Source organism: Nyctereutes procyonoides, unplaced genomic scaffold, assembly GCF_905146905.1.
Source record: "Nyctereutes procyonoides isolate TBG_1078 unplaced genomic scaffold, NYPRO_anot_genome, whole genome shotgun sequence".
In the NCBI taxonomy this organism is placed as follows: domain Eukaryota; kingdom Metazoa; phylum Chordata; class Mammalia; order Carnivora; family Canidae; genus Nyctereutes; species Nyctereutes procyonoides.
In genome coordinates, this window is record NW_026575131.1 from 48,889,210 (window position 1) to 49,162,560 (window position 273,351).

Genomic DNA, 273,351 nt, shown 5'->3' on the forward strand with positions numbered 1-273,351 from the left:
TACAGGTCTTTCCAGATCTATTTCATGCAAGCACATGAAGTGTGTGCAAATATATTTACCTTAATTTCCTCTCATCTCTGACATAAAAGAGCACACACTCCACATGAAGTTCAGTATTGTTTTTTCCTACCTAACCGTATGTTCTCAGAGATCTTTCCATTAGTTTGGTGGGAGCGTCTTTATTCTTAGGGAGGCAGTGTTGCCCCCATATGATTGAGAGAGCAGAGGTAGCTAAGGAAGAGGGAAAAACTGAGGCTCCCTCTTCCATCCTACCCATGAGTATCTTCTTGGGGGCCTGAGTGTGATTTGAAAGCAACCTGACAGCATCCTGCTCCCCTACCCTGCCACTTGTCTGCCCCATGCTTCAAACAGCTCTCCTGGGTTTCTTTTTATATCCACATAACTGTTCCTACTCCCTCAAGACACTGTCCCTGACCTGGCTCTCTGCTCCCTAGTGGTGTGATCTTGGGCAAGTTGCTGACCCTCTCTGGGCTTCTGTTTCTTTACCTACAAATGAGATGGGTGTTAAGATGCACTCAATATGCCTACTATGAGTGAATCCCCAGAACCCATTTACCATAGTGCCAGGTGTGAAGTAAGTGACATGTATCTAAGCTATGATTATTATTTTCTTAATGTGGTGCTTCCTTCATAATTTATTACACCATCCCCTACTGATGGGTACATAGGTTGTTTCCAATGTTCTGTCAATGCCATACAAAACTTCAGTGGGTAACTTTGTACCCATGTCATTTGAAAAACGTGTCAAATGCAACATGGACAATGGGATACATTTGGAGTGGTCAGATGGCTGGGTCAAAAAAGAGAAGCTTGGGTAATTTTTTTTAAAAGATTTTATTTATTTATTCATGAGAGACAGAGAGAGAGATAGAGAGAGAGAGAGGTAGAGACACAGGCAGAGGGAGAAGCAATGCAGGGACCCCAATGCAGGACTTGATCCCAGGACCCCGGGATCATGCCCTAGGCTGAAGGCAGGTGCTAAACCACTGAGCCACCCAGGGATCCCAAGCTTGGGTAATTTTGACTGACCTTGCCACATGGCCTTCTACGAAGCTTCTACCATTTTCCATTCACACCACTCCCTCTGCCCAGCAGCGTGCATTGCCATACTTTTGGTGCTTTGCCCTTGTGGTAGAGGGAAAATGGCATCTCAGTGCAGTTTTAATTGCTTTCTCTTATTAGGAGTGAAAATGGCCCCCTTGTCATCTGTTTAAGGGCCGTTCATATTTCCTCAGGCACCCAGGAAAGTGATTACTGAAGCAGAGGCAGGACGTGCATAATAGGTGGCGGGTCTATTTTTAAATCCGAGCCACTGCTGCCAGTCAACACACTCTGATGATCACTTGCTTTGATTTTTGGCATGGAATTGGCATTCTCACCTGTTTCATTTTAATTTCAAATGTCTGCGGTCTCAGGTTCAAATGTCGCTTCTCCCCGAGTATGTATTGTGTCATCTTCTCACCCTATCTGGTTTATTTGTGTCTTATGGTCTTTGCTCCTTTGCTATTATCATTCGCCCTCAAAGAGAGTGTAAGCTCCATGAAAGCAAAGATGAGCAGAATGTGGCCTCATGGAACTTCTGGTTTTAGGATTGTTGAAAGGACAGTGGTCTCTGGCTTCCTTTGGTCACAAAGATTCACACTGAGCGTATTTTTTTTTTTAGATTTTTATTTATTTATTCATGAGGGAGAGAGAGAGAGAGAGAGAGAGAGAGAGAGAGGCAGAGACACACACAGAGGGAGTAGCAGGCTCTATGCAAAGAGCCTGATGTGGGATTCAATCCCGGGTCTCCAGGATCTTGTCCTGTGCCGAAGGCAGGTGCTAAACCGCTGAGCCACCCAGGGATCCCTCACACTGAGCATATTAAGGGAGAAAGTCCTCCTTCTGTCCATCCATTTATTTATTCAGCAACATCTTACCAAGCACCTGCTTTGTGTCATGCCCCATGCTAGACCCTGCAAAGACAGTAGTGAGCTGCACAGGTCCCTGCTGGCTAGCATTCTAGTCTGGCAGATACCTGGAGGGCTCTCAGTGAGGAGCAAAGCTTCTAATTGCAGAGAGGAGGGAAGAGGTCTTCTGTCTATGCAGGCAGTATCTCAAAGGTCTGGAGGTGGGAAAGAAGATGGTGCATTTAAATAATTGAAAGGAGTCTGGGTCAGTAGAATGAATAGCATAAGAGAGAAAGGAGGCTAGGGCTAGGGCGGGGACCAGATTGTGTGGGGCTTCTGGACCACATTCATGGAACTAGAATTTATCCTAAAAGATGATGGTGGCCTGGAATTTGAAGGAAGAAATGGTGATGGGGAGGCATGGATGGATTTGGGAGGTTTTTGAATGTAGAATCAACACATCTTGGTGACTGATCAATTAGTGGGATGAGGAGGAGGGAGGAGTCAAAAATAAATCCCAGTTCTTTGCTTCAGTTAATTGGATTGTCTTAAAAGCTTCCATGCTTGGTTTGTCTAGTGGCTAGGAAAGGGTATCACCAAGGCCAAAGTCGTGGGTGTGATGCTTCCAATAGATACTCAGTCTGTCTCACAGCAGTAGACAGCATCTCTTTCCATGTAGACTGAATCACAGGCATCATTCGCCATGTCTCTTTGGTATTCCAGATGGAGGTTAGTGCAAGAGCAAGGGCACAGAGATGAGAAGCAGCTTGCAGGGGGTAGAGGTGGGGCAAGAGATGGGGATACCTAGGAGGTGGTAGAGATGTTACATGTTGGTCTGAGTCCCAGAGAAAGGTGGAACTTTTTCCTCAAGGGCAGGAATGTACAGGTTTAGAAGCAGAATTGGACAGAATGTCAACTCTCCTTAAGGCTTGTTGTCTACACACACCATTACTGAAAGGATATCTTCAACAGGATGAACAGTGCTAGCTGCTGTAACAGATAATCAATCCTGAACACTCAGGGGCTGAACACAGTGTAACTTTCCTTCTTGCTCACTTTGCTATCCAAGATGGGTTATGTATTAGATAGGAAAAGTAATGCTAGCTGCTGTAACAAATAATCCCTGAATGCTCAGTGATTGAACACAGTGAAAAATGTCCTTGCTCATTCAACTGTTCAGGACGTGTGATTCTTCTGGGAAGCTTTTTTCCAGGTGGTGAATCAGGGATCCAAGGTCTTTCTGTTCTGTGCCTTTATCTTCTCCTCAGTGGGGCACCTAAGTTCACCAGTCGTGCTTCTGAATTTGGCTGGCAAATAAGGAAAGAGAGAAGAGAACGACAGCAGGACCAGACTTTCATTATTTTTCTTTTGAGAGAGAGAGAGAGAGAGAGAGAGAGAGAGAGAGAGAATGAGAGAGATAATTCCAAGCAGGCTCCACACTGAGTGTGGAGCCTGACCCAGGACTCAATCTCAAGACCCTGAGATCATGACCTGAGCTGCAATCAAGAGTCAGACGCTTAACCAACTGAGCCACCCAGGCACCCTGGAACCAGATATATTTTATGGCTCAGGCTTACAAGTGGCTCACACTGTCCTTGACCAGATTACAGTTCCAGGGCCCCAACCAACTTGAGGGAAAGCTCGGGCATGTCTCCTCTCTACGTGCCCAGGAAGAAAAGGAGGTAGGACCTGGCAGATCTGTAGCATTGTCTCTACCACAAATGACAGCAGCAAGAGAGGGTGGTTGGATCAACAAAATCCATCTCCATGATTTATGGTAACTGAGGAAAACGCACACGTAGAGGGTATGGCTTTGGTGGTAAAGGATCTGGAACATCATATGTGAAGACAGAGTTTTAAAGTCAAGTCTTTCTGGGCAGCCCCAGTGGCACAGCGGTTTAGCGCCGCCTGCAGCCTGGGGTGTGATCCTGGAGACCTGGGATCGAGTCCCACGTCAGGCTCCCTGCATGGAGCCTGCTTCTCCCTCTGCCTGTGTCTCTGCCTCTCTCTCTCTCTCAGTCTGTGTCTCTATGAATAAATAAATAAAATCTTTAAAAAAAATAAAGTCAAGTCTTTCCAAATCACTCTACCAAGATCCCATTGAGCATCAGGACCTACGTGGGAAATAACTTAATTTTTCCCACTTTTTTTTTTAACATCCCCACCTTCCTTCCTGACCCCAGGGTCTCTTTACTTTGCCAGAAGCTTCAGACTGTTTTTCTCCAATTCATGACTTCTAGGCTGATTTTTCTTTCAAATGTCTCCTTAAGTCCTTGGTCCCTTCTCCAGAACAAGTGGTTATTTTCTCTGCCAGCCCCAGGCAAGAGAGAGACCAAGCTGCTGTATACTAATTACTAGGCTATTACTGTTATTATTCAGCTGTGGAAAAGAGCCTTCAGAAAACCCCAAATATAATTCACCTTATTGACATCTCTCTCCATCTCTGTCTCTCTTTCCATTCTCTTTCTCTGCCATCTGTCTCTCCTACCACCCCTATTATTATATTGCATCTCGTGCCTTGCTTTCATTGTCCTTGTCCACATGATAATTTAGCTTAATTGATGTGATTATTTTATTAATAAGAAGATAAGGGCTTTGTCCAGTTTTTCTTTTTTCTTTCTTTTTTCGGTTTTTCTTTTAAGGCATCCCTAGCCTAGAACAGAAAGTTCAAAAATAGGTACTAATCAAGATACAATAGTTAATACCTGTTCACATTCCTATCTTAGGGCTTTCCCATTCCTCTGACTCATTCCGGCAGTCAGCTTGGCTCCTCCCCATCACCTCCTTCAGGTGTTCAGTCACCTTCCCTGACCCCGCCCACCCTGGCCAAGCTGCAATTACTTTATCAGGGAAGACTCTTATCAGCCCCAGGTTCCTCTGCTTCTTTCCCCCTCCCCCCACCACCCTTTTTTACTTTATTTATTTGTTTGTTTGTTTGTTTATTTTTTAAAGATTATTTATGAGAGAGAGAGATTACATGTGCAGTGTGAGCTAGGGGAGGGGCAGAGGGAGAGGGAGAGGCAGAGACTCAAGTGGACTCTGAGCTGAGCTTGGAGCCTAAGGCGGGGCTGGATCTGACCCCCCCTGAGATCAAGACCTAAGCCAGAACCTGGAGCCCATCCCTTAACTGACTGAGCTACCAGGCACCCTTGTCCTTTTTTATTTTTTAACTTGGGCTACCCCACGGCCAAGTTCACAGATCTTAACTATATGCCTCAATAAATTTTTGGCTCTGTGGATAGCTGTGTAACCACTGTTCATTCAAGATAGAGAACCCTTCCATCTCCACCCTGGGGAACGTGCCCTCATACCCCATCCCAGGCCAGTACTCCCACCCCTGAAGCAACTGCTGGTTCATATCATCATGGATTGGCTTTGCCAGGTGTTGTTTTGGGGGTCAGCAGCTTGTGCTTTTTCCATTGCTGTGTGATATGCCATACATGGAAGCTCCCCAATTTATTCATAAGCATAGATTAATTGTGCCCATTTTTAAAAAGATTTATTTATTTATTTATTCATAAGAGACACAGAGAAAGAGAAGCAGAGGGAGAGACAGGCTCCACGCAGAGAACCTGATGTGGGATTCGATCCTGGGACTCCAAGATCATGCCCTGGGCCAAAGGCAGGCGCTAAACTGCTGAGCCACCCAGGGATCCCCTAATTGTGCCCATTTTGGGCTTCCTATAATGAGTTGGCTGTCTTATCTTTGTCCTGAGCAATTGCCACCATCTGACATGCTATAAATTTTACTTATTTATCCTGTTTGTGTTTTTCTTCTTTTTGGAATGTCAGCTCCCTGAGGGCAGGGAGTCTTATTCACTGTTAGTCTTATTCACTGATATATACTCAGCCTGTACTATTTGATTCTCCTGAATGATCCAACCAGTGAAGGAACTTTTAATAAAATAGATTGGATTCTGTACCACATTTTCATACTATCATTCTACTGGCCATATAAGAATTTCTTTCTTTAGAACCTACTTAATTTCTCTATTGTTGGACATATTGAGACATTATACAAAAATGCTACAATAAAATCTTCATATACCTTTTCCCTCCTTTTGGATAATTGCCTTTGTATAGAATGCCAGGAGTAGTTTTACTGGGTCAAAAAGAGTAGGACCTATATGTTAGTGGTTTCTGATACATATGGCCAAAAGACTTCTCCAAAGGTTTGTACCAATTTACACATTTACCAGCAATACCTGAGTCTACCCATTGGAATGCACAGTAACCTATAACGAGTATTAGGTTTTAAACTATTTTTGTTAATTTAATGGATAAAAAATAATAGCACCTTATTATTTTAGAATTCTGATTTTTTTTAAATGGGAGCTGACATTAGTTATTCCACAAATATTTGTTAAATATCTTCTCTACACTAGGCTGTGTGCTGGGTCCAGGGCACTGGTGAGTATAGCAGTTGTGTGTTCGGTGCCCACATGGAGTTTACCGCCAGGTGGGAGGTGTCTCTCAAGGTCCAAAGAGGAGACAGAAATCTGATACCTCCCCCCTCCCATAGTTCAGATGAAGAGGTTTTATGGAGAGACTTGCTTGAAGAAGTATGGACAGAGGTAAGGGAGCCCCCAAGAGATGGGGACACTCAGGAACTAGCAATAGCAGAGAGCCTTCACCACCCTTGAGTTGAAGCCATGGCAGCACCAGAGCCAGAGAGAGCTGGAGCTGTGGGGGAGGGGGCTGCCTGGCAGGAGCCATCGTGGTGGTGGTGGATGGACAGTGCCACTTACCAAGGAGGTGACATTGAAACAGAGAGGGAATGGGCATCCCCTGCCCTTCTCCTCCCTGCTCTGAGTTCCTGGGGGTGCCTCCCATTGGCAGGGAACAGCGGGAATCCAGGGAGCCTGGGAACTGGGTTTTACTCAGAGAGAGAAGGGCAGAGAATGAATCTGGCAGGGGAGTGGGTGGGCAAATGGAGAACCACTTTTTTTTTTAAAGATTTTATTTATTTATTCATGAGAGACAGAGAGAGAGAGAGAGAGAGAGAGAGAGAGAGAGGCTGAGACACAGGCAGAGGGAGGAGCAGGCTCCATGCAGGGAGCCCGACATGGAACTCGATCCCAGGTCTCCAGGATCACACCCTGGACCAAAGGTGGCGCTAAACCACTGAGCCACCGGGGCTGCCCGAGAACCACTTTCTTAGGAGGAGATGCTCATAAAATAAACAAGCAACAAATAGTTGAGAAGAGCTCTCTGAAGGAAACCAGCAAGGTCCAGTAATGTAGAACAACAGCGGTGTGGGGAATGGGAAGTCAGGGCATGACAGTAATGACAATATGTGTAAATAGCTCTTAGAATAGGCCAGATACCATTTTGGATTTTTTGGCTGTGGTGACCAATCTGGTCCTCACAAAAAGCCCCTGATAGACACTATGATTATTCCCATTTCACAGATAAGATTTTCCAAGCCTGTAGGAGTTCATTGTGGAAACTTGTGGTGGTGGTGGTGGTGGTGGTGGTGTCTCAGAGGGGCCCCACTATGCATTTTGTTGTCCCAAATATGGCCCACTGGTTTTCGGTTATGAAAGTAGAGCTACCTTATTCATTCGTTAATTCATCTGACATTTCTCAAAGGCTTACAAAGCTAAATAAAACTGTTTTTTTTAAAGATTTATTTATTCATAAGAGACACACACAGAGATAGGTAGAGACATAGGCAGAGGGAGAAGCAGGCTCTGTGCAGGAAGCCTGATGTGGGACTCGATCCCAGGACCCTGGGATCATGCCTTCAGCTAAAGGCAGATACTCAACTGCTGAGCCACCCAGACATCCCATAAAACTGGTTTCTGTACTTGAGGGGTCTTGTGTTTCTTGAAGAAACAGGTAAAGACAGCTTGTTCAGACCATTTGTATGTAGCCGTCAAGAATTTTATTTGGCTGTATCTAAAATAAAATGCTGCTGTGGCCCAAGGACTTTTTTTTTTTCTTTCTTTCTCATGATCAGTCTCAAAATGGCTGCTGCAGTCCCAGACATCACATCTGCATTTCAGGCAAGAAGAAGGTCAAAGGACAAAGGTCAGTTGAGACCAGTGCCCTTCTGGTTTCGCTGGCTAGCATTGTTCACATGGACATACCTCCCTGCAGAGAAGCTCAGGAAATGTTCTGAAAGTTAGAGAAGAAGGCACGAGCAGATAGTGGGTGGGCAACCGGCTGTCTCTGAAACACTCTGTCTCAGGTATCTGTTACAGTGTCTGGAACATAGCAGACGCTTAATAATTAGTTGTTAAATGAATAAATAAACAAGCTACAGTATGGCGGGCCATTCCATGAACAAGCATGGAAGTAGAGATGAGGACTCTAATCCAGTGTTGGCAGAGGGTAGGGGGCAAAGAGGGGAAAAAGAGGTGCAGCCCCTGGGGGGGGGGGTTACATTTAATCTTCTGGTAGACTGAGGAGTCCTCAGCCAATCTGTCCTGAAATTGCCAAATTGCCCTATTCCCGCAATTACTTTGTTTTCTTGCCTCCAATCCTTCTTCAGCTTCCTTATGTTTATCTTTATGTTCAGATGATCCCCGGGCTTATAGAAGGGTAGATGAAGGAATGATAATGTTAGATTAAATAGATTCTCACACGAGGCAGAGACTTCGCCTTTCTCCATATTCTCCCTGATGGCATTTTATTGGCTTTGATAGCTGTAGAAGCTTAGTTCGGGATTTTTCTGGCAAAATTCCCAGAGAGCAGGGTTTATCTAAACTACCTAATGTGCAGCATTTGCAAATAATTATTAATAGATGTTTGCATTTTCATTCTTTATGAATGCTGCTGTGGGGTGATTCTGTAATTCAAGAGGGACGTGGTAATGTGGATCGCTATCCTTTCCCACACTACCCCTACCTCGGTCTCCTCCATCTCAGCTGATGGCAGCTCTGTCCTTAGGCTGCTCGTGCCAAAATCCCCAAGGCGTCCTTGACTCCTGTCCTTGGCTGCCACCCCATGTCCAACCCATAAGCAACGCCTGTCTGCTTTGGCTTTAAAATATATGCAAAAATAACTCTCCAGGTACCCACCTGGTTATGGCTTCCATTGTGTCTCATCTGGACCAGTGCAGTTGCTTCTTCTCTGGTCTTCCAGCTTTGCTTATCCTCTTGCTCTGCTCAGGCGGCCAGGGAGAGACTTTGAACACTTGAGTCAGCTCCTCTTCTCAGCACCATTCATGGTCTCCAACTTACTCAGAATAAAAGCTGAAGTCCTCACCGCAATCCGTAAGGCTCTGCATGTTCTACCCTCACCTACTTATTTGTTCATAAGGAACATGTTCCTGCCTCAGGAACTTTGCACTTGCTGTTCCTTCTGGAATGCTCTTCCACAGGTTTTTGATGGCTCCTTTCTTTACTTCCTTCAAGTTGAATGTTACCTGACCAAGGAGGCTTCCTTGATCATCCTGTCTGTAACCCACCCCACTTTGGTCCCTATGCCTGATTTCATGCTTCTACACCACGTCTGCCATGATAAGTAATTATTTGTTTATTGGCCATTTTCCCCAGTTAGAATGTCAGCTCAGTGAGGGCAGGGATTTGAGACCATATGGTTCTGGGCTTTGTCCTGGGTGCCTAGAACAGCTCCTGGCACATAGTAGGTATCCGACAAATATATGCAATAAATGAGGCAGAGCATATTTGGCCACTCTGGAAAGACACTTGGAAATATGTATGAAGGATCTTACAAATGCAGCAATTCTACCTCCTACCCAGTAATTCCACATGCCAGACAAGAGGAAATATCTGTGCCTTCAAGACACCAAGACACAATGTTACTCATTGCCCTGTTACTTTTAAAAGCATCTAATTGGAAACATTATTAAAAGTTTGCAAAAGGGAAATAAATAGTAAATGTAGCCCTTAAAAGGATGGTTAGGATATGCCCAGTGAGAACGTGGTAGAGGAAACCTTCTCCATTCCAGAATACTTAGTACTAGGAAGAGCTGCTCAGAATGACCCCATTGAAACTCAGGATCCAGATGGGACTTTGTCCTGTAAAATGAATCTAAACTTCATAAACCTAAGTTTGTCTTTTAATCATGTTGAATAAAATGTGACTAATTATTGCAAATATATGCTCATTCTTTATTTTTTAAAAAAAGATTTCTTTATTTATTTTAGAGAGGAGGGAGTGGCAGAGGGAAAGGGAGAGAGAATCTCCAATAGACTCCGTGCTGAGTGTGGAGCCCAATGTGGGGCTTTATCCTAGGACCCCGAGATCATGACCTGAACTGAAATTGAGACTGGGGTGCTTAACCGACTGAGCCACCCAGGGGCCCCCAGTCTCATTCTTTGAATTATCGAAGAATGAGTCAACAGTCAACACTTTTTTGCAACATTTTTGCATATGCCTCATTTCCTGTTGAAATTGTGGGGCCAAACAATGGACCATTTTTCATCTCATCCTTGACTTTTGTGATGTGATTGTGCAGGGAATCACTTTTGCACACTGATGCAAGGTTTTCCTCAGTTTCCCCAGAGGGCCTTTAAAATCATTTACTCTTTTGTTCGTTTTTGTTTGAAGCCTTCCTCCCTGGCATCTGCTTGTTTTCTGCCTTGCGGCTGTTAACTGGCTTCACAGTTTCCTCATTTGGTAATGGCACCCTCTTCACTACAAGTGGCTCTCCCACATCACTTGCATCAACTTCATGAAATCCTGCTGGCTTTTGCAAAGATTTCCAGTTTCCATGTTACAATTGATTCACATCATTTCAGATTATCTCATCGAATTTCAAGCAACCATCAATAATCTGAGATAAACATTGACAATCACATTGATCTGATGGGCTCTGAAGTGATACTTGCGCTAGTCTGGAATGGCTAATTGTGAAGTTATTGGTTCATTAGTGAAAACGTTTATGTTAGGATGACTTTTGCTTCCCTAAGCTCATAACTGTGTGGATATCTGGATAATGAACTATATCACGAATACTCAGATGATGAAGAACTATTGTATATAAAGCATCTTTACACTATAATTACTTCGTAAAATAAAAACACAGGGCAGGATGGGTTGGGGAGTGAACAGCAGACAAAAATACAACAGAATGCCCCCCTATTGTTTGTATTGGGGTAGTCATGGGACAGTGGCTTAAAGTATTTTCATTAAACATGGAAACTACTTTACTTTTGAAAAACATTTTAAAACAAATTATAAAAAGTTTAAAGAAGAGGCTTATGTGGGAGACAGGAACCTCTTTATGGGTCCAGGTGGGAGGCAGGGAGAGTTAGCAGCACTGAGACCCAGGCTCTGAGTCTGTTGACATGCTGTGTGGATTATCTCATTTAATTCTCGCAACTACCAATGAAGTGTAATTTCCCTGTTTTACAAACGAACCCACCAAAGCCAGAGATGTTGAGCAACTTGCCCAGAGCCACACAGCTCAACCACACATCATTGGTGAGCCCAACCAAGTCTCCTTCTTAGGGTGACTCGAGTTTCTTCTTGATTTGGGAGCTCATGACACTTTGAGACACATTCTTGAGCAAGCATCTCAGGTAGGAGAGTGAAATGATTTCTGTCACCACAGGATGGAAAGCATTTTCTGCAACAAAAGACACAGACGATGCTGGGGGAAGGAATAAAAAAGACATAGAAGAGAAGTTTAATGTTCTGTTAAGTCAACCCGGATGGTCTCTCTGTGGGACCACATGTGTTGGAGCAGCCTGAACCTAAATGCATTTGTGTTTTCTCTCTGCAAGTAATTCTTGGGTGGAACTCTTATTCTCTTCAGAAGAGTGTTGTTGGGATCTCTTCTCTGTTACCTTTATTTGTCTGCATCTCTGATGAGTCCTTCCCTGGTTTTGCCTTCCTTATTTTTGGAGCACGGGATGCCTCCTTTGGACGTGAGATGCAATTTCACCCGACATGTAGGAAATATCATCAAGGGAGCCAACACTTGTATATTATTCCCCTGTGCCTGGTGCAGCCCATACCAGGCATCATTTATCTCTTCCATGATTCCCCAGGGTGCATCCTGCTCTCATCCCCATTTTGCAGAAAAAGAAACTAAAGCTCAGGGAGAGAAATGATAGTTCATCCTAATGTATGGAGGAAGGGGATTACTGTTGTTGCTGTGTCGCTCCTGAGTGAGGAAACCATCTCCATGGCAGTGAAGACCGTGCAGAGCTGGATGGTCGCCCAGACCAACGCTATTCAACAGAAATGCAATAGCAATCACATGTGTAACTTTAAGTGTTCAAGTAGCCACATTAGAGGAGGTAAAAACAGACAAGTAAAGTTAGTTTTAATAATACATTTTATTTAACCCAACACATTGAGAATGCCATCATTTCCACTTGTGTGGAATATAAACATTATTGATTAGATATTTTGAATTTTGTTTCTTGCACTAAATCTTTGAAATCTATTGTATATTCTTAAATTTTTTAAAAAATTTATTTACTCATGAGAAACACACAGAGAGAGGCAGAGACATAGGCAGAGGCAGAAGTAGTCTTCCCACAGGGATGCCTAATGCAGGACTTGATCTCAGGACCCCAGGATCACGACCTGAGCCAAAGGCAGACACTCAACCACTGAGCCACCCAGGCACCTCTCTGGTGTGTATTCTTATACTTGCATCTCGATTTGGATCAGGCACATTTCAAGTGCTCTAGTGGCCATGTGAGGCTTGTGGCTACACTGTAGAGAGAACAAGTCCAAGTCTTTTGACAAGTAGTTCTGGGATTTTCTTTTTCTTTTTTAAGATTTTTCTTTATTTATTTTAAAGAGTGAGAGAGCACAAGCAGGAGCTGGGGGGAGGAACAGAGGGAGTGGGAGAGACTCTCAAGCCAACCTTGTGCTGAGTGGGAGCCCAGTGTGGGGCTCAGTCTCACAAGCTCGAGATCGTGACCTGAGCCAAAACCAAGAGTCAGATGTAAACATCTGACTGAGCCACCCAGGTGCTCCAGTTCTGGGATTTTTCTGTTATACAATGGAGCCAGGGCAACATGTATATTGGGGGTTCCTGACTTACATTCAACTTTTATCCTACAAGCCCCTTAAATATTTTTTTGTAGAAGGAAAGAAGGGAGAGAGAGAGAGAGAGAGAGAGAGAGAGAGAGAGAGAGAGAGAGGAGAAGAGGTAATAAGGAGGAAGAGAGAAAGCAAAGAAAGAAGAGAGGGTAGGAGGAAGGAAAGAGGAAGGAAGGGAGGGAGGAGGAATCTTCCTTTGGTCCAAAATTTTTGAAAGAGGTAACAGAATCTATCCAACTCCATTGTCTTAGTTTGAGTCCCTCCCCTCCCCCGAAACAGAAGCAGAGATTCAACTGCTTTGGGAAGAAATCCCAGGACACACTTGCAGAGGAGTAGAGAAGGGAAGAACCAGCAATGGATGTGCCATCAGGCAAGTTGCTGGGAGCAATTAGTACTCAGTTACCAGTGGGGACCTCTAGTGGGCAGTAGAAAGCACATTCCTCAGAGCTACTGCACCCTAGGGCCAAGAGAGCTGGGGTATTTATCCACCAAAGGGCCAAGGGGGCTGGGGTATTTATCCACCAGCTAGGGCCAAGGGGGCTGGGGTATTTATCCACCAACTAGGACCAAGGGGGCTGGGGTATTTATCCACCAACTAGGGCCAAGGGAGCTGGGGTATTTATTTATCCACCAACTAGGGCCAAGGGAGCTGGGGTATTTATCCACCAACTAGGGCCAAGGGAGCTGGGGCATTTATCCACCAATTACCAGCAATTACGGGTTGAAGGACGCTCCCAGGAGCATTTATTTCCTAGCATCACAGCCTGATGCATGGACACTGTGGTGGCCAGGAAAAGCCCTCATTGCACCCACTCCCACCCTCACCCCTGGGGGATGGCAGCAGGAAGTCAGACCTGCGTGCACCAAAGTGGTCAGGTCCAAGCTGGACGTGCCAGGCACACCCATGACACACCACCTTATCATAATTCCAAAGCTCTTCTTTTTCATCACAAGCCCTCCTTAACTTTAAGCATGTTAACTTTGTGACAGTCGGGGCGCCATATGGGACGTGAGATTATTTAGCTGTTGTCATCTCAGTGACAGAAAAGGCAGAACAGCTATGGAAGGACATCACAGATGTATGCATATATTTACGTGTAACCCTGTAGACATGTGTGTGTCCCCATTCATGTTGTCGCCAAGCTTAACTCTTACCACATTCTCTTGTTGTTGTTATGTGCATGTTTCCTGCTCTCTTTTTCAGTCATTGGTCAAAACAGAAGAAAATAAAAGGGGTAAGTCCACCTTTCCCAGGGAAGTAATGCTGCTGAGATTCTAACCAGATGTCAGGACCGGATTTCTCCCATCTCTGTCCCCGGCTCCATTCCCATTCTCTTCCAATTGTGACATTGTTTGTATTTGGTTTCCGGTCTATCCTTTGCTTCTTCTTAAAAAATCCCAGCAAATGTTTTTAAGTTTTCACGTCTTCTGTCTCTCTCTTATAAAGATAGCTCACATTCTGCACTCCTCTGCCACTTGCCCTGTTCACTTTTTGAGGCAATGGGGTCCTATTTTGACTTCTCTCGGTTGCAGGGCCTGGGGCAGTGAACAGGATAGGCAGGACTTTGAGGTCCTAGAACTCAAAACATTTTAAGGGACACGCTGTGACTTTATGGGAGCATTTTAATTTTATCTATTTATTTGTTTATTTTTAAATAGGCTGCACATCCAAGGTGGGACTTGAACTCACAACCCTGAGATCAAGATTCACAAGTTTCACTGACTGAGCCATCCTCCCCCGATGTCTTCACCTCTGTTCCTTTCTTTCCAAGGGTCTCAGCTTAAATGCCACCTTCTCAGAGCACTCTTTCCAAAATTACTCACCTCTTCTTCTGTCTGACTACCCCTAGGTGCTCCATTTTTCTTATAAAAATGATCTCTATCCAACATTTGCTAGATCTGCCCAAGTTCACTCATTTTTTTTCCTGATTTCTCTGCCCTAAAACATGAGTTTCATATTTGTTCTCTTCATGACTGTATGTATCCTTGATGCCTGGGATACGGCCTGACACAGAATAGATGCTAAATATTTGCCGCATGGATAAAGATGCAACAAATGGCGTTGACCATTTTTCTTGAGTATTGCAGATGAAGTGACAATGTTGGCTCTGTCATCTGTGACTTTATTTCCAGTTGTGGCAGAACTTACTGTTTCTCAAGTTTAGGGGACCTAGCTCAGTTCTCAATCCAGAAAAACCAAGACAGGGTTTCCCTAAGCAGATGTGGTTCATTTGATTAAATTTCCCTTTGCTAACGTCTTGGGATGCACATGAATATATAAGTAAGCATTTAATCAAGCTCCTGACTTCCTAACAGGGGGGTTAGATTCTGAATATAATTTGCAATTGCCTGAGAATATAGTAAGCTTGAGTACTTTTGTTTCCATAATTAAGTGTGAGGTTCCCCTCACAATGTGAATCAAGAACACTTCAAGGTGTTGATAAGAAAAGAGTATTTTTCCTTTTGGAAAAGTTCAAACTTATAGGAAAGAAGAGAGACTAGAGTGATACCCCATCATATTCTTACTATCTGTCTTTAATTATTATCAACTCCTGGCTCATCTTATGATACTGTATCTAAACTTTTAATATCACCTTACTTTGCAAATTAAAGCAAACCTTTAATGTTAAAGCAAATTAACATAACCCTGGGTTATGTTAAAGCAAACCTCAGGCATCACACGATCTCATCTGTAAATATTTTAATATGTACTTCTAAAAAGCAAAGTGTTCTCCAGTCGCTGTGGAAAATAGTATGGTGATTCTTGAAATATCAAACCTAAAATTTCCATATGTTCCAGCGTCCCACTTTGGGATTGGGAATATACCCCCAAAGAGTTGAAAACAGGGAATCAAAGAGATTCTTATACCCATGTTCATAGGACAATTGTTCACAATAACCAAAGGGTAGAAGGTGGCCCAGGTGTCCACTGACAAGTGAAGAGATAAGCAGCAATAGTGCAATCATACAATGGGATATTATTCGTATTAAAAAGGAAGGAAATTCTGGCATGTGTCATAACATGGACAAACTTCGAGGACATGAAGCAAAGTGAAATAAGCAAGTCACGGAAGGACACATACTATATGATCCTACTTTATACAAGGTCCCAACTCCATGGAGAGAAACTAGAATGGCAGGTGCCAGGGGCTGGGGGGAAGGGGAGGGGGAGGATCGTGTTCAGTAGGGATGAATTTCTGTTTGAGATGCTGGGAGAGTTCTGGAGATGGATGGTGGTAATAGTAGCATAACAAGGTGAATGTATCCAATGCCACTGACCTGTGCGCTTAAAAATGGTTAAGGTGGTAATTTTTATGGGAGGCATATTTTATCATAAAAAAGGACTGACTTGTTTGAAAAACCATGACCTTAATGCCATTATCATATGCGTAGCAGAACCAGGGTGGTGTTTTTCAATCCTTATCTGGCTTTTTGTTTGGTAGCATTTGACACTGGACTCCCCATCCCTGGGGCTTCTGTGGCATCAGCCACCACATTTTCCTCCTACCTCCTTGATGGTGCCTGCTCAGCCCCCACTAGAGGCTTTTGTTTCTCTGCTCTGCCTTTAAATGTCAGGCCTTCTCAGCAATCCTTCCCAAGGCCTCAACCCTCTCTGGGTCAATTGTCCAGAATTATTCCACCCCCTTCCAAGGCATTCATACTGTGTATATTCTGATGATCCCTGTCCTAGTTTGCTGGAGCCACTGTATTTACTACAAGCTAGGTATCTTACAGCAACAGAAAGTTTTTCTCTCACCATTTGGGAGTTAGCAGGGCCACACACCCTTCACAGGCTCTGGGGAGAATCTGTTCCTTGCCTCTCAGTTTCTGGTATTTCTGGCAATCCTTGGGATTCCTCAGTTTATGGAGGCTTCATGCCAATCTCTGCCTCTGTCTCCATGTGCCATCTCCTCTGTGTCTGTGTCTTCTCTTTCTCTTGTCTCTTATAAGGAGACTTGTCACTGGATTTAGGGCCCATCTGGATAATCCAGGATAAGCTCATCTCAAAATCCTTTAACTTGATTGTATCTGTGGAGATACAATTTCAAATAAGATCACATTTTCAGGCTTTGGAAATCAGGATGTGGACATATCTTTAGGGGCTACCACTCAACCCATGGCAATCCCCAAATATGTGTCCCTGTTGCAATTTCTCTCCTGAGTCCAGAGCCATACAGACAGTACGCAGATCTGACTTCCACGAGTCTCCCAGTCTTATCATGAGCAAATAGCAGACAAACCCTAATCAAGGGACGTTCTACAAAATACCTGACTGGATATTCCTACAAACTACTAAGATTGTGAGAAACAAGGAAAGAAACCATTACAAAGAAAGGACAATAAGGAGACCAGATAACTCGATAGTATGTGGCATCCTGGATGGGATCTCCAAACAGGAAAGGTTATTAGTGGAAAATGCAGTGAAATCTTAGTAAAATGTAGGGTTTAGTTAATAACATTGTATTGGTGTTGGTTTCTTAGTTTTAACACATGTACCTGAGTTATATAAGATGTTACCATGAGGGGAAGCTGGATGAAGGGCATATGGTAACTCTCTTGTTCTATTTTTTCAAGCTTTTAGAGGATATGAAATGCTTCCAGAATAAAAAATCTGTTTAAAAAAATAAAAATAACCCAATATTGAACCAGTTTGGGTCATTCACAGACTCAGATTCCAGGTGTGGAAGGTTGACTTAACAGTGATTTTTTTAAAAAAAGACTTTATTATTATTTTTTTTTTTGGAGCAGTTTTAGATTCACAGCAAAATGGAGAGGAAGGTACAGTGATTTCCCATATACCCGCTGCTCCACACAAGCACAGCCTCCCCACTGTCAATATTCCTACCAGAAAAAAAAAATTCCTACCAGAAGGTATGCTTGTTCTAGTTGATGAACATGGACCAACATACCATTATCACCCAAAGTCCATGGTTTACATTATGGCTCACTCTTTGTGTTGTACATTCTATGTGTTTTGAGAAATGTGTAATGACATGATCTATTATTATAGTCTTGGACAGAGTAGTTTTGCTGTCCTAAAAATCTCCGTGCTCCATCTATCCATCTCTCCTTCTCCCCTAACCCTGGTGACCAGTAATTTTTTACTGTCTCTGTAGTTTTGCCTCTTCCAGAATGTTATATGAGTGAAATCATGCCATGTGCAGCTTTTCCAGATTGGCTTCTTGAACTTAATAATAAACATTTAAGATTCCCCCATGTCTTCTCATTTCTCAAGAGCTCATTTCTTTTTAGCACTGAATACTATTCCATTGTCTGAATGTCCCACAGTTTCTCCATTTACCTACTGAAGGACACCTTGGTTACTTCCAAGTGTTGACAATTAGGCATAAAGCTGCTTATAGGCATCCATGTGCAGGATTTTGTATGGATAGAAGTCTTCACCTCCCTTGGGTAAATACCAATGAGTGTCATTTCTGAGTCCTAAGGAAAGAGTAAGTTGAGTTTTGGAAGAAATCTCTAAGCTGTCTTCCATAGTGGCTGCACCATTTTGAATTCTGACCAGCAGTAAATGAGAGTCCTGTCACTCCACATTCTCGCCAGCATTTGGTGTCATCAGTGAACCGGATATGGGTCACTCCAATAGGTGTGTGGGGGTATCTCCTATTTTAATTTGCATTTACCTGATGACATATGATGTGGGGGATCTTTTTCATATGCTTGTTTGCCACCTGTTTATCTTTGTTAAGGTGTCTGTTAAGGTCTTTGGCTCATTTAAAAATCAGGTTTGCGGGATCCCTGGGTGGCGCAGCGGTTTGGTGCCTGCCTTTGGCCCAGGGCGCGATCCTGGAGACCTGGGATCGAATCCCACGTCGGGCTCCCGGTGCAGGGAGCCTGCTTCTCCCTCTGCCTATGTCTGCCTCTCTCTCTCTCTCTGTGTGACTATCATAAATAAATAAAAAAAAATCAGGTTTGCATTTTCTTTGTTGAGTTTTAAGAATTCTTTGTATAGGGCAGCCCCGGTGGCGCAGCGGTTTAGCGCCGCCTGCAGCCGGGGGTGTGATCCTGGAGACCTGGGATCGAGTCCCACAGGTTCCCTGCATGGAGCCTGCTTCTCCCTCTGCCTGTGTCTCTGCCTCTCTCTCTCTGTGTGTCTCTATGAATAAATAAATAAAAATATTTTAAAAAATAATAAAAAAAGCCAGATGTGTTTAAAAAATAAATAGGTTAAAAAAAAGAATTCTTTGTATATTTTATTATTTAAATGATTTTATTTATTTATTTGACAGAGAGAGAAAGAGAACACAAGCAGGGGGAATGGCAGGAAGAGGGAGAGGAAGAAGCAGGCTCCCTGATGAGCAGGGAGGCTGATGTGGGGCTTGATCCCAGGACCCCAGCATCATGACCTGAGCTGAAGGCAGTTGCTTAACAAGCTGAACCACCCAGGTGCCCCAGAATTCTTTGTATATTTTAGATAATAGTCCTTTATCAGACATATCTTTGCAAATATTTTCTCTCCATCTGTAGCTTGTCTTTTATTCTCTCGACAATGTCTTTTGCAGAGCAGAGGGTTTTAATTTTAATGAGGTTCAGCTTTTTAATTCATTTCAAGGTCATCTAGATTTTCTCCTATGTCATCTTTCAGGAGTTTTACAGTTTTGCATTTATATTTAGTCTGTGATCCCTTTTAATTTATATGAAGAGTGTTAAAATCTGTGTTTAGATTTCTTTCATTTTGTGGATGTGCAGGTTCAGTTGTTCTAGCACTATTTGTCAAAAAGATAGGTTTTCCCCATTGTATTTCCTTTTCTCCTTTGTCAAAGATCAGTTGACTATATTTGTGTTGGTCTATTTCTGAGCTCTCTTCTGTTCCATTGGTCTATTTGTCTATTCTTTTTCCAATATTATTCTGTCTTGATTATCACGACTTTATAGTAAAGTCTTGAAGTTGGGTAGTGTCAGTTTTCCAACTCTGTTCTTCTTCCTCAACATTGTTCATGTTGGTTATTCTTTTGCCTCTCTGGATAAACTTTATTTTTATTTATTTATTTTTTTTTTTGGATAAACGTTAGAATCAGTTTGTCAATATATACAAGTGACTTGCTGCAATTAAAAAATATTTTATTTATTTGAGAGAGAGAGAGAAAAAGAGAGAATGGAGAAGGGGAGGGGCTGAGGGAGAGGGGGAGAGAGAGAATCCTTAAGCAGAATCCCCGCTGAGCATGTCTTGCTACAATTTTGATTGGGATTGCATGGGATTTATAGATCATGTTGGGAAGATCTGGCATCTTGATTATATTGAGTCTTCCTATCCATGAACATGGGATATATTTCCAGACTGGTGGCGATTCCAAAAAATCCATTTATCATTTCTTGACAGCTTACCGTGTTCCAGTCACTGTGCTAAGTGGTTAGCTGCTTGATCTTAATTAATCCTTACAGCAACCTGTAGAGTAAGGAGCTTTGTCTCCTTTTTACATATGAGGAAGCTGTAGTTCAGAGAGGCTAAGAAGCTTTTCCAAAAAACACACAGCTAGGAAGTGCTATAGCTAGGATTTGAACTCAGGTCTTCACCCAGAGTTAGGCTCTGCCTCATTTATTTTTGGAAATTTGTAGGGCATGTACTGCTCTGTAATGTTATGTCTGGAGTGACAGCCCCATTCCATCTCTGGATTCACTCTTACTGCTTACATCATGACCCACAAGTGTCTGGATTATAAGATTTGTTTTTTGTCATTTATACCCACTATCTCCCAAAGATCTTGGTACTCATTCCCCAACTGGTATCCAGACCAGAAGGCAGAGACCAAATGTCTTTTGGCTGATCCATTTTTGCAACTCAACATGACTGGATTAGCTGGTAATTGTTTTAGCAGCCAAATGAATGCGATTTGCAGTTATTTATTTGGGGCACTTATTTCAGAGATGCTAGCCCTGTTCAATTGAATAACATTCTCAAAGCCAGTATGGTAATGCTGCTGCTGATTGATAAATTAAACCTCCAGCTGGCAGATGTGTTAAAGATTAGAACCAATGGCTGAGACTGATTTCTAGCGGCCTGCTGTTAAACTGCTTCTGTCTATGATGCTAATGAGATACTATATCATACAACCTGGTCAACATCAGTAATTTGGATTAATGAGGAGCAAGGTACTATCTACTGCAGTTATCTGAGGGGCCTATGAAGATTTCTTGCCCACCTATCCCCATTTGCTAGGTAATAGTAAGCTTCTAGTCTGTTAGAGATGTAGATAGTAAGTCTCCATTCCATTAGAGATGTATTCCTTTGGCTAAGTGAAATTTTTTGTTCTCTGTAAAGGGAATCTATAAGGATTTGGAGCCCTGTCATACTGTAGGGTGCCTGAGTTGAGTTCTTTCCAGAAAAGGGTGATTGAGCAATTGAGGGGGTTGGAGGATTTGGGGGATGAAGAGGTATACTCAGACATGTGTGGATATCTTTGCTTGTCACAAGATTGGGGGTACCACTGACACTTAGTGGGCATGTGCCAGGCCTATTAAACAGCCCAGCCCTGAGCACAGGACAGCCCTGAACAACAAGAATTTTTCCACCAGAAATGCCAATTGTTGGCATTTCTGGTGGAAAATGATAATTCTAGAGAATGCCAAGATAGGGATAGTAAGTTTGCCCCTTCTGGAGTAGTGATTGCTAAACCTGGCTATACCCCCAAGGACTTGCTGAATGAGAATCTGAGTAGAAGGGAGGGCCCAGGAGTCTGGATTTTATAACACTTTGCAGGTGGTTCTGATATGCAGCCAGCTTGTCTGCTGTTGAGGCATGGGTTAGAGCATTCTGGAGGACTGTTCTTTGTCTTCTAGTAAAAAAAGAGAAAGAAAAGAAAAAGAAAAAAAAAGACCAATGTTTGTTATAGGGACTTTAGAGTCAAAGTACACAATGAGAATTACAGGTCTCCATGACAAGTGGTGCTACTTGGGATCTACATTCAGTGCCACTTGGGATCTACATTCGGAAGCATTATGAACATTTTCTTTTGAAGTATAGTGCACACAGAAAACTGCGTAAGTCATTGATGTATAATTCCATTGTGTGTGTGTATGTGTGTGTGTGTACACTGTGTGTATAAATATATATACATATATTACCTCTTCTTTATCCATTCATCTATTAATGGACACTTGGTTGCTTCCATATCTTGGCTATTGTAAATAATCCTGCAATGAACATAAGGGTGCAGATATCTTTTTGCTTACCCATGTATGAACAATACATAATAGGAATTATACACTATGTTCTACTATGTGTTTCACTTTTTTTTAAAAGCTTTTACCCATTTATTCATGAGAGACACAGAGAGAGAGGGAGAGGCAGAGACACAGGCAGAGGGAGAAGCAGACTCCATGCAGGGAGCCCGATGTGGGACTCGATCCCAGGACCCCAGGATCACGTCCTGGGCCAAAGGCAGTGCTAAATCGCTGAGCCACCCAGGCTGCCCTATGTCTGGCTTTTTTTGGCTCAGCATTATGATTATGAGATTGGCCCATGCATTAGTGTGTAGCTGGGGATCCATCCATTCTTGCTGCTACATGTATGAATGTTCGACAGCACATTTATCCATTTTGTTGTTGATAGACATTTGAGAAGTCCCCAGTTTTTAGCTAGTATGAATGTGCTGCTACTCATGTTCTAGGGTGTGTCTTCCAGTGGACATATGTCCTCATTCCTCCTGGGTATATACCCAAGAGCGCCAATGCTGGACCATGGGATATTCAGATGTTCAGTATTGGTAGAAATGGTCAGTTTTCCAAAGTGGTTGTACCAGATTACACTCCGCCTAACAGAGTACAAGTCAGACGTAGTTTCAGATTAATGTCAGTAACTTGGGCAAGTTTTTAAACCTCTCTCAGCTTCAGTGCTTTCATCTATAAAATGGGGCTTCTGTGAAGACTTCATAGAACGTTTACCCTGATGAGGGCTTTATCAATGAGAGATCACCTTTCCTGAAAAACTCTGGGGTCTTTAGAAACCTGTATGGGGGTGGGGGGGGAAGAAACCTGTATAGGTAACATGTATGCTATGTAACTCAACTGTCTTCTCAGGCAAGTCCATAAAAACAAGTTATTATAAGTTTGCCTTGCATGACACAATTTTCTTACATGTCTGGTTATTTGCATCCACACATGTGGGATTACTTGTTTTACATTGGCTATCACCTTTGAGATATGAAACAAGTACAAAAATCATTAATATTTGTCATGAATCCTATATGCCCCATCTCCTTGCAACTCTAGTTGCTCTTGGCTTAATCATTTTGTCCATACCCTGACAAGTTAAGAAATCTTGAAAGTGCTGTAAGCAACCTGTAAAGGCTGACTCATAGGCACAGAATGGGGAATTTATATAAAGATGTATCTTTTCTAGAATGTTCCAAAGAACTCAAATTCTGTTGGAAGGGGGGAGATCAACTCAGATTCAACTAGCTAAGGCTTAAAAAAAAAATTGCCATCTTCATCCTACCCTCACCCCCGCCTTCCAAGTCTATACATGGCTTTCTAAACACTCAGTGGTTTCTTGGTACATCAACTTTGGAAGACAATTTGGTGCCATCTCATAAACCTGAAGATAGGAATACCCTGGAACCCAAAAATTGCATTCCTAGGGCCATTCCTACAGAATGCATGCTTACAGAGTATTTGAGGCAGGAATGTTTAAAGCCCCAAGTGGAAACAATCCAAATGTCCCATCAAGGGGATAATGGATAAACAAATTGTGGCATACTCTTTCAATGGAATACTATGTAGCAGTGAAAGTGAATCAATCACAGTTACACGTGACAACAGATGACTCTTAAAAGACATGATGTTGGACCAGAGAAGCCAGACATCACAGGATATATACTGTATGATTCCATTTTTATAAGAATATAAAAAGATGCCAAGTAGAGCTGTATTGTGTAGGAATGCACAATAAGGTAGCGAAAGTATAAAGAAACGCGAGGTTATTGATACTATAAAGTCAGAATAGTGATTATTGCTGGGGGAAGATGGGTGTGTGTGTTTCTGGGAAGCAGGTAATGTCCCATTTGCCACCCTGGACCTGAGTGTTAGTTTCACTAACAACTGTTTCCCAGCAATTGTCTTCAACTGTACATTTATGCTTTAGGCATTTTTCTGTGTGTTTATTCAACTTCACAATATAGAAAGAGGAATGGGAAATAAACTGCAGTGGTTCTGGAGGGAAGTGAACACCATGCCGAATATACCGCCCAGCAGCCCTATCCAGCCGACTAGCACCTGGTTTAGTTATCTGCCGCTGGCAGTTAAAGATTTGCCACCTCTGGAGTTTTTTCAAAGAGGAGCTGAGCCTTTTATCCCAGCTTGCGGGGCCTCTGTGACTTGAAACTTTGACACAAGTGCCCCCAAGTCGTTCTCCAAAATTTGTCTCTTCCTAAACGGACCAGATTCGTTTAGGGACTGACTAATTGCACCTCTGGACACAAATCCCCTTCTTTTTTTTTTATTTTTATCATTAAGTTTTTTCCTCCCAACGTTTTCCTTGCAAGATGCCTAGAGCGTCCGTCCGGTTGTCTGCAACCTAAATGGAACCCGTTGGAAAACAAGGTTTCCTCCCAGGGGAGGAGGCATCTGTCGTCCCAACTCCCCCCCCCCCCCCAGCCTCCCGACCATCCGGCTCTCCCCTCTTCTCCCCCACAAACTCCGCTGAGCCGGGTCCCCTCTCGCCTCCGCGATTGGTCGCGGGCCATCATGTGTCGACAGTCTGGGTGGGTCTTTCTCCCGTTAAACTCATCAATCGCTCCTCTTTGGAGCTTCGCTGGCCAGTGGTTTAGACCTTTGAGCCCATATTCCCTCTCCCTTCCTCTTCCCCCACCCCTCCACACCGGTCTTATTTTAGCAAAACCTAGAGGAGGAGGAGGAGGAGGAGGAGGAGGAGGAGGAGGAGGAGGAGGCAGCATTGGGGGGGTGGGGGGAACGCTAGGCATTGCAGCATCCGGGAGCAGCTACTGAGTGGCTAAGCGAACGGCGCATACCTCTCTCTCCCTCTCTCTCTTTTTCCCCTGTTGGGAATTTTCAGGATTTCATTGCTGCAATTTAACCCCAAGATGAGGCACGGTTGAGCAAAAGGCTGCGCGCACACGCACACTCACACTCCTTCGTGAGCAGAAGAGGCAGCCGCTGGTGATTCAGGAAGAAAAAAAAAAAATCACCCGGACCCTGCGGCTTCAAGACTCCTTAAGAGCCCTCCGGAGCGTTTCCCTCCCCTCCCCTTCTTTCCTTGCCCGTTAATATTCTTTCTTTTCATTTTATTTTTTTTATTTTTTTGGCTACAGATCTTTCAGCATTTTTAAGGTCTAGGAACTCAAGCAAAACAGAAAGGGGGATTTTCTTTTTAATTTTGGGGGGCTGCGCTCCCCTCCCCCCCCCGCAAAGACCTGGTTTTCTGATTTTTATTTTTTCAATAAGATTTTTATTCTAATGGGCCGAGCGCACTCCTTTTGCAAGATGCCAGCCTGACCCGGACCTCGGAGGAATTTGAAGCTTCCACTGCGTCCCGGGGGGGCGTCCTTTGCAAACCGTTCGCGTCTTAAAGGGGGTGTGCGTTGTTTTTTTTTTTTTTTTAACTGTCTTTTTTTTTTTTTTTTTTTTTTTTTTTTCCGGAGTGGGTGGACTGGGGATTGCCTGGATTCCTTCCTCGGTTATTTTTTGCCTCGCTTCCCTCTCCCCTCCCCCTCCCCGGCCCCCGCGCCCCGCCCCCGCACCCTCCTCCGCCCCTCCTTCTCCGGGGTCAGCCAGGAAGATGTCCCGAGCCGCTATCCCCGGCTGGGGCCGGGCAGCCGCCTTGTGAGCCCCCGACCCGAGGCGCCGAGCCGCCGCCGCCCGATGGGCTGGGCCGTGGAGCGTCTCCGCAGTCGCAGCTCCAGCCGCCGTCTTCACAGCCCCGGCAGCATCGGCAGCGGCAGCGGCGGCGGCGGCGGCGTCTTCCGCATCGTTCGCCGCAGCGTAACCCGGAGCCCTTTGCTCTTTGCAGAATGGCCCGCTTCGGAGACGAGATGCCGGCCCGCTACGGGGGAGGAGGCTCCGGGGCAGCCGCCGGGGTGGTCGTGGGCGCCGGAGGCGGGCGAGGAGCCGGGGGCAGCCGGCAGGGCGGGCAGCCCGGGGCGCAAAGGATGTACAAGCAGTCAATGGCGCAGAGAGCGCGGACCATGGCCCTCTACAACCCCATACCCGTCCGACAGAACTGCCTCACGGTCAACCGGTCTCTATTCCTCTTCAGCGAGGACAACGTGGTGAGAAAATACGCCAAAAAGATCACCGAATGGCCATATCCTTTGCCCGAGCCCGGCAGCGAACCCCGGCAGCTGCGCCTCCCCCTCCTCCCTCCGCTTCCCCTCTTCCAGGCTGGGAGAGAGACCCGGGGGTTGATGGGAGGTGGGGGGGTCTTCCAGGGGCTGGGAGAGGGGGCACCGGGGAGGAGTGTGGAGAATCTCTCCACCCCGAGCTGGGTTGAGCTACCGTGGAGGCTTGGGGTGGGGGAGCCTGGAGAGTGGATTCCTCCTAAGGACCGATTTCAGGATGAGGGCTGGGCCCTGGGGTCGTGACAGGGGCCTGGGTGGGAGCTTCAGAGCCAGTTCTGGATGGGTCAGAGTTTTCCCACATGAGCACGGAGCCGGCTCGGGGCCTGGGCTCTCTGCCCAGGGCTGGAGAGCGTGGGGGCTTCGGCTGGGTTTCCTTAGGTAGCCCTCTCTGGAATCCACCGGAGCCTCCAAAGCTGGAGCCCGAACCCCACTCACTGGCTTCTTCACCCCTGCCTCCTCCCGAAGAGGGGGCTGCTCACTTAGGGCAGGGTGCTTAGGGGTTCCCAGGCCCAGGAGCGAGTGGAAGAACTTGTGGCCTTCACCAGGAGGGACCAGCACTGGTGGAGCTAATATCCCAGGGTGGGCCACTGGCCCCCATCTGGGGAAGGCCATGGTGGGTTGGGGGGCAATTCTCCCCTATGTCTGCCGGTCCCATTTCCTTCAACCACTGATCAGGGCCCTCATCATCATTTGGAGTGTAGAAAACATCCCATTTGCCCCATCTGAGGCCCTAACCAGGAAGACCCAGTTGGACTATTTCAATAAAAAAGACAGGGCAAGAGGAAATGAGGTGGCAGGTCCTTCCTAGGGTACGGTGTCAGGCCTTGGGTTGGATTCGGCTTTTCCCACCCTAGGGAACCGGGAGGGGACACCAGGAGAATCAAGCCTCCATGTGGACACCTCCGGGCAGGTAAATGCCTTTTTTTTTTTTTTTAAATAAGATCCAGAGGAAGAAGGTGAAGACCACATTTTCCTCTACTGAGATGCTATCAAAATGCAGATCCCCCTGTGTTTCTTTAAATCTGTGCCTGCTTGAAATAAACCTTGAGGAGGGCTTAACATCTGTTGAAATGTAGGCAGGCAAGGATGGGTAATTAGTCGGGCTTTCTAGCAGTTATCTAAGCATGACCCAGATTCCAAGTGGGGGGACGTACCCTTCTCCCCAGGCTGACTGGCCACTATGCCATGCCCAAATGTGCTGCTCCTTGGCTTGTTTCCAAGTGGCTGCCCAACGTGTACAAGCGAATGGGACTGGATGGGCCCCTGGGGCTCAACGATGAGCCCCCAGTCCTTTGTGTTTGTTTTCCACTGTTATATACTCAACAGGGCTGGCCCCCAGGTGGTCCTTGGGTTGCTTATTTGAGGAGCTCTGTGGCTGGTGGATTCATTTTTAGGGGAACCCAAAATTGAGCAAGCTTTTGGCTTCTGGGTGCTGAAATTCTAAGAGGGCTCTGAGGTTTTGGAGTGTGTGAACAGTCTACTTTGAGGGTCGTGAAAATTAGGAGGTTCAGCTTCTTAGGGGTCTTTCTAGAAGGGCACATCCCTGAGCACGATGTCATCTTGATTGGTGCATGAACCAGGAGCCCGGTTCTTTGACTCCCAAAGTTCCAACCTCGTGCAGACTGGCTGAAATGCTCAGGGGTCTCTGTGATCACTCTGCCTGCCTCCCCACCCTCCGCCCCCGGTGGAGGGTGACAGGGTGTCAATGCGTGCATGCTCTGATAACTCTAGGGGGGTGTCCAGGAGGGAGTTACTGGGCTGACAGGTTTCCATGTTGAAAATGGCTTTAGATCGCCTTCTGGAGCCTGGATTTGGAGTCTTCTAAGAGGAAAGGAAGGAGGTGGGAGTCCTAATGTTGTGTCCTCAGCTCACCCTGTCCAGATTGAATCCTGCAGATCAGAGGGCTGTTGGAGAGGGAGGGGATTGCCTGCGACCCCTCAGAAGGAAGAATCTCTGGGGAGGGATGCAGGTGAACTGGGAGCGTTCCGTTGGTACTTTAGGTTTTCTTTGGCTTTCTTGCTTTGTGATGAGTCTGTGCATTTTGTTCTCTGCAGACAGTTTTTATTCTCTTTTTGGCCCAAGGCAGCAAACACATTACAAAGCCCCACTGTGGAAGGGAAAGCTCTTCATCCTTCCCAATCTGTCACCAAGCAGGGTAATCCAGGTCTGAGCTTTTTCGGGGTGCGGGTAGATGAGAGGATACAGAGAACTGGGGTAGGAGGGTGTCAGATAAGGAACTCAGGGCCAGTGCAAAGAGATAGACTCTGGAAGTGCCGATGAGCCAGGGTACCAAGGCAGGTGTTGGCTTCTGTATTGAAACACTTCTGCCATTAAAAAAAAAATCTCTTTAAGTACTTATCTTGAACTGTTAGAATGAAGTCCAATATGTGTATACAAAAGTATGCAAGTCAAGTCCAGCTTAACATGTGTTCACAAAGTGACCACAACCATTGCAGCCAGGACCAGGACCAGAAGGAGGATGTGACCAGCTCCCCAGAAGCTTCCCTCCTCCCTCAGACCTCCTCCGTCTCACTCACACCACTGAGTTAACTACTACCCAGATTTCTAAGCCCACAGGTTCATCTTCCTCCATTTGGACTTCCTATAAATGGAGTCACAGGCTGTGTTCCTTTGTGTTGGGTTTCTTTTGCTCAACACTATGCCTGTGAGATTCATCCGTTTGCTGCAAGTGGTTGTAGGTTGTTCCTTCTCACTGCTGTGTGGCATTTTACGGCGTGACTCTACCACGATTACTTGTGAGGGCCATTTGGGTAGTCTGCAGATTGGATTGTTAGGAACATTCTTGTATGTGTCTTTTGTTGAACTTTGTTTGTTTGTTTTACATTTCTCTTGGGTCTCTACCTAGGAATGGGGCTGCCCCTGCCATTCTTTGAAGCATGTCTAGCAGGGCATGTATTTGGAAACGGGATCCACTAAGTTTGCAGCTGAATATGGAATGTACCTTCTTCACTGTCTCGTGGAGGAGGAGTGAGCGCATGTTCCGTGAACTTGGCTGTCTGCTCATAGGACCTAAGAGTGCTACTTCCAAATGCAAATTTCAGCATGGCAGGCAGCTGGAGGGTGAAGTCTTCCAGTCTCTTTGCCCTCGGGCAGTTTGCCACTTCGATGCCTTACCCTTTTGCACCCTACTCTCACGGCTCCAAGCTTGAAGCCGGCAGTGAGAATTAGGTATTCTCATTCATTTTAGCTTTTTTCTTCTTAAGCAAGAAAACCCAAATGGAAGACTTTGATGTTCAGATTTACATTGCTGCCTTTTTTTTTTCTCTTGGAGCATGCTGGCCAGCAGGCTGTCTTGACCACACACCTTGGTTCCATGTTTTTCTTGATCGGAAGTCTGATTTCAGGATGGCCATGATGGGTTCTGGTGCTGGCTTCTAAGGAACTCAAATCTGTCGGCTCAATGAGGCGCATCTGTCAACCTTACCAGAGCCCCCACTTAATGCCACTCACTCCTTCTGATGTGCTACCAAACGCCAATGTGAATGTCATCTTCCCCCAGTCCTGCTGATGCCAGCAGATCTCCCACTGAGCACAATGTGAGAATTTGGGCCGTTGCAAGAGCCATGGGCCCAGGTCTGTGTGCTATCACACTGGGTCTCCTGAATTGCACGAAGGATTCCAGCTTTTCGCTCGTGTTTTCGGCAGTCTCAACGAGAAGCCGAGTCCCATCACATCAGGTAACCTATGGACGTTGGCCGATTGATGTTCCCCAGTTTTTTTTTTTTTAAAGAGGGATGTTCTGTATGGGAAACAGAGGGATCCCTGGGAGAAGTTGGAGCATATTATCAGACTCCGCTCGTCCTGGAAAATAGAAAGTGCTAGAAGATAATACTATCGAACGCAAGACAGTATGACCCCTGTGAAACTTCTGCTAGACCAGCATGGCTGGTACTTCTAGAAGAGCAAAGTTCTGGGAAGTAAAAATTAGCATAGCTTTTCCACTGGGATTCCCCCCCCCCCCAGTACAATCCCTCCTCTGTAATCCTCAAACCCCAAATGCTCTGAAAACCAAAAGATCAGACCATATAGGGGTAAAAACCTAACTTGAACTGACCTGAGTTTGTAGTCTTTACATACAATCTTAATGTATTCCACTTGGTGTGCATTTTGGTGTGTTTTGATGCAGAGATGTTTCATATGCTTGATATGGGGCGCTGCTCCAGCTCCCCACTGGGAGTGTTATGTATGCCTTACAGTGTCTCCAAAATTTTCATGTATGTGAGGATTGTCTTGTTAAAATGGTGACTCTGGCCCAGCAGGTTTAAGGTGGGGTCTGGGGTTTTGCTTTTCCAGCAGGGTTTTAGGGATTGTCTGTGCTGTTGGTCTGTGGGTTCTACTGGGAGTAACCAGGTCATATTATAGATGCATCCTGTTACCTTTTTCTTCTTTTTCTCCGAGATCAGGTTTATTGAGGTATAAATTACTGAGAGCAAAATTCACCCTTTTTACGTACAGTACTGTGAGTTTTGACAGACGCATGCGGTCGTATAGTTACCACCAAAATAAAGATATGGGATGGTTTCAGGGCACCTGGCTGGCTTAGTCAGTGGAGTGTGCGACTTGATTTTGGGGTTGTGGATTCAAGCCGCATGTTGGGTGGAGAAATTACTTAAAAGTACAACCTTGAAAAGAAAAAAAAAAAAGACTGAACAGTTTCATCATCCCAGGATATCCTGTAATTCTTTCTGAGTCAGCACTACCCCAAGACCCTTGCAAGCACTGATCTGTTCTCCATCCTTATGTTGTTGCCTTTTCCAGGAGGGCATATAAATAGAATCATACTGTGCATAGCTTTTGGAGCCTTGCTTCTTTTCTGCAGCCATTTGAGATCCATGCATGTTGTTGTGTGTATGAGTAGTTCATTTCTTTTTAGTGCTGAGTAGTATTCCATGGGATGGCTAGACCAGACTGTTCACCCATTTTCCAACTGAAAGACATTTGGGATGTGTCCAGGTTGGGCGATTGTGACTAGAGCCACTATAAACATTGGTAGACGGGTTTTAGTGGGAACATTGGGAAAGTACATTCCATTTCTCTTTCTGGGTAAATAAATACCCAGGGGTCAGATTGCTGGGGTGCACGGTAAGTATAAGAGACCGCCAAACCATTTTTTCAAAGTGGCTGTGCCCATTTTACGTTCGTTCCCATCCTCGTTATCCCTTTAAAAGCCCCAAATTCTAAACTCCAAAGTACGTCTGGCTTCTTGGGTTTAGGTAAAGGACTGTGGGTGTGTGTAGACATTGCTGGAAATGGTAGCATGAACTTCTAGTCAGAGAGATGGGAAAGAGCGAGGAAGGTGTGGGGAAGAGGGCTCTCTTGCTTGGGGCAACTTGGTTCTGCCATTCACAGTAAAAAGTCAAGCTCTGAGGCTGTGACACTCATGCCTGTCATCCTGTTCCCCACTGCAACCCTACCACACCTGGCATAAAGTAAGTACCCCATAAATGTTTGTCCAGTGAGTGAAAATGCCTCTCATCACCCATTTGCTCATCATATAGATCAGCTTTGCCCTTATACCAACATTTTAGGTTTTCAATGGGTTTTAGGTGCACTGAGGGAATGGGGGGACAGGAAGGTTATGTGTGCCTAAGGTTCTAAGATCAAAGAAGGTCCCTGAGGTTACAGTGCTTGAGAAGTTGGGGAGCAGGGGACCCTTGAGAGTGAAGTCTTCTTTCAGGGCCTTGGGGGGATGTCTGTTGGGTGCTTGGGGCTTGTACACCACCGCTTCCCCACTGGCCCCCAGCAGCAAGCACACATATGCACTCCCTCAACAATGGAAGGTACCACCAGGAGGGTGGATTCAGTCCAGAGATCATCAAAGCCCCAAAGCCCCATAGTTAATACATTTTGGAGAATGCTAACTCAGCTCTTTGGGAAGGATCAGTGTGGTGCCATGAAATATGACAGAGGAGATGGAAAATATTCTGTGCTCTGGGTTGGCCAGGCTATTTTGAACATCAGAGCCTCAGTTTTCTCATATTGCATGATGAGGATACCACTTCTGATAGCAACTCCCTCTGAGGACCCTTGGGGAGGTTAAGTGGGTTCACACATGGTAAATGCCCAGCGCAGTGTCTGGCAGGAAGAAGCTCTAAAATACATGAACCATAATGTTGGAGAATACTTTCCCCCCTAATGGTCTTTTCTGGAAACTTTGGCTAGAAATCAGTTTCTCTGGATAGGAGTGGGAGCAAAGGGCCCCTCTGTGGCTAGCCAGTTCGGATTTGTTAATCTGAGTGTGGTACTCTTTGAAGCAACCCTCAGATGTTCTGTATTCTCTGTTCTCTCTGGAAGCTTTAAGGGGGAAAAATTCATGCCCACTTGACCTATTTTTCTATTCCCTTCAGTCTAAGATAAAATTTATTGTCTTTTTCTCCCTTGATCCCTCCCTTTGTGGGTGACAAGGTGAGGGAGATTTAAAGTGTGTAGTTAGCTTCCATGTTTGCCCTCCCACCCCATCTCCTTCTGAACTGGCAAAAAGTCCAGGCCAGGATGGAGACCACATGCCTTTGGACAGCTGCTGTGGTCACCCCAGGTGACCGATGGGGGTTTAACAGCAGAACCCTGCTCAGCTTTGGGGTTAGAATGTATCCCTCCAAGGCCTGTCTTTCTCACTTCTCCACTGTTCCTTACCTCCTAGGAGAACAGAGGAGGCAAAGAACATTCCAGGAGAGGGAACAGGGAATGGGCTCTGCAACTTGGGTTTCAGAAACCACCAGGCATTAGTCCTTGTCTGGATAGGACGACCAGATGTCCCAGTTTGCTTAGGACTGTCCTGGTTTTAGCATCTCAGGGAGAGAGGAGGGGAGTAAGAGATGGTGCCAGGATGCAGGAAAAGAGAAGATAGGTGGCTTTTCCCCTCTGAAAATCTGGGACTTTTTACTGGAATGAATTGTGCTTTTGAAAGCTTCCTATTTAAGGCAGCTAATGCAAGAGAGATCCCAGCTCTGAAGCAAAATTTCTGAGTTAAGTCTGGATCAAGTTTTGTCATCTCTCTTGGGCCAAAGATGGCTTTTACCTTCTGTTTGGACTGGGAACATCCTTGGATCTTCTGTGAAGATGATCAGGGCTCAGGTTGGACCTGGAATTTGGAATTAGCGGTCCCTCCCCCAAAGGGCACTATTCCAGAGGAAGGGCCCCCTCCCTGGAGCTGTGAGGGACTCTTGACTTCGTCACCCACCTGCCAGTAAATAATATTCATGCTATGAAGTACTGTTCTCCTTTTAGGTCTGTTTGTAAAATTATATGTATATATAATTTTAAACCAATTACTAAAATATATTTATACAAGTAGATTTTATAGGAGGGCTAAGTCTGATTTCAAGAATAAATTGACAGCTGTGTCTCAGAGGAAGTACTAATGCAGACCTAGAACCTGCTGGCAGAAGGGAGGGTCGGGTCACATGGTTTCTGACCTTCTAGAACCTGCCACACTCTTCCCTCATTGGCCTTTATTAATGATAACAGGAGCAGGAGGCTATCCGGACTTTCACTTGCTCCCATGAAATGTTTGTGGCATGTCATGGCGTCCATGGGAATGTTCCTGTCTGTGCAACAGCACCAAAGAGTGGAGGCAGAGGAGAAGAGCCAGGGCAGGGGAGGTGACATAGAGTGGAGGCAAAGCCCACAGGGCTTGAGGATAGGCGACCCGCGCTGCACATCTCAGCTCCAGCCCCTAGTAGTGGAGCCTCAGTCTCCTCATCCTAAAATGTAGGATCCAGAGCAGCCCTACACCCAGGGAATTCTGGGAGGATTAGAAGATACTATGCATAGAAACCATGTGGCATGTATGATAATGCTGTGAAAAGGACTTCAGACCCCACAATGGTGAGGGCTAGGCTCGTGTGGCCACCGCACCGGCCCAGCACCAACAAAGCTGAATATGTATCTGTGGGGTGTTTTCTTGGGCTTCCCATTAACAGCCTGTTGCTTTAATCCTGCTCCAGGTGCACAACACACTCTCAGTATTATCTCTGCTTCCACTTGTTTTTCCTTATTGCTTGTAATAGTAATGTAGAAACACTGGTGGACCGGGTACCTAAGTCACAAACTAGAAGGGTGGTCCTCCAAGTGTGGTCCCTGGCCCTCCAGGGTCAGCATCACCTGCTCTAGGGCAGAGGGACTCACCCTTGAGCATGTGTCAGCATCACCTAGAGGGCTGTTTAAACCCAGGTGGCTGGATTTGGGGTGGAGCCTGAGAACTTGGATTTCTAGCAAGTTCCCAGGCGGTGCTGCTACTGCTGGTCTGGGAGCAGACCTTAAGAAACTCTGAACTAAACATGGTCAGTAACCTGTGGTCTCAGACCTCACTTTTCCTCCTGCTCCGGCCCCACGGCACTCTTCAAAGGCAACCACTATCTCTTGGATGGTGTGCGTCTCCCTCTCTCCCTCCCTCCTCTCTTTCTTCCTTTCTTAAAGGCTTTGTCACATATTTACATACACCTTGACATAAATTTAGCTTTCCTGGTTTCTGAACTTTGTAGGCTTCTAGAACTCATATTTGCCTTTCCCACCCAACTGTACATCTCTAAGATTCATCTGCTGTGGAGTGGAGCTGTAGGTCATTGCTTTTTCTCTGCTTAATATTGCATTGTGTGATGATACAACCATTTATCCATTTTCCTGGGTGATGGACGCTTGGGATGTCTCCATTTTGCGTGAGTGTGTGTGTGTGCCTGTGTGCGTGCATGCACACGTATGTGTTGGCTATTTTGAACAGTGCTGCTGTGGTGAATAAATAATTTTTGAATGAATGATTTTAAGGTGTTAATTTTAGCCTGTGTACTTGGGAACCTAGCTTCAGCTAGAATCAGCTGAGATTCATCAGCGTTTATGGAACACCAGCCATCTGACAGGCCCTGGCTAAGCTAGTTCTCAGTCTCCTCCTCATTCTAAGGGCTGGGTCAGCCAGACAGCTCCCATTCCTGTTTGGAGAGTTGGGGTCTTGAACAAATTGGAATAGTCAAAAACATTTATGGACTTGAATTATCTTTGGAAGAGGTGTTAGAATGAAAAAATTTTAATAGCCTGGCCCGTTCTTAACCATGGTGCAGGCTTTTAAGTTACGGATCATGGATGGATGTTTGTGGTTTTTAGGGAGGTCATCCAATGCAGTTAGTATGGAATGAGTGGATGGATGGATGGATGGATGGATGATGATCTGTGGATGGTTGGACTGACAGAAAGATGGAGGGATGGGATGAAGGAAAGGAAGGGAAGGAGGGAAAGAGGAAGAGAGGAAAATGAATGATGTAGGATGGCTGGGTGATTGGATGGGTAAGTGGATGGGTTATAGGTGGATGGATGAATAGATTGGTGGATGCTGATGGGTGAATATATGAGTGGATGAGTAGATGGGCAGATGACTACACTGCATTGAAGGCTAAAAAGCTGGATGGGTCGACAGATGGGTGGTTGCATGGGTGGATGTTGAAGATATGGCTGTGTCTGGCAGGGTAGTTGTCCATGTTGGATATCTGATATTTGGTGTTCTTAATGGGTTGTTAATGACCAAGTCCCTCTACTTGCCACCTTCGTTGTACTTGTCTCAGTATCAAATGAATCTCGCAGGCTTTTTGTGAAAATCAGTGAGATTGTGTGTTTGTCTTTCTTTAATTAGAAGGCTCCTTGAGGGTAAGGGACAATGATTTACCTTCTTCACACACCCCCAACAATTCCTGTGCCATATCACATAGTTCCTGTGCATAAATGTTTGTTAATTGAGTAATGATGAGGAAAATAAATGGTGTTGTTGATAAAGATTATTTAATATTCTGGGAACACCTGGTTTTGTTTATTTCCACACTGGGGCTGGAAGTGGAGTTCCATCAGTGAATAGTGGTAGGCTAGGGGAACAGCTCTCTTCTGAGCAGGTTGGATAAATGCCCCCCACCCCCACCCCCTATTCCTACTCACTGACAAGAGATCACCAGATGCACCAGAGTCCTATAAGGCCCCACAAGGTCTGGTCCTGGTTTTCTCTTTGGTCTCATCTCTCTCTCTCTCTCTCTCTCTCTCTCTCTCTCTTAATATTTTATTTATTTATACATGAGAGACACACACACACAGAGAGGCAGAGACATAGGCAGAGGGAGAAGCAGGCTCCATGCAGGGAGTCCAATGTGAGACTATCTTGGGACTCCAGAATCACATCCTGGGTGGAAGGTAGACGCCTAACCACTGAGCCACCCAGGCGTCCCATCTCTTCTATTCTCTGCCTCTTCCGCTCTGTCTTAGCTCCACTGGCCATTTTTGTCCACACCCAGCTCATTTGCATCTGAAGGCGAAGGCGTTTGTGCTGGCTGTTCCCTCCACCTGTCTCCCTGTGGCTGACTCCGCTTTATTTAGGTCTCAGTGCAAGACTTGCATCCTCCAAGAGGCCTATCATTTATTGAATACCTAAAGTACAAAGAAGGATGTAAAATATATGTATACTCTCCTATCCAGAGGGAATCTCTGGAGACATTTTAATGTATTTCATTCTGTACCGTTTTATGAATATAAGCCTTTGTGAACACATTTCCATGCCACTAGACATCCTTGGAAAGCATCAGAGCTCCTATGTACCATTGCACAGGCTGTACATTGCACAAGGGTATCTCATCTCATCATGGAGCTGTACATTTATTATTTCAATTTCCCAGCTGATGAAAGCTTAGTATCTTGTTCTACAAAAATGAAGATATTATGACAACTTTTTGACAGATGGACCTAACAACTTGAAAAAGGGGTGTCTTATTTAAATTCACACAGTGGTGCTGTATGGGTTGGCAGCAACCCCAGAAAAGACTGCTGTTAATATCTGACAGTACTCTGTTTTGCGGATGTATCCTACTTCAAGTAACCATTTCCAGTTGTTTGTTTTGCTTATAAACAACAGTGCAGTGAACATCTTTGTGCATCTTTGTCCAAGGCTCTGATTATTTTCGGAATCAAATTTTGGTCTAGATAAAGTGCTCAAGTCTGGAAACTATTGCCTGCACTTTCTTTGAATCTCTAAAATAGATTTTGAGACCAGGTGACTCAATGTTCAGGAAATTGACGGAGAGGGACAGGGAGAGAACCGCTGTTTGGTTTAGAACTTTTCCTGGGCTTCATGTAAAGCAGTGCGTTTGGACTGGGGGTGGTTTTGCCCCCCAGGGGACTTTTGGCAATGTCTGGAGACATTTCTGGTTGTCGTGACCATGGAGGGCAAGGTGTTACTGGCATGTAGTGGGCAGAAGCCTGGGATGCTGCTGAGTGTCCTAAAATGCACAGGACACCCCCCAGTAAAGAATCACCCAGCCCAAGGTGTCAGTAGAGCTGAGATTGAGAGATCCTGATGTAAAAGATGTCACAGATTTCCTGGAGGGGAGTGGGTGGATTTCGGGTTTTTGGGTGACTTAAATTGAATTTACAGTTTCTCTTCCTAACTGGGTGTCTAAGCCAGCTTACTGTGAACTTTAGATCCCACACGATCAGCAACAGGCTTGCTACCGACAGATTCGTTGATGTAAATATAGATGAGTATATAGAAGGAAATCTCAGCCGGAGTTGGAAAATGTTGGAATGAAAGCTGCTGCGGCCTTTCCTTCTCCTTCCTTCTCCTTCTGTTGCCCAGTTTTTAAATCGTGTCTCACTTCTCTGGGCTCCTGGTGTGGTGGGTGCTGCTGGTGTAGACCGTGATTCTCTATTCCCTTAGTCCTTACACCCAAGGCTGGCCTTGGGCATGAGCAGGAGACAGACCCTGGGGCTGTCTTAGCTTAGAGATGGCAATGGGGAGAGGAGTGTATTCATTCATTCCTGGTGAATTCATTCATTTATAAATGTTTGTTGAGCACCTACAATGTGCCAGGCAAGTGGGGGCAGATGAGGGCAGGAAGGTGAGAGGATATGACTGTTTCCTTATGACAGAGTCCCAGAAATGGCATCATTGGGTCATATGTCAGGCTTTGGGGTCAGATTGCAAGGAGCAATAAGTCTGTGTCCTTCCAAACTCAGAGTTCTCCCTTCCCTGGTTACATGGCCCAACTGACTCGCCCTTGATTGTACATCTCCACTAGGCAGATAGTGAAAAGTGTCATCCCCTTGTGGTACAACATGTATCTTCAGGAACCTAAGAAGCAGAGTGTTTTCTAGGTCTGTGTGGGCCATCTGCATTTCCTTCATGATGCTCCTGGCCACATTCTTTGCTCTGTCTTCTCTAGAGATATTCTGCACAGATATCTTCTGGAGGCATGCTCCAGGCATTCTGTGGCTCTGTGTTGAGTCTGAGTCAGCCCAGTGTAGTGGTTAAGAGGCAGGGCTGTAGAACCAGTCTACTGGGATTCGAACCTCGGCACTTCTTTCCAGTCACATCATCCTGAGTGAGTTGCTTAACCTCCTGGGCATCTACTTCCTCACCTGTGAAATGCGTGTAACATTAGTGTCCACCTGGTGGGTTGTCCTAAGGTTCAAGCAGCACCTAGAACAGTGCTTGGCACATGGTGGGTACTGAATAAGTTTGGCTGCACTATTGTTCTGGGGGCCAGGCATTAGCGTCCCCCTGTGTCGTGTCAACATGATAGTATGTGTTTTTGTGTACCTCTGTTGGGGCTGAATTATTTCAGGGTGCAGTAGCCACCATGTGATTTAGAGCACGCTCTCCAAGCCTTAATGCCAGCCACAGCTCTTCTAACTGACCAAAAAGGATCTGTCATCCCCCCAAAACTTGATGAGAAGCACTGGACCATTTTTCCACATTCACGATGGGTGGGCCCTTTCTTCCCCGCTGTGCTCCTTCATGTCCCAGATTTCACTGGAGCCCCAGTAAAGAAGTGCAATATCCTGGGAAGCTATGTGCCTTTTGGACAGTGGTTAGTAGCTCCTTTCTGGAAAGCCTATGACTCTTAGGCTAGGTGAGGACTACTTTGGCTGACTTCATCTTTATGCTGGCCCCAAGAGCTCAGTGGGGTTGCTTTTGCCCTGTTTTACAGATGAGCATACTGAGGCTCAGAGAGCTAAAGTCATTTGCCAAGGTCATACATCTAGCAGGTGGGGAAGCCTCCACAGATGAGTGTCAGCATAGCAGGGGACAAAGGCCCAGAGGGGCAAAAGCTCGGGTTGTGTCTGGGAAGACATTCATGCTTCAGAGAAGCTGGAGTGCCCATGGGCAAGAGCTGGCACCAGGGAAGGATAGAGTTTGAGGTCACCCAGGACTGGGTTTCTCTCTGCCAGGGGTGTGACTTCTGGGATGGTACCTAACTTCAGAGAGCCTTGGTTTCTTCATCTGTACAATGTCTGTGGGTAGAGTAGTATTTAAGTCCCAGGCAGGTCGGGAGAATGAAATCGATGGTGAATGTCAAAAATCGTGCTTGGCACAGAGTAAATGCTTAGCAAGTGGTGGAAGCTCTCATTTCCTCCTTGGTATGGGCACTGGGACACCGATAGACATAAACAGACACAGACGGCTGCCCCGATGTGGCTGGCATTCTAGCTGGAAAGACAAGGGACCAGATAACAAACACTGTTTAAGTATAGTAAGTGCTATGGTGCAAAAATAAAGCAGGGATAGGAGATACAGCAGGATGGTGAGGGCAAAGAGTGTTGATGGTGAGCCAAGCCAGGAGGACACCCAAGAGGTGGGTGGGCATGATTCTGGGGAGCAGGGAAGGTGAGGAGAAGGCGGCATGAGGCTGGAGGTCTGTTTCATAGGTGGCTCTGTCTAGGGAGTGAAAGGGGTTGGCTGGAGAGACCCAAGGGAGGACAGGTGAGGAGTCCCGAGCTGATGGGTAGTGCTGGGGAAGGAAGGACGGAGAGACAGGACCCTCATTTCTTCTTTCCTTGGAAGTGTTTCTCATTTTTAAAGACACAGACAAGGGGATGCTCCAGGTTATTTTTGTCCCTAGGTTGTTTATTAAGGTTCTAAGGCACCATTTTTTTTTCTAACCTGTTTGAGGTCTCAATTCTTTCTTTCCTTGGAGATTGTATAGACCATGCTGCCCAGTATGGTAGCCACTAGCCATGTGTGACTCTTTTGACTTAAAATCAATTTAAATTAAATAAAATGGACAGCCCGGGTGGCTCAATGGTTAAGCGCTGCCTTCAGCCCGGGGTGTGATCCTGGAGACTCAGGATCAAGTCCCACGTTGGGCTCCCTGCATGGAGTCTGCTTCTCCCTCTGCCTGTGTCTCTACCTCATTCTCTCTCTCTCTCTCTCCGTATGTCTCTCATGAATAAATAAATAAAATCTTTAAAAAAATAAATTAAATTAAATGAAAGAGTCAGACCCTCAGTTGTAAGAGCTACATTTCAGATGCTAGATTGCCAGATGTGGCTAGTGGCCACTGTACTGGATGACGCAGATCTAGAACATTTCATCGCTGTGGGAAGTTCTATAGCACATGCCGTTTAGAACCTGCCACAGCAGCATCCCCTGGGAGTTTGTAAGATATACCAAATCTTGTCTCCCCCACCTCATATTTTTTCAGTCCCAGTCTGCAGCTCAAGAAGATCCTCAGGTTGTCTAGAGTTGGAATCACCTAAAAGTTTTACAAATGCTGATGCCCTGAGCCCCACCCCCACAAGAGCTGGTGAGATTGGTCCAGGGCTGCCCCTGGACTTGAGGATCTTAAAATATTTCTGGGTGATTCTGAAGTTTAGCTAGTTTGACAGAGAGTCCATCAGGTGGTTAAGAACTCTTAGAAGGCAGGTAGATTGGAGTTGGAACTGTGTGACCTAGGACAAGCCACTTACCCTCTCTGAGCCCCAGGTTCCAGGATGTGCTAGCATCTCCCTCCCAGGGCTGTGGGGGAGCAAACTAGGGGATGGTTCAAAGTGCTGAGCAGGGGGCCTGGGATGCAGATGGTGAGGACTCCCTACATAAATATGTTAACTTCTTAAAATTGAGGTCAGCAGCCTTAGAAGTTAATAGTTGGAGTGAAGGAAATGAAGCTCTCTCTTCTTTTTAATGCTTTTTAAAAATTGAGTTAAAATTCACCTAACATAAAAATTAACCACTAACCATTTTGAAGTGCACAGTTCAGTGGTATTTAGCACATTTGCAGAGTTGTGTGACCATCACCTCTGTCTTGTTCCAAGACATTTTCTTTATTTATTTATTTATTTATTTATTTATTTATTTATTTATTTATTTATTTTATGATAGTCACACACACAGAGAGAGAGAGTGAGAGAGAGGCAGAGACACAGGCAGAGGGAGAAGCAGGCTCCATGCACCGGGAGCCCGACGTGGGATTCGATCCGGGGTCTCCAGAATCGCGCCCTGGGCCAAAGGCAGGCGCCAAACTGCTGCGCCACCCAGGGATCCCCCAAGACATTTTCATCACCCCAAAAGGAAACTCCAGTCCTTATCACGCTACTCCCTGCTCCTCTGCCTCCCTCCTGTCACCCCTCCCCCTCCAGTATTGTTCCTCTGGTCTGTTTCTTGGATTGACCTATTTTGGTTTTGGGGTTTTTCTACTTCCCTCCCCCTGGCATCCAAAGGAGACTGTGAGCACATGTCAGAGTCATCTTGGCCCTGGGGGTTGCTGCTCACACTCATGGTCCCCTTAGGCACCCTGGGCCTTCCCTCAGCCCAGGTGAATGCCAGCAGCAGGCCCATGTTCTGCTCTCCTGGGGCCGCCACAAATGAGAGGTTTCATCCCAGCTGGGTTTCTGCTAGTTAAATATTTCATAAAGAAGACCTACAACTTATGATGCCGGGAGCGTTTGATAGTGAAGTTAATGAGGGGGAGAGAGTCACAGGCAGCCCACGGGTCTCTGCCTGAAAACCACCATCCTGCATCCCCCCAGCTGTGGCCTCCCTCTGTCTTTAGCACTGTGTCTGGCACCAAGCAACTACTTGACAAATGTATGTTCAAAGGGCGTGTGTGTGTGTGTGTGTGTGTGTGTGTGTGTGTGTGTAGGGGAGGTGGAGGAAGGAAAGGAAGGAGAAAGACGAGGGAGAAAGGGAAACAGAAAGACTGGACAGGTGTGTAGGGTGGGGAAGGGATCTGAGAAGCAGAGACTGAAGTGCAGGGAGGCCAGGGAAGCTGGTGCTGGGGGAGGGGGAGAGAGACATGGAGGAAGCAAGCAGGGAGGGTGAGGAATGGCAAATCCAGAGAAAGCGAAGAAAGAAACAAGAGGCAGAATATGGTGTCTTGTATCTCTTTCCCTCCTCATTGCCCTTGACAACCTTTTCCTCCCTCTGTCTCTCCATTTCTCATTTCCTGACTCTTGCTTTCTTGTCCCGTCTTCATCTTTTTTCATTTCCTGTGTCCCTCTTATCTTTTCATTTTCTCTCTGGGTGTTTGTCCTCTTTCCCTTTCTCTTCATAAACCATCTCTAGGTGTACGTGTCTTATTGTGTCTCAGTCTTTGGCTGAGTGTGTGTGTGTATGCGTGTGTGCATGTGCACACCTGAGAGAGAGAGAGAGAGAGAGAGACAAAACCTAGAGAAGAATGTAGGAACATAGACGGACATTTTAAAGACCAATCATGAAGCGAACATCCATTTTGCGCAGGTTACGGGCCAGAGCCACCGACCCCTCAGATTCCCCCATAGGCCCATTCTGCATCACAGAGCACCCATGAGGACTGGATGGCATAGAGTCATTAGATTACTTTTCTTTGTGGTTTTACCACCTAGGTGTGCATCCCTAAGCAATGCAGTTAAATGTTTTGTGGTTTTGAACTTTATATAAATAAACTTGGGCGATATGAATGGTTTTGTGTTTTGCTTCATTGGCCTGCAATTATATTTGTAAGTTTCATCCTTATTGCGGTTTCTGTGGCTCCTTTGTGGTCATATTTGTTCACTGATGACGAACATGTGAATTTGTTTTCCTTTTGGGCGCCATCATGAACAACATCGCTTGTCATTTATGGCTTTTGCCGCATGCATGCCAGAGTCTCTTGAGGATAGAAGCCTCGGTGCAAAATTGCAGGATATTAAAATTAGTGCAGTTTCAGTTTGACTAAATATGAGAAACTGTGCTGCAAAGTGCTTGTGCTCATTTACTCTCGTGCCAACAGGGACTGAATGTTCAAGTTGCTCCACACCCTCACCAACACTTGCAAATGTCAACCTTTAACTGCAGCCCTTCTAGTAGATGCAAGATTTCCGGTTGTGGTTTTTGTGTGCTCCCCAATCACAAAACAGCTGAACACATTTTACTATATTTGTTGGGTATTCAAGTTCCTTCTTTCATGAAGCATTCTACATGCCATGTCCACTTTTTTATTGGGTTCACTTTTTTTCATGCTGATCTGTAGATGACCCCAGTCTATGCTGAAAATAGGTCGTTCATCATTATAGCTGCACAGTATCTTCTCTTGGCTTGCCTTTTGATCCTTTTTTGACGGCTTTTGACATTGGCAGTTCTTAATTTTAATGTGGTTGAGTTTAGAAATCTTTTCCTCTGTAGTTTGTGGGGTTTGTTAAATAAGAAAACCGTCCCTATCCTGAGGTCATGGAGATATTGTATATGATTTCTAAAGGTTTTATAGTTTTTCTCATTGTCTGTCTTCAATCAACTTGGAATTGATTTTTGCATATAGTATGTGGTAGAGGTCCAAGTTCCATAAGAGCTGTCCCAGCACCATTTACCACAAAGTCCAGTGACTTGCCTCATGATCTAGGAGACAGCCTCTCTGACTGATTTAACTCCTACTTCCTCTGGTCTGATCTGCTTTTATACTCAGCTAATCAAGCCACAAATACTCTTTGAGTGCTGATTATGTACTAGGCACTGGGTTATAGCAATAAACACAACAGATGTGGACAGTGCTTTCATGAAGCGGACAGTCTGGCAAGGATGACAGATAAATAGTTGTGACTACTTAGTTTACAATCACAAATGCTATAAGCCCTTTGAGGAGGGACCACTCCAGCTTGCTCTGAGAGGATCACTAAAACCATGCCCCTGGAGCAGGGAGGCGGGAAGGGGGGAGTATAATAAACTGAGTCCTTAGGGCAACTCTGCTTTTGGGAAAGATGTTCTGACCAGAGGAAGCAGCATGTGAAAGGTCCTCTGGCAGATGTTTAGTTTAGGAATGTGGTTATTTATTGTAAAAGCATCATTTGGCCACTTAAGCAGCAATACGATGAAATTGTGTCTGTGAACGGCTGCACTGGCTGCTGTGTGGAGAATGGATTGGGCCCCCGGCTAGAATGAAAAGCCAGGAGACCAGTGAGGAAATGGCTGTAGTCCTTCAAGGATGGCACCATGGTGCCTTGGACTGGGATGGTGGTTATGGTGACAGAAATCAGTGCTCAGACTGAAAGGTGTTTTGAGCTGGCTTGATCCCCCCCCCCCCAATCTCTGTTCCTTTTCTGGTTGAGTTTTCTGGGTGAGGAAAGCAGTTTGTGTTCATGCCAAGGGTATGTGCTCTGGAGGACGTATTTGCCACAGATGGTCTTTGGAATTCTAGCCAAGAGAGTAGCTGGACAGCCCCTGGCCCCCAGGGTTTTCTGGAAGCAATTCAACAGTGGCCATTTATTAATAACAGTGACAAAAACGAGTTGATAGTTTTTCCTTCAGAACACCATTCAGTTATTGCTTCATTTGTCACCCCCAACCCACCCTAGGAGATGCGTGGGGGAGAGAGACAAGGATTTTAACCTCAGTTTTACAGAATGAGGGGAAGTTAATTTGTGCTCTTGAGATCACACAGAAGATGCTGGTTTGGGAACTGGAATCCAGTTTCTTGACCTTCGGGCTCCATCCCATTAATGCAAGGTCACACACCAGCTCCCCAAACACACACGTGCAGACCATTTTACCCTGGCTGCACCTGAGTAATTGACAAAACCTCAGTTTCCTTGACTGTAAAGGGAGAAGTGAAATAAAATACCTGCCTCCAAAGTTTAGACTTGACACACAGTGAAGACTCATCACATTTACTACGTGAGTCCATTAGTGCTCTTCGGTTGCCAGGGGCAGAAAACTCAAAGGGGCTTAAACAACAAGAGAGGAGTTAATAGCTCATGGATGGAAGAGTCCAGGGAGTGACCAGCTTCCAGCTCGTCTGGATCCAGGAATCAGATGACATCATTAGGCTTTGGTTTCCGGACTGTGCTTTCCAAAGCTGGCTCCATTCTCCCTACGGTCAGGACACGGCTGCAGTTGCAACAGTGGGGTCCTCCCGAAATATTCTTTCACTCCCATTTTCCCAGCATTCTCTGCAAATGACTTACTGCTTTTGATTGGCTCTGCTGGCGTCACGTGCTCATGCCTGGACCAATCTCTTCAGGGAACTGGGACATGGGAAAGGGGTGCTCTGATTGGCTTCGGCTTGGATCACATGACCTGTCCTGGTATTGGGGGCGGAACCAACCTCGTGGAGCCGGTAGGATCCGTGTATATTAGCTGCTACAACAGAAGTAGTGAACCTTACTTCCTCCTTTCACCAGCTTTCTGTTGGCTAGAATTTCATCCTGTTGTGTATCAGCGAAGGTCTTATTAGGAAACACAAGACACCCTTTAAGAATGGAATTAAAAGATGTGGGCAGAGGTGCCTGGGTGGTGCAGTGAGTTAAGCTTCCCACTCTTGGTTTCAGCTCAGGTCATGATTTCAGGGTCAGGAAATCTCTCTGCCTAGTGATACTGCACTCAGCAGTATCTGAGAATCTCAGCTTGAGATTTTTCTCTCCCTCTACCCATCTCCCCACTTCAAATTAATTAATTAATTTAAAAAAAGAGAGATGTGGGTAGTTAGCCAAAGCAGACAGGAGGAAGAGAAACAGGAAAGAGAAAGATCTCTAAAGCTGGCTGACTCAAGCTGCAACCATAGAAAATTGGCAGAATAAACACCCCAACTTCATGCTCTCCCCCTGTCTCCTGCCATAGCTCCCCATTGTCCAAGCCCAACTGGAAGCCAGAGGGTAGGGAGTTCAATGAGGCTGTGTAGGCAGGCCAGTCTCCCTAGGCATAGCAAGAAGAGGAGGGAAGACACCCAGCACCTGTGGCCTACTTAACTGCAGGGGAGACTGGGACACTTAGTCCATGTATGCATCGAGGTGGATGAGGTTTAGTGGACACATCATGTGGTCTTTTTCACAAGGAAAATTCAGGTTCTTGGGTGTCAAAAGTCGTACTTTGCTGCCTTATTCTTATTGTTATTGGTGGTGGTGGTGATTACTGGGTGCTATGTGCCCTCCTATCTCATTTTCTTTTCTCTCCGTCACTCTTTTCTCACTTTGAATGGAAACCTTTTAATCTTTGAAAGGAGTTCAGTTCTATGCCAAGCTTGAGTGTGGGGCTGTCTGCTTAGAGACCTGGTAGCTGGAGTCTTAGCAGGCAGTCTTCACCCTTGGCAAGGCCCTCCACTTAACCTGAGGCTGGGGTGAACGGAAGTCGCCTGAATGGGGGCAGTGAGAGAGGCTTTCTGTCTGAAGCAAGTGACTGTCTTGTGGGAGGTTAAGCCTGGGAGAGAGGCCCCTCAGGCTGAGCTCAGGGAGGGGGACTGAAGTCCCATGGGCAGGAAGCGACTCCCCTAGTTGCTTCCTTCCCTCCCTCTCTTTGGAGCCTGTCTTGGCAGCCAGAAGTAGGTGCATAAATGAAATTGTAGTTTGGATGTGCTAACAATGGCTCCTGCCCACCCTACCCCAATCTAGTCCAGCTGTGTTAGCAGTGGCTCCTGATATCCAGCCCCTTCCAGGGTCAGCCCAGCAGCTATAACAATGGCCTGTCCCCTCCCAGCCTTGCCTACTTCTTTGAACTCTTGTGATGATAGGGCCGTCACTGGCCTGCCTTCTTCCATTTAAGTTTAACTGGCCTGTCCTCCCTTCCGTGGAGACCGGAAGAGCAGCCCCTCATTGCTTCTGGCAGCCAACCAGCTAGATCCCAACCTTCCAACCACCCCACTCCACACTGAGGAGAGTGGCGGACAGACCCATGTCCCCTAGCGTGGTGTGCTGGCTCTGCTCTCATGAGCTCATGGTTCCTGGTTTTCATCACCTTCCCGCTTCTGCCGCATCTGGCAGTGATGGCTGCACAGGTTCAAATCCCAGCTCGACCACTTGGGCTTGACCGACAGGCAAGTAACTTCACCTCCCTGTGCCTCTGTTCGGAAGTTCTGGACAATATACCAAGCACCTCATTCTCATCAAATGAGTTTGTCTTTTCAATGCCTTGAGGGGTAGGTGGCATTATCATCATCCCAGGTGACAAAGGGAAAAAAGGGATGGAGAGACATTTAGTAACTCTTCTGGGGTCTCACACTCCATGAGCAACAGAGGTGGGATTGGAACCCAGGCTGTTTGGCTCCAGGGTCTGTGCTCTTAATCAATAAGAACAATGATAATGTCCTAATTCAGTGAGCTGTTGAACAGATTTAATGCACTAGCACAGACAAAAAAGCTTAGTAGTCCACTGCTCTATATAGAATAAGTACTCAGTATAGATGTTGTATTAGTGATTTTATTATTTTATGCTATATAGTTGTATGTTAATATATGCTATGAGGACTTAATGTATTAATATGTAATTCTGTATTTTTGTTATGGTACAGGGGCCAGCAAACTTTTTCTGCAAAGGGCTAGATAGTAAAAGATCTGAAGCTTTACATGCACAGGTCTCTATCGGAGTCACTCAGCTCTGCTGTTGTAGTGAAGGCAGCTATGGACAATAAGTAAATGAACAGATGTGGCTGTTTTCCAATAAAACTTTATTTAAAAAACATGCCATGGGCCATAGTTTGCCAAGGCCCAATCTAGTATATATTATGCTGTATTATGTATCAGCAGTTTTTCTGTGTTCCTTTGTTTATATCCTTCTTTTCTTACAAAGCTGGCTTTTCTTTCTCTCCTTTGCTCCTATCTTTCGGCAAAGCATGTCAGGCCACTGGGACATTTAGGTGGTCCTAATCCAGGGTCTTTTATCTGATAAGACATGGGGAGTGAGGGTTGCAGAGACTCTAAACTCAGGCCTCTCTCTCTCCTCCCTCCCTCTCTTCCCATCTCCTCTCCTCTCCTTCCTTTTCCCCTCCCCTCCCCTCCCTCTGCTTGCTCTTTCTTTCTTTCTTTCTTTCTTTCTTTTCTTTCTTTCTTTCTTTTTTTCTTTCTTTCATTTTAGAGAGAGAGCAAGCACAAGATAGTGAGGGGAGAGGGAGAGAGAATCTTATGCAGGCTCCATGCTCAGAGCAGAGCCCAGTGCAGAACCTAACTTGGGGCTCAATCTCATAAGCCTGAGATCATGACCTGGGCCAAAATCAAGAGTTGGGTGCTTAGCCAACTGAGCCACCCAGGTACACCACCTCTCCCTTATTCCTGAGCTATAGAAGTCACCACTCTCCTTTTCCCTTGCTGGTTTTCTCTGCCTTGGGGAAACCCATGAAGAATCTCTGAGCTCCTCTCCCCAAAATCTCTGCTCACTCACCCAGCCCCTGCTACACTGGCCTCTTTTCTCTGACTCAAACACACCAGGCATAGTCAGTCTTATCTCAGGGTCTCTGCACTGGCTTTTCCCTCTGCCTGCATCCTCCTTCCCCAGGTAATCTCATGGCTCTTCCCTCGTTTCCTCTAGAACAATGCCTGAACATAATAGGTGGTCAATAAATATGTTGAATGAGTGTGCTGTATGTCTTCATTCATTTTTACTGCTGATTAGCATTAAGTGGTATGGAAATCTCACAGTTGGCTTATTCAGTTACCTGTCAATGGACATTTGGGTTTATTCTCGTTTTGGCCATTGCTAATAAATCTGCTTGGCAAATCCTTATAAATCCTTTAGGTTTTACATGAAATGGTGCATCTTCAGTAAGCCTTTCCTGACCCAGTCTCCCCTCCCTGTCTCTTCCATCTTTCCTTATGGCACTTATCACAATGTACAATGATGCATGTATATTGTAGGAGTGCAGGCAACATTCCAGCCAGAACTGTCTACTTCCAGAGTGAAGTATGGAAGACAGATAAGCCCCCACAAGATCTGTAAAACAGCCCAAGGGAGTGGCTTAGTTCTCAGGTTTCCAAGGACAGAGAGATAAGGATTTGTCTGGCGAGGAAATTCTGGGACTGCCTCTTTGATGAAGGGGCTCTTGGCTCCTCATTCATCCATAAATCTGCAAGCACAGGATGGAAAGAAAACCATCATGAGGTCTCTGAACCCACAGAGCTCCCTGCCCATTGTGAAGACAGTGGGGCTGACAAGTCATTGTCAAACAATGTCATGTGATATCATATGATGACAAGTTGTCATAAAAGCTGGATAACACAATGGGAAAGTGGCTTAGATTGCATGCCCAGTCCATGTCTCAGAGCATCTCGACCCTTGCAGCAGAGTGGCTGTCATCAGGGCCAAATGTGAAGGCGAGTGAGAGTCAGGGCAGGAAGAAGTTGAGCCAGGGACAATGTCACCTTTGTGAGCCCAGAACTCTGCCTGCTTTGCCCTCTGTCATATCCTCAACGCTTAGAACACTGCCTGACACATAATAGAAGCTCAGTTCATCCCTGCTGTGTGGATAGTAATAAAGAACAGTCATCGTGGCTGAGAACCAGAGCTGTGAACTCAGATTGAGTTTGGTGGCTGGTCCTCCATTATTTGTTACATGCCTGACACTGAGTCTCTGTTCTCCTCCTTTATAAAATGGATGGAGAATAGTGTCTGCCTCACTGGGCTGTATACTCATTTCATGAATATTGATCAAGTATATGCAGTGAGCAAGGCACTGGTCTAGAAACAGGAAGCAGAGGAAAGTCCTTGCCCTCTTGGGCCTATGTACTCATTGGGAGAGACCTACAATGAACAAGAAACAAAATAACAAGTTAATTGCCTAGCACTGTAGAAGATTATAAGGGTAGTGGGGAGAAACAGGAAGGAAAGGGGATGGGGAAGCCGATTGCTGTGTTGGATAAGGCCTCCCTGAGGACGTGGCATCTGAACCAAGGCTCAAAGATTGTGAGGAGGAGACCACGGGGGTGTCCAGGGGAAAAGAGAGTAGTCTATGCAAATATTATGCAATATATGCAACAGGCCCTGAGGTAAGTCTGTTGTGTTGGAGGAACATCAAGGAGGCTGGTGTGGCTAAAAGGAAGGAGCAAGGCAGAAAATGGGAGGAAGAGAGGTCAGAGAGATGACAGGGCAGTTGAGCAGGGCCTTGTGTTCTGTGGGGATGACTTTGGCTTTTGCTGTGAGTGAGGTGGGGGCTGTGGAGGGTTCTGTGCAGAGGAGGAGTGTGATCTGACTCATGTTCACAGGCTCCTCTGACCACTGTAGGGAGTGAGGGACTTGGGAGGAAGTAACAATACTGGTCCAGGAAAGTGAGGATGGTACCAGAGCATTGGCTATGGACCTAATGAAGAGTGTTTGTATTCTGGCAACATTTTTAAAAATGTGGTGAAATATGTATAACATAAAATTAACCATTTTGAGGTGTACAATTGAGTGTCCTTCAGTACTTTCACATTGCTATGCCCCCATCACCTCTATCTAAACCCACACTTCGGGATCCCTGGGTGGCGCAGCGGTTTGGCGCCTGCCTTTGGCCCAGGGCGCGATCCTGGAGACCCGGGATCGAGTCCCGCGTCGGGCTCCCGGTGCATGGAGCCTGCTTCTCCCTCTGCCTGTGTCTCTGCCTCTCTCTCTCTCTCTCTCTCTCTGTGTGTGTGTGTGTGACTATCATATATAGATAAAAAATAAATAAATAAAATTAATAAAAAAAATAAACCCACACTTCATCCCCCAAAAAGAAACATTATACCCGGTAGTAGTCACTTCCTACTTCCTCTCCTTCCACTTTGTGGCAACCACCAATTCTGGATACAATCTGAAGGTTGACCAGTAGGATTTTTGGATGGCTAGGTGGTAAAGGCTTGGTGAATTAATGTGCAGACAGCACTTGGGTAGCCCATAATGGGTACTCATAACTAAAATGGCCATGGTGCATTGGCAACAATGGTAAGTGCTTTCCAGAAACTTTGCTCTAAAGCTAAACTGGCTTACCATCTATGTGGAATTCCCATGTCCTGGCTGGGTGTTCAGCCCTGGGGTTGGGATGGGAGAGGAGTAGTCAGCAAAGCCAAGCCAGCATCATCCATTCTGGAACACCATCCAACTCTGGTCCAGATTTCCCAGAACCGTGCAGGAACATGTCCAGGGAGGTACAGTGCAGCTGATAGGAGTCCTGGCAAGCCCTGGCCTTGGCTTCCTGGGGCTGCTGTAATACCAACCAGTATTTGTTAGAACTTCAACCTGAGCCAAGATGGCAGCTTTCAGAGAAGGAGCAAGAAGCATTCACATTCCCTTCCTGGTTGTGCCCTCACTTCCCTGGAGGGCTTCACATAAATATCTTCTCCATTCTCTGTTATTGTTGACCTCCCTGAAAGTAATGTGAAATTCCCCCACCCCTTTCCTGATGTTTGTGATGTGTTGGGATTTCTAAAGATGAGACCTCTCTACTTACACTCTGGTGTCAACATTCTAGCTCTTTTTATCTCCCCCTCAGCTGATGTATTATTTTTCCTTGCTCCTTTTTGCCTCCACCAATATTTCTCCTCAGTATTATCTAAATTTTAGTCTCAGCTTCTATCATGTGCAAGGCCGTAGCATCTAAAAAAAATAGGGGCCCTGTGGTCCTGACTTCTGATCCCACATCTGCCACCTTTGACACTGCCTGACTTTGGACAAGTCATTTCATCTTCCTGAGTGGAGAACCTTCACCTAGCTCAGCTAATGTTTCTGGTTCTTCTCTGGGCAGAGTAGAGTGTTCTTTCTTCTGAGTCCTTGAGATTAGGCAGCACTTGCTTTGGCCAATGGAATGTAAGGACAAGTGACCCGTGTCACTTCTGGGCAGAAGCTTGAAGAGCCAGTGTATTTTTTACTGTGTTTCCTTTTGCCTGCCTCCACTATCACATATGCACAGAGATGGAGCTACTCCCCCTCCCCCCCACTCCCGGCTAGGGACTGGAGAGAGGGCAGCATAGAACAGAGTCCCCATCCCACCTGCAGTGAGCACATAATATGAGCAAGAAAATAGTCCCATGGTGTTTTCAGCCACTGAGATTTGGGAGATGTTTGTCGCTACAGCAGGATGTGGAATACCAGGGCTAGAATACCTCATCATCTGTGCACTGGGGCTAATGTCTAAGTACAGCGTTCTCATGAGGATTGTGTATACTCATGTGCATTTATTTTTTTAATTTTTTTTTAGATGGCAAGGGGGAGGGGAGCAGAAGGAGGGGGAGAGAATCTTAAGCAGACTCCACAGGTGCCTGACTCAGGACTCAATCCGCAAACCCTGAGATCATGACCTGAGCTGAAATCAACAGTCAGACGCTCAACAGACCGAGCCACCCAGGTGCCCCAATGTGCATTTAAACTAGCTAATAGTTTAGGAAACAGTTCTGTTTTCTTCCTATGGGGCTGCTAATTCCTCTGCCAGTTTTTTAATCTTGAAAAAGTTATTGGAAGGAATTGTTTGACTTGCAGGTGAATGGTTTCTCAAGTCCTGGGCACTGATTCGGTCACCGTCAACCTCCTTCTTCCTATGACCTCTCTCTTTCCTTCCTTGATCACTTAGTATTTGCTGAGGGGTGAAGGAATTCCTGTTTTAACTCATCCAAGTTTGAATTCTTGCCATCTTCATATTTCTTTTTCCCACCTTCCCTTTGCCTGTTCTCCTGCTTTCCCACCAGGGAATTTGTACTCAGGTTCTAGAACCTGCAGTGTTCCTCTGTTCTCTTTGATTTCTTGCTTGCTTCCCCCCCCCCGCCCCCCGGGAAGTAGTAGCCATAGTAGCAAATTAACAAATAGGTCTGAAGTGCCTCGAGCTTGAAGACATTTTCTTCTGCTCACCTAAGCAGGATCCTGGAGCAGTTGCAAATGTCTTGTGCCCTACTATAAATCTTTCTTCATCGTTGCGAGAAATTCAGTCAGGGTCAGTGAAGACCCAAGCAGAAGGTCTTGGCCGAGGCTCCCTGATGTTCTGGCTGTGCTGGGTGTTGTCGTATTGATTAAGCTCCTGGGATCACTGCCAGCAGCCTCTAGGATTAAATCAATAGAGTTTGCAAAAGTAAAAGCTTCTTTTGGAGGCACAGAATATGTTGGTTTGTTTTTTTAATGATAAAGCTTCAAGGAGAATCTTCACAGACAGCAGGGCCAGTAGAGGAAAGGGCCATGCAGACACAATTATTTGGGGATGCATATGGGGAGCATGCATAGGAGTTGCATCAGGGGCTTGGGACTTTCTGGAAAGTCTGTTTGACTTGGCTTGATAATGCAACAGCTGGGAAAGATGGAAGAGAGGATAGAAGGTGCAGGAGGAATTGCTGCTGAAGGCAAAGAGAAATAAAGTAGATGTGGATTCATTTGCTCATTCAACAGACAATTGATTGGGGTCCTGCGAGGTGCCTGGCACTGGACGGGGTGCTGAGGCTGTAATGATGAGCCAATTCTATGACAAGTATTCCTAGGAGGGAAAAAAAAGGGAAGAGACAGAAGAGAAGGTCATGTGAAGACAGAGGCAGAGGATGGAGTGATATGGCCACAAGCTGGGGAGCACCCAGAGCCTCCAGAAGCTGAAAGAAGTGAGGAAGGATCCTGCCCTAGAGGCTTTGGATGGCGCTTGGGCTTTCTGATACTTTAATTGTGGTGCTCTGGCCTATGTATGACTGCAAAAGATGAGATTTCTGTTGTTTCAAGCCACCCAAGGCAGCCCTAGGGAATGAATATAGACACTCCTATGAGGTTGGAGGTGCCTGTCAGAAGGCAAAACAAAACACAGCCATCGCCAGAACCTGATGCTCTAGCAGGGAGGAAATGGGATGAGCAAATACACCAACTCTTCCTTCTTCCCTCTAATCCTCTGCTGGTGCTTCCCATTGACCAAACCTACCCAGAAGGCAGGAGATGATACAAGAACCAGCTTTGCCTCTCCCAGGACACTGAGCAGAGCAATGAGTGGATATGTGGGGGAAAGGACATCTAGAGAGTGGCAAAACACATTCCAATGCATGAGGCCTTTAGAAAGTGGATATGGGTAGAGAAAAGATTACTTAGGTTGAGACCCAGAGAAGACCAACGTTTAGAGATTGAGTAGAAAAGGAGTCAACAGGGGAGACAGGAAGGTAGTAGGGAACCCAAAAGGAAAGGGTGGCCAAGAAATCTGATCATAGGTGGCTCTGGGATTTGGCAGCCTGGAGGTCTCTGGTGATCCATACTAAGAGAGTTTTGGTTAAGGGATGGGGCTAGAAGACAGCCTGGAGGAGAAGGCAGAAGGAAAAATCAAAGTGGAGAAGTGGAAGCAACATGTGGAGTCAACTCCTTCTTTATGAAGGGGAATAGAGAAATGGGTTGGTGGCTGGAGGGAAATTGGAGACAAGGATGGGGTTGTCTAATGATGGGAGAATATTAATTTCCCTACATTGTGTAATTCCTAGCAGTTCAGCACTGGTATCTTCCACCGACTAGGATGTTAGAATTCTCAAATGTCCATTTTGAGGCTTAGGATCATGAATTTAACATCATCAGCCCAGATTGTTGATCTCATTCAGGAATGGACCTCTGCAAGTATGGGGAAGGCAACTGGTTGGACTCATCCAGGGATGGGCTCTTTCCAGAAGGGAAGGAAATGTAAGGAAGTGATAGACAGCCAACTGCATAAGGTTGACAAGGGGAAGAAGGCAAGAGAGGGCACTGAGAATTGGTGAGGTCAGTGAGTGGCAGGGTTTCATGGGATGGATGTTTGTTTGCATTTAGGAGAGCTAGTAAGTTGGGAGGAGGAGAGTGGTGGCTTAAGAGATTGATCCTGGGAAAGGGTATTTTGGAGATAGCCAGTGTGGTCTAGGCATGCATGCCTGGAGTGCCTTGGAGTTCACAGTGGCCATTGAGGAAGAGGTAGTGATGTCTTCCAGTGATTAAGAAGGAATAGACCAGCACAGATAGTGGTCTTTCCTGTGGAAATTGAAGGTCATAGAAAGTAATCAGCTCCACCAGAGTCTTACTCCTGGTTTTTGTTTTCTTGTGGGCCTCGGCATCTTGGCTGCTGGGACTGCCTTTGACTTTGGACTTTCTGCTGAGTCCAGTGGCACTAGGAGGGACCTTCGTGGCCTGTCTGGTTAGAAGGGGGACACTTTCTTGGCCTGTCTACCCCTCTTGGGGGCCTTCTTATTGGCCAAACCTGGTTTAGAGAGTGCCTTCTTCACCTTACCTGGCTTCTTGAATATTCTTGCCTCACTTGGATTAGGAGGGTCCTTTGTTACACTCTCTTTCTTGGGGTCATTCTCCTTGGTCTCACTGGGTTTCCTTGGGGCAATCATGACAGATATCTCCCTGGGCTGGATTTTCCTTTTGTTCTTGGGGACTAATTTGAAACTGCCAGTGTCCCCTTGGCCTTGGAGTTGATGGTCTTCAGGGAATTTCCAGGTTTGAGTTTAAGCCAAGAAGTAGATGAAAGCACAGAGAAGATGCTAAGGACATGGAGGATTTCACTGACCACTGCACAGGGTGACAGAGCCATATACAGGGAATGTTTGCCTGGATAGGGGGAACATCCCAGGTAATGAGATTGTGTGAGCAGGTTATTCATCACAGCTTTGCTTGTAATAGAGACAAACTGGAAGTATTTAGGGAAATATGAAATGATGATGCATTAATTCACAAGAATACTGTACAGCCTTTTTAAAGAGGAAGATCCAAGGTACTGATATGGAAAAAAATGGGTCCAGTGCGGTGAAGGGCACAGCAAATGGCAGAACATTGCATGTCACAATCCCATTTTTGTAAAAGGAAAATGTGATTTCGTATGTTGGTTTTCATTCATGTTTAGTATTAATCAAGCACTTGCTATATGTTGGGGACTGGATGCTGAGAAGAAGCCCCTAATGGGACTGACCTTCCAGTAAGAGATTGATGTAATAAGATAAATAAATAAAACACAGTTTGATGTGATAAGTTGCTAAAATAACTAACAAAAAACAAACAGGGATGAGGAATGATGATGTTGATGGGGCTGAGACTTTAGACTCAGTAGCCAGGGAAGACCTCCTTGGGAAGATAATGTTTTAATACCACCTGATGGGTGCAGTGAGCCTGGCCCATATTTAGGGGAAGAGTAACTCAGGAAGAGACAGCAGCCAGTGTAAAGAACATGTGTAGGGAAAAATCTGAAAAACAGACAGCAGACTGCTAGTGGTGGTTGTCTCTGGGCAATGGGTTGGGGTAAGGACTTTTCATTTTTTAAATGATACAATATGAATTTTAAAACTAAAAAACTTACAAGAAGTATGTATTCCTTTTATAACTAAAGGCAGTTGTTATTTAAAAAGAAATATCTTGAGGGCTGCCTGGGTGGTGTTTCTGCTCATGGAAACATGAGGTTTCCATAGCTCAGAGGAAAGAGTCCATGAGTAACAGCATGTAATGGGAACTCTGAGAATCAAGGAGAAAGAAAAGAAGCAGAAGCAACAACATTTTTTTAGAAATTGAAGAAATTTTTTAGAGATTCTTTGTATCCTGCAATATAATTAACCATCTTAAAGTGAACAGTTCAGTTGCATTTAGTATATTCACATTGTCCTGTGACCGCCACCTCCATCAAGTTTCAAAACATTTCCTACCCCCAAAAGGAAATCCTGTCCCCATGAAGCAATTGCTCCTGATTTACTCCCATCCCTCACTTCCTGGCAAACGTGAATCTGCATTTTGTCTCTATTAAGTCACTGATTCTGGATAGCCAAAAAGTTGAAACAGCCATCTGTGGGTGAATGGATAAGTGAATTACAATGGTCAATCTATGCAATGGAATACTACACAGCCATAAAAAGGAACAACGTACTGCTACACACCACAATAGAATGGCCCCCAAAATATTATGCTGAACAACAGATGCCAGACACAAAAGATCACATGTCGTATAACCCATTTATATGAAATATCTGCTGGAGAGTTTTGCAACATTTATTTTGAGCCTGGTATTCGTGGAACAGATTGTGTACATTCACTGCATCCTGTTTTTGGAATTATTTCAGATTTGAGAAAAGTCTCAGTCAGCCATGATGTGAGTAGGTGTTGATGGCCTCCGGTAAAGGGAAGAAACTGTGACATAGGTAAAAAAGGAATAGGAAAGGTTAATAATACTGGTAGCTGTAATTGTCATAAAAATAATAATATAAGCATTGATTGCGTGATCACCAGGAGGTGAACCCCATCTCATGCTTTTATAAGTATGTTAAGTTTTCTTAATATTAAGTCTCATTTCAGGAACCAGAATAAATAATAACTAAACAACAACAAAAATTTTAAAATAATAATAACTAAACACTCATATTTATTGAGTATATACTACATGTCCTGTTCTAAGTGTATTGTATGTGTCTACTCTTTCTATTCTTCACAACCTTATGAGGTGGGAATCACTTTTTGTATTTTATGTATGAGAAACAGGCTCTGAGAAGAAAACTCTTTTGACCAACCTCAGAACCATGCCTGAGCCTCAAACCCTTTTAACTACTCTGCTCTATGATTTCTCATGCATGTATTTCCAGTTTTCTGAACAGAAGCATGATCCAGCTGCCCTGGGTAGACTTCTTTCTTCAGAACCAAAGTGTCAAAGAGTCTTAGATTATATTAAAAACAAATGACACTTCACACCTATTTGGTGTTGGGTTTTTAATTTTCTCTTCATTTGATTCTCCTGGTGACTTAACGAATTCAGGTTTTTTTTTTTTTGGGGGGGGGGTCCTCTACCCTAGATGAGAAATGTAGGTCTTTACAAAGTCCCAGAGAGTGTTAATACTTGACGCTGGGTTTGCTTGCCCTGCCCCAGGCTTGCGACGCCTGGATGGCTGTGAAATTAAGCGGCACCTTTTGCCGCTGGCCATGGTGCTGAAAACGTTTCCCGGCAGCGCCTAGAGTTGCTCTTGGTCCTGTGTTGTCACCACTAGAGTCTCTAGCGAATGGGCTGGAGGAAAACTCTTTCTTAGGCTTGGTTTTTGGTTGGTATGTTCATTGGGCATCTCTGGATTATTGGAAGTTAAAATTTTCATTAACATAACCCACTTGGGATGGGCTTATGAGAGTGTGGATTAGCATGCAGTAGTTGATCATTAGTACATTAAATTGTTGCAGTTGGGACTTACTTGAGGTTTAATACATTTGGTCTCATCCATATGGTTAAGGCCTCAAGTGTACCCCCATTCCAGTTTTTAAATAAAGACAAAACTATCCACCTTTTAATAAAGGTAAGCTGCTGAGTGGTCTTTGGGGACCACCAGCATGCAAGCATGGATCTTGGGGTGAGCACTAGCTCTTCCCATATCTCCTGTGTGATCATGAGCAATATACTTAACCCCTAGAGCCTTGATGTCTTTATCTGGAAAATGGGACTTGCAACCCACCTTGTAGAATTGTTGCAAGAAATTAACTGAAACGAGTGTAAAATGCTTAGCACGGTATCTGCCCAATGAAGTGCTCGATAAACGCAGCTGTAATTATAGTTGTTGTGCCTGTTAATGGCCCCATAATAGTTTATCATATTGCTGAGTTAAATGCTGACATTTGTTTAGCAAAGCAAGGAATATCTCCTAAATTCATACATCTAGATCCCCGCTACCCTGTGCTCTTCTCCTGGTCATTGTGATGAGCATGGAACTAACATGAAAATCAGGTCTGTTTGGCTTCTCTTCACAAGTTCAACTGCTCGGTTGACTCCCCAAAGTATCTGTTTCCTTAGAACATCAGTCAGCTCCTATAGTAGAGAAAAGGTCTTGATAAGTTAACAAACCTGATTTGATTTTCACAATAACCACAGGAGGTTGGGAATGAGATAGGGATGGGGGCACTATAAAGGGAAGGATGCATTACTATAGACATTCTGCAAGGTCTTGCTAAGGGGCTGGAACCATCAACCATGCCTACTTTGCAAATTGATTTTCCTTGATGTTCTGGATCCCAAGAGCAGTTCCTGTTAGCAGATGCAGCCCTCTTTCACTGGGAAGAATCACTTGGTCATTTCCATTGTCACACACAGCCCCTTTCTGGGGCCTCTGTGGTCCTGATCAATCTAATTTGGGGGAGGGGGAGCTTTGTGTATCTGCACTTGCCTGCAGGGCTGTTTGCTATCCTGACTTCCACAAGCCATTTCAGGAGCCAGCTTTTCCTCCCATCAGGGATGCTTCTCTCCTTTCATCTCTTCTCCCCACACTCCCTCCCCTTGGCCTCTTCGGCTGGCTGATTATTCTGGATCCCGCTGACACAGGTGCTTTCTCCTCAAACCAATCGGGAAGCAGGAAGGCTCAGCTCAGCTAGCAGAAGCATTGCTCACCGCAGCTGTGAGTTAGAACCCAGGCTTTCTAAATTGGGAGGAATAGGCACGACTCGGGGTTGGGCTGAGAAAACCTCACCTCCCCCTGCCTGGACTACCTTTGACTTCTGCCTGGGGTAAGGCATTTTCTCCCATGCCAAGAACCCAGTACCCCATCTTTGTGTCTATGTTCCAACCACATCAGTGCATATTTCAAGAAGCTGATTGTGTTTTTTAACATGCTCACAGAGACTTGGCATGCAACAGAGTGGGGAGACAGGGTGCAAAAACCAGGACCCACCCACCTTTCTTTCCTCATATAGGTGTTTATTGAGCACCTACTATGAAAACAGATGGTCTCTTAGGTGCAGAGAACAAAGCAGTGAACAAAGTAGACAAAAGTCACTGCTTGCATAGAGCTTCAGTCTAGTAGGAGAGACAAATAGTGAACAAGATAAAGAAGGAAAACAGCAAATGTTTGAGGACAGGGGCCAAGGAAAAAAATTAGTAGGGCAAGGGAGTAAAGGCCTCACTGGGGATATGACCTTTGGTTTTTTTTTTTTTTTTTTATTTATGATAGGCACACAGTGAGAGAGAGAGAGGCAGAGACACAGGCAGAGGGAGAAGCAGGCTCCATACACCGGGAGCCCGACGTGGGACTCGATCCCGGGTCTCCAGGATCGCGCCCTGGGCCAAAGGCAGGCGCCAAACCACTGCGCCACCCAGGGATCCCCGGGATATGACCTTTGAATAAAGGCCTACAAGGGAATAGGGGAGGGAAGCATGTGGGTCTGTGGGGAAAGAATATTCTAGGAGAGAGAACAGCAGGTGCAAAGGCCCTGGTGTGGGATGTGCTTGGTTTTTGGGGAACGTGGAGGAGGCCAGTGTGGCTGCAGCTGAGGGAACATGGGGAGAGGGAGGACATGAGGACAGGGAGATGGTGAGGGCAGGTCATACAGGGTCCTGCTGGCTGCCAGGAAGACTGACGTTTCTTCTGAGTGACATGAGAGCCATGAGAAAGCTGTGACTCCTTCCATGTCAGTTTAGCTGGTATTTTCTTTTCTGTATATTTGTGTCATGCCAGTTTGCTCTTATTTCCTCAAGATCTTGGGTTTCTTACCAGTCCCCTTGTCTGAAAGGGGCCAGATGACTGGTCCCGGACTTTTTTAGTCTCCTCCTGAGGTCAGAATGTGGAGGAGAAAGGGGAGCCCCCACCTCTCTTGAGATGACTCAAAGCCACAATTACCTGGTCTCCTCCTACCCCTGAAATAGATCTAAGGCAAACTTCACTGTGCACATAGATCCCCTGAAGAGCTTGCTAAAATGCAGATTCTGACTCAGCAGGTCAGCTCAGGGGGCCTGAGACTTTGCATTTCTAAAAGATGCATCTGATGCTCTGCTGTGGCTGTTCAGTAACAAGGGTATGAGGTCAATGCCGCAGATTCCCATGGGGCGGTAGGTCTGTGGACATTGGCAGGGTCCGTGTGTGCACAGAGGGAGAAGGGTTAACGTTTAATAGCCAGCAATTGCCATATTTGACAAGAAATAAGAAAAAGCAATAGGGTAGGAGTGGGCAGCCTCTTTCCAGTCTCCCCCATGTGAAGGCCTCATTGCTGTATTCAGAAAGCTCTGAGATCTGGGCGACACTGGGCAATTGAAACCCTGATAATGCAACCCATAAAAGTGCTGCTTGCTGCCAGTCTTCTGGGACTCTTCCTGGAACCTCAGCTCAAGTCTGATGGAGAGGAAGTCACGTCCCAGCTGTTTAGGGGCAGGAGGCCACCCTCCACCCCCACCCCAGGAGTGAGCGGGCAGTTCCATACAGAAGCGAGCAAGGAGCTAGTTGGCAGAGAAGGGAAGTGAAATCATCAGATTCAAATCATGGCTGCAGAAGCCTCGGCAAGAGGAGGCCAGGGAAGGGCTTGGCGTTGCTTCTCTGTATACAAATATTGTCTCTTATTTTCTGGGCTGCAGGGTGAGGCAGAATGGAGTATTTGTGCAACATAGCCCAGCTTTGTTCTCTGCTCCTAATGACTGTCAGCTCGGAGGCAGGAAGCCAATCAGAGGCACTCGTCGGCAGGGCCGGCTTTTGTTGGCTCCCCAAATTGCCCTGAGTGTCAGATTTGCTTTTCAGAGTGTGCACGGAGCGCGGCTCAGCCGCTTTCAGCTGGAGGCAAAGGCCAAAGCCGGTGACCAAGAAGGCCTGGTTTTCCTGGTTTACTTAGACTCTTACTCCCAGCTTGTCCATTCCAGACTTTCTTTTCGCACCTGGAAAGTGAGTATGTGCTCCGACTCTGCCAGCCTATAAGATTCCTTGCTTATATGGAGCTTCAAAAATGCCAAACCTAAGTCTAGGGCCAAAGGACAGAACAAGACAAGTTAAGCTTCCAAGGGAGAAGGCTGGGAGGTGGCCAAGGGTTTAACATGGCCAAGTTCACCAAAACATACTTTATGATCCTTTTGCAGAATAGTGGATTCCAGTGTTCCCAGGGGACACATGACAATATCTGGAGGTCACTTTTGGTTGCCATAACTGGAGAGGAGGGGGTGCTGCTGGCAGCTGGTGAGTGGAGGCCAGGGCTGCTGCTCATCACTTCCATCACAGAGGATGACCTGGCCCAGAGTGTTGGGTAGTGCCAAGGTCAGGGAGCTCTACTCCAGAGCAACCAGTACCCTGTGGCTTTCCCCTCTGACACCCACTTCACTACACCCAACTTCCTTCTCAGAGATTGACTGAGTAGGGGGTGCCTCTGTGGGTCTGGCAGGGGGACAGGGGACATTCTGGTTTACCAGCTGACCAGCAGATCAGACCCTAATGTAAAGTGAGCAGAACAGACCCTCCCCAAGTGCAGACCTTCCAGCAGGACACCCTCCTATCAACCCGGAGGGAGCATTCCTAGAATATAGGAAGGAGTTTGTGCCTGGAGGGAGAAGGAATGCTACCTCTGGAAATAGCCACATGGACTTCCCTCTATCAGATCTTGAAAGGTCAGCCTCTCAAAGGCCTTACTCTGACCACCATATTATTCTTTTTAGTTTAATTGAGGTGAAATTCACATAACAATATTAACCATTCTTAAATGACTAATTCAGTGGCATTTAGTACATTCATAGTGTTTGTTGTACATTCTCTGTCTAGTTCCAAAACATTAAGCAGTCACTCCCCAAACCCCTCCCCCGGCCCTTGGCAACCACCGATCTGGTTTCTGACTGTGGATTTGCCTGTTATGGACATTTTACATACATAGAACCATACAGTGTGGGGTCTTTTGTGTCTGGTTTCTTTCATTCAGCATGTTTTTGAGGTTTCTCCACATTGTGGCATGTACTAGTACTTCATTTTTATGGCTGAGGAGGATTCCATTGTATGGAAAGATCACAGTTTGTTCATCCATTCATCCACTGAGGGGCATCTGGGTTGCTTCCACTTTTTGGCTGTTTGAATAGTACTGCTATGAACATGCATTTCAGTACCTTTTCAGTTCTCTGGGGTGTATACCTAAGATATATTTTACTGGATCATATGGTAATTCTGTGGGTTTTTTAAGGAACCACCAAACTATTTTCCATAGAGGCCACGTTGTTTTATGTTGTCACCAGCAATGCACAAAAGTTCCAGTTTTTCACATCCTTGCCAACACTTACTGTTCTCTTTTCTTTCTTTTTATTCTAGTGTATGTGGAATGGTAGCTCATTGTGGTTTTGATTTGAAGTTCCCTAACAGCTGAGGATATTGAGCATCTTGCATGTGTTGATTGGCTATTTGAATATCGTCTATGGAGAAATATCTGCTCAGGCCGTTTGCCCATTATTTAATTGGACTGCCTTTTGTTGTTGAGTTGTGAATGCTCTTTATATATTCTGGATGCCAAACCTTTATCAAACACATGATTTGCAAATATTTTCTCTCGTTCTGTTGGTTGTCTTTTCACTTTCTTGATGATGCTCTTTGATGCATAAAAGTTTTTAATTTTTTTTTAAAGTTTTTAATTTTGATGATGTTTAGTTTATCTGTTTTTTCTTTTGTTGCTCATGCTTTTGATGTCAGATCTGATCACACTGTACTTTATTTATTTTTTAAAAGATTTATGTGTTTGTTATTGAGAGAGAGGGAATACACGCATGCACAAGAAGGGAGGCAGAGAGAGAGGAGAGAGAGACTCTCAAGCAGACTCCCTGCTGAGCATGGAACCTGATATAGGGCTTGATCTCATGACCCCTGAGATCATGACTTGAACCAAAGTCAAGAGGTGGATGCTTAACCGAGTCACCCAGGCATCCCTGACCAGTGTACTTTAAGTTGCACCCGCCAGTCTCCCTTTCTGCTTTTTCTCTGTGTAGCATTCGCCACATTGTAACAGTCTATGTGTGTGGTTATCTCATACACTCACTTCTTTTCCATGAGGGCAGAGATTTTTGTTTTATTGTAAACTCTGTCCCCAATGGCCATAGCAGGGCCTGGCCCCCAGTAGGTGCTGAATTAATATTTGCTTAATGAATGTTGGAGGTGAGATGGAGGAATAACGTCTACACTTTCCTTTAAAAGTCATCTGCAGGTTTTTCAGAGCAGTACAATTGTTCTGTGAGACACTCTCGTGATGGATACATGTCATTATACACTTGTCCAGACCTCTGGGATATTCAGCACCAAGAGTGAACCCTGATGTAAGCTCTGGACTTTGGGTGATGATGTGTCAGTGTAAGTTTATTGATGATAACAAATGCACCACTCTGGTGGCGGATGTTGATACTGGGGGGGCAGGTGTGGGGGCAAGGGATATATGGGAAAATCTCTGTACCTTCTGCTGAGTTTTGCTCTGAGCCTAAATAAGCTGAAAAGATTTTCCTTAATTCCTCCATACTCCCTTTGAATATATGATTTTAGCCACCATCATAGCAAACTGCATTGTCCTTGCTCTGGAGCAACACCTACCTGACGATGACAAGACCCCAATGTCTGAACGACTGGTGAGTGATGTCTTTCTTGAGGGGTCTGTCTTTCACTTTAGAGGCAAGTTTCAATGGCCGTGGGAGCAGAGGGTAGAGTGGGCTCACAGTCTTGGAGCCAAGAGCTGGATCATGGAGCTCAGAACCATCTAAGACCCAGTTAGGAATCAAATCTTTGTGATTTTCTCAGAAATAACATTTTTCAGTCATTTGATCAAATCAGGATCTAAGCAGGGTCTAGATTTTGTTATGTCACTTAAACCTTTTATACCACAGCAACTGTTTTCCCTCCTGCCCTTGATTCTGGCAGAAACCAATCCCATGTCCCTGAGGCATGTCCCACATTCTGATGTCAGCCTGGTTGCTTGCATATGATGTCATTTGGCTTGTTCTTCTATCCTTTATGTCTCCTGTCATGGATGTTAGCTCTGGGGGATGTTCATAGTCCTCATTCAAAGTTACTCATTTGGTGAAACTCGGCAGAGCTATAAACTAGCACTAAGATCCTTCTTGATCCTCCTATCCATCCCCAAGCCCCCTGGTTGGCTTTCCGACAGTACAACAGAGGAGACTTTTTCCCTTTCTGTTACCTTTTCAGAGCCAGCTGTAATAGCTCAAATGTAGGTAGAGGGGGATGTAAGAATCCATCTGTTCCTAATCCACAAAGTATACATGGGTCTCAAGACATCTAAATTTTTTTTAAAGATTTCATCTGTTCATTCATGAGAGACACAGAGAAGAGAGAGGCAGAGGCGTAGGCAGAGGGAGAAGCAGGCTTCATGCAGGGAGCCTGATGTGGGACTTGATCCTTGGACTCCAGGATCACGCCCTGAACTGAAGGCAGATGTTCAACCACTGAGCCACCCAGGCGTCCCAAGACGTCTGAATTTTAATAGTTATGAATTATAATGTGTATCTAAAAAATATCACTAACCCACCAAACTTTTGATTTCAAGACTTTTATTTTTTTGTTTTTGCTGAAGCTGAAGCTAACTAAAAAAGAGTCAACTGGAAAAACAGGAAGCAAATAGTAGTACTATGGCAAGCTGATAGGGAAAGAATCATGAAGGCAGGATGCAAATAATTAAAGCTTGGGAAACTTTTAACAGTTTGGAAAACATCCGTGTAGGGGCTCTGATGGAGCAGAGCTTAAAGCTTAATTTCAGATATTATAGACTATCAGTTGGAAGCCAAAAACTGGCAGGAGGTTCAGTGAGGGGCTGGGGACTAGAGCCCTGGCCATTTGCAAACAAATGCAGAAATATTACTCCAATATTTTAGCAACCTAAATGGCTATACTGGTGCATACCAGCTGAGAACCTTCACAAGTGTCTGATCCAGAAGTGAGGTTGTTGTATAGGATCCAACCTCAAAGGCCTTGAGTGATGTGTCTGACAAAGATACTGAACTGGTGCTTTCCAGTAGAATTTTCTCCAGTGATGGAAGTACTATCCATTTGCACCGTCCAATATAGTAGTCACTGGAATGTGGCTAGTGTGTCTGGGGAGGTGAATTCTTATTTTATTTCATTTAAATTAATTTACAGTTAAATAGCCACATGTGATCCATGGCTGCCCTACTGGATACCATGGGTCCAAACATTCTATTTGGCCAAGTGATATATGAGATTGGCCAGAAGGAAAGAAAGAGAGTGTCTTCTCCACACTTCCACTTCTCTTACAAAAGCCTTCAGGCAAGAGAACTCTGGGAAGGATGTGTTGGGGGGCAGTGAGTGCTAGAGGATAGGACAGGTGAGGGAAAATGGGTAGAGATCTCCTGGTGGGCTGGGTCCCCCGTTGTGCCACCCTTTGCCCAGCCAAAGATCTTGACCTTACTTACCTTCTCTCCCTTCCAGGATGATACAGAACCATACTTCATTGGAATTTTTTGTTTCGAGGCTGGCATTAAAATCATCGCCCTGGGGTTTGCCTTCCATAAAGGCTCTTACTTAAGGAATGGTTGGAACGTGATGGACTTTGTGGTGGTGCTAACAGGGTAAGTGTCAGATGCTGTGTTTCTTAGAATTATCTTGAACTCTGAAGACTTTGGAAACATCATGGGTAGTGTGTCCAGGCTAGACTCAGGAAGGCTGAGTCTCCATGTTCTTCTTCAACAGGCCTCTGCCTTTCTGCACCCCACCTCCATACCCTGGCTGTATGTTGCAGCAAATGCTTTCGGTTACAATTAGAATAATGGCTTATTTGAGTTGACTGCTTCTAAAAAACATTCTGTGCATTCTCTCATTTAATCCTCACAGCAACCCAATGAATTAGGAAATATTAATATTCCCATATGACCATAGAGAGATCCGAAACACAGATATGAACTTGCCTAAGATCATCCTGCTAGTGGAACTGGAATTTGAACCTGATATTGTGTGATTCCAGAACTCAAGTTTTAACTGTTGTGCATGTGTGGTCCTCTTGCCTCACTTGGGGATGCCTTTATTTCCAGTTGGTCTTGATTTCCAGCTAGTAAATGTTTGTTGAGAACTTCTGGGTGCAACAATTTGTGGTAGGGCTATGGAGAAAATAAAACTAGATAACATATAGTGTGACTGGCTTCAAAGAGTTGTTGCATCTGTATATAGCACACCATAGTTGAAAGGTGAGTGTGTATATGCTTTCTACCAAGGACCCTCTCTATAAGGTAACACTAGCTGTTATGACAATAGAGAAAAACAAGGTGATGTCTTACACACAACAGAGATTTATTTCTCATTCATTGAAAGTCCAAAACAGGTGTTCCGTGTTGGTGGATCTCTCTTCTCCAAGCAGTGATTGAGGGAACCCAGGCCTTTGCTACATTGTGGCTCCTCATTCTTGACTCACAGCCTCCAAGCACTCTGTGATTGTCTGCAACAAACCACAGAAGATAAATTAGCATGAAAAGTGATATTAGGGAGGTTTTACGGGCCTGGCACATGCCTCTTCCTTTCCTATTCCTTTGACTAGAATTTATTCACATGACACACATCCTTGCAGGGGAAGCTGGGAAACATCAGTCTGTGCTTAGAAGGAAAGGAAGGTGGATTTGCTGAGTAGCCAGTCAGGCTCTGTCAGGGACCCAAAAGTCCTGTAACAGATGCCAGCGTAGACATTACCATTTCATGCTGATTTCTGGCTCCTCTGTACCTTCTACTCGAACTCCTCTCCTCCAAGCTAAGATTGGCTTGTCTTCCAAGACCTCTATTCATTCCTCATAGCTCCCCTCTGCAGGGTCACAGCTCCCCTCTGTGGGGTCACAGCTCCCCACTGCAGCATCACAGCTTCCCTTGGTAGGGTCATAGCTCCCCTCTATAGGGCCATAGCTCCCCTCTGCAGGGTCACAGCTCACCTCAGTGGGGTCATAATTCTCTTCTAGGATCACATTTCTCCTCTCTCTATTGCTATTCCAGATCCTGTCTCTCCTAACAGATGTCATGGGTCTTAGCACCATGCTCTGTTGGCTGGGCTCCTATAATTCAGGTTTTGAGCACATTTGTTGTTTCAGAGCAATGCTGCTTTTCCCAAAAGGAGCTTTGTCATATTGGGCTGTTTCAGTAGAGGCATTCAGATGCGAGTGGTCTGTTGTGGAATCCTGGGCTAGCCTCTAATAGTCTTGAGTGCTTCCCGAGGGTCCTCTGTTGGTTGTGCCCACAGTCCTGTGGCTTGGGACCTTGGTAGGTTCCAGAAATGTATTGTGATGTTGGCACCTATTTCTTACCTTAGTAGGAAACTCGTCTGTGAAACATCCTAATAGCTGATGTTTGTTGTTGTTGTTGTTGTTGTTAAAATTCTTTAATAAAGGGGCACCTGGGTGGCTTAGGCCGCTAATAAGCATCTGACTCTTGATTTTGGCTCAGGTTGTGATCTCAGGGTCATGAGATCAAGCCCTGCATCGGACTCTGTACTCAGCGGGGAGTCTGCTTGAGATTCTCTCTCTCTCTCTCTCTGCCCCTCCCCCACCACTTGTGGACACCCTCACTCTAAAAATAAATCTTTTTTTAAGTGCATAACAAAAATATTCAGACACTCAAAAAGTAGAGACTAGTATAACAAATACTTGTATATGCAAATATTCATTCAATGAATATTTTTTGTATAGCTATTATGTGCTAGGCTCTGGGACACAGCAGTAAACAAAACAAATAAAAGTCCCTCCTTTTGGGCAACAGATAGTCAAGTGGTGAAGAAAGACTAAATAAATGAATAAGTGAATAAATATCTAGTGTATTAGATGGCAGGGGACAGAGAAAAAATTAATCAGAGAAAGAAAAGGACATGTTATGGGTAGGATGGCTGGAAACCAAGGAATACTTTTCTTGGGAAGTCAGTATTTGAATGAAAACCTAAAGGAGGTAAGTGAATGAGCCTTGAGGATAGCTGAAGAAGGAAAGCACCAGGCAGAGGGAACAGCACAGGTGAAGGTCCTGAGGCTGGAATGTATCTGGTATGTTTGATGAAAAGTGAGGAGGCCAGAGTGGCTGGAACAGAGTAATGAAGGAGAGACTGGAAGAGATGAGGACAGGAAGGTGATCAAAATGAAACGTTTGTTTGTTTTTCTTTCTTTTTTTAAGATTTATTTATTTGGGAGAGAGTGTGTGTGTGCAAGTACTGGGGATGGAGGGGCAGAGGGAGAAGGAAAGAAACTCAAGGAGACCCTGCACTGAATGTGGAGCCCAATGTAGGAGTCAGCCTCACGACCCTGAGATCATGACCTGAGCCAAAACCAAGAGTCAGACGCTTAACCCACTGAACCACCCAGGCCCCCCCACGATGAAACCTTTCTCATACAGTGTGAGTCCTCTGTGTTTCCTTTCCTGGCCTTGTCTCTTTCTCTTCCCTGTGCAGAAGACCTTCCTGAATTTTGTGTTTATTTCCAGTTATGTATTTACCCTTTTATATACGTGTAAATAAAAATATAAGAAATATGTGGTACCTATTTTACATTTTGGTTATGTAAGTGTATAAGAAATATATATAGTGCATTTTTTCACAGTTTTAAGTTTCTCTGTAAACGTTTCCTTCTAGTCTTCCTTCTGCACTCACCACGAGATTAATATGATTGACAAGTCTACATCTCGTTGATCCATTTTCACTGCTGCATAATATTCTGCAGTATGAATATCCTACCATGTGTTTATCTATTTGGGTTGTTTCCAGCTTTGGGCTATTTTGAACCAAGCTGTCCCCTCACTCTCGCCAGTGGATTTCTCTAGGGCATCTACCTGGGAGTGGAACTGCTGAGTTGTGTACTGTGAGCATCCTTGGCTTCATGAGGCATTGCCAAATAGCTCTGCAAAGTGGTTGTGCCAATTTATGCTCCCTGGGGAAGCTGACTTGTGTTGGCAGGGACTGGCTTGACCTTGCTGGAAGGAAGAAGCCTTAAAAAAAAAATCCCTGTGTGTTTTTTTTTTTACATGGTTCTTGGAACATCTAGAGAAGCTTGTGTACCATTGAGCATGTCATAAGTCTCACTAAATGGTCATTAAGTTGAAAGGTGGCCATGTGATAAGTTAGTTAGCCACTGGGACATTTGCATCTGCCCTTTGATTACAACAAGGAGCTCTTTTTTTCTAGTTTTTAACATCTGATAAGACTTTAGAGGAGAAATTTATCTGAGACAGATAGGCTCTAAAGATGGAAGCCCATAGTTAGAATTAATGGGATCCATGAACCCTCTGAAATTGCATGCAAAGATTATATGTTTCTGGTCTATAGTTCTCATTAGATTCTCAGGGGGTCTTGCTGTGAACACAAGAAGCCACCATTCTGTTCCTTTGTTACCCCTCTTCCTTTCCCTCTTCATTTTTTCCTGCCTTCCTTTCTCTTGCTTGTCTCTCTGTTGCTTCTCCCATAATCAACCATTCTTCTTCATTGTCTTGTGGTTCTGCCTCCTTCAAATCAAGCACACAGCTCAAATTTCATTACTTCAGATTCCAAGGGGCTCTTTAGTCTCCTGTTGGACTGTAAGTGAGGAATGGAGAGCAGGGACAAAAAGCCCTGCAAAGCCAGCCTACTGTGTAGTGATGCTGTCATACAAATGCAGTACACTCTCAGTTCCGGGTTCCAGGGGGAGAGGACCTGAGTGTATTAATCTGACACTGAGACAACATGGCCTTAATGAGCGCTTTCTGATTAACTCATTGTCTTCTCACATTTCTAAGTGAACTGCAGCATTAAAACACCATTCATTTTTCATGGATTAATAAGGTTCGTGCTGCCTTCTTGTGTAAAGTTTGACAGAAAATATCGTACCCATTGAGTTTGGTTTGTTCTGTGTAGTTCAAGGCCTATAGAGACTCTAACTTTGCAATTTTATCAAACCCCTTTGAAGTGTGCTTCTATTGTATTTGAAAGTCTGATCATTAAATTGAAATCGTGTAAGAGGAAAATTTCAGAAGCTTGGCTGTATTTCTGAGATGACAGAGCTTTGGCTGTAATGCTCAAATATATATAAACATCTGGGAGGTCAAATAATATAATTGTGCATGTTAACAAAAGAGACTGTGGATGTTACCAGGGTAGGGTTGAAGACGATTGTTTTTGCGTTCACAGGCTTAGACCCTGTCCCGCACATAGGTGCTCAGTAAAATAAATGGCTGCAAAGCGGTAACACTTCTGAGAATCAGAGTGTTCTGGAAAATGCACCAAACTGTTTATGGAGGTGGGGACCATTGCACTGATATAGTCAAACAGCCCAGGAGTCTATAACAGGTACTCTGACATCAGATAAGGCATGGGACAAATGAGCTCTGGGTCCTTGCCAACTCTGACATTTCATGGCTGTGTAAAAATGAAGGTTCCTTTTTGGAAGGTTCTACAAACTGTCCCGGACTTTGGGCAGTTTTATTGAGTATCAGAAGTGAAGAAAATACCTAACTACTCAGGGACCATCAGGTAAGGATATTGGCTTTGGTTTCATAGCATCAACGAATTTTAGGATTCAGTGGACTCTGGCAGGTCCAAACCCTTTATTTCACTCACAAGGGATTTAAGACACAGAAAGGCTAAGTTATTTGCCCAAAATCACACTGGGATGATGGCAAATCAGGAGATTTCCAGAATCAAAAGCTGTGTTCACATCAAGGAGCCTAAAACCCCAGTTTGAGGGCAGTGGGAGTGGTGTAGATGATTAATGCCCCCCTACTGGGATGCTTGGGTGGCTCAGAGGTTGAGCGTCTGCCTTTGGCTCAGGACGTGATCCCAGAGTCCTGGGATCGAATCCCACATCGGGCTTCGTGCAGGGAGCCTGCTTCTCTTTCTGCCCCCCTCTCTCTCTCTTTCATGAATAAATAAATAAAATCTTTTTTTAAAAATGCCCCCCTCCTGAGCTTCTGCCATTAAAGTCCTGCCTTTTCCTTTCTTCTATCCTTTGAGTATCCAGCCTGTGGCCCCTTTCCAGAGATATAGAAAGGAAGTCTCAGAAAATAATTTTGGTTCCCCCTTATACAGCTGAAGAAACTGGGGCCCAGTGGTATTAAAATGACTTGACCAGAGTCACACACCTCATGCTGTCTTCCCTTTTTGATTAATTTAACAAACACCTGTGGCCACTCTTCACTCTCTCCTCCTTCCTTCGCCTCCCATGTTGCTGTTCTGAGTTGCCTGAAAATAAAAACACCCAGAATGGTGTTTGAACAGAATTGCCTGAAATTGAACAGGTTGCCTGAAAATAAAAACACCCAGAATGGTGTGGTGAACACAACAACAACAAAACCCAATCAGTACTCTAACTCATGAGACTAACAGCCTCTGTAAATATCAGATGCATTTTATTTTAATGTTTCTCTGCATTAATTTCTCCCCTTGTGGTTCAGTCACCCTCAGTATCAGAAGGATTCCCTAGTATGGCACAAATGCTTTTTATCATTCAGAGAGTTTTATTGTTGAGAGAGCATTGATCTTTTTATTGTTCGAAGCATTTGGTTGTCATGATGTTTACTGAACTGTGTTCCACGAGGAACAGCCTCACTTTCTAGCGGCAGGAACCAGCTTTTCCATCTTGTAATACAACAACGGTGATAGTAATGATGTTGGTTGCCATGCTTGTTATTCCCATAATTTATTAAGCATTTACTGTATGCCAGCACTATATTAAAAATTTTATATGCATTATCACACTTCAGTTCCACAAGCCTTTTTTAGAGGTGAATCTGAGGCTCAGAGGGGTCAAGCTACTTGCACAGGGTCCCCTGGCTAGTAAGGGATGGATTAGGATCTCAACCATTCTGCTGGGACAGTACCCTAAAACTAGGATACCCTGGGCCTCAAGTTAAGTTCAAAGAGCTGTATTCAGCCTGGTATCCTTGTGGACATAATACCTATTATTAACAGCAGTGGCAACATTGACAAATTAGAACTTAGAAGGCATTCATAACATGATATACTATGCATGTATATATGCTCAGTTAATCTTTACAGCTCTCTGAATTAAGTATCACTATTATGCCTACTTTACAGATGAAGAAACTAAGGCTCAAAGAGGCTAAACACCTTGCCCAGTGTCACCCATCTCATAAGTGGTTGATCCAGGATTTGAACTCAGGTAGATCTGGAACCAGAATCCATGTTCTTGAGTCTTATACTATTTTTTAAGTCAGGTTTTCCAGGGGGGATCTTTACTTTTCTTCCCCATTTTGGACTCCTCTGTAGCATGGGGGTGTGGAATGGGCAAAAGAGATGTCCAAAAATGGGAGACTGGCATCAACCAATGGTTAAGACTTGGGCTTCAGGGCTGGAGGGATCTCTGCCAGTGATGAACTTGAGAATGTGCATGGATCCCTCCAAGCCTCAGTGTTCTCACCTAGAAAAGGGGTAGTGTCTGCTTCCTTGGGCTGTGGTAGGGATTGGAGAAGGCAATATTGCAGCCAACACCATGAACGGAGCCCCTAGGCCATTCTGAGTTCTTCATAAATGGGAGTTGATGGATTGAAGGGAAAGAAATTAGAACATATCCCTTTGGAGGTGTGTGGTAGATGCTGCAAGTGCCCCATTCTATATTTATCCCACTCATCTCTGAGTTTACCTGCAGTGGGCAGTTCCCATACAAGCTAACGTCTTTCTACCTCCAGCATTCTTATCTTTCTGCATCTGTGCTGGAGGGTCTTCTCCAGCATCACAGAAGTTTGTTCAGCCCACATGATAGGTGTTTAGCACCCCCTAGGAGCAGCCCTTAACCAGTGAGAGAGGGAGTCAAGTGTATAAATAGCCTGGCTTCCCCATTGCTCAGCGAGAAGACTTGGAGGAGTGTCCTACCTCTCAAAGGGCCCTCCACAGGATTGAATACCAGTTGCTCACAATGATACCCATTCATTAGTGCACCCTTTACTGACTTCTTGCTTTCTAGTTTATCCCTTGTAATTCCAAGCATCATCTCCCCAAAGTCCTTATCCTGGAACCATAATAGTTTGAAGCTTGGCGGGTTAGAGATTTCAGCACCCTGGACAGCGCACAGCACACTTTGCCGGATAAAGACGTCCTCCCTTTCTCCCTCCACCCCTGACTGGAGTAGGGAGGACCTGAGTGAGGACCAGATGGCTAGGTGACATTGCTCCATACTGAGCTTCTTGGCCAGTTTCCTTGTGTGGCTGGAGAAGACCTTGCTATTCATCTCTCAGCAGGTTTAGGGGCTGATCGAGGGCTTGTCCCCTTGAATTGCTATGACAAACACCAGCCTGCCTCCAGAGAGGCATCTGGCCACTGCCTCTACAGTTTGCAGGGCTAAATGACTCCTCTTTTCTCACCAGGGCCAGGAGGCAGCTGCCTGGCGGGCAGAGGAAATCTCAGCGGAACGGGAAGCAAGTGGGTGCCTGGGGCTGAGGCAGAGGCTGCCAAGTGAGAAACACTGTGCTTTGCTTTTTGCAGGAAGGGGCTATAGGCACTGGAGATGCTCTGCTGTGACAGAGGTTGTAGAAACTGGACATTCTTCTCTCTGGGGAGGACCTGGGCCTGATCCAGAGACAGCAAGCCCTCACCTTCAGTGGGGTTGTGTGGCAGAATTGTAAAGCTGAGGTTTGGTGGGGCGGGGTCTAGGAAAATTGAAGCCCCATTTTTCTTGACTTATCTGGCTATAATGAACTCTTTGGTGATGTCAGCCAATTTCAACGGTTTAAATACCTTCTGTACTGATGTTCCCCAAACTTAAGTCTTCTGCCCAGAGCTCTCTTACAGTCCCCGAGTGGGGAGGAGTCCACAGGCATCTCACACTCAAGATGTCCAAAACTGAACTCCTGTGAATCCTTCTCATATCTCTGTTCCTGTCTCCTTATATCATTAAATGACAGCTCTATCCTTCTAGGAACTCTGGTTAAAAATCTTGACACCTAAAAAAAAAAAATCTTGACACCTCCTCTCTCATGGTTAGTCCTTTTGAAAATTCTGTAGTTTCTGTCTCCTTCCACTTCCACTGCCATCACCTGGGCTAAGCCATCATCATCTCTCAGGCAGCTTGTTGGAGCAGCCTAAGCCCAGGTCTCTCTGCTTCTGCCCTCCTCCCCCACAGCCTGTTATCAACACAAGCAGCCAGAAAGATCCTTTTAACACATACATTAGATCAAATCACTCTTCTGCTCACATCTTTCTTGTGGTTCCTGTCTTATTCAGTGTAAAAGCCACAATCCTCACCATGGCCCACAAGAACCTTTCTGATCTCCCCCCATCATCTCCCACCCTAAGCAGCCGCCACCCTTGTTCACTTGGCTTCTCACTGCTTGAACATTTCAGGCATATTTCCATCTCGGGGCCTTTGTACTTGCAGTGCCATATGCCTGGTATGCACCTCTCAATCCATTTCCTCATCTTTAAGATTTTATACCAATGTCCCCGGCTCCTTATCTACAATTCTAACAATTCTGACACTTCCTCCTTCTTTTCTGTGCACTTGCCACTTTCCAACAAACTAGAAATTGTATTTCTTTTCTGCCAGTCTCCTCCACTAATAAGCTCCCTGCAGACAGCGATTTGGTTTCTCCTGCTCATGGTGCTATTGCCCATGCCTAGAATAGTGCCTGGCACACAGTAGGCACTCAATAAATGTTTCTGACAGAATGACTGAATCGATGGTACCTATAACCTGCCAATGCTGAGGGAAGTTTCTGTGTTCAATAAACTGAGGCACAGAAGCCCCTTTCCCTTTCCAGACCTTTCGCCTGGTCTAGATCAGATGGTGCAGTTTTGGAGGGCAGCTGGAAATGCTGGCTTAACTATTATATATAACTATATAACTATATAACTATATTATATATAACTATATATATATTATATTATATATTATATATAACTATAACAGTACTGTGACAAGGATAAGCCTGCCCATTGGCTGTGGTCCTGCCCCAGGAGTTATGGCGTGTCTTACATGTTGAGCTCTAAAACTCCTCCTAAAATCAGCTTTCTTAGGTACTTTGCATTAATAAAAGTGGCACAAGAATGAACAGGTTTGTGTGCAAGTGGGGGGTCTGAGCAAGGGGTGTGTTCTCAGGCCTACTGTGTATGGTTGTGCAGGTTGGGCACTGAAACAGTCAGCTGGAATATATTTTCTAAGTGTGTAACTTGTCTATGTGTAAACGTCTTTTGGAGATATCACAGGCTAAAAAGTATCAAATACTTCATGCCCAAGAGTCCCTTCCACCCTAAGAAGCTTTGATTTTAGAAGTCAAGTTTTTTTTTGTGGTGCTGAATAGACATAGTTGGTGCTGGAGGTCATGGGTTGTTTTGTTTTCACTGTTCACAGGCATATTTGGAGGCCACCCACAGAATTTCAGGAGATGAAACTCTGGCAGCAGGAACAGAGACAGGACGGAAACCTAAAACTCTTTTAAGCCCTGCTCTGGGCACTAAAATGTGGCTAGTGCTTATTTCATTTGCTTCATGTTGGTATGCCAGGGATGTGAAGTTGAATCATTATAAGATTGAGTGGACAGGAGGGATCAGACTGAGAGGTCTTTGTAAACTAGACTGATGAGTTTTGATTCATAGGAAATAGCCCTGGATGTTCTCAAAGCAGAAACTGCTAAGTGTGTAGCAGAACTGCATTCTATGCAAATCTGACTTATACAAAATCATTGTTATATAATTGGCATACATAGAAAAAGAAAAAGAAAAAGGATAAAGATAATAGTTAAATAGTGAGGTTGTTTCTATCTGCCATTGCGTTTAGTGAATATTTTTCCAAGGAATAAGCATGATTCATGTTCTTCATAGAACCCAGTATATGAGGTAGGGCTGCTTTTTTCCTCTTCAAGTAACAGAAGAGATTTCTGAAGGGGCTTTAGCATTAAGTAGATGTTTTTGTTACCTGACTTAGAAATCCACAAATCTGTGGACCAGGATTAAATGGCTCAGTGATGTCCTCCCATTCCCCTCAGTGAGATGGATTTTGACCTCATGACTTGTTGCCCCAAGGTGGCAAAGTGGCTGCACGTCTTCTCTCAGAGCCTCATTCAAAAGCAGGAAAGTAATGGCTGAGAGAAAAAAAGTCTCATTAGCAGCTTTTCTTTTTTACCTAGGAGAAACAAATTTTACCCAGAAGTTCCTAACAGGTTTCCCTCTACATCTGATTGGGTATACCTGGGTCACATGACCATTTCCAGCTTCAAGGTAGACCAGAAACCTGAGTGTCTGGCATTTTTGCCATTTTATGGAAAGCTAGTTCTGCTCATAAAAAAGATGGGGGAGAGGGAAATGGCTTTTGGGTCAGTTAGCAGTATCTGTCACATGAAGCATACTATTTAGATTCTTTTATATCACCTATTACTGCCCACATTATACATGTTTATTACTGCCCAGGCTTAAATATGCAAAACCACACATGTTGTACTTTGTGGATGATTTAAAGTTTTGTTGAGGGTGTTTTTGAGCCTATGCAATTTTTCCTTTGTTCACTTTACTTCAGAACCAGAACTTAACTCTCCCATGTAACACAGGACATCACTTTGGGGATGTGAGTTCAAATCCTGGCTCTCATGCTCAGAAGATGTGTGGCTTTGGGCAAATGATTTACTAAGATTTACTAAGCAGTCTTTATTTTACTCATCTGTTAAATGAGATTCATATTAATATCTACCTTGTTGGGTTGAGATGAAGATTAGATGGATAATTTTTAGCAGTAAAATGTAGTCAAGAGGAGAGAGGGGTGGGGAGGAGAATCCCCGTGGTGGAGCAGGTCCTAGAATTGGGGTGATTCCATATCTGGGATGATAATGGAAATATGAAGGAAAGGATGGATTTAAGGACTCTTTCCCAGAAAAAAAAGAACATTCTAGAACATGATCATCATCTAACTGTTGACCGGGTAGCATGGTGGTTCCATTGCAGGGGCACAGGGCGCTTCTAGTGGGAACTTAGTCATGCTGAGGTCCCTGCAAGACATCAAAGTCAAAATGTTATTTAGACACATGTAGATATGGTTAAAGCCTGCCTGGCCTGTCTGGCCTTGAGAGTCATCCACAAAGAGGTTGGGTAAGGCTGGAAAATGTCTGAGCTCTGCAGGTATGGTGGCATAACAGACAGGAACGCAGGGTCAGGGAAGTACCCACACTTAGGGACCAGAGGGAGGAAGAGGAAAGAAACAGAAGATTCAGTGGGCAGGTAGTTAGGAAGAGAGGCAGGCCCAGTCAGCTACATCAGTTGCAGCCCAAGAGAGGAGAAAACCGTTGGGGCTTTGTAATCAGGAGGAAAAGAGTAACTCTAAATGGTTGTCCATAGGGGGTAATAGGGATACATGAAGTCCTGGTGGCAAAGATCTGATTGAAAAGCAAATGAAGGAGGAAAAGTATTGGTAGTTTCTACCATCTGTGCCAGGGTTTGAGGGTTGGGTGAACTCATTTGGGGACTAGCTTGATGTCCCGGTCTTGTTCCTCTCCTTTACAAGTTTTCTTTTTTATCAGAAGAGTGAAGTGGTGGGCATGTTTAGAAAGATGAAGAAAATGGCGTCACATATTATTATGCATCTCCTCCTAAATAAAATTCTAGTTACATCATACCAAAACATCTGGACAGATCTTCATGAAATGGGAAGGGTGTGTTTGGGATGGTTTCACTTGGGGATATATAGGAAATTCACTAGAGAGGCTGTGTCTCATAGAGCAAGGATATAATCCACCAGGGCAGCAGAAATTGAGGTTCTACCCTGCGTGACTTCTCGGTAGTGATATATCTGATGAATTTTGGCTTCAGGAGCGAGTCCTACATTGAGAGGTACTCAGGTAGTAGAGCCTTCAGATTGCAACCTTGCTTTGCCCATCAGCTCCTCCTCGTGTGGGCAACTCCAGAAGAAACATACACGTTGGTGGTTGGGACCATGGGCTTAGGAGTTTGAGTAGATTCAAAACACAGCTCTTTTCCTCAGTTATGTGACCATTGGCAGATGACTGTGCCTCCCTGAATCTTAGCACCCCTCATCTGGAAAACAGGAATAAGAACACACCCTACCTAGTAGAGTTGTTTGAAAATTTTAATGAGCTCCTGTCTGACACCTGGTGGAGTAGATTTAGGGATGGTATTGACTGAGGGATGGTTTAAAGAAAAAAGGAGAAGGGCCTTGGTGCTTCTGTGAGCCTCAGCTTCCTCATCTGTGAAATGGGAATAATAGTCGTACCTACCTCAAAAGGTAGGATTCCATGAGTAATATACATAAAGCACTTAGAAAGTGGCACAGAATAAGTGCTCAGTGCTGTTAGCTATTATAACACTAATAACTATAATTATAATGATGATAATAATTATGAGTGCTTCTCCAGGCCCAGTTCCACAGACCAGTTAGTTCGCTGTAGAGAACATTGGCTCCTGGTAGTTTGGCATCCAACATCCACTCCCCTCTCCCAATCTGGGGAGAACCCCCCCACCCCCACCCCTTCATGCGTAGTACTCCTGGATCACAGGCTCCACACTCACTCACAAACTGAAGGTTTCTGGAGAAGGAAGTCGTCCTCTCTCCACCCTTTGGTAATCAGGGTGTGTGATTTAAACTCAACCACTCACACGCTCCCTGACCCAGGAATTGGAAAGTAGAATGTTTCAAACACAAAAAGATGGTTCCTGACTTCCTTCCTAGCAGCCTGCTGCAGTGGAGGTTGTTGGTCTGCCTGCAGTGCTCCTGCCCACTTTCCAAGTCCCCTCCTCTGGACTCTGGCTATTATCTGAGCTTCCTAAAAATCCCTTCTATGCCTCAGACAGACAGCCAGTTTCTGGTGTTTGCAATCCAGAATTCAGACTGACACTGGGGGAGAGATTTTCAGGCCAGCAGCTTGTTTGGAGATCCCGTGAAACACAGATGGAGACTAGAGGGGTAAGATAATGAAGAGAAGATAGCTAGTAATGGTTGCATTAGCCAACGAGTTAGTGCCGTTAGCAATCCAGTGCTTGTGTCATCTCCCTGGAGAATTTTGGGTGGCAAGTAGCACATATCCCTCAGAGTTAGCTCACCGAAGGAGTGAGGGGGCTGGGCTGGGACATCATCCTGGGGCCTGTGCTCCCTGCTCTCCTGGCTCTGCACTCAGACTGAGCACCTTTCTGTGGCCAGAACATCATAGATGTTCAGAGTGAGCAATGAGGGACATGGGCACAGCACCCAGAGTGTCTACTTTGATGGCTACACTCACCTGGTTTTTTTACACTCAACTCCTTAGTTATCCTGGCAAAGGATTTTGAGGGTCAGTTCATCTCTAGCCAGCAGAAATGAGATAAAAACAAAGCTCACCCTGTTAGCCCCAAATGGGAATTGAGAACAACCACTCTGCAGGGAAGGGATAAAGGAGGAGGAGCAGCTAAAAGCCAGACCCTAGACCTTTGGGAAGTTTGGGCTCCATTGATATTCTGGAGACAAAGGATTCTCTCCTTCCTGGCCTAAGGGGCATGGGACTTCTGTGCAGAGAAGAACAGAGGTCACAGTGAATAAAAAGGCATAGAAAGTTGAAGCAGATGAGCCAAGCAGGATTCAAATCCAGGGTCCAGGATTGGGGATGAGTTAGCAACATTTTGCATTGTCTTTGGCTGGCAGCAAGGAGTAGAATTTGTTCCAGAAAGGGAGAAATGAGTAAACTGGGCTTCTCTGACGGTGAGGTGAGAATTGTATTAGCAGGGTAGTCTCTCCACTGGGAATGGCATAGCAATTCATGTGTTCACATCTGTATAAGGAAGAAGTCTGGTTTCTGTGCTCCTACTGTGAAGTCTTGTGTGGCTCCGAAATGGTAAGTAACAGAAGATCCAACCTGTGGTGGCCTAAACAAATGGGGGCTTATTTTTTGTCATGTTACAAAAAGTTGGTGGTGGGTGTTGGTTGGCATTGGCTGGCATCTCTTGGCCAATCTCTTGGCCTTTACCTCATGGTTGGAGGATGGCTGCTGGAGCTTTCAGCATCACGTCCACTTTCCAGGCAGGAAGAAGTAGGGACAAGATGACCCCATCCAGCTCTGCCAATTTCTGCAGCAGATAGAGCAAAATCTTTCCCAGAAACTATCCATCGAGAATCTACTTAAATTTCATGGCCAGACTCTGCCTCTCTCTCTCACTGTGTGCCTATCATAAATAAATAATTAAAAAAAAAAAAAAGGTATCCCTGGGTGGCGCAGCGGTTTGGCGCCTGCCTTTGGCCCAGGGCGCGATCCTGGAGACCCGGGATCGGGTCCCACGTCGGGCTCCCGGTGCATGGAGCCTGCTTCTCCCTCTGCCTGTGTCTCTGCCTCTGTCTCTCACTGTGTGCCTATCATAAATAAATAATAAAAAAAAAATTTCATGGCCAGAAATACATTGCCACGTCTAGCTCTGAGAGAGCGTGGGAAAGTATTTCACTTTTCTAACCCTTCTAGAGACTGTTCTAACTTTTGGTTTTCTATTTGGTTCAAAGGGTACATTTAAAGTCAGAACATTTTATTTTAAAACTGTCTTCATTCACCTTATAATCATCTCTTCTGTATGCTCCTTCATATCAGTTACATAGTGCCATAATAGTGGTGCATAACAAACAATGCCAAAACCCAGCAGCTTAAAGTGACAGCATTTATTTAGCTTATGATTCTGAGGGTTGGCAGTTCAAAGGGGCACTTCATCTGATCTCAGGTAAGCTCATTCATGCATCTGTAGTCAGTTGTGGGGCAGCTGGGTGGCTCTCCTGCTTGCATGTTGGTTGGCTGTAGGCTGGTCTAGGATGGTCTTGCTTGGACCCACTGTGCTCTGCTCCATGTGGTCTTATCCTCCAGTAGGCTAGTGTGAGCCTGTTCATATGGCAGAAGCAGCGTTTCTAGAAGAAAGAGGGAGTACACAGGCCTCTGGAGGGCCAGTCCCAGGAATGCAATGTCCTCACTTCAGCCACTGATGGCCAGAGCAGGCAGTAAAGCCAGTGCAGATTCAAGGAGTGGGGCAATAGGTCCCATCTCTTAGTGGGAGAAGCAGTACATCATATTGCAAAGAGTGTGTACCCAAGAAGTTATTCACTGGAACCATGGAGACCCTGATTTCTGGTCCCCTGAGGCCTTCTGCCCTGACTTCTGTTAGTCATTGGTGCCACACCTTACCCTTCCTTTTTATTCCTGACTTTTATCAAGAAACAGAGATGACGTGTTATTATCACCATGTCAGTCACACAGTGAAAAGGAAAGAAAGTGCCAGCAAAGGCTCTGCTGAGAGCCCAGGGCCCATCATATGGCCACCTGGGAACTAAAGGTGGGGAAGATCACACAGCTTTTATCAAATCTCGACTTGATATCTGAGTTCTGAGCCCTCATGTGCCATTGAAGTGAGGGAACAGATTTCTTGCCTGCTATGTAAACACAGCACAGTTCACAGCCATGCAGTCTGTCTCCTTATGTCAACCGGGCTTTTGATATTTCTTTCTTTCTTTCTTTCTTTCTTTCTTTCTTTCTTTCTTTCTTTCTTTCTTCTTTCTTTTCTTTCTTTCTTTCTTTCTTTCTTTTTTCTTTCTTTTCTTTCTTTCTTTCTTTCTTTCTTTTCTTTTCTTTTCTTTTTCCTTCCTTCCTTCCTTCCTTCCTTCCTTCCTTCCTTCCTCCCTTCCTTCCTTCCTTCCTTCCTTCTTCCTTAATGTCATCTGCTCCTGGTCAAAGCTTAATGGAAACCTCTTCCCTTTTTTTAAAAAAATATTTTATTTATTTATTTAAGAGAGAGAGAGAGTGAGCATGAGTGTAGAGAGGGAGGAGCAGAGAGGGAGGCAGAAGTAGACTCCTCTCTGAGCAGGGAACCTGGTACAGGGCTCGATCCCAGCACCCTAAGATCACAACCTTGAGTCAAAGGCAGACATTTAACTGACTGAGCTACCCAGGTATCCCACCTCTTCCAATTCTATCAGGTTAGGAGGACAGAGGCCAGGGTGGTGAGCATCTGTGTGGAGAACTTTTTTCCATCCCTTCTTCATACCCTAATTCTGTTTTATTTCTGCCTTCTTTTAATAAGCAACACCACCCCTCTCCCCTCTGGAAACTCCACATATTATGAGAACCCAGGCCAATCTCAGAGAAAGGAAATTGGCATTAGTTGAGCACCTGTTATGTGCCATACCCCTACATACCTTATTGCCTTCAAGCCTCCCCACAGCCCCAAGAATATTATTACAGTTGAGGAAAACTAGATCCAGAGAGGAAGAGTCACTTGTCCGAAGTCACACAGATGGAAAGTTCTGGAGCAGGACTTGGATGCAGATCCACCCCACTGCAGGGCCAGGCTTCCTTCTGTTCACAGTTGCATTTTAGAGGGAGAAAATAGGGAGAGGGTTGCCAGCCTCCTCCAACAGCAGCATCTGCTCACTCACCCTGGGACCCTCTGCAAATGCTGTTGCCTGTGTCTGGAATATGCTCTCTCCTGTAGGTCTAGCTAATTCTGACTCATATGTAATATTTAAGGTATTTAACAACTGGAGCGACACAGGTACTGACCAGTTAGAGAATAAGTTCCCCTTTTGTGCTAAGTGTAGACCTTTAGTTTGCTGCACCATAGGAAGGTCCAGGGGACTTGGAGGGGGGCCAAGTTGCCAGGGAGGGCATTCACAGGACTCAAGGAAGTACATGATATTAACTGAAATCTTCCTGATGTCCCTACACTGTGCCTAATATCAGGCCAGTTTAGGTCCCTTCTTTATGGAATCTGGTAGCATCTGTATAGTGGGTTAATCACCCGTCTTCTTCCTTTGGGGGGCAAAGACTGAACTCAGAACTTAGTAGAGAACCTGAGAATGGTGCTCAGTAAACATTTACTGAATAAATGGATGGATGGATGGATGGATGGATGGATGGATGAATGCATTCAAAGTTAGCAGTAGAAAGAACCATGCCCTTTGGCAGGTTTGCCCAGGTGTTGCTGAGGGATGGACAGCAGGAAGCATGAGACATCCTTAATTTCAGTCCTGCTGCTCTAAAGCCTGAGTGAAGGGTAGAGAATGCCTAAGACACAGGAACAGCCAAGGTTCTGCTCTCAGGCTGGCCTCACTCAGGGGGCTGTGGCAGCCAAGGGGCATCCTGGGAAGCCAAGAGCAGTGGGAGCTTTGAGAATGCAAGGGATTGGGGATTGTTCAGCCCCTAATTTTATGTTTCCTAGTCCTTTGTAAAGGAACAGACAAGGGTCGCATGTTTTTAATCTGCAGGTGCAACAGCAGAGCCATGATCAGGAGCTAGATTCTAAAGTCATACTGCATAGGCTTCCTCAGTGTCTGGGTTGGGGACTTGGGGTCATTACAGATTGGCACTGACATTCCCTGAGAGCTTACCATGTGCCCACCCAGTGCTGTCCTCAACATCAAGTAGATTATCTCATTTAATCCTGCAAATATATCCCTCCCAATAGGGGCTGCCCTTGTCCCCATTATACAGCTGGGAAGACAAAACCAGGTAAGAGGAAGGCAGGAGGCAGGGTGAGCTTGGGCAGCTGGCTCTTTCGCACTCACCTGCACTGCACTGCTCTGCTGACCTCTGCCAAACCTCGTCTCTCGGAGCCTCAGCTTCCTCATCTGTAAAATGGGGCTTGTCATACCTCATTTGCAGGGCAAATAAAGATATATGTAATAATAGTGACCGCAGGAGAAGCACTGCCTGTGGCTGTGCTCTCTGCTGTGAGAATTTTGACAAAGATCATCCCATTTAGTCTCCACCTCTCATGAGGTGTGAGCCATCATCCCCATTTTACAGATGAGAAAACCAAGGCTTGGGAAAGCTAGAGAATTTGCCTCAGGCCACGTGGTTAGGAAGTGGAGGAATTGGGATATCAGTGATGAGGTCTGACTCTTAAAGCCACGGTCAATAAATGGAGTAAAGGATGCTGATTCCATGATTATCAGATGCCGGAATCAGGGAAGAGAAGACTCTGCTTCCAGGCTGCTTGACTTAGCTCCAAGAGGTTGTGGCTGGCGGACGCAGTCCTGCCCAGGAGAGTTTAGCTAGATACATGGAGTTTTTCTTGCTAATAATAATAATTGCTCCTATTTCGTGTGCATGTGCTCTGTGCCAGAAGCTGCCTGAGCTCTTTGCATCAGGCCTGTTAGGTCCCCTGTTTGAGGATGAGACAGCAAGACCTAGGTGAATGGTCTGACCTACACCCTCAGCCAGGCTGAGGCCAGCCTTAGCCCAACTGAGCCCCTGGTCCGAGGCTGTTGGTACAAATCAGTTTCTGCATCTCTAGGGGTCCATCTGACACGTGAGGCGCTGAATCACGTATCCCTCTGACAAAAAACTCTCATCATTGTCACCCAAACCTGCCACCCTCTGTCTCAGAAAAATCTGTCTAGGTGCTAGGGCCCCAAGTCTCAGAGTCTCTCCATTCTTCTTTTTCTCACATCCCCACTCCCAGTCTGTTAGCGAATCTTGTTGGCTCCATCCTCAGATTCTACCCAGAAATCCACCCACTTCTCACTACCTTCATGGTCCCCTCTGGTCTGGCCCCCATCATTGCTCTCCCTGTATCCTAGTCTCTTAACTTCCCCCCCTCAGTCTGTCTCCCCTCAGTCTATCCCCCTGACAGCAGCAAGAGGGCGCCTGGGAGCACTAGAGGCAGGCTGTGTCCCTTCTTTGCTCATAACCCTCCATGGCTCCCACTTCACTTGGAGAAAGACCTAAGTCTTCTCTACAGCCCACAAGGCCCCACAAGCTCTGCCCATCCCCTGCCTGCCCTCATTCCCCCCCCCCCGTTGTCCTCCTCAGTCACTGAGCTCCAGCTACACAGGCCTCCTTGTTATCCCTTAAACACACCAGACATGGTCCAGCCTCAGGGCCTTTGCACAGACTTTTCCTTCTGCCTGAAACACTCTTCCCCTAGGTCTTCACCTGACTCTGCCCTCATTTGCTTGGCTTAAATATTCTTCAGAACCATAACTTGCTCATCCCCCTTCTGACATTCCCACTCCCCCTTCTCTGCTTTATTTCCCCCCACACCCCTAATGAGCAGCTGCCAGACTACATTTATATCTTATTGGTTGGTTATTATTGTCCATCTTTGCCACCAGAATCTCAGCCCCATGAGGGCAGGGACTTCTGTTTGTTGTGTTTGCTGCTGTGTCCCAGAGCTGGAACTGGACCTGGCCCATAGCAAGTGCTCCACAAATAATCTGTGGCATGTATTTTCCTAGTAAAATGCTCCAGGAGCTTCAAGCTTGTGCCCCAATTAGTGCCTCTGAGGCACTCACCCTTCTGTGCCCAAGTATTCTGTTGTCTCCTCCTGGCTAGCTTGTCTCATTGTTCTTCCTTAAAAAAAAAAAAAAGAGTTTAATTGTGATAAAATATACCTAACATAAGATGTACCCCTTTTACTATTTTTAAGTGTCCACCTCAGTGGCATTAAGGACATTCACAATGTTGTGCAACCATCACCAGCATCCATCTCTAGACCTTATTCATCTTGCAAAACTGAAACTCTGTTCCCATGAAACGCTAACTCCCCATCACCCTCCCACAGCCCCTGACTCCCACCATCTACTTCCTGTCTCTATGGTTCTGACTCCTCTAGGGACCTCCTGTGAGTGGAATCATGCAGTATTTGTTCTTTTGTGACTGGCTTCTTTCACTCAGGGTGAGTGAAATATCCTCCCGATTCATGGACATTGGAGCAGGTGTCAGCATTTCCCTCCTTTTTAAGGCTGAATCATATTCTATTATATGGACATACCACATTTTGTTTATCCATTCATCCATCAGTGGATATTTAGGTTGCTTCTACATTTTGGCTACTGTGAGTAATGCTGCTATGATACTTGCATGAGTGTGTAAGTATCTATTTGAATCTTTGCTTCCGGCTCTTTGGGGTATAGACCGGAAGTAGAATTGCTGGATCATTGTTCTTCCATTGTTTTTTTTTTTCTAAGATTTTATTTATTTATTCATGAGAGACACAGAGAGAGGCAGAGACATCGGCAGAGGGAGAAGCAGGCTTCCTGCAGCACCCTGGGATCACAACCTTAGCCAAAAGCAGATGCTCAACCACTGAGCCACCCCGGTACCCCTCTTCCATGGTTTAAAAATCAAGATTTAACTCACTTGGGGCCCTGGAGGTTTCATTGGCTAAGAAGGTTTTCTCTGACCTTTGGGAACTAGAAGTAGGGGTAGGGGGCAGACAGCTCTTGTGTCAGCTGTTTTTAAATACAGGGAGGAATATGAGTGAAATCCCTTCCTCCCCACCCCACCTGCTCTGCTATCTCAGGATACCCCTTGTTTGGGGAAGTGGCTTGGCATCAGAGAGGCAGTGTGTGGCATCTGAGACACAGTATCTATCGCAAGTGGCTGGGAGCCCAGAGAAACCAGGACAGACACGCTGGGGACGTGGACTGGAGATGGAACTAATTTTAGTGGCTGGAGAGGCTGCAAGAAGAGAGAGAAAGAGATAATGCGTGTGTGCACGCGCGTGCGCATGCATGTGCATGGGTGCGCATGCACACACAGTGACGGAGGCCTCATGGGGGAGGAATTGCTAGATAAGTCAGCTTGGAGAAAGTAAAATAATGGGAAAGAGACCGAGACCCAGCCCAGGGGGTGGTCAGCACTTCTGAAGGTGCGAGCCCCAGGGTCAAGGTGAAGGGTAGTCAACACTCGGAATGTAGAGATGATTGTGTTTATGGGGGCTTGATCTGCATGAGGTACTGTTCACCAGTGTCATCCTGACAGCCATTTTATGGGAAGGATTTTGTTACTGTCTGTCTGTCTTTTATGAACAGGGAAACTGAGGCAAAGAACTAAATACTTTCCCCATTAAAAGCAAGGAATGAGCCAAGCAGAGGGGTGAAAATACAGGGCCAAGGGAAAAACAATGACATATAAGCAAGAAGGCTCTTAAGGCATAGGAGTTAGCTCAGAAATCCTTGAGGATGGCCAGGCTGAAGAAAAGAATGCAGGTGGCAGGAAGTGGCTGAGCACCTGGATTTGGGAATCCAGGTAGATGTGAGCAAAAATTCTGGTTCTTCCATTCCCTGGCTGTGGGGCCGCCCTGACCCTCAGTTTCCTGAGGATGATACCACCTTTCTTTTAGCTTTGTTGTGAAGATGTAATGTACTCAGTAGGGGACCTACTCCTGGGTAAGTTCCCAGTATATGGTAGTCATGTTTTGGGTCAATATTGGGACATAAAGAGGAATTGAGGAGGTGGAGGGGCAGAGGGTGAAAGAGAATCCCAAGCAGGCTCCAGGCCCAGCAAAGAGCCCAGGGCGGGGCTCAATCTCACAATCCTGAGATAAATGATGTGAGCCGAAAACTAGAGTCCGATGCTTAACCAGCTGAGCCACCCATGTGCCCCAAAGGGGAAATTTTTTATTCCTTCAAAAATTGCTTACTGAGTTCCTACCATGTGCCAGGCCCTCAGGATATACAGTGGTCGGCAGTCCAGGCCTGGTTCCTGCCTTTGTATAGCCATACCACGCTCCTCAGCTTAATCATTCTCTGAAATTGTGATAAGAATACCAGCAGCTAGCACTTACTATGAGCCAGGCACTATTCTGAGCCCTTTTTAAATAGTAGCTCATTTAATCTTCACAAAGAGCCTGTAACGTAAGAGCTGTTATTGTCCACATGTTATGTAGGAGGATACTGAGGCACAGAGCGGTTAAGTAACTTGCCCAAGGCCACACAGTGAGTGAGCGAGTGGTGGGGCTGAGATTCACACCCAGGAGTGTGATCCCAGGGTCTGTGTTCTTTAGCACTGTGCTTTGCTGCCCCTCTGATAGAAATAATCATTGGTCACATGGAGCAATTGCCATGTGCCATGTCCTTCATGCACACCTCATTGGGCCTTTGCACCAATCCAGTGGGGCTGATTTTTAATAATCCTCAGTTTATCGAGAGAGAAACTGAAACACTGAGAGACTATAAGTACTTTGTTCAGGATCCTGCAATGAGGACTCAGGGGTTGCAAATTTGGGGTCGCTTGGGACCGCACATCCCAGCTTCCAGTGACTATTCAATAGAGGGAAGACTTTTTTTTGGTGCCTTTATTCTGTTTTCTCTGCTTCTGTATGAAGATAAACACCCTAAGCCCCTTCACTGTAAACTGTGGGGTAGAATTAGTTAATGGAAGGTAAATGCTTTAGCGATGGAAATTGCTGTGCTTTTCTTCCCCTCTTGGCATTGTTGCCTGCATGCTCATACAGCACAATGTGTCTTCTGTCAGACATTTTAGACCAATTCTATTTTCCTCAAAATATTTTGCCAAAGAAAGTAGCAAGCAGGAAAGAAAGGCAGAGACACAAGCAGGGGGAGGCAGCCATTCTCTCAGGTTTAAATAGAATAGCAGAGTGGTTCAGAGCACAGATCTCAGGTTTGGTAAATACTGGTTGGGGACTTACTTCTTGGCAGGCTATATGCCTCAGTTTACCCATTTGTTAAATGAGGAGGGTAACCTGACCTGCCTCTCCCTGAATTCTGGACTCTCAAGAGAGCTCTATCAAATCTGCCATTAACCCTGCCCATTAAGTAGATAGTTTTCCTACAGATAGTTTTCCTATAGTTTTCAGCACCGTAGCCCACCATATGGGCTAGGTAATTCTTTGCTGTGAGGTAAGGGGCTGTCCTGTGTGCTGTAGGACACAGCATCCCTCATCTCAACCCAGTAGATGTCAGAAGCACCGCCCCCCTCTCCCAGGTGCTGACAACCAAAAAATGTCTCCAGATATTGCTAGGTGTCCCTTGGGGGTCAGAGTCCCCACCGGGGGGGATTATTTTCAGTTTTACATGTTTCATAATGTTTTGTATTTCCTTAAATGTAACATAAAAAAATTATTTCATAATTAGCATCTGATAACTTAAATATCTCAGTTCTTTATGGCTTTTCTTCCTGTCTCTTGTTGCTTTGAGTGTTTTTCTATTCTTGTTTGTGAAGCTTCTCCTTGAGACATGTTGGGAGGAATTCTCAGGGGCCTGAGACAAAGGTAGATCCTCTGTGGAAGATTTGCATTTTCTTCCTCCCAGGTGTCTGGAGTGCTCCTATTCTAAGGCCATCTTAAACTTTTGGGCCACCCACATTTTGAGAATTTAGGACGCCAGGGTTTGCAAAGCCAGCTTGTGGTTATAATTTCACAGAGACTTTTATTTTTCTCCTTCTCTGCTGAGTGCCAGAGTAACTTTCTTGAAAATCACTAGGGAAAGGAGGATGGAGTAAATTTGCTCCAGGATTCTTACCCTAAAGCAGTAGCCTCTTGGGGCCCCCTCCTAATTCAGGGGGTCTCCTTTTAGATTTGTAGTCTTCGTGGCCCTTAGGCTTTGACTTTGCCCCTGTTCCTCAGGAGGCCGTCAACCTCGAAGTAGCTGTTTTCTGGGTTAGGCAGAAAAGCAAAAGTGGCTTTTGATACTCTGCTTGCTTCTTGGAGGCTCTTGGTTTCACTTAAACTTGAGACTGATAATTATCTACTTAAATTGTCAGGCCTACCATGCTTCAATAAGAGGGTCTTTAGATTTTATGCAGGATTTGTGATTGTTTTCAGCAAGAGGGCCTGTCTGATTGCTGGGTCTGCTGTATTACAAGAAACAGAGGTCTGTCATGTGGAGTATATAAAATAGCAGAGCATCTAGCCCAGTGTTTGGCATGCATTGACTGTTTTGATTGTTAGTGATGGTCAAAAGGGAAGGAAGAGGAGTGAAGTCTTGGTTAAGGGCATTCCCTGCAGGGGAGGGCAGCTCCCCTGGGGTGGAGAGGGGTGGGGGGTGGAGAAGTCAGAGGGTGGGACACAAATTTTTCTTGGGTGACTTAAGATTTTAGCCAATATTAGTCAAAAGCCTACTTTATTTCTTGGGGTAGCTCTGAGTATCCAAAACTCAGCATTGCTCCAGGTGGAATTTCTAAAAGAAAGTTATATTTGGGACTCAGTTCTGGCCCCTGTAGCACTGACTACTCCATTTTACCTCCTCCCCCCACCCCCACCCGCCGAGATAACACAGTGTGTGTGCATGCGTGCGCGCGCACACACACACACACACACACACACACACACAGCCTCATCAATTTATTCTATGAACTGGGTGCTACAACTTGTCCCTGACCAGGCAGTAAAGAGGAAATTAACCCACTAGTCTCCCATCACACTTTCTGCCATTAAAGTGCACAGCATACTGATTTGATCTCCTTTCTATCTTGTCCTCCATTCTCTGAGCTACTCCAAGACAGGGACCAGTTTTGTCTATTTCTGAATTCACTAAAGTCCTGTGCCTGACAGGTAGGCAGGACTTCTGAAAATGTGTTGAATGAAGTTGCTTTCTCTTGAGGTGTAACCGGAACAGGAATCTTCCTGACCTAAAGCTACTGTAAGGTTGTAAGATATGTATCAGGGGTTTCCAAGACCACCTTCAGATTTGACAATTTGCTAGAAGGGCTCCCGGGACCAAGAAGAGCTGTGATTCTCACTGTTACAGTTTATTATAGGGAAACGATGCAGATTAAAATCTTCAAAGCAAAAAGAGGTAGGGCGGAGTCTAGGAGAGACCAGGCATGAGCTTTCTGTTTCCTGCTCCCAGGGCAGTGTGAGTGCTCATCAGCAATGGTGGGTGACAGCATCCCTGGTGTACTGTCAACCAGGGACCCTCACTCAAGCCTTGGTGTCCAAGGTTTTTACTTAGGCATGGAACACCCATGTGACTGACTTTAACTGCTTGGTCACCCCCAAACGGATCAGACAAATACAGCACACCCCATGGCCCCAGATGAGCACAAGCAGGCATTTGCCATAAATCACATTGTCAGCATGGACTACCTGGCATCGCCCAAGGCCCCAGATATACAAAGAAACTCTCACCAAGCAGGATATTACAAGGTTGTCCCCCAGGAGCTAGTCAAGGGCCCGTCCTTTCTTTGGAATATTCATGGTTTGGGTTATAGAATATAAATCTCACCAACTCATTCCCCTCATAAAGTACTCCCAAGATGATCATTGCTCTTAGCAGAGCACTTGAGACCCTGTGTCGTGTGGCTTTTGCCCATTTTGCCAGTGTCATCTCTCCTCTCTAACTACATTGAACTTCTTTAAGATCCTCTAGCATCCTGTGCTTTCTCTCACTGGGCAGCCGTGGGGGTATTCATCCTTCTCTGTGAAATACTTCTCCTCTTCTTCTAACTCTCTTGCCTTTAGGTCCCAGAATAGGCATCATTTCCTCCAAAAATCCTTCCTTGAGCCGCCAGGTCTGTATTAGGAAACCTCCTTTTTCACTGAGAACACCCTTCTACCAGATTTCTTATCCTGTTATATTATCATTGGGATTTTAATGATCTCCTTTTTCCCCATGAGACTGTGGGCTCCGTAAGAGCAGGGTGCTACTGATCACTCCATTGTCACATCTCCAGTGCCTGGAATATCCTAGGCACACAATCAGTGTTTATTGTATTATGTGGTAATGCTGTGTTGCTGTAACAAGAGTTCTCAAAGGAACAGTGGCATAAAACAATAAAGAATGTTACTTCTTCCTTCCAGAATAGCTCCGAGCTGAGCCATGCAGGTTGGCAGAGGAGCTCCCATCCACAAAGTCATTCAGGGATCCAGGTTCCTAACCTCTTTTCTATCTCTTTTTTCTCTGCCACCACCAAGGGCACTTGGCATTGTTTACACAAAGCTGATTGGCAGAAGAAAGGGTGGAGGGGTATCCCCATCTCTTTAAGTCTTAGACCCAGGAGTGGCCTGTGTCATTTCTGCTCACAAACCGTTGCTGGAAACTTAGTTATGTGATCACACCTAGCTGCCAGGGATTCTGGGAAATGTAGTTTTCTTGGGTAGCCAGGGGCCAGGCTAAAATTCTACAACTGTGAGGGGTAGGTTTTAGTGGGTATCCAGTGATTAATACCATATTTATTGAATCACGCTGTCAAACAGGATGTATCTTATGTAGAATTGCTCTAAAATGAATGGACAGTGTTGGGAGCAGAGGCACATCGCTTCATTTTTCTCTGCCTGTATTGGTTTGGGTAGCTTAAAACAATAGAAATTTATTTTCTCACATTTCTGGAGGCTAAAAACCTGAACTCAAGATTTCAGTAGGGCCATGATCCCTCTGAAAGCTCCAAATTTTGCCTCCTCCAGATTCTGATGACTGTAGGCATTCCTTGGCTTGGTCAAGGACTCCAGTCTCTTTCTCTGTGGTAACATGGCCAACTTCTCTTCTCTTCCAAAACCTCTCTCCTCTTTCTTACAAGTACACATGTGGCTGCATTCAGGGCCTCCCCCATCACCGATAATTAAGAATAAGTTTCTCCTCTGGAAGCCTTTAACTTAATCATAGCTGCAAAGACACCCCCCTTTTTTTTTCAACAAGGTCACATTTACAGTTTCCAGGATTGATGTGGACCTGTCTTTTGAAGGATCACCATTCAGCCCACTATGCCCAGCATGCACTTTGGAATTCCCCTTCTGATCTCTGGAGGCCTGCCTTGTATTTTATGCCAGGAATGTCCTGCCCCTAGCATTTGCTGTGCTACCTGGGAAAGGTGGCTTTCTGGAGGCTTCATTCTACTTACAACGTGCCCATCACTATTCTACAGACTTTATAGGAATTAACAGATTTCATTCATGGTTTTAGCCACAGAGAACTTGAAACACAGGGGTTAAGTAACTCACCCAAAGATGCACAGTAAGCAGCAGAGTCAGGATTTGAATGTGTGCAATCCGACTCTAAATATGTGTTTGAACCCTCTCACAAGTGTTGTCCCAAATACTTTCTGAGCTTCCGCTGCACTAAGTGCCAGAAAGAAAAAGAACATGGGACCAGGAGCACCTGTGAAAGGGCTGGGGTGAGGGTCTGCACTGGGTCCTGTTTAACTCCTTGTGCTAAATTTACTAGAGAAGCCCAAGCTGTTTCAGTCCCAGAAAGCCAGGCATTTGCACACAGAGCCGTAACGGGAGCAGAGCCTCCGTTACTGGTTGTATGCAACCTGCCTTGCTGCCTCCAGAATGAGCCGTGGGTGGACTGTTCCATTTGGGGAGCCAGGTGCCTCCATTCTTAGCCCTCGGCCACTCTCTCCTGCTGTCACCACAGCCATTGGGCATGCAGAAACCCGGGCGTGACAGCTTTCCTACCCTGTCCCTGCCCAGTGGAGTGGAAACCCCCCGGGACCCGGACACGGAGCGTGTGCAAGCAGCGCAGAGTGGCACAGCTAATGCAGGGCTTCTCTCCAGCCCTCCGGATACAAGCTGACAGATTGGCATCTGGCTGCCTGCCAATGTCCAGCGAGTTCTTGGCAGTTGCTTTCCGACCTGGACAAGTGGCTGCCACCTCCTGGAGCTTCAGGCTGCCCACTCAGGGAGTGGATGATGGTGTCTTTTGAAAGATGGTGAGCTTTGAGATGGTCATCGAAACCATCCTTGGAAACATTCTTAGAGCTGCACTCTCCAGTTCAGTTACCACTAGCCATATGTGGCTATTAAATTTGCTTTTAATTGTGGTAACATGTACAACAACACAAAAGACAACATTTTAACCATTTGTGCATTAACAGTTCAGTGGCATCAAGAACATTCACTTTGTTGTAAACTATCACCACCATCCCTCCCTGGAACTCTTTTTATTTTGCGAAACTAAAAGTCTATTCTTGTTAAATATTAGTTCCCCATTCCCCCTCCCTTAGCCCATGGAACCTTCCATTCTACTTTCTGTTTCTATGAATCTGATGGCTCTAAGGACCTCATGTAAGTGGAATTATACAATATTTGTCCTTTTGCAAATGGCTTCTTTCACTTAACATTATTTCCTCAAGGCTCATCTGTGTTGTGGCATGTGTTAGAATTTCTGTCTTTTTAAGGCTGAATACTATTCTGTGGTATGGTTATAACACATTTTGCCAATCCATTCCTCTATTGATATGGGTACCTGGATTGCTCCCACCTCTTGGCTACTGTAAAGAGTGCTGCTATGAACACAGGTGTATAAGAATCTGTCCAGGGGATCCCTGGGTGGCGCAGCAGTTTGGCGCCTGCCTTTGGCCCAGGGCGCGATCCTGAAGACCCGGGATCAAATCCCATGTCGGGCTCCCGGTGCATGGAGCCTGCATCTCCCTCTGCCTGTGTCTCTGCCTCTCTCTCTCTCTCTCTCTCTCTCTCTCTCTCTCTCATAAATAAATAAAAATTAAAAAAAAAAAAGAATCTGTCCAAGTCCCTGCATTCAGGTCTTTTGGATACATACCCAGGAGTGGAACTGCTGGATCCTACTGTGAGTCCATGGTTCTTCTTCTTTTTTTTTTGAGGAACCACCATACTAAAATTTTAATTAACCAAAACTAAGTTAAATTTAAAACTCCATTTCTCACTCATACTGGCCACATTTCTAGTGCTCAGTGGCCACACATTATCGGTGGCTACTGGATTGTTCAACGCAGGTAGAGAACACTCCTGTCACTGCAGGAGGCTCTTTCAGCCCTGTTCCCAAGTCCCGTGGGAACCAGCAGAAGCAGGAGAAAGTCACAAGCCAGACTCCTCACACCTGACAGGATGGATATTATGACAAAAACAAAAGACAACAAGTGCCTGCGTGGATGTGGAGACTTTGAAGCCCTGGCCCACTGCTGGTGGGAATGCAGAATGATGCACCCGCTATGGAAAACAGTGTGAAAGTTCCTCAAAAAACTTAAAAATAGAACTATCATATGATCCAACGATCCCACTTCTGGGTATTTATCCAAAAGAATTGAGATCAGGATCTTAAAGAGATATTAACATGCCGGTGTTTGTGGCAGCACTATGCACAATAGCCCAAGTCCAAAACAATGGCCATGACCGTTGGCAGATGAGTTGGGTAAAGGAAATGTGATCTACACATACAACAGAATATTATTCCACCTTAAAAAAGAAGGAAAATTTGCAATATGCAACAACATGGATGAATCTTGAGGACATTGTGCTGAGTGCAGTAAGCCTTGGAAGGGTGTTTGCCAGGGGGTGGAGGAGGGGTAGGTGGGGAGTAGCTAATCAACGTGCCTAAAGTTTCAGTCAAGTAAGACGAAGGAGCTCCAGAGATTTGCTCTACAACACTGTACCTAGAATCAACAATAATGCATTGTGCACTTAAAAAATGGTTAAGAGGGTAGATCTCATGTTAAGTGTTCTTACTGCAATAAAATAAAATGAGAAAGAAAAAAAAAAAGAATTCCTAGAGCAAAACAGAAGGATACGGGCCAAGCTGATGAGAGACTCATCTAGCTCCAGCTCTGTCGCACACTTGCTAGACAACCTGGAACAGGTTTCTCAGCCCCTCTGGAACTTTTCCTGATTGGTAAAAATCAGTAAAATCGGAAGGGTGAGCTCCCATCTGACTCTAAATGTATCGCTCATCAGCTCTGGACACAGAGAGGAGAACCTTCTGGTTCTGGCTCTAATACGTGGGCACCTCTGCCTTAACCTTAGCAGGATAAAGCTGGCACGTTGTGGAGGGTGCAGAGTGGGCTTACAGGGGTCCTCTGGGATTGTGTCCAGCACCATCCCTGGCACACCTTTTAACATCTGTACCACCTGCCTCCACCGCATGCCACACCTTCTCTCTGTCTCAGAGAAAGATAGGATTTTCCGTGTCCCCAATTCTGTCCTTACTCCTGTTTCCCTCTTTAGCTACTGTCCTGACTCTCTCCAAGTTCCTGAGAATGTGGCCCACGTTCTGTGTCCGTGTCACCCCAGCAGCCTGTGTTCCCACACTCCCCCAAAGCACTTTGAGAAGGAGAAAAGTCCCAGTGAGTATCCCAGTTGTCTTATTTAGGCATCTCAGAACTTCTCGTTCTTGAACATTAGGAGACATGCTGACACTCTCTCTTTTCAGCTCAGTTTCTTGGCTTGCATTTTTTCTTTTCTAATTATTCCTTCCCAACACCCCCCCATCATGGGATCGTGAGGGTCTTCTGTCCACTTAGAGCACACCCTTCTCATACCACACATGATTCTCAAGTCATGTCTGACAACCCCAGGGTTTAAACCTTTCATTGCCTTCAAGGTATGGTCCACAAACTCCTTAGCATGGCTCCCAGAACCAGCCTTCTCTGGTCTCCATCTGCTTTTCTGTCTCCCTCCTACTGGTCTCTTCTCTCCCAACCTCCATGCACGTAAGCCTTCTTGTACCTCCAAGCATGTGTTCATGGTGAGCTACCCCCTAGGTCACTCTCCTCCTCATTTTTCTTTTTAAAGATAGATAGATAGATAGATAGATAGATAGATAGATAGATGAGAGACACACAGAGAGAGGCAGAGACAGGCAGAGAGAAGCAGGCTCCCAGGAAGCCCAATGTGAGACTCAGTCCCAGAACTCTGGGATCATACCCTGTGCTGCAGGCAGACCATCCATGCTTCCCTCTTCCTCACTTGTTCATTCAGGGATAAGGTCCACTTCCGGAAGCTCCACTCCATTCCTTTCATTGTGTCCTGGAGCAAGTGCTGCATACATAGAGCAGAAGTTAAGAGCCCATACTCTGAAGCTCGGCTGCTTGGGTTCATTCCCAGCTCTGCCACTTACTACCTGTGTGTCCTTCAGCAAGTTACAAGCCTCTTTGGGTCTTAGTTTTCTCATCTATAGAATGGAAATAAGAAAGAGTATCTTCCTTATAAAGTTCTTTTGAAGATGAAATGAAACAAAATGTGGAATAGTGTTAGCTATTATTAGTATGACATTTAATACAGTATTTTGAAAGGAAAGGAACCATGTCACATTTCTATTTATACCTATGTCCCTGATACAAAGAAAAACGACCCCCCAAAAAAAAGGAAAAGAAAAATGACTAACACATAGTAGGTGCTCAATATAAATTAATTAAACTGAACTGAATTTTCACCTATACATTGATGACGCCTATATTAGGATAGGTTAATTGCTATAGCAGACCACCCCCAGATCTTAGTGGCTTGAAGGATTGTTTCTTGCTCATGTCACAGTTTGATCAGAACGGGGAGGTTGGGCCATCTTCCACATCATCATGCAGGGATCCATCCGCTTTATGGTTCTGCCGTTCCCAAGGGCCATGGAGGCCTCCTCTGGATCCTCTACCATTGAATGCAGATAAGAGAAGAGACAGAGTGTAGAGGGTCTTCAGGAGGTTTTAGGGTCCAGGCCCAGGAATGGCTTCTATCACTTCCTCCCACATCCCATTGGCCAGATTGTCTCATGACCCTGTCTTGAAGCAAGTGGTGCTAGGGAAATATAACCTAGCAAGATGCCCAAATGGATGAGAATGTGGACACTGGAGAAGATCCAGTCAGTCTGTTTTGTGACCCTCACCAGCCTGTGCTCCGCTTTCTCTGGAGAGCTCTATGGCTAAGCAGCAAGCAACTCAAATGACTTAAAACCCCAGCCTCATCTCCTTCCCCTCCTACTCAGTGATACCACACCCATGCCACTCCCCCAGATGAGGAACTTGGACACATCACTTCCTTCTTTCTCCCCCTCCCTCCCCTTGTCCACATGAAATGTGTCAAGCCCACCTGAATATGTCTGGGAGGCATGCATCCATTTTTCTGCATCTCCTGCCCTTCCTGAGTTCAGGGTTTTCATCCTTCACCTGGACCACCTGGACCTGTGGCCACCATCCTGTTCGTGGACACTTCTACCTCCAGCATCCTTTCCCCTGCCCCCTCACCCACTTTCTGAACTTCCAAGCAAACTATTTTCATCTAATATTTAGGTTTAATCAAATCACTTCCCATTTCTGAAACTGAAATCGTGGACATAAATCTTCTCTTTAAATGAACTTTTAATTTTAGGGGCGCCTGGGTGGCTCAGTCAGTTAGGTGCCCAACTCTTGGTTTTGGCTCAGATCATGATATCAGGGTTGTGAGATCAAGCCCCAAGTCAGGCTCCCTGCTCAGCAGGGTCTCCTTGTCCTTCTCCCCATGTTTGCACTCACACTCTCTCTTAATAAAATAAGTAAAATCTTTTTTAAAAATAAAAAAATAAACTTTGAATCTTAGAATAATTTTGGACTTATAGAAAGGTTGTGCAGAGAGTTCCTGTCTACCCTTCACCCAGTTTCCCCAATGTTACCATCATAGATTACCACAGTATCCTTGTCAAAAGCAAGAAATTAACTTCCATACATTACTGTTAGCTGAATTTCTGAAGTGTTACCTGAATCCCAGTAGGTAAAGCAATAAAAAAAGGAACTTTGAAACAGAAAAGAACTTTCCAGAAAGTTCACCTTCCCAGTCTACACTTTACCTCCCCTTGCTCATGAAGTAGCCCCTGAGGCACCTTTGAGGAACCCAGTTTGAACTCATTAACCTCAGGAAAAAGACAAACTCTTCGTCATGGCCACATTAGCCCTTGCTTAACTCATGGCCTTCCTTCTCATTGTCCTCCTTCCTTCAGTCATTCAACAAACACTTACTGAGCATCTCCTATGTGCAAGGCCATTTCATGGGTGCCAGGAACACAATACAGACTAGTTTTCAGAACTCATGAAGCCAATAATCTAGTAGAGGGGAGACAAACCATGCACAATAAACTTAATAAATGAGATATAGAGTAAATAAATCATGATGAGTGCTATAGCAAAAAACACAGCTAAAAAGGAGCAGAGGGAATGCTGGAGTAGGGGTACAATTTTAAATAGGATGGGCAGGGAAGCCCTGGCTGAGGAAGTAAAAGGATTGTTCTGCCTGCTTCGATGTCAAGAATAGACTAAAAGGGATTGTGGAGGTGGGGACACGAACTGGGAGGTAATTAGGAGGATGGATTTGCCATTGACTCTGATGGGAAGGGGGTGGGGGAGGGGGACAGATTAGGATATGCTAAAATTTCCCTGCCTGCTAATGAGGGGAGCTATTGTGTTGGGGTTGAGTATTTGGAGTCCGAAGTTCAGGAAGAGAAGCCAGGGCTAGAGATACAAATGTGAGAGTCATCAGCCTGCGGAGGTTATTTTTAGCTATGAAAGTGGATAAGGAAGTGAACGTAAGGAGCACCAAGCACTGAGGCCAGGCTGGCTCCCCATCATTAAGGAGTCTGGGGAGATGAGGACAGAATAGCATAGGAGACAGAGAAGGAGCAAATGAGGGGAATGTGGGTCCTGGATGCCGCATGAGGGAAGTGTGAAGGCATTTTGAGTGGGAGGGAATGATCATAGTGTCAACCAAGGCCAATGGGTGGGTTCAAATGAGAAATAAGAATCGACCAATGGGTTTGGGTTTAGCAGCATGGAGGTCTTTGGTGGGCCTCACCAGAGCTGCTCTGAGCAGAGGGAGAAGCAGAAGCTCTTGGAGGGATTACTCATGGTTCTCCTAAAGAGTTTTGCTGTGAAGGGGAAAAGGAGAGAAATGGGGCATTAGCTGGTGGGAAAAGTGGAGTTCAGAGGTTTTCTTTTTAAAGAAAAGAGATCTAGCAGCAGATTTTATGCTGATGGGAATAACCCAGTAGGAAGGAGAAACACAGTGATGCCAAAGAGAAAGAGGAGGGTTGACAGGAGGGATATCTCCAGTGGACTGGAAGGGATGGCATTTGGTGTGGAAGGTACACAAGTCATCTACAGCCACACAAGGGAAGGCATTACATGGGCACAGGTGCTAGGGCTGGGGAGTAGACATAAGGTGGGTGCCTGTGGAAGTTCTGTTCTAATGCTTCTATTTTCTTACAGTTTATCAAGGAAGGTTCCGTTTTGTTTTTGTTTTTGTTTTAAGAGAGGGAGAGACAGAGGAGGGAAGAGAGAGAGGGGCAGAGGGAGAGGGAAAGAGAGTCTTAAGCAGGTTCCTCCCCTAGTGGGGAGACCGACGGGCGGGGGCTCAATCTCACGACCCTGAGATCATGACCTGAGTTGAAATCAAGAATCAGATGCTTAACTAGGCCACCCAGGTGCCCCTCAGGGGAAGTTTCTTGAACTACAAACTCTAGTTCATTCAATAATTATTTGTGGGGTGACTACTCTGTGTCAGGCTGGTGCTGGTGATATAGCTGCCAACAAAGGCATGACTGAGCACCTGCTGTATTTGTACTTAAAGTCCAGCAGAGATGGCACACATGCACACGTGGGACTGTCAGACCAGCCATCTCAAATGTTAGCCACAAGTGATGTTCATTATTTCCTCTCCCCTGTCTCCCACTACCTCACCTTCCTCTTGCTGGATTTCAAGTTTTTCGACCCCTACCCATTCCAGAACTCTTTTCGCCGCACTCCCTACCGTGATCCTCTACCCACCCTGAGGCCAGCACACTATCTATCATTCGGGAACGCAAAGTTCCAAAGAATCAAGATTGTATCAATGGGCCCGTCTCCGTGGCAACAGTCATGAATGAGCCAAGCAAGGTAACCCTGGAGATGGCGTGAATGAGAAGTGGTCCGTTGCCACAGAGACGTGCTGAATGGAAGGGCCCCCACTAGCAGGGATACGTCACTGAGATGGAACAGTCGGCATGAAGTCGGTGTGCCTATTTTCAACTCAGAGTTACAAAAATACATTTTTAAAAAGCTCACGATCCACCTCGTTCCTCTTCTGTGCCTCCCACCCCTTCTTTACCCTTCATCCTACCGCTCAACCTGGGCTCACCAGGCCTCCTTCCAGCACCTTGAGGACACCCTGGGGACTGCCACCTTGCCACACGTCTCCCTCCCCAGGCCAAGCTCGTACTCCTTTGACCAACTCCTGTCTGACCTTATCGGCCAGGAGCCGATAAAAACAATGTGAACTACTTATGGAGGGGCAGGAAGAGTCCATCAGCTGGACCAAGTCAGCCCCCATCTGTGAAAGTTACCTCACTGGCTAGACTGGTTCTTCATCAGGGAACTGATAGCCCGTGCACAGTGGTACCGTCTGATCACGCCAGTGATGCTAAACATGCCCCTAGCACCACATGGAAGCAGCAGTAGAAACTAACCATTGTGTTTGCCTCTGTAGGGTGACTCTAAGAGACGTGGCAGAAGGTGTACAGAGAAAACTTACCTTCCACAGTAAACACACTTTTTCCTGAATTGCAAGCTATGTGTGTGCATGATCTTCCACAAAACCAGCGGAGAATGGTCATCATCTTGGTCCATTCAGGCCACTGTAACAGAATACCATAGACTGGGTGGCTTATAAACAATAGAAATTTGTTCCTCACAATTCTGGAGACTGGGTAGTCCATAATCAAAGCACTGGCAGATTCGGTGTCTAGCGAGAGCCTGCATCCTGCTTCACAGATGGCTGCCTTTTGCACTGTGCCCTCACATGGGGCGAGGGTCCCCTTGGGGTCTCTCTACCTCTGTGCCCTAATCACCTCCCAAAGGCCCCATGTGTAAATACCATCACAGGATGGTAGAAAAACAGAGGATTTAGAAAAACAGAGGTGAGCAAAATATTTTCCTGATGGGAACAATGAGGCCCAGAGAAGTTAAGTGACTCACCCAAGTGGCAGAGCTGAGATTCAAAATTAGGCACTCTGAATGCAGAACTTATGCAGAAAAAAAAAAAAATAGAGTGTGACCAGAGCTGTGTGCATCTGTGCATGCACACACATGTGTGTATATCTGTTTGTGTGTTGGAAGAGGAGAGTGGCAAATGAAGAATCTGTAGGTCAGCGGGGACCAGGCCATATCTTGAGGGGTTGAGACTTTAGCCTAAAAGCACAAGGGAGCCATGGAAGGATTCAGACAAGGAGTGGATGTGATCAGATCTTTGGTTGCAACGTGATGGCCAGAATGCAGGTGTATATGAAGGAGTCCCCTGCCTAGGTACAGGGATGTCAACTCACCAACTCTGCCCACACAGCATTAAGGAACAGATTGGATATGGCCAAGTTGAGTCATCCCACGCAGAGGTCAGACAATGGATATGGAATGTGTCTGCCTCTTGTTCTGCTCAAACCCTGAACTGAAGGGGTCCCACTAATGGAGGAGCCCGTTTCTCCACTTTGTAAAGCTGTCTTGTAGAAAGACAGTGGTCCATCCAGTGGTGCTGGTGTGGGCAGCAAGAGAGAAGGGCAGGGCCAATGAATCCTGACTCTGCCACCTCCTGGCTGTGTGACCTTGGCCACATCATCTAGCCCTGCTGTGCCTTACTTTCCTTATCTATAAAATGTCCTAGTAATAGCCTCTGGGGCTTGCAAATGTTGTCAGATACACAGAACATCATTATAACAGTGAGGATGGTGAGGATCCTATGTTATCAGTCCACCTGGGCTCAAGTCAGCTCCCTCTCTTGCAAGCTGTGTGACTTGGGGCAGGTTCCCGAACCTTACTGGGCCTCATTTGTTTCATTTGTTCAGTGGGATAATAATATTCCTCCTTCCTAGAGTTCTGAAAAAAATTAATAGATATAATCCATGTGAAGCTCTCAGAAGAGGGCCTGCCTCCCTATAAATGTTCAATAAATATTAGAGACCGTTCATGATGGGAATAATAATGCCTTCAGATCACCTCCATCATCATCATCACTGCTACTAAGGGCCTCTCTCTCCCTGCCTTGCCATGTCATCAGTTTTCTTGAGTGGAATTCCACACATGCCATCAAGTTGGCCACGGTTAGCATCAGCAACCTGTCCCTGGGCTCCATTAGCACACTTCTAGAAAGCACTTTGGAGCTGCACATGCTTTACAGACTGGAAAGATCACTGGGTGTGCACAATATCAAAGCCAACACTAGACTCTTGTGCTGGGCAGGTGGAGGACAGGCAAGGTAGAGCTCTTGTGCTTTCTCCCCCTGACCACTTCTGTGCTTTGTGCTGGACCATTTCCCATCCTCTTTGAGGCAGCTTGGGCCCCTTCCTGCTTTCAGCTTTCTTGAGAGAGGACATCTTCCTGATGGAGGGCCTGGAAGCACATACCTGGTACTGTCATTTCAGCACTGAGTAGCTTGTCCTCAAAATTAGCAGAAGTCATCAGAAGGTCACTGTTCAGCTCTTTATTTTTTTTAAAGGTTTTATTTATTTATTCATAAGAGACAGAGAGAGAGAGAGAGAGGCAGAGACACAGGCAGAGGGAGAAGCAGGCTCCATGCAGGGAGCCCAACGTGGGACTCGATCCAGGGTCTCCAGGATCACACCTTGGGCTGAAGGCAGCAGTAAACTGCTGAGCCACCTGGGCTGCCCTGTTCAGCTCTTTAGATCCCAACACCCATCTCCACAGGTGACGTGAGCCTGCCCATTCTCCTGAGCTTTAGGCAGGAACTGTGATAATTAGTTCTTTCATGGACACTTACACAGTACTTATTATTAACCTTATCATGTGTGTGTGTGCTTATATGTGTGTGCCTGTGAAGCTGTTCTGAGTGCTTTGCAAGTATCAACATATACCATCCTCCCAACAACCCATTTGGTAGATGTGAAGACTGGGGCACAGAGAGATTAAGTTACTGGCCCCAAGATCACACACCTGGAGAGTGAAGGGCCAAAATTGATCACATGTACCTCCCCACCCTTTTAACAGTCACCAGTCACATTTCTGCAGGCCTGGCCATGTTTACACACCATATACAACACGGTGTATATTTTTCAAACAGACTAAATGAGCAGCTTTACTTTAGGATCCCCTTACATTTGTCTAGGATATGTTGACTGTATGATGCGGGCATGAACAAAACAAATTCTAGAAGACCTAGATCAGGGATAGATGGCCTAGGTTCAAATCCTTGCTCTCTCACTTCCTACCTGAATGCCTTCTCTGTACTTACTTTTTTATCTATAAAGTGGGGATAATTTTAGTCTCTACTTTGCTGAACTGCTGTGAGTGCTCAGGTGGGTTTATATACATAAAGCTCTCAGGACTTTCTGGACACAGAGCAAGCACTTGACTTAAATCAATTCCTCCCTTTTTGTTTACCTGCCCATTGATTTACTAAGCAGCTACTATATGCCAGACATGGCTCTAGGTGATGGAGAGACCTGTGACCTTATGATCTCGCAGGGTGGGGTTCACAAACAATAATCGTGTACTAGAAGGTGAAGGGTGCCATGGGAAAATGGTAAAGTTGGGTAAAGAGGTTGGCAGTGTTGGATGGGGGTGCAGGATGCTGTATTCAATGGGGTAGTCAGAGTAGGCATTACTGGGAAGGTGACGTTTAAGCTTTTGAGCAGACTACTGAAGTGCTGGCACATATTACTACCATTTAAATTTAATGTGGGGCAAGTCTCATTCCCTTACTGATTGATTAATTGATTGATTGAGAGAGACAGCACACATGTGTGTGAGCAGAGGTAGGTCCAAAGAGAGAGAATCTAAGCAGACTCCATGCTGACCCTGAGATCATAACCTGAGCCAAAACCAAAAGTCAGATGCTCAACTGAGCCACCCAGGTGGCCCCTCACTCATTCCTCTTAATTGCCTGAGATCCAAAACTCAGCTAAGGAGACAGGTCTCTTGGGCTCCTTCTTGTTCCTGCATCTCATAGATCTTTATTAAAATCCTGGCCTGGGGAACCCATCCCCTTCTACACCCCCATTGGGATGAGGGGCTTTCTCCCCTGCCTGCCTGCCAGATTGTGGGGAAGGTATGAAAGAAAGGATTCAGAATCATCGTGAAGCTGGTCAGATGGTGAGAAGATGATACTTGCTTGCAGGGAGAACAAGAGCCATGTTGAAGGAAGAGGCTGTGTTAGTTGACATCAGCTTCTATAAGAGATAAAACCAAAAAACTCTGGCTTAAGAAAATACATTAAAGTAAAATAAACTTCTCCTAAAGTGGAGGGCTAGGTGGCACAAGTATGGCTCTGCTCCATGCAATCGCTTAGGGATCTAGGGTGATGGAAGTGCTGCCTTTTTCAACATGTATTTTCCAATGTTGCTCTAAGAGTCTGCTCCCAGCCAGCAAGTTGAGGGAAAGTGAGAGTAAGAGATATTTGTGGGCTTGGTCAAGAAGTGATGAACCTCCCTTCTGACCCCATTCCATTGGCCAGAATTTAGTGATATAGCCCCACCTAGATGCAAGGGAGACTAGGAGATGTAGTTCCTGGCCTGCAGCCATTTCCCAGCCACCCTATGGAAGGAGAATGTGAATCGTCACTCAGCACTCCATGCATGTACCATTTGTACCAGGAATTCAGTCCATTTCTCACTCACTTTCCAACTCTCTATGTACCAGGCGCTAAGTAATTTGCGCATATCAACTCATTTCATGCAACAGCCCTATTCAGTGGGCACTATTATTAGCCACACTTACAGGTGATAAAACTGAAGCCAAGAATAGTTATGTAACTTGTCCAAGATCACATAACTAGGAAGTGGCAGAGTTGGAATTGGAATCCAGGCAGTCTGGCTACAGAGCCTCAAGCATAACACAAATTCATTATAGTTAGAAGGTGGCTGAGGGGCCCAAAAGACAAAATCCACTTTTTGATCACTAAGAAATTGGCCACTCGTAAAGATGAGTTCTGACTCAAAATATCTCACCCCAGGGCAACCATGGCACACTGGGTCCACATCCTTGTTAATCAGGTTCTAGATCAGATTTTCTCAGCCACGGCACTTTTAACATTTGAAGCCAGATCATTCTTTGTGTTCTGTAAATTGTAGGATGCTTAACAGCATCCCTGGCCACCACCCACTACATGCCTATAGCACCTCCCCTCCCCATCATGACAATCAAAAATGTCTCCAGACATTTCCATATGTCCCCTGGGAGATGAAATTACACCTAGTGGAGAACCACTATTCTAGATTGTTAAATATTATCCTACAATGTAGTGCAAATTCAAAGCAGAATGACTTTAAAATTGCCAGCCTTGTAAAAAAAAAAGTAGGGTTTCATAAAGTTAGTGGTGGCAAACTGCTGAAATCACACCCCAAGACATTAACAGACAGGACCTGGTTAAAAATTGACAAAGACTCCACAAACTCTGTAAAAGAATGGTTTGAATATCCAAGGATCAAGACAAGAGTGATTGGTGAAACCCCTTGAGAATTTGAAAATAAAAATAATCCTCCTGAAAATTCATGATGCAGAAGTCAGAAGTGAAGTGTGGGATGTTATGTGCTATCAGGCCATTTTGTGGAGAAAATTTTGTCTATGCACACACACACACAACACATCCTGCTTGAGTGTGTCAGGTGTTGTGCATCCTGCTGACCTTAGGGGTGAGGCAGGAATTCCTGGGTTACATTTTTGTGATGAATATTATCACTGCTGACTTGTGGGTCAGCACAAGTAGGTATTTACTTCTTCATCTTCATCACACTGTGGGTAGGTACTTTTATTATCCCCATTTCAGAGATGAGGAAACTGAGGCTCAGAAAGACAGACTAACTCTCCCAAGGCGATGCAGAGCCAGGATTCAGACCCAGCCTGGCTCCAGGTGCCATGCTTTCAGCCAGTAGGCTTCATGGCCACCCTGATCCTGAGGGGCCCCCACTTCTGGAATCTTCCATTTGTTCCTCCTGGCCCTTCACCATTGACTAGAGGCAATGCAGCTCCCTGCTCTTCCATTAGCTTGTGAAATGTGATCATGGTGTGTGAAGTCACAGGGGAGTTTAGGGCTTTGTGGGAAAAATGAAGTGGAAGGATGGAGACTCAAGGTGGTTCTGGCATGAAAAGGAGCCTGCCTTTGCCCAAAAGAAGCAAAGGAGGAGATTGTTGGGGCTCATGTAGAGCTCAGATTGCCATGAATCTATGTAAAACAAGAAATAGAGGTGTGCTCACTAGGAGGTTTGGCTGATGCCTTGAAATGGGAGTTTGAGGACTCATTTTCTGCTAAGATAAAGTATGAAGTGACTCAGGTCCACTCTGCTCCTGCTTCCCCCAAGCCCTACATCTCTTCTGCTTTTTTTCCCTTCTCACTTTTGGATCCAGACTTCTGCTGACTCATCTCTCTGAGCAAGGAAGGAGGGAGGAAGTCAGAATTGTTCATTGACCGTTTTCTTTCTTCAGTGACTCAGCTGTGAATCACATTTTAATTAATGGGGGAGAAAAATCTGATCAGCCTAAGGCATGTGTCCAATCTCCCATACCTCCAGGCTGTTTGTAATAAGAATACCCCCCAAATGTAGGATGCCCTGAATTTAAACTATCTCTCGTTTCCTCCATTAGTCCTGAGGACTCCTCTGGTTTCCCCAAGTTCTGGGTCCCCAGTAGACACCCCCCCCCCCGATCCAGAGGCAGCTGCTCTGAGCCCCAAAGCCATGAGTCTAATTCCTGCAGAGTTAGTCTGAGGTCAGGATGAGAAACGGAGTCTCAAGCCCTCTTGAGACAGCAGAAGGATCATGGGAGTGGAATAGCATTTCCTGAGTTGGTCTTTGGCTATAATCCCAGGCTCAAACCCTGCCTCCCCTCCCCCACTCATACCTTGAAATTTGTCAGACCTGATGGCAGGGACAGTTTCAGAGTTGGTTTGCCCAGAGAACAAGAAATGTCCAAATCATCGTGACCACTACTTCCTGAGGGCTTACTATGCATCAGGCAGTGTGCTCAGCACTTTTCATGAATGGTCAAATTGAACCCTCCCACTGTCCACAAAAAGAAAAAGCTTTTATATAATTCTCTCTCCTCCCTATGAGGAAACTGAGGCTTGGGAATTTGCCCAAAGTAGACAGTTAGTAGATAATTGGTCAGGATACAAAGCCAGCCCCTTCCCACCTGAGAGCCAGAGCTCACATCTGCTATATTCATCTGCCTTCCACTCAGCTGAAAAGAAAAATTGAAGCTGACAGCTCAGTCAACAAATACTTATTTATTGAAGCCTACCATGTACTAAGGGTCCAGCAGGGAGCAGGAAACAGATCTATGGCCTCATGGGGCTGACATTTTAGCTGCACAAGTGTATTAGTCACTGTGTATTAGGTAAGTTAAGATACTAGTAAGTGTATTGGATAAGTGCTTGCTGCTGTCACAAAGAACCCCCAAGATGTATATGAACTCAAACACAATAGAAGTTAGTTCTTTCACACACAGAAAGTCCAAAATAGGTATTTATAAACAGTGGGCAGCTCTCCTCCAAGCAGGGAGGCTGAATCCCAGGCTCCTTCCATATTGTGGCTCATCGTCTTCAACACAGAGCTTCTAAGGTCTCTGTGTTTCTTGGCATGAAGCCACAGAAGGGAAAAGAATGGAGGAATGCACCCAGGACATATTTCTGGACCAGGCCTACAAGTAGTCCACATGGTTTCTGCTCTCCTTTGACTGGCCAGGGCTTAGTCACAGGGCCACACCTAGCAGCAAGGCTGGGCTATGCAGTTCAGCTGAGTGCCCAGGAAGAAGAGACAGAGAACAATGGGAACTGAGCTCCACATCTTCCTGGGATCTTCCCCTGACAAGTCCTACCTTAGGACAGCTTTCAGACACCCCTATCTTCTTCCACCTCCTCTGTTTTCTTGGGTTTCCTTTGGTGAAGAATTGCTCTTGCTCTGCAGTGGGTGAGGTAAGAATCTGATGGGATGTCTCTTCCCTAACTTGAAGACTTACTTGGAAAGGCAACAGAGTATCCCTGCCCCTTGAGGTTAGGAAACTTGTAATCAAGTCTTGCTTCTCCAGAGATCTTTGTCTCAGAAACTGGGGGATTTCAGAACACTCAGATGGGAACCCTTCATGGATCATCCATTCATCCCACCTTTTATCAGTCAAGGTCTCCACAGGAAACAGAACTCACCCACCAGATGGTTTCAAATGAAGAGCGGGTCATGAAGAAACTCCTTAAAGAGGTGGGGGCAGGTAAAGGAAACAGGTAAGGGATGTTGAGATCCCATGAGAGAAGTCATTCCTATCCTAACACTTGTGGAACTCAGCTGAAACAGGGCCACACAGGAATAACTAGGCTCAGAACTAGGAAAAGAGGGTGGAAACAATATTCCAACCCCTCTCTGTCCCTCCTGCTTGTGTCTCCCATTGGCCAAACCCAATAGGAACCAGAGCAAAGCATTCTGGGAGATGCAACCCACAGGAGTCAACTTTGCAGGGCATAGCACAAGCTGGAGAATGGACCTGGGAGGGGGGCAAATGGGGAATAATTAGCACACACCAGTGTGTGACTGGCTACATATGCTTGTTTATGTAATCTACTCTATAATGCAACTACAAAACTGCAAAGTACAACACAGTGGCCACTAGCCATACATAGCTATGGTATAAAATATAAATGTAAATCAATTAAAATTAGCTCAAATGAAAAATTCACTTGCTCAGCCACATTTTAAATGCTTACTAGCCACACATGGCTGTTGGCTGCCATATTGGACAGCTCAGAATAAAACATTTCCACCATCACAGCAAGGCTGCAGTGTCCCCTGAGGCCCTGCAGGTTATGGGATGGAAGAGAAAGAAGTCAGGGGTAAGCCTGGGCAGTGGAGGAGGCTGTTCTTAAAGGCAGGCAGAGCTGTGGATCCATAGGGAGGAGGTTCTCTGGATAAAGAAGCAAAGGGAGAGGCAGGAAGGCTGTGTGAGCAGCTTGCTGGGGTGGAGGCTTACCCCATGAGGCAAAGAAGAGGCAGAAGTTTTCAGTTCAAGTCAGCTCTGACATTTAGCAGTATGGGATCTCAGACAAGACACCTGACCTCTTAGAACCTCAGTTTGCTCATCATCAAAATGGGTGTCCAGCCCACCCACCATGGTGATAATGCCTATGAATGGGAATATGGAGCAGTAAGACTGTATAATGTATTAGCTCTTGCCATGCTGGGAAACAATTACTGAGATTAGAATGGCCTTGAGAGAACCAGTGAGAAGGGTTCCTTTCTTTCCTGCACAATGGCTCTTATTCAGATCTTCAGTATCCCTCAACATGTCTTCATCTTTAGTCACTGCCTTATTAAATTCACCCCACATCTGCTTCCAATCTTCTCCTGATTCCTTGAGATCTTGCCAACTTTTATGAACTCCCTTCCTTTCAATTTCCTCAGGATCATCATCATCTTTTTTTTTTCCTCCTCTGCCTTAGAGAAATCCATGGCCCTTCACTTTTCCAAGTCTGGGGAATGTTGCAGAGTAATTAGAAATGTATAGGAGATGGAACCAAAATCCATCTAGGCCATGTACCAGCTGTGTCGGCTTGGAGCAGTGACTCAACCTCTCTGATCCAGAAAGTAGGAGGAATGATAGGCCCCACTTCATTGGGTCATCATGGGATTGATTAAAACGATACATATGCCTGGCCCCAGCAAGCACTCTGTAAACATTACCTTCCTTATAATTCTGCTTTTTCTACTTTATATTCAAGTAGAACATACTTTCAGAAAAGCGCACATACATGAGTACAGCGAGTGATTTTCACAAACTGAACACACTCATGTAACTGGCACCCAAATCAAGCAACAGAATGTCCCCAACCTCCAGAAACCCCATTCCCCTCCAGTCACTGGTCACCCCACCATGACATGGGACAGCATGGATTAGTCTAGCTTATTTTTGAATTGCAAACACGGGGGATCACATGGCACACTCCCATTGGCTTCCTTCCCTTGCTGTTGTGTGTGTGAGATCTGTCCATGGTATTGCGGGAGCTGTGCAAAGTTCAATGTCATGGCTGGGTGTGCTGCACTTGAGTGATGGGCATTTGGGTGCTCTGCACTTTGCAGCTATTACGGAGAAAACTGTCAAGGCTCTCGTGCTTGTGTTTGGCGGGAGGCGTTCCCAGGACTGGGGTTTCTGGGTCACAGGGAGGAGGCCATTTAGCTCTGGCGGAAACTGCCCTAACAATTCTGCACCTCAGAGGGACCAGTCTCAGTTCCCACCAGCTGCGGGCGAGAATTGAGCTTTTGTTTTTATTTTGATCTGGGAGTGCCTCTCCCTCAGGAGGTGCTCGCTAAATGTCTGGGAATTAAATTGAAAACCTACTCGTCCATTTCCTCGAGAGCTTTACTCCATCAAATGTCTCATTTGGGCCTTCAAGCTCTCCTTCTGCACCGACTTGATTCACATATCTTGCAAACTTAGATCCCCTCCATGTGGAAGACTCCTAGCCCCCTGCAGTCACCATATTATCTTCCCCTCCTGTTCCAGAGGCTCAGGGATGAGTTTCCCTTCCAATCAGTAAGTGATCAGTGCCCTTCAGCAAGCTGGTGACCTACCGATCCTCCTCCAAACATGCTTGTCTCGGCTCAATGGCCATCCCTTCCCACCTCCACCAGACTCACCCCTCTGGAGAGCCCATCTTTTCTATAATCACTTACCTCTCTCCTTCTGGGATTTTTACATCTGCTCCTGCTCCTTTATATTTGAGAAAACACTGTGTTTTAAGAGCGCTTCAGGAATCACCCAAAATAGAACCGTGTCCTTTTGTGTAATCCTGTACTTTAAAAGACAAATAAGTGGAAGGACAGCCCCATGCTGAGGTTTAGGTGCTCAGGAGGACCTCGAGTGAGTGGTCAGAGCTTGACCTTCATGAGAGAAAACACAAGAGAATATCTGTGTGGCCCAGGATAGAAAAAGGGCTTCCTTTTTTTTTTTTTTTAAAGATTTTATTTATTTATTCATGAGAGACACAGATAGATAGGCAGAGACATAGGCAGAGGGAGAAGCAGGCTCCATGCAGGGAGCCTGATGTGGAACTTGATCCCAGGACTCCGGGATCACGACCTGAGGTACCCAGGTGTCCCAGAGAAGGGCTTCTTAACCAGAATGGTTTTTTTGTTTTTGTTTTTTGTTTTTTTTTTTTTAACCAGAATGTTAAAAGCAAAAACTCCAAGGCAAAATACTACTAATAATAATTGATTAGATGAAAATGAATGTTCTGTTCAAAAAAGACGTAATGGGGACAGTTCAGGAACCAAACTGTCCACATCCCAGTCTTGCTTTACTGTTTCCTGTGAGTCCACAAGCAAGTTATTCAACCTCTTTATGCCTCCATTTCCTCATCAACAAAATGGGAAGAATGGTATCTACATACGAGGTAGTTAGGAGTTTTAATATTTATAAATTAGGGTGCCTGGGTGCTCAGTCAGTTAAACATCTACCTTCAGCTCAGGTCATGATCCCAGGGGTCCTGGGATCAAGCCCCACATCAAGCTCCCTGCTCAGTGGGGAATCTGCTTCTCCACCAGCTCGTGATCTGTCTTTCTCTCACAGGCTTTCTCTCTCGCGCTCTCTCTCAAATAAATAAATAAAATCTTTTTTAAAGTATTTGTAAATCATGTAGACCAGCACCTGGTACTTGAGAAGAACTAAAGTAGTATTTGTAAATAGTGCCTAGGATGGTAAAAAAATAACTGACCAGAGATTAATATCTTATTGCTATCATTTTTTAAAAAGATTTTATTTATTTGAGAGTGAGAGAGAGCACAAGTGGGAGGAGAAGCAGGATCCCTGCTGAGCAGAGTTTCCCAATGTGGAACTTGATCCCAGGACCTTGGGATCACAACCTGAGCCACAGGCAGATGCTTAACCTACTCAGCCACCCAGGCATCCTTTTATTGCTATCTTTTTACAATACTCCTTAGCTACATGCAACTGTTTTCAATGCAAATGAATTAGAAGTAAATACAGTCTAAAATGCAGCTCCTCACTCCCACAAGCCACATTTCCAGTGTCCATAGCCACATGTGGCCAATGGCTGCCGTATTGGACAGCACTGATTAAGACTATACAAGGCATCTGCAAGTCAACAAGAATAACGCACAACCCCAATAGGAAAACAGGCAAAAACTGTGTTCAGGGAGATTAGGGAAGAGAAGTCTGAAAAGCTAATCAGTCTGTGACGTGGTACTCAAAATCATTTGTAATCAGAAAGATGAAAATTAAAACAGCGAGTGTTTCTCTTTTTTTAAAGATTTTATTTATTTATTTATTTGAGAGAGAGAGATCATGAGCAGGGGGAGGGCAGAGGAAGAGGGAGAAGCAGACTCCCCGCTGAGCAGGGAGCCTGATGCAGGACTCAGTCCCAGCACCCTGGGTCATGACCTGAGCTGAAGGCAGATGCTTAACTGAGCCACCCAGGCACCCAAAACAGCGAGTGTTTCTGTATACCTCTCATAGTAGGAAAAATCAGCACGGTGGATAAGTCAAGGGTCAGCAGAATGTGGGGACAGAGGAAGCTCCTGCCCCACTCCTGAGAGTGTGCCCTGAGTGGCCATGGGAAAGGTCATTAGCAGTGCTAAGTAAGTCTGGTTAAGTCAGAGTCACCAGCAATTATGTACCCAGGCACCCACCCCAGGCAGATTTTCACTGAGTCTGTAAGGGGTGGATGTTCACTCCAGTAGCATCTGTGGAAACGGAGCTGGAGGCCACCCGGTGTCCATCCCTGGGGAACAGGAATGTGGCAGATGTACCTACGGAGCCTCGGGCCCAGTGAAAGCTCCAGATGGCACATCCAATAGACCACCCAGGATAGGGCTTAAAAACATGGTTCTGGGTGAAAACAGGAAACAACAGAATATGCTTTAACTTCGTGCCGTCAATGTAAGTTAAAAATATAAGCACTCAAAATAAAGCACATGTTTTGCAAGAATGCACTCCAATAAGACCAAATTAAACATTATATTGGTTGTCTCTCCAGGGAGACGAATGAAAGTAGGGTTTGGTGATAAGAAGGAATGAATGAACGAACGAGAGAGTGAACGAAGAGGGGCATTGTACAGACCAAAGTGGAAAGATGCCATAAACTGAGGAGAACGATGAACTTGACTCTCTCCCAGTTTGAAGATTTTTTAAAAAGAAATTTTAGAAATACTTTTCCCAAAAGGAGGTAAAAGCCAAGTGATATAAAAATAAACTTGAAGAGGATTTGCACAATCTATGAATGGCAAGGATATAGACTGCATGAGAAGCAGTTATGCTTCTAAGTACCCATCTCAGGAAGATTTGACCCTGTCTATGGGGACAGGTACTTCTAACCTGAGCTTAAAGGTCCAGAGCAGCCCCACACATTCTCTCTTGCTTTCTAGCCATGCTGATATCTCTTCATTGCTCTTCTGTCCTCAAGCCCTCCCTCTCAGCCAGTAACCTCACCCTTTACCATAAAATCTCTCCAGCCCCAGGGCCTTTGCACATACTTCCCTCCTCACCCACCTAGCACATGGTAGTTATTCCTCCACAAATATTTATTGACATCCTGACTTCCAACCGGCAGAGAAAAATCTAGCTCCTTTCTACACTTGGGTTAGTGGAGGTATGAGCTTGGCTGAAGTCCCAGGGAGAGGGTAAATTGGGTAGTGGAGTCAACCAGGGGCAGCACAGTGGAGGTGGCACAGCCAGACCCAGGAGCCAGGCACCACATGTTAGCTATGTGACCATGGACAAGTAGCTCACCCCCTGGGTCTCAATATCCCTGTCAATGAAATGAGAATAGAACACTCAGCTAATAAAGATACTGGGGCATAAAATGGGATCTCAGTATATAAAGCAACAAATACACAACCTGACAAAGGAAAAACTCAATGACTTGCCTTTATCAGCAGGTTCTGGTATAACTTAGCCACAAGTAACACAAGAAGAATAAAAATGATGAGGAAGAAAACTTATGACCAAACATTTATGTCGGACTTAGTAAATTTCAAGCACAGTTCCAAGCACCTCCCATAAACCCCCATACCTATCAGGGTAAGCACGATTGTCATCCCCATCTTACAATTCAGGAAACTAAGGAACAGAAAAGTTGTGTGACTTGCCCAGGGTCACACAGCTAGTGATTGGAGGAACAGGGATTTGAACCCAAGCTGCCTGGCTCTTAGAAAGGCTGTTTGCCATCTACATTACAAGAAGTCTGGAGGCTGGGTGGTTGGATACATGGTTGGCTCCACAGCTTGGTGATGTTCCCAAGGAATCCTTCCCATCTTTCCACTCTGTCATCTCCAGTGTAAGGACTTTTCTGGTAACCTTTACCACTCATGGTCCCAAGATGGCCACCATGTTCCAAGATGTCTACACAAAAGCATCTGGCTAAAAAAGAGGAGAGGTTGTCACCTGCCATGTTACTCTTAGGGGAGAGAAACTCTTTCCCAGAAGCCCCCAGCAGGCTTTCTCTCAGGTCCCATAAGGTACATGATTGGGTCATGTGACAGTGCTCCCATCGAAAGGAGTCCTGGGGAAAAGAGACTATTGGACATTTTCTGACTCTGATGGAAGAGAGACTCCCCTGGCAAGGGATTGGTTGTTGGATAAACAATCCTCAGTACCTTTCACAATCCTTTTCCTAGTTTAAGACAAGTCCTTCTTCTACCCAGCCTTCCATCTCTTCTAGAATATACTATTAGTTATCTCTAGGCTTTTCTACATTTCACTTCCTTATTATTTATTCGACAAGCATTTATTGAGCACCTGCTGTATGCCAGGCACAGTTTTATGTCCCGGGGATACAGCTCTGAACAAAACATGAAAATTCCTGCCCAGGGAGGGTTAGACATGCAAGAGCAGCGCCATCCCGTGGAACTTTCTACGATGATGGAAACCAACTCTCCACATGTGGCTATAGAGCACTTGAAATATGTCTAATACAACTGAGGGGCTGGAAGTCTAAATTTAATTTAATTTAATTTAGTTATATATTTAAACAGCTATGTGTAAGTGCAACTAATGCAACTGAAAAACTAAATGTCTGATTTAACTTAAATTAAATTAAGGGTATATTTAAACAGCTATGTGTGGCTAGTGGTTACCATATCGGGCAGCTGAGCTCTAAAGGCCAAGGGATACATTATCGACTTTTCTCTCTGGACATGTAAACATATTTAGTGTCTCTCACCCTGAAAATCCTCCTATCTCATATCCAGGCTCTTGTTTATGGTTACTCTTGTCTCCAGCCATCAGCCAATGGCAAGACTCTCCCATGACCTGATGCTTCTCATTGTTTGCACCTGACTCATCCAGGGGCTACCCTGAAGATCAGTGACCTTGCCTTCCTCAAAACACTTTTGAACTTGACCCCCAGGGATGACACTCTCTGCCAGGTTTCCTCCCATCTCTGTGGCTTCCTCTTTCTCACCAACCTCCTGCCTCTAGGATTTCTCTCTTAAAATGTTACTCTTCCCCAACATTCCACTAGGAGCCCTTGACTTTCTTCACTTGACCTGTCTACCCTAGAATATCTGGTCTACCATAACCATTTTCCACCACTCTTTTCTCACCATTACCAGATATTTATTGATACCTGCTAGGCCACAAAAGGTGCTACAGGTACTACAAAAAAAAGATGTTTGTCTTCATGGTACTCACAATCTAGAAGAAGAGGTGAATAATAAAAACAGATTAATAACCAATATAATTCTGGAGAGTGAAGGATCTCTTTAGCTAGAGGGGCCAGGGAGATTCTCTCTGAGAAGCAAACTGTGAGCTCTAAAGGATTTGAAGAGGGCCAGCAGGGCAAAGAAGGAGAGAGTTGGGGAGGACAGGCATTTGCAGTAGAAGAAATAGCCAATGTAACATTCCCATGGCAGGAAAGAGCTTTCCCTGTTGGAGGAACAGAAGGTCAGAGTGGCCAGAGTGTGGTGGCACAGGGCAGTCAGTGGGAGTCAAGGCATACAAGGCCTTGTGGTCACCATAGAGTTTGGATTTTATTCCAAGACTGGTGGAAGCCAATGGAAAGTTTTAATAAGGAAGTTACAGAAACCTGACATCTCTAACTCAACGTGTCCACAGCCCAGGCTTCATCTTCCTCCTGGATCTTCCTCCTCCAAACCTACTCCTTTCCCATCTCAATTTACCGTGACTCCAGCCTTCAGGTAGCTCAGGCCGAAACCCTGCAGACATCTTTGATTCCTCTTGTTCCTATCCCACCATGCTCAATCTTTCCATGGGAAGCTCTGGTGGCTACCATATTGTTCTCTATAGCGCTTCCCACCATCTGACAGATCATATGTTTTCCCATTGTCTCTTTGTTCATGGCAGTGTCCTCAGGCACCTATAGTAGGTGCTCAATAAACCCTCATTGCATAAATGAACAACTGTTGCTTAGTGGCTCATTCAGAACCGGGAAGCCATTCCTCTTTCCTGTCTTTCCCACACCACGGCCCCCACCCCATCCAGTGAATCATGTGAGGTGGAGAACTGGGGTTTTGGAGTCTTGGGGTTCTGGCTTTGAGTTCTTACTTAGTGGTGTGGACCTCCATGCATTTGTAACTTCTCTGGGCTCTAGTTTCCTCTGGAAAATGGGACTCATCCTGCCGACTGCTGGGATACAGGGAGGATTTGATGAGCCCAGGCAAGCTCCCTGATGCCCAGCAATCAATGGCAGCTATATTTAAATTGGGGCCTCCTTTGTACTCCCACTGCCTTTGTCCTAGTTCCAGCCCTCATTACGCTGGCCTGCTCTCACCGCTCCCTCCTCACTCTGCCTCCATCACTGCCCATCTGTCCTGTCAGCTGTCAGCCTTGTCTTCACCACGCCAACCCTAATCACATCCCTCCCCTGCTCTGAAACCTTACATGACTCCCACTGTCCACACGATAAGACCCACCTCCTCAGCGTCCAGTTCACAGCCTCCAACACCAGCCCACCCATTTCTTCCCACCAATATCCTGAACAAAGCCTCTGCCTCCATAGGGTTTTCTTGGACACAGAAGACTTCCCTGCCCCATCCCATCCCCTCCTAATTCCTTCTCATCCTTCCAGGATGGGGGATGGAACATAGTAAATAGGTGCCTGTTAGGATTGTACTGGGCCAGAGGGGGGCCAGATTATCTGCATTTCTGGGGCTTTAACAGGTTAGGACAAAGGCCACACAATGAGAAAACACAGGACCAAGGTTTAACTCCAGATCTGAGATTTTGTGCCATGCTGCCTCCTTGTACTTGGGCTCCATGGCAATGCTGACCCCAGCCCTCCTATCTGTATTCAGGTCCTCCTCATTGTCCTGTAGCCTGGGGCCATGGAGACTATACTTGAACCTCACCCACTTGTGAGATCATCTGAGGGCGGAGTCAGATTCTTCTCAGCACTACCGCTGGGTCCAGCCCTGACTGGGCCAGACCCACCACAGCCACCTGAAATGCAGTGGCCCCATCCCCCCCACCAATTTCTGGCCTTGCCTCTCAGGAGGCTTTCTTGTAATACAGATCATGTCCCATCCCTCCAGTGCTCAGAACCTTCTGTGGCTCCCACATCACTTGGAGAGGGAACCAAACCACAACCCACAGGGCCCTCACGATCTGCCCATCACCACCCTGCCCTCACCTCCTCCCACTGTCACTCTGGCTGGCTTGGCTCCAGCCATACTGGCCTTCTCACGCTTCCTCAGCTGCACCAAGCTAGTCCACACCAGCAGAGCCATGTTCATTGTTTGGTTTGGTTTTCTGTGGTTTTTTTTTTTTCCTTTTCATTTATTTCCAAGTAGCTTAGCATACTTCCTATGTGCTGGGCACCATGCTGACCACAGCACATGTATCAATTGTTTAATCCCCACACCCCTTTGAGGCGTTGTCAGTACTGTTTTTATCCCTCTTCCACAAAAGGGGAAACTGAGACACAGAGAGGAGTACTGGCTTGTCCAAGGTCACCCAGCTGGGAAATGGCAGAGCCAGGATTCAAACCCCATGTGGATTGGGCTCCTAATACTGAACCACTTTCCTGCCAGTTGGTAAAGAGCACCAAGCCCCAAAGGTCCTGCCACTCTCCCTAGCCCCTCCCCCGGGCTCCTGGGCCACCCCACAATTCATTCCAATTGTGCATTGTGAAATATATTGGACATCACCCCTACCATATGTGACAGGAAGCTTCCATTCCTCAGTCCAGCATCTATTGACTACCATCAACCATACACCTAGTTGGGGGTCTTTGTAAATCACCTTTTATCCTGTAAGGCAGGGACTGTTAATACAGGGTATGAAACTGAGGCCAGCAATGTAAGGTCACATGCCTGTGGTCCCCTAGCCAATAAATGACATCCCACTCCCATCTGACCCTGAAACCCACCCTCTGTTTTCCACTCTGGCTTCTTTCTTCCAGCATCTTGGCGACAGTTGGGACGGAGTTTGACCTACGGACGCTGAGGGCAGTTCGAGTGCTGAGGCCGCTCAAGCTGGTGTCTGGAATCCCAAGTGCGTGAGTTTCTGACCCTGGCAAGGGGTCTGCTTAGGGGTCCCGGGAGTCCTCAGTTTCCCCTCTGCAGAGCATCTCAGAAGTGGCCCCTGGGTGCTCCCAGCTTGTGATAGCACAGCCTTCTCTTAGGGGGAAAGCTCCCAAGGGATGCCCAGGAACCTGGCCGCAGGTCTTGGTGAGCTTCTGAAAGCAAGCCAGGAGCCTCACCTATAACCATAGCACCCATTTAGTGAGCACCTGCTGTCTATCAGGAGCCATGCTCATACTGTCTCAGCCAGTACTCACAACTTTGTGAAGTTGGGAGAGAGTTTTAATATCTCCATTTTGCAGTTGTGGAAACTGAGGCTCAGAGCAGCTGAATAGTTTGAGCAGAGTCATGTGGCTGAGAAAGGCAGGACTAGGGTTAGTGATTGTGACCCTGAGCCTGGCCAGTAACACCGGTGTCAATGACTGTGACCATCTATTGAGTGCCTGCTGCATATTGGACACTATAGAGAGAACTTCAAGTGAATTGTCTTATTAGTTTGTCTTCACAATCGCCTGATGTACCCATTTTACAGATTGAAAGGCTGAGGCTCCAACAGGTTAAATTTTGCACCTGGGCTTTGGCAGCTTGACAGTGATGAGCTCCAGAGCCCATCCTTGTCCCATCTGCTTGCTTTCTCCTCCTCCAAGGGTGCTTCTGCTCCACCCTATGAGCATGGCTGCCATATTCAGGGTCAGATGTAGGTTCAGCTGCCAAAAATAAAAACCAAACAGTACTGACCTTTTTCTGTCCCACTGCCTCAGTTTCTGACCCACTACTAATAATAATTTAAAAAGCGCTTGCTATGTGCCAGGCACTGTTCTAAGTATTTGCCATTTTAAATACTCATTTGTTCTCCCAACAAGCCTATGAGGTAGGTTCTATTTTTAGTTCCATTTTACATCTCATTGGCTTCATCTGTCAGGTTCATTGCCATCCGGATCTAAAGAATAAGATCTCCCAGACGACCACCAGCAGGGTCTTTTTGTAGAAAGAAGGCACTTCTGTTTAGGTGTATGTAGGAACCCAGGAGTTGCCTGAATTGCATTAAATTAAGAGTCACCCCCAAGCTAATACTAATAAGAATTTCTACCTCTGATGCTACTTTGCCAGATATGTGCTCTCTCATTTAATCCTGAGAGGGAGGTGCTATTCCAGTCCCCACTTACAGATGAAGAAACCAAGATTTAGAGTGGTGACCTGACTTGCTGGAGGTCACATTGCTAGAAAGTAGATGACTAGGTTGGGTCCCTTCAGTGCAGACTTAGCTAGGTGCTCGGATGGCCCTGCTTTATCTGGGGAGTGCCATCAGGAGAGAGGGAATGAGGCCAGCAAGATGGGAGAGGGAAGATGCCGAGCAAGGATGCAGTCTCGGCCTGATCCCGTGGGGAGCTCTGGAGTAGGAGTAGCACCAGAGTTATCCTCCAACCTGAGGCAGAGACTGCCGGCCTTTCATCCATCCATCTCTGGTCACATATTGGGGGCAGGGGACAGAGAGGTTGGAAGAGAGTGGCTGCTCAGGTTAAGGCAGCTCTCCATAACCAAGGGCAGTTATACAAAGAGAAGGGGCAGCTGCAAGCCGTTAGCAGCCAACACCCACAGGAGCTGGAAAGTGGGCACACCAGTGACAGAGGATATTTGGCTTGGACACTAACCACGTCCAGTGTCCAGAGCCTCAACCGCTCCACCTCATCACCTCTATTAGCATCACCTTTACATTGTAGATCCCTGTGGCTTCCACCCATCAGGAGGTGCTAATCATGAGCCGTGCGAAGTTCTTCTAATCAAGAAACAAGGCCTCAGGCTTTTTGTTTGAACCCTAATTTTAACTATAGACTTTCCTGATGGCACCGTGACTACAAACATCCAATTTGACATGACTCAGACCTGGGTTTAAGTCCTGCCTCTGTGATTTCTAACTCCCATGGATGAATCACGTTTCTCGGACTTGCTTCCCACCTCTGCAAAATGGGGATAATTTTACACGTGTGCCCACTTCATGGGGTTGTGCTAGAAGCCAATGAAATGATGTCTGGTTTCTTGAGACTGGAACTGGGACATTGCTTTTCTGTGCAGAGGTGTGGCTAACGTGGCTGGTGCCTTTGCATGAATTAGGAAAAGATGCCCCCTCTTGGTGGGAAAAATTAGGAAAAGGCACTCTGCTCTTGGGTAAAAGCTTCCCAACACCCAGGAATATGGTTCATAAAGCAATCGATTTCTACTCCTTTCTTAGGTCATCAAATGACAGAGTATGCCAAATACTTTTAAAATATTTTAAAATAAAACGTACCATAACATATTAGGAGGGCTCATTCCCATTTTATGATGACCATCCTGTGTGGTCACTTGTCATTGCTGCATCTCCAGCCTTGTGTGTGCTCTCGGTTCCCAGGGTTTGGGGTGCTTGCTCACAGAGCCATGGGGCTCTCTTGTGTCTTCTCAGGTTTACAAGTCGTCCTGAAGTCGATCATGAAGGCAATGATCCCCCTGCTGCAGATCGGCCTCCTCCTATTTTTTGCAATCCTTATTTTTGCAATCATAGGGTTAGAATTTTATATGGGAAAATTTCATACCACCTGCTTTGAAGAGGGGACAGGTAGGTCCAAGCAGCATGATGTGTTTTTTCCCAACCTTCTTCCCTTGGGGACAAGCTCCTAGAAGGGATCTGCAGGGCTTTGCTTCTTTTTCCTGGCAGCTGGGAGAACTTCCTTCCAAAGTGTTGCAGGCAAAGGCAGGGGTGAGGTAGCCCTGGAGGTCTTTGTTGTTCTAGGGCCTTGTGTTGGGGCCCCCCAGAAGCTGTCCTAGGGGTAAGTGGTTTATTTTGGAAGTGATCCCAGGAAGTGCCATTGGGGGAGTGAGGACATGAGACAGGGAAAGAAGACATCTAGTAAAAAGGTGTGGTGTTATCAAGCAGGCTACCATTGTGGGCAGCTGGGACTCAGTCCCATTGGGTACCCTAGGGAGATAGCATAGGACACATGCCTCAGAGCCATCCCAGGCAGGGGGTAAGGGACCCTGGGTGTTATCCACCAACTTCTGTCTGACAGTGACATGGACTGTGCCTGGGTGGGCATTAATGTCCTGGCACAGCTAGATGACCTGCACGCTGGGCTAGAGCAGGGATGAAAGGTGTTTTCAGGTGGGAGTATGTGGGGACCAGGTAAACAGCAAGATATGAACAGGGTGCCAGTAGCTTCCGCCTCGTAACCTCGCAGGAACTGCAGCCCATGCTGTGTTCTCAAGCAGGAAGAAAAAGGGCAGCCAGATCAGGAAGGAAGAAATCTGATTGTGTTGTGGGAGGCAATCCCCACTACCTGGAGAAAAGGAATAGAGAGAGGGTGGTCCTCCTGGCGTCACCCAGAATGTGCCTTGAAGACACCCCAGCTAAGAGGCATGACACCAATAGTACCTAGCATAAGGTTCTGGTCCCTCTCTCCACACATGGTGCCAGGGGCAACCCTTCAGTGGTGAGGGTCAAGAAATGGGTCGGGGGACAGGCAGAGAAAAGCCAGGAAGGCAGGAGTCTCACTCATGGGACTCAGCTCTGAATCGGCAGCATAGCAGGGTGGTATCCCCCCTATCCACACACTCGGGGATAGGTAGCTTCCAGATATGTTTTCAGTTAAATCTCCTGCTCTCCAAGCTCTCTTGCTCTCTGAAGCCCAAGAATCAAATGGAATCGGGTAAAGAGAGAAGCCTGTGTGTCAGTATTGGGAACACCTGCCATCTGGGTATAGCCAGGCCGGCTGGCAATGCTCGTCAGAGGGACAAGGGAAACATGAATTCAGGGGAGGGACAGGGTGGATGGTGAAGCTGAAGGGGAAGCCATGTGAGAAAATGAAAGGGGTTTCATGCCTGTGTCACCGGGAAGAAGATTCTGTCTGGGAGTGGCTTCCCACCCACCATGTCCTCCTGGTGACCCCCCAAGTAGTGGATCCCTGGCCCCAGACTGCCCCAGACGGAAGGAAAACCCAGTAGGGAACGTTTATTCAAGATGTCCTTTTTCTTCCTCTTCTTCTCCTGCTCCTCCTGACTCCTTCTCTCCTGGGCTTGTGAAGTTTGCTCAATATGGGATGTCCTAATTATTTCTCTCCCCGATGAAGAAGGTGTTAATTGAGGCAGAGCTATTTCTGCGCCTGGCCTCGTCACCCGGGCGGAAACGCAGGAGGGAGAGCTACAGGGCAGGGCCCCTTGGAAAAGTCAGCCAAGAGCAGAGAAACCAGGACTCCTGGAGCCTAGGTTTGGGGGTTTTGTTGAGGTGGTTTGGTGTGTGTGTGTGGTTTTTTTTTTTTTTGTCTTTCTAGCCAAGCAGACACACAAATGGCTTAGGTCTCAGTGGGGTTGTGAGGGGGCAGATGTAGGGGAGCAGCTGGGGGGGGGTAGGAAGCCTCATTTTAGGAGGATGACTGAAAAGCTTGCGATTAAAAATATAAGGCGTGTGAGTAAGAGACAGATATACACAGACACCCAGGCAGCAGGTTAATTTTAAAATATATTTATAACCAAATTCCTCAGACTCTCTGGACGGTTGCTTTTCTAGAAGCAGCCCTCTGAGTGTTTCGTGATGGGGGGGCGGAGGGTTGAGTGGGGCTTAAAAATCAGAAGAACCACTGGGCAGGAGTGCTAAGGAGAGACAGGTTTTCAGCTGTGTTCCTTTACCGCCCAGAACCCTGGTTCCTGCGTGCCCAGAAGTGTGCTAAACACGCAGAGAAATGTGAAGTTAAAGTGGAAGGCTTTCTGCTTTCCAAGAGCCTCCAAAAGAGTTTGAGGAGACAAGACTCCTTGTCTGCAACTAGCTCGTTGCTCTTGTCTCCCCACGAAATACGAACATTGAGGTGCTCTTGTGGCCCTGAAGAAAAGGAAGGACCAGTGCTCACTGGCTGACACAAGGGGCCACGGGGTGGGGTGGGGGGAACTGAGCCAGACTTGGTCGTGAGGTAGAGATGGAGAAGGTTCTGGACAGAGGTGACCTTCCCAACAAATGGTGGTTCTCACTTATTATAGGAGCGCATGCATTTTCTTTCCCCTGCTCTAAGCCTTATGTTTAAAAGATTTTGCTTTCCAGCCTGTATTTGTTAAATAATAGTCCCCCTGTACCAAGTCCAGCGTGAATGACGAAGGCATTTCCAGCCACTTAAACTAGTGGTCATTGCTTCTTGAGCAGTAGGTGTCACTTCTGAGAGTGGCGGGTGTCACATTGCATGACCTAGAGTTTCTATTTAACTGAAGCTTCAGAGGCCGATGAGATTCACGCCTTCCGTGCTGGTTTATTTCTCTCTGCTGCGTGCCGAGTGGGGGTTGGGAATTTGTGTCCATAACACATCCATTGAGATATATTTTTATTTTGTGGAGAGCTTGAGTTTACACACTTGGCTGTTTGTTTTCTTGGCTGACAGCGTCATTCTCTGAAAGCCTTCAAAAGTGTGACTCACTGAATAGGGTCCTCTCATATCCACTGCTCTGGTCCAGTGGGGACACCCCGGGGTCATTCTGCACTCCCCTGATTCCATGTGTTCCCGGGGTCACCCCATCAACACCTTGGAATTCAGACCCCACCTTTGGCGCCCAGCCCAACGTTTCCAGGAAGCCGTCTTTGGTTGCCAGCAAAAGGGGCATCTGTTGGCATGTGTCTCTTTCCTTGTGGCATTTTTACAATCTGCCTCTTGCTGTTTGGGGAGAAAACTTAGCTCCTGTGCCTAAGGGTAAGTACTGTGTGTACTGGCCTCCCTCGCCCCCAGAACAGCTCTCAGAGCCCAGTACATCTCAAAAAAAAGAAAAGAGGAGGAAAGAGAGAAAAAAGAAAGAGACAGAGACAGAGAGAGAGAAAAAAACAGATGAGAGGAGAGAAGTAAAGAAAAAAAAAGAAAAATCAGCCTACAGAAGAACAGCACCACACGATTCACATATTTGTCCTGATGGAAGTCTAGAGAACACTGCACCCAATCACCTCAAAATTGCATGGCATATTCACCCAAACCATCTGTATTAGGGAACATAAAGCACATCTCAACAGATCTTAAAAGACTAAATTAAATTATACAAGACATATCCTCTGACCAACGGTGTAATTAAGCTGGAAATTGGTAACAAACAGATAACTCTGAAAGTGTTAGGAAATTAAGAAGCATGCTTCTTAATGTACGGATGAAATGATAGGGTATCTGAGATTTGCTTTAAAAATATTCTACTGCAAAGCAAATGTGGGGAGGGGGTACAGATGAAGCAAGATTAGCCCTGAGTTGATAAGTGTTGAAATTGGTGATAGGTGCATGGGAATTTGTTATATTATTCTATTTTTTAAAGATTTTATTTATTTATTTGAGAGAGAGAGAGAGCGAGCACGTGGGAGCATGCAAAGGGAGGAGCAGAGGGAGAGGGAAAAGCAGACTCCCTGCTGAGCACAGAGCCTACATGGGACTTGATCCCACAACCCTGAGATCATGACCCGAGCTGAAATCAAGAGGTGGACACTCAACCGACTGAGCCACCCAGGTGCCTCTATACTATTCTGTTTTTGTAAATATCTGGAAAGTTTGTTTAAAAAACAAAAAAGAAACACATCTTGGTTATCCATGGGTCAAAGAAGAAATGATAATGGAAATTACCGAATATTTTACTTGAGTGATCATGATAACGCATGGCAAATTTTGTGAGATAATAGCTAAAGCTGCACGCAAAGGGCCATTTGTAGCCTTAAAAGAACGTGAATCCATCTTAGAAGTTTAGGAAATGTACAGGAAAAGTAATAGAGCTTAGAGAAAAAATCAATGAAACAGAAAACAATGAATAGATCAACAAAGCCAGACTTTAAAAAAAAAAAAAGCCTTATGATTCAGTTCAATAGTCATTTTTCCCCCAACAGTATTGAACCCTGACAGCCCCTATTTCTGAGTTGGTTTGCCTAGCCCCTTCCCCTGACTTTTGTCCCCCTTCCCTTTCACAGATGACATTCAGGGTGAGTCTCCGGCTCCGTGTGGGACAGAGGAACCCGCCCGCACCTGCCCCAATGGGACCAAATGTCAGCCCTACTGGGAAGGGCCCAACAATGGGATTACTCAGTTCGACAACATCCTATTTGCAGTGCTGACAGTTTTCCAATGCATCACCATGGAAGGGTGGACTGACCTCCTCTACAATGTAAGTGATGCAAACTCGGTGGGAGGTAGCCCCCACTGGACCAGCCAATTCCTTAGGCTGCATTGGAGGGACTCTGAGCCGGTGGGGCCAGCGGGGCGGGGCACAGAGCTGCGAGTCTTCAGAACTTTAAGTAGAGGAGGCCCCTCAGGACATGGAAATCCAGAGGGCACACAGATGCCAAATACGTTTCACTGTGCAAGTGTTTCAATATAATTTTAGATTTTTTTAATATGTAAAAGGCCCATGTGATTCAAAAGCCCACATGGATAAAAGAAGGGCCCTGTGCTGGGACTATTGTTGGCCCTCTGCCATCCCTGCCCTTCCCTGCAGGGTGAGGAGTCCATGGGGCTTAGGGGAGGTATCTACCAGAAGCGGGCACCACTTACCCCACTTTCTGGACCACCCTCTTGGATTATCCAGGATTCTGGAATTTTCTGCCCAAGCTGAGATTCTGTGGACTTGCATGAAATTCTTCCGTGGGTCTGTTCTCCAACTGTGCCACCACATGTCCTAGGAGCGTCTGTTGGCACAAATGTGGCTGGAGCTTAGACATGTGAGCAGAAGTGCCCATGCGTCTGTGCATGAAGCCCACCCCCACCCCCGGGCCAGACATAGCCATGAGTTGGGGAGAAGACAGGCCATCATGCGTGGCCGGGGGCAGGGCTGGCTTTGCTCACATCGTGATCTGGTGCAGACATCTAGGTTCTAAATTCTACCCTGACCTTCTGAGTGCTTATGAAGGTATGTTTACAAAGGAGAAGTATACAGCATATTTTATTTAGTAGTTTTTAAATATTTACACAGAGTATGTGGGCCTCTGTCAGTACTCTTGTCTGAGATCTTGAAAACATTAGAGAGTGGTCCACCTGCCCCACTTGCATCCTGTTTCCATCCCCCCACCACGTGCAACCCCTTTAGCTCCTTGGTGTGTATGATTTCAGTATTTATGCAAATATAAATGTAATCATATCTATATCCTCGTCCCTTTTTCTTACCCCAAAGGCTGGCATTCTATACATGCTGTTCTATTCTGTGGGGTTTTTTTGGTCACGTAACAACATATCCTGGAGATCTTTCCATGGCAGGACATGGAGTATGTCTTCGTTCTTTTGTACAGCTGCATAGCACTCCATTATTTGGAGGGCCATGGTTTATTTAATCAGTTCCCCAGAGACAAATGCTTGGATGGTTCCCCATCCTCTGACCTTGAACTCAGAGCTGCCATGAGCAGTGCGGCATTTATGTCTTTTCATCCTTGTGTAGATAGAGCTGGAGTTGGTGGTGTCCATTCCCCAGAAGTGGGCTCACTGGGTCAATGGCTAAAGTGTATTTATAATTTTGATAGATATTTAGATGTGCAGGTTTTAGAGCCTTCTCTGCCCTAAACACAGCACACCTTCCCCACCAGCCTGTGCAGGTGAAAGGCCCCCAAGCCATTTGCCTCTTGGCAGCTAGAGATGGGTGGAGTCAAGGATTCAGGATCAAATACAGGATGCCACAGGTGTAGCGACCTCATGGAGCGTCCCCGGGGCTGCTCCACACACATGCCTCCGTTGACTCATGGAGGTATCCTCTCTGCCTGCCTAAGTGCTAAAATCGCCAGTTAAGCTTCTTCTCATATGAGCCAGGGCATTGCTTGCTGGGGAAGCAATACCAGGCTTCTTTCTGCATACACAGTTGCTGAACTCTCCTCCTGGAAGCAGGTCTATGTTTCTTTTTTTTTTTTAAGATTTTATTTATTTATTTGTGATAAACATAGAGAGAGAAAGGCAGAGACATGGGAGGAGGGAGAAGCAGGCTCCATGCCGGGAGCCCGACGCGGGACTCGATCCCAGGACCCCAGGATCGCGCCCTGGGCCAAAGGCAGGCGCCAAACCACTGAGCCACCCAGGAATCCCCAGGTCTATGTTTCTTAAGAAAGTTTTCCCCTTGGAAGTGAAGGGAGATTTACAAAAACCTATCCTTTTAATCGGTGGCTCATTTTAGGGTGGGACTGAGAGTGCAGCCTGGAAGTGGACTGCAAAAGTGCCATAGACAGTTGTGCATGTCACACACTGCACAAGCCACCACATCTCAGAAGTGTAATTTGTATTGTAGACTACATAGATGTCCACCATTATTATAGTTTTTTAACAAATGTAAAGACTGTAAGAAGAAGACATGGTGTTCTAATTTGTATAAAGACTCTCTGAGCATAGCATGTCTAGAAACAGACCACAGATCTGAGAAATGCTCAGTCTCTCTCTCTTGGACCTCACTTGCAAACAGCTTGGACAAAAGGTTACACCCAATTGGCAAAAGCTTGCTAGGGGATTTTTATGGGTTCTAGGTGTTTACTTTGCAAGGGTGATATGAGAGGAGGCTGCAGGGGGAAATGAGCCCTGCTGGGAGTGAAACAGAGCCAGGAGCCAGGAAGGTAAGGAAACTGCAGCAGAGAATGGGACTGAGGAGCAAAAGCTAAAAGAATTGTAAACATGGGAAAGGGGTGTATCATGAGGCCAGATGTCCAGAGAAATTGTCCAGAGGTTCAGAGGAAGATACTGGGGATGTGCTTAGTGGTGGGAGAGTAAGCATGAGTAGGACCACAAATTTCCAGAAGATTCCCCAGTCATAAGCACCATTGTTGGAGGGGCTATTCGTCCTGGAGCTAAGCTGTCTTGGGGGAAACAAGCTCCGGGTAATTGGTGAGAGCACAGAGTCAGGTACGAGACTGCCTAGGTTCCCCTTCTGACTCCACCACTTCCTTGCTGTGCAACCTTGGGCAAGTCACTTGGCCTCTCTGTGCCTCATTTCCACTTGCATGGTATGAGCAGAAGCACGGTCCCACCTCACAAGGCAGGAGCACTGAGTGAGGTGGGTACATGTGAAGTGTTTAGAACAGTGCCTGGTCCTCAGCAAACTGTAGGCCGAATTCTCCACCCTGGTGGGCACTCCTTTCAGAAACATATATGATTTTTTCATCATAAAAACTTCAGCAGCACCTAAGGAAGCGAGTGAGCTGCGGGGTCTCACTTTATTCCCCACCCTCACCCCACAGGTAGCTGTAACTCAGTCAGAGTAGCCTTCTAGAACTTTACATGTGCTTACATCCCACCGCCATCCTGTGGGTAGAAACCCCAGTACTGATCTGGGTTTCATGTGAGCCTAGAGGAGTAATAAAGTACCTCAAAGTGGTGGCTAAAACATCAGACATTCATTATTTCACAGTCTGGAGGCCAGAAGTCCCCTATCAAGGTACTGGCAGGGCCAGGCTCCCTCTGAAGACCCTGGGGGAGGATCCCTCTTTGCCTCTTCCAGCTTCTGGTAGCTGCCAACAATCCTTGGCATTCCCTGGCTTACACATTCTCTGCCCTCCACTTGAATATCCCATCTTCACATGGTTGTCTTCTTATAAAGACACCAGTCATGTTGGATTAGGGCCCACTCTACTCCAGCATAATCTCCTCTGAACGAATGACCTCTGCAATGACCTGGTTTCCAAATAAGGTCACGTTCTGAGGTCCTGAGGGTTAAATTTTCAATATATCTTTTGTGGGGGGAGGAAGGTGATTCCATAACACCTCCTAAACTACTGTACCCGAATCCCTTATCTGGGGCTTCCCAAATTAAGACACACACACACACACACACACACACACACACACACACACACACACATACTACAGCTACTAGAGCCTCTCATTGCCAAAGGCTGGAGCTAAGGTGGCCCTCTTTGAGTTTCTGCTGGTGAGAGCAGAGATGTTGCTTTTCTAGATTCATTAGGACCCTGCTCTTATGTTCTGCCTCTGCCAGCCCTGCCCAGACCTGTCCTAGGACACCCCCTCAATCCATCCGGCAGCCGCAGGTCTGGAATCTTTGTCTCTGTATTTGTGCTAGAGCCTAGGCCTGTGGGCATGGCCTCACTGAATGGGGAGAGAGTCCAGACGCACCTGCTCCAAGTATCTTAGAATCCATGGGCATAGATGCCAGATGGATGCCACCTGCCTGGGTGGGCAGTGCTTTATGATCCCAACATCTTGTTTCTGTCCCTTAATATCATTGAAATCCATTCGTGTATTAACTGTTGAGCACTTAGTGCATGCTGGGAAGTGGGCAGGTGATGGAGGGGAGAGGACCCACCAGGAAGAAGACAGACAGAAATCCCCAGTCTGATGGGGGAGATGGACACAAACAATAAACATGATAAATAATAAACTGCCCCTCCAGTGGGAGACAGACAGTAAGCAAATGCATAATGTGGGACATAGTGACATGCCCTGTGAGGACAGAAGCAGCACAGGGGCAAGGTGGTGCTAGTCTCAGTCAGGCAATCAGGGAGGGTTCCTCAGAGGAAGTGACATTTCTGCAGAGAAGGAGAGCACAAGGCAGCTATTTGTGGGGGAGGATTCTTGGCAGAGGGAGCAGCAGCAGCCCACCTACGTGGCACGGTCTGCCCCCTTCCAGGTTTTCACAATTTTGGTTTGTACCAAAATTCTTTTCTGTTTGGCTTCCTAGTTAAATAAGTGCCTTCTGGAAAAAGCCTAACCTCAACTAATCAGCAACGCTGTCAAAGGTTTATATCAGGATGTGCATCTCAGCATTATTTGTAAAAATAGAACAAAACTGGAAGCAACTGGTTTGGTACTGTCTGGTCACTTCGTATGAGGGAATATTACATCGTCATTAAAAAGCATCTGTTGGGAGAGTATTTACAGAAGCAGGGAATTGCTCACTGTATAATGATGAGTGGGGGGAATTGATTTTTTTTTTTAAAGAATCAAGGTGAGGTAAACCTTATGTCTTAGCTCCAGCTGCCATCACAAAATAGCATACACCAGGTGGCTTCAACAACAGAAATTTGTTTCTCACTGTTCTAGAGGCCAGAAATCTGAGACCAGGGTGGCCAGCACAGTGAGGACTCTCCACCTGGCTTGTGGACAGCCACCTTCTTGCTGCCTCCTCACACGGTGGGGAGAGAGAGGGCTAGCTCTCTGGCATCTGATCTTATAAGGACACTAACCTCATCATGGGGACTCCACGCTTGTGACCCCATCCAACCCTGATCACCTCCCAAAGGCCTGTCTCCTAATACCATCACACTGGGGTTTGGGGCTTCCACATATGAACTCAGGAGCCAAGATCCCCTTTAGCCTGTAGCACCTTCTGATCTCAAGTGTGTACATTTGAAAATATAAGTTAGGAAAAGAAAGACTGGGAAGACACTATACCAAGACGACCTCTTGGTTGTGGGGTTTGGGAATCTTTATTTTCCTGATACTTCTCTGTATTATCAGTTTTTCTACAGTGATACAATTTCCTTTTATCATCAGAAAAAAAATATTTAGACTTGTCTTGTTTTAGATTTAAGAGGAAAAAAGAGAGATTTGGGGTCATTATGACATGAGGAGATGAAGAGGGCAGGCAAGGGAATGAACATTTTCCCAATATGTTCACGGTGTGCTGGGTACTCTTATCTACATCACCTGTCCAGACAGAGTCCACACCAAAGGTTTGATTGACATGGCAATAATTAATGGCCATTTTTTATTGTTTTATTATTACATAAAGTAAGTGAAGAAAAAAACAAAATCTTCCTTACAGAAGAATTCCATCTGATATAGGAAGATACTCCCCTCCAGAAGTGGATGTGAGTCTCTCCACTCATGGAGGGTGGGCTGGACTTAGCAACTCACTTCCAAAGAGTAGTAGGGAAGGGGGAGATAGAATCATTTGACAGGGGAAACCTAGCAAACACTGCCCTAAGCAAGTGACCAAGGTCAACACCCCAGTGAATGTGTAACTGTGTGGATGTGATGGGCAGGGGGCCTCACTTCTGGTTTCCTTCCTCAAGTCTCATAACCCCTGTGTAATCATGAGCAAAACATCAGACGAACCCAGATTGGAGGGCATTCTGCAGGATACCTGACCAGTCCTTTCCCAGACTGCCAAGATCATGATAAACAAGGGAAGGCTGATAAACTATCACAGACCAGAGGAGCCAAAGGAGATATGACAACTAGATACAGCGTGGGGGCCTGGAACAGAAAGGGGACATTACTGGAGAAACTGATGAAATTCAAATAAAGTCAGGAGTTTGGTTTATAAATAGGGATGCCTATTCACCATTTTACAAATAGAGTCCGAGGTTGAGAGTGTGGCCTGAAGTTGGCAGCCAGGTTGTGGCGGGACCAGGTGCCCTGAACTGATCCCCAGGAAAGGGATTTGGCGAAAGGGAAGGAGAGAGAGAGGTGGGAAGGGGAGGAGAGAGGGAGAGCAGTTTGATTTTTCTTAAGATTTTACATTATTAGAGAGAGAGCGCACATGAGCTGGGGGAGGGGAAAGGTAGAGGGAGAAGCAGACCCCTCGCTGAGCAGGGAGCCCAACACGGGGCTCAATCCCAGGACCCGAGATCATGACCTGAGCCAAACTCAGCTGCTTAACCACCTAAGCCACCCAGATGCCCCAAGAGAGCAGTTTAATTTTTAAAGGAGTAATTTCTTAAAATTCTCTTTAAAGTCTGGGGCAGAAGAGCTAGATCGGGAAGAGAAAAACCTCCTTTAGAGACTTCAGAGATTCTTTTTTGATTGAGATACAAGTTTGAGTTGTACAGGATGATGTTTTGATGGGTGTATATCGCACAGTGATTGCCACCGTGTGAGTTTAGTTAACATCTGTCACCCGATAGAGTTACCCAAACTTGGGATTTTTCTCCTGGTGGTGGTGGTGGTGGTGGCATGGGGAAGCTCACTCAGGAGGGCTGTGCTGGGCCAAAGCAGCCTGGAGGCTGTGTGTGCGTGACGGGACCTGCACTCTCTTGGCTGATACCAAAGAGGGTAGGTGGAGAGGCTGAGGTCTTTAACCAGGACCCTTCATGAGCAACAGGGGAGTCCTGGCGGGACCAAGGCATCCTGAGTTAATTTTTGGCTGCTATGTGCTGAGTTTAGTGGGTGCCACACGTCTTCTTGCACTGTCGATCGCTCCATGAAACAACCTTGTGCGAGACACATTTTTAGCCCCCATCTTCCAGATGAGGAGACCAAGGCCTTAGAGCCAAGCGTGACAAAATCAGAATCGGAACCCAGCACCGGGAAGTAATCATGCCACCCCTTCCCCTCTGTTTGACTCTCCCCTTCTTCCCCTTCTCCCTCTCTGTCTTTATTTCCCTTATGCCATGTCTGTCTCTGTCTCCTCCTCTTCCCATCCTCTTCTCTTTCTCCCTCTCCCTCCCCACTTCTATCACTGTGTTTGTCCCCTTCAGTTAATGTCAATTAGCAAAGTGGCAAAACTGTGCTTGGTTGATGGTTATAAATGTGTGTCTCTTGACAAATGGTCACTCGTGGTTGAAACTGATCTTTGACCTCAACCCTTTTATATTCACTGATGCTCCTTTTGGCCGATATCAAAGCATTAAGACTTGGGGGGGGGGCGGTCCCTGGGTGGCTCAGCAGTTTGGTGCCTGCCTTCAGCCCAGGGCATGATCCTGGACACCCAGGATCGAGTCCCACATCATGCTCCCTGCATGGAGCCTGCTTCTCCCTCTGCCTGTGTCTCTGCCTCTCTATCTCTCTCTGTGTCTCTCATGAATAAATAAATAAAATCTTAAAAAAAAAGACTGGGGGGACTTTGGATCATGCATTCATTCAGCAAACATTTATTGAACGCCTCCTAAGTGCATGTGCTCTTCCAGGCACCCAGAATATGCAGTGAATGGAAGAGACAAAAATCCCTATTTGGGGGAGTTGACATTTTAGTGGAGGAAGCAGGTGATCATCAACATAATTAAGAAATTATTTATGTGTGTGTGTAAAGGGCAGATAGTATATTAAATATTTGAGGCTTGGCAGGCCATGCAGTCTCTGTCACAACTACTCAATCTGCTGTCGTAACACAAAAGCAACCACAGAGAAAATACATAAGGGAATGGGTATGGCTGTGTATCAATAAAACCATACATACAAACATAAGTGGCTAGGCCATGGACGATACTTTGAGGACTCCTGTGCAAGAGGGGAATGAGAGCTTAAGGAGAAAAGTTGAGCAATAGAGGGGTTGTGGGTTGTCAAAGTGAGAGATTGCAGTTCTTCTAAAAAGCCCTAAAGGAGGTGAAGGGGGGGTGCCATGCAACTGTGCTAGGAAAGAGAGACGGAGGCAGACAAGGCAGCCAGGGCAAAGGCCCTGGGGGAGGAACGTTTCTGGCATTTGTGAGGAGCAGCAAGGTGGCTCACGTGGCTGGTGGGGAGTGAGGACAAACAAGGGAGCGTAGGGCCAAAAGGAGGTGACAGGACCACATAAGAAGCTTCCTTACCATATAGGAAGCTATATAATCTATCATTCAAAGCAGGACAATTTGAGAGCAAGTACGGAAAGGAAGACTCAAAAAATAATTAACAGGCATTTTATGATCTACAATGGGAATAAACTGGGACATATGACCTTCCTCACAGCCACTATGGGACCTTGGTTCTTTCACAGTCAAACCCACACCATTTTTATCCAGTATGCTGGGGAATTGGGTGTTCTCCTGAGCTGAGTTTTTTTTTTTTTTAACATCCTCTATTTTTTTTCTGAATGAACCATGCTCAAAAAATTAGAGGAAAATAAACCGTAAAACAGAAGGCACTTAAGAATTTTACTGGGACTCAGCCATTAATTTGTTTGATGAGTATTTATTGAACGCTTGCTAAGTGCCAGGCACCACAACTAGGCACCAACAGTGCTGGGAGAATCAGCATCTCCTTTAAGGCTCTCATGGGCCAACCATTATAAATATAAAATACTATGTAAGTGCAGCAAAGAGGTGAAATACAGGGAAAAATCTCTCTGTTGCAAGCCAGAAGGATGGTTCTAACCCTAGCTGTGCCATCCACACCCTGTGCAAGTTGGCAAGTCATGTTGCTTTCCTCAGCCTATTTCCTCCATGCACTGGGTATGGAAATTGTGGGAATCAAGGGGTATTTTGTTGGCTCAAAACTGCTCTACTGAAGTGACAATGGTTGTCTTGCCTGCCTCTTCATTCCCAGGGAAACAGCCTGATCATTTGGACCTGAGATAGTCTCCTGTCCTTGGTATTATTTTTTTAAAGATTGATTTATTTATTGAGGAGGAGGAGCAGAGAGAAAGGGAGAGAGAGAATCTCAAGAAGACTTCCCATGGTGCGCAGAGCCCAGCGTAGGGCTCCATCTCAGGACCCTGAGATCATGACCTGAGCTGAAATCTAGAGTCAGATACTTAACCAACTGAGCCACACAAGTGTCCCTGTCCTTGATGTTATTTAAACAATTCACTCCCAGGGACCTCAGGATTATGTGCATGCGCTATGTCACCAATGCTTAGTAAGTACCTATTGTATGCCAGGTGCCGTTCTGGGCATTGGGGAGGTGACGTTTTAGGGAGCAAGGACAATACACAAATAAGCAAATGTATAAATTGACAAGATGATTCAGAAAACAAAGCATGCCGGGAAGAGAATGCATGTCTGACAGTGCTGGAGGAAGGGGCTAGTCCTTTGGGTTGGGAGGGCTGGAAAGGCTTCTTTGAGCAGGGCACAGTGGAGCTGAAGGCTGAGTGAAGAGGAGGAATCAACCACACTGAGATCGAGGGGACACTGGGCTCCAGGCAGAGACTCAGAGAACAGAAACAACTAGCACATTATAATCCTGAACTTTACCTTTTGGTGTACCAATTTCTCCATCAGACATAACCGGAGACATTCTTTTTCCCCACCTGCCTCATGAGATCCATAGAAGGATTAGAAAGTGAAATTTGAGAAAGACCTGAAGGAGGTGAAGGAGCAAATCAAGGAGATATCAGGGTGTACCAGCCAGGAAAACTATGTGATGCTGCAGTAACAAGCATCCCCCAAAGTCTCTGTGACATTAACAACAAACCTCTTTTCTTGCTCACACTACAAACCAGTGCAGATTGGCAGTGGGGGAGAAGTGGCTGTGCTCACCATAGTCACTTGGGATCCAGCTAATTGAGCAGCTAGGACATTGCCACTTGCTGTTCAAAGAGGCAAGAGAGCCCTAAGGGTCCCACATTGACAGTTAAGTGCTCTGGTCCAAAAGTGCAGCTGTCTCTACTCGCTTCTTACTGGCCAGCACTGATCATGTGGCCCTCAGCCAACCATGGGGGGCACCAGGATGGGGCCATCCCACCATATCACCAGAAATGTTTAGTGACAGCACTAATAAGAAATAGTGTTCCAAGCACTGGAACTCTTTGAGCCTTTGGAAAAAAGACAGGGCTTTCACGAGCATGTCCTTTTCAGTATTACTGATCATGACAGGTGAGCAAATTTCCATCCTCCTTCATTTCCCCAGACACAGACTTGTGCACACACAATCGCCCTTTACCTGAACAGCCAAAGGAGGTCAGACCCAGGAGGGGAGGTGTGAGCTCCCCACATTCTCTGCTATCAGAATAGCCATGGCAGCTCCAGCCATTCTTCTGGGGAAACATAGTTTCCATTTTGCTCCCAAGCAGACCCCAGGGGAAGCCCACCTCTTAATCAAAAACTGCACCCACCCCTCTGCCCGCTTCTCCTCCATGAGTTGGCTCCAGAACATGGAATTGAATGATTCAGGACAGACTGGAAGGAGAACAAGATCTCCCTCAGTCCCAGGGAGAAAAATAGACAAAGGGAGGTGGGGGAGGTAAGTGAGGATGTGGGCCATGTGGGGAACTTGGACCCACCTCTCATTTAGTCATTCTACAAACATTTATTGAGCACTGCTTTGCATGCCTGGCATTGTGCTAGGGAATATAGCAGTGAACAACAACAAAAAAGCACAGTGCCCTTGCTCCCTGTGGAACCGACCTTCCAGCTAGGGAGATGGACAGTGAGCAGGAGAAATAGGTAAAGTGTAGAGAGGGGGAAGTGCTAAGTGAAAAGATGGAGCAGGAAATGGGATTAGAAATGAAGGACCATCAAGGAAGACCTCCCAGGCATGCCTGGATGGCCCAGTGGTTGAGCATCTGTCTTTGGCTCAGATCCTGATCCCAGGGTCCTGGGATCAAGTCCCACATCAGGCTCCCTGTAGGGAGCCTACATTTCCCTCTGCCTATGTCTCTGCCTCTCTCTGTATCTCATGAATAAATAAATAAAATCTTTTTTTAAAAAAGAAAGGAAAACCTCCCAGGGAAGGTGGCATTTGAACAAAGACCTGAAGGAGAATAAAGGGGGAGCCGTGTAGGAATCTGGGGGAAAAGCCTTCTAGGCAGTGGGAGCAGCAAGGTCAAAGATCCTGAGGTGGGACTGTGCCTGATGCATCTGAGGAGCTGAAAGGAGCCCATGTGACTGGAGCATAGTTATCCAGGGGCAGAGTGACAGGGGCATTGGGGGGTGGGGTACCTCTGTCATTTAGTAGCTCAGGGACTATATTTGCTTTCTATGGCTGTCATCACATAGAAGCTAGAAGTCTGAGACTAAGATGTCAGCAGAGCTGTACTCCCTCTGAGTCTGAGTAGAATCCTTCCTCACCTCTTCCTGGCTTCTGCTGGTAGCTGTCCACCCTTGGCATTCCTTGGCTACCCTCCACCCTCTGCCTCCGTAGTCATGTGGCCATCCTCTCCCCTGTGTGTCCCTGTCTCCACCTGGTGTTTTCCTCTTTAAAAGGACACCAGTCATATTGTATGAAGGCCCTCCCCATCACAACCTCACCTTAACTTGATGGCAACTACAGGGACCCCATTTCCAAGTAAAGTCACATTCCTAGGTACTGGGGTTATGACTTCACAACATCTTTTGAGGGGGTCACAGTGCAACCCAGAACAGTCATTGAGCATGGAACCTTACCTCTCTTTACCCTCCCAGGAGGATGGGAAGGATTATATGGCACCTTTTGGGGTACGTAAGAGGATTAACTGAGCTAGGGAGGGTGAGTGCCTGGCACTGGGCATGTCTGGCATTATGCTAGGCAGCGTGTCATGGGTCAGAGTGTCCTAAGCCTGTTGGGGAGCTGGGGTGTGGGCAGAGTCTGAGATGGAAGGGCCTCTACTGTTTCTCCCTGTTCCATCCTGCCTCTCTCCCTGCACCCAGTGCTCTGTCCCCATCCCAAACCTGTTTCCCGAGATGGCCTAGACTTTTTCTTGTGTTGGCTGGTGCGGGCTTTCTCTCCCTGGACTATATTTAGCCTAAGAAATAGGCATGAGAATCCTCAGCTGCTGCAGCACTGGAAAAGAAAAGCACAAAGCCAGTCCTGCCTTCTGTCCAGCCCTGTTCTGCTGATTCCATTCTTTCTTCCAGAACCTTCTAGAAGCAGAGCATCAGAACCTTGGGTGTTTGTTGAAAGAACATGAACTAGGAGCCCTGACATGTTAATTGTCCCCAGAACCTGTGTCCAGGATTAAAGTTGACTTTGCTCATTTGCTTTGTTTTCCTTTTTTTTTTTTAATTGTGGAAAATTTACACAACATAAACTTTACCATCTTGACCATTTTTAAGTGTCCAGTTCTGTGGCATTAAGTACATTCTCGTTGCTGTGCAGCCATCTTCACCACCCATCTCCAGAACTCATTAGGTCTTACATGCTGAGACTCTGTCCCCACTGAACACTGACCCCCTGCCCCTCTCCTAGCCCCTGTGCCCACCATCTACTTCTTATCTTTGTGACTGACTCCTGTAAGGGACCTCACAGAAGTAGGGTCATAAAGCATTTGTCTTTTTTTTTTTTAAGAACTTATGTCTTTTTTGAAAGAGAGAATGCACAAGAGAGTACAAGTGGGGTGATGGCAGGCAGAGGGAGAGGAGCAGAGGAAGAGGGAGAGCAGGCTCCCCACTGAGCAGGGAGCCTGACACAGGGCACAATCCCAGGACCCTGAGGGGATTGACCTGAGCCAAAGACAGATGCGTACCAACTGAGCCACCCAGGTACTCCCAGTATTTGTCTTTTTATGACTGGCTTATTTCACTCAGTATAGAGTCCTCAAGAGTCATGCATGTTGTACCAGGAGTCACTTGCCTTCCGTCTTAAGGTAAAGTTGACCCCCCCCCAAAAAAATGTTTAAAAATTGAAGTAAAGGAGCTTGATGGATTTTCACAAACTGGACACACTCATGTGACCAGCACCCAGATCAGGAAACAACCTTCTCAGCCCTGGAAGCCCCCATGTGCCCCTTCCCCAAAGGGTACCCCATCAGGACTTCAATCATGATTGACTAGTTTGCCTGCTTTTGTATTTTGTATAAATGGAATCTCATGTATATGTTCTTTTCTGTCTGGTTCCCTTTGCTTGACACTAACTCTGTGAGGTTTTGGATGACAAGTGGCAGTCATTCATTACATGGTATTCCATTGATTTAACCTCTCTCAATGTTGAGGATTCAGTCGTTTCCAATTTAGGGCTATTACAGTGTATGCACCACTGTGAACCATCTTGTGTATACACAGGTTCCTGTTTCTGTAGGACAGCTATCCAGGACTCAGGAGTGGAATTTTTCTGGGTGGTAGTACAGGTATATGACTAATTTTAGTAGAAGTTCCCAAACCCTCTTCCAAGGGGTTGTACCATGTGTTAAGGATTGAACTGTGTCCTCCCATCCCCAAATCATACACATAAGTCCTAATGCCCAGTACCTGAAAAATGTAACCTTAATTGGAAATGGGATCATTGTGGAAAGTGAGGTCGTCACAGAGGGCCCTAACCCAATATGACTGACATCCTTAAAAGGGGAGAAGGAATTTGGACAGAGAAACAGACGTGCACACAACAGAATGTCATGAGAAGATGAAAGTGGAGACCAGGCTGATGCCTCTACAAGCCAAGGAACCTCCAAAGATTGTCAGTGAACCCTCAGACACCAGTGGAAAGGCATGGGACAGATTTCTGTCTCAGAGGCTCCAGAAGGAACCAACTGTGGACACTCTGATCATGAATCTCTGATCATGGCCTCCAAGAACTATGGAAACATTAAATTTGTGTTGTTCTAAGGCCCCATGTTGTGATTCTTTGTTATACCAGGTGCAGAACACTCATACACTGTGTTACTCCCCCACAGGCAGCATGTAGGTGTTCTAGCTCCTCCACAGACCCCCCAACACGTGTAGTATCAGTCTATCAGCATCATATGTGCTTCTAAAGGTGAGCTTTTAAAGCCACGCTGGGTGAGGGGGCTCACGTTCTGCAGATGCCCCAGAGCTGAGGAGCCACCATAAGGCTCCCTCTGCTCCATCTGCTGACTCCAGGGCTTCCCCAATGCAGAGGTGAAGTCCAGGGGATCTGGGCCCCCACTCCCTGGGTCCAATCCCATATTTGCCACCAACTGGCACTGTGACCTTGGACTAACACTTGTCTTTCTGGGCTTCAGTTTCTCCAGTTGTAAAAAGGGCATAAAGGGATAAAATAGGGTCATCAAGAGGATTAAATGAGTAAGGTAACATAGCTAATGTACGTAGAACATCTGGCACGAGTAAGTACTCCATAAGCACTCGTTTTTATATTTCTCTCTTTCTTTCTCTCTTTATTCTTGATTTTCATCCCCTCTTCTTACTTCTTTCCTGGCACAGAGTTCTGCTCTCCCAGAGGGGAATATTTGACTTGTGGACATCTCCCCTGCCCCTTGAAAACTGAGCTGGACGTTTCTGGATATCTTTTTTTTTTTTTTTTTTTTGGTTCATCTTGAGGCTGCAGAGTACAGAGGAGGGAGACATCTGAGGAAAAGGCTCACACCCCTGCCATCTGCCTTGGTGATTTAACCTGACAGTCAGACCCTACCTTCATGTACCTCCTCTAAGGGAGGAGTATGACTATGTTGGGGAGAAGGAAGGAACCAGGGGATCATTTCTACATTTTGTTTTTTTTAATTATTTATTTATTTATGATAGTCACAGAGAGAGAGAGAGAGAGAGAGAGAGAGAGAGAGGCAGAGACACAGGCAGAGGGAGAAGCAGGCTCCATGCACCGGGAGCCCGACGCGGGACCCGATCCCGGGTCTCCAGGATCGCACCCTGGGCCAAAGGCAGGCGCCAAACCACCGCGCCACCCAGGGATCCCTCATTTCTACATTTTGAATAGGCTTTTTTTCCCCTTCTTTTTGCCTGGAGTTTGGTCTGGAATATTCTCTTGAGTTTCATCCTGGTTCCTGGGTCCTGTAAGGGCTATATCGGTCCTTCTAATGGTACCTCTGAGGTTTCCCCCACTAATTGATCCTGTGTTTCATTTCCCTGTCTGGGCTCCCAGAGCTCTAGGACTCTATGGGACAAGGACGTTTGAGGGCAGAGCTCCCCCTTCTCCCACCTGTCAGATCATTCCTAAATCGCGTAAACACTCACCTGCTTTCCCTCCTCACCTCCTGCAGAGCAACGATGCCTCAGGGAACACTTGGAACTGGTTGTACTTCATCCCCCTCATCATCATTGGCTCCTTTTTTATGCTGAACCTCGTGCTGGGTGTGCTGTCAGGGTAAGTCTCTGCTACCCTCCCCATCCCACTCCCCTTCACCATCTTCTGACCATAAAGAGGCCATCAAACCTTTGTTTTTATTCTTCAGGCAGCGAATAGGCCTTCCTTTGTCTCGGGTTAGCCAGAAAGTTATTAGCAAATCAGGTACAGGTGCAGAAGTTGTGCACTGCTGAGAGCACCCAGTGCAAGGACTCATGGTGGACCTCAACTCATAACAACAGTGCACCCCTGGCATTGAGGAACCTCCACCCCGGGAAAGAGGAGCTTCTTTCCAATGCAGTTCTCTCATTCAAGTCTTTCCCAACCCACAGCCTATCACACAAGAACCTTGTATAGAGCTTTACTTTCTATAATTTACATTTTTTTAAAAAACTAAAAGATTGGGTTCCCCCTTCCCCTATTTTCCAAATATACTGTATATTTCAGTATACAATCAAACATGCATTTTTGTGGCACACATTATCCCTTACCCCCAAGATTGAGTATGGGTATGAAGGGCTTAATCATAAATAGGTTTTATTTTTCTTGTCACAAAAAGTCTGGGGACTGGAATAGTGAATCCACGGTGCCATCAGGGACCCCAGTTCCTTCTAGCTTTCTACTCTGATGACCTTACCAGGCAAAGGCTTTCAGTGGATGCCTCGTGGTTTTAAGATGGCTACCTCATGCTCACAAGGGAGCCACTGCACATCCCAAACACAAAGAGGAGGGAGGGAAACGGGAAGGGGAAGGGCATATACCAGGGAAAGGAGGCTGCTGCAGAAATCTTCAGCTTATGTCTCATTGGCCTAACTTAAAGAGGGATGAAAATCTCCTTCACTCAGGAGTGCAGAGAATTAGAATGGTCTACACAGCCAGCGGCAGTTGGCATGGCATGGTCTTGTGGCTTTACTTTTTTCCTCTAGCTGGGTGTAGCTGTTGGATAAGGTGGGAAATTGGCAGAAATACCCCCAACCTTTCTGGTGTTCTCATCTCCCAGGAGACCTGATTCCTTGTGTTAAAGTCCACTGCCTGCCCTCCAGGTATTTCTGGACACACACACACACACCCAGACACACACACACGCATGCACGCACGCATGCACACAGTCCCTAAAATGTCTACAACAGCCAGACCTGGCTCTTTCCTGCTTCTGCAGGGAGTTTGCCAAAGAAAGGGAGCGGGTGGAGAACCGGCGGGCTTTTCTGAAGCTCAGGCGGCAGCAGCAGATCGAACGAGAACTCAATGGGTACATGGAGTGGATCTCAAAAGCAGGTGAGGCCCTTTGGTCTTGAGACCTGGGAACCATGATCCCAGGCCTCGGAGCACACAGAGTCCTGCATGCAGCTTGTGGGTGGGTGAGGTGAGGGCTCTGATGGAGGGAGAAAGAGGACCTGGCCAGGTGGCCCTGCTTTGAAGCAGCAGGAATGTGGATCAGGGTAGGGAAACTTTTGGGGTGACACCAGGATAGGATGTCACACAATGGCTGAGGAACTTTGGTTTGCATCCCAGCCCTGCCACCTTCTAGCAGCGAAGCTCACTTCCCTGAGTTGTAGTTTCCTTGCTAAACGGAGATGATAGCATCTATCTTGCAGGGCTGCGGGTATGCAGTAAGATCACCCAAGCTAAGCCACTGAGAAAGAGCAATGCCCGACACACAGTAGGCACATGTTTATTGGTTCAGCCATTCAGCAGATGCTTATGGAGCACCCATTGTGTGTCATGCAATGTTATAGGCACTGAGGAGATGGCAGTGAACAAAAGACCAGATCCCCATCTCAGGGCTCCAATGTTCTAATAAGAGAGACAGGAAACAAGTACATATAATGTTTACATAACATTATGTAACATAAACAAGTACTCCCCAATGCTGAGAAGAAAAATGAAGCAGGGTCGGGAGTGGAAAGCAGTTGGAGGAGGTGGGGGTGGTCAGAGAGGGTCTCTCTAAGGAGGTGACATCAGAGCAGATCCAAGAAACCTTGTGGATATCTGGCTAAGGGGGCTCTGGAGCAGAGGGAATAGCAAGTGCAAAGGCCCTGAAGTGGGAGTGGCATGAGTCATGAAGCAGAGCAAGGAAGCCAGTGTAGCTGGAGCAGAATATGGGCAGGGTTAAGTGAGAAGAAGCAAGGACCAGAAGATGACAGGAGCCGAATCAGGCAAGGCCTTACAGGTCATGGTAAGGAGGCTGGGTTTTATTTTGAGGGAGATGGAAGTAGTGTTGGCTCTTACACTGTTGCTCAAGTGAGGCTGGGAGTCAGGAAGAACAGAGCAGCACATTTCTGGCTGGTTGAGCTGCCCCAATAAGCAAGAGGAGAGTGAAGAGGGCTGGGCCGACCCTTCTCAATCCTGATCCAAGGGAACCCAGCCCAGGAGAGGCGTGCAGACGCTGGAGCTTAACTATGTGCTCTTCCTCCTCAGAAGAGGTGATCCTCGCCGAGGATGAAACCGACGGGGAGCAGAGGCATCCCTTTGATGGTAACTGCTCTGAACCTGGCTCGGGGGTAGATCCCAGGGGAGACTGCAGCAGCTGGTGCTGGGAGAACAGACTGTTTGGTTCTAAGGGGCCTCCAGGGGATGGATGTTCAGAGCCCAGGTGACAACAAGAACAAACACGAGATCAGGCCAGGGTCAGGAAGATATAGGCATGGCGCCAATTTGCTTCTTTGGGGGACTTCAGGACCTCAGCGCAGGCTTTACATAATTTTCTGACCTGCCCTTTCTGCTTTAATCATGTGCTTCAGTATTCCTCATCCATAAAATGGGCACGACAGTAATAATACCTATCTCACTGGATGGTTAATGGGGATTGCATTAATGCTGGCAGATAGAAAGTCTACAATAATGCCTGGCTCAGGGTCAACACCCTCTGTGTTCACTAAATAAGTCAATAACCAAGAGTCCAGCTCGCTATTCAGGACAGTTGTCTCACCTGGTAGAGGTTTGACTAGACAGAGCACTGACTTTGGATTGAAAAATACTGAGATTGAGAAGGAAGTAAAGGAGCTGGGGCTTTATCTCAGTAGGTTACAAATCAGATTTTACTATTTTGGGGGAGCGGAAGAGATGACCCAAGGGGGTATCTAAATCATTTTGTTGAAAATGTGTGCCTGAACTCGCTGTCCCCTGGAGAGCTCGTGGGGGGAGGAGTAGAACCTAAATATTGAGGGAAGGCGTCAACAGTCCCAGCCTGCCTAGCAAGTGGGCTAAAGGTCAAGGGTAGGCTGCTTTCATAGGCGTCACTGTATGTCCAGTCCCAGGCATCCCAGAGGGGAAAGGGTGACTGGGAGCCCAGACTTAGAGACCAAACAGGACTCAATTCTCATCTTTACTACTGTGACAAAGTCACGTAACCTCCCTGAGCCTCGATCTCCACGTCTGCCAAATGGACGTACTCAACTTCCCACCAAACCAGATCACCATGAGGGTCAACCCAACAATATTTAGCAAGTCCTGGCACCAAGGTATGGTTCCTGTCTCAAAAAGGGTAACGTCTTTTTCTCTTGCCATGTTTCCATTGTTGGAGCTCTGCGGAGAGCCACCATAAAGAAAAGCAAGACAGACCTGCTCAACCCCGAGGAGGCTGAGGATCAGCTGGCCGACATCGCCTCCGTGGGTGAGTCCCTCCTGCCACAGCCTGGCACCCAGCTCTCGCTGATCGTGCAACAGATGACAGCTGAAAGGTTTGGGACCCTCATTACCTGGATTTGGGTCCCTGCCCTGCCCCTGACCACCTGTGTGTCCTGGGGCAGATGGGAGTAACAGCAGTGCCCCTCTCCTAACCCCACTGTGAAAGCTTAAACTAAATAATCCGCTTTAAGCATTTAGAAGGGCGTCCAGCAGAGAACGAGCTCACAATCATGATATTAGGATTCATTAGTACTCATGGAGGGGCTGCTGTTGTGAACAAGGCAGGAAGCAAATCCCTACCCATGTGGAGTTCACATTTGAGTGCAGGACACAGATGTTAAACAGATAATTACCGAAATAAGCCTGTTGTGATAAATGGCGCTGCAGAGGAGTCACCCTGGGTTTAGCCTGCTCTGGAAGAGTGGGGTGTGGTCAGGGAAGCCTTCTCAGAGGAGGTGACACTGGAGCTGAGAACCGAAGGATGGGTAGGAGTTCGCTATGGCAGTGAAAGTGGAGAGAACCATGTAGAAGGCTGTACTTGGTCTGTTGCTGTTGGTTATTGCAAAGGGCAGAGTTTGAGGGGCAGAGAACATTTACCCTCCCCCTGCTCACTCCTCCTGATTGAGACTGTGTTGCTCTTGACCTTCTCCCAGGAGAACATATTATTTTTTGAAAGGGGTATTTTAGACATTCCAGTAATGAAAATGGGAGTGCATCCTGGCCGGGGAAATAACGCATGACTCTGAGGGGAGAAAAAATGTGAACTGTGTGGTTGGAGGAGGGAGAGGCAGAGGAGGGAGAGAGGGAGAAAGAGAGAGAAGGAAAGAAAAACTAAAGACAGAAACAAGAAGGTGAGGGGGGGACCCTGGGGGGCTCAGTTGCTAGAGCATGCATCTCTTGATGTCAGGGTTGTGGGGTTGAGCCCCACACTGGGTGCAGAGATGACTTAAAAATAAAATCTTCAGGGGCTCCTGGGTGGCTCAGTTTGTTGAGTGTCTAACTCTTGATTTCAGCTCAGGTCATGATCTCAGGGTCATGAGATCGAGCCCCATATCAAGTTCCATGCTGAGCATGGAGCCTACTTAAGATTCTCTCTCTCTCTGGGGAGCAGCTGAGTGACTCAGTGGTTGAGCATCTGCCTTTAGCTCAGGTCGTCGTGATCCTGGGGTCCTGGGATTGAGTCCCACATCAGGATCCCTGCATGGAGCCTGCTTCTCCCTCTCCCTATGTCTCTGCCTCTCTCTCTCTCTCTCTCTCTCTCTATGAATAAATAAATAAAATCTCAAAAAATAAATAATTAGATCTTTTAAAAATATATTCTCTCTCCCCCTATTCCTGTCTACCCCCCCCCAAAAAAAAACAGAAGGAAAGGGAGAAAGGAATTTAACATATATACATGGTTCTAATGCACAGACATCAACTATTCTATACTTTGCTGTTTTTACTCCACTCTAGTTTTTGACCTGGATGCTAGGTTTCAAGATCATTCCCATCGCAGTCCCATTCTTCATAAGGGTGGCAGCGCGGAGGTTTACTTGGCCATGGCTCTGTCATATGGAGTTGTTTCCAATTTTTGCCCCAACGAGGAGTACTGCTGTGAACATTGATGTACAATGACTCCCCCCATCCTTTGGGCGTGTTTCCTTGGGGATAATTACAGGATCAAAGATATTAACAGCTTTTCAACTCATTATTCACAGAGCCATTCTGAGTTTCCAAAGCACTGAACCCATTTATAAACCTGCCAAGTACTCATACGATCACAGATCCCCCACCCCGGCCACTGCCTATTTCCCATTTAATTTCTTTTCCTAGTGAAATAGGTCTGTAATGATACCTTAAAGCTTATTTTAATTTGCATTTTTAATTTCTAGCCAAAACACTCTTTTCCTTATAATGGTGGACTAGTCCTATTTCAATTTGTGGATACATCTGTTTCCCTCCTTCTAGCAAGTTCAAGAATGGGAGTCAGTGCTCTGTGTATCTGATCTGTTCTGTCTGGCCCATACATTTTCCCAATTATGTTGCTTCCATTTTTAAAAAATATCTTGTTATATTTTGATAGGCAAACATTTTCTGTTCATACTACATGTATTTACTACCAGGTGCTGAAAAAAAAATTAGCATACTTAAGTCAGGATGTCCTTTATGGATAAGATTGGGTACCTGCTCTTAATTGGCAGAGAGGTTATTTTTCATCAGTCACTCTAGAAAAGATGGCAGAGTGATAATACCCAGTGTTGGCAAGGATGTCGGGAAATGAGCATTGTCATATGCTATTGGCAAGAGTGTAATTTGCAGTGTTTCCAATATATGGTGTGGTATTATTTAATTATAGATGTTTATATTGTTTGACCTAGCATTTCCACTTCAAAAGCATTTCTTCCGGGATCCCTGGGTGGCGCAGCGGTTTGGCGCCTGCCTTTGGCCCCGGGCATGATCCTGGAGACCCGGGATCGAATCCCACGTCGGGCTCCCGGTGCATGGAGCCTGCTTCTCCCTCTGCCTATGTCTCTGCCTCTCTCTCTCTCTCTTTCTCTCTCTGTGACTATCATAAATAAAATTTAAAAAAAAAAAAAACTGAAACTTTAAAAAAAAAAAAAAAAAAAAGCATTTCTTCCATGTGCACAAAAGGTCTATGCCTCTTCTCAACAGCATTGTTTCTGGTGTTCAAAAAAGTGAAAACCAGGACCATGTGGCTGGCTCAGTCAGTGGAGTGTGCAATTCTTGATCTCAGGATCATGAGTTTGAGCTCCATGTTGGGCGTTAGAGCTTACCTAAAATTAAAATATGTTTTAAAATAGTGAAAACAAGAAACAAGCCACGTGCCTGGAAATGGGGAGATGACCAAAGAAATTACAGTATTTGTACACATTGGACTGTGATGCAGCCAGGAAAAAGAACAGGGCTGCTACTGGCATGAAAAGATGTTTGAAATTGATTTCTTGGTGAAAAAAAGCAAGTTGCATAGCATTATAGAAAATGTATGATATGGTTTTAAGAACAATATTAAGGGGATGCCTAGATGGCTTGGTCAGTTAAGCATCTGCCTTTGGCTCAGGTCATGAACTCAGGGTCCTGGGACTGAGCCCTGCCTGCATCAGACTCCCTGGTCAACGGGAAGTCTGCTTCTCCCTCTCCCTCTGTCCCTCCCCACCACTTGTGCACTCTCTCTCTCTCACTTGCTCTGCTCTCTCAAATAAATAAGACCTTTTTTTTAAAAAAAAAGGACAATATTAAGTATAAGAGTTGCTTAAAAATCTGGAAATTGAAGACTTGCAAGGATTTTCACTTTCTATGTGACATTTTTCTAAAATGTACAAATTAGTGATAGGTATTACTTTTCAAATCAGAAAAGTAACTAGGTAAGTTTAAGTTAACTTAAAAGCAACAGAGACTGTAAGGAATCTAATGGCTATACGGGCAGGGAGGAATTTGGTAGGGAAAGCAGAGAAAGCTTCATGAAGGAGGCGTTTTTAAACTGGACTTTAGGGGATCCCTGGGTGGCGCAGTGGTTTGGCGCCTGCCTTTGGCCCAGGGCGCGATCCTGGAGACCCGGGATCGAATCCCGCGTCGGGCTCCCGGTGCATGGAGCCTGCTTCTCCCTCTGCCTGTGTCTCTGCCTCTCTCTCTCTCACTGTGTGCCTATCATAAATAAATAAAAATTAAAAAAATATAAAAAAATAAATAAACTGGACTTTATGCAGAATGGGGAGCGTAAATCTGTTTATGAGGCTGTCATAATACAATAGCACAGACTGGGGGGCTTAACAATAGAAATCTAAGTTTTCACCATTCTGGAGGCTGACGTTCCTAAATCTAAGGTATCAGCAGGGATGGTTGCTTCTGAGGCCTTCCTCCTAGGCTGGTAGCCGGCTGTCTCCTCCCTGTGTCTTCATGTGGTCTTCCTTCTGGATGTATCTCTGTCCTAATCTCTTCCTATAAGAACCCCAGTCATATTGGATTAAGGCCCACCCATAGGACCTTAGTTTAATTGCCTCTTTAAAGACCCTATCTCCAAACACACTCCCATTCTGAAGTCTGGGGATTAAGAGTCCAGCATATGAACTTGGGAGGTGCAGTTCAGTCCATAATAGGGGGGCGATCCAAGAAGCCATGAGAGATACTCAGGGACAGTTTGTCTGTGGGACACCTCACTCTTGAATTTGTGGCTGACATAAGAAACCTTGTTCCTTGGAGAAGGCAATTCAAGGCTGCCATTTGATAAGTGTGTGATAAGGGGAAGGACAAGAAGCCAGAGTAGGAAGAGGTCAGATTAAGAGCTGTGGCTGTCCATGGCATTTCTGTTGACAAAGCAGGTGACTTTCAGCTATCTAAATGGATCCCAAACACAAGCTAGTGACTTGGTCTCCTGGGACCAGTTTTGCTATAGGCCAACCCACCAAAATCTAGCTCCTTTGCCTGGTAGCTCAAAAATGCACAGCGGTTTCCTAAACCCCCGCAAAGGAGACCTCTGGAATTTCAGTTCTGACCAAGAAATAGCTTTACCTTTATTTATGGAAATAATTCAAAATAAGGCAGGAGCCATGTGGCATTTGCCACCATTCCATACCACAGTGAGCAGAGTCTTGTGTGATGGGTCTCTTCTGCACTATCAAATCAGCTGATAAACACATTATAAAGCAGTCTCTTCTACTGTTTACAAACTCTAATGCTGAAGTGTGGAACTTGAGTCGTTGATAGGAAATGTTGAGTCATGAATGGAAGCTGCCATCACAACACCAGTTTCTTAGGAAAATCAGATTCCATTTTAGATGATTTTAATGGTGCAAGCTCCCATGTGGGCTGTTGTAACAGAGTACCAACAAACAGTGTGGCTTAAAACAACAGAAATCTATTTTCTCACAGTTCTGGAGGCCAGAGGCCCAAACTAAAATCAAGGTATCAGCAGGGCCTTGCTGCCTCTGAAGGCTTCAGGGGAGAGTCCGTTCCCTGTCTCTCGAGGCTTCTGGGGGTGTTTGGTGAGCCTTGACTTCTGTGGGCATCACACCTATCTCTGCCTCTGTGGCCACATGGTCTTCCTGTGCACCTCTGTGGCCCTGCTCTTCTTATAAGGACCAGTCATGGGATTTAGAACCCATCCTAATCAAGTGTGACCTCACCTTAACTTGAATACATCTGCAAAGACCCTAATTCCACGTAAGGTTACATTCATGAGGACCAGGCATTAGGACTTCAGCACATGTCTCTGAGGGACACAGTGCAACCCACCACTGAGGCAGGACCTGTTTCCGCTTATAGAGAATTTTAAGGACATGTAAATTGCCCCCAAAATCCCCAGATTAAACCTTGGCGGTGACAGACTACTGTCCTCACAAGAGAACATTCTAGACTGCTACTGGCCACCTGAGGCTCTTGATGCCTTGAATATAGCTGGTGCGAACCAAGAAGTGCTTCATTCTAACACATCAGGTTTGGAAGTCCTAGTACCAAAAAAAAAAAAAAAAAAAGAGTGTAAAATATCTCTTTAACATATTTCTATACTGATGCTGTGTTAAAATGATAATGTTTTGGTCCTGTCGGGTTTCATAAAATCTCTTATTAAAATATTTTTAAGACCTAAAGGTTACCTGCAATTACCATTCCAGACTACAAAGAAAAATTCAAGATAAGAATGGACAGAAAAAGGGAGTATGGGTTAAGGTGAGCGTGAAATACAACACAGATGACAGTACACAGCTAATAGGGGCCTAGTATGTAGAAGGTGTTCAATTAACATTTACTCCCTTTCCCTTCCCCATGAGTGCTGGGCTTGTTGTGGGATGTGTCTCCGGGCCAGTGATTAGGAAAGACTTGCTCCATAAGTGGGTATGTGAGCTGGCTCTTCATTGCAGTTGTTGGGGTTACAGTAGAAGATTATCATGGCCAATAATCATAATGTTCCAGCATCATGCTAAGGTGTATTTCTCCCCATTGCTCTGTGAGGTGAGAAGTGTGTGGCTGTCCCTAGTTTATAGATGGACACACTGGAGCCAGCCCCAAGATGCAAGGCAACTTGCCTAAGGTCATTTGATGGTTGGTGAAGGAACTGGCTTTTTGGGGTGGCTCCAGGAGGAGTAGGGGTGAGGAGCCTCTTGCCTGGTGACTGAGCTCTACCCCAAACCTATCTCTCTCCTCCTTCTCCTCGTGAAGCATCCTAACCTGACCTGAGGCCTTCAAAAGTCTCATTCCTGTCTGCAATGCCCTGTGGATACCTGTGGGTCTGGGTACATCTTTAGGAGCTGCAGAGACCAGGGCCAGAAATGCCCTAACTGGGAAGGGCCACGGGGAGCCACCCTGGGGTTCTCAGTGCCTGTGAGGTCAGGCAGGTGATAGACATGAGAGAGGGGTCCAGCCACCAGGCCAACTGCCACTGAGTGGGAACATGTTTAAAATTTTGTGAATAGGAAGGAAGTGGTGTCCTGCAAGATGTTTGTGGTGTCCCTTATCTGGCTGGTGGGATGGGGTTGATGCATGAGCTGGATGGATGAATGAGTGACTGCACAAATTAGCTAATGAGCACATGAGTCAATGAACAAGCTAGTGAATAGGTAAAAGAGTGAATGAGCCAAAGACCATAAACAAACAAATGAGTGCAACTGAAGATTTTCAGGAAGAGATAATTTAGAGGATAAAATCAGTCCATCCAAAACTGAGCTCTGACCCCCGCCACACACAGACCTTTGGATGGCAGCTCTGTCCCAAAACCTTGGCTCCCCCCTCTCTCTCACATCCACACTTGATCCAGCAGCAGGGGTTTGCATCTCCTTTAAATAATATATCCCATGGGGTGCCTGGATGGCTCAGTGGTTGAGCGTCTGCCTTTGGCTCAGGGTGTGATCCTGGGGACCCGGGATCAAGTCCCACATCGGGCTCCCTGCATGGAGCCTGCTTCTCCCTCTGCCTGTGTCTCTGCCTCTCTCATGAATGAATGAACAAAATCTTTGAAAATAAATAAATAAATAAATAAAATATCCCAAATCAGCATCATTGCTAGGCTGGACCTGTCATCTCCCTGTTCCTGCCCTGGCCTTCCACTGTCTGTTCCCCCCACAGCTGCCACGGTATGCTTGTGAGCACCTGAGTCAGGTCCTATCCATCCCTCCTCTGTTCAAGTCTCCGTGGTCCCTTTCACATTTAGAGCAAAAGCAAAAAAAAGCCCAGGTCTCCCCATAGCCCATAAAGCCCTGCTTATTCCACACTGTCCCTTCCCTGTCCTTACCAACTCCTCTCCCTCTCAACCACTCCAGCCATACTGGTTTCCTGATGCCATTCCCTGAATATGCCAGGCAGGCATATTTCTGCCTCAGGACCTTAGCTCTTACTGTTAACTCTGCCTATAATGTTGAGGTGACTTATGTCAACACCTTCACCTTGACCACCTGATTTAATATGGCAGCCTTCCCCATGGTCCCTCCTGGGGCTCCCCATCCCCTTACACTATTTATTCTTTTTGCCAAAGTACTGTGCACCTTCTGTCACACTATTAATTTACTTTTTTATTATATTTGCTGTCTCTCTCCCCAAATGGAGATTAAGCCCACAAAAGCAGGGCTCTGTCTGTTAACTAGTGAATCTTGAACATCTGGAATAGATAGAGTCTGGCACACAGTAGATGTTCTGCAAGTAAAAGTATATGCAGGTAGATTCCCTGGTGGCTCATTCCTTGGTAAGGTGTCCATGGAAACTAGGGTCCTATTCACACCTCTTCCTGGAGGCCTGCCAAGCATGCACCATGCAGCTCTGCTGCTTGCGCCTTTACCAAGGGTCCTGAGCTCCTTCCTCATCCTCCCTGTGGTATGACCCCCAGAATCATCAGATGTGGCCAAGAGAGGGGGACACAGAAAGTTGGTCCATCCGTGGAAAGCCATCTGCCTCCCCATTGACATCCAGAGCTCTCATTGGTTGTTTCCAAAATGTTATTTTCACCTTCTCATAAGCTCCATCTCTGGAAAGCTAAGCCCTGGATCATGATGATTCCCTCGGGCCAGAGGGCTCGCCAGGGAAGCTAATGGATCCCCTGGCGAGATTCTGTGCCTGGGCCACATATCAGTTAATTTCCTCCAGAGGAACACCCTGACATTCTCCATCCTTTCCTTGGCAGGGTCTCCCTTCGCCCGAGCCAGCATTAAAAGTGCCAAGCTGGAAAACTCGACTTTTTTTCACAAAAAGGAGAGGAGGATGCGTTTCTACATCCGCCGCATGGTCAAAACTCAGGCCTTCTACTGGACTGTGCTCAGTCTGGTAGCCCTCAACACGCTGTGTGTTGCTATTGTTCACTACAACCAGCCCGAGTGGCTCTCCGACTTCCTCTGTGAGTACCACCGGCCCCTGCCCCCACTGGCTCCTTGATCCCTTCCTCACACCCTTCTCCCAATTCTCCCTCTCTGGTGGTACGTCTTTCTTCCTTGGTTCTTGTTGAATCTGCCCGTTCATGTGGGTGTGTCTGCAACTGCCACCACAGCAACAGAGCCCAACTTCTTTGGGCCTGGGGGCTGGAAGCTGGAATTCAGGTCACCAAATACTACTGTGATGCTTTTTAAAGAGAGAAGTATGGGGGCGTTGGAAAAGAAACATAAAGGAATAGAGACCACAGGACAGCCAGACTGAGACAGAAACGCCCATGTAATTAATAGGTGTATCTCTGAGGATGTTAAAATAAGTATTTTACAGTTGAGAGATGGGAATGCTTTAGGAACAAAGAGTGGCGCTTATGTTGTCCCCATTTTCTCTGCTTATTTCTGACACTCCCTGCTTTTCCCCTCTTCTTTCAAATCTCCTGCTTTTCATCCCTTTCCTTTCTTGATATTTTTCACTTCCTTAAGTCTGGGATTCATTTCTAGAAGATCACCTCCAACAAGTGTGAGAACATCCTGCTCCCTCATTGGGTACCAGGACCCCCAAGGCTTTGCCCTTCTGGGCCTATTCCAGGATTCCAGGAGCTAGCATGAGATACTATCAAAATTGATGGCCAGGTGGGGATGAGGAGCAGCAGTGAAAGGTGAGGAGGATTTAAAAAATAAAGAGCTCTGAGGAATCAACAAGAGTAGTGTCTGGGCAGTGACGAAGGCAAGTCCTTACCCTGGCTTTGGCTTGTGGGCCCTGCAGGAGGATTTCCCTAAACCTTTTTGCCTGCTGGCTGCCCTCCACCTGCATGTACTAGTTTGTCTGACTTAGGTCTCTAGCTTTTTTCCCCTTCTGACCTGGTTCAGAACTGACCCAGACAACCACTAGAGATAGTCAAGTCTTCAGCCTAGAGAGACCCAGAAGCCTGGTCCAGGTCATGGTTTCCTTGTAACCCTCATTGTTCTCAGTCACATTGGTTGACCCCTCAGGACACCCCCCAGGGGCCAGCTCTCCTTCTGAGAGCCCTAACCTAGTTCCAACCTTAGTAATTGTATTTGGTCCCCCTGGAGTCTTACAAATGAGGATTCTTTACTTTTTGTCTTAACCTCCTCTGTAGTCTATTTTTAATCTCCCATATTCTCCATACTAATCACTTTGCTTTGTCTGTCCTGGTTCAAGAACAGGGGGTTGGGACTTCCTGCCCCAGGCCTCTAAATCTGTAAAGGTCCTTTAATTATCCCCAGTTGAGAAAACTGAGACACGGAGAGGTTAAGTAACTTGCCCAGGGTCACACAGCTAGTAAGTGACAAAGCCAGTATTTGAACCTAGAATCCAAGCTATGCCTGATGCCCAATCCCTTCCCTGGTCACCGGGTGGCCTGGATTCTCAATGCCTGCTCTGCTCCTAATTAATCATGTGACCCTGGACAAGTCACTACCATCATCCATCAATCAAAAGCATCTTCATTAAAAAAAGAAAGAAAGAAAACATCTTCATTTATAAAGCACCCTTTTATTTTATTTGCCACTAAGAAATAAAGTAGTGCTGCCATCTTAAACCGGGATATGGCAATTTTAAGATACAGCCCCCAATCCACAGATGTCAAACTGAACAAAAAATGTTTGTCTTGGAATCAGTGAAGTGTGGCCACTTCTCGTGGTCTCGAACTTCTCATCTGGAAATTGGAGTCGATGGCCCTGAAAGTTCTTCCAGACCCACAAGTGCTACAGATAATTCTCTCAGCTCTTGTGCATTGCCAGCTATCAGGTTTCCATGGTAACTGGGAAGCAAGCATCTCAGAAACTCTTGAGTTCTCCCAGAGTTGTTTCTGGTGGTTCTTAGAATACCCCAGATGTTATAGACAGTTTTCCCCTCATTGATATTTTGGCCTGGCAATCCTGGAGACCCTGGTTTCCTTCAGATACTAGGAGCTCCCTGGAGTCCAAAAACCTAAGAGGAAGCTTTGGTCAGAAATGAGTGTGAAGGACCTTGATGGTTCAGACCATCTCTTAAAAGAACAATATAATAAATGCCCTTGACTTTCAGACAAAATTACCTATGTGACCAAAGTTGGAAGTTCTTGGAAGTTTGGGTCTTCTGTCTTCCTTTCTATATGTTTTCTACCCCTCAGAAGCCCTCCTTACCCTCATTCCCATCCACTGGGTGAGAATCCATGCCCTTCCTGATGACTCATCTTCCTACCCCACCAAGAAAGCTCTCTCAGAAAAAGGTCCTGAAATTAGCCATGTCTTTGCTGGATCAAACAAATTACCCATAGGTTACCTCTCCCCAAGGCATTTACACCATTAGGCTTTATCTTGTTCAAGACCTTTTAGGCATCAGCAAGACAGAATTTTGCCAGGGGACCTCAGAAAGGTTTTCCAAGTTGGAATAAAAGCTGTACCTTGGATTGGCTGCCCCTGAATCTCCAGCTAAGTCCCTGACCCAAGGATTACTAAAAGGACACCATTATGATTTCTATTTCTACTTTTCCTTTAAAGCCCAAGCATATAAAAGTAGATTAATCATAGTTCTTAGATTATGACACACTGACATCCTGGGGCCATTGTTATTTTGTCAGTTAGCCATTTAGTTTGTTAGTTCATTAGTTTTAGAAACATGGTAAACACCCAGAGACCCACCAGCCAGCACAAAATCTGGGTCCTTAGCCACAACCTGCATCTAGCCCTTCTCGTTGAATCAGGACAAAAACTACAAGGTGGAGAGCCATGGAGCTTTAACCTCACTCCTTTTTAAGATTGGCCAGGGGTCGGTGGTGGGTTGGAGAGTGGGGGACAATTGTTGTTCCTCCCCTTTAACAAAGGAGAAACTGAGGCCTGCATAAATGAAGGCTTGCATAATCTTTGGCCAAGGCCATCAAACAACTGTCCTGTCTCTCTGCCTCCCAGACCAGAGCAGGACAGGATTGCTATTAATAAGAAAGTCCGTGAAATCACTCCCACCCCACAAACTTAACCTCCTCTTTATTTCCCCCCTCTCCCTTCCAGACTATGCAGAATTCATTTTCTTAGGACTCTTTATGTCCGAAATGTTTATAAAAATGTACGGGCTTGGGACGCGGCCTTACTTCCACTCTTCCTTCAACTGCTTTGACTGTGGGGTAAGTGCTCTGGTTGGTAAACAGTTCATTTCTCCAGCTCTTGCCTAGAATGGCTGATGCCTGGGAACATCCAAAAGGGAACAGTAGGGTCACCCCTGGATGTGAGAGCCTCCACTGAGTGCAGAATCCCAAATTTTGGATGAGGATACAGAAGTCCCAAGACTTTTAGCCACCGCCAGTCGGAGGGAAATGTGCAGACCCTCTTTCGCACGGGGGATTTGGCCATTCACGCTAGGACTTCACGCAAGAGCAGCTCACAAGAATGCCCTGAGTGGGTGGCCTTGTTTGTAATAGTCCCAAACCAAATGACCCAACATCCCTTTGCAGTAGAATGGATAAATAAGTTGTGACATAGCCGTATAATGGAATTCTCCACAGCAGTGAGAGGGAACCAGCAACAGCCACACCCAACAGCCGGGTGAATCCCACCTACATGATATTGCACAAAAGGAGGCAAACACTGACAAAAAATCAGTCCGTACGGCACGTTTTGCTGGTGGGAATTCAAATAGATACATCTAAACTCTGTTGGTTAGGGATGATGCTTGATAACTTTAAAAAGGCAAGGACCTGGAAAACATTATGCTAAGTGAAAGAAGCTAGACCCAAAAGGTCACATACTGCATAATTCCATTTATAGGAAATGTCCAGAACAGGCAAATCCGTAGAGACCAGAAGCAGATCAGTGGTTGCCAGGGGCTGGGGTGGGGGTGCCGGGGAGTGACTCCTCATTGGGTCAGGCCCTCTTTTGGGAGTGATGAAATTGGGAACTGAAGAGAGGTGAGGGTCGGTCACACAATGCTGTGAGTGTGCTAAATGCCACTGAGTTGTGTACTTCAAATGGTTAATTTTGTCTTAGGTGAATTTCATGTCAGTTTTTTTTAACACAAGGAAATGGTTATTACAAAATTCAGGATGGTGGTTATATCTAGGGGTCCCTCGAGGCTTCCAGGGTGTTGACATGTCCTATTTCTTGACAGCGGTGGCAGTTACATGGATATTCACTTTGCAGTTATGCATTTCAGGAATTCTTTGCTCTGCCTGAGCTGCTAATCAATTTTAAGAAAGGGATGAGGAGGGACGCCTGGGTGGCTCGGTGATTGAGCACCAGCCTTAGGCTAAGGGCATGATCCCGGAGTCCTGAGATCAAGTCCCGCACTGGGCTCCTTGCGTGGAGCGTGCTTCTCCCTCTGCCTGTGTCTCTGCCTCTCTCTCCCTCTGTCTCTCATGAATAAATAAATAAAATCTTAAAAAAAAGAAAGAAAGAAAGAAAGAAAGAAAGAAAGAAAGAAAGAAAGAAAGAAAGAAAGAAAGAAAAGGATGAGGAGAGTCTGAGACCATCACCCTGCTTCCGTTTGGGGGCAGCTTGGTGGGGTTCTTGCAACTTTTGGGGCCAAGGCATGTTTTCAAGGTCCCTGGACACAAGCCCAGGTTCTGTGTTCTAGGTTATCATTGGGAGCATCTTTGAGGTCATCTGGGCCGTCATAAAACCCGGCACATCCTTTGGAATCAGCGTGTTACGAGCCCTCAGGTTATTGCGTATTTTCAAAGTCACAAAGTAAGTCTTTGGAGTCCCCTGGCATCCCAGCAGGGGGCAGGGAAAGGGACCAGGGTGAGGCCACCTCCAGGATGCTGGGAAATGGGCTCAGCTGGCCCGACCTCTGTCGGCAGGTACTGGGCATCTCTCAGGAACCTGGTCGTCTCTCTTCTCAACTCCATGAAGTCTATCATCAGCCTGTTGTTCCTCCTTTTCCTGTTCATCGTTGTCTTCGCCCTTTTGGGAATGCAACTCTTTGGCGGCCAGTAAGTGCTCAGCAGATTCCCCAGACTTCTGCTTCCCTGGGGTCAGGTGCCCTCAGACCCAGGCCTGATCCATCCAGTGACCCAGGCTCACCTCCGTCTCGCAGACTGCCCTCCTCATGAACCCCCCGGATGCCCAGGGCACTCACCCAGATGCTCCGGGCCCTGGGTACAGTCAGGGTGTCCTTCTAGGGAAGGGATAGGGAATAGAGATGATGGAGATGTTGCCCTGGAGAGATTCTAGGGAATAGAGATGATGGAGATGTTGCCCTGGAGACAGGATGCTGAGCCAAACCCTCAGAGCACCCCGGGCAGGGCCAGTGTGACATGCCTGTGTCCTCCCCACAGGTTTAACTTTGATGAAGGGACTCCTCCTACCAACTTCGACACTTTTCCAGCAGCAATAATGACGGTGTTTCAGGTATGGTCTTCACCCAGCCACAGAGGTGGACACCTCTTAGCATCCAAGATAAAAGCACCCGCTCAGTGTATGGGGGACGCCTCTTAGCATCTAAGATAAAAAAGCACCCACTCAGTGTATGGGGGTAGGGGGGTCCTGGTGAGGGGACCGGTGAGGCCACCTCCAGGACGCTGGGAAGTGGGCTTAGCTGGCCTGGCCTGACCGCCCCTCCCCCTGGGGGGCTTCCTTGAATCCCTCTTTCTCTGCTTTACCTTACCCTCCTGTTTTAAAATATAGGTTTTATCATTATTCAGGTTTGGTGAGGCCAACAGATCAGTAGATAACTGCCATTGGAAGCTGTTACAAGATAGTTTATTGTACTTGCAGATTCCAAGAGAGGGAGTACAGGGCTCACCACACAGGGCCATACGGGGGAAGCAGCTGGGTGGGTCAGGAGGCAGAGGGAGGGGGGACGTGAGCACAAGCCTTTAACTGTGGTTTCTGCAGGAAGGATTGGAGAGGAAGGGCAAACAGATTTAGAATTGGCTCGCTTGAATGATTTCAGTGAGCTCTGGGCATAGGGGCCGTCTCAGGTTGGCTGGTCCCTGCCCTGGAGTCACTGGGGCAGGGGGTTGGTTGTTGGCTCTGAGTGTAAGAGCCCAGCCCAGATAGAGGAAGTGGTTTGGGAGTGTGGGCTCTGTATTGGTTGATTTGCATTTGACAAGCGTGCTTGCTCACCAGCAAGTTGTGTTTACTCTGTAGGAAGTAGGTAGCCCTGACTCCCTCTTGGGTCAGCAAGGATCTCCCCACCACCACCACCAAATGTCAAAGCATCAGAATCCAGGAAATAAAAGACATGATTCCTACACGCACCCTCCCCAGGTTGGCAGGCACCCCGATCCCACATTCTAAAGCAAATAGACCCTGGGTGGTCTCCCTAAACCAGCCCTTGCACCTATGTGGACATATGCCCTGAGGTTTGGGACTGACCTAGCTGTGACCACCAGAGCCTTTCTCGTGGGTTCTGTCTCTTTGGGGTGAGGGGAACAAGAGAGTGTATGGAAAATGTGACTTCACTCCCTCCCCCTCCTGGGAGGGTAATTTCTCAATGAGACCCCTAGACCAGGGTTGGAAAGGGAAACCATCCATGAAGTTCCAGCCCCCACATACATAATTGCTAAGAGTTGTAATCACCAGCCATGTATCTTCAGCACAGGGGGTTTTGTCCAAGAGGGATTCTATCCCCCAAGGACGATTGGAAGTTCTAGAAACATTACTGGTGGCCACAGCTCTGGGGGAGGCGTGCTACAGGCATCTGGCGGGTGGGGGCCAGGGCTGCTGCTCAACCCCCCATAGTGCACAGGACGGCCCCACCAGAGAGAATGACCCGGCCCCAAATGTCAGCACTGTTGAGGCTGAGAAACCTGCATTAATGTTTTGACATTTTTTGGAGTTCTTTCACATTTACTTTATCCTTGTGAAAATATTACAAAGGGAGGAAGCTGGCTTTTTTTTTTTTTCAGTGAGCACGCCTGTCCCCTCAGTGCATCCCATAAGCATCAGGGCAACTTGCATTTGCCAGCACCTGTGTCCCTGTGCCTGACAGGCTCTCTGATCACTAGCTCCCACCCTGCCTCCAGGCACAGCCGTCCAGAAGGACCAGTGATTATGTGGCTTAAGCAGCAGAGCTCTGGAGGGCCCACAGGGCTGGTTGCTGGGAAGGACTCTCTTCCTGGTTTACAGATGGCCACCTCCTCACATGGCACAGAGAGAGACAGACAGACCCAAGTTCTCTGCTGTCTTTTCTTAGAAAGAAAAGCACTGATCCCATCTTGAGAGACCCACCAACGCGTGACCTCATCTAACCCATCCCCAAACACTGTCACATGGGGGCTCAGAGCTTCAATGAATTTAGGGGGCACAGCTTCATGTATAGCAAATCCCCTTATCACATCAGGGAAGACAGAGTTACAGAAAGATTTGTGACTCCCCCAGGGTCACCTTTTCCTAGAAGCCAGGCTGAGAATCCCTCCGTGCAGGGACGTCCCTTCCCACTCAGAAACGGGCAAGACCCCCCCACCCCCTGCCCCAGACCAGGCCAAGAGCCACTGCGGGCAGGTTCCAGCTCTACAGCTGCGTCTCCACGGGGCCCGTGGCTGAGAGGGGTTGGCTGTGTGTTTCTCCGTCCCCTTTCAGATCCTGACGGGCGAAGACTGGAACGAGGTCATGTATGACGGTATCAAGTCTCAGGGGGGCGTGCAGGGCGGCATGGTGTTCTCCATCTACTTCATCGTGCTGACGCTCTTCGGGAACTGTATCCTCAGTGGGGAGGGTGGGGGGGGCAGGCCTGGGTGGCCGGTGGAGCAGACTGGGGAGGGGGGCGGGGGGCACAAGGGAGGATCCAGGAGGCCCCGGGAGCCAGGGTCCGAGTGGCGGTGCTTTCCCTGACTCCAGCGCCTGCAGACACCCTCCTGAACGTGTTCTTAGCCATCGCGGTGGATAATTTGGCCAATGCCCAGGAGCTCACCAAGGTGGGGTTGGTGGGAGAACGTTTCTCCCTGCGGCAAAGTTACCACCTGCCCGTGGCAGATCAGGACCAGGCTGGGTGTGGAGGGTGGGGGCAAGGTCAAAGCCTTTGCCCTGGATGCCGCGGGCCCAGGAGGAGGCAGCTCCTCCCCCCGAAACAGACTGTCCCTGACCACAGCGGATTCCACGGCCGAGGAGGTGGGAGGGGGTGAGGCAGCGGGGCTGCCACACGAAACAGATGCCAGACTCCACCGGAGTGCCCATCTATAGGGAGTGGACATCATCAAGGGACCTCCAAGGAGTGGTACAGCCCCCAGGCTAGCAGGTATTGTCACCACCCTAGAGCTGAAAGGATGGGGACAGATGGAGATTAACCTGTGCAGGGTCCAGAGGCTCAAGGCGCGGCCCCATGAGCTTGGGAGCTGGCCGGACTTCACCTCCAAGGGGCAGCAGTAGAGAATGAGATGATGCTCACGGGTGACAGGCCTTGCTGCCGTCTCCCCTTTGCAGAAGGGGAAATTGAGGCTCAGAAAGGCAAAGTCACTGGTCCCAGATGGTATGATAATAGCAGCTACTATTTATAGCCTTGCACAGTGCACCTTAGGCACTCAACACGGTTCTTGCTATACATTAAGTGCTCAATAAAGGGAGCCTGGGGCTAGTTATTAGGTACAACTTGGCCCTAGGGCTTTCACTGGACAGAGCTGGTAAAAGGAAGGGAACCCAGGCCTGGCAAACTCCAGAACCCGAGTTCTTACCCACTCACCCTGCGCCCTGCTGGTTTTCACTAGAGCCCCAGCTGAGCAGGAAAAGATACAAAGGAACAACCACAGGGGAAGAGACAGCACTTCCTGTTCTCTCCCATTTCACAGGTGGGAAAGCTGAGGTCCAGAGAGGTTAAGTGACCTTGCCACATAGCTAGGGGCTAAAAGGGCAGAGATGTGAGCCCCTCAAAAGAGCAGAAGTGAGAGAAGAGCAGAGGAAATGAAGTCAGGAGAGAATTTGGGAGAGGGGGCTGAGAACCATCCATGGGAGGAGAAGTTATCACTCGTGTCAGTGATGTTGAATTAACCAGGCAAAATTTACAGTCAGATGCCCCTTAGAGCAGCCTTGGACTCCCTGGGACTCGGGTCGGGCTCAGCCAGGCACAGAGGAGGCAGCATTGCTTTTAGTAACACGGCTCACCCGCCCTGGAATAGCCCATAAGCAGGGCCGCTGAGAATGGTCATGCTGGTTGTGCACTGTGCAAAGGAAGCCGGGCACCTTTTTTGCAATTTGACAGGGGGGTATTGGAAAACCGCCCCATTGCATTAAGAGAACATGTGCAGAGTCTTCCTGTTGGCCCAGGAGGGCCACGCCTAGGGCATCCCTCTGCTTCTCGGCCCCATCTCCAGAGCCTCAAGGTGTCGAACTGAACTGAGCGGACGCTGCCAAACCCTCCATCTGCTGGCCCTGGCAGGAGGGAGAAAGAGTTTCCCGGGGCCCCACTCCGACTGGGGAGAAACGGAAGTCTCTGCTACCCCAAACACACGGCCCCAGGCCTGGTCACTGTGGAGCAGGCTGGCTCCAGGGGCTGATCCAACTGTCTGCTCATCCAGGATCCAGGAGCCCATCCTCAGAGGCTGTCACAGGGCAAAGGGTGCGCCAAGAGGGGTGGGAGTAGCGGAGGGAGAGAGGCAGGATCATCTGCGAAGGATGGACATCCTCCTGCAGACCCAGATTATTTCCTTCATTTATTCTACAAGTATTTCTTAGGCATTTCATATGAGGCAGGGACCCTGCTAAACCCCTAGTGTGTTTTCATCTCCTTCAATCTTCACAGAAAGCAAGGAAGTTCTCTGAACCCCACTTCACAGATTGTGTCATTCATCCAAAAAGCATTTATTGAGCACCTACTGTGAGCAGGGCCTGGTCTAGGAGCCAAGGACAGGGCAGTGAGGAAAACAGGCAGAAATCTCTGCCCTCGTAAGGCTGACATTCGAACGAGAAAGATGACAAATTTGTCAGCTGGAGAGAAGAGCGAGGGAGAAAAAGTTGGGGAGAGAGAAAATTTTAGGTGAGAATGGTGAGGCCCTGAGACGTGGGGCGACTCACCTGACGTCAACAGTAAGCGGAGGAGCTGGGATTTAAAGCCAGGGGGATCCAGAACCTGTCCTCTTAGCCACGGGCACTGCTGCTTAAACTTGACCTGCTCTTGATAGTCTCCGGGGAGCTTATTGAAGATGCAGGCTCCAGGGCCCAGCCCAGGCTCTCCCACAGGCCTGGGAGTCTGCATTTGCAGGGCAGGTGAGGCAGGTGGTCCAGGGATTGGGCTCCGAGAAATGCAGGGTGAGGTGCCAGGAGGAAGGGAGGCCTTGTGAGAAGGGGTGGCGGGCCGGATCCCACCTCTATGTTGTCACTGGCAGCATGTCCTGATCTGACCATTTCCGAGGTGGTAAGGTTGCTGCTTGCCCCAGAGTTCCCCGCGCAGGGGGAGAGGTGCCCTGCCGTAGCATGGCTTTTCTTATTGGTGGGTTCATCTCTGGCCATTTCTTTCTCGTTGCTTTTTCTTTGCTTTTTCTTTGTTGGCTTTTCTGTTTTACGAATGAGGCCCCCCTGCATGAAGGCTGAAGAAGGATTTAAAGCCCCAAAACATCTTTTTCTGTATGTATTTTTAAAACATCTTCCCCCACCCTCCTCCTCTCTGAACCTAACCGGCTGAGAATATAAGCTCCTCTCCCAGTTCCCCTTCTGGAGGCTGTTGGCAGTGCACGGGATGGGCCATGGGATGCCAGTTTTTTCTGCACGTGGGGGCTAGTCAGGGTGTTTTTTTTTAAAGGCCTGGTTCAGAGACCTTAACCCAGAAAGTAAAGTGAGAGGAAAATCTGCATTACTTTCCGGCTCACGGAGACAGGATGCAGAGAACTCTCCATTGTGGGAAAGGAAGGGAGTCTGGTTTTTTTCTTTTAGTTTCCTTCCAGTTGTGTGCTAAAATAGAGTTAACAAGGAGCTGGATACGGAGGCTGCGCGTAAAGGGGCTAGTAATGCACTTGACCCACGGTGGGCACCTATTCCCATCTGCCGGCCTTGGCTATGGTCTCTTGACCCACCCAGGCCACACCTGCTTCTGAGTGTTTCACATGTTTCCCCTCATTAGCTATAGGGTCAGAGGTGAGGCCCCAAGGCCGAGTTCACGTTTTGTGAACAGGGACTCCATGTGTCTTTTAGGATGAGCAAGAAGAAGAAGAAGCAGCCAACCAGAAACTTGCTCTACAGAAAGCCAAGGAGGTAGCAGAAGTGAGTCCTCTGTCGGCGGCCAACATGTCCATAGCTGTGTAAGTGCCCCCAACTCCAGAATGCTATCCAGGCTCCTCAGCCTATACCCCCTCCTGGTCAACGATTCGGGGGCCAGGAGCAGTCCCTGACAGGGTTGAGGTACGTCTGTTCTCCCACCCCCTTTTACTTGATAAATAGTTAATAAGCACCTCCTATGTGTCAAGTATTGTTCTAGCTGCTGCAGAGACAGCATTAACAAGAGGTTAAGGGGTGCAGGGAGAGCTAGGGCTGGGGAGAGTTGGGCTTTTAAATAAAGTTGTCAGGGAAGGCCTCACTGAGAAGGTGATAAGACCTGAAGGAGGTGAGGGAGGAGCCAAGGGGGGATCTGAGGGAAGAGCATACCAGGCAGCAGGAACAGCATATGCAAAGGCCCTGAGGCTGGGATGTGCCTGTTGTATTTAGGGAACTGGAAGGAGGCCACTGTGACTGAAATAGAGGGAGGGAGGAAAGTGGGAGGAAGTGAAGACAGGTGACAAACATCGTTCAGGTCACAGGTGGGACTCAGACCTTTGCTCTGAGTCAAGTGGAAGCTATGGAAGGTTCTTGAGCACAGGTAGGACAAGACCTGACTTGGGTGCTCATGGGCACTCTCTGGCAGCTGTCAGGGGAACAGACTGCAGGGAGCATGGGTGGAAGTCTGTGGACTAGGCTCCTGGAAGAAAAAAAACTTCTTTGGTCCATGCAAAAGGGATAATGGGACTGGAGTAGGGTGGTGGCCCTGGTGGTGGATGTAGCTGAATTCTAGACAGATCAGGAAGGTAGAGTGGACAGAGTCTGCTGGTGAAGCAGAGGCACTGAGGCGCTGAGTGAGATTAAGGTTAATGTGAGATCCGTTGACACTGATACTCCGAATTGTGCCTGTGTCAGGTGTCTCGAGGATTTTGTACACTGTGGGGCAGTGCATCATGTGACGGTGGGGAAGGGGCTTTCTTTGCCAAAGTGGAAGGAGGTGGCTGTGAAAGGGGAGCCCGGGAAAACACATAATCAGACCAGTGACTTTAGCACAGTCTGTGGAAGACGATGGTCTGTATAAAACGATCAATGCACACAGAAACCCTGGAAAAGTCTGTATACTCCGGGCCGGGCTCCAACCTGGCCAGCTCTCCAGCAGCGGCCCTGTGGGTAAATAGGCACCAGTAGGTAAAGAGGTGCTGCCCCATGACTCCCAAGTGCCCACCCTGGCTCTCTTTGGGACCACCCAGACCTCTCGTACCCCAGAATTAAAGGTTCATGCAGGCCCCGTGGGTGATTCCAAAACTCGCTCCAGGCCAGTGTCCGTGAGGATCGGCTGTCTCAGAGGTTAAAATATTTTGAACATCAGGGCAACACCTCCCAGGGGGTCACGTGCGACCATTGGTCATGTGCAACGGGAATGCCCACGAGGGCTGAGGACAGCCCCCCCCCATTAGACAAAATATGCAGTCAGAATGAGACACCTACCCAGGTCCAAGGCACTTGCTAGGCCAAGATGTCCAGCCAGGTTGAATTTTCTGCACAGGCTGAGACCAGGTTGGGAGGAGATACCCAGCCAGGCCGAGATACCCTCGTGGGCCGCGATGCCCACTGAGCCAAGACCACCTGGGTGGAGACGCCCAGAGGGCAGAGACTCCGTCCAGGCGGAGGGGCCTGCGCAGGCCTCGCCCCCCCCCCCCCCCCGCGGTGCTCTGAGCCCTGCGCCCTTCCCTTGCAGGAAGGAGCAACAGAAGAACCAGAAGCCCACCAAGTCGGTGTGGGAGCAGCGCACCAGCGAGATGCGGAAGCAGAACCTGCTGGCCAGCCGGGAGGCCCTGTACAACGAGATGGACCCCGACGAGCGCTGGAAGGCCTCCTACGCCCGGCACCTGCGGCCGGACATGAAGACCCACCTGGACCGGCCTCTGGTGGTCGACCCCCAGGAGAACCGCAACAACAACACCAACAAGAGCCGGGCGGCCGAGCCCACGGTGGACCAGCGCCTGGGCCAGCAGCGCGCCGAGGACTTCCTCAGGAAACAGGCCCGCTACCACGACCGGGCCCGGGACCCCAGTGGCTCGGTGGGCCTGGACCCCCGCAGGCCCTGGGCGGGCAGCCAGGAGGCCGAGCTGAGCCGGGAGGGGCCGTACGGCCGCGAGTCGGACCACCACGCCCGGGAGGGCGGCCCGGAGCAGCCGGGCTTCTGGGAGGGCGAGGCCGAGCGGGCCAAGGCCGCGGACGCCCACCGCAGGCACGCGCACCGGCCGGCCGGCAGCCGGGAGAGCCGCAGCAGCTCGCCGCGCACGGGCGCCGACGGGGAGCCGCGCCGGCACCGGGCCCACCGCAGGCCGGCCGAGGAGGGCGCGGACGACAAGGCCGAGCGGAGGCCCCGGCACCGCGAGGGCAGCCGGCCGGCGCGGGGCGGCGAGGGCGACGGCGACGGGCCCGACGGCGGCGGCGGCGGCGGCGGCGGCGGCGGCGAGCGGAGGCGGCGGCACCGGCACGGGCCCCCGGCCTCGTACGAGGCGGACGCGCGGAGGGAGGACAGGGAGCGGCGGCACCGGAGGAGGAAGTAAGTGCGGGCGACCCCGGCAGGGTGGGGACCGCAGCGGCAGCGGTGCCGAGAGCCGCGGCGGCGCCTCTGGAGCCTCTCCCGCCTCGCTGCCGCCCCCCTGCGGTAGATCCCGGTGTCACGGGGGGAACCGCGCCGCGGAGCCCAGGCGGTCTGGCCGCCGGAGGGTGGGAGGCTGCAGGCGCACCGTTTCGCCCTCGGGCGTCCCAGGGAAGATCTACGAGGAATCCAAACCCGCCGCCCACCCCCACCCCCCCCCCCCGCCCCAAGAATTCTTCAGCGCTTCCATGCGCTTGCTGTGTGACCTTGGGCAAGGGACTTCACATCTCTGGGCCTCGGTTTTGTCAATCTGTAAAATGGAGATAGCGGGATCAAATTGGGTCATTGCTGGAGCGCCAACAGATAATTCATGCCAAAGGCCGGAAGAAGAGCAGCTGACACATAAGTGCTTGGTACATGTAGACCATTTTTAGCTGCTAATGAGTCAGCCATCTTTTTACCTGATGCTATTCCGGAGGGATTTAAAAAGCCACACTGGGCCCTCAGAATTGAAAGGAGAGCAGGGTTGAGGCCACTTCCAGGCCAGCACCGTATGCAGTAGGAAACAGCCTCCTTGTTCTCTTGGTATTCTGTGACAATCCTTCGATGGTTCTGTAGTGACTCTACATGTAGGAGCCCAACCATGTCGAAGCACACATCGGTCTTGTATTCGCTGATGTCCTGTTAGTCTTCTTTACATCACCACGAGGGCGTCATATTGATTTCTTAATGATGTGTTTGAGTGCCTGTTATATGACCTAGGCGCTAGGCCAGCACCTACCAAAATTGAATGTGTATGTGAGTCCCTGGGGATCTTCTTAAAATATGAATTCAGTGGGTCTCAGGTACAGCCTGAGATTCTGCATTTCTAAGGAGCTTCCAGGTGACACATGATGCTGGTCCAGGAACCACACTTTGAGTAGGGAGGGTCTGGAGGGCAGAGTGAAGTGATGCAGGGCCCAGTGTGTAGAATCACCATGAATGTGACAGCTACACATGCTGGCTGGCTCCCAGTGGTACAGGCAGTTAGGGTGACACAAGGGAGTTGCCACCAGTGTTGAGATTTTCCTAAGTGGATAATACCTCTTGGCAAAGTTCCATATGAAACAGAGCCTAGGCTTCCTTCAATATGGCCAGTAGTTGCATTCTGGGAAAACGGGGTGTGTATTTAAAACATACAAGGGGTACCTGGGTGGCTCAGTCGGTTGAGTGTACACCTCTTGGTTTCAGCTCTGGTCATGATCTTGGGGTTGTCAGATCTAGCCACATCAGGCTCTACACTCAACGCAGAGTCTACTGGAGATTCTCTTTCTCCCTCCCCCTCTGCTCCTCCCCGTACTTGCACACATGTGTTCTCTAAATAAATTAATTAAAATCTTAAAAAAAAAAACATGCAAGAGGAGCACCTGGGTGGCTCAGTCAGTTAAATGTTTGACTTCGGCTCAGGTCATGATCTCGGGGTCCTAGAATCAAGCCCCACATTGGACTCCCCACTCATTAGGGTGTCTGCTTCTCCCTCTCTCTCTGCCCCTCCTCCTGCTTGTGCTTCTCTCTCTCTCAAATGACTAAATAAAAATCTTAAATACAAGACATATGTTATGCTGATATGTAGAACACAGGTTAAAAACCAAAGACACAGGTCATTACAAGCAATTTTTCATCTGTGTAAGGGACATTAGTCACGAAGGAGAAAGGTTAATTCTTCCCCAGGTGGCCCTGCCCTGCACATGGTACGATGTTTTGTGTGCCTGCCTCCCATTTCCTAAATGCCCACAGTGGCCTTCAGGTGCTATGCCATTAGGTCTGCATGTGACTGCACAACAGCCTCCTGAAAACCGTCACTCCAGATCATCCCCACGCTACCTCTTCTCTTAGGGGTTTATTCATCCATCCCATCAGTGTTTACTAAGTACTTACTACGGTCCTAGCTGGTGCGGTGGATTCAATCATTAACTGCAGGTGACAGGCATGCTAGGAGTAGTCTGGGGCTCTTGGAGAAATAAGACCAAGAAATTGTGCCCGGGCCGGGCTCCCAAAAGGAGCAATCTGAAAAGGGAGTCAAGTGTTCTAGGCTAAGAATAGCATGTGCAAAGGCCCTGAGGTGGACCAGAAGGAGGTCAGTGTGCAGTTTGGAAGGTGAGGAGAGAGTGGCAAAAAAGAAATGGAAGGGACAGTGATGGGTCAGCAGGACCTCAAATCCTCTCAGGGCAAGGAGAGGCCACAGAAAGGATTTTTAAGTGGAATACAGCGTTTAGAACATGACTGAATAATTAAGGACCAGTGATTCATTGATGCTGTTCTTCTCACTACTGCTAATATTACTATCATTGTCATCTTTGTTGTTATATTACTTCTGTGATTGAAGGAGGCCGAGTGACGGGGGCAGAATGCAGCACAGCCTGCTGGTAAAGGGCAAGAACCTTGGAGCGAGAGGTCACACTCCTGCCCATCACTTCCCACCTGTGGGATTTGTAGCATGTCCCTTCCACTCTGTGGGCCTCTGTTTGCTCATCTGTATAGTGGGTATGAGAGCAGTACCTACCGCCTAGGTTCAGCTGAGCTAATACACGTAAACTGCTTTGAATCGTGCCTGGCTTCTAATAAGTGCTCAGTAAATGTTAGCTGTTACCACTGGGAAGATTGTTACTACGTACGTACTCAATATATGCTAACTGTGTGTAGTAGTGGTAGTAGTACGTGTTCAGAAATATTAGCTATTACTATTATTATTATCATTTATACTGTTAAGATTTTCTCATCGAGGCACCTGGGTGGCTCAGTCGGTTAAGAGTCCGACTCTTGGTTTCAGCTCAGGTCATGATCTCAGGGTTGTGACATTGAGTCCTGCATCGGGCTCCATGCTCAGTGTGAAGTCGGCTCAGGATTCTTTCTGGCCCTCTCTCCCTCTGCCCCTCCCCCCACCTCTCTCCTTCCCTCTCTGAAAAAAAAATATTTTTTTCTCTCTTCAACAGACCTAAAAACCTTTATATCCATAGCCTTTAGAATGATCCAGCTCCTTCCTTTCACAGATGGGGAAACTGAAGCTCAGAGATTTTTTCCCCAAGGGTAGCTGGCCCATAGTAGCAGTGTGATAAGAATGCAGCTTTCCCGAATCCCACAGATGGCCCCTGCTCCCCCTCCTTTCCAGGAGAAGAAAGTACCTCCCCGCTGCCACCCCCAGACCTGCACCAGGAGGGCACTGCTACTCCCTTTTTGATGGTTGTGTCAGGGGCCCTAGCCAGGAGAGGCATTACACTCCTGACTTCTACAAAGGCTCTGATGCTCATTGGGAATAAAACTTCATGAAGATTCAGACAGTTTTAGAGAAAAAAAATCCAAGATGAGGCATTTATCTGCTTTAAAAAAAATGGCCAAGAGGAAACTTTATTCACGAATATAATGTCCTAAAAGGACATTTCAGTTCTATACAGTGACAAACCAGTGGCCCTGCCTAAGGGGCCTGCCACCTGCATTTTTCCTTTTGTCATTTCTTAGGCCTTTTCCCGGACCCACACTGTGTTTTTCATTCGCCAGAACATTAATAATATATATAATTGTTCTCTTTCCATTCCCTCTGCCTGTCCCCCAATTACAGCTTCATCTCCTCCCTGGTTTTAAATGGCCCCCCACAGCTCTCACAAGCTCACCCCTCTAAAAAGTGGACAGAAGCACATTCTATTTCATTCATTCTACATTGTTCAGCAGCCACTGACCCCAGATCCCCAACCCCAGGCGGCTGAGCCCAACAGTACCCCAGGGCGACCAGAGCCAAGGTAGAGCCTTCCCTGACTCCCAGGAAAATGTTGTGGGTCTCAGAGCGGCTGCCACTCCTCAGTAGCCAGGCAGTGCTTCCTGCTGGATGTGGCTAAACAGGGAGAACTTTTGCCAAGACCTGCGACACCCCAGAATTAACATCTCAGCTCTCTGTACCCTAATTCCACCTGCTGCCATCACCACGAAACCCACTCCCTAGAAAGAGCAAGAAGAGATCCTGGACCTCTGAGCCTCACAGAGTCTATCCTGCCTTAGTAGTAGGACCAGAGTCCAGCCCACTCCTCTCCCAGCTGGGTGGCACCTGGCAACTACCTTTGCCCCTCTGGGCCTCAGTTTCCCTATCTGTAAAATGGGCCTGATCCTCATCCCACCTCCACTGGTGGTGGCTGCGGGGATCAAATGAATTAATACGCAGAGGTCCTTAGGACATGGTGGCACGAGGAAGCAGGACTCTCCTCTGCAGCTGGGGGCCTGGGCACACCCTGGGCAAGGTGTCCGTAGCTTTTGGCAGAAGGATGCTGAAGTGATTAGCTGGCAGAGGGATGCAGTGCAGGACAGGGTTATGCAACCGGCTGCCTATTCCGGGCAGATGATGCACATCCCCAAGAGAGAAGGGGGAAGGGGCCTGACTTCAAAGTTTTCTGCCCCTTTTGAGTTCTCCTTGGAGACGCTTGGCAGTGAAGCTTCCTGGAGACTGAGGTGTGGCCTCTGCAGGCTGAGTTTGCTCTGGCTTTGCAGTGGACAGAGCCGACAGAGGGAGCCATGAGGCTCCTGGTCCTGGGCGCGAGGCTGACATCTCCGTGAGACTCCCCGTGGTCTCAGCTGCTGTGTTCTTTAGTATAACCTCTTTACGTGATGGCCGAAGGATCTGGGTTCTCTTTAAAACAGTAATTTACCCCAGCCTGATTTGTGCTAGAGGGACAGCTCTCTCTTTTATTAACAAAAGAAAAAAATCTGTAAAAATAATGAGGAAACACTTCAGCCAGATTTTCATCTCATGGACAACTTCTCAAAAAGGATCAGGAGTGGGTTCGAATCAGGAACTTCTTTGTGGGCTGTGTAAGACACTGAGGAAATACTGGTGTAGACTTTATTTACTCACACCATCACAGCTGACACTGGCTATCTAAGCACCATACAAAGTTCCGAGGGCTGTTGGCGGTTCTGGGGCTCGGCCCTCCTTGACTGATAGACGCATCACTGCACACTCTGCCTCTGGCTTCACTCTGTGTCCCCTCTGTCCTCTCTCCTGCTCTTCTGAGCACCGGTCGTTGCAGTCAGGGCCTATCCTGATCCATGGTGACCTCATTTTGTGATCCTTAACCTAATTACATCTGCAAAGGCCTTTCGCCAAATAAGGCCACATTCAGGGTTTCCTTGTAGACGCATCTTTTGAGGGGCCCACTACAATCTACCCTCTGATTCCTCCTCTCCCAAAATCTACATCCATTTCATGTGCGGGATACACTTACTCCATCCCAACATCCTTAGAAGTCTTAGCCTGTTACACCATCAGCTCCAAAATCCCACATCTCATCATCTAAGCTGGGTATGGGTGAGATTCTGGGCATGATACATTTGGGGGCCAAATCCCCCCCCCATCTGTGGACATGAAACTAGAAGACACATTCTCTGCCTCCAGCATACAGGGGTGGGACAGGAACACGGTAGGCATTCCTGTTCCAAAAGGGAAACGCTGAGAAGGGTAAAGGATCACTGGTCCCAAGCAGGTTCTAAACCCAGCAGGGCAGATCCCAACAGGTTACAGGCCCAGGAGTCATTAATAAACTTGCTCCTCATAGTGACCCAAGGAGGTTACAAACCTGTGTGATGGATGAGAAACAAGGCTGAGTAACTTGCCAGTGGTTATATAGCAGCTCATCTCTAGGATCCCCACTGTTGTCTCCAAGTTATAGGGAAGGTTCTGCTACTCTATCCCCATTTAAAGACAAGGGGCTCAGAGAGGTTAATCAGATTACAGAGGATCACACAGCTAGTGAGGGGTTTTGCCGAGACTCAGAGCCAGGTCACTCTGGCCCACTCACACGAGTGAGAAGTGAAAAAGCCGGCTGGGCCTGCTCTTCTCCCCATGCAGCCTCAGAGAGGCAAGTCTGAAAATAAATTACCTTGTCTCTCTTCTGCTTCCTAAAAACACCGTGAACTTTTGCAAGTTAAAATGCAAAATTAAAACGAGGAAGTGTTAGGTGGATTTAGGGTTGCAGATTGGGCCTGGGCTTTGGCACCTGTGATTGCATCTGATTTCCCAGCTGGTCAGTACACGTGTACAACCTGAGAAAAATGTTTTCTGCTGTGACTCAGCTTCTCCAGGGCTCAGTCTCCTCATCTACATAATGGGACTAACAATACTGCCCGCTTTCTGCAGTGCTCCTAAGGATCAGAAGAGCTGGTGTGTGTAGTCTGGCACACAGCAGGTGCTCAGTACGTGGGAGCTATTATGAGCAGAAGTGGAGGAAACAGGAAGCGGAACTGGGGGTGCCCTTTAAGAAGAGCCAGAGAGAGAAGTTTTGGATTGCAGAGCCCTCTGGGGAGAGAAGTTGTTGAAATTATAAACAACAGATGTCCTGGGGTTTCCAGGGAACAGAATTTGCCAGGGCCGGCACCCAGGAACTGGGGAAGGATGAGGCCCCTCGTCTGAGGCCCAAGGGTCTACAGGGGTGTCTGAAAGCAAACAGAGCAAACTGTTAGGGAGCTGGCTAGGAGCCAGGTCCACTTGGCACAGGCAGGCAGAGCCGGGCCAGCTGAGGACAGACGTGCAGCCGGGAGCCGCCAGACAGGCTCCAAACTTCAGCCACCCTCACTGGGGCCACAGCTCCTGGAGGTGCCTGGCAAGCTAGGGGTGAGTGTGCAGATGGGAGGAGGCAGGGGTTGATGGTCTGGGCCTGGGGGACTTCTGGCCTTCAGCATCCTCATCTGAAAAATGGGAGCATTTATTATTTGACAAAAAGTGACCAAGCATTTGCCATGTGCCAGGCCCCGTTCTGGGCACTAGAATGAAAGCTGTGAACAAAAAAGGCAAAAATAAACCACTTGCCTCACAGAGCTGGTGTCTCAAAGGGCACTGGGGTAGAAAAAGCTCAGCCAGGATGCTTAACACCTTTCTCTCCTCCCCAGTGCACCGAGCACACAGACTCTTTCCTTCTCAGGTCCGTCGGCATGGTCTTAATTAGTTGAGTAATTGAGGCACCAAACTCCTACCCACCCCGTCTCCCCCATTCTCCACCTCCAGCCACACCAGCCTCCCAAAACTCAACAAACGTATCCCCACTTCAGGACCTTTGCACCGGCTATTCCCTCTGCCTGGAGCGCTTTGCCCATCACTCTTGTACCCCTGTGAAAAATTATCGTGTTCATCTGCCAGCTGTGTGGCCTTAGGCAAGAGACTTAACCTCTCTGAGCTTCAGTGTCCTCATCTGGAAAATGGGGCTCGTAATTGTTCCTCTTGGGGCTGAGGATGAAGGGGTCATTATAAGTCAAGTGCTTAGAGCAGCCCCTGATCGCTTGCATTACAGAAGTATTTGCTTTAACTAGTTTTATTATTATTTATTATGTTTATTTGCACGTATGGCGTGCTCCTCCTAACTGGGATATTGGGAGGGGACATATTTATGTAAAGCTTCAGGTAAAGCCATGAGGCAGTTCTACCCGAAGAGATGGTGTCCCTGTGTCTGCTTTAGCCACCCCTGAAAACACTGTGTGCCCCGAGGTGGGGGGCTTCTGGCGGGGAGGGGGGCTGTCGGCAGAGGCAGGGGCCTTCAGGCTGGAAGAATGCAGGCCCTGGCATTCTCCCCCACGGGAGTAGCCTCGTCCCCCAGGAAACAGCAGGAGAAGCATGACACTGAAACCCAGGAGGCTAGGCAGTTACACAGCTGTGGGGTCGTGGTCTCTGAGCAGGAGTCAGCCGGGCCCTGGGGTGCTCCAGGGCGTGGCCTCTCCATGCCCAAGCGTGCCCCCTGCGTGGTAGAAGCTGAGGCAGGGTCTGGAATGTTCGTGCTATTATTCCAACTCAGTTATGGGTCCTTTCTCGTTGGCCTGCCTTCCGCAGAGAGAACCAGGGCCCCGGGGTCCCCGTGTCGGGCCCCAACCTGTCGACCACCCGGCCGATCCAGCAGGACCTGGGCCGCCAAGACCCGCCGCTGGCGGAGGACATAGACAACATGAGGAACAACAAGCTGGCCACCGCGGGATCGGCCGGCGCCCACGACAGCCTCGGCCGCCCCGGCCTGCCCCAGAGCCCCGCCAGGACCGGGAACAGCACCGACCCCGGCCCCGTGCCGGCCCCGCCCCCCGCGGGCACCAACCCCCAGAACGCCGCCAGCCGCCGGATGCCCAACAACCCCGGGGACCCGTCTGACCCCGGCCCCCCCAAGACTCCCGAGAACAGCCTTATCGTCACCAACCCCAGCAGCACCCAGACCAACTCAGCGAAGACTGCCAGGAAACCCGACCACACCACGGTGGACATCCCCCCAGCCTGCCCGCCCCCCCTCAACCACACCGTCGTCCAAGGTGAGACCACCCCCCCAAGCACCCCCATCACCAGGCGAGGCACCCAGTGTCCTTGGGGCCGAGGGGCTGAGCGGGGCTGCCTGGGCCCGATCCCTGGAGGCTTGGCTGGGGGACCCTGGCCAGTGACCTTACCTCTCTGGCCTCAGTTTCTTCCTCTCGAAATGGGTATAGGTGTGGTTCCTGCCCCTACGGGACTGCCGGGAGGGTTAAATGAGCGAATCCGCCCGCAGTGCCCGGCCCGGGGCTGAGCTCAGTAGGTTTGGTGATACTGCCTGAATCCCAGATTCCCATAGGGAAGCCAGGAAGCTACCGCATTTGACAAGCAGTGGATCCTTCTAATGGAAATGGAGGGGGCACCAGATGATTCCCTAGGCCGGTGCTGTCCCAAAGAAGTGCGACACAGGCCACACATGTAGTTTTAAACTTTCTAGTAGCCATGTTGAAAGAAAGGAGAGAAGGAGAGAGGAAGCAGTGATTTTATTTTTTTTTATTTATTTTTTTTTTTTAATTTTATTTATTTATGATAGTCACACAGAGAGAGAGAGAGAGAGGCAGAGACACAGGCAGAGGGAGAAGCAGGCTCCATGCACCGGGAGCCCGATATGGGATTCGATCCCGGGTCTCCAGGATCGCGCCCTGAGCCAAAGGCAGGCGCCAAACCGCTGCACCACCCAGGGATCCCGAAGCAGTGATTTTAAAAATGAAAAAAAAAAAGAGGGGCATCTGGGTGGCTCAGTTGCTTGAGTGTCCCACACTTGATTTCGGCTCAGGTCATGATCTCAGGATCGTGAGATCAATCTCCTCATCAGGCTTCATGCTGGGTGTGGAGTCTGCTTAAGATTCTCTCTCTCCCTCTGCCCCTCTCCCCTTAAAAAAAAAAAAAGAATAGGTGAAATGAACCTTAATAAATCACATTTAATCCAAAGTATTACTTATATGAATCCAAAATGCCATCATTTCAACATGTGATCGACATTTTTAATGTTATCAATGAGCTATTTTACGTCCTTTATGTCATACTCTGTCTTAGAAATTTTGGTGGGTTTTACACTTACAGCTTCTCAAGGTTTAGGATAGCCACTGTTCAAGTGCTAGACGTGTAGGTCTAGGCCCTTGAGAGGTTGGCAGTTGGTGACCTCCCTCCAAGCCCTGCACCATGTAAGGTGGGGGTCAGAGAAGCAGTGAGAATTTAGAAATGACCCACCAAGTTCATTATTTCCAAAGATGATAACAATAGACCAGGTCCTCTAGTGCCAGTTCTATGCAGGAGATTTCTGTGAGTCTGCTTGGTAAAGGTTCACCACCATCCTATAAGGTGGATCTTGTCATTGTGCCCATTTTATAGATGAAAATACTGAGGCTCAGAGAAACTCAGCCTGCCCATAGACGCATAGCAAGTTCAAGCTGCAGAATCTGCTCGAGGGGGCAGCCCTTGCCATCAAGAGAGAAGTATTCATGGGGGGACACTCTGAAGTTTGATGAAAGGAGAGCTCAGTGTTACCATCTGTAACGTGGGTCTATCGGGGCTTCTGGTATCGGCCTCCAAGTGATGGTATGAAGATCCAGTGGGATGAGGGGCAGGTTTGTGTTAACATCCCATGAACCTCCTACCAGACTCAAGGCTATCGAGTGGTTGAAAGCAGGCACTCTGGGACCAAGTTCAAATCCCAGCTTTGCCACATCCCAGCTGTGTGACCTTAGGAAAGTCACTTCACCCCTCTGTGCTAGTTTCTTCATCTGTAAAATGAAGATCATACAGTACCAACCTCATAGGGTCATGTGAGGATTAAATGGCACAATGTGGTGCCTGGCACATTGTAGGCACTTTATAAATGTCAGTTGCTCATCGTCTGAATGGACAGGAGCCCAGAGGCTTATGGGAAATCACGGAGGGAGCCCTGTGTTGGTTCTTGTCCCCACAGTGAACAAAAACGCCAACCCAGACCCACTGCCAAAAAAGGAGGAAGAGAAGAAGGAGGAGGAGGAAGACGACCCCGGGGAAGACGGCCCCAAGCCCATGCCCCCCTACAGCTCCATGTTTATCCTCTCTACGACCAACCCGTGAGTATGGCCTATGGCCAGGACAGGGGGCCGGGGCTCCCACTGGGGCAGTGGAAGTCAGGCCAGAGGGCAGGCGCCAACAACGGGTGATGGGGAGAGTTGCCTCCAAGATCCCATTTGTTCATAAGGGATTTTTGAGCAAATTAAAAAATGATGCCCTTTTTTTAAGTCCTATAAGCAGAAATTTCTCATAAAGTACTGATTTTTTTTTGAGGGAAAAGACCCTTTCCTGCCCTCAGCTAGAAGTCATTGTCATATATATTCAAATCTACAGTCTGTAATGTGAGAGGCACCCCTAAGAAATGGTTGCCTTATGCAGTGCGCAACCTGTACAATCATACCTGGCAGCCCTGGTCCCTGAGCGCTCACTCCTAACCTCTGCTCCACAAGGATTTGAATTCTAGGCAGATGGTCTCTGAATTGCCTTTTGTCTTGGGCATCCTTGGAGAGGATAGATTATTTAGGAGAGAAATTTATTACATGTGTTACTGTGGCTTGAGGACTACATTTTTCCAAAGGACATTTCTTGAAACCTGAGTCCCTCAAAATGCCTCCTGACAAAGAAAAATCATGTCAAATAAACTGAGCAGTAACTGGTTTCTATAACCTGCCTCTTGGGACTCCTGAGTCTCATCTGTGTGCTTCCTTTTTTATTTGGTTGAAAGTATTTTACTAGGACAACACTTATGTGGTATTTAGAGCTGGGCACTGTTGTGAGTGCTTTTAAAAATTTTTTTTAATTTCTCATAATAACCCTATGGGATTGGTACTATGCTTATGCCCATTTAACAGATGAAGAAACTGAGGCCCAGAGAGGTGAAGTTACCTATCCAAGGTCATACAGCAAGCGAGAGAGCCCAAACACTGATACCAACATCCCTCTTCTTAACCACTCAGCCTTGCTGCCATTCACACAAATTTATGACATATTTATAAATATTATTAGCTCCACTTAAGGGGTTAGGTACTTAAGTATTATCCCATTGCCACATCAAAGGCTAAGGCCTGCAATGTACAATCTCAGTAACTTTCTGGAGCCCCTACTATGTGCCAGGCATATATTAACATCTTTGAGCTTCACATTCTTGTAAAGTAGGCATCACTATTATGGCCATTTCATGGAATGAGAGCACTAAGTCACAGAGGGGATGAGTAACTTGCCTAAGGTCACCCAATTAAGTTAAAAAAAAATAAGAAATCTATTTAACCCAGAATTTCCCAATTTTATTTGACCACAGGACATTGTGCGCATGAAAAACGTTTTCATCTCCTACAGAATCAAAGATAATATTTCTTCAACTCAGTCTGGGAATCAACGATTTTCCAAGAGGGTTGTTTGGAAGTGATAGGAACTTATCAACAGGGCCTGTGAATATCCTCCCTGGCCATGGGCTCCCCCCAACTTCTTGAGGTTCCATGACCCCCATGAGGGCCCCCCAGATCTTGATACTTTGTTGGGCATGGGACCTTGGGCGTTAGAGATCTCAGGGCGGTGACATAAGGAGATTACAGAAGGAAAGGGTTTGTAAGCCTGCAATCTGAGTGGACCTCTGCACACCCGCCTGTCCCCAACAGCCTTCGCCGCCTGTGCCATTACATCCTGAACCTGCGCTACTTTGAGATGTGCATCCTCATGGTCATCGCCATGAGCAGCATCGCCCTGGCAGCTGAGGACCCCGTGCAGCCCAATGCACCACGAAACAACGTGAGTCCCACCCAGCAGGCCCCTTCCTGGCTGGGCTCCTCTGTTTGGAAGGAATGTCAGGGTTACACCCCCCCCCCCCCCGCCCCCCGACACAGCCCTGGGAGCACCTCAGTCGCTGGTTGGGAGGGGAAGTTCTGACTCACTGAGGGATACTCTTGGAGCAGGACATTCTTTGAGGAGGCAGGGGCCCTGTGTACATGGCAAGGGAAAAGGTGGCCTAGGGTGGGTGGGGCTAGAAATTGCTGGAATCCCCGGTAGAGGGAGTGAGGTGGGCATCATATGGAGGTGCGCACACTGTGCCAGGTCTCACCGAATGGACTTCTTGGTTTGGACACGAGCTTTGAAAGAAAGGGCAATTTTGACTCAAACATAGCCCGCACTTTCAGCTTTTTAGAGAGCTAAAAAAGCTCTCCCTTTAGGGGTCCAGGGTCTGCTAGCAGTTCCTGTTAACTGAGCGCTTGCTGTGTTCCAGGCACAACCCCAGGCACTTGGTACATAAGCTCTCCCAGGTGTCCCCATTTGGACAGATGGGGAAACTGAGGTTCAGGAAGGTTAAGTGACCCGACCAAGATCACACAGCACAATTCCATTTCTGCCTCCCCTGGAGCTTCCGCTGCTTCCTTCAACTTGTCTCTGTTTATTGAGCACCTGCTGTGTGCATGACTTCCCGTGAGTCCTGCCAAGTAAGAATGAGTGAGTGCCTGTGGTTGAGAGGGGAGAGTAAGAAACAGAACAGGCGGAGGCGTGGGGATTCTGGACTGGCAGCAGCACCCCCTGCCCCAGCTCCTTCCTGCCCCCCCCACCCCCGCCCAGAGTCAAAGGTACATTTTCCACTGGGAGCCGGCCCTGCTGCCCTCCCTAAGTAGGTTAGGAGCCTGGTGAGGTTGGCAAGCCCCATAAATCAAGCCTGCCCGACAGCAGCTTACCTTGCACTTTCGCTTCCTCTGCAGGCCTGGCAGGGCCCCCAGGGACCCAATGGGGGAGTCGGAAGGAAATAATTAGAACAAGGCTCCCAGAAGAAATTGGTACCAGGGCAGGGCTGAGACTGCACTCTGTTATCTCCTGCTGCCCACTCTCCCCCAGGGACCGCAGGGAGCCGGGCCCGGGAGGGGGCGTCCCGAGAGGGGTCAGCAACCCCCCTGCCAACTCTGGGAGACCAGAGAAGGATCTGTCGCTGATTCCCCAGGGGCCCGAGGGAACCCAGCCAGGCTCAGCCTGTGGCAGCCCATGGAGCATTTGCAAAGCTTTGGATCCCCTGCCCCCACTGCAGCAGAAACTTCTCTCCTCAAAGCCCTCCCCCTTCAAGGACACTGTGGCCCTCCACTGCCAGCTGATGTCCGGGGACCCCTCCCCCAGTTCTTTTGTTGGCCAAACTAGAACAGGCCTCAGAAAAGTGCAGGAAGCACACAATGCCTCTCTCAAGGATTTAAAGCGCCCACAACCCCCACCAGGGCAAGTAGAACAAAACTACCCCCGACCTCAGCGCCCTCTCTTCTCTCTGGAGTCGGGGCTCACAACCAGGGACAACACCTGGGGACACGTTTGGTTGTTGTGATTTGGGGTGAGCAGCGGGGAGCTATGGGAATCTGGAGGGTAGAGGCCAGGGGTACTGCTCGGAAAACCCACCCCTGCAGGTAACCATGACACACGCACCCCCTTTGGGAATAAGCTTAGCTTCTCAAATTTTACCGGCTGGTGCATCCTTAAGCACTCAATTTTGGTTTTGCTCATTTCTGACACTCAGCGGATGGGATCATCTCCTGCCCCTTTTTGTGTCACCCAACACCGTGTCCCCCCATGAGATAAACACGAATCAGTACAGGGAGTGACGGGCATTCTTTTTCGCTGCTGTTTTCTTTTCTTTCTTTTTTGTTAGATTTATTTATTTATTTATGATAGACAGAGAGAGAGAGAGAGAGGGAGGCAGAGACACAGGAGGAGGGAGAAGCAGGCTCCATGCCGGGAGCCCGACGCGGAACTCGATCCCAGGACTCCAGGATCACGCCCTGGGCCAAAGGCAGGCGCCAAACTGCTGAGCCACCCAGGGATCCCCTCGCCACTGTTTTCTCTTCCGCCCTGTGGCACGATCTGTTTATTCATCCTCCTGTTGATGTGCATTTGGATTGTTTCCAGCTGAAAATGCATCACTACACAACCCCTTGCCCTGGGCATGTCACCGGGGATGCCTGGGCATGACTTTCTTTGGGGTGTAAAACCATAAACAGAGTTTCCGGGTCATAGAATTGACATGCAGTCAGGCTGACTAGATGCAGCCCGGTGTTTGCTAGATGACCCAGTGACACCTGCGCGGGCAGGGTATGGGGCTCCCAGTGCCCCCAGGCTTGTCAACACTTGGTGCTGGAGACTCTCGGGCCTAGCGGACCCGGTGGGTATGGAGTGGAATCTCTCTAAGGCTTCGATTTGCATTTCCCTGTGATAAATGAGTCTGAGAACACTTCTGGATTAAACTGAGCCACAGGACATTGCCTGTAGAGGTCAAAGGGTCTGCATATTTGACAGAGTCAAACCCAATTTGTTGGTCTTTTGGTTTCCTCTTGCCTGATTTAATTCATTGAGCTCTCCAGAATTTGATTCACCCAACCACCTGGCCTCCCCTTCCCCCACTCCCTTCCTTCCTTTTTCCCCCCTCTACTTTTCCTTCATTGCTTTGCTTAGTAATTACTAAATGTGCAACTACTATGTGTCAGGTGTTGAGCTAAATGTCAAGGATTGACAGGGGGTGAGATGGTCCCTGGCTTCCCAGAGCTCCCAGAGCACCGGGTCTTTAGTCATGCTCAGCCCTCCACCTCTTAGGCCTCAGGTGCTTTCTCTGCACCCAGATGCTTGCACCTATCTCCCACCCCCCACCTCAGGAAGCCAGCCATCCTGGCCACTCTGGTCCCTGCTGGCCCTTCAAGCACCACACATAATGGGAATGTGAGTTGCAACCACACAGATCACAGAACCATGTTCGTTCCTACAGGGCCCAGTACAATTCCAGCTCCTCGTGCATTCATTCAGCAAACATGTCTTGAGTGCCATCTGTATGCTTGGGCCTGTGTTACGAGCTGGGTGCTACAGGGACAGCCAAACACCCATGCCTTCATGGGGCTGACATCTCGGGTCAAGAACATGGACAATGAGATCACTAATGACTATAACAAATTATAACAACTAGGTTGCAAGAGTGGGTGGTTAGGCTTGTAAGGGAAATAGCAAGCACCGAAAAGTAGGACTTTAAACAGGCAGTAGTAGGGGAAAGGGTCACCGAGAAAGTGATACGTGAGCCAAGTCATAAAGAAGGAGAGAGGGAATCAGGTGGCATGTGGGGTGGACGTAACCTCCTGTGCAAAGGCCCTGAGGTAAAGACACCCAGGATGGCAGGAACAGCGAGAGCAAGCAGATGTAAGAGGAGACGAGGGCAAAGAGGTGACCAGGCGGAGCGTTCAGGGCCCTGGGGGCCACCAGGAGGACTTTGGCTGTTACCTCAAGTAAGATCAGAGCTTACGGAGGATTCTAGAGCAGAGAAGGACCTAACCTGACTCGGGTGCTCACAGGCGTCCCCCTGGTGGTGGGGCTCCATAAATATCAGCTCTTTCCTTTTCTTTTCTTTTTTTCTTTTCTTTTCTTTTCCTTTTTTTTTTTTAAGATTTATTTATTTATTCATGAAAGACACAGAAGCAGAGACACAGGCAGAGGGAGAAGCAGGCTCCCTGCAGGGAGCCCAATGCAGGACTCAATCCCGGGACCAGGATCACACCCTGAGCTAAAGGCAGATGCTCAAACACGGAGCCACCCATGGGGAATCTGATGGAGTCTGCCCCCTGCATTTGTCACCTGCCCGGCCCACCCCTTGGGGGCACCGTCACATGCTCACCCTGAAGTCACGCCAGAGGCGTACCATGACATGCCCTAGAGAGGGGCAGGCCAGTGCTCATCCGGGCAGAAGCCATCCGGCCCTGGCCCCCAGGGCCCCGTGTAAGGCAGAGGGAGGGAAGGGGTGTGGGGAGAAATGCCCCCTGTGTGATGAGGACGTGGCTGCAGAGCTGGTGAGGGAGTTTGACACCTGGTGTCTGGCTTAGAGGGGTGGTGGGGTGGTCGTGTTTAGGAGACCCGACGATTTCCTGACGAATGCCAGCAGGTCAAGGGCATTGGGACGTCAGACTCATCATCAACAGGGATGCACCCCTCCCTGAACTTTCCCAAGACCACCTTCACTTTATATTGAGCTTTGGCCAAATAAAAAAGAAACCCTTCCCACCCCGTAAGCCAACCATCCTGAGTGATTTTGTTAGGATTTTGCTGCCATCTGCTGGACATTTTCTTTTTTTCTTTTTTTCTTTTTTTCTATTTTCTTTTTTAAGATTTTATTCATTTATTCCTGAGACACAGAGAGAAGCAGGCTCCTCACGGGGAGCCCAATGCGGGACTCGATCCTCGGACTGGGATCATGCCCTGAGCCAAAGGCAGATGCCCAACCGCTGAGCCACCCAGGCGTCCCTCTGCTGGACATTTTCATACACAACATACAAATCTGTACTCTGAGACAGGATGGGAGGGGCCCTTGTGCAGTGCACACCCTGCCCAACTGTATGTGACAGCCATGTTTCCTCCTCTGCTTGGAGAGTGTGTTCCGTGGGACTTTACTGGAGACCACACACCCCAGTGCGCCATCACTACGTTCATGGGGACTGCTGGAGCAAGCCAATGACCTGCTGCCCCCTTGCTTTTATCCCCTACAGGTGCTGCGATATTTTGACTACGTTTTTACAGGCGTCTTTACCTTTGAGATGGTGATCAAGGTGAGTGCTGAGAGAGCCAGGGATCCAAGGGAATCTTCACCCTCAAGAGTGCTACCCTGGCGGAGGTGGTTTGCCCAGGGGATTAGAAATGCTTGTTGGGCAGAAGCAAGGACTAGATGGAGTGAGTGAGGAGAGCGAGGAAACGAGGGCAGGGAGATGACAGGGACAAATCCTGCAGGGCCTTGTGGGTCACAGGGAAGACTTTGACTTTGACCCCAAGCAAGGTGGGAGCCATAGAAGGTTCTGAGCAGAGAAGGGACTTGAGGCTCTGGCCTCGTTGGGGAGGACAGACTTGAGGGAGGGGCAGGGTGGGCGAGAGTCCAGAGAACTAGGATTGGGCAGTCATACTGGTCCAGACCAGGCAGAGAATGATGGGGCATGGACCAAGGTGGTGGTGGAGAAAGTGGGTACATTCTTGGAAGGTTTGCTGATGGATTCCATGTGGGGGAATGAGACAAAGAGGAGTCAAGGGGGACCCCAAGGCTTGGACCCGAGAACCAGCAGGTCGGCACTGCCTTTCATGAGGTGGGAGGTACATTGGGCTCCCCCAGGTGCCTCGGGCCACTGTCCCATCCCTCGCCACGTCCCCTCTTCATGCCCCTCCCCCAGAGGCTGGAAAGGAAGGTCCTGCTCCCCAAGGTAGGACGAGGGATCTGAGCACTGTCTCTTCTCACCCCTAGATGATCGACCTGGGGCTCGTCCTGCACCAGGGTGCCTACTTCCGCGACCTCTGGAACATTCTCGACTTCATAGTGGTCAGTGGGGCCCTCGTGGCCTTTGCCTTCACGTAAGTTTCCTCTTGAGGCTTCCACTTGCCTCTCTGCCCCCCCGCCGCCAGCCCGGGGCTGCCCATTGGATCAGGGAACGTGTTCTCAGGGCGTAGAGATGGGGAGAGCGTGCTCTGGGAGGTGGGAGACATCCGCATGCCCCCAGGAAGAGCTTCGACTGGCTTTTGCATGACGTCTGCTGTGCAGGAAGAAGGAGAAGGGCCCCCACCTTCTACCTCCTCACACAGCCACGTCACCGACCCCTTGCTCTGCTGCTTTCAGTAGAATAGCTCCGCTGGGACATCTCATCTTCCTTCTGCTCTACAAGCTCCACCCCAACCGCTGTCTCTGAGAGCCCCTAAAAAAGAAAACCAAGAAGTGAATGTGCATGAGAATTTGGACCCCCCACCCTGTGCCTGAAGGCCCTGTAGACCTGGTGACTCCCTTTGTGTCTTTTACTTCTCCTGGTGGTCCTAGGACTCTCTGCCTCCTCAAAGGCCATGCATCATTGTGTAACTCCAAGATGACAACTGGGTTGTGGGTCGCCATTCCAGGCCATTCCATCCAAGATGGTGCCCAAATTGTGGGGACCCATTCCAAGGTGGCCCCTAAGTTCCAGACAGCATTTTGAGGTGGCACTCAGGGGCTGGGCAGCCACTAGATCTTAGGGCCCTGATGGCAAGCGTAGTGGTACATTCCCCACGTTAGAGAACTTGGAGCAGGTTGAGAAGACCTGACCAGGTCCTAATCCAGGACAGATCTTCTTGGGAACCCTGTCTGTGTCCACTGCAGTGGATCATTCCCAGAAAGGAAAGTCTCAGGGACTCTAACCCACCTCACCCCCATAGTGATAAATCAGAGGCTTCCTTTGTGCCTCTGCCTCTGAGCTGCCTTCTCAGCAGATCTCCAGGGGTTCTCAAATGCCCCCCCCTAACCAAACAATGAAGACTTGGTTTGTCAGTAGGCCAGAGTGGTGGCTCATTTCCAATTTAAGGGCTAACGTGGGCCGCTCAGATTCTTCCCTGGGAACACAATGAGGTCAAGTTGTGTCAGAACAGCAAGAAACTCCAGGGTTCTAGATGCTTCCAAGCTGGTGGAGAGGTACCATAAGGGTCAGGGGGTTGATTATATTTCTGACTCTGGCCAGACATCCCACTCCCTTTTCCTTTTATCTTCTACTTTCTTTTCCTCTTTCTATGTCTGCTCTCCTTCCACCTTGTCTCCTTCCTTTCTCCTTCCTCACTCCTTTCTTCTCTCTCCCCCTCTCACTTTCCCTATTTTAAAGGATTACTTGTGGGCAGCCCCCTGTGGTGCAGTGGTTTAGCGCCACCTGCAGCCCAGGGCATGATCCTGGAGATCCTGGATCGAGTCCCACGTCAGGCTCTCTGCATGGAGCCTGCTTCTCCCTCTGCCTGTGTCTCTGCCTCTCTCTCTCTCTCTCTCTCTCTCTCTCGCTCTGTGTGTGTGTGTCTCTATGAATAAATAAATAAAATCTTTAAAAAATAAAAATTAAAAAATTAAATGATTACTTGTTTAAGTATGAGAGCAGTGGAAGACACTCTAAAAAACCCCAAAACTTTGGCTTTGTGATTAAGGTGTTCTGAAATTTTAAGAAATGAAGTGAGTAAAGTGCAGAGTGAATTAGAGGGAAAAGATTGCCACAGATGAGACAAAGAATTGATGGCCTCCATATATAAAAAGTAATTACAAATCAATAAGAAAGCTGAAACTCAATAGGTAAATGGACAAGAGATATAAACAGAAATTTTGCAGAATACTAACAACTAATAAAAATGGGAGGGGGGAATCAGCCCCCTTGGAATTCAGAGAAATGCAAAAGACAAATAAGATACAATTTGTTTCCTACCAAGATAGCACCAGTTTCTTCCAAAAAGATTTTTAAAGTGTATATGGCAGTGTCATGAAATACGCTCCTCCCTCCCTCCATGAGCTATTTGTGTGATGCCTACAAGGTGTCTGGTAGGCACCAAGCTAGGTCCTGAGAAAATTTCAACTCTGAAGAGCCAAAACGTTTTACAACCCTCAGCCTGGAGTGAATCCATCCCCTCTGGAAATAGTCTACGTGTGTCTCTACCCCTGTTTGTCTCTGTTTCTGTCCCAAATCTCCTTCCCTCCCTGGCTTCTGTTTCTTTTTCCTTCTTTCTCTGTCCTTTTTTTTTTCTCTTCTTCCCTCTGACTGCTTTTCCTTCTCTTTCTCCTTTTCCTTCCCTCTCTGTGGATGTCTCTCTGTCTCTGTCCCTCTGTCTGGCTCATATCCTCTTTCCTCTCCCTTCTCTCTCTCTCTGTCTGTATCTCTCTCTTTCTCTTTCTCTTTCTCTCTCCCTCCTCCGACCCTGGCCCTTATCTTTTGGTGATATGGGCCTGACCATCTGCCTAACATGGCCTGTGTGGCCTAAAGAATGTGGACACTCGGCCACGTGCTCTTGCATCAGGAGACCCAGTCCCCACCTTGCTCTGACCAGTGGTGGTCTCTGCGATGAGGAGGGGCAAGCTCTGGCAGGCATGTCGCCCATCCTTGCTCAGGCCTTCCAGGATTATGTCTTCCCAGCAGCCCCCCCACAAGTCTCCTAGGGCTCAGGAGGTGATGGGTCAGAGGGGGACCCTGTCGGCCACATGCCTCCATACACACATAGCCTTTGCCAGCTAGGCCCAGGGTGGTGGGTCTTGCCCTCTGTGGTCCCCACTGGGTATAGAACAAAAGTGGGCCTGCACCCCATCAGCTCACCCTTGGCCTTGGCAATTTCCTCCCAGACCTCTTTTGGAGCCAACATGGTTCAGTGAAGAAGAGGGGGGCCCCCACTGTTGCCCAGCCTCACCTCTGTCCCCCAATTTGACCTCACAATTTGGGGAAGGAGTAGCCTCCAAAAGACTTGGGACTTTCAACCGTAGAACTTTTGCCATAATGAGCTATAGTTTACAATATGCTGTTTCTAGGATCCCTGGAGCTACAATTAGGCTCTACTTTAAGCAAACAATTCGTGAAATCAAAATTATTTTTCAACCAAAAATCAATCAGCAGGATGATTCTTTGTGTTGCAAAAGAATCTGCTAGAGGGAGCTGATTTTTTTTTGAATTTTCATTTTATATATGAAATTATACAAGGGCATTCAAAATGAGCCTACAACTCACAAAAATTTGGCAGCATATTTGTAGTCACTCTTTTATACTGCTTCTATGAAGTTGCTACAGGCATAAAGCCAGCCAGCCCGTGACCTTGAAAATCCCTGTTTTGAATGTTTTTGGGTTGGTTTTTTTTTTTTTTTTTTTTCAATTCCTATGCAAGGAAAAGGTTCCAGGCTGGGATTTAAGGACATCATTTCAGCCTCGATGGCCTCATAGATCTTACAGGAATTTGGGGGGGGGGCGGTTAGAATTTGCCAGTGGGATCCTAACAAGTGCCAGCAGCTCTCAGGGTATTTTAAAAGAGCTGACAGCCGTGAGAACACCTTTAGATGACGGTCATAGGAATAGGAGAGGTAGATCCTGAGAATCCCTGCCACACCCTCCCTGTCTTGCTGCAAAGAATCCGTCTGATGCTCCCATCTCTCCTTCAAGGCAGGGCTGCAGGCCTAGCACAACTGGCCGAGCACCTTGATCAAGCCACTCCTGCATGCCCGGGGCTAATCTGCCAAAAAGCCAGAGGAGGAGCCCCTGAGCTGCAACTTTTCTCCCCAGAAAAGTTTCAGAATCCTGCCCCCTGGCTGCAGGGTTCTGGCCTCTTTTGCCTGAGAATGCTTCTTGCCCAAAAAAACTTTGCTTACTGTCTTTCCATGTTGGATGTCATATTGGCAGGAATGGGGGATTCTCTGAGGGTCTCAGCCTGAGTACCCAACCCCAGAGTCCTTTGCTTCTTTCCTTTCTGGTCTTTTAGCTCAATTTATCTGTCCTGTGCCCACCTCTTCATAGATGAAGCTAAAAGCTCCAAGAGGTGTTAGATTAGTCTTAACTGCTTTAGAAAGAGGCTCCTGCAATTCTATCTGGTTTGTCTCTTATGTGTAAGTCCCTTAGCCTCCCTGTGCCTCAGTTTCCCCATTAAATAGAAAAACAACTTGGTGTTAACAGTGACAGCTTCCACATATTCAGTTCTCACCAACAACCTCCTGTGGGCAGTTGTCTCATCGTCCCCATTTTGTAGATGAGGAAATTGAGGCCCAGGGGGATTGAGAAGGGAAGCGAATCTGGCAGGGTCACTAAGGTGATCGGCCGTCCGATTCAGGGTCGCTGCCCATCTCCCAGCCCCGAACATGGAAGCTTTCACAAACCAGCAGAAGGACGCCTGACAGCTTAGCCCGCCTGGGTTCCTCAAAAGCCAGGGGACGGGGGCACGAGGCTGCTCCCTTCTTTGTTGAAAGAAATCTTTCTGTTTTGGCCTTTTGGGGTGGAGGCGAGGATTCTGCATCAGTGCTATGATCGTGGCCCCGTCTCGGATGTGGGAAAACTATCCCTGTGGTCCTCCAAGGGATGTGTCGAAGCTCTGCTAACGGGTTTCTGCCCCTCCTGCACCTCACCCAGATCTGTGTGTGTGTGCGTGTCCCGCTCCTTCCACTGACTGTGCGCCATGTCCATGCGACCACCATTAACACACCATCTCATGAGCCATCACACATGATATCACGCTCTGTGCCCATGCATTGGGGCGGCCAACTGACATTTCTCAGCAGCTGGTGGATCCTGCCCTCACTGCCAAGAGTCCATCTGGCGCTGCCACTCCTCCCTCAAGGCAGGCCAGCACAGCTGACAGACGCCTTGATCAAGCCTCTCCTGCATGCTCGGGAGCCCAACTGCCAGGAAGCCAAAGAAGGAGCCCTCAGGCTACCACATTTTTAATCCCATCCTCAAAACAGCCCCTGCACTGAAGGCGTTTTCTTTTTTCTTATGTGTGATAAAATGGAAAGAAGATTTGAGTGCAAGACACACGAACTGGGGTTTGAATCTCAGCCTGCCACTTCCTAGCTGTGTGACCTTGGGCAGGTCACTCTCCCTCTCTGGGCCTCAGCTTCCTCATCTGGAAAACAGGCATGATGGTGCCACCTTCCCACAGGCAACCATGGTGACATTCAGAAGACTCACATTTTACACCCAAAGGTAGCGGGTCAGGGAGAAATCACTGTCACTGAGAGATCTGTCAACAATCACAGAGGAGAATCTACGTGAGTCTAAGTGTGCAATAATTCCTAGATACATTGAGCTTTGAGAACCACTAAGATAAAAAGGTAGAGGGGAGAAAAAATCCAACGGGAATATTTGTAGACATTTAAACCATTCTGTTTTCATTTTTTTAATTCTGTTTTTTTTTAAGATTTTATTTGTTCATGAGAGACACGGACAGAGAGGCAGAGACATAGAAAGAGGGAGAAGCGGGCTCCCCACATGGAGGATCCCAGGATCACGCCCTGAGCCGAAGGCAGACGCCCAGCCGCTGAGCCACCCAGGTGCCCCTAAACCATTCTGTTTTTAGAAATACTAACTTTGAAAGAGGCAGCAGGTGGGAAGTCCTGGAGTGTACCTGCCGGCAGCAGGGCCTCCCCTCTCTGATGGCAGCCGGGTTTCTCCGGCCTTCACCTCCTCCAGCTGTGGTTGGAGAGTCGTAGTGACACCAAGCCTGACTCCAAAGTTGAGCTGCGTGAGGCTTTGTGCCAGATGCCAAGAGCTCGTCTCAGGACTCCCGGGAGCTGCCTCTAACTACACCCCAAATCGGAGCTCTTTGCTAACCTCCCTCTGCTTCCTGACTCAGGGGGTAAAGCCAAGGCCATAGCTACCACGCACGAAGCATCAGAATCCCCCAGGTCTGTTTCATAGATGAGGATGACAGTTAGGGGCAGAGCTGAGATTCAAGCCCCGGCGCCCCCACTCCAAAAGCTCACGACTCTCGAGCCATTCTAAAACCTCCCAGCCCCAGAACCTCTGGAGAAAAAGGATTTCTCCAGCTCTTGGCAGTGACCTTCAGTGGCGAGTTCGCCTTTGGTAACTGGTGACTTTCTGGCTGTCCTGCTACTTGGAAATTTGGCTTTCTTGGTGCTGTTGGGCAGTGCCGGGAGCCTGCCGAGGGCAGGGGACCGAACGGGGGCTTCCAGATGGAAGGATGGACGTCGGCCAGAGCCGCAAGCCTGAGGCTGCCCTCCTGGTGCCCAGGCGGGGCAAGGGGGCTCTCAGGTGTGCGTGTGTGTATGTGTGTGTTCTGTGTTCTTTCTTCTGAGGCCGCTTACGATCTGTCTCTCCTTCCGACGCCACCTCACCAGGAGCAGTACACGGTAAAGTTTTCTCTCTCTGTCTCTCCTTTCCTTCTCTCTCTCTCTTTCTCTCTCTTTCATTTTGTCTCTCGTTTTCCGTGCCCTGGTGCAGCTGTGTTGGTTCTGGGCCGGTTTCCATGGCCTTTTGTCCTTACTGCCATCCTGTTGCTTGCAGCGACCAGAGCCCCCCTTAGTTTCTCCTCAGGGAGAAGGAGCCCTAAGGGGTCTGGGCCACTGCTCCCACCATGACCCACCATTAGTCCAGTTCTTGGCAGAGAATAGAAAGGACATGGGGGAGCGGGGCCTCTCCGGGATCTGATTTCAACAAGCAGACAAGCATGGGGGGGTTGGTTACCAGAGGAGTAAGCGTGTCCAGACCCCAACATGGGAGAAGGGTTGTCAGTCCACACAACCAGGACTTGGGCTCTGGGAGGAAAAAGTATAGCCTCCCGAGGAGCATCTACACTTTCAGCAAAGTGGTTCAAAATCGGGTTGTTTTCTGTGAGAACTCCTGGATCAAGCTGCTCCTGCATGCTCAGTACCCAAACTGCCAGGAACACTCCTCAATGCCTCAGTAAAAAAGGTTATTTCTCAGCCTCACCCAAGGGCGAAGTACATCCTGGGAGAGGGGCTGCCGCAGGGGCAGGCCAGGGAGTCCTTTTCAGAGGAGTAGATGTGCCCATGGGAGGCACGTTTCCCAATGTCAGCCATTCAGCCCTTCAGGATTGTACCCGTTTCCACATACAAGCTAGATGTCCATTTGCTTGACATTTTTTTCCACCAGCACATAGTCTAAACTTCACTTCAGTTTTGCTGGGAAACTAGATCATCCCTGTACAGCCGGTATTGTTAGCCTCAGACAGAACCACAGCTGGAAAGGTGAATCCCACAGGAGTGAAACAGTGGCATTGTGGCTTGTCACACTCAAGCCGGGTGCTAGGATTCAAGAGAAATTAGTGAGTGCTGGGAAAGCATTAAAGACCTCCTAGCACATCTCGGAGACTTCCACTCTTACTAAAGCAAAAGGCCTGAAAGATTCTTGAAGAAGAAATAGCTGGTTTCCCTGTGTGATCCACTTATTTAATTGTGTCCCTGTTCTGCCTCAGATTATCCCAGTGACTCTCTTGATGTGCGTTGCACACTTCAGGGGCACAGCCTTGAGATAACAATGATGACTTTGGCTCTAAAAAGGGAAAAACATGTTCCAGCTGAATTCTGGAGCACAGCTGTGCCCTGCAGGCTAACGTCCAGTCCCCCCCCCCCTTTATTCCCTGAAAAATGAGAGGAAGGAAATCTAAAATAAGGGACGTGGTGTGCCCAGATATCCCGACACACCACGGTGGGGGTCCCCGGGATGGCTCTACTATGCATGACCCACGAGGTAACTGTAGGGAGATGTTTGCTGGGGGACCCTCAAAGAACTCTGGGATCTGGATCTGTTCATGCACATCCTGAGACCACACACCAGGTGCACGGCGAGGCTGGGACGAGAACCAGGATTAAAGGGAAAATGGACACATCAAGGAATAAATCACAGCTTAAGCCTTTGAGGGGTTTTCCCGAACCCCTCGGGTCTAAAGCCTGAAGCCAAAAACGGAACCAAAGATGATTGTGGAACAGCAGTAGGGGCCAGTTGAACCCACCGGCAATCAGGGCAGGCTGCCAGATAAAGGAGCGTTTAGCGTGGTGTTGGGGGCTGCATGGTCCTGGGAGTGAAGAGGTGGAGGAAAGGCATTTCCAGCAGCAGGAACAGAATGTGCAAAAGCAGAGGGAGGCAAGAGCATGTGGCTGGGATTTGGTGTGTGTAGGAGACGGTGGGAATGCAAAGGTAAAGGTAAGTCGGGCTGGATTTCGAGGAGCCTTGAGTGCCGTACCAGAAGTTCTCATGTCTAGGGATTCAGATGCTCCAGAAGGATTCTGAGGAGAGTGACGTGGTCATTGGCTTGGACCACTGTGTGCAGAAAAGGTGGAAGGAGAGACAGGGAGTGGGGGGAAGCCGGGAAATGGGTAATGAGAGTCCAGCATGAGACAGTGGCCAGGGATGTTGATGGAGAGGAGAGGAGGGTAACCGGTTGGGGTCAGAGGATAGGAAGCTGAACGTGACACTTGGGTTTCTGACTTGGGCAACTCGGGGCAGGGGGTGAGTTCTATTAACCACAAGCCTCTGATGGCTGCACCCAGTATCCTCCTCTGGGGGTCCTTGGCCAAGGGTAGTGTGGCATCTGCAGGGGTTGTATGGCTAAGGATTAGGTCCAGTAGACCCTGGACTGAACCTCTATGCAGCTCTCTGGAAAGATGGGCTAAGAGACCATGGCAGAGGTTCAACATGGGCATCTGATATCCTGGTTCTTTCCTCTCGGGTGGGCCCAGGGAGTACTGGGGGAGGGCCACGTTAAGTATCTCCTGAATCCTGTTGGAAGCGGGGGTGAGGAATGCCATTTTCTAAGAGCCCACCAAGACCACCTCCAATGAGCGTAAGGGCAGCCAGGTCCCCTCTTTCTGGGTCTGAGGGCCACCCCCTGAAGGTACTCAACCCAGCCAAGTGGCAGAGGGCCCTTAAATCCTGCCACCAGAACCACCGAAGTCCATCTTCTGACTACCTCTTGAGCCCAAACACAGCAGGGGTGCTGACCACTCTTCCCCAGCAAGGGCAGGACTATGCCAGGCTCACCCCAGACTTTTAGGCCTGAGAGGGTGGAGTCACACAGAGTTGTGGGCCACCTACCACCCAGACTGACTTCTGCTCCCTGTCTTCCCCTCTCCGCACCCTAACATCCCTCCACAGTGGCAATAGCAAAGGAAAGGACATCAACACAATCAAATCCCTCCGAGTCCTCCGGGTGCTACGACCTCTTAAAACCATCAAGCGGTTGCCAAAGCTCAAGGTGAGACGGGGGCGTGTGGGAGGCCTGTCAGGGTTGCCATGTACAGTTGGACAGGTTGCACACTGCTCAAGGATACTACATTGACAGGGGTGCTGATAACATCACATCCGTCATCTATGGATATATTCATTATTACAACTTTCCAGCAGATGGCAGTAAGGGAGTTGATCTAAGAAAATCTGTATTATGACAGCTTTCCATTAGATGAAATGTCTTAAGGTTGGGATCCCTTTTTTCCTGATTCACAGGAGGACATCATATGGATAAAATAGGGCACAGCCCTAATGTGGGCAGCAGGAAACTAGGTTTCTGGTCCCACATAACTTTTAACTTTTCACCAACCTGTTCTAGGCTCTGTTATCTCTCATGCCAAAGTAGCATGAACCAGCATTTCCCAAAGCTTGTCATTCAGGAGAAACAGGAGAAAAGAGAAGGAAATGCAACCTAGTCATTCAAACACACCTTTTCAACTGATGCTCCACCTGAGGGCCAGCTGTACTATTTCCTACTTACCATTAAAGTCATCACTTTTTTTTTTAATTTAACTGAACTAAAAGCAAATTCTACGCCAAGGTTCCCAAGGTGGAAAACCAGAACCCAATGCTAATAGAAGGTAAAACTAAATACATTCCCCCCAAATAAGATACCATTATTAAAATATAGCCAAGGAAGATTGCCTGAAAAAGGCTTTGGACATGGGTGCTTACTCTTTCCGGGATGAAAAGGAAGAGTTTTGGGGTTAGGTGTTAACAGAGTAGTAACTGAGCAAGACTTTCTCTTTCGCTCAAAAGGAACGAAGGGAAGGGTGCAAAGTGAATAACTCTGTTACTGTGTAATTCAGCACTGCTTCGCATTGGGTGCCTGCGGGACCTAAAGGAATGTTAGCGGTCACCTGGGTGTGCCGCTCCCCCATGACTCTGGCTCTGTCACTCACCGATACGTGGCTGTCTTGGACATGAAAGCTTGCTGCATTGAAATACATGGAAGTCCAGCCATATTCAGTGCTGGGGTTCCTCACCCTCTGCTGGGTGGCAGCCCCCTTCCAAAGCCCCTGTGAAAGCTGTGCACCCTCTTCCCCCACCCCGAGGGGGGGGTTGGAAATACAGAGCTAGCCTGAAATTCCAGTACATTCGAGGAGACTTGCCTGCCTGTGGTTGGGACCCACCGTGGTTGGAAGCAGAACAGTTGGGAGACGTTGCAGGCCGGGACCCCTGCCTTCTTGGGGAGATGGTGGAAAGATTCCGTGTCACCCAGGGCCAGAATCTGGGTGCATAAAGTTGTCTCTCAAAACCACAAAGCCCCCTCCTGCTCACTGGGCAGAAGTGAGGGAGAGCATACCTCCAGATGGAGGGGGACAAGGGGACGCATGAGGCAGGGACACAGAATTAACAGGCAACTACTTCTCTAGGGAGGCCCTTTCCTCCTGCCCTCAAGAGTTGTGCATGTGTCTTAGGCTCCCAGAAGTGGTCCCATTTCCTCCGGGGGGTTAATACGAGGTTTTAGAGGCAAAGAAACTCAGAATTGAGTCCAGCCCCAGCACTGACTTCCCAGAACTACGTGGCCTTAGCCACATGACTCGGCCCATGGCCTTGACCATGAAATGGGACATTGGCAACACGTTGGTATCACAGGCTGCTGGAGACGGGTCACAGGCGGGCCCCCAGCCCCTCACGCCCTCTCTCAACTCCACCTGCCTCTCCCCCGCAGGCCGTGTTCGACTGTGTGGTGAACTCACTCAAGAACGTCTTCAACATCCTCATCGTCTACATGCTGTTCATGTTCATCTTCGCCGTGGTGGCCGTGCAGCTCTTCAAGGGAAAGTTCTTCCACTGCACCGATGAGTCCAAGGAGTTCGAGAAAGACTGCCGGTGGGTCTCTGCTCTCCTCAGAGTCCCCCACGGGGGCTGGTAGCAGCGGAGGTGGCCAGTAGTGCCACTTGGTGCATCGCTTCTGTCCTCGCCTTTGTCAAATGGGGATATGAATACACACCCACGTTCCCTTATCTTTTTTTTTAAGATTTTATTTATTTATTCGTGAGAGACACAAAGAGAGAGAGAGAGAGGCAGAGACACAGGCAGAGGGAGAAGCAGGCTCCATGCAGGGAGCCCGATGTGGGACTTGATCCCGGGACTCCAGGATCACACCCTGAGACGAAGGCAGTCGCTGAGCCGCTGAGCCACTCAGGCGTCCCACACCCACGTTCCCTTATCTTAAAACCACTACCAGCAGATGCGTTTCAAAGTTCAGAATATTTTGCGATTTTAGAAAAATCATATAGGGCCCGTTCTACATAGGACATCACACCCTCAGCTGAACCTGAGGCATTCCTGTAATCAAACCGTTTTAACTGGTATTCTGCTGGGAAACATGCAACTGTTTACACCAAATGGCACAGATAACAAGTAGGAAGAGCCTCGTTCATGTCCGGTCAGGTCAGGTTTCGTTGCCAGACGAATTAGATCAGAGATGGACAAAGTTTGTCTGCCTGGGGCCGGAGGATGGGTACTCTTGCCTTTATGGGGCCTGCAGCCCCTGTCTCCTGTGCCATTGTAACTCCAAACAGCCAGAACGGAAACAAACGGGCGTGTCTGTGTCCTTATTTCTAGAAATGAAAATGTGAATGTCAAGTAAATTTAATTTGTCATGAATGCATCCCTTTGATTTGTTTTCGACCACTTAGAAACGTAGAAACCTGTTGTTGGTTTGTGGGCCATAAACAGGTGCAAATTTGGTCTGTGGGTCATTACATGCCACCCCCCCCCCTGCCCCGAGTAAAGAGGAAAATGTTTGGTTTTCAGAACCTTCTAGATTTTGGAGCTGTGGATGAGAAGTTTGTCAGCCTGTAGTTATTTTGGTGGCTATGGCCTGACATTGGAAAGACCCCAGACACTTGGCCACATGTCTGGGGCTAAGCCTCGTGTCCTGCCCTGAAAAGAAGCAGCAGCCGCCCCCCTCTTCCACCCGCCCACCCCACCTTGGCCTGATGATCCAGAGATGTTTCTCTCTCTCTCTCTCCTCTCAACCCCCCAAAGCTCCCACCTGCAGGACTAGAAATTTTCATGTTAGAAGAGTGCTTGGTCCTGAGTCAGGCCTCGTGTAAAGATTTGTCTCCGAGTTGGATGCGCATGTGGAGACACAGGCGGCGGGGGGGGGGGGGGGGGGGGGGGGGGCCTGCTGCTTCCTGGGCTGAGGGATACAGTGTGGGCTGGTGGGGGCCCCTCTTCCTCCTCCTCCTAATCTCCAATTGCCAAAGATGAGTGTCCTCTTCCTCTGTTCACTAATGGCCCCGATTTTCTGTGGCAGCGGCAAGTACCTCCTCTATGAGAAGAACGAGGTGAAGGCTCGGGACAGGCAGTGGAAGAAGTATGAGTTCCATTATGACAACGTGCTGTGGGCTCTGCTGACTCTCTTCACCGTGTCCACAGGAGAAGGCTGGCCACAGTAAGTGGCCCGTCAGAAAGCCCCACGGAGGAGTCAGGGGACCCAGGGAACAGGATGGGGAAGGGTCCGAGAGCCCAGTGCTGAGACAGGCCTGGACGAAGAGGGGTTTGCTCCTGGCTTCCCGAGGTGGAGACCCTGCTAGGCGCATGAGGGGTTGTCCAGCAGCCTGTACGTGCTGGGGCAGAAATCCAGCCCTCAGTTCGCCAGACCCTGAGCCTCAGAACGGGCAAGTGCTTCGAATTTGCAGGAAGACTCCACAGACACAGGCGATCACATCCTCTTAACCCTTCCTGTGCTGATGAGCACAGATCTCCAAGACCAGGGTGTGGACATGACATTTTCTGAGTCCCTTTGACTCGCCGAGAGTAAGGTCAGGGCTAGGGTGAGGCTGAATCGTGCAAGTCCGGTTTTTACTTAAACTGTCTTTACTTAAAATGTTAATTTTTTTCATTATGGGTTTTTTGTTGTTGTTATTGGTTTTGGATTCGTTTTTGGTTTTTTGTTTTTGTTTTTTGGCATTCGTTGTGATTTGTTTAAATCCATTTCTCTTGACAACTGAGAGGTTTGGCACCTCCTTGATTTATGTCCAAGGCAAGTGCCTCACTCTCCTCACCCTAGTCCCGGTCCTCCTCCCAGAGGTCTCAGAAATGCAAGTGTATGCCCTCAGCATCCTCGCCTCCCTCCTTCTGCTCTCAGGAAACACACCAACCCTCAAGTGCCTTTCCACCCACCCCCCACCACACACACACACACACACACACTTAGTACCCATTTAGAAGAGGCCAGTGCTAGCCCAGACGGCACCTTTGAGCGAATTTTTTAGACAGCCCTTCCTCGACAGACTTCACTTCCATCTGTCAGAAAAATCATTGCAATATACTTAATGATTTTGTTCAAATGAGGTACCTCATGGCCACCTGCCCAAAAGTTGTCATCATAAATATACAAATCTATCATGTCTGCGGTATGAATGGCACCTCTTAGATGCAGAACCCTTGAGCAGTGCACAATGTGTGCAACTGTTCAGAGCAGCTATACACATGCACACTCCCATGTCCATCCCTACTACCCCTCCTCAGCTCCCACTACCACCTATGCTTAAATGCCCCCCACACGCCAATAATCTGCCTCCATGACCCCATACACCCTCCCATCCATCACCACCAACCTGGTTTCCCATCCCAACTTGGCCAGGCCCTAGTGGGTGAACTTCAGCAAGTCACTTTAACTTGGTAAACCTCGATTTCCTCGTGTGCAAAATGGGGCCCGTGATAACCTCCCTGAGAAGGTGGCCAAGAAAATGAATAAAATCACATCCAGCCCCTGATAGCCCTCAATACATGGTGGTAGAGGTAAATGACCCTGTTGCTAGCACTTCCCACAGACAGAGAAGCTGGGAAGGCTTCTGGCTTCACAAAGTAACCACAGCAGTCAGAGTCAGAAAACAGTGACTATTTTCATTTCTTTGCTGTTTTCTCTTACTATCCCCCTCCATTCCCGTGACCTGTCCCACATTTCCCCTCTACCCACCCCGCTCCTCACAGGGTCCTCAAGCACTCTGTGGATGCCACCTTCGAGAACCAAGGCCCCAGCCCCGGGTACCGCATGGAGATGTCCATCTTCTATGTCGTCTACTTCGTGGTCTTCCCCTTCTTCTTCGTCAACATCTTCGTGGCCTTGATCATCATCACCTTCCAGGAGCAGGGGGATAAGATGATGGAGGAATACAGCCTGGAGAAAAATGAGGTGCCACTTCCCGGTTTTTAAAGATTGACAAAACCACCACCACACGCACACGTGTGCTCATGCGCACACACATGCACACCCAGGAAATGGCTTTTGGGGGCATCTGGGGAGGGCACAGCAGCATTGTCCAGGGAGAATTCATTCTGCAGGGCAACCCTTCATGGGGTTCCGGTAGAAAAACACACCAACCCAAGGTGTCTGTATCAGTCAGTTTGGACTGGGCTATGCCCCAGTAACAAGCAGCTCCAGAATCTCAGTGCCAGGAATCCACAAAGAGGTTGATTGATTTCTTGCTCAACACCACATGACCAGGTGGCTCTGGTCCCCATCATCTTTATTCTGGTTCCTCTCTGAAACACTTCGGATCAAGAAGAGAAAATGCTGGGATGCCTGGGTGGCTTAGTGGTTGAGCATCTGCCTTTGGCTCAGGTCATGATCTCGGGGTCATGGGATCGAGTCCCACATCAGGCTCTCTGTGGGGAGCCTGCTTCTCCTTCTGCCTGTGTCTCTGCCTCTCTCTCTCGGTGTCTCTCATGAATAAATAAATAAAATATTTTTTAAAAAGAAGAAGAGGACAATGGCAGACCATGGGCAATTTTTGTGATCTGTGCCCAGAAGTGACACAAGTCACTTGTGTCCACGACTCACTAACCAGAGCAAGTCACACATCTATGTCTGATGTTAGTGGGGTGAGGAAGCATAATCTCCCCGAGGGCGGGGTGGTGAATATCTATGAATGAAAATCCTGTCCTCCGGAGAGTATAGACATGGCCCTTTGCCCTTCTAGAATCATCCAAACTAGGTGGAGGACCCAGAATGCATCCTCCCTCTGCTCTTCTGGTCCCTAAGACTAAATAGCCATTATTCCTCCCTCCCTCAAAAAGAAGGAGGAAAAGAAGCAAAGTATTCAGTAGGAAAGAATGGATAGACTTCAAAGCCAGACTTTGGCTTAAGTTCAGGTTTGAGCCAGTTGGCAGCTGTGCAGCCTCAGGCGAGTGGTTTAACTTCTCTGAGCCTGTTTTCCTCCCCTGCAAATTAGGATTACTGATAGTACCCACTTCCCGTGTTTGCTAAGAGGATTCAGAGAGATAACGGGACATGCCAGTGCGAGATCTAGCAGATGATGCCATAGCCGTTGGCAGAAGAAAGTGGCTGTGGGGAAGAGCTTATGGGAGTGAGGAATCCGGGCTGGCGGCAGACTCAAGCAGATGTGCCGGAGAGCCTTGGCCAGTTCGATGGGGAGGGTCCAGCCGCCTCTGTCCTGCCTCTGGCCCTCACACCCCCTGCCTCTCTCCCGCAGAGAGCCTGCATCGACTTTGCCATCAGTGCCAAGCCGCTGACTCGACACATGCCCCAGAACAAGCAGAGCTTCCAGTACCGCATGTGGCAGTTCGTGGTATCTCCACCTTTCGAGTACACCATCATGGCCATGATTGCTCTCAACACCATCGTTCTCATGATGAAGGTGAGCCCCCAGCCCTGCCTCCCCACCGCTGCGCACCTGCCCCTCACACTCAGACCCACCCTCCTCTGGCCAAAGGGAGATATGCCTGCAAGTCTCCCACGCATATCACACTGTGTTGCCACCGAGCCTCTGCTCTGGCTGTTCCCTCCACCTGGCAAATGGTTCCTGACCTCCCATGACCGCCCAAGGCACTCACCTTTGCAGACACCCCATCGGTGATCCCACATGCCGTAATATCAGCATCGATTGCCTGATGGTCACACCCCATAGCCTGTGAGCTCCAAGGGCCCTGGCAAGTCCTGGTCACCCCTGAGTTCCTGGGGTTCAGTGAATCCTTGGCTCACAGGGAACAGGAGGCCTTCCATAAATGTTCAGTGGATGAATTAAGGAAGAGAGGGCAGGTGGGGACCTTGCAACCTTTGGGGCCACAGAGCCTCTTCAGGGTGAAAAGTCAGAACCTTTCACCCTGTGGTCTGGAGACCAAAGGTCGGGATTTAAGCCCAGCTCTGCTATTTATCTCAGCATTTAACTTTGCACAGGGGACCAGCAACAATCAGGCCCCAGTTTCCGTCAATGAAACGGGAGTGATCATAATAGCACGTTCCTCCCATCCCCGGGTGAGGTTGAGGATTGAGTGAGGATGTTCAGGCAAAGACATTAGCACATTTCTCAACACTTCAAAAACACTCGTTATTTAAGCTGCTAATTTTTGAATTGGCGAAAAAGCAGTGCCTATTTTTGCTTGAAATGCTTCTCCATAAGCAAGTTCTTTTATCTTTTCATTGTTATAATCATGAACAGTTTCAAACAGAAAGGAATAGTATAGCACAGCGCTTCCCAAACCCCAGTGTGTTCACAGATCATCTGGGGATCTTGTTAATAAGCGGATTCTGGTTCTGGCAGATCCGGGGTGGGGCTGGGATCCTGAAATTCCAAGCACCATCCCTGGGATGCTGGGGCTGCAGGCTCCTGAACCCCACCCTCATGAACACCCAGTCTCGAGGTCATCCTCCAGCGGTACCCATTGTGAATTTATTTTATGTTTGCTTCATCTACTTTTCCCCTCTTTTTTCTTGAGGTGAAATTCACATAACATAAAATTAACCATTTCGAAGTGTGCAGTTCAGTGGCAATTTAGTACACTCGCCAAGTTGTGCACCCACCACCTCTCCCTACTTCCAAAACATTTTCATCCTCCCAAAAGGGGACCCCTGTCCCCATGAGCAGTCACTGCCCCTCATCCCCCTCCCCCAGCGTCTTGCAACCACCAGTCTGCACTCTGTTTCTATGGATTTGCCCATTCTGGACATTGCATCTATTTTTTTTTTATTCTTTTAAATGATAGACGTCACAATATTTTGTCCTTAAATCCTTCAGTATGTATTTCTAAGAAGTAAGAAAATGTCCTACATATCCTTATGTTCAACATGCTAAGTGATAATTCTCTAAGATACATATTGAGTTGTCCCCAAAATGTCTTTTACAGCATGAGTTGTTGTTTTTGGTTTTTTGGGTTTTTTAGAGGTAGTGAAGGGGCAGAGGGAGAGAGAATCTTAAGCAGGCTCCACACCCAGTGCGGAGCTAGACATGGAGCTCAATCTCACAACCTGAGCCAAAATCAAGAGTCGGATGATTAACCGACTGAGCCACCCAAGTGCCCCATGAGTTGTTTTCTGAGCCAAGATCCAAATGGCTACACATGGCCTCTGGTTTTTGTCTTTTAAATCTCTGTCTTCCTCACACTTTTCCCCCCATGCTGTTGACTTTTTCAGGAAGCCAAACGAGTTGAATGAAAACAGTCCCACCTCTGGGTGCATTGGTATTCTCGTGGGGGTACTGTAACTACTTCCTCACCTGCCATGTCTCCTGTAACTTGGCACTTGGGGCTAAAGGTTATAAACTTGATCTAATTAAATAGTTTGGGCAAGATTTCACAAGGAGTCAGAATAGCAGTTACCTCTAGGGCAGGTTGCCGACTTGGAAGGGGTGCAAGGACACTTTTGGGGGTGCTGGAAATGTGCTAAGTCTTGGTCTGGGGAGTAGTCTCATGGTAGGGCATAGGTAAGGATTTAAAGAGAGAGAGATCTGAAAAGAAAAAAACAAAAAAGAAAAAAAGAAAATCCTGCTGAGGAGATGATACAGACATCCTCCTGCATCCTATCAGGAGCACAGTGAGGCAGGCAGTCCTGGGACCTGGGATGCCAAAGCGAGCTCAAGAAAGTGCTTGTTTTGAAGTGAAAAGATTAGCCCAGCCTATGAAGAGCTCACCTGGGGCCTGAGTCACCTCACAGGACATTGGGAAGCCTGGTGTCCAAGTCCTGCCTTCCCCAGGACAGGATAGCCCCAAAGCCACCTCCCCAGGCCCCACCCTGCCCATTGACCCTGCCGTCCTTCCTCCTCTCTATTCCATCCAGTTCTATGGGGCCTCGGTGGCTTATGAAAATGCTCTGAGGGTATTCAACATCGTCTTCACCTCCCTCTTCTCGCTGGAATGTCTGCTGAAAGTCATGGCTTTTGGGATTCTGGTAAGTATGAGGCTAGAGCTATGGGTTGGGGGGGGGAAGCCCGGAGGGGCACTGGGTGCTGGGTGATGGTCCCCTACCCCACCTGGCCCCAAGACCCACAACCCCAGCAGTGACTTGAGCATCCCTCCAGCGCCCACAGACCCTACTTAGGCGTTCACACGCTTGCCAAATAACACCAGTGGGACCCAACGTCTGTTGACGGTTACTATGTGCCAGGCACGCACTTGCACAGCCATGCCTCAAAGTGATCCAAGGGGTGGGAGTAGTTACCCTCCACTTTAAGAAAACTAAGGTCCAGACAGGCTAGGTCCATGGCGTTCCAGCCGTTCTAATCTAACCACAATCCTCGGTGAGATGTACATTGTACAATGGAAGCAGCACACAGATGTGCAAACTGACAACTGAGATGAATCCGTATCTGTCCGTGTTGTGTGCCAGGTGCTCTGAAGGTGCCTGTTCTACTGATTGCCTTGCAATCCAGGAGCCACTAGCTTGCCTTCATCACCCACTAATGCAAGACGTCTCGCCCTGAGGCCCATTGATTCCCTGCAGGGATCTGGGATGCCATGGGTGGGGGAGTATCTGCAAAATCAGATATGGGGGAAAGAAAAGCACATCTTTATTTTTCACAAGCTGCTACCTGGACTTTAAACATTTCCTCCTGTCTTGAAGGCAAACAGCCCCTGCAGTGTTGCTAGTACAGTCTGTATCACCGTGTTACTAATAAAAATTAGATATTTTCCTAGTGCGTGATAGAGATTGCAGGCACCTCCAAATTTAGTGTGTGTTCATCCTTGCTTCAAATGCTGGTGACTCTCAAACCTGCAGCTAGAAAGTATTTCGTATGGTAATGAGGAAGTGCATGAATCGTCAGATCCTCATTGAAAAGAATATTTTGATCAGCATATTTCAAGATAACAGGTGCCCTTGCAATCCTGGGTATTTTATGTTTGTTTGTTTTTTTAAGATTTTTTATTTATTCATGAGAGACACAGAGAGAGAGACTGGGTATTTTATTTTATGCATTTGCAAAGCTTCCTCTAGGAAGGTCTTCTCAGGTGGCTAAGGAGGTTCACAGCACCCCCCCCAAAAAAAAAACAGTGAAGAGGGCCTGAATTGGTGGGGTTGTGTGTTGGGGTAACTGGTATGTCCCTTGTGAGTGGCCGAGCTCAGACCTGAAAGAAGGCTTCCCTCTCGACCACCCACTTAGTTCACCTCTCGGAGAATGGCCTACAGCCCTGTGGCGTCAGCCAGGCTCTCTGGAGGGTAGATGGAGGCTGGTTTCTCACCTCGGTGTCCCGAAGTGGCAAAGGGTGTCAGCTTTGGCACCGGAGGGCCCTCGATTCAGCTCACATCCCAACTATATCACCTCACCTCTCGCCGTCGCTAGGGCCCATCCTCTGCCTCTTCCCCAGAAGAGCCCTCACAAACCCCAGCACAGATAAGTGTGTCTGGAGGCCGAGGGTAAAGCCTGGCCTGGTGTGAGGGCTCCATAAATGCCAGAAAGAGTAAGGCTCCTCAAGGCTTTCTCCTCCAAGGCGGCACCTCACAACCCTGTCACCCATTAGGAGCATTTGGGGAGATTTCTTAAAATTGAATGATGCCCCAGAGCCAACCCCAGAAGTTCAGATTCACTTGGTCAGGTGGGGGCCCCTGAATCTGTATTTTTTAAAAAGATTTTGTTTATGTATTCATGAGAACACAGAGAGGCAGAGACATAGGCAGTGGGAGAAGCAGGCACCCTGTAGGGACCCTGATGCAGGACTCAATCTCCAGACCCCAGGATCACAATCTGAGCCAAAGACAAATGCTCAACCACTGAGCCACCGAGGCACTCCTATATTTTTTTAAGATTTTATTTATCCATTTGACAGAATGAGAGCACAAGCAGGGGGAGTGGCAGATGCAGAGAGAGAAGCAGCTTCCCTGCTGAGCAGGGAGCCCAGTGTGGGGCTCCATCCCAGGACCCCGGGATCATAACCAAAGCCCAAGGCAGACGCTTCACCCACTGAGCCACCTAGGTGCCCCCTTGAATCTATATTTTTAACTAATACCCCAGGGTATCCAAAGTACAGCCTGGGCTCCCAGGTCCTGTGCTGAACATCAAGCAGGCTGGGAGAGGCACCCTGCATCCAGGGCAATGGCGTCAACCCAGCATTTCGGTCCTGGGGATGCCACCAGGATGGATCACAGAACACGTACGGGGTGTAGGTATCAGGCTGTGGTGTATCCATATTAGGGTACAAATCCTGCCTCAGCCCCTTTCTGACTGTCTGGCTTCAAGCAAGGCACTTGGCCTTTTTCTCCTGTTTCCGCATCTACAAAATAGGAGTACGATACACCCAGCCTCCCAGGGCTGGAGGGAGCGTGGGTAGGCTCAGGCATGGGACCTCCCCCACACAGCTATGCTGTGCAATATTTGAATCCCCTATCTTCTGGTAATAAAGGGGCTCTACTCGAGGGCTGGGGCTCTATCTCCCCCGCCCCTGACCATCCCACAGGGGCCTGCGTGGGGCCTCCCCCTCCAGTTTATATGAAGCCCTAGTTCACCATGTGCAACTTAGGTGACCGGGGGAGCCTTCTAGTCCGGGGGCTTGAGGCCTATGGCCATATGCCTAGAAAGTAGCCTTCATTGGGACTCCCTAGAACATAAGATTGAGTGTGAGCATTTATCCAAAAACCCAGGAAGCTCAGTGTGAGGGAGGGGGAGTGAGGCAGGAGCCAGAAGGCAGCCAGTACAAGGTGAATTATGAAGCCAGTTCCCACTGTGGGCAAAAGGGCCCAGTTCCATTAAGGATCAACAGGAGGCATTAGAGGGCACATACTTCAGAGTCCTTCCACTTGAGGAGAGGAGGGAGCCGGGGGATTTATCCTCCAGTGCCCCTCAGTCAAAGCCCAGGGCTGCTCCCAGGGGAGCTGTTCATTCCCCAGCAAATTTGCAACCAGGGGAAGCCCTTGGGCAGAGTAACTGAAGGTGTGCAATCAAAATATGAGGGGATGCAGGCAAGGCCCCAGAAGCATCTGCTAAAATACCAGAAGGGCCAGTGGAACATGACTTCCTTTCAGATGAGTATAAAATAGCATCCATTCATTGAGCACCTACTGTCTAACCAAACTCCATGCCTAGTTCACTCATGATCTGACTGCTGTGATACCTTTCTTCCAGAAGAGGGCTCTAAGGCCCAACCAGTCCAACTCCAAGGACGTTTAACTCCCACATGCTGAAAGCATTTGATTCTGGAAAAGCACAGCCCCAAAGCCTGGGTTCTCCTCTGTGAGGCAGAGGGGCTGCCACAGGGTCAGAGGCTCAGGGGAGAAACTGACCACTCAGCAGGGGACCCGAGCCCCAACCTGGCCTCCGCTTTGTAAGGATGCTGGGAAAGCCTGAGTTTGGCGCAGGTTGCACTGAGCCACTGTTTGAACTGAGGGCTCTCTGTTCGAACCAGACCCTTGGATTCAGGCAGAGGTGCCGCTCAGTGTGAGCTCAAACCGTGTGGAATATTTCAGTGTTTTAACCACAGCGTGCTGTACCTGTGTGGCACGATGGAGCCAGCTCCCAGCCCAGGGCTGTGCCAGTCAGGATAGGTCAAGTTAAGGTACAGTAACAAATAAAACAAAACAAAACAAAAAAAAAGGTATAGTAACAAACACCCCCCATATCTCAATCACTCCAGCCAATAAAGGTTTGGGTGACATTCAGCAGGGGGGCCCTTAGCCTCATAGTTAAGGGACCCAGGCTCACAGAGCATCTGCCACCTGGAACATTGATGGTCACCAAACCCAGGGTTAAAAGAGTTCTGGAGAGTCCTACGCTGGCCAGAAGGTGGCTCACACTGCCTCTGCTCAAAATCCTTTGGCTGTAACTAGACACACCGCCCCATCTAAGCACAAGGGGGCCACGAGGTGAAGCCCGCAGCGTGTGCCCAGAAGGCCTTTGCACCCCTGTTACTATCCCCCTTCTTCAGATTAGGAAGTGGAAGGACAGACAGGTTAAGTCACTGGGCCATAGCCACACAGCAGCAGAACTGGGAGGTGAACCCACAGTCCTCTCTCTTAGCGAGCGCGCTATAATGAGCAGGGTCTTGAACACAAACTCTGGACTCAGAACCCTGGGTTCAAATCCTGACTCTTCATGTCCATGCTGCTCACCTCAGATGGACGAGTAGCATCCCTGAGCTTCAGCCGCCTCGTATAAAATGGCTGATAATCCTTTACTCCGAGGGTCTACATGAGGATCCCAGTGACATCATTTATAAAGCATCTGGGGTATCAGGGAGCCCTAAGATATGTCAGAGAGAGAGGCAAGCCCAAAGGGTTGCCCTCTCTCTCCAGCAGAGCTGAAATCAGGTTGCAGAGGCCCCCCTCTGGGGCCAAGAAAGCCATGGGGTCCCAGGGAGGGGGACCTCAGAGCAGATGATACAGCAGCATGTTGCTGTTTGAGTGACCATAAGTGCTGTGGGCACTCGGGTTGATCGGCAGCTGTGCCCCTAAAGTACCCCGGGGCCGGCTGTGGCAGCCGGGCATGGAGCCCTGCATTGGCATCTCTGTCTTGTGGGTCCCCATTCTAGAATTATTTCCGCGATGCCTGGAACATCTTCGACTTTGTGACTGTTCTGGGCAGCATCACTGACATCCTCGTGACTGAGTTTGGGGTAAGTTTCCCGCCAGTTTCTCTCTGGGTAACTCCTGGCTGGGTGGAGAATGGGGGGAATCTTCCAGAAGCAGCAGCCCCAAAAGCCACAGCTGACTTGGGCCAGCACATGACCGTGACCAAAGAGGGAGAAGCAGGGACCCCCAGGGCAAGGGCAGCTGTCAGAAGGGCAACTCGGGGAGACGGGGGAGCCCAAAGCCATGGCTATGGGGCCAGCGCGGCAGCGTGAACTTCCCTGCATCTTGGCTGGTGACTTAGGAATAAATAATATGGTTGAGTACCCTGAGACAATTAAAGGAGCCCAAGGCTGAGCCCTGCCCCCAAACACCACACCGTGTTGGGGACCCAGAAAGAACCTACTTCCAGTCCATTCTGCTTGAACTAACCACCTTCTGGTTCATGAGGGGAGGTTCAGGAGGGAGCCATGGCCCTTGTGCCAACAGGGGACACCACTGCCAGGGCCTTAGGAAGGTCCCCAGGATGTCCACCCTCTTTTATTCCCAGGCTTGGGAAGTTTGTGATTTGGGGGTCTCTGGACCCCTCTGCAGTGGCCCCATAGGCCACATCACCCTTCCTCCTCATCTGAAAGACTCAGGGCCCCAGAGCTCCTATCTCAGACCCCCTCCATGGCCATTTGCAAGTGAGCCCAGTCTTGGAAGCCCCCAGGAGACTGCAGGGAGGGGAGGAGATCCTCACAGGGAAGCAAAGGGGCAAAGACTGTTGGAGCCAAGGGCCAGAGGGGTCATCACCCTCATCGTAATAACAATAAAAATAATGCCTGGCAAGAATGGCATGCTCAGTTGCATGACAGGCACTGTGCCAAGCGGTTCACATGGATTAGCTCGTGGTACAGGTCAGAGGGTCAAGACACAAAGAATTCCCTTGGTTCAACAGAAGGGATTGGAAAGCAGAGACCACTCACGGAAAGGAGGGGATGGGCACAGGCCAGGATGGCAAAGTGCCTAGCACCCTGCCACCATGGGGAGTTGTCACCTGCCCAAGTGCTTGAAGCAGGGAGGAAATCTGAGCTGGAATGGGGAGGGGCCACCTGGCAGGAGCTGTGGACCTGGAGGGACAGACCCCCCCCTCCCCCTGCCCAAGAGGAAGGCCAAAGCAGGCCCAGAACACTGGGAGGAATACCCAAGCCCATCTCTCCTCCACCCTCCGTCTCCTGCCAGTCCCTCCCATTGGCCAGACCTAGCCAGAAGGGAGCCGAAGGCTGGGGAGCCGGAGGAAATGCTAGACAGAGAAAAGTGGAGAACAGACCTGGTTGGGGTGTGGCCTGAGGAAGAGGGTGCTGCCCCATTTCACAAATGAGGAAGCTAATGCTTGATGCTCAGGCAAGTGAGGGACCTGCCTAAGGTCATGCACCCAGACCTGGTGACTCCTGAGAGCTCACAGGTGACCCCTGGGGTGGCCCCATTAGAGCCCCAGAAGAAAGGGACCAAGTGACCCATTCTACCATCCTGGAAGAGGAGTTCCATGAAGAGGAGACCATTCTCCAAGTGTCACCTGACACCTCCCTCCCAAGTAGTGTCCTGGCCACACCTCTTTGCCTTCAGCTCCACTGAACCAGAAAATCTCCCTAATCTTCATCCCGTGCATAACACCTTCCTCTAGTGTGAACACTGGGGCTGTCCCCATTGGGGTTCCCCACCTCACCCCTGTGCCAGAGCCTCAGCCTCATCTCTGCCCTAAGTTGCTAAGAGATCCAGAACTCCAACTGGCAGTCAAAAAAACACCCTGCAGCTGAGCACAAGACAGTTTTGAACCCGTGGCCATCTGGGTCAAGAGATCGGAAAGGTGGCCCGCACCCGCCGAGCAAGTGGAGGAAGTTGGTTGAAACCTCCAGTCACCCATAAGAAATCCACAGAGCTGGACCCCAGTGGCCCATTCTCCAGGCTGGCAGGATAGGGAAGGGCAGGAGGATGAGGTATAGAGCCCAAGTCGGGGACATCAGGACTGTCACAGTGGTCAAACAGCCCTCCCTACGAGCTGGTTGACTTTGGGCAACTTGCATCACCTCCCCTCATGTAGAACGGGGGCTGCTGTAATGAGCCTCACTGGATCCCTGCGAGCTCCGCGTTCACTCTTGCGTTCACCGAGCCCCTGCTGTGTGCCAGGCATTATTTTTAATATTTTGCTTTGTTCACGGTTTCCGTGAACAAAGCAAAAAAAAGAGAAGAATGCCTGCCCCACAGGGCTGACGTTCTAGGGAGGGAGTCAGCAACTTGTAACAAGTGTGAGCCATCCACGTGAAGGGCTTGGCACAGAACCTGCCCTGCCAGGAAATAGATGGTCCCGAATGGCGGTTACTGTTATTGCTATTATTACCATGAAGGTACTTGGGTCCACAGTTTGTTCGCCAACCGCATCCCCCACCCCATTCCCCCGGGGCCCTGAATTAGAATCATTGGGAGGGAAAGATAGAGGGTGGGTGCGTGGAGCCTTTTAGGGTGTTATCCTCCCAACCTGCCGGGCGAGGAGCCCACTGCCTCCCCTTTCTGCCTCCCAGGTAAGCCCGCTAGGTCAGGCCAGAGCTCAGCCAGGCTGAAGCAGGGAGAGCCAGACCCTTGGGAGGGCAAGTCCCCAGGGTTTTGGGAGGGGGAGAGGGCTCGGGGCCCCCTGGGCCTCAGCTGCCGCCCCCAAGTGGCCGGGTGACGTGGGTTTGCCCTGCGTTCAATGGATAATGACTGTGTTTCTTGTCTTGTCTCTTTTCATGCCTGCTCTTTAAACTGTATATTGGCACAACGCCGTCTGAAAAACTCATCCAATCAAAATGCACTATGAAATTCATTTGTTCATCCATGACGTGGTCTGTGTGTTCATACACCAATGACTATCTCCCAACCCACCACCCCCACTCCCCGCCCGGGAACCGAAACCCATTGGTTTTTTGGCACTGGTTACAAATCAACCTAAAAAACGCTGAACACGCCTCCCCAACTGCCCCCGCCCGCCCGCTCCCCCTCCATCTTCAACATCTGCATCTAGAATCCGGTTGGTCTTACTTCTTTCTGAAGTCTAAATGCCTTACATTAACTGTGAACGCATCTTCTCGTGTCAGCACTGCACGTCCCGCCCTGGGCTTTGGACTTGGGTTGCCTGATGCACCCCCCCACCCCCCGCCCCGCAACTCCCCTATCCTGTCTGTCTGTCTGTCCCCCCAGCCCACCCCCACTCCTGCCTCGTTCCTGCGGCCCCTCCCCCCCTTCTTCCCCCCACCCTCATTGTTTTTATTGGGTTCTGAATTGGGATTTTCTGTGTGGGTTGGTTCGCGTCTTTTGCAAAGAAAAGATCGGGTTTGCCGTGTGCGGCGCCTCCCGCAAGTCCAGTCAGCCGGCTCGGTCTCCGGCCCCAGCCCTCAGCCGCATCCCTACACTCAGAGCCCTCTGCCACCTGCTCGTCGCTCCTGTCCCCTGTTTGGCTTCATGGAGCCTGGGCACCAGGACAGCTCACCCCATTCCAGGCCCGTGGGTTTGGCTGGCTAGAGACATCAGTCTCCCAAGTCCCAGGAGGAGGTCTGAGGGCCTGGCAGCAGGCAGGCAGAGACTCGGAGGGAAACCCGGACCAGCCAGATGAGGCCCTCCATGGAGGGCTCACCTGCCCCACATGCACCTGCCCCACATGCTCACCTGCCCCACATGCACGGAGTCACTGCATGCAGGGCCCCCTTCCCACATCCACACTCTCTCCCCGCACCTCTCTTGTTCTCATGCTCTTCCTCTCTCTTCTCCTCACCACACACACACACGCACACCTGTCCCTCTCTTATTACATCCATCCACCCTGTACACCCACGCTCCTACCCCAGGACACACCATCTCCATGGCTCTCACCTCATATACTCGGCTCCTTGCACACTTCGCACTCTCGTAAATCCAATCCTCCTCTGCCTTGTCCCCACCACCCCTGCGCCCCTTTGAAGGACCCCCTGAATGGCAGCTTTGCACCAGGATCCCTCCCACGCTAGCAGTACTGCGTGCACTCGTCCACCAAACATTTAATGATTCCAGTGTGGTGCCACACATGGAGGGGTGGGCTGATTCCAGGGTGGTGCCACACATGGAGGGGTTGGGTGACCGCCAACCCCTCGGCTAAAGCCAAAGTGGGGAAGCCAGGCATTAGATAACCACTCTCGAACCCACCTAAAATGGTAACTGTATTGTAAGCTAAAGGATAAGCATCGTTAACCAAAGAGGAGTGGGGGGAAGGACATTTGAGACCCAGAACAGCACATGCAAAGGCCCTGTAGCAAGAAGAATCATGCAAGGGTGGGGAAGTCTGGGTCCATAAGTGAGGGGATGTGGCTGGAGTAAGGAGAGTAAAGGGAGGCTGACCCAGAAAAAGTGCAGAGGGCAAGAGGAAATAAGCCCCTGGGCCCTTGTGGCAGCCTGAGAGGATTTAGAGCAGGAGCAGCATGGGAAGTGTGGTTAGACTTGATGGCTGAGGCTGTGAGGGAGCGGCCAGTCAGGAGGTCTGGGGAGAAGGGAGCACCAAGACCCTCGTGAGATGGGACTGGCCATCCGAGCAGGGGTTTCTCCGGGATCTAGGGATGGATTGGGTCTGGGCTGTGGCGAAAGGATACCCGAAGGGATCTAAGTCTGGCTTAAACTGGGAGATGGAAATTAGGGAATGCCAGAAGAGGGCCGGGCAGGGGGAAGAGCACAGGTGTAGGCACAGCAGGTTTGAGGTGCCTGTAAGAGCGCCCTAGAAGTAGGCAGGCGGTTACAGGATCTGGAGTGTGGAGGCCAGGTCTGCTGAGGTGGGGTCTGCAAGTGGCAGGATTTCTCTGGGACCTTCAGGTGGCTGGTTCCCATGTCTTTGTGGGCGTGACAAGCCTTCCAGAGCCTGTGTCCCGCCCCATCAGCCTTGAACCAGGAAGCACAGAGCCGGCTTGGAGGAGAGCACGGCTGCTCCTTCTTGGGCTGTAAACAGAAAGATGGAAGTTAGGAAGAGGGAAATGACCAGAAGTTCTGCGAGCACTTGAAGGACTCGATGCAGGACCAAGAACAGATGGGGGGTGGGCAGTGGATGAGAGCAGACAAGTACCTTCCCCTGCCCTGTCCCCTGGACCTCTCTCATCTCCACCCCCCACCTCCCCCGTGTGTCTCCTCCCTCGGCTCCAAGAAGGGCAGCATGCTCTCTGCACGCATCTCCCTCTCCTGCGAGATCCCCTTGCTTCTCCTGCATGGTGGCAGGCTCCCCCCCCCGCCCCTGCTCTACCCTGAGTCCCCGGAGGCTGCTCCAGGGCCCGTCTGCCTTTGCATGCTGGGCAGAGTCCACATGTTATGACCCGCCCCGTGAAGGGATGGCTTGTACTCTGGGGATGGTCGGGAGGGGCTGGGGACACCTGGGCCATTGGCCTTGTCCCCAGGTAGAGCTGGGTGGCCAGGCAGGGCTGGGAGTCAGGTCAGCTGGGCACAGGGGGTGACTCTCAGCTGAGCTGGGTGCGGGAGCTTACTGAGGCCCTTGAGACATTCTCACAGTGGTTGGGCCCGGTATGGTCAGGGCAGGATCTCCCAGCCCCCTCCCCCATCCTAGAGGCCCTTAGGATATGTACTGATGTGTCCCAAAGAGCATCCTAGACTTTGCCAGCAAATCCAGAGGCCTCTTGTCAGCCCCAGAAATTCCTCGAACTCCCATCCCTGCCTCTCAGCTCCCAGGCCAACGTAAGCACAAGAGATACAGACCAGTAGCTAGCTGGGAAGCCCTCAGGAGCCACCAAGTAGGATGTCCACATATAATTCATCATCCAAACTTTTGAGAGCAAAAGGCATGCTGTGACTGTCGGGGCAACCAAATCTGGTCACCCCTGCGCCATCTGGGGGTGAGGGCTAGGCCAGTGTAAATCTTGCTTCGTGGCCTGTGTCTAGGGCTCCTCCAAATTCCCTAGAGCAGAGTCCAGTTAAAGGCCCTCTGCCTCCAGCCTACTGGTTGACTGACCGAGCTTTCCATGTCTGCCCGAGGCAGAGCTCTCAAACTCAAATGCTTCTGACATTGAAGTAGATGCCATAAGCCAGGAAAGCAAGTGGCATTTCTAGAACGTGGGGACCTTGGCTATCTGGGGGGCACATGGCCTGCTTCAGGGGGGCGGCCACATCTCAGCCCCAACTAACTTTTGCCAACCTGGAGGCAGGTCCAGAGTTGCCAGAAAGCCAGATGTGGGGGAGAAATCTGATTCTTAAACCCTGGCAACTATTTTTAATCAAAACAAGACAAAACCACTCAGGCCCAACAAGATAGCTTTGGCAGCCAGATTTGGTCCATTGGTGACTTTTAGCCGCCTGTGCCCCACCAGTGACCCCGAGACCCCAGTAGGCAAGGTCCCTCACCCCCTCACGGGGCAGCCAGCACCCATCTCCTGCTGGCCTCTTGGCTCCCCTCCCAGCTGACCACCTCCTTCCCTGGGGGGTTCTCCCGGCTGGGGCGGGAGGAGATAGAGGCAGTGACTAGACTGGGGGTCTTCGAGCAGAGGCAGGGTCTACCCAGGGAGGTCCTGGGGGCAGGGACGGCCCCACCTCCAGCACTGGCCCCTCGGTGGGCCTGGGCTGTTTGCGAGCTCACCCACCCACGGGCGCTGCGTACTTCCTGCTTCCCGCAGGCCTGGTCCCGTGCTACTCCACCCAGCCCCAGAAGCTGAGAAGCCATCCCTGAGAGGGGGGAAAAGGGCCCCAAATGCATCTTCTCCGACTCAGCGGGCAGCGAGGACTCGCCCTGCAGCCGACCAGCCCCAGCTCCCTCCCGTCCTCCCCATTCCCGCTCGCCAAGGGGGTAAGAAAAGATGCTCTTCCGCTTCTCCGATTGGCTCGAGCCGCTGCTCCTCTTGGCTGTGGGGTGAGGTCAGGGCGGGCAGGAGCGGGTGGGCAGCTCGGCAGGGCAGGGCAGGGCAGGGTGCCCGTTGAGTCCCATGACAGATGCATTTCTGGCCCGGAGCGTAACATGCCCTGGGAACCCGCACATGTCCGCCAGGCCTGAGCGTGCTGGCTACCCCCACCCCGCCCTGGTGTTTGTGCATCGTACACGTGTGATGGATTCGGCAACTTGACCCGCTTGTGTCCTATCGTCTCAGTGCATTTGGTTGTTGGGAGAAACAAAAACCATCTCGATTTTTTTCCTGATTGGATGATTCGGATATATTTTCTTTTCCTTGTTCTTTTGTTATTTCTTCCCCACCCCTACCCCACCCGGTTCCTTTCTCTTCCTTCCTTTTTCTTTCCTTTTCCCCATTGCGGGTGGGGCTGGCAGGGAGGGTTTATGCTTTTGAGTTGCCTTTTCCCCTCTTCCTCCCTCCCCCCTCTCCCAACTTTGTTCCTTTTTCGACGTTTTTCCTCCGCACCATTGCATTAATAGTGCTTTCTCTCCCTCCTTATTTGGGGTCTGGCTTGCTTTTCCTGTTGGTTGGCTTCATGTAGGGGCCTCTGTGAGTGGTGACGGCTCTGAGCCCCCGGGGGTGGGTGGATGGTCACCCTTTTCTCTCCCATCTCCCCAGAATAACTTCATCAACTTGAGCTTTCTCCGCCTCTTCCGAGCTGCCCGGCTCATCAAACTCCTCCGTCAGGGTTACACCATCCGAATTCTTCTCTGGACCTTTGTGCAGTCCTTCAAGGTGAGCCCCTGATGCCAGTCTAGGCCTGAGAAGATCTTACCCCCACCCCTGCTCTAGCCAAAAGTAGAAATCAGATGGCAATGCCTCTCTGGTGCACTTTGCTGAGAGTCTGTTATCTGCAGGGCTCTTCTCTAGACAGCCTGCCCCGGGGTGGCTTGAGAGCTCCAGGGGGAATCCCCTTGATCCCACTATGGCCTAAAAGAGACCCACCAAGCCCTGCCACCACTCTGGCACAGCATGGGGCCACCCAAACCAGCAAGGCAGAGCACTGGAACCAGGGAGGGAAATGGTGTGGGTAAGAGGCCCCCCTGGCACTCTCCTTCATCACCTTCCTTCCCACCAGGCCCTGCCATATGTCTGTCTGCTCATTGCCATGCTTTTCTTTATCTACGCCATCATCGGGATGCAGGTGAGTGCTGGCCCCCTCATGTTCTTAGAGCCCCCCCTGAGGAGGGCCACTATCCTTAAGCTGGGGGGGCAGGGAACCTAGTTTGGAGAGACAGCCATGACCGTTGAGTGGAGTTTCCCTAAAGCCACTGAGGCGGCATGGCTGCCCTTGGTCATCACCCTCCGGTTCCCCAGGTGTTTGGCAACATCGGTATTGACGTGGAGGATGAGGACAGTGATGAGGATGAGTTCCAAATCACTGAGCACAATAACTTTCGGACCTTCTTCCAGGCCCTCATGCTTCTCTTCAGGTGAGAGGGGGCACGTGCTTTCAGGCTTCTCTTTTGGTGGGGGCGGGTCCTCTCCTGGTGGGGGCAGTCATCTTCTGGGGATGGGGACACCTTCTGGTTGGGGGGGGGGGCGTGTCATCTCCCTCCTCTTCCAGTAGGGGGTGCGCTGTCTTCCTTCTGTTCCAATGACGCTTGGGATGGGTTTGGGGGAGAGGGGGGCCCAGGGACCCTTGCTGGGCAGAAGCTGAGACCCAAGCATGAAGGCATTTTCAGGCGTGACCTCACTGAATCCTCCTGACCTTCCTGTGAGGTGGGGATTCTTGGCAACCCCATCTGACAGGAGAGGAAATTGAGCCTTATAGACTGAGGCTTGCTTCTTCATCCTGGCTGCACAGTAGAGTTCCTTCATTCCTCCATTGGAGGCTTATTGAGCATCTACTGTGTGCCAGATATTGCTGGTGGTACTGGGAATAAAGCAGAAAGAGCTCCTCAGTGCCCTCCAGGAGCTTTTCTTCCCATGGGGGAGAAAGGCACTCAGGAAGCTAATGGATGGAGAGTGCTAGAAGGGGATGAAATTCAAAGTTAAAAGGGAAATAGAGGAACAGAAGAATAAATAATGTATGATTCCACTCATACAAGGTGCCCAGAACAGGCAAATTCATAGAGAAGAAAAAGTGGACTGGCAATTGCCAGGGGCTAGGTGAGTGGACGAGGGGGAGCTAGTGTTTAATGGGTACAGGTTCCCAGTTTGGGACAGATGAAGAATTCCAGAGGTGGACACTGGTGAATGCACTGAATGCCACTGAATTATACCCTTAAAAATAGTTAAAATGATCAATCTTATGTATGTTTAGGTACAACAACAAAAAATAAAACCAAGTCTGTGGGAGTGAGGCTTTGGCATCAGCATTGTTTAAGGCCCTGCCATGAACTTTAATGCACAACCAAAGGTGAGAATCACCTCTCTGAGCTCCCAGAGAGAAAAGGTGACTCACCTGAAACTTGAACAAATGCCAGTCCAACTCCAGAGCCCAGTGCCCCCAAGGGATATTAGCATCCAGGGCTGGGTGCTCAGGTCCCCAATGACGCCCCCTCTCTGTTCCTCAGGAGTGCCACTGGGGAGGCTTGGCACAACATCATGCTTTCCTGCCTCAGCGGGAAGCCATGTGATAAGAACTCTGGCATCCTGACTCCCGAGTGTGGCAATGAATTTGCTTATTTTTACTTCGTCTCCTTCATCTTCCTGTGCTCGTTTCTGGTGAGTTTGTGCACACGTCCAGTGGGGTAGGGGACCCGGGCTCCCTGGCCTGGCTCCCACTCAGGGGGCATGGGTTTCTGTAGGATATGGCTGTGGCACCGATTGGCTGCCTCCCGAGCGTCTCTGAGCCAGCTGGGGATTAGGTTAACGGGGGATTCTCAGCAGCAGCACCATTGATATTTGGGGCTGGCTCTTTGTGTGGTGGGGCTGTCCCATGCCTTGCACTGTGTTTAGCAGCATCCCTGGCCTTCCCTCCTCAGAGGTGATAAGCAAACATCCCTTCAGTCATTAGCAGTGTCCCTGGGGATTGGGGAGCAGGGAGGAAGGACCAAATCTCCCCCATCTGAGAACTACTGGGTTTTACCAGGGGAAAAACCAGGGGAGCCGAGAGTTGGTCCCCCAACCAGTCTGACTTCCTGAAGCAGTTACAGCAAAATCAGAACAGAAGCTCTCCAGGTGTCTTACGCAGAGATTTTTTTTAAGGTTTTATTTATTTTTTCATGAAAGACACACAGAGAGAGGCAGAGACACAGGCAGAGGGAGAAGCAGGCTCCCTGCAGGGAACCTGATGCAGGACTCGATCCCAGGACCCCAGGATCACAACCTGAGCCAAAGGCAGACGCTTGGCAACCACTGAGCCTCCTAGGCACCCCATGCAGGGGAGATTTAATTCAAGGATTGGCTACACAGGGTTGAGAGAGAAATAGAGAAAGTCACCACAGGGATGATTAGCAGGCTCCAGGAATGAAAAGGGGAAGAGGGTGTATCGACCCACCACACGGCCCCTGGCCCCGCTGAGGAAATGCTGGTGCCATGGCTGTCCACAGCCCCAGGACACTTGCAGATGGTGAGGGTTTCCTATGGCTGCTGTGACAAACCATCATGAACTTGGTGGCTTAAAACAACAGAAGTTTACCCTCCCAATTTAGCCTCCTACCCTCCAGAAGCTAAAACCGATCAAGGTGTCAGCAGGGCCCCCAAAGCCTATAGGGGAGAGTCCTTCCCTGCTTCTTCCAACTTCTGGTGGCCCCAGGCTTTCCTCGGAATGTGGCTGCGTCCCTCCAGCATCTGCCTCCATCTTCACATGGCCTCTCCCCTGTGTGTCTGTGTCCAGATTTCTCTCTTTGGGGGACGGGGGCAGCAGTCAGATTGGATTTAGGGCCTACCCTAATCCAGAATGACCACCTCCTAACTTGATGACATCACAAAAATCCTTTCTCCAAATAGGTCACATTCACAGGTACCAGATATTAGGATTTGGACACGTCTTTTGAGGGGGACACAATTCCACCCACAATACAGACCCACACCGGAGACAGAAGTCCCTTCTCCCGTACTCCCCGGTCCGGTTTCCTGGATCCCATTGGCAGGATCTATGAAGCCAGCTGCCGAGGGAGCGTGAGATGGGTGCAGACCCCAGCCAAATGCCAGTGTCTGTCAGCAAAAGCCAAGCACCCTCACCCCGTTCAGACGAGCGGCTTCCCACTGAGAGGCTTGCAGCATCTGGTTCCCAGCCCCCCAGCCCAGAAGCTCCATTGACCAGTTCCAAATACCCAGGAGAGAGAGTCTGAATGGGCCAGCCCAGCCCCTGATCAAATATCCACCCTTTTCCAAGCAGCTGTGGGTACATGTCGGGCACCAGATCTTATAATATAGCCCATCTGGGAAGGGCAGGTGCTCTAGAGCACATCTCTGCTTGACCATCAGCACCTCCCCCAAAAGGGCAGGGATTTCTGTTTTGTTCTCAGCCACATCCCCAGCACCTAGCACAGTGCCTGGCACACAGCAGGTGCTCAATCAGAATCATGAAGATGAATTAAAAATCAAGCCACTGAAATTAGGGCCACCTAGGATTACAGGTTGTTTGTTAAGCACCTACTACATTTGTATCTACACACTTGTTGAATACCTGCTGTGTACCAGACCTGATGCTAGGCGCTGGGGTACAGGGGCAGAACACGGTTCTCTCAGGCTGCAGGGGTGATAGGCAGACAGATGGACAGGTAATGCCGATGTGGCCTGTTACGTGCTATGATGGGGGTAATTCAGACCGAAGGAAGGAAGATTTCAAAGAGTGGCCCACAGGGACTAGAACATGTGTTACTCAGGAAGTCCAGGTGCGGCTGGATCCAGACAGCGGACCCCACCCCCACACTGGCTTGCCCTTTCCCACACTGGCTTCGCTCTCAGACTTTCTCCTCGTAGAGGCAAAATGACCACCGGGCTGTCAACAAAGATGGCAGGGAAGGCTCTCAGTGGGCACCTGGGGTCACGGGCTCCTCCCTAACGGATCACAGACCTGGGTTGTATGACCGCGGCCTGAGGAGCCAGAGAGTGGGGGTGAGCCACACCCAGCTACAGCCTCTTAAGTATAAAGGAGGGAGGTCCCCAGGTGCTGCTACCCACAGGGAGACAAATCACAGTGTTCACTAAAGGAACAACATTTGCCAAGGTCTGGGGGCAAAATGGTGCCAGCTGCCCTGTGCTGAGGGCTAGGAGAACATGTGAAAAGGTGCTACCAGGTGCAGATGAGGGCAGGAAAATTAACTCATCCGTCCGTCTCTCCATCCGTCATCCATCCAGGAAATGTTTGCTAATTGCTTACTGTGTGCTGGGGCTGGGAATACAACACCCATGGAACGCTCGCTTTGACCTTGTTGGGGGGCCAGTGTGGGAAGATTTGGGGTCATGGTGGTCCCTTGGGGTTGGCCTCCATTTCACCTAGCCTCTCCCCCCTCTCTCTCCGACTCTCCGTCTCCATCCATCACTATTGGTCGTTGTCTCTTTGTATTTCTCTGTCTCCCTCATGATCTCTGTGTCCCGTCTCCATTTCTGCACCCATTTCTGGGCTCCTTGCATGAGTGTGTGTCTCTCCTCCCTGTCCCCCCATCTCTTTCTTTCTCTGTCTCCCTTTCTCCATCTCACCTCTCTCTCTCCCTCCCTCTCTCCCATTCTCTCTCTTTCTCTGGGCCCCCGTGTATGTGTGTTTGGGTGTGTCTCGCTCTCCCCCACTCCCTCTCGGCCCCCGGGGTCCCCACAGATGCTGAACCTCTTTGTCGCCGTCATCATGGACAACTTTGAGTACCTCACCCGAGATTCCTCCATCCTGGGTCCCCACCACCTGGATGAGTACGTGCGTGTCTGGGCTGAGTACGACCCCGCAGCGTGGTAAGGAGTCACCTGAATCCTCCAGCCACATCGCCCACCTTTCTCTGGCATTAGAGCACACGAGGCTAGGTCAGGCTCCAGACTTTGGGGCATTGCATCCCTGGGGAGCTAGCTGGGATCTCCAAGGGGTCGACCTGGAGGAAAGAGATGAGAATCAGCACCCTCACACACTACAGGTGAAACGGTTGGGTACCACCCCTGCCCGAGGCCCAGGCCTTCTGGGTCATGAGGGAAAGGAATCAAGCATTGAGGATTTTGCCTCCTGTAAATCTGCCCTGGCCCTCACTGAGGGGCCTTTGGATGGTGAGGACAAATTAGCCAAGCCCCAGGGAGGAAACCAGAGGCCTCTCAGCCTCGAGGTCCTGGGAGCAATGGGAACAGGGCCGCCCGAGCTCCCTCAACAGACGGGATTGGCTATGAGATCAGAGTGGTGCTAGAACAGGTGATCGCATGAGGCCAGGACAAAAGACACAGAGCCTCAGGGTCTCTCACATGTTCACTGTCACAGAGGGAGAGAGCTCTCCTGCCCTTGGGCCCCAGAGCGCTTACTGACTGATAGGCGGTGGTTCCAGAGGGTCCTCTCCCCACCGTGCACCTGGGCAGCACCCTGAAGCTGCTCAGAGGAGCCATCCCCAACCTCAGGCCACCATCCCCACCAGCCACTAACTGAAGAGTCTCATTCAGGCTGAGCTTGGGGCCTAAGAAGGCATGAACGGGGGCCCTCAGCAGCCCGGGTGCTGGAGGGGAGGCCTCAGGAGGAAGGTGGGGAGGACTCCATCTTTGCCATCCCCACAGCCCCAGACAAGTCCTCCATGAGACCGAGAGGCTGGGGTGAGCCACGGGTCTGGGGGCTTGACATTTGGCTGGTTCCTAACTCTTCCTCTTTTGATTTTAGGTCACAGCAGTTGGATGCTGTCCCCCTGTCCTGTATTCCACGAGCTCTCCCTCTCCCCGCAGTGTAGCCCCGTAGATTGTGGAGAAGGCAGATGCAGAGAGCCCTGGGGGAGGGCCTCCCCACCCCCCTGCTACCCACGCACCCACCCACCCCGGCCCAGAGCTTTTGCACACCCCAACCGAGACCCTCTGCCCCGGGTCTGTCTGGGAGCAGCCCAAGTCTCCCCCACCCCTTCAAGCCGGGGAGGGGTCCCCGGCCCCCAGCGACACGACCTCGCTGCGTGCGCGGGGAGCCAGCGTGAGCGCAGCCTGACCCCTGCCTCCACTAACCCCTGTCTTCTCCTTTCAGCGGTCGGATTCATTATAAGGATATGTACAGTTTATTGCGCGTCATATCTCCCCCTCTCGGCTTAGGCAAGAAATGTCCTCATAGGGTTGCTTGCAAGGTTGGAATTCCACTAAAACCTGCTAGCATCCATGGAATGAGTGTGGCTTGGGGTTCTTCAATATATATATTTCATATATATATATCTAAAACACAGAGCCATCTCTCTTTCTTGCATTAAACTAGAAAATTCTTAGCCGACAGAATGCAGTCACGTAGATTCGATGAAGCATGGGACATATCTCTCTGTTCCCTTCAGCCATTTCTGCTTGCTCTTAGCTGAAGCTGTCCATCCCAGGGTCTCAACGGCACCCCAAATCAGACACATCGGGGGGGGGTCGGAAGTGCGCATTGACCCCCCCCATCCACCTCCACGCTCTCCCCCTCCACCCTTCGCCTCCCAAAGCCCCCAGCCCTCCTCCCGCCGCCCCAGCCCCCCCTTCCCCATCTAGGCCCCCTCAGAGACCAGCCTCAGCCAAACCAGAGAACTTGACCCAATTTTTAAAATAACACCGAGCCAGAGCATTGTGCCAGGCCCTCGGAAATGAGAACCCGCCTTTCCTGCAAGTCCCACCGGAACCATAGCTCAGAGTCAAAATTGAATCTGACTTTTCTCTTTTCTCTCTCTCTCTCCCTGCTCGTGAGCAGTGAAATAATCTTTTTTTAATGACCTTTTCTCCCATTTTTTTCCTCCTGTTTTCCATTTATTTGAAATACCTATTTTATTGTTCTCTGCATCGTTCTCTCTCTATTTTTTCGGCTCGTGTGGTTTTTTTGGTTTGGTGTTTTTGGTTTTTTTTTTTTTTTTTTTTTGGTTTGGTTTTGGTTTTGGTTTTGGTTATTTTTTTTTTTCTTCTTCCGTTCTCCCTCTCTCCCTCCACCCACCCCTTCCTTTGGTTCTCCGTTCCCACCCCGTTTTGTTTTCGGTGCTGCCAGGGGCCGCATGCCTTACCCGGACATGTATCAGATGCTGAGACACATGTCTCCGCCCCTGGGTCTGGGGAAGAAGTGTCCGGCCAGAGTGGCTTACAAGGTAGTCTACCCTTGCCGACCACCGGCGTCGGGCACTGGGGATTTTTCAGCGCTGACCAGGAACAACCAGCCGAGTCTCTTTTTCCGGAGTTTACTCTTCTTTTTTTTTTTCCCCTCTTTTACTTTTTCTTCTTTTTTTTTCCCCCTTTCCTCCTCGAGTAAATGGATCATGACCATCCCTTGACTCTAAACAGCACACTGTGTCCGTCTTTTCTGATGAGTGTGTCTTGGTGTTTTGAGACTCCATTATGGCCAACACGCCGGGGGGAGGGGGAGGGGAGCCCCCAGGCCCCTGCACCTGGTCCCCGGGGAACCAAATTGGACACAAACATGCTTCGGAGGGAACACCACCTCACCTCCTTTCTGCCCACCCAGAGCAGTCCCCACGGCCAGGCCAGGGGCAGGGACCTCGCAGCAGGGGAGCTTTGGCCCCAAAAAGGCGAGGCCCTGGGCCCCCATCTTTTGTATCTTGAACCCCCAGGTCCAGCGGCCCCTCCCACATACACCTGAAGCTGATCTCTGACCTAGGGCCTTGGGGGATTCAAAGACCTCCCGAGGAGTACCCAGAGCCTCTCCTCCCTCCACCCCACCTCCTCCCCCCCTGAAAAGTTGTTTCCAAAGCCCCCCATCCCTATGCCACCCATTCTCCCCCAGACACCCCAACATGCCTCTCCATTGTTCCAGAATGGGCAGGCTGGCCGCAGCTGGACCCCTGGACCGTGGCACCCTGATGCAGGCCATGCACGCTGCCTTGGCGGGGGCCTGGGGCGGGCAGCACCATGGCCGACCGGGGGATGGTGCATGCTGGCTGAAGGAGCGAGGGTCCTGCCGCCAGGCGGCTGGGCCGGGCCACCCCTCCAGACCCCTGTCCCGGAATCTCCCTTGGCACCCAAGGACAGATGCTCTGTTCCCTCTGCCTCATCCACGAGAAGTTCAGGGATGACCTCTAAAATTGCCACCCCCTCCCAGAAAATTGCCCCGTCATCCTGTTCTCCCATCCACCTTGGCCCACCCTGTGTCTGTAAGAGTCATCCCCCCCCTTCTGTTAATGCTGTTCCTTCCTGCTTCGAGTAGTCACCTCCCTGTAACCTCATTCCTCCTCCCCCCCCCTCCTCATTCCGGGTGGAGGCTGGGAAGAGGCTGCCCCACCCGCATCTATGACAAGCCTCTCCCAGCACCTGTCCCTCCACTAGCTTTCCTTTTGTCCCTTCTCTTGGTCTCCGCTTGGCGCTGTGTGTGTGGGTGTGTGTGTGTGAGAGAGAGAGAGAGAGAGAGCCCTTCCCTTCTGGGTCTCTGTGCAGGGCCACCGGGGTCCATAAGGCACCTTTGTGCAAATTTGAAAAGGACACCCTTTCCACAGAATATTTTATCTGTTGGAAAATTATAATCCACCCATGTGGTAATAACAAGAAACCTCTTTGCTATCAGCTGAAAGTTGTCATTTAAATGTACAAATCCATGATTTCTAAGACGGTGACCCTTTGTGCAGTGCACAACCTGCACAGCTGTGCACAGCAGCCCAGTCTGTGTGTGTTTCTCTGTCTACCACCTTCCTCCCCACCCTGCCCCAGCCCCTCTCTTGTGTCCTGTTCTGGCTTTGCCATCTCTCTCCCTACCTCCAGCTCTGTGTTTCCTGCTGACACGTGTCTGAATCCCCTAGCGAACGCCTAAATCACCCTTGACCCCCATCTCCATGCCACCTCAGCCTGGGCTGGTGCCCACCGGTCCAGCATCCTCTCCTACATCACCAAGCATGGGGGACAGAGCCCCTGCTTGGGACAGGGGGAGTCTTTTCTTCCCTGGGCCACGGGGATGCCCCCTCCCCCTCCCCCCTGCCATCGCAGAGCCAAGATCTGGACATGCCCCTGAGAAACACTTTCCACGGAGCTATGAATGAGTCTCGAGATTCCGTCTGCATGCGCACCCCTGTCTGCTGTTCTGTGTGTCACGGCCTCGCTGCATGTCTGCGAGGGGCCGCCCCGTCTGCGGGGGGCCGCCTGCCTGCCGCTTCTCAGAGGAATGATGTGGTCTGTGCCCATCTGGTCTGGTCTGGGCCGAGCCGGGGGTGGAGATGGGAGCCGGCGGCCCCCTGGCGGCTGTGGCCGTGGACTCCCCTGCCTGGCGGCTTGCTGCATGATCTGCGATCCACCTTGCGCTCTTCTTCTTTGGGGTCAGAATGGAACGGAGCCGTCCAGAAGAACTCTGGGGCAGGGCAGAAAGGGTCTGGGGTCCAGCGTCCAGGAGGGGGAAGGGTGGGAGAGCCCCAGAGCTCTCCCCGTGGGCCGCAAAGGGACATGACTAAAGCGCTAGGGACAAGTAACCTGAGGGTGGGGGGCACATCAGCCACTGCTTTCAGAGTTCTTCCTGGGGCTCCCCGGGGAAGTGTGGGTCTGGCTCACGGGGGAGCGGGAGGGGTGCCTGGCAATGACCGCCCCCGCTTTGGGTTTTCTGTAGAGGCTCCTTCGCATGGATCTGCCTGTGGCCGACGACAACACCGTCCACTTCAATTCTACTCTCATGGCTCTGATCCGCACAGCCCTGGACATCAAGATCGCCAAGGGTAAGGGCAGGGCCGGGAGCGGAGAGGTAGCACAGGATGGAATGGGGGCTGGGGAGGGGAGGGCCATGTGCAGCCAGGGATCCCACATCCCCCCGACACCGAAACCGACACCGAAACCGGAGGAGCCAATGCCCCGCCCTGATCTTCACCCCACCAGCCTGCGCATTCGGCAAACATCTAGTGCAGCTTCCTGTGCGTCGAGACCCTGCTCTGAGTGTCGGGACATGGGAGCTTATGCTTCCAGGGGGAGCGGCTTCCCTGAGGAGGGTCTGAAGGAGTCACGTGGACACACCTGGGGAGAAAGTGCTCCAGGCAGAGGGACCAGCAAGTACAAAGGCCCTGAGGCAGGAGGCCATCCACAGCTGTGTTGAACTGACTTGCCCTCTGAGCGAGGGGGTGCCTGACCTGACTCACATTTTGAACAGGCCAGAATGGCCTGGGAGGAGGTCACGGTGGGGGCCCCTGACATAATCCAGGTGAACGCAGTACGGCTGTCTAGACTCAGGGGATGTGGAATGTTCAGGTTCTGGATATTTCCTGGGAGCTGACCAAGCCAACGGCTGATATACAGTGTGAGGGGAAGAGAGGCTACCCCCGGGGCCTGGGGTGTAACCACAAGAAAAACAAAGCTGTTGGTGCCTGAGACCAGGGAAAGGTGGGGAGGCCAGTAGATTGAGGACAAAGTTAGGCAGGAAGCACGCAGGTGAAGGTACGGAGGGCAGAAGAAGCCCCCAGGATAGAGAGGATCAAAAAGAGCAAAGGTAAGGCTCAGGGGGCAGCAGGGGTGGTGGTGGGGTGCTCAGGCCCCTGTCTGGCACACCCTGGAAATTCTTAGGCAGTGAGTCAGAGGTGAGTGGCTCAGACCCGCTAGGCAGCCGGGTGCACATCAGAAATCCAGGCCCAGGTTCTGACTGTTTGTGGTTCTGCACCCCCAAGATCATTCATTTCCTCTTCATTGTGGTTGAAGCTGGGCCAGGTCCCAACACGGGGAGGGGAGGAAGCAAAATGGCGGGCAGCAGATTTCTTTTCTTTTTTTTTTTTTTTAATTTAAAGATTTTATTTATTTATTTATTTTTGTTTTTTTTTATTTTATTTATTTATTAATGAGAGACACAGAGAGAGAGAGAGAGAGTGCAGTAGAGACACAGGCAGAGGGAAAAGCAGGCTCCACGCAGGGAGCCTGACATGGGACTTGATCCCGGGTCTCCAGGATCATATCCTGGGCTGAAGGCGGCGCTGAACCGCTGAGCGACCGGGGCCACCCAGATTTCTCATAATCAGATGAGAGAGTCACGTTCTGTGGGCTTATCCTGCCCACTTGCCCCTGCCCTGGCCTTGCTGTAAACCTGGCAGGTGATCTCACCCTCTGCAAGCCTCAGTCCATGTATTCGCTAGCTATGCCACGTAACAAGTGACCACAAACATAACAGCTTAAAACACCCACTTATCACCTCTCAGTTCTGTAGGTCAGAAGTCAAGGCGGGCTCACTGGGGCTCTCCATCCAGGGTCCCCAAGGCAGTAATCAAGCTGTTGGCCAGGCGGGGCTCTCCTCTGGAAGCTCTGGGCGGAAGTGTACTTCCAGACTCATTTAGGTGCGGGCAGAATTCAGTCCCTGTGGCTGTTGAACTGTTTCATGGCTGGCTTTTATTTATTTATTTTTAAGGTTTTATTTATTTGATCATGAGAGACACAGAGAAAGAAGCAGAGACATAGGCAGAGAGAGAAGCACATTCCCTGCGGGGAGCCCAATGCAGGACTCAATCCTGGAACTCCGGGATCATGACGTGAGCTAAAGGCAGACGCTCCACCACTGAGCCACCCAGGTGTCCCTCATGGCTGGCTTTTAGCCAGAGGTTGCACTTAGCTCCCAGGGATGCATCTCATCTTTTGTGTACTCTAAATAGGTCTGACTTCTGCCAGGAGTTGCAGAAAACACTCACCTTTGCAAGCGCTCACCTGATTAGGTCAGGCCCACCCAGATAAGCCCTGTATCTTACAGTCCGCTGACTTGAGACTTTAATTACATGTGTAAAGGCCTTTCCTAGCAGTCTCCAGACTTGCATTTGATTGAATAACCAGAATCTTGGAGCAGGAGGCAGGGGCAAGCTTTAAAATTCTGTCTGTTATGTTTCCCTTGCCTATAAAATGGGTCTGGTGGTGCACCCACTCTTGGTATATAACGCCTCTGTGACCGTGACCCAGCTGCTGTCCCTCTCTGGGGACCCGTTCAGGGGTCCTGAGAGAACCCAAGACTCGGATTCAGTGATTCACTAGAAAGATTCAGAACCGAGAGGCACCACTGGACTCACAGTTACAGTTTATTACAAGAGAAGGATACAGGTTAAAGTCTGCAAAGCAGAGGCCCTGGGGTCAGGGTCCAGGGGAGACCAGGTGCAGACTTTCAGGTGTCACCTCCCAGGGGAGTCTCATGGGCAGCCTTGCTGCCCCCCAGTAACAGGATGTGACAGCCCCGATGAAGTGTTGCCAACCACGAAAGCCCACCCAAGCTTTGGTGACTGCAGTGTACATTGGGGGTGGGCCATGTAGGCTGAGCTGAGCTTAGCTACACAGATCCAGGCCCTCCGGAGGTCACACTAATGGTGGGTCCCATGGCCCAAGGCCCCCACCATAAATCACATCTTAGGATAAACTGTCTTGTGTACCCAAGGCGCTCACATAAACAAAGACGCTTTCATCACACAGGACACTCTAAGGACTTAGAAGTGACCTCCCAGGAGCCAATCAGGGAGCCATCCTTTCTTTCTGGATCTGTAGGGTTTGGACAACCTGCTGAGTTGTCCTTTACCATGAGGGCACCTTCTGTAGTACCCCAGTCAACCCAGTCTCTACAACACCTACCAGATTCCCCACATGAGGATTTCAAAGACTCCTGGGGATGTGTCTGAGTTCGGCTGTGACTGTTGTCACTCAGTTCCTGGGGGATCATGCCCGCCCCCACCGGCGTCTCTGAGCCAGGGACGGCTCCTCGTCCTGACCTTGGCAAAGGCACCAAGCCCTCCCAGGGCTCCCCAGGAAACAGCTGAGCCAGTCTAGGGGATTACGGAAGGTCAGCTGAGTGCTGCGGACAACAGCTTCAACAGTGATGACAATCACAGCTTTTTTAGCTGACTTGAGTCTAGGCGAGCTGAAAGTGTAACTTTTTTTTATTTTTTTCCAAAAGCTCAATTTACTTCTAAACACACTGAGTTCCTTTCCAGCAGGCAGGGGGCAGCATGGGAGAATGGATTAACCTCTGGAATTCAGATCCTCCACAAATTGGGAGGACCTTCTTAGCTAGATTCTTGGGGGAGAGGGCAGGTCCCTCTGCTCACCTCTGGGTCCCCTGTGTGTGTCCATCTCTCTCTCCTCCCCGCCCCTCTGTTCTCCGCACCCAGGAGAATCTCTTCTCTGGGGAAAATCCTTCTCTCTTCATGTTTCTCTTTTCCCGGATGTTGTGTCTGAACCCCTGAATCCTCCCTCCAAGGGACTCCATCTGCATCCCTTCACCGGCCCCTGCCCTCCTGCGCCCTCTGGCCAAGCAATGAGGGCAGAGCCAACCACCCACCAGAACAGACGTAAACCCAGTTAGCAGATCAAAGCCTAACACTCCGACTTCCTGGGAGAGCACAGAGGGAGAGCTGTACAACCACTGAGCCACCCGTTTGGAGCCACCCCCAACATTGAGGGGGGGGAGAAAAGATAAACCCAGAGCCAACTAGCACCGCACATCTCTGCACCTGCCTGGCATCCCCCATGCCCACGTGGTCCTCAGCCCTGACATGCCGCTGCTTGCACGGGGACCTCAGCTTCCCAAAACAAGAATGCCTTCTGCCTTTGGCTTAGAAAGAGCCACAGTCCAGACTAACTGCACCCAGGGCCAGGCTGGACTCTCATTCAGGACTCCACATGGCTGACCAGCCAAAAGGCCACTGTCCTGCCCTTTATTTTTTTTTTTTTAAGATTTTATTTATTTACTCATGAGGGACACAGAGAAAGGCGGAGACACAGGCAGGGGGAGAAGCAGGCTCCCTGCAGGGAGCCCGATGCAGGATTCCATCCCAGGACCCCAGGGTCATGCCCTGGGCCAAAGGCAGATGCTCAACCACTGAGCCACCCAGGCGTCCCCTGTCCTGCCCTTTAATCCGCCCAGAGACCAGACTCTCTCTGCAGGTGGGATCTGCCATACTCTGGAAGGTTCTGGGGTGAGCCTCATGGGAACCTAAAAGACTGTGCCCTGTGTGCACCCGAGAGGGTGGCCTCCTGGCACGTTGTTATCATGTTAGCCATGGCTCACTGAACGAGAGCACCCAATGAGTGCCTGCTGTGTGCCCAGCCCTGTCGTTGGTACGTGGGACACAGCCCTGAAAGACAAATGCACCTCCAGCCCTCATGGGGCTGCAGGCAAACAGGTCACAAACAATAAGCGTGATAAATACATGGAGTATGAAATGCGTTGGAATTTGAGGCGTACAGCGGAAAAGATAGAGCAGAGGTGGCTGGGGATTCAGGTATGGGGGAGGGGTAAGCCCTAGGTCAGCAGGGACCTGACCTGTCCTGTCCTGCCACCAAGAGACATCAGCAATGTCTGGAGACATTTTTGGCTGTCACAACTAGGAGGGAGCTGGTGCTAGTGGCATTTGGGGTATAGAGGCCAAGGATGCAGGCACAGACCCTGAGACCAGAGTCATGCAGAATGGAATGGGGGCAGAGGAGAACCCTGAAACACAACTGGTTTGTGAGTGACTGTGGCCTACATCCAGGAGGACCTCTTGGTCCTGTTCCCCGGCCAACCCCACCTTGGGTGTTAGTAATTCTGTACCTGGAGGAGGAATAAGCCTGAGCCTCAGCCTTGAAGGGAACCCCACGACCCCAGCAGGAGGCCACCTTGAAATCCCCCTAAGGATTTTCCCTTTATTTAAACATGAATGACAATCCTGAAAGTGAGTTTGAAGCAGAAAGGGTCTAAGGTGGTGGTTCTCAACCAGGGGCAGTTTTGTCCCTCTGGGGACACTTGGCAATGTCTGGGGACAGGTTGGTTGTCAGGACTTGGGGAAGGAGGTGCTACTAGTAGCTGGTGTGTGGAGGCCAGGGGTGTTGCTCACCACTCTGTAGTGCATGGAATGACCCCCAAACCAGGAAGACCCAGCCCCAAGCATCCACAGTGCTAATAACCAGGTTGAGAAACCCTGCCCGGGCACCCTTACCTAACTCCCATGCCAAGAGCGGGTGCAGTAGTCTGCTCAGGCTGTCGTAACAAAATGCCAGAGACGGGGCGGCTTAAACAACTTATTTTCTCACGGTTCTGGAGGCTGGAAGCCTGAGATCAAGGTGCCAGTGCGGTTGGTCCCTGGGGAGGGCCTTTTCCCCTGCTTGCAGATGGCCACCTTCTTGCTGTGCACTCACCTGGCATGGTGTCTCTCTCTTATAGGGCCCCCAGTCCTACTGGGTCAGACCTCATGTAACTTTAATTACCTCCTTAGAGGCCCAGTCTGCAAATGCCATTACATAGGAGATTAGGGTTCCAACATGAATTTAGGGGCGGGGCGGGGGGAGCCACAATTCAGTCTTCAATGGCAAGTGTGTCCTTTCTCTTCACAAGAAATAGGAAACATGAGCTGGAAAGAGAAAGTGCTTTTTTTTAAGATTTTATTTATTTAGGGATCCCTGGGTGGCGCAGCGGTTTAGCGCCTGCGTTTGGCCCAGGGTGCGATCCTGGAGACCCGGGATCGAATCCCACGTCGGGCTCCCGGTGCATGGAGCCTGCTTCTCCCTCTGCCTGTGTCTCTGCCTCTCTCTCTCTCTCTGTGACTATCATAAATAAATTTTAAAAAAAATTAAAAAAAAAGATTTTATTTATTTATTCATGAGAGACAGAGAGAGGCACAGGCACAGGCAGAGGGAGAAGTAGGCTTCCTGCAGGGAGCCTGATTAGGGACTCAATCCCAGGACCCCGGGATCACAGCCTGAGCGGAAGGCAGATACTCAACCACTGAGCCACCCAGGTGCCCCAAGAAAGTGACTTTCAATAGGAAATACCATGTTCTCTTTTTTCCCTTCCTGGGTCGCAGAGGAGCTGCCACACAGACCCCAGGTGCCTCACTTAGCTACACCGGGACAGCACACAGAGCTGTGAATTCCAGCTGCTTCTCATAAGGAAAGAAAAACTATAGGTTAGCGTCAAGAGTCATGAGAGCTTAACAACACAGGAGATTTTCTCAAGGGTCTCCCACAATAGTCCTGACCTCCCAGCCTGAGTCCTGACCCACGGATCAGCACCACCGCCATGCATCTTGGTTCCTGTGACCACACCACCCCCATCACCGGTGGTGTTAAGACCAGACCATGGAGTTCGCCCTCTAGTGGGTGAGATGGGGAACAACACCACGAGGTGGTTTGTAAAAAGAAGAGAAATAAAGCAGAAGGGCATCCCGGGGCGGGAGGCCAGCCGGAAGACCTGTTTGGGTTTGGGCAGGGACCTGAAGGAGGTGAGGAAGGGAGCCACGTGGATATTCATAGAAAGAACAATCCTGGCAAAGGAAAGAGCCTGAGCAAAGGCCCTGGGGGCAGGACCTTGCCTGGCCTGTCTGAGGAACAGCGAGCCGGGTGTGTCTGGAACAGAGCGAGCAAGGGGGGCAGTAGAGGAAGTGAGGGCAGGTGGCGCAGGGCCTTGTGGGCTCAGGGCAAGGACTTGGGTGTTCACAGGGGCCGGGGAGCCGCGGAGCACGGAGGGCTCGGAGCCGAGGCGCCACAGGCGCCCTCTGGTGGTGGAGTTGGGGGGGCGGACACGGAGCCCGGAGCACGGGCACCTGTGCTAGTCCAGGCCGCTCAGTCCCGCATGGCCTCAATACTCACCCCGGAAGGGGTTCTGAGCTTTACCTGTGCAGAGGCAAAAAGGCCCTTCGGAAGGATCTTTCCCCAAATAAAGGCAGCTGTGTCCAGGGTCACGTGGGTGAAGATGAGTGAGAGCTGCGGAGAGAGCCGGGCACACGTCTGTGCTCTGACCCACATCTGCTGAGAAGCTGGGCAGGGGCACCGGCGGGTGGAGGAGGGGCAGAGAGGGCAGGCGCTGGGCAAGGAGAGGTTCACAGGGAGTGGAGGCCAAGAGGGAGGCTGCGGCTGCCGAGGCGAGGCAGCTCCTCCACCGGCTTACCCAGGGGACGGCTGCTCAAACACTGAAAGCTTGTCTGCTGGCTGGTAGCCGGCCCCTGCCCTCCCCCCCATCTCCTGGACAGCCCCCCCCAACAATCCAGCAACCACAGACCTCATATCCGGCCCAACGGGGGGCCTTCTGGCCCTTGCTCAGCTCTGTGGCCTCATACCTGCTGGTAAAAATTTGGTACCAGTGTCCCTGTGCCCCGAAACAGAAGTACGATTGGGGCCTGGTTGGTGTAGCAGTCGAGGTGGAGGACGATGTGCTCCTGCAACAGACAATCCCAAGGGCTCCAACCGACTAAAATTTGCTTCCAATTCCTGTTCCATCCTGCCTGGGTTGGCAGGGGCTCTCCTTCATCACTCCCTTAGATGCCAGGCCCAAGGGAGCAGCCACTGTCCAATACCACCAGCCACCGTTACAGAGTTTTGGAAAAAGAACTCAGGAGTGTCCTTCACTGGCCGCTAAAGGCTCTGGTCCCAAAGTGGCAGCTCACCGGGCTCACACTTCATTGGCAAGAACTCATCTCATGGCCCCTGGCCAAGCACAGGGGCCAGGAGGAGTCATGCTCCCAGGCAGTCAGGCGAGGGACCAGGAATCGCAGGCAAAGAGCCTTAATGACCCGCTGACCCGCTGTGGCGGGGATGAGGTGCCAAGGACCAGCGGCGGCTGAAGGTCACATCCGTGGGAGGGGAGACTTGGTGGAGGGAGAAACCGCCCCTATCAGGACTGCCCTGGGACAGCCCAGCCTCCCCGAGGCTCAGCCCTGTGGGCTGCCTTAGTGGTCCCGTGCCAGACACTGATCTTCAGACAGTTCAGTGAGGCAGGTCCCGCTGCTGTGGTCCCATTTTGCAGATGGGAAAACAGAGGCACAGCACCGCAGACTAACACAGTGGGGCCACCAGCTCCTCCCGTTGCCGTCTAGACCCCACGCAGACACTCCACGGCCCAGAGCCCGCATGGTCGTTCCTCCTCTGGGGGCTGGGGGCCCATGGGAAGCGGGGCTCCAGAGCCTGACTTGGCAGGAGCTGCTGGCTTTCCAGCTGCCCCAGAGGCTGGCTGACGCCCAGGCCGGCAGTCAGGCCTTCTCTTGTGCCCACGTTGCAGGCGGAGCCGACAAACAGCAGATGGACGCTGAGCTGAGGAAGGAGATGATGGCCATCTGGCCCAACCTGTCCCAGAAGACACTGGACCTGCTGGTCACCCCGCACAAGTGTAAGAGCCGCGCCTCGCCCGGCCCTGGGCTCTGACCCGCCGGGGGGCGGGGAGAGGAGGCAGGCGTGGGACCCAGGCTGGTGCCGCCAGGGCCCCCACCCACGGTGAGCTCGCGCTGTGCCCCCAGCCACAGACCTGACGGTGGGGAAGATCTACGCGGCAATGATGATCATGGAGTACTACCGGCAGAGCAAGGCCAAGAAGCTGCAGGCCCTGCGTGAGGAGCAGGTACGGCCCGGGGCCCCGGCACCCTCCCCTCATGGGCACTGCGGTGACAAACCAGAACAGCGGGGTGGAGCCAGGGCCCAGGCCAGGTCCCCCGAAAGTAGGGCCGTGGCCAGGAGGCGGCCTGGATGAATTGATCTGCTCCGCCGACACTTATTGGGCACCTACTGTGTGCCAGGCACGGTTCTGCGCCCTGGGGGTGCAGCTGTGAGCAAAACAGACCGGAATCCCTGCAGAGTGGACGTTCCAATCGGGGAAAGGCCAACGATAATAAATGACCGACATAGCAGGAAACAGTAAATGCCGTGGGAAAGGGTGCTGGGAGACGGATGCAGTTTGAAACAGGTGACCGGGGAAGCCTCCTGGAGGAGGTGATGTCTGAGCAGAGAGGCAAAGGAAGAGGAGAGGGAGTGAGCCAGGTAGACACCTGAGGGAAGAGCACTCCAGGCAGAGGGAGCAGCCAGTGCAGAGGCCTGTGGCAGGACGGCGAGTTTGGAGAACAGTGATCCGGCCAAGGTGACGGAACCCAATGAGCAAGGGGGGCGACCAGGGGGGCCCTGGGTGGCTCAGTCCGTTAAGCATCTGACTCCTGATCTCACCTCAGGTCTTGAACTCAGGGTGGTGAGTTCAAAAAAGAAAAAATAGTGGAGACAAGGGTGTGGAGGTGACAGGGCAGCCTTGGGGGCCCTAGGAGAATTTTGACTTTTGCTCCAGGTCAGATGGGAGGAGGGAAGGGACCACACGCCGGCGATCGCTGGCGCCCTCTGGTGGCCGTGGCGGGGAAGGGCTGGAGCAGGGGGACCTGGGAGGAGGCGAACGGCCGGTCCAGGTGGGAGTCCATGGGGCCGGACTTGGGTGAGAAGTGATCCTGTTCTGCGTGGACTTTAAAAGGACCGGCTGATGGATCAAACCTGAGTGAGTGTGTGTGTGTGTGTGTGTGTGTGTGTGTGTGTGTGTGTGTGTGTTGGCAGTGTCAGGATATGACTTGGGCTGGGGTAGTGGGGCGGGGGGATGTTGAGCCTCCCCTGTGCAGCGTCCCTGCTGTCTCTCAGCCGCAGCCTTGGCCCTACATGGCCCTGAGCCTTGAACACCCCACCCAACCTCCTCCCTGAGCCTCTGCACCCTGTGCACACACATTGCTCTCTGCCTCCCCAGAACCGGACACCACTCATGTTCCAGCGCATGGAGCCCCCGTCTCCAACACAGGAGGGGGGGCCCGGCCAGAACGCCCTCCCCTCCTCCCAGCTGGACCCAGGTGGAGGCCTGTGAGTGTGGCTCTGGCCAGGAGGTGGGGATGGAAGGGCAGGGGGCGCCATTCCCCATGCAGATGCCCCTGGAGTGCCCACCACCACCCTGCCCCCTGTTCCCCTGCACAGGATGGCTCATGAAGGCGGCATCAAGGAGAGCCCGTCCTGGGTGACCCAGCGAGCCCAGGAGATGTTCCAGAAGACAGGAACATGGAGCCCAGAGCGGGGGCCTCCCACCGACATGCCCAACAGCCAGCCCAACTCCCAGGTGCCCCTGTCCCCCCCACATCCCCCACCATCACCTCACAGCTCCCCCAGGCCCAAGTAGTACAGGAGGGAAGGGTGTGGGGCTCACAGCCACAGCTGCATACACACCAGGCCACCCCTGGGGTCCTAGTGTCAGGCCGCAGGACTCATATGGCCTCACCCTGTGCCCCTGCCCTGCAGTCTGTGGAGATGCGAGAGATGGGCAGAGACGGCTACTCGGACAGTGAGCACTACCTCCCCATGGAAGGCCAGGCCCGGGCTGCCTCCATGCCCCGCCTCCCCGCGGAGAACCAGGTGAGGGCTTTCACCCACCGCCCCGGGGCCCGGCTGAGGCCCCTGGGGGCCGACCCAGGGCATCTCTTTCCTCTGGGACCCAGGCTTGGGTGGGGCCGTCTGTACTCCAGCAGCAGGGGGCAGGCGCGGCCACACTGGAGTGCCTGGAGCCCTGGCCCTCTCACCTGCTCCCGATGGAGGGCAGAGAGGGGAAGGGGCTCCCCTGGGCAGGGTACGGTAGTCACGCCCCAGTGGTTTCCATCTACCCGATTTGAAGTGCCAAGGCAAGAGGATGTGGAGGACATACGGGGGTGTGGAGGGGGTGTGGGAGGTGATGTGTCAGGGCCAGGTGACGGCCACAGTCAAGAATACACACACAGGCATGCACACGCACGCGCACGCACGCACACACACACTACACATATGTATGTGCTCATACTGCACACATGAACGCACACACATGCACATAGGTCTGCTATTGGGAATTTGGCAGATCCTAGGACTCAGTAGCCGAGTCTGGGGTGGGCCTGGGGGCAGCTGGGGTTTGTATCTCCCGTCTGGTCTTTGTGGGGGCCAGTGGGGAGGGACAGGGGCGTATGCCTGGCATATGTCTGTGTGTGGCTGCTTTGCCCAGCTGCAGCGCCCACTTGGTTAGTGTGGGGGTGGTGGGGGGAAGGGGGTGGCGCGTGATCCCACTGCCCCAGGCTCGCAGGGACAGAGGGACCAGAAGCCAGAAGCATGGCTGGCTGCCCGCCCAGCCCGAGAGGCAGGGTGGCATGTCTGGCTGTGGCAGGCTTCCCGTGTGCTGTGCCGTGGCGTCTGCACGGGGTTGAGGGCTGTGCTCTGCCTGGCTGGGCCAGGGTGGCTCAGGGACCTGGCCCCTGGCTGCTGAGAACTTGGGTCAGGGGGCACCCAGCTGCATGTGGCTGCCCAGCCCCATCCTGCCAGGCCCCTGTCTGCCCCCAGGACGGAGTTGCTGGGCTCCGAGAGAGGGTTGGGGCAAGCCGGCTGACAGCCACCCCCTCCCCAAGCTTTGAGTGGCAGCCGGAGCCAGGGTTGGGGCGCATTGCATGAGGCAGAGCCCAGGGCCAGGGGCCTGTGGCCACACCATCCCATCTGTCGGTCTCGTGCCTCTGCCATCTGTCTGTCTCTGGTGTCTCCTGTCTGTCTGCTCTGCACCCGTGGGAGGCTGGCCAGCCGGGCCCGGGGTCACTCACACACCAGGGACTCTAACCTCTTTCCCTGCCTCCCTGCCCCCCTCCTCCACTGCCCAGGTTCCTTCTTCCCAACCCTGGCATCTCCGTGTACCGCCTCTCACTCTCCCTCTTGGCTTTTATATTTATTTTCTTCTTTCTGTTTTTCTGTGTGCACCATCCCGTGGGGCTGTGACAGAGGAGAAGGGGCCGGCCACGTGGGAATAACCTCAGTGTATGTACCGCGCCGCCCGCCTCCCAGCTGGGCTCCGGCCCCCTCTTCCCGCCCACCCCCCCTCGTGGGAGTCCTGTCATCTCTCCACTCCTTGGACCCCACCCTTTCTTTGCAGACTGCACCCCGCCCCCATGAAGCCCCATCCTTGTGTGTTGTGTCCTCTGTGTGCCCCGCTGGGTGGGCCTGCCCCCTCCCCCTCCCCCGTCTTCTCCTCCAAGCCCCAAGCCCCAGATCCAGGAGGTGCCATCCTTCCAAGAAGTGCGATCTGCAGCCCCACCTGGTTCACTCTTTTTCAGAGGCTCCTTCCCCTGACACCACCCCCGACCCTCTGGTGCCAAAGCCCTGCGTCCCTTGAAACTGCTGTCTTGGGCAGGGCCACTGGCCACTCAGCTGGGCCAGCCCTGGCTGTCATCTTCCTCCTCTCCTCTCCCAGCAGCAGAGAACCACAGGCCCCTCTCCGGGGTCTGACACAGGGGGTGCTGTTTGTGCTGGCTCCCTGGCTGCAGGCCAAGAAGAGTGGGTCTCCCCAGGGCCTCAGATACCAGGGCAGCTACAGGAGCCAGATTTGGGTGATCAGGAAAGCCTGGTCCTGGCTAGCCCGAGGAAGGACAGTGAGCTGGGATGCTGGGCGCCTGGCTCTGAGCATGTAGGAGGCCTGACCACCGGGGGAGGAAAGTAGGCAGGAGTGAGCGCAGGGCCCTGCTGCCCAGTGCCCAGTGCCCCCAGGTGGCACTCTGCATGGGGGAAGGTCTCCCCTTCAGCTCACCACCTATTCCTGGCTGGACGCACAGGGCTGCTGGGTGGTACCTCCCCGGGGTGGTCCTAAAAAGCAGCAGGGATGGATCAGATGAAGCCTCCTGGCCGGAACCCAGGATGGGGCCTGGGAGGAGGCAGAGGAGTCTCGGGACCCTGCTGGACCAGAAGCCGAGCCCCAGGGCCCACTCAGTCGGACTCTGCCCCAGATGGTCACACCCGGTCACTGAGGGCTGATGGGGCAGGACAGACCCGGACCACTTGGTGCCAGCCGCTGACCCTGGCCCGCTGGCCTGTCCACCCCCCCAGACCATCTCAGACACCAGCCCCATGAAGCGCTCGGCCTCCGTGCTGGGCCCCAAGGCCCGGCGCCTGGACGACTACTCCCTGGAGAGGGTGCCGCCTGAAGAGAACCAGCGGCACCACCAGCGGCGCCGGGACCGCGGCCACCGAGCCTCTGAGCGCTCCCTGGGCCGCTACACAGACGTGGACACAGGTAGGCTACCCCGGGGGACCCAGGAACTAGAGGCTGTACAGGAGACGGGGGTGGGGGGGTGGGGAAATCAGGCAGAGTCAGGCAAACGTGGAGGGAGAAAACAGGAGAGGCCTGGATGAAGAACAGGACTTCCAGACTCACACAGGACCCAGGGACCCCGAGCTGGGCCAGCTGCTGCTCAGAGCCTGGGGGCCAGACCCCCTGATGCCCACCAGGCCCTCCCTCCGTCCAGGGGAAGGTGTCCCTGCAGACCTCTTGGGTGGTCTCCTGTGCACACATCCCAGCCACCCCTCCTTCATGGCCCTCTGTTTGTCTGACTCCCCCACCCGGCCCAGGCTTGGGGACAGACCTGAGCATGACCACCCAGTCTGGGGACCTGCCATCTAAGGAGCGAGACCAAGAGCGGGGCCGGCCCAAGGACCGGAAGCATCGACAGCACCACCACCACCACCACCACCACCACCCCCCCCCACCCTCCGACAAGGAGCGCTATGCCCAGGAGCGGCCTGACCATGGCCGGGCCCGGGCCCGGGACCAGCGCTGGTCCCGCTCGCCCAGCGAGGGCCGTGAACACATGGCACACCGGCAGGTGGGTGTGGCACCAGGCGCCCCTGACCCGAGCCCAGGGGAGCCCAGCGCCGGGGTGGGGGGAGAGGGGGGCATGGAGGGACACACCAGATAGCCACTCTAGGCAGGGTCCTCACTGCCCACTGTGACCTCTGACCCTGGCCACCATTGGGGTCCCCAAGCCCCGGGGGAGCTGGGCCAGGGTAGGCACTGCCCCCAGCCACTCTGGCTCCCCCCTCTGCCCCCCCCTCAGCCCCCCTGCCCGCCTGCCACCCCCTCCCCTGCCCCGCAGCTGCTTCCTCTTTGGTTGTGGATCACGTTTGAGTTTCTGGCCAGCGCAGTCCTACGGCTCCCGCCCCCGCCGGCTGCCTGCTGCCTTTTGCTTTCCTTTAACCCAGCTTCCGTTTTTGTTTCGATTATGATTTCTGTCCTCTGGACGCCTGTGAGTAATTTTTGAAACTTCTGCTATTTAACCCCGAAACTTACAAAACTCCATTTCTCATTTCTCTTTTCACTTTGTTGTGTTGGTTTTCGACTTCCCCTCCCTCCTTGTCTCTCCCTCCTCCCCCTCCCCCTCCTCCCCCCTCCCCCCCTCCTCTCCCCCCTCCTCCTCTCTGTGGCTGTTGCTTTTCTCCTTTTTTTCCATTCAAATGTCCCGTGTCCCCCTCTCCTCCTCCCGGTCCCTCCCCCGTCCCCTTTGGTCTTCCTCTGCCCCCTCCCTCTCTCCCTCCCGTCCTCTGTGTCTCCTCCGTCTCCTTCTGGTTGATTTTGTTGTATCTTTTTTTTTGATTTCCTTTGTTTCAATTTTCGTGTAGGGCAGTAGTTCCGTAAGTGGAAGCCCAGCCCCCTCAACATCTGGTACCAGCACTCCGCGGCGGGGACGCCGCCAGCTCCCCCAGACCCCCTCCACCCCCCGGCCACACGTGTCCTATTCCCCCGTGATCCGTAAGGCCGGCGGCTCGGGGCCCCCGCAGCAGCAGCAGCAGCAGCAGCAGCAGCAGCCGGCGCGGCCGGGCCGGGCGGCCCCCAGCGGCCCGCGGAGGTACCCGGGCCCCGCGACCGAGCCTCTGGCCGGGGAGCGGCCGCCCGCGGGGGGCCACGGCAGCGGCCGCTCGCCCGCGATGGAGCGGCGGGGCCTGGGCGCGGCCCGGAGCGAGTCCCCCCGGGCGTGTCGCCACGGCGGGGCGCGGTGGCCGGCGTCGGGCGCGCACGCGTCCGAGGGCCCCCCCGGGCCCCGGCACCACGGCTACTACCGGGGCTCCGACTACGACGAGGCGGAGGGCCCCGGGGGCGGCGGCGGGGAGGAGCCCCGGGCCGCGGCCTACGACGCGCCGCCCCCCGCGCGACACGCGTGCTCGCCCAGGACTCCCCGGGCCCCGGGCCCGGCCTGCGCCTCGCCTTCCCGGCACGGCCGGCGGCTCCCCAACGGCTACTACCTGGCCCACGGACTGGCCAGGCCCCGCGGGCCGGGCTCCCGGAAAGGCCTGCACGAAGCCTACAGCGAGACCGACGACGACGACTGGTGCTAAGCCCGGGCGAGGTGGCACCTGCGCCCGCCCGGCCCCCCCCACGCACCCCACGCACACGCCCCACGGGGAGGAGCCGCGCACGGGCCGCGGGGCCACCTCGCTGCCACCTGCCCAGCACACGGGGGAGGCCCGGGAGGGCCCAGGAGAGGACCTGCGGACGACCCCGGACTCTGGAGGGAGTCCCCAGGACCCGGACACACCAGGGGGTCCCGCAAAGACCCTCGGCCAGGAAAAAAAAAAACAAAAACAAAAAAAAAACAAAAAAAAAGCCGCTCCTGGGCAGTGATGCGCCGCCCCACCCAACCCCGACCCCCCCTCCTCCCCCCACGGGGTCGGGAGGTGGGGTGCCCTCGGGGGCAGACAAACCACACAGCCAAGGGATTCGAATTAACTCAGCCATTTTTGGAGAACCTTGGGGAAAATGGAAAATTTAAAAAAAAAAAAAACATTTTTAAAAGAAAAACGGGGAGAAAAAAAAAATCGCTTCTATTGATGAGTTTTATCATCTCAATCGAATCTTTCCTTTCCCTGGTGAACGCGAGCTGGTGGCCCGTGTGTGGCGGAGAAGCGGGAAGTGAAGCCGAAACCCAGCGTCCCACACAGACCTCCACCAGACACTCATACCCCACACACGTTCTCAGACACACACAGGAGTGCTTGCTGGTTATACCAAACCCTACTATTACTGCCTGCAGAAATCAATTTAAAAAAAAATAAACAATTTTAAAAAGGACAAAAAAATTAATGATTGAGAAAAGAAGCATTTTTTCTGACATTTGGTCCTGCTTGAAATAACAAAAGAAAAAAAAAAAAAACCACCACCACCACCGATTTCCTTTGCTTCTTTTTTCCTTTTTCCTACCTTGTTTGAAAACTGTGGGCTTGGGACTGTGAATTACTGCATGACATTCAAAAAGAAAAAAAAAATAAAAAAGTTGAATCAAAGGGCTTTTGATTGGACTGGTCTTTATCCCTCTGCAAAGTGCTCCCCAGGTCTCTTTTGGGGGAATGGTGGAAGGAGGCCCTTTGAAAGTGTTTGAAAGTAGCCAAGGAAGCTGTGACTCTAATCATCCAGTCTTTGCCATGTCTGAGTGTCGCTCCAGACCCAGCAAAGAACAAGGCAGACAAGCTCTGTTCCTCACCAAGCTTAGTGTCCAGAGCTCTAGAAATCCTGACTGCCTTAACAAGCCCAGGAAAGCCAAGGCCAAAGATGTTATCCAGGTCCTTGCCAGCTGTCCCGGCTGGAAGGCAGAGCAGTGGACCCCACCGCCACCCCATGCCTCCGCCCTCAAGCACCCAGGTCTCCTGCAGTCTGCCTGCCAACCAAGTTCTACCTAAAAGTAACCATCCTGGAAGATAAACCATCTTCGAATGACCATCCTTTAAAAATTTTTTTCTTTATTTATTCATGAGAGACACAGAGAGAAAGGCAAAGACATAGGCAGAGGGAGAAGCAGGCTCCCTGCGGGGAGCCCGATGCGGGACTCGATCCCAGGACCCTGGTATCATAACCTGAGCCAAAGGCAGACACTCAACCGCTGAGCCACCCAGGTGCCCCCTTGACCGTCCTGTATGATCAGGCCAGTGAGACCCCAGGGAGCACCTGTGAGGCCCCAAACATTAGCAGAACTCCTATCGAAAATACCCTGGCAGCTGGTGGGGAGTCCTAGAGGTCAAAGGTCAGAGCAGCCCAACCATGGGTGACAGGGGATGGCCATGGCCAGCTTAAGATGCAGGCAATGTATCTGAGGTACAGATAGAGGTGAAGTTCATACAAAGGGACTGATAACCTAGCTTCCCTCCACCTTCAAACCCACCCAGTGCACCTGCCACATGCTCCCACTCCAGCCTAACGGAAGCTGCCCCACAGATGAAGATGGTAGAAGACTCCCACCCTGCCTCCCATCCCCAGGCCTCACCTCCTTGCCTATTCTGTGAATGCTTCTGTGAATACGGGCAAGAGCTACAAAATTGTAGTCCATGAGACTAGAAGGTCAGAAGACTGTGTTGATTCAGGTGAGCAAAAGGCCGCTTATAAGCCCTGGTTCAGGTTGAGCTAAAAGGCCTCTCTTTGATCTGTAAGGGCAGCTCCTGGTTCTCCCTAGAAACGGCTTCAGAGAGGCCCACAAAATCTGCAGACACGGAGAAGGGGATGGTCCTCAAGGAATATCAGGGTACCAGAGAAGGAAAATCAGAGGCCAGGCAGCAGGAAACTAACCACAGACTTTTGGGTCAGTCACTGGACCCTGAGGAGCTCAGCACCACCACCCTCCCTAGAACCACTCCCACCACCTCAGCTCCAGTCTGACTATGTGATCTTAGGAAAGTGACTTAACCTCTCTGTGCCTCCGTTTTTCCATCTGTAAAATAGAAATGATAATAAAGACTGAATATGAAAATTAAATGCATTATTCTACATCAGCCGCCAACAAACTTTCCCTTAAAGGACCAGAGTAATATGTTGAGCTTTGTGACCCACATAGTCTCTGTTGCAACTCTTCAACTCTGCCATTGTACCAGGAAAGCAGCCAGGGATAATATGTTAATAAGTGAACATGGCTGTGTTCCAATAAAACTTTATTTATAAATACAGACAGTGGGCCAGAGGAGGCCTTGTCCTATATCAGTAATTCCCAAACTTTTTGGTGTCAGCACTTCTTTGTATTCTCTTTTTCTTTTTTAAGAATTTATTTATTTATTTATTTATTTATTTATTTATTTTTTAAGAGAGAGACCGAGATAGAGCAGGGGACAGAACAGAGGGAGAGGGACATTAAGCCTGAAGCCTGACACGAGGCTGGGACCCATGAATCTGAGATCATGACCTGACCCAAAATCAAGAGTCGAACTCTTAACCAACTGAACCCCCTAGGTGCCCCATCCCTTTACATTCTTAGGGAAAAAAAATTATTGAGGACCCCAAAGCATATCTAGTTATGTGGATTATAGATACTGATACTTACCATTTAGAAATTAAAACAGAATTTTTTAAACTATGCATTAGTTTTTAAATCACCATCAACAATAAACCTAACATTAAAAAAATAAAGTAAAAGAAGCCTAATAGTAACAATGTTTTTAATGAAAAATAACCAAGCTTTCAAAAAAAAAAAAAACCTCCATGAAAAGAGAGGCTTTGTTTTGCATTTTTGCACCTCATTAATGTCAGCTTACAGAAGACAGCTAGATTCTCACATCTGTTTCTGCACTCAGCTTGTTGCAATAGCCCATATCTTCTGGAAACTCAGCCGTACACATGTGAGAGAACGAAAGTATTAAAGGCACAGGACATCTTAATATTCGTATAAAAATAGTTTGGCCTTATGGGCTTCCTGGAATGATTTCAACAGCCCCCAAGGCCTGGACCCCTTTGAGAACTGCTGTTCTCAGAACCTCACCTGTCCCAGAGTGAGTAATTATTTACTACTGACATTATTACCATAGCACCAAAGCAGAAAGTTTGACAGGCCTTGCTCCAGACCCCAACCCTCGAGCTTACCTGGGGCAAAGAAGGCTGAGAGACTCCAAATGGCAAGGCAGGCAGAGCTCCTTCTGTAATCATGGCATCCAGGAAGTGACCAGTCCAGCCAAAAGCTAAATAGAGGGTTTTGACCTCCTACCCAGGCAGTTTGGCCAATCACAACCCCCGCAGGCTTCTAGACCAGCTGCCCGCCCCAGGCCGGGCTGGCCTCTGGCAGAGGTCCACCTCCCATGGTGCTGAAGCTATTCAGGAGCACGTGGGCCCATCTGGAGCCGGGAAGCTGCAGCTATCTGTCCACGAGGGAACAAGGCCCACTGCCAGAGCTCCCCACAACCCCTGGACCCAAAAGGCCGAACCTGTGGCTGAGTGCCAGGAGGCTGAACCCCAGGCCTCCCCAACACTTTCAGGCTGGAGCAAGTGTAAACTGCCTGTGAGACTCAGAGTGAGGGACTCAGGAGAGGAAGAGGCAGGGGGTGGTTTGGCTTAAGCCCTAGTCTCACAAAACCCCCCAATCCCTGGCCTTAGCCACAACATCTAGAAGGCTGAGGAAGGGGCAAGGAAATAGAGACTCTGGAAGCCAAGCCTGCCATGCAAAAGTCTCAGGTGGCTCCCCTCCTGGGGGCAACAGTCTGAGACACCCCAGGCTTATTACAGATGAGTCCTCAGGGCTTCAAGGAACTGCTTGTTCTGAGCCTCATTGTTCTGTCCGTGAAATGGGGACCTACCACTTTGTCAGGGAGGCAAAACATTTCCTCTACCCTCTTAGATGCAGTGACTCGACCCTGTGAATTAAGCTAACAAATGACAGATTAATGGGGGTGGGGAGGGAGGCAGACAACTTCTGTTAATATTTACGTGCATAAGAAAAGCAGTGAAATTCAAAGAAGTGATTAGACTCAGGGGTTTATATACCATTTTAACAAAGAAAAGGGGTTTGGGCTTCCGGGGCTGATAAACTGTGGGGAAATGACTAGGAAATGTCTGGTGGAAACTAATGGAAAAGGGTTATTTTCATAAGGTTTGTTGATACAGACTCATTTTGGTGCCTCTCCATCTTCAGTGATGAGTCACTTCCCTTCCTGATACAGGAGAAAAGGGGACACCTTCAAAAAGAAATTTATGTCACTTTCTTAAAAGGAAAATGTATGCCCTGCTTTTCGGTAGCAAAGGGGAGGACAGAGAATTCTTCTGCATCTCACTTGCCTGCGACTCAAAATAATCCTTTTGCTAAAGTGGCATATTTGGGGGTGGCACATCTGACCCCCCTCAGCTGCGTCACAGGACTGGCGGGGTGCCAATGGGCGACAGCGCTCGGCTCGAAGACTTGCAGGAAAGCCAGATCCGCGTGTGGGCGCCAACCCGAGCACCCCAGGAGGAGGACTACTGGCTTCTCAGAAACTCTGCACAGCATTGAGGGGAAGGCCTGATTTTAAGGAAACATCCAGAAGGCGGAGGAAAGGGACAAGACGGTCAGCCGGGAGGCTGCGCTCACGTCACCATGCATTTGAAAAAGCCTCACCAGCACAGTGAACCAAGTACCTTACCGAGACTGGGGCTTAGAGTGATAAAACATATAAGTAAAAAAAGAAAAAAGGAAAACAGATGGCTTAAAAGAATTTAAAGAAATAGTAGCAAAATTACTCTCCTAAGATCGATGTAACAAGTTACAGACCCAGTGGCTTAGAACAACAGAAATGTATTGCTTTGCACCAGGAGGCAAGAAGTCCTGAAATCAGGGTGTTGGCAGAGTCAGCTCCCACTGAAGCCTCTGGGGGAGACTGTCCATAGCTCTCGTCCAGCTTCGGGTGGCTGCTGGCAGCCCTCCAGTGTTCCTTGGCTTGTGGCTATGTCCCCACAATCTCGGCCTCTGTCTTCACCTGGCCTTGTCCCTGTGTCTCTGGATGTCCTCTTCTGTCTCTCAGGAGGACACATCCTCTGGATTTAGCACTGCTCGCCACCCCCTCCCCCCCGCAATCCAGTATGATCTCATCTCCGTCCTTACCTTAATTACATCTGCAAAGATCCGATTTCCAAGTAAGGTCCCTGTGGTTTAATAAGAAATATATTTGGTCTCTGTCCCCAGTTCCTAGTAGCTCCTAAAACCCTTGGAATTTCCTAAGTCAGAGGAGTGTCTTATTCATAAGGGCTCCCCTCTTTGTTTTTTAAAGATTTTATTTTTAAGTCATCTCTACACCCAACATTGGGCTGGAACTCACAACCCTGAGATCAAGAGTCACTCGTTCCACCCGCTGAGCCAGTCAGGCACCCCCATAAGGAGCTTCTTTAGATCACACCTGAGTTTATGCCAAGGAGGTGACTTAGAGTGGGCCCCCCAGGTAGCTTCAGGATGGGACTGGTCACCAGACAGACCTAGTCATTAGAGGTCACTCACTGTGGGTCCTACAGGAACCGACTTTGCCCTGAGCCTGTGTCTCAGGTACACAATTCCTGGGATGAGGCATCACCCATATGCTTGCCAGTGTTGCCCATTGCTAGGGACTGAACACTTGTATCCCCCCAAATTCTTATGTTGTGATCTCATTCCCAGTGTGGTGGTGTTCGGAGGTGGGGCCTTTGGGATATGATTAAGTGACGAAGGTGGAGCCCTTATGAATGGGATTAGTGCCCCCATAAAAGAGACCCAGGAGAGCTCTCACCCCTTCCAGAACATGAGGACACAGCAAGAAGGCGGTGGCCATGACTAAGGAGGCAAGCGGACCTCACCAGATGCCCAATCTGCCGGCACCTTGGCCCTAGACTTACAGCCTCCAGTACTGTGAGCAATAACTATCTGTTACTTATACCCTGGTTTTCTGTTGGAGCAGCCCGAGAGGACTCAGACGGCTGAGCACCTGCTGAGGGCTCAGGGATATCGCTGTGGAGGATGAGGGGACGGGGACTGCTGGCCGGAGTAGAGTCTTCAGAGGGGGTGGACACGGAACCGTTCTCATTCCACCCCTGCCCTGGATCTGCCACGACAGCCCCATCTGCTAAACGTGACACCCACGTTCCATCTGGCCTCCTGTCCCTGCCCAGAATAGCAGCCCGAGCCCCTTGGCAGTCTTCCCCACGTGCCCACCACCCCGGGCCCTGTGAGCTTCCCAGAGCTCGAGTCCCCCTCCCAGCCTCCCACACAGTTCTGCTCAGGCCCCCCCTCCCCCCCACCCGGCTCCAGCCCTTAAACATGAGAAAGGGGCCTCACCGTGCACAACACAGCCTCCAAGACTACATTTCCTCTGTAGAAAATGATCTGGGGGGATGCACAGCCAGCTGCAGACAGCGGTTACTTCCACAGAGAGCTGTGTAGACTTTGATATCGTACTGAATTAATTCTCCAAAATACATGATCACTTTTCAATTTTTTTTTAAGATTTTATTTATTTTTTCATGAAAGACATAATAAAGAGAGAGGCAGAGACACAGGCAGAAGGAGAAGCAGGCTCCCCATGGGGAGCCTGATACTGGACTCGATCCCAGGACCCCGGGATCACGACTGAGCTGAAGGCAGACACTCATTGAGTCACCCAGGCGTCCCTGCTTTTTCAATATGGAAATAGTGTTTGTTTGTTTGTTTTTAATTTATTTGAGAGAGCGAGCACAAGCAGGAGGAATGGCAGGAGAGGGAGAAGCAGGCTCCCCACTGAGGCGGGAACCCCACATGGGGCTCCATCCCAGGACCCGGAGATCATGACCGGGCCGAAGGCAGACTCTCAACCAACTGAGCCACCCAGGTGCCCCAGAAACAGTGCTTAAGGGCACCTAGAATGTCTGAAAAAAAGAGCCCCACGTTTCCCAATAGGATCAAAGATCACATTATAATAATCGACTGGATAACCAAATGGGACTCAGAGCGCCCCAAAACCGAGGCCTGGGCTCATTCAAGGCGGTGTCCCCAACTCCAGAGCCGGCTCCCGCCCCCAAGGAGACCCAAGAGGAGCATTTGGTTGAGCAAACGTTGCCCCCACAGGAGTCAAGGTGCACCAGACAGGCAGCGCCACCTAGAGGCCATTGGGCAAATGGCTCAGGCGTTGCGGGGGTGACTCCTCCGGGAACCTGGGTGCAGCCAGGAGTAGAGGCCCTGGGCTGGGAGCTTAGAGTACCCCTACTCCGGGCTCCAGAGACAGAAGCTGCACCAATGAGGACGTCACGGATGTAAATACCCGGCGGCGCTAAGGGAAGAACCTTCTAACGACTACGCAGAGCCGAGGGCTCAGGAAGACCCAGCACTCAGGAGCCAGAGAGACTCTGGCTGGAGCTGGAGGCCCCGTGGGTCTCCTTGTTTCTGCCTCCACTTTCTCAGGAGGAGCCCGGGGGAGGCAGGAGGGCGGCAGAGGAGCTGCGGGAGCAGTAGCGAGGAGGGGATAGCTAAAAGGAGAAGCTGAGGAAGGCACTTGCAGATCAGAAAAATAAGAGTCAAAAAGAAGAAGAAGAAGAAGAAGGAGAAGGAGAAGGAGAAGGAGAAGGAGAAGAAGAAGAAGAAGAAGAAGAAGAAGAAGAAGAAAGAAGAAGAAGAAGAAGAAAGAATGAAAAAAAGAAGAAAAGAAAAGAAAAAAAGAAAAGAAAAAAGAAAAATAAGCGTCAGAAAGGTTCAATCAAAAAAAAATTTAAAAATCAAAAATAAATTTTTAAAAAAATCAAAAAAAAAAAAAAAAAAGAAAGGTTCAATCAATTGCCCAAGACCCTGCCCAAAGTCACATAGGGGGGAAAAGGTGAACCTCAAAACGCAACGCACCCAGCTGGATTGTCTCCAGCCAGCCCCGCCTGGTGCCTCCCACAGGGTGACGACTCGCCCCTTGTGGCTGGAACCTAGTGACCTCTCGCGTCGTCCATCATGCCACGACCCCTTTTCTGTTTTTCTTGTCATCTCATCCTAACCACTCCCAAGTGCTGCCTCTCTGCCCCCAGGACCACTGGGGATGCAAACCACGAAGCCAACAACCAGGAACAACAGTCTCCAGGTCTTTGAACTTCAGGTGGCCGAAAGTCCAAGGTGGCTCAAGCTTTGCACCAATCTCTACCCACCACCCCTCCCCACCACGGAAGACAATCGAAAGTCCCCGGGCTGGGCAGGGGTGGGGTGGGTGGCGGTGGTGGTAGACAGGCTCAGCCCTTCTGACCTCAGCTCCCCTGACTACACCTCCTCCCCGCCCTGCTTTCGGGGTCAGCAGGGTCCTGTGGGGTTTTCACCTGGCGGGCAGAGGAAGCAGGTGTGACTGGATTCCCCTGGAGGCACAGTGGTTCTAGATCGACAGCCCCAACAGCAACCTGTACGAAGAGCCACGCTTCGGTCTTAGGTCGCCACATTAAAGAAAGTAAAAAAAAGAACAGGTGAATTTTTGTTTTGGGTTTTCAAGTTGAGGTGAAACTCACATAACATAAAACTAACCATGTAAAGTGTTCAATTCCGGGGCGCCTGGGTGGCTCAGTCGGTTAAGCATCTGCCTTTGGCTCAAGTCATGATCCCAGGGTCCTGGAATCGAGTTCCACATCATCAGGCTCCCTGCTCAGGGAGGAGCCCCCTTCTCCCTCTCCCTCTGCTCCCCACTGCCCCTCTCAGACTCTGCTTCTCTCTCTCTCAATCAAATAAATAAAATCTTTAAAAGGGGGACGCCTGGGTGGCTCAGTGGTTGGGTGTCTGCCTTTGGCTCAGGGCGTGATCCCAGGGTCCTGGGATCGAGTCCCACGTCAGGCTCCCTGCAGGGAGCCTGCTTCTCCCTCTGCCTGTGTCTCTGCCTCTCTCTCTGTGTCTCTCATGAATAAATAAATAAAATCTTAAAAAAAAAAACCTTTAAAAGGTGAACTGTATGAGGTTCACAGAACTTATGCTTGAATAAATAAATAGAGTGTTCAAGTCCATGGCACTTAGTACATTCACAATATTATGCAACTATCACCTTTGTCTAGTTTCAAAATAAATCCTGTCCCCATGAGCAGTCACTCCCCATCCTCCTTGCTCAGCCCCTGGCAACCACCAATCTACTTTCTGTTTCTACTGAATTGCTTATTCTGGGTATTTCATGTGGATGGGATCATACAATATGTGACTTTTTAGCCTAGCTCTTTTTCACTGAGCATAATATCTTCAAGACAGACTCACGCTGTGGCATGTATCAGGACTCCATGCCTCTGTAGGGCTGAAGAATATTCCAGGGTGGGGACCCACCACATTTCGTGTATCCGTTCCTCTGTTGATGGACATCTGGGATGCTTCTGCCTTTTGGCTGTTGTGAATAATGCTGCTGTGTACAAGTATTTATCTGAACGCCTTTTTTCAATTATTTGGGGCATATACCTAGGAGTGGAATTTCTGGGTCCTAGGATCCCCCTTTGTGTAGCTTTTTGAGGATGGTGAAATTATTTTGAATAATACATTCATTTAATGCAACAAATCCTAATAAAATCATTTCAACATGTAACCAATATAAGTATCATTGCTATCACTTACACTCTTTGCCTTGTAAGTTTTGTTTTTGTTTTTGTTTTTTTAAGATTTTATTTATTTGGGATGCCTGGGTGGCTCAGTGCTTGAGCGTCTGCCTTTGGCTCAGGGCATGATCCTGAGGTGATCCTGGAGATCGAGTCCCACACGGGACTCCCCGTAGGGAGCCTGCTTCTCCCTCTGCCTATCTCTCTGCCTCTCTCTGTGTGTCTCTCATGAATAAAAAATAAGCAAAATTGGGATCCCTGGGTGGCGCAGCGGTTTGGCGCCTGCCTTTGGCCCAGGGCGCGATCCTGGAGACCCGGGATCGAATCCCACATCAGGCTCCCGGTGCATGGAGCCTGCTTCTCCCTCTGCCTGTGTCTCTGCCTCTCTCTCTCTGTGACTATCATAAATAAATAAATAAAAATATAAAAAAGAAATTAAAAAAAATAAGCAAAATCTTTATTTAAAAAAATATTCGGGACACCTGAGTGGCTCAGCGGTTAAGCATCTGCCTTTGGCTCAGGTCAGGGTGTGATCCCAGTATCCCGGGATCGAGTCCCACGTTGGGCTCCCTGCATGGAGCCTGCTTCTCCTTCTGCCTGTGTCTCTGCCTCTCTCTGTGTGTCTCTCATGAATAAATAAAACCTTTTAAAAAATTAAAAAATATATTTTATTTATTTGGGAGAGGGAGCTAGAGCACGAGCAGGGGCAGGGAGAGGAGAAGGAGAGGCAGGCTCCCCACTGAGCAGGGAGCCCAATGCAGGGCTCTATTTCCAGGACTCTGGGATCATGACCTGAGCCAAAGGCAGCCACTTAACCAACTGAGCCACCCAGGAACCTTCCTGGGATCATCCTTGAGCTCTGTTGTGCCCGGGTGGCCACCCCGTCCACAGCCCATGAGTGTCCGGTACAGGATCCTACCCATCTGTGGACTTGGCGCTGCGGTGAGGTCGGTGATGCCCGCATAGTTAGGGAGGGTACAGACTGTACCCTCCAATCCCTGCCACATCTGCCCATCATTCCACGGCTCCCTCACCCACACACACACACATCCTGCTATGAATGTTTATGTCTGCACACACACACACCCTCCCAGTTCATATGTTGACACCCTTACCCCCAAGGTGATGGTATTATGAGGGGGCCTTTGGGAGGTCATGAGGGAGAGAGCCCTCGTGAATGGGAGCCGTGCCCTTATCAAGGAAGCCCCAGAGAGCTCCCTCAGCCCTACTACCTAGTGGGGACACAGCAAGAAGATGCCATCTATGAACCAGGGAGAGAGCTCTCACCACATACTTCACCTGCTGGCATGCTGATCTTGGACTTCCAGCCTCCAAAACTGTGCAAAATAAATGTCTGCTGCTTAGAAGCGCTCAGTCTGTGGTATTTTGTTATAGCAGCCGGAGCTAAGATCCATCGCAACCTGGGACCTCAGCCTTGTCATCAATAAAATAGGAGCGATTGGGAAACAAACAAGGGGTGGTGGAAAAGGAGGTGGGCAGGGGGTTGGGGTGACTGGGTGACGGGTACTGAGGGGGGCCCTTGAGGGGATGAGCACTGGGTATTATGCTATATGTTGGCAAATTGAACTCCAATAAGAAAAGGTATTTTTTAAAAAAGAATTTGTATATAGAGATTCTTATGTAGTTACCAGATTTGTAAGTGGGAGCCAAAATTTGAACTTATAGCTATTTGATTTGCATCCAGTGTTTCTTTTTTTTTTTTTTTAAAGATTTATTTATTTATTTATTCATGATAGACATAGAGAGAGAGAGAGGCAGAGACACAGGCAGAGGGAGAAGCAGGCTCCATGCACGGGAGCCCGACACGGGACTCGATCCCGGGACTCCAGGATCGCGCCCTGAGCCAAAGGCAGGTGCCAAACCGCTGAGCCACCCAGGGATCCCTCCAGTGTTCTTTCTAATACAATATCTTGCTACATTTTACTGAAAAATAAAATAAATAAAATAAAATAAAATAAAATAAAATAAAATAAATAAAATAAAATAGGAGCGAAATAGGAAGGGTGTGTGTGCATGCTACCAACCACAGCAGCACGTGACGATGCTGTAAAGCAAGAGAACGGGGCTGCAGGGGCCTTGGGAATCCCACAGGAATTGCTGGCTGCAAAGGCCACTGCAGAAGGCCAGGGAGCCACTGCTAGCCTCCCTTAGGTGCCTGGGGGTTCCCCTGAGTCGGGGGTCATCCACTGGGCTTTTCATCTGGTGCAGGGCCGGGGCAGGGAGCCTGGGCAGGGGGACCTCAGGTCAACAGGGAGCCAGCCGAGGCCGTTACAGGATTGCTTCTTGGGGACACCCGGCCAGGCCTCGGGGCCACACCAGGCCTCCTTCTGACTCATTCATCCTGGTGAGGACCCTGCAGTGGAGGCGGAGAAAGCAGCCTTTAAATATAGCTCAGCACCATCTGATGCTTCGGGACTGATGGAAGGAAGCCAGTGGCCGCCCCTGACCCAGCCAGCCTCCCTCCACGCTGGGTTCAGACGTCCCCCGCCCCCCTGCCGCCTTGCCGCCCCTTCCCTCATGGGCTCAGATGTTTTAGGCTCCCTGTAAATGTGAGATATAAAAAGAAGCGTGGGGCGGACACAGGGGTGGGGTATGGCCGCTGGCTGGCTAAGAGATACCGCCCCCCTCCTGCCCCTAGCCCTGCAAACACACCCCCCGGAGAGGTGCAGGCGTGTGGTGTGCGTGCATGCAGACACTGTGACAAGCCGGCATTTAGCATCAGGCAGAAGGAGGCCAGCCAGTTGGGGGAAAGCCAAGTCCGGCTTGAAACAGGCCTCTCTCCTTTGGCCAAAGCTGGGCCCGAGAAATTACAAATTGTGCAGATGCCCCCAGCTGAAGTGGGTCAAGCCAGCCCCAGGAACTTCCCTCTCATCGAGGACATCAGGACCTCCTCATAGGGCTCCAGCCCCAGATTGGCCCCTCACGTGCAGGGTGGCCACGAATACAACAGCATCACCCACCTGCCTTCCCGGTACCACCTCCACCAGACTCCACTTCTGGGCTGTACTTCCGTCCTGGTGGCGTCGGGGAGGGGGGGTTCACCTCTCCATGCCCCCTGCTTCTCCTCTGCTTCCTCCACCCAGCTAGCTAGCCCTGCTCTCTGCTCATGCACCCACCCAACCTGCAGCCCGTGAGTGCCCCACATCCACCCAGAGCCTCTTGGCATCACCTCCTGCCTCGGTCCACCCACCACCCTGGGCAGCTGACCACCCCTTTAGCCCTCCCACGCGTGCACTTTCTGTCATTCCTTCTACACTATGCTGAGCACCAGCTGTGTGTCAGGCACAGGCCCAGGAGCAAGAGATACACAGTAATGAGTAAGATGGGCCCTGCCCATACCCTCCAGTCAGATGGAGGAGGCAGGGAGCACATCTAGAGACCTACATCAACAAACCCAAAGAAAAAGCATAGTGAAATAATGAATTATAACTGGACATATGTTGTGAGGAAGCAGTCCTGAGTAATAGAGGCCAACCTTCCTCAGAAGGGGAAGGAAAGGTGTCCATGAGACTGAGGAGCAACAAATTGAGAGGACCAATATGCAAAGTGCATCTATTTGGTCTTTATCCTGAGGGCAGCAGGGAGCCACTGAAGGCTCAGGAGAGCTGGCATGCTCAGACGTCCATTTGTAAAAGCTCACTGACTTACAGACAGAAAGCAGATCAGTGATTACCAGGGGCTGAGGGAGGGAAAGAGGAGTTAGTGTTTCATGGGATCAGAGGTTCCATTTGGGAAGATGAGAAAATTCTGGAGATGGATGGTGGTGATGGCTGCATGACAATGTAAATGTATGCAAAGCCACAGAATCTTCACTTAAGAATGGTTAAAATGGTAGATCTTATGTGTCTTTTATGACTTTTTTTTTTTTTTAAGATTTTATTTATTTATTCATCAGAGACACAGGCAGAGGGAGAAGCAGGCCCCATGCAGGGAGCCCTACCTGGGACCCAATTCCGGGTCTCCAGGATCAGGCCCTGGGCTGAAGGTGGCGCTAAACCGCTGAGCCACCAGGCTGCCCCATGACAATTTTTAAAAGTAAAAATAGTTACAATGGTAAATTTCATATTATGTATATTTAACACACACACACACACACACACACACACACACACACACACACAAAGGTCATTGGCTAAGGGGGAAACAACCCACGTCCAGCAATGGATGAATGGATAGACAGACTGTGGTCTAGCCACAAAAGGAACAAAGTTTTGATTCATGCTATGACATAGATGAATCTCGAAAACATGCCAACTAAAAGAATTAGACACAAAACACCACATATACATGATTCCATCGATATGAAATGTCCAGGACAGGCAAAGTATCCACAGAGACAGAGGACAGATTGGGGGCTGGGAGGGCGGGGATGAGAGCGGTGGCTAATGGCTACAGGGTGTCTTGGGGCAATGGGAAGGCGAAGTGGCTGTGCAACATGGTGAGTGCGCTAGATGCTAGGCAATCGTCCATTTCAAAATGATTAATTTGGGGGCCCCTGGGTGGCTTAGTAAGTTAAGCGTCTGGCTCTTGGTTTTGGCTCATGTCATGATCTCAGGGTCATGAGATGGAGCCCTGTGTGGGGCTCTGTGCCCAGCAGGGAGTCTAATTGAGATTCTTTCTCTGCCCCTCCCCCCTCCCGTGCTCTCTCTCTTTCTCTCTCTAAAATAAACAAATAAACCTTTAAAATGGTTAATTTAGGGGGCACCTGGGTGGCTCAGTTGGTTAAGCACCCGACCCCTGATTTTGGCTTAGGTCATGATCTCGGGGTTGTGAGATGGAGCCCCACAAGCTGAGCATGGAGTCAGCTTGGGATTCTCTCTCTCCCTCTCTCTCTGCCCTCCCCCACCCCTCTCGCTCATTTGTGCATGCTCTCTTTTTCTAAAAAAAAAAAAAAATAAATGAAATGAAATAAAATAAAATAAAATAAAATGGTTAATTTAGCAGCAACTGGCTGGGCTCATCTAGTAGAGGGTCTTAAATCTTGATCTCAGGGTCATGAGTTCAAGTCCCACATTGGGTGTAGAGCTCACTTAAATAAACAAACAAGGGGCACCTGGATGGCTCAGTGGTTGAGCATCTGCCTTTGGCTCAGGCCATAACCCTGGGGTCCCGGGATCAAGTCCCGCATCAGGCTCCGTGCAATGGAGCTGGCTTCTCCCTCTGCCTATGTCTCTGCCTCTCTCTCTGTGTGTGTCTCATGAATAAATAAATAAAATCTTTAAAAAATATAAAAATATAAAAATAAGGGATCCCTGGGTGGCGCAGCGGTTTGGCGCCTGCCTTTGGCCCAGGGCACGATCCTGGAGACCCGGAATCGAATCCCACATCGGGCTCCCGGTGCATGGAGCCTGCTTCTCCCTCTGCCTATGTCTCTGCCTCTCTCTCTCTCTCTCTCTCTGTGACTATCATAAATAAATAAAAAATTAAAAATAATAAAAATAAAATAAAAATAAAAATAAAAGAAACAAACAAATAAAGGTTAGGGCAGCCCCGGTGATACAGCGGTTTAGCGCCTTCTGCAGTCCAGGGTGTGATCCTGGAGACCCGGGATCGAGTCCCATGTCGGACTCCCTACATGGAGTCTGCTTCTCCCTTTGCCTCTCTCTCTCTCTCTCTCTTTCTCTCTCTCTCTCTGAATAAATAAATAAATAAATCTTTAACAAAAACAAAAACAAAAACAAAAACAAATAAAGGTTAACTTAATGTTACATGTATTTTGTTGAAAGAAAGAAAAGGAAGGAAGGGAGGGAGAGAGGGGAAGGAAAGCTCACTTGCTGCACTAGGATATACCTCCAGACCTGAAGCAGTGACAGCACCCAGTGAGGCGGGGACAGTGAGCAGGGGCAGGGAAAAGCCGAGGAAAGGGGAAAACACTGGGATGGTGAATGGGATGCGGTGGCTGGTGAGGTGGAATGTGGCTGTGGGGATGGCTCTGCCTGTCTGCCGACTAGGGGCAGAGCCACGACCATGTCCCCCAGCTGTGCCCACCTCTAGCCTACCCATCCCAGCGCTCAATCCCTCCCCACTTTGAAGGCCCAGGTGTCCCCTGCCCCCGAGGGATCATCCTTACCCCCCATCCCAGTGTGATTATCAGTCTCCTGTGTGTCCTATAGTCGCTCCATGAGCGGATGAAGAAACATCCCAGGAAGCCCCGAGTCCCGAGGCAGGCCATTTGGTTCCAAGGCCCCGTGGAGCAGAGGTTTGCAAACTTCTCAAAAAGGCCAGGCAGGAAATATTTTCTGCTTTATGGACCAGTCACTGTTGCAATGATTCAACTCTGCCACTTGGAATAAAAGCAGCCACAGGTGACAGGTAAATGAGTGAGTGCAGCTGTGTATCAATTAAACTTTATCTGTGGACACTGAATTATTTTATTGAAATATACTTGACACGCAATATTGTGTGAATTCAAGGTGCACAACATGTTAATTTGATATATTTAAATATTGTAACATGATTGCCATTGTAGCGATAATTAGCACCTGTATTGCATCACCTAATTATCATTTCTTTTTAGTAGTTGGAATAATGAAGACTTCTAGTCTCTTAGTAAGTCTGGTGGTTATAATACAATATTATTGTCTATATTCACTGTACTGTGCATTCATGCTCCGGGACTTAGTTTCTTTTCCTTGCCAGGTTGTACCCTTAAACAACATCTGTCCTGTCCCTCCAGCTCCCTTGGACACCGAAATTGGAATTGCATATAATTTTCACATCGTGGTTTTTTTTCCCCAACCATTTAAAAATGAAAAGGCCATTCTCAACTTGCAGGCTGTGCAGAAACGGGCAGCAGGCTGCATTTAGCAAAGCAAGGCTGTGGATGGTTCCAACACCACCTCTCGCCCCACATCGGTTCTTTCTAATATCGTATCAGGGAGTCTGGAAGGATGACCAGGTTTTTAAAAATAAGTTATTATTCAGGACGCCCGGGTAGCTCAGTGGTTGAGCATCTGCCTCCGGCTCAGGGCGTCATCCCAGGGTCCCAGGATCGAGTCACACATCGGTCTCCCTGCATGGAGCCTGCTTCTCCCTCTGCCTATGTCTCTGCCTCTCTCTCTGTGTTTCTCATGGATAAATAAATAAAAATATTTTTTAAAATGTTATTATAAGGATAATACAAGCCCACATTGTAATAAGCAAAAGGTCAAGTGGTACAGCATCCCACCACGCCTCCTTCTCGCTCCCATCCTGCACCTGTAGCTTCATGGTGAGTTCCCTATGATCAGTTAAGGACGAGCAAATTTGGGCAGCCCGGGTGGCTCAGGGGTTTAGTGCCACCTTCGGCCCAGGGCATGATCCTGGAGTCCCAGGATTGAGACCCACATCGGGCTCCCCACAGGGAGCCTGCTTCTCCCTCTGCCTGTGTCTCTGCCTCTCTCTGTGGGTCTCTCATGAGTAAATAAATAAAATCTTTAAAAAAAAAAAAAAAAAAAGGACGAGCAAATTCCGGCATGGGTTACAGATGGTCCTGCCAGAGTTGCAGACACCACCTGAAAGCAGGGCAGCTGCAGCACCGGGACACCCTGGAAGGACACCCTGGAAGGGTGGTCGTGAAAGGAAACCCTCCCCGTGGGCAAACACCCAGCAGTGCACCTGGTTTGGCTGCTCATTTTAGCTGGCAGGAGAAACGGCCGCTGTGCCATCCCATGCAGATTCGTGGGCTGTGGCCAGTGGTTTGGCTGGGTGGTCAGTGACTTGAAAGAGAAGGGATAGGAAGATTGGCGACGGGGAAGCCTGGGAAGGAGGTGTGTGGACAGACTTCTCTCTGAACAGGCAGAGAGAGTGAAGGTGTTTGTGTCCCGAGCGAATGCGCACACCGCTGTGGTCTAAATGATTATGTCCCCCGCCCCCAGATCTGCCCCCAGATCCATCCGTTGAAATCCTAACCCCCTGGGGCCAGTGGCTCAGTCAGTTAAGCATCTGACTTTGACTCAGGCCATGATCTTGGGGTTCCGGGATGGAGCCCTGTGTTGGGCTCCTTGCTCAGTGGAGAGTCTGCCTCCTTCTGCCAGCCCCCCACTCTCTCTGTCAAATAAGTAATCTTAATTTTTTTTTAAAAAAAAGAGGGCGCCTGGGTGGCTCAGCGGTTGAGCATCTGCCTTTGTGGCTCAGGGTGTGATCCTGGGGTCCAGGGATCAAGTCCTACAGCGGGCTCCCTACAGGGAGCCCGCTTCTTCCTCTGCCTGTGTCTCTGCTTCTCCCTATGTGTCTCTCATGAATAAATAAACAAAATATTTTAAAAGAAAGAAAGAAGGCAGCCCCAGTGGCCCAGCGGTTTAGCACCGCCTTCGGCCCAGGGTGTGATCCGTGGAGCCTACTTTCTCCCTCTGCCTGTGCCTCTGCCTCTCTCTCTCTCTCTCTCTCTCTGTCATGAATAAATAAATAAAATCTTAAAAAAAAAGAAAATTATGGAGAGCAAGGACAAATATTAAAAATAAATAAATAAGTAAATAAATAGCCCCTAGAGAGCGCTCCCTCTTCCTTCTGCCCCCTGAGAACACAGCAAAAAAATTTGGTCTATGAACCAGGATGCAGGCTGTCTCGGCCAGCGCCCTGATCTTAGGCTTCCAGCCTCCAGATGGTGAGAAATAAATGTCTGTTGTTCACAAGCCACCCAGCCTACAGCATTTTTGTTACAGCAGCCCGATCGGACTGACATTCACCAAAGGAGGACCTGGGCACAGGAGGATTCTTTTATTAACCAAGTGAATAGGGTGACCTCTTCCGTGGATACCAACAGGCCTCCTTTCACAGATACCCTTGTCATTATTCCATGGGCCTATGATCAAAGTGGCCCCCTGAGCCTGTCTCCCCTCCTGCCCGGGTGACCCCTGCTAGCCACCTGGTCTATGTGGTGGCTCTGCTCTCCCCACCATCCTGAAACTTCTGTTTCTGAGCAGCTCCAAGGGGAGGCACCCTCCCCACCACCTGAAGACCAGCTCCACCCCTGCAGACAGGGCTGCGGGGAGGGAAGCCTCATGCCCCTGTAGGAGCAGGGGTTAGCACTGGGCAGGTTTCTCCCTTAACTCCCGCACTGCACTGCCTCCCACCACACACACACAGACACACACACACACACACACACACACACACACAGCTGTAAATCCTTTTATTTGAAGCCAGAGCAGAAGCATGAAACACAGCGTGCTGACTTGCTTTTGTTTTGTTTTGGGTTTTTTTTGCTTTTGTTTTTTTTAATTGAGATGAAATTCGCGGAACGTAGCATCAACCCTTAACCATCTTAGAGTGTGTGATTCAGCAGCATTTAGTACACTCACACGGTTGGGCAACCACTACCACTATCTAGTTCCAGAATATTTCCATCAGCCCCAAAGGAGAACTTGTAGCCATTAAGCAGTCACTCTCCGTGCCTCCTCCCCAGCCCCTGGCAACCACGAATCCACTTTCTGTCCCTGGCCACTGGCCTGCCTGAATAGCTCAGGCAAATGAAGTTATAATACACAAGGCCTCTGGTGACTGGTTTCTTTCACTGAACATTAATGCTTCGAGGCTCATCCATGTCAGAGCACACATCAGAGCTTCATTCCTTTTTATGGCCAAATAATATTCCATAGTATGGATGGACCACATCGTTGATCCATTCTCTCATTTTGGGGGGCGGGACGCCTGGGTAGCTCAGTTGGTTGAGCATCTGCCTTTGGCTCTGGTCATGATCCTGGGGTCCCAGGATCAAGCCCCACATCAGGCTCCCTGCTCAGTGGGGAGCCTGCTTGTCCTTATCCTGTTCCCCCACTTGTGCTCTCCTTCTGTCCAATAAATACTTTTTTTTTAAATTTTATTTATTTATTGAGAGAGAGTGTGCACACAAGTAGGCGGAGGGGCAGAGGGGGAGAGAGAGAGAATCTCAACCAGACTCCATGCTGAGGGCAGAGCTAACACAGGGCTCAGTCCCATACCCTCAGATCATGACCTCAGCTGAGATCAAGAGTCACAGGCTTAACGGACTGAGACTCTCAGGTGCCCTAGATTTGATTTTTAAGTAATCTCTACACTCAATGTGGGGCTTGACTCAACCCTGAGATCAAGAGTTGCACGCCCCACCGACAGAGCCAGTCAGGCACCCTCCATCCATTCACTGATGGGCCTCTTGACAACTGTGATTCATGCTACAACAAACACGGATATAGAGGGATTTGTCTGAATAACAGTTTTGAATTCCTTAGGGTCTGGTGACTTGAGTTTTTACTTAACAGTAGAGCTAGGACACTGTGATGGCAGGCCAGCTCTGCACCCAGTTCTTCACGGAGTGCACAACAAGCTCAGCAAATGAAATAAATGAATGAATCAAGCAATCGATGAATCAATGTTTAGGTGGAGCTTTCCTCTTTCCTCAGCAGCAGTTTTGTGGACAGAGAGGCTGTCTGGCTAAGGTGAGAACCTCAAGTGCCTCAGCTGGAGGGCTGGGGGGGGATGCGAAGTCAGGGGAGCCCAGCAAAACACAGGGAGGGACATTGACTCCTTCTTCCTGAACTCTGGGGACCCTAGTGCCTTTCTGGAAAGGTCCCAAATTTTAAGTCCAGCTCTAAGGGGACGGAGGAACAGGGTGCTAGTTCTCCCAAGACAACCCAGAGGGTGAGGCCGGCCCATAGGGTGAAGGCAGCATCACCAGCCAGGCTGAGGCCGCCTGTGCAATGGCCATGGGCTCCGGCCCCTGGGGAGGGAGGGAGCGCCGAGGAAACAGAGGCACAGGAACCAGGACGGGACAAACCCTTCGACAAACAAGACGCCTGGCCCTGCATCTGGTCTGCCAGCGCAGTGTGACTAGGAGGAGGCTGGCAGGTCACCTCAGTCTCTGTCACTGGCCAGGGACAGCCTCCTTCCTCTCCCCACCCAATCTGCCACCTTCCAAATCCCCAGGTCAACCTGCCCTGAGATGCTGCCTTGAACCCTCAGACATGTCACTCAGGCACGACCACACTCAGAGGCCACACACGCCAGCACCCTTCTGAGCCAGCGGCCACTGGGGGCCAGGCCTCTACCAGGGGAGAGACACAGGGGTCCCTGAAGACCCCCATGTACTCCCAGGGCCCCCAGCTGCCCGGGAGAAACTAGCCAGGAGGGACCAGATGAGGGGTCTTTGTAACAAACACAGACCACCTCGCCGCCTGGCCTGGGATGGGGAGCAGAGCATTCAAATGTACCCCCAGGGCAGCCCGGGTGGCTCAGCGGTTTAGCACCACCTTCGGCTCAGGGTGTGCTGCTGGAGACCCAGGATCAAGTCCCACATCGGGCTCCCTGAATGGAGCCTGCTTCTCCCTCTGCTTGTGTCTCTGCCTCTCTCTCTCTCTCTCTCTCTCTCTCTCTCTCTCTCTCTCTCTCTGTCTGTCTCTGTCTCTCATGAATAAATAAAATATTAAAAATAGACATTCAAATGTACCCCCAGTGACAGGCTCTCTGACCACCTCCCTCCGCAAGCCACCACTCTCCTTCTCCCATAACCCTATTATGCTTCTTCACAGTGTTTATCTCACCCGGCTTAGAGTGCCCGAGACTATTAGACACTGCCTGTGCCCCCACCCCGATAGAAAACAAGGTCTCCAAGAATGGGGGTCTACCCACACCTGTCCAGTCCAGGGACTGGCAACTGCTGTAAAGGGCCAGGTAGGAAATAGGTCTGGCTTTGTGGGTCTTTCTTGCAACAAGTGCATTCAGCTGCTGGAGGACAGAAGCAGCCAGACCCCACCTCACACCCATCAGGATGGCTACTATCTGAAAACCCCAAACAGGTGTCGGTGGGATGTGGAAAAATCGGAGCCCTTGTGCATTGTCGGAAAACCAGTATGCTGGGGCCTCCAAAAATTAAAAAATAGAATTACTGGGATGTCTGAGTGGCATAGTCAGTTGAGCTTCTGTCTTCGGCTTGGGTCATGATCCCAGGGTCCTGGGATGGAGTCCCACATTGGGCTCCCCGCTTAGTGTAGAGTCTGCTTCTCCCTCTTCTCTGCCTCTTCCCCAGCTTGTGTGCTGGCACTCTCTCTCTCAAATAAATAAGATCTTTAAAAAAAAGAGAGAGAGAGAATTATCATATGACTCAGCAATGCTACTTCTGGGTATATACCCCAAAAGAATTGAAAGCCGGGTCTTTTTTTTTTTTTTAAGATTTTATTCATTTATTCATGAGAGAAGCAAAGACACAGGCAAAGGGAGAAGCAGGCTCCCTGTGGGGAGTCTGATGTGGGACTCCATCCCAGGACCCCGGAACCATGACCTGAGCAGAAGGCAGATGCTCAACCACTGAGCCACCCATGTGCCCCTGAAAGTAGGGTCTTAAAGAGATATCTGTACACCCATGTTCATAGTAACATTATTCACAAAAGCTAAAATGTGGAGGGGATGCAAGTGTCCATCCACAAACTCATGGATAGGCGAATGTGGTCCATCCATATAAGGGAATATTATCCAGCCTTACAAAGGAAGGAGATTTTGACACCGCTGCAACGTGGGTGAATCTTAAGATGATGCTGAGTGAAATAAGCCAGTCACAGAAAGACAAATACCGTCTGATTCCACTACATATGAGGTCCCTAGAGGAGCCAAATCCATAGAGGCAGAAACTGGGGTGGTGGGTGCCAGGGGCTGGGGGAGGAGAATAGGGAGTCAGTGTTTAATGGGAACAGTGTTTCAGATTTACAAGAATTCTGAAGATGGATGGTGGGAATGGCTGCACAACAATGTAAATGTACTTGATACTACTGATCTGTACACTTAAAAATGGTTAAAATGGGGGGGGCTCCTGGGTGGCTTAGTCAGTTGGGCATCTGCTTTCAGCTCAGGTCATGATCCCAGGATCCCGGGATCCTGGGATCAAGCCCTATGTCAGGCTTCCTGCTGGGGAGACTCTGCTTCTCCCTCTGCCTGCCACTCCCCTGGCTTGTGTCTCTCTCTGTCAAATAAAATAAAATATTTTAGGGGTGCCTGGGTGGCTCTGTGGTTGAGCATCTGCCTTCTGCTCAGGTCATGATTCCAGGGTCCTGGGATTGAGTCCCACATCAGGCTCCCTGTAGGAAGCCTGCTTCTCCCTCTGCCTGTGTCTCTGCCTCTGTGTGTGTGTGTGTCTCATGAATAAATAAATAAAATCTTTAAAATAATATAAAATCTTTAAAAAATGGTTAAGATGGTAAAATTTTTATGTATATTTTAACTCAATTTTTTTAAAAAAAATCCATAGACAATGTGGACGTGAATGGGCATGACTGTATACACATAAGTCATGCCTGCTGAAACTTAATTTCATATGATTTTTATGTTCCATGGAATATTCTTTTTCTTTCATTTTCATCTGTTTAATACTGTAAAAACCATTCTGAAGCTGAGGGTCGTGCAGAGGATGAGGGACTATGGCCGGCAGGCTGTGGCTGGGAGATCCTGGTCCAGTGTGCTTGCTCTCCTACACGTCGTACCTCTCGACAGGCTAGGCCCCGGGCAGAGCTGCTCCACGGACACCCGGATGCAGGCATCCAAATGGCAACAGCATGCCCGTCTTGGCAGGCAGCTGGCCAGCAGGCAGACCCTGGTACCTTTACTTCTTTCCTGAGCAACCTCAGGAAAGTCAATTAACCTCTCTGAGCCTCAAGGGTTTTCAGCTGTAAATGATCTTGTCTGGCACTGTGAAGGGCAAGCCTGCTCTTCTAGAGCCTCCTCTGGTTCCTCCCACTCTTTCTCTTTTCTCCCCCTGGGAAACTGGGAAGCTCTGTCTTTAAGAAAGAGAAGAGGGCAGGGAACACCTGGGTGGCTCAGCGGTTGAGTATCTGCCTTTGGCTCAGGGTGTGTTTCTGGGACCCAGGATCGAGTCCCACATCCCACATCGGGCTCCCTGCAGAGAGCCTGCTTCTCCCACTGCCTAGGACTCTGCCTTTGTCTCTCATGAATAAATAAAATCTTAAAAAGAAAGAAAGAAAGAGAAGAGGGCAGCCCGGGTGGCTCAGCAGTTTTTTGCGTCTCTGTCTTCATCCCAGGGCCTGACCCTGGAGACCCGGGCCTGATCCTGGCGACCCGGGATCAAGTCCCACGTCGGGCTCCCTGCATGGAACCTATTTCTCCCTCTGCCTGTGTCTCTGCCTGCCTCTATGTGTGTGTGTGTGTCTCATGAATAAATAAAATCTTTAAAAAAAGAGAGAGAGAGAGAAGATAGAAGCCTCCTGCACTGGCTCAGGGCTGGGGCCTCACTCCTCGGGTGCCCACCCCCAGCCCAGGCCAGGCCAGGCCAATGCTGAGGTCTGCTCTCTACCATGCACACTCTCTCGTCCAGGCCTAAATATATTCCAACCTCAGAGATATTTCCACGCCCCATGGTCCCACGTTCGTTTCCGCCTTTCTGCCCTAGCATGATGCGGAGAACAAAACTCCAGCTGGGAGGTTGGGGGGCACACAGGGAGAGGAAGAGAAGGGGGGAGAGAGCCAGTGTGACTAGTCTGAGATGTGGCCTCAAGGGTCCTGGTCATGATGGGGATGCTGGGAAAGCGGAGAAGGAGGGGGATCCCCCCACCCTGCGCGGCGCTTCTCCCAGCAGTTCTGTGAGTCACCATGCCGGCATTCCTGGCATGCAGCCAGGGCTGGGTGGGCCATCAGGGTGGCAGGCAGGAGGGCGGGGAGACCTACTTTAGCCTCTGGTTTCTCCTCCGCACCCACAAGGGCCTTGGGTCTCAGAGCACACACCCCGGCACCCACTCAGTAAATCCAGAGGCCAGGTCGGGGCTCCCCACACCCTCTGAGTCCTGGGCAGCTGCCGCCGCCACCGCCCACCCCTGGGAACCAGGAAGGAAGGGCTGCCTGTCTCCACCCACCCGGGCACTGGTGGATGCTCAAGCCACCACCACTTGGGCAAGTCCAGCCACCAGGGGCTAGGAGCCAGCACCCCTCCCTCCAGGGAGAGGGATGTGGCCTAGAAAGGTGACCCTGCTGACCGGCCCCAACATGCCAGGACCTGCCAATTACCTCCATCTCCAGGACTCAAGCCAAGGCTGCAGCCTATACTCTATACCATACTTGGGAAAAGACACACCACACACACACTCTCACACACACACACACACACACACACACACAGTGATGCTTTGCAGAGGGACATGTGTGGAGAGGCAGGGCAGTGGATGGCGGTGGTGAGCCTACCCCTCACCCACTCCACCTCAACGGTCAGCCACACCTATATTTTTTATTGCTACCACTGCTGGTACCTGGCGGGGGGGGGCGCGGAGGCCAGTACTGACGCCCAACATCCGCTGATGCACAAGGCAGCCCCACCACAGGGAACCATCCAGCTGTAAAAGTCAAGAAACACTGCCAAATGCCTGGGTTCATATCCAGGCTATAGTACTTTTTAGCTATAAAGACTGTAAATAGTAGGAAAGTTATCTCCCCACATGGAGCCTCAGTTTCCTCAATGTGAAATGAGGAGAAGGCCATAATAACTCGCGTGGTGAAGACTCCATGAGTGAAGTACTTGAACTAATAAGCACTGGTTTCTATGATCATTGTCATTCTTTTTTTTTTTTTTTTAAGTAATCTCTATGTCCAACGTGGCATTCAAACTCATGACCCTGAGCTTAAGAGTTGTGTGCCCTACCGACAGAGCCAGCCAGGCACCCCTGTTGTCATTCTTAAGACCTTAGGCTCCAGGTCCCATAAACTAGAATTCAAATCGGACACTTGTCATGGGGCCCCTGGCATTGTGAGTTCAAGCCCTATGCTGTGTAGAGCTTACTTACTTTATTTTTTTTTATTTTATTTATTTATTTGACAGAAAGAGAGAGAGAACACAAGCAGGGGGCGCACCAGAGGGAGAGGAAGAAGCAGGCTCCCCGCTGAGCAGGGAGCCCAATGCTGGGGCTCGATCCCAGGACCTCAGGATCAAGACCTGAGCTGAAGGCAGACTCTTAACAGACTGAGCCATCCAGGTGCCCTGAGTGTGAAGCTTACTTTAAAAACAAAACCAGAAAACAAAAACCTGACACTATGAGCTGAATTTGGACAAGTGCTGTTGTTGCCTGACTCAGGAGTCACCAGGGGAAAAGATGAGCCACCGGGCACAGAGCCTCGACGCGTGCTGAGGACAGAGGGGTGCTGAGGAAACTTGCTGAGCTCAAAGTGCCTGAGCCCGGAAGGGGCATTAGGGGACACAAGACCATCTGGCTTCTGGGTTCCGTGGATGCCATGGCAACGGAACAGGATGGGCTCAGGTGCAAGAGAGCTGAGGAGAAGGTTTCAGGGAGGATTCATGCTGGCCACGAGCACCAAGCGGGAAGGAAGCATATGGCTCTGTGCGTGCGTGAGGCCTGGCCAACCCTGGAGTGTGGCTGGCAGGAGCATTCTGAGGAACTTCCCCGCCCCCTCCCAGCTTTCTAGAATGTAAAGACCAGCTGCAAGGAGAGGGGGAAGTCACTGACAGGAGGGAACAGGCACACAAGGCCAATCCAGGACAATCAGGGGCAGAGAATGCTCAGGAGCCGTGTGTGTGTGTGTGTGTGTGTGTGTGTGTGTGTGTGTGTACAGGGGTGTGTGTCTGTGTGTGAGCGTGTCTGTGTATATGGAAGCCACAGAGCCTAGACTGAGCTCCTGGTTTGAGGAGACTGAGCCCACCCTCCCCCTCTGACCAGAAACCCAGGTCCAAGCTTGAGACAGGGCCCCGGGTTTGGATCCTGGCTCCGGCCTTCCCAGCCTGACAGTGGAACTGCTGGGAGCGTGGACTGCCTGAGAGCCCGGAGAAAGCGGGACAAGCCCGAGGAGAAAGGAAGGAGGCACAGGCAAATAGGATGAGGCCCAGGCTGCACTGGAAGACACAGAAGAGGCCGTTGATGCACACGGCGTCCCCCAGGGCCCTCCCTTGCCAAGGGCAGCCTCGTCTCACAGCAGCCACAGAAGCAAAGCAAAGCAAAGGAAAGCAAAGCAGTGAGAAGAGAAGACCCTGGGCTGAAAGGAGAGCTCTGCTGGTACCTGCGAAGGCCCCTTCTCGCAGCCCGTTTCTCAGCTGTCCTCAGAACCGGCTTCACACCCACCCCTCTCAGAAAAGAAGGCCTTGTCCAAAGGACAGGAGAGCACTGCGAAAATTCCAGGATCTGCTGCTAAGGCAGTGTCCGTGGGGAGTTCGAGGGTGGCTGGGGGCTACATGGAACTCAGTGCTGCAGACTCCAGCAGCCACCCCCACGTGGAGCCTGAGAGGGAAAGGGTCTCAAGGCACCACCCACCCTTACCCCAGGAGCCCGAGAGCTGCAGCCTGCAGGGACCCAGCAGTGAGTAATTGCAGGCTTGCTTTGCCTTCCTGGTGGCCAGCAGCCAGGACAAGGTTCATTCCGGAAGGGCGGGCCACAGATGGGAGAGAAGGAGGGGGGGTAAGGGGGCCTCAGGTGGAGGCTGGTTGGCGGTAGGCTGGCCTGGGGCCCAAACCCCAGAGCAGCCCCAACCCCAGCTGCTGGGCCTCCAGCAGGCCCTCCCCCGCCTGCCCTCCGGTCTGAAAGGCAAAAGCAGTGAGCCACTTCCTGTTCCAGACACCAGCAAGGGGGCCTTTCCAAGCCTAGAAGTTTGGTTTTGCTCAGTAAATATTGATTATCAAAAACAACAGGGAAAAAAACTCAAAAAAAACAAAATAAAAAAAACCCCCAAAACCTACTTTGTCCTCCTCAAGTCCTCGGGTTGAGTGTGTACATATTTGCCCTTGGGAAGGTTCTCGCTGTCCGAAGGGGGAGAAAAGGTGGTACAAAGTCACCCAGCAAGTGGCCCTTAAAAACTGAAGAGGGGGGGATCCCTGAGTGGCGCAGCGGTTTGGCGCCTGCCTTTGGCCCAGGGCACGATCCTGGAGACCCAGGATCGAATCCCACATCGGGCTCCCGGTGCATGGAGCCTGCTTCTCCCTCTGCCTATGTCTCTGCCTCTCTCTCTCTCTCTCTCTCTCTCTCTCTGTGACTATCATAAATAAATAAAAAAAATTTAAAAAAAAAAAAAAACTGAAGAGGGCATTTGGTGGGCAAACCTGGTGGGCCCTCTGCTGAGGATGGAAGGAGAGAGAAAAAGGCTGCCCGGGGTGGCAGTGAGATGTGGGGTACGTGACTCTCACACCCCTGGGTTCTCTTTCCTTATCGGTGAACGGAAGATAAGCTGCTGGATATACACAAGCAACAGTCCTGCGGTGTGGACAAGCTACCTAACCCCTGCCCACCCCTACCTCAATCCAGGAGAGAAAGAAAAACAATGGACTTTGTTTTACTAGACACACATTTGCTCTGTGCCTCAATTCTCTTATCTGTAAAATGGAACCAGGGAAAGTGTCTACTTTAATTCTGACCTAGGCTTGTAGCGAGGAGTAAGTGAATATGGGAGAGGAGCCAAGCACAGTACCTGGCTGGTGGGAGGCATCTATGTATGTAGTCTCTTCTTAAAACAGGGCATGTTATCTGGTCTGTAACTACCCAAAAGCCTTCAGGGCCGGATGCTGAGTCTCCAGGGGCCCTCAGAGGCTCATGGAGGTTCACAGAATCTCTTGAGGGGGAGCTTCTCAGGCTAGCTCTGTAAACAGTAGGGACTTTGCACGAATCCTCCAATTAACAGAGCAGCTAATTCCCAGTGTGGCTTCCTAGGGCTCCAAGGGACAGCAAAAGGTTTCCAAGACCCCCAGCTCAGGTAGTTCTGGGCGGTGCTCCTCTCAGGCCCATGGGAGAACTTGCCAAACAGGGAAACTGAGGCCCAGACCACCCAAGGACTCGCTCAGGGGGTGTGGCCTCCAGCTAATCTGGCAGGAAACATAACTAATCCAGCAAACATAGCTGGATCTTGGTTTCACCTGGGTCCCTCAGGCCAGCCAAGCCCACCCCCAGAGATCCTGGGATGCCTCACTGCTGAGCGTGGATTCTCCCAAAGGAGGCCTCTCCCTGTCCCCAGGCTGTACTCAGCTCAGCAGAAAGCAAAGAACCAGACTCTGCGAGTCCATCGAGGAAGGTAAGGTCTGCATTCAGCTCATGGTTTCTGATCACTTTTGAAAACAAAACCCGCCACAGGAGAAAAAGTTGCACGTCTGCTTACTTTGCCAATCCCCTCTCTGTCCCCCTGCACAGTCCAGGCCTCTGAGATGCTCCCGAAGCTGCAACCCTGCAACCAGAGGGAAGGGTTAACAGGAAGCGCCTGGCGTCCTGCGGCTACAGAAGCCCATTGTTCTCAGCCAGTCCCCTCCCCCTCATCCAGGAAGACCCTCTGGGGAGCCCCTTCAAAAGGGCCTGACCGGTGTCTCCAGGCTGCTGGCCAGCCTGTCGGGGAGAGTGAGCACAGGAAAAGGAAGCCCGCCGCGCGCGGGCTGGGGCACAGCTGTCACCGCCGCCACGTCTCAGGGGGTTTCCGAGGAAGGGGGGTGCTCAGCCTTGCCCGCCCCTGGGTGGGGGCAGCCCTCCCTGCAGTCCCCATCTGGAAGCCAGAAAACTTTGATCTCGAGCCTTTAGGTACAACTTAAGCTCTTGCCTTCCCCCCTCCCTCCACGCCACCACCCCACCCCCGTCTCTGGTTCAGAAAGTTTCACACCCCACCCCTCCTCCATCTGATTTCAGATCTTCTCTTCTCCAGGTCCTAACTGTCAGCTTTTTCCGATTAGCAGACTCTGGTGGGGGAGGGGGGAAGAGTGTGCTTTGGTGGGGCGTCAGGGCTTGAGGGGTGCAGGGAGGAGGGAGCTTGAGGGGTGCAGGGAGGAGTTAGCAATTCCCCGGGAGACCCTGGGGGCGGGCAGGGCGGGGGCGAGCAGCTGGCCACCAGATGTGGGTGGACCGGCTGAGGAGGAAATTAATTGGTGCCAGTCGGTGGCAGAGGGGGAAGGCAGGTCCCCAGGGGGCCAGGGGAGCCGCCTAGGTGCAGGAAGGAGCTGAGGGGTTGCGGGGGGGGGGGGAGGGGGGGCAGTGAATGTTGGGATCATTTTCTTAACCCAGAGTCAACAATGTGCTGCGGCCCCGCACGTTGGAAGGCTGGAGAAATAAAAAGGGGGCGGGGGGGGGGGCTGCCCAGGGATATTTCTGCTGAGAAGGGCTGCGTTAAAAAGGGTCAGGCAGGGGGCCGCCTGGGTGGCTCAGTGGTTGAGCGTCTGCCTTGGTCGTGATCCCGGGGTCTTGGGATCGGGGCCTGCATTGGGCTCCCCGCAGGGAGCCTGCCTCTCTGTCTCTCACGAATAAACAAAATCTTAAAAAAAAAAAGGTCGGGCGGGGAGGTGGGCGTGGGGAGGTCTCAAGCCCGGACAAGTAGGTGGAGGGCCTCAGGCCTTGGGCTCGGCTCACCTGGACACAAACGTGGGGAGATCCAAACTCCCCTTAACACAGCAGTGGGCGGAACTTAGCCCTAGGCTGAGCCTCAGGAAACACAGAGGAACCCTAGTGAGAGCAACTCTGGGCGCAGGTGGGGAAGGTGTGGATCTGAGCTCCTCCGGGCACACGGGGGTTCCAGCAGCCCCCACGACCACGGTGAACGGCGTGGGCCCCAAACTCTGGCAATCCCCATTTCCCCTTCGACTTTTTCCGCGATTTACCTGATTGCGAACAGGCCCGCGGCCTCCGCCTTCCGGCGCGGCCCCCCAAGTCCCTCCCCCGCATCCCCGGGGAGAGCTCGGGGTGGGGGGCCACGTGCGCAGGGCCGGGGCGGGATCCAGAAGGGACCAGTTTGGGGGCGAGGGGCGTGGCCCGGGCTGCACCCGACCCTGGGAGTTCTTGGAAGTCACTCGGTGCCGCGCGCAGGGGTGGGGCGCGGAGGAGAGCGCGAGGCTCGTGGGTCCCGCCCCCGCCCGCGATTGACACCCAGACGGCTCCGCCCCGCGCTGCGGCTAGTTACCCCGAGCGCCTGGCCCCGGACTCAAATTTCCTCGCGAAGATCAAGTCCCGTCCTCGCCCCGCCTGGCCAAGAGCTGCGTCTCCACCGTCTCGGACGCGCGGACCTCGCCCAGGTTCCCGGAACCCGGCAAACCGGTCTGGGTGCTGCTTCTGGGGCCCTGCCCTTTCCCAGCGGGAAAAGGCACAGCGTAGGGGGGGGGGATCTCCGGACGGCGGGCACGGCGAGAGCTGGCTCTGCTTGCTCTCCGGCAGGGCGATCCTCTCTGGCCTCAGTTTCCCGATCCGTAAAAAGTGGATCAAAGAAGCGATCTCAAAGGAGAGTTGCAAATGCATCATCCATTCACAAAATCCACTTAGCAGAGCACCTGCTGGACTCGTTTCTGCCATCGCATGGAGGCCACAAGCTAGAAGAGACAACCCCAGAAACAAATGTAAAACTGCAACTGTGCTACTATTAAAAGAAAAATAAAATTTTTTTAAGTACCTCTTGGTCGGAGTGTCAGTAAACAGAGGCCCAAAATGGGGGACATTTGTAGCTTTGTCTCTCTTCTAGAAGCAGAATTTTCCTAACTCCGAAACAGTGAGCAAAGTGACTTAGCGCTGATATTTAAATATGACAATGAATCTCTCCATTTCTCTTTTTAGATTTCAGTCTTCACCTAGTCATAGGCCTCTTGCTATGGTAATAATGTGTCTCTAACTCTTGATAATCTCCCTTCCTAATTAATAAAGCTGTGAGGACCCTCATACTGGCTACTGTTTCAGCAGGATCTTATGACATTGTTTTGTTTTCACTGTAACTTTTATTAACTGTTACCTTCTAAGTATGGTTAGTGATTAACAAGTGAGTTACATTAAGAAAAGTTTTTAGATAAATAATAGTACAGTCCTTACGCAGATATGACAGAAATCCTGTCAACTGTTGGAAATTCTAAGAGTCACAAGAAGCCACTGAGTAAATGAGACAATAAATATTAAGCTCTTAGCACTTGCCTACCCCAGACAGCCTCATTCCCTCTTTCAGGCCTGTGTTGGACATTCATGCAAGTGACATTCGCATGAGGGCACAGATGCTAACTAGAACATAAATTTACCCTTTGAGATAGTGAGGAGTGTTCTAAGGAAGGCCAAAAAGAGGGCCAAAAGGGCTGAGTGGCAGAAAAGGGAGCTATTGTAGATCAGGTGGCCAAAGAAGACCACTCCGAGGAGGTGACATTTTAGCCGAAATCCAAAGAAAGTGAAGATGGGTGTCTGGGGGATCCCTGGGTGGCGCAGCGGTTTGGCGCCTGCCTTTGGCCCAGGGTGCGATCCTGGAGATTCGGGATCGAGTCCCACGTCGGGCTCCCAGCGCATGGAGCCTGCTTCTCTCTCTGCCTATGTCTCTGCCTCTCTCTCTCTCTCTCTCTGTGACTATCATAAATAAATAAAAATTTAAAAAAATATTAAAAAAAAAAAAAAGATGGGTGTCTGGGAGAAGAGCATTGCTGGCAGAAGGAGCAGCAAGTGCAAAGGCCGTGGGCTGGAA

The 273,351-nt window shown here is 49.2% G+C and overlaps 1 protein-coding gene across 4 annotated transcripts; it reads left to right on the forward strand.

The window, feature by feature from the left end:
* The first annotated feature begins 25,867 nt into the window (after positions 1-25,867).
* CACNA1A (calcium voltage-gated channel subunit alpha1 A) lies at positions 25,868-241,236 on the forward strand. 4 transcript variants are annotated; one of them, XM_055344578.1, is made up of 49 exons: positions 25,868-26,160; positions 64,272-64,377; positions 66,212-66,351; positions 119,445-119,536; positions 122,006-122,158; positions 126,506-126,699; positions 141,976-142,079; positions 143,218-143,333; positions 144,477-144,533; positions 145,132-145,134; positions 145,582-145,671; positions 153,790-153,999; positions 157,040-157,152; positions 158,598-158,710; positions 158,824-158,955; positions 159,301-159,373; positions 161,549-161,666; positions 161,816-161,892; positions 165,086-165,192; positions 166,884-167,717; positions 175,594-176,057; positions 177,980-178,118; positions 179,694-179,823; positions 184,566-184,625; positions 185,306-185,412; positions 194,430-194,529; positions 196,237-196,397; positions 197,833-197,970; positions 199,515-199,716; positions 201,017-201,181; positions 203,596-203,706; positions 208,275-208,358; positions 211,352-211,357; positions 215,850-215,966; positions 216,310-216,375; positions 216,549-216,664; positions 217,751-217,901; positions 220,942-221,069; positions 223,285-223,381; positions 225,835-225,940; positions 234,199-234,306; positions 234,434-234,534; positions 235,687-235,796; positions 235,908-236,046; positions 236,226-236,339; positions 237,711-237,746; positions 238,809-238,995; positions 239,331-239,584; positions 240,378-241,236. In XM_055344578.1, exons 1-49 carry the CDS (start codon positions 25,868-25,870, stop codon positions 241,089-241,091), a joined length of 7,536 nt encoding a protein of 2,511 aa, XP_055200553.1. In that variant the 3' UTR covers positions 241,092-241,236. The 4 variants fall into 4 exon arrangements, with proteins under 4 accessions (XP_055200553.1, XP_055200552.1, XP_055200551.1 ...); XM_055344577.1 differs by having other exon boundaries at positions 161,816-161,883; XM_055344576.1 differs by lacking the exons at positions 211,352-211,357; positions 223,285-223,381 and adding an exon at positions 222,313-222,409 and having other exon boundaries at positions 161,816-161,883.
* Positions 241,237-273,351: the final 32,115 nt, after the last annotated feature.

What these genes read in the sequence shown, in the direction of transcription:
- CACNA1A (XM_055344578.1), top strand. Translation starts at nt 25,868, where the DNA reads ATGGCCCGCTTCGGAGACGAGATGCCGGCCCGCTACGGGGGAGGAGGC. An exon ending in AAAAAGATCACCGAATGGCC is followed by an intron (nt 26,161 to 64,271) that starts ATATCCTTTGCC and finishes ATTCCTCCATAC; the next exon opens with TCCCTTTGAATATATGATTT. An exon ending in CAATAATGACGGTGTTTCAG is followed by an intron (nt 159,374 to 161,548) that starts GTATGGTCTTCA and finishes GTCCCCTTTCAG; the next exon opens with ATCCTGACGGGCGAAGACTG.